Here is a 261,195-nt window from a genome sequence, read left to right on the forward strand (position 1 = left end):
ACCCCTTTTCTTTATAGTTTTAACGCGAATGATTCCACTTGTTGCAACGCAGGAGGCAGATCTGTTCCTCAGTCTCGTCACGTCGCGCTCTCGACTTCTCCTTCATTAACACAGTCGTTAATGGAGCACCTCGGATCCAATGAGTTATCATACACAAACGAGCTCCAGTCGTGTTTCTGACGATCTGTTCTCAGTGTCACTTTGATTCGATTTGAAGCGCACAAGTAAAAAAGAAAGAAAAAAAAAAAGGCATTTCGAAATATGATAATTAAAATGTGGGTGATTTACTGTAGCATGTGTTGGCAACAGATGCTCTGCAGGAGGACAGAAAACCAAGCATATTGTCGTACTTTTAGTATCACGACAATAAAACAGTTGCGTGGCAGAGAAGATGCTGCAAGAATCAGAGAAATATTACATGTTTAAAGAATATTTCAGTCTTTCCATACACATCACAGTGCATTGATCTGTTTAAATATGTTTACATGATGTCACAGGAGTCACAGATACAGTACAAATCCCTCTGCAGGTGTTTGTGCAGGGCTTTCCAGCTCGTGGTCTCTGACATATTTATGAGTCGTCTGACATTTATTTTTCCTTCTCGTCATGAGCCCCTTTAATCTACACGCCGTACGTACAGCATGCTCGTATTTACATTCACACCCACTGTGTGCTATACCAAAGCAAATAAAAAGGGGAAGAGGAAGGCGGCAGCTCTCGGATCCAGATCGTTCTGACGGTGCGCGGTGCAACGGCAGAGTTTGGGCAGGGGAAAAAAGTGAAGATATTTTCGTGGGGGCGCAAAACATTTTTAGTTTCCTTCTCCTGAACTCATTTGACGACTGGCTGTGAAGTGGGACGAGAGACACAGTAGGGGGTGTGTCAGCAGCTATCTTTGATGTTAAGGCTTTGCACTTGTGGTGAGGACAAGCCAATCCCTTTTGTGGATTTCTGAGCTTTTTGTGGATTTTCTTTTTATTTATTTATTTATTTTTTAGTTGGATTGGAAAAACTGCTAATTTAGAACTTAATTTGTTGTTTTTCTTGGTGGAATTAATAAGGTGCTGATGTTTATCACTCCACTAATCAGTCCTCAGGACATGGCTGCCACGCGAGCGTCTGCCAGCGTCTATCTTGACACACGAGGAGACGAATGAGAAGTTTGATGCAAACTATAGATGTTAAGGAGCAGCTGCTAATTACCTCCCCAACAGTAGCCAAACAGCATCTATGATTCACTGCCAGTTTCTGTTTGGCTCGTAGCTTATTACCACTGAACCAACTCCAACACTTCTTCTTGGATTAGAACAACTTCCCTAACGAAACACATTATATCCTCCCCAGCTAATTTAACATTGTCTGCCCCACAGCGTGGTGCTGTTCTGCTCATGGCGATTCCTTTTTATGGACGTGGGCTTTCTCCATGGGAGAAACTTTTATTTGGCAGGGCAAAACTTCGGAGAGGAGTTATATTTGTACAAAACAGGAAAATCACAGGGGATGGAGTGCTTGAACAGGTACTGATTTAAGAAAAAAGGTGTGATCATACTGAATGAAATCACTCTGACGCTCTTATTTCTCTTCTCTTGAACTTTCACTCAACAACAGCAAACGCCTTCTTTATGAAAACACATTTTCTTCAGAGAGTTTTCGGTTGATTTGATATCGAACCCCCATTTTTAACTAATTTATTGAGATCTCTCAGTAACAGATTTGATTTTGAACACCAAATCTGTAATGTACAAAATGTGGACACGCTTTGCTTGGGAGATCTCTGGACCCATCGGCCATCGTTGAATGTTGATAGGCTCTGAGGGCGACAGCCAATGTTTCTGGGTTTTCTGGTGCAGCCAGTGGCTACCATCAGGATAACGGATAAGTCTCCATCAGACGATAACCGATGGGTTCGGAGATGTCATTTCAGCCAGTACGTTCCGCCCTCTTGTTCTCTCCACATGGACTGTTTACCTGCATGCAACCAGAGCCTGCTCAAACATGTTACCAAAATCTTGTCTCTTGCCTACAAATTCATATTTAGATATCTGTGTATAGAGATTATTGCTTTTGCTTTTTGTACATTTACTCATTTGCTGTACTTATTTATGAATGATGTATGACTCTGATGTACTTCTACTTTACTTATGTGCTATGCTGCGACGCTAACCCCAGCTAGTGATGAAACCTTCATCTAAAAACACAAGGAGGAGCTAACCAGCTAACGGCAGCTACAGTTAGCGGTTGCTCTGGTGATATGCTCCCTCCTATTTGTTTTGAATTGTCCATTTATTACACATTGCATGTTTAAGCACATTTTACTGATAATACTTACATGTTTTACTGCAGTAAGCTTTTGAATACAGGCTCTTAAATTGAATATGTGTTGTAATACGACTGTCACTTAGCAAAGCATCTGAATACACCCTCCACCAATGACGACAGTAACGCTGTAATGGTTATGCTGTTTCTATGGTCTGGGTGCACAATCGCTGTTGCTGATTGCGCTGCTGATCACCGACTAACTCATCTAAACCAGATATCAATGGCGGTCCAGCAGGCGGTGTGTCCACTCAGTTGTATAAAGGAGCGTCGATGTCTGAGTGAAGGACAGAGCTGTGAAATGACACCCATCCTGAGTAAATGCCACTGTCGGCCAACATAAAACCGTTGGTGCACATTACTACGTGCCGATAACATCGTAACGAGGTGTCTCCAGCTGCTTTTAATGCGAATGTGAGCAGCTGGTGACTTATTACTTCTCTGTGAACTGTTTTTGAGGCCACCTCTATCGGGGCAGTGCCTGTGGATATGAAATTATCAAAAATCCAGACAGTTACAGTTAATATGCACCGATAGACTCGTATTGTCTCGGCCTTTAACGTAGACCCCCATCAGGAAAAAATGCAATATTCACAATATGAAGCATGAATATTGTAGAAAGTAATGACTTTAAGGACTCTGTGCTGTTCTCTGTCTCCGTGCCGCCTCTCAACAGTCATGAATTTCGATTTCATTATCGTATTGCAATGACGCTCATCTCTACTTATCCGCCACACTGACGGAAAATTACTACTCTCGATTCCCAGAATTTAAGAGCTGCATTCATCTACATGAAGGATTTCCATGAAAGTTCTCCTCCATGCCGTCAAAATTTGGTTATTGGTCTGACAAACTTATAAATCGTTATCTCGGAAGAGAGTTAAATAAAATCATCAGTGTTAGATGTGTAAAAAGCTGATTGGACATGTTATAAAAAGATTTAATTGGAGTAAGACTCCACAATCAGCGGGTGGTGAACCGCTGTCTTGCGCAGCATGTGGTTTTTTTCACCTAAAGTACTTAGTTCAGTATATCATCCAATTAGAAGTAACTTGATGATAAAGAGCTCACATTACAAAAAAGAGCGTAATGACTTCACAATGATTTAACTGCACACAGAGTTAAAGGAACACCTCGACCTTTTCAGGACATATGCTTTGTTCCTCGAGCGTTAGATATGAAGACTCTCACATTCGTCTGATGACTTTGAAGCCAGTCAGCAGGTGATTAGCTTAGCTTAGCTTAGCATAAAGACTGGAAATAGGCAGAACCGGCAAGCAATAAACACACTTTATGTACAGATTCAGGAAGTAAGATTTAACTTGTTGATTAGTGAGCTTTGGAGGTGATGGGAGGCCATTTTCTTTTACCATAAGGGAGATTCCTCTCGCTGCCTCTTTGTTTCTGTCTGTAGCTTCACATTTACACATGAGAGTGCTATCAGTCTTTTTATTTGATTCAGCGGGTGCAAATAATTCAATCTGTGGTTTGGTCATTTTTTAAGAGGGACCCTAATACAACTCAATACTAACCTTAACCCTAAAGCAAATACTATAACTCCCCTAAAATATCTTTTTACAGAGTTGGTTTGGTGTCGGGGGCTGTACGCTCTGCTGGACAGATGCTACTGAATGATCACGTAGGGATATTATAGGAATATAATAGAAATATTCTAGGCAGCAGTGTGTCTTTAATGGCCGTCTTATTCTTGCTCAACTTTCCCTGTGGCGCTGTTCTTTAAAAGCCACAACACAGAATTGAATATGGATCCAAGACCAAACTAGAGTCCAAACAAACTTGCACAAACCTCAATCAGTAAAAGGATCATTGAGTTGAGAAGATGAATATTTTCATTTGAACAACCCCTCTGCTACAGGGGGACGGCAGGTCAACAAGGGGGATGACATCCGTCCCAAAATGTCTTCACTATTCCTACTAACAAATCCATCACTCAGTTACGGTGGCCCACTTCCAAATGAAAGGCTCAATCGTTTATAAAGATTGCACTGAACGATGATGCTAAATTCAGTTTTTGAAACAAAAAATCACAAAAGGAAAGACTGTTTTCCAACGATTGAGTACTTCTTTTATTGTGTTCGTTGTCCGGGAATTCCTTGAACCAACCATCTACAAATCTGAGATTTTTACCAGCGGTGAGTAGCTGCTCCATGTTCATTGTGTATCGCACTGTTATACAAGAGTGTCCATTAAAAAAAGCGATATTTTAGTATGTAAAATGACCCTTTCAAGTATACTTTATTGTGTAATAGTTTCTATGTGAAGGCTTTACATACTCAAACTCAAAACATGGTTACAATGACTCCCAATGTAGATGTAGATGTGAAACCATTCGACTAATCCTGATCCCTGATCAGTTATTCAGCATTCCTAAAAAAACAGAAAAACGAGTCAAATGTAATTTTGGTCCTGGCAATACAATATGTGCAATACAAAGATAATAATTAGCATTTACATTTTTGGTCATCAGAAGCAGACAGTGTGATCAACCGTGAACCCAAGACGAGGCACGTTTGAACATTTGACGGTGATGCGGGGAGAAAGGAAAAATTGAGAAACCACAAAAACAGAGAGGTAGGCGCGGTGAGAATCCCGAACACAGGTTGTGTGCTGTTGAAGCCTGACCTGAACCCCACCGAGGCCAAGGGGACTAATTGTTAATTAAGCCAGGCTGATGAAAAAGAGCTCAAGTGTAAATGAATGTGTCAGTCTGGAGGAGCACTCAGACACACCTTTTACCCCCACAAAGGAAAATCAGCATTATTTTAAACTTGACGGTGCACTCCAGCGGTTCAGAGCGGCTGGTTATTATTCATGGTGAAATTAAAGTTCTGATATTGTTGGTAAAAATGAGAGAGGGAGACAAAAAATGAAGGGGGAAAAAAAAACAAGAAGAAGGCGAAGGAAGATTAGGTATAAATCATGGGAGACGGTGGATAAGCTGGTGGAAATGTGTGAGTCACTGTATTGAGGTGGTAAAATAAATTGTACCTTGGGGCAAAAGGTGGAAACAGGGAAGAATATGAAAGGATATCATTGACTCTTTCCGAAGCTGAATAAAAAATGAACACAGCCCGTTTATTAACAAAATCCTCCAAGACTTTTCTGATGTTCAGCTGTCTAATCAACGACATAATCGCTGTCATCTTCTAGCCTTTTCCCGCTCCTGTGGCCTGGGGGCAGGACTGAGGCAGATTTAAAGCAATGTCCCTGAGACTGTCTCTCTCCTCCCGGATCTCCTGTAAGTCCTGCTCAATCAGGGACATCCGGCTCTGTTGTTCCTGCGCAGCCGAATGCAGCTTCTGGATCTTTAAGCCCAGCGTCGGGCTCTCGACGCTCCCGCGAAGCATGCTCAGGCGGCGCGCTGTCTCGTTCAAGATCCGGTCAAATCTCTCCAGCGGCACGTTCCCATCTGGTCCGGACAGATGGAGAGAGAGGAAACAGAAGACTGAGGCATCACAAGTTTTTGTTTTGTGGATCATTACCAGGGTACCCCCCTGGGCTCTCACAGTTAGGTTTAAGACTTTTAAAAAACACCACTTGAAATGACATTTAATGCCAACTTCATGACCACACTGGTAAAACTAAGGATGTAATGGAACATCCGCGTGGAGCCGTATGTTGTAAAACTGCTCGTTATATATTGGGAAGGCAAGAGGAAATGAAGATTAAAGTGAGCAGGGAACTAAACAGAAGCTTAGTAATTGTTGTAAAGCTCAGATGCGTGCACCGTATAAAACTGAACCACACTTCCTGACCTCATACTCTCTACTAAAACAGGACCCTGTGTCCTCTGCTACGCTGGTGAAACTGGTTGCTTGGGTTGATTGCCGATTAGATACTCTTTATACGGGAGTCCAATTAAGTCCTATCGCTCCAAACTTTTGAAAGATTTCCGTAATAAATAGCATTAGCCCTCAAATAGACTCAACCCACTCGTATTTTGGATTCTGCCGCCACCTACGGTTTTAAAACAACATTCGCAGATTCTAAGGCGACCAGCTAACGCTAGCTTGTAGGTACCAAGGTGCCATTTATTTAGTTTTCTCTCCCGATAGCTGACTGATTTGGAGAAACATCGCCCTGCAGACCCACGATTTTAGACGCAAGCATGTACAATGTCAGGGGCGGGAAGTAACGAGTAACAAGTAATGCACATGGGTAAAAAGGTAGTTTTTTTAAAGGAACAACTGTTTTTCATGTTCCTGCCTTAAAACCGTACGTCCACTCTTTACCCAGGTATAATTTCGAGCGAGTACTCTACTTTTCACCACATCTGCCATTTATACCTATGATACAACCAGTGTCCCTTGAATAAATGATGCTACTACTGTTTTAGGTTACACAGCCCCAGCAGACCTGAAATGTTGAAATTGATATCATCCTATGTGAATAACTCCTTTTATTTGTTTGTAATGTCTGTTTACTGCAGAACGCTACCGGTGCTCAGGTCTCCTGCATACTCTCTGACCAGAGTAGGATACCTCTACTGCAAAATGTCAAGTTTTCAGCTGCCTGGAGGAAAAGAGAAGCACCACCTGTCTGTTGACCCAGATGCACTGACGATGGGGGCAAAACCCAGAACAAACGACGGCTTCCAGCCACAATCTCTGTCCACATCTGGCCACGCTAACAGTGAAAGAAAACAACTCTGAACTCTGCTTTTATAAACTTCTCTTCTGACCTCTACAAGCACACAGGAACAAGAAGGTCAAAATGTAGTTGGCTTGCTAATTTTTGCATGTATGTAAGTTCTTCATGTTTTCATGTTAATCTTGTGGTCTGGTGGGCTTTTAAATTGGTGCACTTAAGCGAGCAGTTAATCGAACATAAACGGCAACATTTCTTTAATAACCGCAATTAATTCAAAATGAAACATTATCAAAATGGAAAGTGTGAGTTCTTTATTAACCAGGTACTAACCAGTTTAGTTTCACTTAAGTCATTTTTTTAAGGGAGTGATTGTACTTTTACTACCACTGCACGACATACAGTAGAGTCTGATGTTAACGGTATTCAAGATTTTGCGTGTACCCTGATTACATGGTTCATCAATGGAAGTCCTACATCAGTGATTCAGAAGGTGGATCAGCCTCCATGATAACCTAATTACATTCATTTGGTCATTATCCTCTCGAGCGTGTTAACGCGTCGACCACAAGTGCCAGGATCCCTGCCTTTCTGGTTAATTCTACATTACAAAAGGAATTGGGTTTGAATTAATAGGGTCAGAAATGATTTCAACAATGGGATTTACCCACGAAGTAAACACGATTTGGGCCCAATGAACAGCAGTTATTCTTCCTTTACCATGGGGATAAAAATCTGGGAAATATTTCCATGTTTAATGAGGCATTAAAAGGCACCGAGCTCTTTAGCGATCTGACATTTAAGGTGTAATGAAGATTTATGAGCTTTATAGACATGGAAGACTAAAAAGTAGCTGCGGCGAAAATCATCTATACGAGAATGACTTACCAATCTTGCTGATTAGGTCGGTGAGTGTATCAGAATAGGCCTTTAAACGGAGCTTGGCGGCCTCCATGTCTTCCTTTACTCTGGTCAGGGACACTACAGGCTGCAGATAAAGAGACATCCTCTTGAAACAGTCTTTAAAAGCTGCACACAGGAAGTACAGATCAATATGCATAGATTCTGCTGTTCAAATGTGTATATATCCGTGTCGGGGTACCTCTGAGGTGATCTGGGAGTTTGCTCTGTCAGTCAGCATCTCCTGCTCAGTCAGCTGATGTAAAGCAGAGTCTACGTGGGAGCTGAGGTGAGCAGATGCAGTCCTGGTATGCTTGGCCTGGGTCAGAATGGCTTTGGATTCCTGCAAATGAAGAAAGACGGAAAAAATAGCTAGTCGAACGCAAAGTACTGCCGACGTTGGCGGGAATGCCATCATCATAGTGGGTACCGACTGCACACATACCTTTGCCACAGCGTGTGCTGTTCGCTCCGCCTCCTTCGTAGTGTTACTGGAGAGGCTGGAGTTTTCCAGAGCTGGCTTTAGCGTCTTCTCAATCTGCGAGACCCTTTTCCTGACATCAGCCAGAACTTTTTCCTCCAGCGGTCTCTCCTTCTTCATCGCAGCCTGCGTCTGGGTCTGCCGACGAGGCCACTCCCTCACCATGTCTGAGTGGATGATTGCGAAGGAGAAAAGTATGATGATTAAACTTAGTTAGCTAATCTGCTTCATCGGGACTGTGTTGGTGTGGTTTGAACAGATTTACAGCGGCCAAACGACCAACTGTTGTCAAGTACTCTTTTTCAACTGAGAAGTGAGCGGAAAGATGTCAGATAAAAAGACTTATGTAGAAATCTCTCATGCGCAATAACCGAAACTGTTCTGACTTTGGAAGACAATCTTTGTATTTGTCAGGAAACAGGTTTGCAGGTTGTTTAAGATTTAAGGTTGTATTGAATAAAATAAGTTCCTCTGCGCCGCTTTTTCAATCAAAGTCCGAGGAGACGAAATGACTCAAGACTCGGCCAAGATTTCATTCATAAAGTCGACGCTGGAAAAAAATCTCAAAAATTTTCGCACTTCATTGCATGTTTCACGGAAAAAGCTGCTGCTGCTGCATTCGATGCATGTCAAGTAGGTCAAAACATTACAATGGCGATGACACATTTATTATAGTAATATCGAGTCTGTAGCTCTTGTGTTTGTTTTGGTGTCAGTACTTGACATTTCAATTTGAGTGGAATAATTCAGCTGGAAGTTCAATAAAAAACATTATGCAAGACAGACAGTGGGAGAGAGTGAAAAAGAAGAAAAAAGAAGTCATATCGAGAAAAAGACACTCACTGTCTAGTTCCCTGTGCAGGGCGATGGCGTCCGATTCCACCTCTTTCCCCGTCACCACGGACGACAAAGCCACGACCTTTGCCTCCTGAGCACGAGCTTGCAGCTTGAGAAAGAGACAAGTGGGGTGAGACGTGACCTCAGTGGAGCCGAGTGTATTCAAAACCTTGAAGCGATGTTGTATCAAATGCTTTAATGTAGTCTAAACTGGTGGGACAGCGTAGGGGCAATTAAAAGATTTCACAGCCATGCCCGGGGCTCTGTAATGCTACGCTACAGCTAAATGCTAATGTCAGAATGCTAATGTGCGCACAATGTTACTGATGCTGTGCTGATGTTTAGCAGGTATGATGTCTACAATGTTCACCATGTTAGGTCTATGTGTGAATGCTAGCATTTGATAATTAGCAGTTAACACAAAGTACAGAGAAGGCTGATGGGAATGCCATTACAAAAAGATTGAAAATTGGGGATTATGACATTTTTTTCAATTCTTCCAAGGGATCATAATCATCTGGAGGCCAACCAAATATCATCCATCCATCAGTTGTTAAGATAAGTCATTCAAAACCGCAAATAAACCTTGTGGTGGCGCAAGAGAAGAGGCCAGGATTCATCCACTGGGGCTCTTGAATGACTGTAACGAGCAACCTGCAGACTGCTAGCATGGCTAATGTAACTCTTGATGTTAAGTGAGGCATTAGTTGCCAACAACATGGTATGTTTGATTAGGTTTAGGCACCAAAACTACTTGGTCAGGTTCAGGAAAAGATCATGGCTAAATCCCTGCAGAAGAAAACTTAACGTTTACATATCTTCATATTGTTAGCGGCCAGGTTAGGGTTAGGAGAATGCTGACTGAAATAGTCGGCCAATGGCAGGATTTATACTGGGTCTACATACGGTGAGTAGGACTATTTGCGTACCAGTCAGGCAGAGTTGACGTAGTTGGGGCCACAACCAAAGAAAAATCCAATAAGCGTGCAAAATATCGTGCCATAAAGCCATGTGCTGCAGTAAATGTAGTCACCTCGCTGATGACATCCACCACCTCCAGTTTCTTATTGGCAGTCTGTTTTCGGAGCTCCGTCTCCTCTCCCATCTTCATGATGAGTTCGTCGTTGGTCTGAATTTGCCGGTCCAGCTCCTCTGTCTGCTTTAGCAGGCCCTCGCCCCACTAAACAGGAAGCAGAAATACACAAACGCAACGCTTTCATTTAAACAATCCCCTTTTGCAAGAGACTCTGCCTTCATGTAGCCATTTACAGAGGGCACACAAGCCTATTTGTGTCATTTTATGGTGTTTTGTCTGCTCAGAGATGCTGCAGTGGTTAATCACCCTCCCCTGGAACAACATGTACCCCCATGAGTAGCAAATCCTGCCAGGATCTTCTCTCCTGTGCCTAATCAGTGTCCCCCTCTCCCTGCCAAATGTGAAATTAAGAAAAAAAAATGAAGTGGAGTTAACTGCCCACTCTTCAAAAAAATGAAAGATACTGATACCTCTATATGAGCCTAGTTAAATGAGCCGTAATGGCTTCTTATACGTGCAGCTATCAAACGAGCTCTGACGGGGCTAAATGATTTTATAATGTTACATAATAACACTTCACATTCCCCCGCAGGTGATGTCCAGACTGACCTCTGTTGTGTGGTTGATTGGATGTGTTTGGTTGAGCTGTGTTTGGTCGGGCTCTGGCGATGGGCTGGCATCTGTCAGAGCCAGCTGATGTAAGGATGATGTGATGTTACCCAGGGCAAGCTTTAAACCAGCAGCTTCCTCCTCCAGGGCCAGCTGCTGGGCAGCGGTATCGTTCACCTGCGCTGTCAGGTTTTCTTTCTGCTGCTGCATGTGTGTGATTCTGAGGTAAAAGTAGAGGAAAGGTAGTGACATATAACATACTGTGATAACACCTTTTGAATTTTTCTACCAATATCAGGATTTATCTTGTTGGTTTGACTAATTAGTGTCAAGATAATGAAAAGAGACACTAAGCTTCAGATTCATTAGAGCCTCACATGCAATTCACACCGTTTAGCACATTTAATTTCATATCCGAGATTATGTAAGGGGAGATATATAACAGATAGCACCATGACACTTCTGATTACTGACATTAAGACAGGTTTTAATTATCTGCTGTAAATGTAAGTAATCAGCAGAATTATATTTTTAGTCGGTCTCCTTTCGTCCCCTTCTTGACAACATGATGTCTCAAGAACGCCTTGAGGGAATATTCTCAGTTTGGTTCAAGCGTCCAACGTGATTTGAGGATGTCCTGATTGGATTTTGGTGGTCAAAAGGTCAAAGGTTAAGGTCATTGTGATCTCATGGCACCACATTCTGGTTAGTGCTGTTGCCTCACAGCAAGAAGCTCCCGGGTTTGAGTCCCTGCTGGGGCCGGGGCCTTTCTTCTGCATGTTCTCCCTGTGCTTCCATGGGTTGTCTCCGCGTTATCTTCCTCCCACAGTCCAAAGACATGCAAGTGAGATTAACTCTTAATTGCCCAAGTGAATGTGAGAGTGTCTGGTTCTTTGTCACTATATGTCAGCCCTGTCGCTCTGGTACTGGCTCCACCCTCCCACGACCCTGGGAGAGGATAAGTGGTTATGAATAATGTATAAATGATAATGTGTAAATAAATGAAGAATTCATACGCTAATTACTAACGCTAATTATGGGATACAATGATGAAGTTATGACATTTTATGTTCAAAAGGTCAGAGGTTAAACGCACTGTGACATCATAATATTCTGCAAAAAATGGCACTGGCCATTATTCAGCTCTGGAACAGCAACTTGACAGATGCGTGGAGGCGATTCGGTAATTATAGTTTTGTATCAGACGTATGCAAGTGAGGCAGTCTTATTAAATATGCACGAACTTGCGTAAATGTGTAAAACATAAATCTGAACATCTAAATATGTATTAAGGGGTTTTTCTTAAACACTAGTCTGAAAGTAAACAGAAGAAAAAATAACCCAAAATCTCAAAAATGATTGGTGCATGAAAAAATAGTGTTTTCAGTCGTGGTGTTTTTTCCCCCTTAAGAAATGATCATAGTGTGCCTTACTGAAATCAATATAAAGCTGTGAACAAGACACTGCAGCTTGTTATGAGAGAGTAAAGAGGAGTAAAGAGAGGGAGGCGACGCTGTGCAAAGAAAGCATGATGAATTCTGGAGAGGTGATAGACAGCGTGGTGGATGTTAAAGTGCCACTTTTATCACCTCCACAGCTGTAATGATACCCAATCTGTTTTGCCTCGACAGAGCAGAAACACCCAAATCACAGTGTGTCTGTGTGTGTGTGTGATCACAGTGTTCTCGCTAAAAATACGTTCTTTTAACAGGAATTAATCTCACATGTTTGGGGAGAACACTTGTATGCCTGAGGTTGTTGTTAGCGCCTTTTCAAAAACAACCTGTATGGTAAAAGGCAATTAAACGGGTTAAAGTTTAAAATAGACAGTTCTACAGAGAGACGGTTGATTCTTGAGTCTCGTTGCCAGGTTTGGGTTGGCCACAGGACGCTGGCCAGGGCAAAGCTTCAGAGGTATTAGTGGGATATTGTACTTGAAGTATCAGAAGTAAAAGTACTCGTTCAGCAGAAAAATGAGCCCATACACACACGTATTATTATTTTATAGATTGTTCAGAATGATGCATCAGTAGTTTTTTATTTTTGTAGATGTGAATATGGAGCGAGTTCTTCTTCATGCAGTCAGGTACTTTGGGGTCCCAAACTAAATTTGGAGGGGAAGCGAGATGATTGATGGAGCGGGGAAGGAGAAAATAAACTGTTTCTGCTACACAAGTAAAAAATAAAATCTTCAGGCTTTACTCAAATCTTTGATGTTTTGCTTGTATTTTGGCATCAAACAGATACCTATCGGGAAATTTAGAGGGAAAATCTCTCATGGTGTCCACGGGGATGTTGTTTGACGCATTGAACGCTTGACCAAAACAGGCAACACCCTCTGACAACCACGCAAAAACTTACCAGCTGCACCTAATCGGACAAACTCCCCCCTGAGCTGTCAAATCAGACCAACATGGCGGCTCATTTAGAAACTTTCTCTAATATTACAAAAATACTTACGATAGTAGACATTTTGGGGAACAAATTAGCCATGCAGTTGCTGAATCTGTCTTAGGGTTAGCCCCATTTCTCGAAACGCTACACTACAAGAATGCATTGCATGGCAGCTTATATAAACAATGAATGGGAAGCGTAGAAATGACGGATCCTTCCAGCGAATGAAAAAGAGGCAAAAAATGTTTTTTTTTGACTTTCAGGACAGTCAACACAGAACAAATACAAGGAACCATCCAAGGAAAACACAGCTGTGGTCAAGAAATGTAAAACCACCTCCCCAGTGGTTAAAAATGTAAACCAGCACAAACGAGACAATCACCAGCATGCAGCATTATGTTCTGAACGCATACTGAAACAAACGTGATTTGAAATGTGGGATAAGTCAAGATTTTGCTCATCATTTACAAAAAAAGGTGATTTCTTTGCTGTCTCGACAGATGGAGAACCCTTGTTTCAGGGTGACAGTGACAGAAGAGAATCAAGATAAGCTAAATCAAACATCTTAGTCTAAACGAGGAGGCATTGTATCGATAACTCAACTCTTGTCTTAACACAGGCCCGTCGTTAGTGACAACACCTTCGCCATCTTTTCTGATTGGATCGCTGTCCTGCCAAGAAAATGCATCTGATCTGCTTAAGTTGCCAACACATTCGGAGATATGTGTGGCAAATGCAATTTTTACGCAGCCCATCTGTGGCTGAACTGCCCAATTCACACTCTAAAGTGACACACACACACACACACACACACACACACACACACACACACACACACACACACACAGAGTCGTATAGCAGTGCTCCAAAGATTAACAAAACTCTCCTGAACCGAGCTGACTACTGTTAGACGGGGGTAATCAATTTTGAGTTGCTCGCTTCTTGCTCTCATCATGGCCACCGGAGGGCTTTTTGCATCATTCTGTCTAGCATTCAGGATAATCCTCAGAGCAATCACACGCTAGGAGATGCAGCGAGCGTGCTGCAAATCCAAGAAAGCAATAGGCTTACAGTGGAGAGAAGCTGTCCCCCTGTGGCTAAATGTCTTACTCCTAAACTCCAATGTGCTTTAAAGGGCCTCTGTGAAGAAGACGACCTCGAGCTGTAATACAGGGATAGGTGCCCTTTGATGGAAATATACTGCGGAAGTGCAATAATCCTGGGAGTAATGCAGCTTGTTGGGATTTTGCAATACAAGATGCTTTATGTTAACGGGAGACATTTTTTTTCCGGCTTGTGCTCGTCTGCACGGGTGTGTGTGTGTGTGTGTGTGTGTGTTTGGATTCGGTGTTGTGCTCACCGCTCTGTTAGGTTCCTGATGTACTCCTCTGTGGAGTTGTCCTGCAGCAGATCCATCAGGAATCCGAAGGTCTGCTTTGAGGCTGTTACCGCCCTGCTGGCTACGGCCTCAATGTGGTCTGCCGTTTCTCTGTGACTACGAGGGAGGAAAAAAAAAGGGGAAGACAAAGTGAAAAGGAGAGAGTGAGTTACATAGAATAACAGACCATTACAACCGCCTGAGGAGAGACGAAATGGATTTCAGCATCGACGGCTTCCCCTCACTGGCTCCGCAGTCAAGATTTCTCTAACTACCACATAATAGTGGTGCATAGATGGAGCAGCCAGGGGCATCGATTCACAGAGGCCTAACAACTATGTAAGTGACAAGCTGAGGGAAGGAAGCAAGGGGAGATGTTGCATGGATTGAAACAGCGGTCGTTAATTATAATTGGCCAGATAAAAAAGTCCATAGACCTGACTTACCTTTTCATTAGGACCTGCGAGTCGTTGACCATATTGTTCCATTTGTTCGGTCCTGACAACACCTCAAAAGGAATGATCTATGAAGGAGGCAGAGAGACAGAAAGCAGGTCTGGGAAATTAAAAAAGTATAGGGTGAGCCTCGAAGAGACTTCGAACTGTGTTGACATGCTTAATTAAATCATGTGAACTAAAGTCTTTGTCTAAAAAAGTCTCACTACGGCTGGAAGGAGAGTTTTTTCTTTCTTTTTTTTACACCCAGCTCTGTTTGCTCGGATCTGTGTGAAAGATGTTATAACTTCTGTAATAGTTCTTGGTGAAATGGGAGTTAACACCCTACTGACTTTGTATGACTCCTGTGAATAATTCCCGGTGAGAAACATGGTGTCATCATCCAGAGACTATTTTTAACACAGGAGTTCAGGTGACAGGTAGAGATCATTATCACATGGAGCCACCATTTCTAGCCCCTGCTGAGTAGCCTTCCAATAATTTTAGCACTTTTCATACAACATATGGATCCTACAGTGCTTTACATCAACATACAAAATCAGTAAAAAGTTATAATGAAAACAAGAAGAAGAACGAAGAAGAAGTACACACACTAGAGGTAAAACAATAGACATTTAGAGGCATATAAGGTCAAAAACAGCATATAGGATACCAGAGTGAAACATGCACATCGGGTCATTGGTGCTAAAAATGGATTTGTGTTTTCTAGAGATTTTGGGATTTCCCAGTGTGAGTTTCAGTGTGATCCAAACATTTCCAATAACTCAAAGAGTGTTGCAGTTCCCAAAAGTCAAAATGACTTGAATCAAAGATCGATGGAATCAGAAATATGCTAAATATTTATCTTAGAAATTATTCTGCTGCAATCTTTATCATTTAGCCTTGCAACATTTCCACTTTGCACAAGGGAGGTGTAAACCTGCATTAACCTGGTGGTCTAGCAGCAATCTATAACAGCACCATAAATGATTTTCATTAAAGAAAGTTGATACTCATATATATACATATACTCACATACCAAACAACCCCCTTTAATTGAATCAACTAATAACTAATATGAAATAAAATATATTTAAATCTGCTGGATTCAGATTTTTATTTAGATCCACATCAAATTATAGATGTGATCGATATCATCCACCTGAATACGCCTGATTTATTTCATCAAGATTCATGAGTTATTCCCTGAGAAATTAACAGAAATATCAAAAACATCCTGGCTGCAATGTTAAAGCGGTCATATTATGCTAATTTTCAGGTTCATTGCTGCAGCATCCCTCTTCACACTGTGTCTTGAACGCTCCGTTTTCGCTACGGAGTGAGACATCTCGCCTCTGTTCAATCTTTGGTGAGAGTTGCACATGCGCATTACTCAACAGGCAGGATGTAGCCAATCAGAGGCTGGGTAGGGCGGGTCATGCAGAGCAAGGTAGTGTGATCTAAAATAACGTCGCTACAGCAGTAGCAACTGAATGTCTGCTTACTGACTGGAGCGTATATATTTTATAGTAGTTATATATATATATATATATATATATTTTTTTTTATCGGCTGTTACATAGTGACGCACATAAGTTACTGAAGTAAAGGCTCGACTCCAAACCAGATGTTTCAGGCAGTGCAGGAGCAGTGTTGTCTGTGGGAGACAGTAACTCCCTTTGACGTGGACTTGGGGCTTTTTCACTTTGCAGAAGTTTTACATGCACAAAAGTGCTTCATAACACAATAAAGGAAAAAGGCAAAAACCCAAAAAAAGCACAATATGACCTCTTTAAAAAAAGCGCAGATCTGCACCAACAGTTAATGAGGTCTATTCTGGGCCGAGACCCATCCTCAATCTGAGTTTAGTGGAAATCCATTCTGTCCTTTTTGTGTAATCCTGCTGACAAACCAACCAACACGGGAGAAAACACAACCTCCTCGGCAGAGTTAATGACACTAATTAATTTAATCCGACTAATCGCTTCATATAAATATGTTGGAGAACTTCTGCAATTCAAGTGGTAAAGTTCAAGTTCTGAAATAGTTTATTAAAGTGCGTACATATTCTATAAATGTGACTTTGACGGCTGACAGAAGTAGCCTTACAGGAGGTAGCAGTCTGTATCGGCCAGCTGCTGTTTCTGATTGAATTGAATGAATAAAAAAACATTTCAAAACCTCCCTGCTTCTGATTTTCTCTCAAATGGTGGAGCACAATTTCGAGTGATGAGCGAGGTGTGCTGTTGCGCTGATTGGGGACATCATAAATGTCTAGTTGACCAATCAGATTGCTTGGACGTAACTACTTATTGTATAAGTCCTTGTATGCGTTCGTGTGATTATCCAATAAAGCTAATTCAAATAGAACAGGAAGACGCTACAAATTGTAAAACGTGGATCCTTCACACACATGTTCAACCTGGCAGCACAGAAGATCTACGGTATACGATAACCACAGTTTCAAGGTGATTACCGTTAAATAATGTCCAGAAAAGTGGTTTTTGCAGAACATTATCAAGTCACAGTGAAAGTTGACCTTTGACCCTCTGGATATCACTTCATCATTTCATCCTATCAGACATTTGTGTGGATTTTTTGTCATAATCAGTCTATTACTTTCTGTATAATGGACAAAAAAATGTGCTCTGTGAGTTCAAAGTGACCTTGAAAACATAAGAATCTGTGTGCAGGTCCTGGTCCTGCCTCAGAATGGTGTTTCGGGGGGGGGGGGGGGGGGGATTGCTTTAATTTAGCAAATAATGAAACTCCTCTAATGAACCTCTTCACTTAAGTACATGTATTATAAAAACATTCAAAGTGGCAGCATATGGAAAAACCTCCCTCAAAATGAATCCCCTGAAGTTTCATCCTGATAAATGTAATGCGTATACAGTCAAATGCAGAACCGTTTCCCCGAGTGACATTTAATTTGAGGAAATGCAAATAAAAATGAGAAAACGGAATCAACAATTGACACTTTTGCTTTTTTTTTTCTCAACTTCATTTTGGGAGGCTGCTCTGCTTATTAATATGAAATTAAATTGCCGCTGCTTCAGGCTCACCCAAGTGATAAGGCTCTGCGGAGGTACAGTCTGTGTGTGTTCGGCGCTCGCACAGACACACAATCAGAAATAGAGAGCTATATATTGGCAAAACTACCTCTCTCATCTCCCCGCACCTAAATAACACGGCAGCAGTATCCATAATAGATTCCTGCGAGCGCGCTGGAGAGACAGTGAAAAGCCTCGCGGTGGGTGAAGAACAAGTTGTTAATTTTAGCGTCCATCAAACAGTCTTTGGATTTTCCTTAGGAGGCATGAATTTGCCACTCAGGGGGGAAGGAGGATGGTGGAGGTGTGTGGGGCTGGTGAGAAATATTGTTTTTGCTTTGGGGGATCTTTGTGGATCTATACAGAGGGAGCTCCACCAACTGCAGCATCCCAGAGCGAGGACATGAAATCAATTGCTTTCCATACATTATCAGCATGCTTCTGGACTGCTCTCCAGAGCATTTTGATGCACTGAAACACCTGTAATATATGTGAAATCTTCATATTATTGAAGACATAGTATGTAGATATGTGTCATTCGCCCTACCATGGTGTCCAGGTCCAGCGTCGCCTGCTTCAGCTGCTCCTGAGACGCCCTCATCGCGACAATCGTCTCTGCAAACGCTTGACACACACCCCTGCTCCCTTCATCCTTCCTGCTCTCCTTCCTCTCTTCCTCTGTCATGCTGATGCTGCAGTTCAAAGCAGATGTAATGCCATGCAGCTGGGCTGAGAGTCTGCCTGCAGAAGCTTCCAGCAAGGAAAATTGTTTTATGAAGGCCTCCCGTGCTTCTGGAAGAACAAAGAGCACAAAAGCAAATAAAAACCACAGTAAATCCTTCGCGGATTATTTCACTATGAATATTATTTCTTCCAAGACTCGGTGTCAGGAATGCTGTGTATATTCTCACACGTTACTCTCATTTACTGTGTGAATTCAGACTTAAATCCTTCCTGTCTATCTGTGTTTAGTCAGAAAAACAGGATCCATACATAACTCCGTCCAGATGTTGACACTTTTGCCACAGTTTCACTATGTTTACTCTGATGTTTCTAGTCAGTCGGCATGGCTGAGCCAGCTCAACGCAATTAGTAGAAACACGTCTGGATGTTTGTGACTTCATTTTTGTGACACTGCGCTCGCCTCTTTGTCTTTGTGCCTCATAAAACGAGAGATAACAAGTGTATTGTGCGCCCCAGTGTGCGCTGTTTTTGCCACAGTGAGTCTGTCGCTCCCATATACTTGTTAAATTATTATGGGGCTACCCAATGTCATAAAGTACATGGCTGAAAACTACATGTGTGTGTTTGTGTGTGTATAAGTATGTGTGTGTTGGTGGGGGGGGGTTGTTAGACAACTGTTATCGTGATTGCAACTATAATCATAATAAACCAGGGATTAGAGATGCACCGCCTGTCATATAAATAGGGATTAAGTTGGTCACACGGCGCCTTGTTCTATATTGTTATGATTTGTCTCCATTTGGCCTCTGCAGCTGAGCCTGTAAGCCCTCCTCCCCCCAAAGATAATGAGGATATATCAGCATTGTGTTAAAGTAATTGGGAGAGGTTTGTATTGTTGCCCGCTTCCTGATTTAATCGCTTTGTTGTGCCGTATCTGCGGCAGCGTCACACCGAAGAGACGCCGACAGAGCAGCAGCCCATTTGCAAGAAACGCCGGGGGCGGTTACATGTCAAATTTCTAAACCATGCCTGCTGGTCTTGTATGTATTGATATGGCATGTTATCGTCTCACTGCCAAAATGTGACACAATAGCTACAATGGCGTACAAGCGGGCGTCACGTTTCACAAAGCAGAAGGCTGCCAAGTGTCTCTTGCACGACCACGAAGGAAACATTAAAAAGACTGACAGGCCAAGTGGAATTATCTCGGCTCCTGGCTGCTGTTACCTTGGAAGGCCAGAAAATCCTCCAGAGCATTGGGTAGAGTATCCTCCCTCTGGTGCTCATGCTCATAAAGCCTGGCCATGTGATACTTCAGCAGGTGGTGCTGCTTCCCAAATCTACCTCGGCAATCAAAGTGAGCCAAGAGCTTCTCCAAATCCTGCAGGCGAGTCCTCAGCTTTTCTGCCTGTAATAGCACCGAGATTTATCACTGACGGCGTCAATGAGAATACAGATTTTAGCGAGAGCGAAACAGAGAAAAGAAAACCACCGGGGTTGCAACAACAAATAGAACAGCAAAATATCTATCCACCCAGATCTGTATTTATTTATTCAGACACAGGGATTGAGATAGGACTCTGATTCTTGGTGCACCATAACATCAAAAATGTAGTATTTCAACAAAAGCAATGAATAAATGAATATCAACAACAGGATAAGGATAAAATACGGTTTTCATATCTGCATCCACTCACACTATTCTCTGCATAGCATGTGGCCAAAGAAAGCATTTCTGGCGATAACTAGATTACACTTCTCAGAAAATGGAAGTCGGAGTCTAAGAGTGGAGCGAAGGTGTTGTGATTGGCACCAATTTCTTGACCCTGGAGGGTAAATGTTCAGGTTTATAAAAAGGCTGTGTAATCTCACTGCGATCATACCTTTTCTTTTTCCACATCAGGGAGCATGTACCACAGGTTGCACATGTGTTTGTCAGGCATGTTGTAGTGACTGGTTGTATAGCACCTGAGGCGTTAATGAGCCCACTTCCTTGGTCTAGTCATTTAAAAACACCACGTATAACATATTCTTTATCTATAAAACCTGTGCCCCTCTGCAGGATTTCATTCTCGCCTTTAAACAAGTACCGCATATCTTTCTCATTATTTTATCCCATTCTTTACTTCGCTGTTTCCCAGTTTCCTTCTAATATCTTTCTTGATCATGGATCACACACCTCCGTCTTCTTCAGCTGCCCTCTCCTTGTACTTGTTAGTCTTTTTCCTTCCTCTGTGCAAGCCGGAGGAAAATGTGAGCAGAAAGACGGAGAGTGGGAGAGGCAGAAAAGGGAGAGCTGGGGGAGACTGAGGATAGTGAGAGTAATTGCAGGTGTTCAGAGCAGACAAGGCTCGGGATGTTCACTGAATTGCTAACACCATGGAAATCACAGCATGCATTCACACCGGTACAAGCCGGTCCAGAGAGAACACAGAGCTACTTTAGCCGGAACAAGACTATGTGCAGAGAAAAGACTGAACATGTCGGAGGTATTGGATTGGCCTCAGAAAAGCCAGATCCAGGGGATGCAGCACCTTAGCATGCAGACGTGGGTTGCAACAAATCTGAAGGGACAGAAAGAAGCAGCACAGGAGATCATTAGGGCAAATGTCTCTTTCTGTTTCACTGCACATCTACTGTTTACTTGCAATCTGCAAATACAAAGGAGCCATATGGCTGTCATGAGGGTCTACAAAGGCGAGATGTGCCGGGGAGGCAACTGTGCTATTTCGAGAACAAATTGCACCTCGGAATAGCAAAAGCCAAGGCACGATCGATGTACAAAGAATTTATATGAATATGTGAAGAAAACACACAGTAACACATAGTAAAAGATTCAAAGCAGCTGCCTGTAGTCCTTTTAGTGAGACGCCGACACATAACTCAAATGTAGTATTTTTGTAAAATGCTGCATTTTTCTCCTGTTATATCTCAGAGGCAACTGTGCATTTATATTTAAGCCAAAGTTTATTGTGTCTTTGTATACCAATATATAAAATATATATAAAAATCACTTTAAAGAAAAAATATCCATATCCATAACTTTCACCATTTAATATTATCTTATAGGCTAATGTTTAGCCATAAAATATACTATAGGCTTAAAATACGATGCATTCCTTTTTCTTAACACTCGTTAGCTAGTTATGACACAGTTATCTAGCATCTTAAAGTGGCTATATCATCTCTTTTTTTGACTAACAATGGATCCTGTGTGTACTTGTATGTGAAAGGGGTCCCTTGTTCACTCATAGCACAATTTTTATGTGCACATCAGGTTGTTTAAACACCTCGTTGTAAGCCCACAGATAGACAAAGTCAGCGACTAGCTAGCAAACATTAGCATTTAGCAGCTGAAGAGCCAGATATTTTCCTTGGGGCTAACAGTGGTGGCAGTTAGATTCTATTAAAAGAAGAGAAATGAAAGTCCTGAGGTCAGTGTTAAGCTAGCAGTGGCTGAATGTCTTCTTTTTAAAACATGGTGGACTATCTGGACTGTCTCTGTCTGTCTGTCAGTAGCTGCTGGATGGTGGGCAGATGGCCGCCCACCACTGAGTCTGGTTCTGCTCCGAGGTTTCTGTTAAAAGGCAGTTTTTTCTCGCCACTGTCGATAAGGGTCTCCGTAAATAAATTAATCAAGGAGTCTGGTCTGGACCTGCTCAATTTGGAAAGTGTCATGTGATGACTTTTGTTGTGAACTGACGCTATACAAATAGAGATGAACTGATTGATTGATTGGATCCGAGTGGCCGCTGTCTTGGTCAGCTAGGTACAACAACACTTCACATGCACGACTGCAGTAAAACCAGCAATATGTTAAGCTTAGAATACAATTATTTGTTATTTAATTGTAATTGTTATTGAAACTTGTATGCCAATAAAGCTTAAACTGAACTTAACAAATTGCCAGTTTTACTCCAGTTGTTTGTTTGGTTTGTCCATGTGGTCCTGCCATACATAGCCGTCCATGGTGGACGCGCTAGCTGGTGCATACTAGGTTTATTGGCTTTACTCTTGAGCCGTGGGGTTTACTACTTGTTCTACACGTTAGATACATAAGATGTGATGTATGGGTGTGGAGACTTTAAAGTTACAGGCAATAGTTTGCCAGAGCAACTGAAATGGTGATATTTCAGTGTTGTGTTCACAGCTTGTTTCTATGTGTTGCCTGTACCCGAAAAAAAATCAGTAATTGCAGGTTTGAAGGCTGTATGTGTAGAATTTTAAAAGTCCATCCACAAGACACACACAGACAGTCGCAAACAACCATAAAACTCACCTGCTTCTTAACAAGGCCATAGCAAACCGGGCATTCCTCACACTGGTGCGTTGCTCTGTTGTGGAAATAGTTCAACTCACATTTGTCACACTTATAACCCACAAAGCCCTGGCGACAGTGGCAGGTCCCGTTACCGTGACACTGCATGGAGATGGAGCCCATTGGGTCACAGTTACAGGCTGGAAGAGGACACAGGACAGAGAGGGATGAGAGGGGCCGTAAGAAGACGGGGGAGCAACAGAGGTAAACACTCAAGAGTTAGAAATGCCTTCACGTGTGATCTGTGTTAGATGTATGAGAGGATTAGAGGATAGAGCACTTGCGATGCCTGAAGTAAAGTCCTGTACCTCTGCAACCTCGTGACGAGAATCCAAAGAAGCCCACACGGCAAGAATCGCACAGTCTCCCCTCCACTCCTGCACGACACACACACTGCCCTGTGATTGGATGACACGCGATGGATGACGAGCCAATTGGATTACACTTGCACCTGAGGAAGGAAGGCAGGGGAAAAAAATCCCAGTAATAGATTCAGTTTGTAAGCTCAGTTATTAAATCTATTCAACAAATCCACCCAGGCGATCTTTAATACCTCTCACATCCTACACCTGGTTGGAGGTTGAAGAAGCCGACTTCACAGAAACTGCAGTCCCGTCCCGTCACGTGACCGAGGCACTGACAGCTTCCTGTCTGAGGGTGGCATTTGTTAACGTGCCCGGAGGTCCCGGCAGGATTGCAGCTGCAGGCTGGAGGAAACAAATAAAAACAACTTCATTATTTAAGCAATCATATTGCATCGTTGAAATCATGGCAATGCATCATGTTAGCGTGGAGGGGAGGGGGGGACTTTTGATTGATTTGATGCCAGAGTGCTTGAGGGAAAAACAGAAAGAAATGACCGACAGCACCAGGGAGACTCGTGGATCTATTTCTGACGTTGTTCTGTACAGAAGTTCGACCCGCGGCTTAAAGAGAGTGAAGACATCACAGCTGTAACTCTCTCAAACCAAAGACTCTTTTTAGTTCTCCTTCTTTAGAGGGGGGGATCTTTCTGACTCACAGCCATTTGTTCGCCCCATTTTCAGCTTTCACCTTTCACGACTCAAGAGTGCTTCACTTGTCTAAAAAGGAGCTCCTGAGCTGATTAAACAAGCCCATTTGAATGCACTATTTTCTGCGATACTTTAAAAGCAGAACCCAAGGCCATGGAGTCCTTTGTTCTGAATGTCGTTCAGGCTATTACTTGACTCTATCCTGTGGAAAAACCAGCAATCTGAAGGCTAACAGTGGTATTGAAGGAATGTCAAGCATCTCTCGAGTGAGGATTTTTTAAAAATCTCCTCCAAAAAGGCTTAAAATATAAAAATACTCTTGCTTTGAGTTATAGTTTGTGTCTGAGATGGTTTTTCCACAAAAGTACAGTCACCATTTTTAAAATTCTGAAAACTATTGTTCCTTCTCCCTCATTATAAAATCTTGATCTATGAATCTGCTAGACTTCACTGAAAAGTCCAAATTCAGTGGCCAGTCTTTGTCCAAACAGAATTTTGATAAAGTCGGCAAAAGAAATTGCAAATGGATGCTTGTTTCTCTCCACAACTGTCATGTGGTTTCCTTTGAGGAGTTGGTTCATTGAAACAAACAGTGCTCCAGTCGGAGAACCATTATACCACTGCAGAAAAGAGGGCGCAATAAGATGATGATGATGATGATCAAGCTTTTCTAAGGCGATACTTTAAAATGCAGGTCGACTGTGAAAGCAACTTATAAGGACCCACGTATTTAAACTTTTGCCGTCCGACGGCGACCTCTAGTGGCCATAGTAATTATTATGGCTGCAAAGGAGGAAGTCAGGGGTATAGTAGTATGAAGAGCAAAAATGTCTGCTTAGGGAGCAGGGCAGGGTGGACTTTCATCCGGGAGACTGCTGTTATCATTTTTAACTTACTAACGCAGTGAATTTACGTAGCGTACCAGACAAACTTAAGTTTATAGCTAACGTTGCTACGTTTTTGTAACTGAATTTACAAAGGTGCCGTAGCTATTTCAACCCAGAACACAATGTTTTCATAAACTTAACCGAGTAGTTTTCTTGCCGTTTTGGAAACAGTGATATGTGTCATTTTGTGAGTCACTGGCGATCAACCAACTCAGTTTGTTCAGGTTGTATGAGGATGTGTTGCAAAATGTGCATATGTATATGTTTACCATGGAAACACGGCTAATGTAAACAACAGTAAACAAGTGATTAGCTCAGATGGGACTTGAGCACAGAGAAACTTTCCTCCTTGGAGCAGATGAATGTGAGAACAGTCCTCTTGTGTCAAACTCTGCACAGTGAGGATCAAACATCCAGGTGAAGTAACAGAAAGCAAAACAGTGGGGTTTGTATGAGGTGCTCATCCGTAGTTAGTTTACTACGTACGCTAGATGGCGGCCAGCACACCCTTAGTGTTGAGAAGCAGACAGCACAGTCACATGCTGTGGACAGGGGCAGCAGCAAATCCTATTTGAGCCACCTTAAAAATCAATATTAGTTTAAGTGTATGCTGCATTTATAATATTTTCACGCTTTACCTCGCTATTAGACAGTCCTTCTCCAACAGGGAGCTGTTTTATTGCTCTCTTCAGACTCTCTCTGACAGAAACAGTCATTTTAATCTGCAGAACACGGGAGTAGCTCATCCACCACCGCCTCGAGTCGAGTTTGTGTTCATGTTTGTTTGTGTTGTTGTGAGCGTTGGTGAATACTTGGAAACTGGATGTATGGATAAATACCTCATACAACCCCACTAACCCCCCCTAACCTTGTCATACATAAATACATTTCTCTTTCTCTAAATTATAAACATAATGACTCAGTTAACCCCTCCTCCATCCCAGTCCCTCATCACTAACTCACCCCTGCACTTCTGGACCGCTGTCTGGTTCAGGGCGTCGCCGTAGAAACCCCTCCGGCAGCGTTGGCACTGGTCGCCCTCTGTGTGTCCCAGGCATTTCAGACACCGCCCGGTGATGTGGTCACATATTCCCACGGCGTTCAAGTCCACGTTGCCGTTGCAGTCGCATCTCACACACGGCCGAGCTGCCCCGGATTGTCCCAGGGGATCGCCATAGTAACCGTCTTCACACATCTGACAGCGCATCCCTACGCAAGGGTGAAAGGTGAAATGAGCGGGCGGGGAATTAGATGGATGACTGAGCGGGAAGACTGTCGGAAGGTCGTCCTCGTGTCCCCTCAGAGTCTGTTGTAATTGAATTAGAAACTCTGATGTGTCTGAATCACAGGTGGCATTGTAGGATGACAAATCCTCAGCCTTTTCAGCATCAATCTGTCTTGTGGAAGTGTTGCATCATGTTATCCTTCACATGTGGTGCCATTAAAAAAAAGGATACTGCATCGCTGGTGGTCATCTCACCTGTCCGTCCTGCAGGGCAGTTGGTACAGACCACCTGTCCTGTCTCTGCAATTTGAGCACAGCTGGTACGGTCTGGGCAAGGGCAAGGCTGACAATCACCGGGAGTGCCAATCAGAGCGTTGCCATAGTAACCATCCAGGCAATGCTCACAGGTCATCCCCGTGGTGAAGTCTGAGCACTCACACACACCTGAAACAGAAAGACAGAGAGAGAGAGAAGAGTGTAACAATTACCCGCCCCTGCTTCACAGACCAACACCTGCTTGTATTTGACATTGTTTTTTTTTTTCACGCTTCGGTTTTGACACACATGGACCACAGAAGGCGGCATTTCCCCCCGTCGCCAGCAGAGCGCGCTGTGTCTCTGACCATAACTGCAGCCACTTCACACTAACCTCCACTCCACAGCCCAATCCAGTAGAAAAAAAAAAAAAAAAAAAAGAGAAAACATTCCCCACAGCCCACCGTGGAGAGCAGAAGACAACTAAATTCACCCCGAGTATAATTGCTTTGGGAAATATAAGAGCCAAATGCAGTCCGAAAGACCTTCAAGAAGTAAAGCAATTCCCTCCACCAAGTGGGAGAGATTACCAATTCTATGACGTCCTAAAAACAAACTGTTGTTTCGAAAAAAAGCCTCAGAAAAACAACAACTCACAGCCGCACGCCTCTTTAAATGCCTCGTTCACCTGAACATGTGTTACGTGAACATACACTAAATCTCTGAAGAGTTCTCAGATAGATTTTCAGTCCTCATTATGCCACATTTCAGATACAGTGAGCTGCATGCAGCTGTGATAGATAGTACAACGTGCTAATCAGAGAAAAAATATCCACACCAGTGAAGAAGATGACACAGTTTAGAGTAAAAGCAGCAGCAGCAGCAGCAGCAGCAGTGAGGCTCGCTGCAGCTCAGTGACCTGCAGTGGCTCCAACGTCACACACTGAGATGACAGGACGCACACACACCCTCAGAGCCTCTGCACTTGCTGAATTTGTGCAACGGCAACTTCTGAAACGAAACAGCAAAAATTTGACATAACACAATGTGGCATTCTAATTTAATAACTGACTGACCAAAGCTTGCAAAGTAATAAGTGTTAACATCCTCTGAAAAAAAAAACCCCCACAAAGTGAAAAAAGCAACTGCTGAGATGCTTACAAAGTTAAATGTATCGTAAGATCATAATGTGCAGGCGTTAATTAAATTTTAATCATCGCTCGTGCATTTCAAACTGTAGCACAATAATAGCTGCCTTGTGCAACTGCAGAGGAAGACACTTAGCATTCCTGCTGCACAGCGTGAAGTCGGGCTCTTAGTATTCGCTGAGCGTCTGGATATCAGAGGAGTCACAACAATTATGGATCCTTTCTTTAAAAAAAGTTGACTCCAGCTAAAAAAAAAATAAAAGGCTCGATAACAATAATTGCGCTGATTTTCTGGAGAACACCAATAAGATCGCGATGCATAGCAAATAATCCACGGGCATGTGATTTTTACAGAGTCCTCATTAAAATTTCCCAGCGCTCCCTCATAGCCTACGGTGTGATTCGCTGAGGAGCTCTCCTGTGCACTTTTTAAAATCAGCTCACACCAGTGAATATCGGAGTAAAGAAATTCTTGCCTCTAGTTACGAGGGTCACTGCAACCAATGTCCCCCGCCACTAAATAAAGCCCTGTTAACTTCAGCCCCTGTAAGTCAAGTGTGTGAGATAACGGCTGCGGAGCTAAATTGATCTCATAGCCATTAGGGGGAACGGTTATCCCGTTGCCTGATGAAGTGTGGACTTCTGGGTAAAAATCATTAGTTCTTTGGCGAGGTGAGGTGAATAATACATGACTTCCGAGCGCGTAATGCCAGTCATTTAGAAAGAGTATTTAGTAATAATGATTGTCCCAAGCATAAAGAAGTGAATCCTTCTTGAATTTCACAAGGCATTACAATGACACTGATGGCGTGCAGTGTCAATCCCCAATGAGCCGTGGTGAATTTAATGGCAGCAGAAATGTGCTGACTTTACTGAGTGTGAAGATGACTGAGCGTGATATGAGGCCGCAGAGCCACCGAGGGCCTCCTCGACACTATTATCATTCCATCGGCTCCTCGGAAAAGCTAACGCCATGCATCACAAACCGCGGCCGACTGACTGGCAGGGCCCCGCTCGTCACGTGACGCCCCCCTCGACGTCACGCTAATTGTCATTAGCTCCCAACATCCCGGCAGAACAATTTTTTTTATCAATGAATCAATGACCGGTCATTCAGCTGTAATGAATTGGGATTTCTGTGAAACTCCCTCGTGGAGCTGCTCACTTTGAATCCTTTCACAAATCCACACAATCCCGCCATTCTGCTCTCGCCCTCTTGTACTCCCTCCCCTTTCAGCCGTGGAGCACTGCTCTTTAGCGCTCACGCTCCCCCGCCTGAACTCTGCTCGTCTGCTCTGTGATGGCAAAGTAATATTTTTGTACGGGAAACAAGCAGCGTGGAGGTTTTTCTTTTTTGAAGAGGTGCCCTCCATCACATCCACATCATCCTCTCCAAAGAGCTCCTTTCTACCTGCGCCTCACCGCTCCACTCTGCTCCTACTCTCCACAGAAATACACACACATCCCGGACTAATGCACTTCATTAAGGAAGCCACTCGTGGAGGACAGGAATTCATTGGAATACATCGCTGTGTGATAGCTGCACGGACGAATGAAAAGACCGGTGGCTGCGTTTTCTTTCGCTCATTGTGTTTGTGCTTTATTCAGTGTTCCTCTCAAACAAAGTGCGATGAGTAGCTCCTCCAGAGATAGCGTGGTTATCGTTTGTTTGCAGTAGCTCGTAATAGCTTTAACAGCAGATGGAGGCAGGAAAGTATGAGGGATGGATCCGAGAAGAAATGGATTTAAAATGAGTATGTTTTTGTTTAGCAGAAGATCAGAGTGCGCCTCTCTTCTGTTATTACATTCTTGCCCTCGAAATCTGATTTATTTACTGACCAAATTGGGTTTCCAAAGATCAATGCATGTCATTCCAGCACCATCTTGGGAGGTCTGTCTGATGAGGAGGGGCAACATGTGGGGTCCTCTGAGCCCAGAATTACAAGTAAAACAAGTCACGTGAGTTCAAAGCAACATGTGGCAGCGTGAATACTGTGACTGTTTAGACTACTTCTAAGCTCCTACAGCGACAAATACCGTCCAAGTAAAAGATCCGCGACAAAATAATTCTCACTAAGTTCCTTTTTATTCTACTTCTTTTCTGCGCAACACGGATGTGATGTCAAATACACAAGCTTTTCAAGACCTCCGCATTTTCCAGGAGTCTTGTCTACATCAGCCCAAGGGAACTTTAAAGAGCTTCAGGCCAAGGAAATCTATTTACTAATGCATGTGAACACCCCGTTTTAATGAAGGAGAGACGGAAACAAAACAGAAAGTGAGACGCACAGAGAGAAAATTTTGTCTGCAGCTTCTGAGGCCTTGAGGGTAGAAGTTGGGGTAAATCTGCTGCAGGACTGTTTGATGGTGATGCTGCTCTCTAATTTAACACAGATATGCTGCCAGCGCCCGCCGCTGCAGATGTGGCTCGTCAGCGGGGTCTGAACGAGGAGTGGACCGCTGCAGAGGAGAGAGGGGAGGATGTTTAGGGAGAAGGAGGAGGGACTGTATATTCTGTCAACCCCCATACATAATGTGCACAATACGGATGACTGGGGAAATATGTTTTGTCACACTGTGACTGTGGAAAATAAATGCATCAATTCTTGTTTTGTGTACAGAGGCTGTCAGCCAAATTGCTGTGGCCAAGGCCCTAGGGTAGAAGGGATGGGAACTCCGACGGCAGTGGTTGTAACTCATGTTGTCGGTCACCTACAGTAGTTGTTGCGGAGGAGCAGGACGAGCGATTTGCAGTGTATTTCACTCTGATCAAAAAATGTCAAACCACTCGTGAAACTGATGCGATAAGCCTCTAAATAATTGTTTGGGTATCTTGTTCAGTTGATTTAACAGCAGGAGCGAGACCTTCTCTTGGACCTAAACAAGCACTTGTGTCCCATTACGTCAAACTGTGTGTGTTATCTGTTTGTTAACTGTTGTATGTTTGTTTTGACCTCTTTCCTGTTTAAATAAAGGTTGAATAAACAAACAAACAAATATTTCATTAGGTTGTTTATCTTTAAATTCTTTTTAGCCATGCTAGCAGATGGCCGGCCTGCGTCAGTCCACCATTTTTGGTCCTGGAAAAAGTATTTCAAGATCTATTAGTTGGACTGCACGAGTTTTTCTTACAGACATTCATGGTCCCCAGATGGTGCATCTTTATGATGTTGCTGATCCTGTGAAAGTGGGTGGATTACCATGAAATTTGGTACAGACACTCACGGTACCAACACATTGTATTCTACCAAATTTGATCGTGCCCTGACTTTTCTAGCCCAGTCGCCAGGATAAAATGTTGGCAATCACATTTGTGCGTGTCATACCTATGTACCCTGCTGACATTTCTACCTAACGCGTCATATCATGTTCACACTACATGTTTATGACCTGACTGTCATATCAGGAAGTAGAGGGGATGATGGTGAAGTTACAGGCGTTTCAACATTTTTAATGTAATGATACTTTTAAGCAGACCTCGGGACAGTTTCCAGCCATGTTTGGGGTGAAAAAAACTGGGTAGTTTTGACAGGAATTCTGGATCTCTGCCCGTATTGATGGAATTAAAAACTAAACCCTAAAGAAACAGGAAGTTTCAACATATCTGTGGTTTGCAGAAGCATACTCTGCAAACATTTATCCTGGCGAATGTGTTCATAAAACGCCATCATCTGATCATGGCTGATGACAAAATACCAGTCAGACTCAGATGTGCAGATGTTAGCATGCAAGATGAACATGGTAAACATTACTGTGTCTCTTAAGTGTCTCTTGCATATCCCTCAACTTGAAGGAAATGCAAAACTGAACTACCAAGTGTCCATTTGATTGTATCATATTTCTCTATTTCCTTCAAATTACATTTTAAATAAGCAGCCAGGACAGGCTGGGAGATTTCTATGCTTTGGTAGCTTTCTCTGTAAAATCCGGTGTGTAGTTCGGCGTCCCAGAGGTTTTCCTTTCATATCTGCTGTTTTTCAGGCAGAGGAAACTTCCTCATTTTCATTTGATGATGCATCAGGTTGGTGGTGACTAAGTTTCCCCCCCCTGTCAAAACTAATTTAATCTCGGGGAAAAAAGGTTGAAACCTTTTCAAACCAGCGGTCTCTGACAGTGTGACTGGAAACCGAGGCGGGCAGACAGAGTGTGCACATTGTTTATCTTCCTGTTTATTTTCGTGTAAAATAAACGCGCTGCTTGTGAGGAGATAAGTGAAGCGTGCTGAATGGGATCAGCGGGAGAAATTACATGGTAAGATTCATTCTAACTGACTACAACTGTCTTCTTTTTGCTCGTTCTCGGTTCCTTTCCCCCCTCACTGTCGCTCCTCATATTCCATCACGCTGATACAGGCCAGGCATCTCAGGGCTTAGCCGGCAACAAATACAGCCCACCAGAGAGATTAGGGGGCTGCATAAGCCAGTACTAGAGCCAGCTTCGCTCTCTATCAGTTTGTCTGCCTCAACTTTCTCCCATAGATTTTTCTAACTAATGACCTTAGAGAGCTGAAGATGGCATTTAAGCAGGCATTTGGGGAAACGCACGCCCCGGCTTCCTCCGTCTCATTCTTAAGCAGCCCTTTGTTGGTAAACACTGACTCACAGCGTCCTCCATTTTAGCCTAGCATTCTAATGAGGACTGCGACGAGCAGCATGTTTGGTAATTTCTTCATCCGTGCTCCTAATTGATGCAATGAGACAGGTACTCTGGGTTTATGGCCTTTATTAGGCCGACTTCAATGTATTTTGCTGGAGGAGCCCCTGGTGGTCCCCGTTCCCCTTCACAGACCAAGACAGCAAAAAAAAAAAAAAAGAAAAAGGGCCGCCTCCACCAGAACTGCAGTGGGCGCGACATTTAGCTATGCAAAACCACTGTGCATTATTCAAAAATTTGGCCCCGCACAAATGTCAAAGTGAGAAACAAGCATATGCTGTTATGAAACAGAAGAAAAGAACAGAAAGAGCGTATTCATTCTGGGGTTTGTAGAGCAGATGCACGTGCTGCGTCCAGGTATTTGTGGTCAGCAGAATGCAGCTTGCTATTGGCCACAAGATAATTGCTAGATGTGGTTTAACTGGAAGTTCAAGGTATTTTCATTGCCCCTCACAGGAAAGTGTTTTTGTACGATGCTGGGAGGTTGAGCTGGCGATTCATTCAGCATCCGAGTCAAAGTACAACCAAACAGCCGAAGCAATTTTTGCAACGGAGCAATTTACAGACGACAATTTAGAGCGTGAATGGCAGCAGTGGTGCAGGAAACCTGGTATCTCTTGGTCCTTTTAACAGACATCTTAAACATTATCTTTAACATCACCTAGTCTTTGCATTGGGCAAATGATCCATAGCACACAGTGAAAAAAAAGGTACTTTGGACTCTGATTTGCAGCTAAATTTACTATTTTTTTCTCAAATTATGTTTATAATTCGGCTGTTTACATTCACACAAAGTAAAAAGATAATTTCTCATGAAGACTACACGCCAAACTTAATTTCTTTCATTTGGGAAAAAAGCTAATATTTACTCTTACATTTAAGTATAGTTTTTACTTTAGAATTAAACCAATGCTTAGATTTTAAAGTAATAATAATATAATAACATTTGTAACATTTTACCAGAAACAAAAGCTACATTTGCTTTAAAAAGATAAAACTGAAAAAACATTTTTTTACAGTCAATACATGTACAGACACCGATCACTTGGATCCACATCGATTCACGCCTTCAGATCTTTAATGCTTTGGTGCGCGTCACATGAGAGGAATCGACAAAATGTTTTCATGCAGGTGATGAATTGGAAATGATTGGGACTAACCGTTAATGGGCTATTAACCTAATCAATATGTGATTTCTCATTAATAATGTCTCATTGACATGGATACGAGGGAAAGTCCAGCGTATGACCCATCCAACCACCCCACCACCACACAACTTGGACATTTCTCATTCTTTAAACTACTAGATTTACGGAAATGTCTCTACTTTTCCAGGTATTTTATCATAAACTGGACACAATTTACATTTTGATGTGATGATGTGCACTTGATAAACAGTAAATGATCCCCAAAGTTGTTTCAACTAAGCCTGCAAATGTCTGCACAAAATTTCATAACCAATCCATCCAGTGGTTGTTGGGATATTTCAGTGGTTGGCAGACCGATGTACAGATTGACATTGCATCCCCCTAAAGCCGCACCGCAAGCTAGCATGGCTAAAAATGAACTGTCAAAATCAGAACACTAGAGGCTGAGCTATCCTGACTGGATCATACATTTACTGTAATGCAACAAGACCCTCCCTGCCTGGTAAATACTTTTCACACCTCAGGAACACAGACTTCCTGTAAAAAAAAATGTGTAGTCTCTCTTTTTGCTTGAGTCAGTGTCTCACTGAGGACAGAGCTGCGTCTGGATACACAGAAGGAATCGGCTCAGTCCCATTTCCAAATTTTACTCCCTCTCGCCATTTTTTGAGTGGCCTCTTGCCCCTCAGAACGTAGTTACAAGGAGTTAAGGTTGAAATCTCACTCCACTAAATGGGACAACCCTTCAAGACCCCCAAACACATCAGTAGACGTCGATGACGTTAACGTAAATAGATGCGATCGGACATTTTGAATGTGCCGTCTTCAGCTGTGGTGAAAAAGCAAGGACGCTAATGGATGCTCACAACTTCACGTTATCAATCAAGTCATCAATCACAACAGAAAGCTAGCAGTGCTTTATAGGCTAATCAGAACAACCAGTATTCCTACCTCGCCAGTCTGGACTGACATCACTGCGGGAGTGCACAGTCGACATTGTGACGCTGTCATGCACAAATCAGCAACAACAATGGGTAGAACTAGCTAGCTGGTTGGTACCGAGACATGTTTTATGCTTGTTATAAACAAAAGGACCATCATGCATTGAAGACATAGTTTATGTAACAGTCTCTGGATTCCTCTGATGATTATAGATGACCTCTAACAGAGAAAGGAGCTGCTAAATAGAGAAGTTCCTCGTATTCACTTTAACGTGAAGCCGCAAAATGCAGCGGTAGGGCCAAGAGGAATGGGCAAGTGGTATATTGGAATCGGGTTATTGCACAACAGTTGACTTTGCCCTCTAATTGCCCCATCAGTCATTTTTTGTTCAGACACATACTTACATGACATTGTCCTCTGAAGATGTAAGTACAAGTGTGGTTCAGTGTTGAGGACTAACTCCAGTCTATTAGGGAGCAGAGAGCTCTAATACAGCACCCTAATGCTCAATTCCCAGCAGAGACTACAGTGTCAAGAGCATCATGTGTTTCATTTGTTTGGCTGATTAATGAGCACTCCCCTGCAGTGTGGGCTGCTGAGAAAATGGAGTGTCTTCGCTTTTATTTATACGTAACAATCCTCTCTCTCCTTCCTTCAACACTCTCCCTCAAAGCGTATGAATTATGGCCTCTGCCAGATTTGGAACGAAAGCATGTCCGGTCCAACGCTGAAATAAAAATGTACAGTCCAAAACTGTGAAAACACATGCGTCACACACAGCTTTCTTTTTTTTTTTTTTTGTATCTGAAGGACATATGTTTGACTTCATCAGCCCTGCGGCACCGGAGCTCGGCAGAAAATTGCAGTTTGCTCGTCCCACCACAAATATTATCATTTCCAATCTGTTGTGTTGCGCTAGAGCAAATAGAACCGACACAACTTAGAGAGTGTTAATAAATCATGATTATGATGCACCATTGGCTGCAGCTTCCCTCGGCAGCCACAGAATAAACTCAAGCCCAGTTCTGTCTGTGGGCACACCCTGCATGATGATAGAAGTCGTTAGGTAATTATACAGCAATTAAGATTCTGATAGGAGAAACAGCAGGTTGGTCCGCCCTCGTGGTGACAAATGATGAACAGGGTGTCTCTAATCGACTTACTTTGATAGTTCCCCTTGACCTGAACTTATAGATTTATGGAGAGCTTCTGCTGTTTGTTTGCTTCCTTCCTTCTTTTTTATTAAAGACAAGCCAGCAGGCCTTCAGAAGATGACATGCCACCATCCATTTGAAAGAGAAAGGCTAATTTTAACGAGCCGCCTTTTCCTGACAGGCAGCTGCTATTCAACCCGAGAGTTTCATGCCAGAGGACAAAACACGGGGGAATTTTGATCCATGACTCAGAGGACACATCTTGTTCCATATTTAACACTCATTCATCACTTGCATGGCACTTGTGCCATGTAAATATTTAAAAACACAATGAGAAGCATGTGTGTGTGTGTGTGTATTTCTATATATATATACACATATATATATATATATTAGGGCTGTCAAAGTTAACGCGATAATAGCGCGTTGACGCAAATTCCTCTCAACGGCGTTAATTTTTTTGATGCGCGATTAACGCATGTTATGACCCTCGGCCTGCTCGGTAGTTTGTGAAATCAGACGGCGATGCAGCAGTTACGTTGTGGATGGCAAGTGAAAACGAACCTCCTTGAGCAGAAATGGATAAAGAAAAGGGTCTTTTGAGTTCAGTTCAAGTTCAGCTTCACAGCCGTGCCAGATGGTTCTCTCGCCAAGAACAAAGTTATTTGCATTTACCGTCGATGTGAACTGAGTTACCACCGGAGTACGTTGAGTCTCCCCGTCCACGGCTCGTTCATCATCCCTCACCAGAGATCCTGAGATGTAAGACATTTGATTGACTTATATGCATGCCCTAGAGCCTGCAACAGCCAATGAGTGATTTAAAGTGTTTTGCTCTTTAATTACACTCTTTTCGCTCGTAAGCACAGCTCGTCTGGCGTAAGCCAAGTCTCCGGATGATGGAGACAGTCTGGAGAACAAGTCGTAGTAATCATGAAAATGAAGGGAGTGGGTGATTGCAGTTATGACCATGTAAGGCCCTTGCATTCTTTCTCATGGCCTGCAGGAGTCAACTCCACAGGTTTCAAAAAGAAGTCTGACTGTGTGTAAGCTTATGAGAAAATACTTGAATTATTACCTCAGTAAGCATTTCCCCAATGAGTTTATGGTCTCAATCACTAGTTTAAAGTCTCCCTCAATACAGAATGATGCTAATTTTTGTAAATCATGGTCCAACTTTGTGTAAAATAGACAATAAAGCTGGGTATGCTTTCGGTCATGGCTACCTTGTGAGTGACAATTTGCTACATCATTGTGTCCTTGGGTTCTCAGTCAGATCCAGTGAGAATATCCTCCCAACCCTCTTGTCCAAATATGGTGACTTCTGGCTCCAAAAACCAAAGATGGCAAGTCGCCAAGTTGGTTTACACATAAGTTAGACAGGTTCATTTATAAATAATCAAGAACACGAGCACGTCTGCGCTCGGATCGCCCCGAAAACTCTCTCCTTTCGTCTGACACTTTCAATCCTCTCCAAGAACAGGAAAAACAAAACTGACTTCTTCAGTTTTTCTTTCACACCTGCTCGCTCATTTCATGGTTGGCCCCGAATCCTGTTCTACATAGCAGCACTTACAAATTACACGTGGCATGAAAGAACCAGAATTTTGGATCCTTAAACAAATGAAATTAAAAAGACAGGACGGCACACGGGGAGTGGGAACTTGAGACGAGTCTGCACAGAAGGGAGTCGAGGACTCTAAAAACAAAGTCAAGGTGACTTGGGAGAGCAGGTGCAATCCTAGCTGAGAGGATGAAGGAGGCAGAAGACAGCAAGAGGCTGAACAGGGAGTCTGGGGAACAAGGAGAGGCAGAGAGAACAAGTGTGAGTGTGTCGGTGTGTGTGTGTGTGTGTGTGTGTGTGAAAGAGAGAGAGACATCCAGATTGAGAAGAGGCATAAGAGACACAGAAAATCTGCAAGCAAATTAGACATCATTAGCCAAGAGGCGGTTAACAAGTCTAATTAGGGGGGAGGCAGGCAGGCAGTGATACCAGACTTGCTTCCGGACCTCAGACGCACTCACACACAGTCATATAAACACACACACACACGCGCGCACAGTCGCAAACATAACACACACTCACAGCCAAAAGCTTCAGGCATCTCCTAACTAGGTCAGATCTGTGATACTTTAAGGCTGAGGGTAGGAGGGAGGGATAGAGAGGAAGAAAGAGATTGAAGAAAGATAAAAGATGGAGGGTGGGACCTTGGATGGGAGAGTTGTCTGCTCTTGGTGAGATGGAGAGACATGTTTAAAAGCTGCGAGAGCGAGATAGTGTGGAGAAGACTTCAGGAGAGAACGACAGATAGTGCGCGTAGCACTCACTCACAGAAACACAAACACACATATAAATAACTGCAAAGCGGTTTTGACTTGTTTACACGACCAGCAGCTGCTGTTTTACTTCTGTCATTTACAGGACGTTGCGTTCAGGATGCAGAATCTAAAAGAATACCGCAGCTGCTGTTATTATCTCCCACAAAAATGACACACTCCTGGTTTTAGCCGGTATTATACAGATTAGTTGTGTGAAATGAGGATATTGCTGTATTAGCACAGCCATCCAGTTCTCAGCTTGAGTGATAGCTTGCCAATGCTCCTCAGGGATGACTGAGTTACATTCCCTTGAAGCGATGATGACTGAATGTCAGTTCTGGAAAGACACAGAAAAATGGTTCAGCGGGAACAGCCTGCGTCTCTTTCTGTTCCCTGTGCGCTCTCAGACGCACACATCTGATGATCCTTTATCTCACTGAACGCTGGCTGAGCGCTTCACAGGGAACGGCTTCATCGCCTAACCAGCAACTTGGATCCGTTAAATATTCCATAATAATACGACAACATACTACGTGTTTAACATTTGGGGAAGCGCTTGTTGCTACAGCCAAGGCTAATAGTGGTGAGCGCTGACCATACTCCGTCTTTCAAGTGCAACCGCGACTCCAGAATAGTTTGGACGCTGTGTAAAACATAAACAAAACAGGATGTGATCATTTGTGGGTCATATCTGAAACGTACTCCATTGAAAAGTATAAACGCAATATTTGTTTGTGCTTTATCTCATCATCTGTGTCGATGATTGTAAATATACGCTGTAAAGATGCTCCTCTCATAAAACTGGTGCGCAAATATTTTTGAAATCAGTGCAGCATGAGCAGAGAAACAGGTAGAAAGTCTGTGGCGACAGTTGATGCAGATATCCTGACTTTTACTTCCAAGACATGCTGGATCCTACACTTCCCATAAGACAACTTAACTTCCATTATGCCACATTTACATCATGTGGGATGGATGGTAGAGATTGGAGGGATTTCACTGTCATGTGAGTTATAAAATGTTATAAAAATGTGTGCTTTGACAGTGTGATGGCCGTCCCTGACTGATGAATGATCGTGCCTGAAACCACGTAAGTATAAATTGAGATTTCCGACGCTTACCGTCATCAGATGGTGTCCTTGCTAACAGCTGTAGAGTTGATGCTGAGAGTTAATAAAATGCATGCCGTGGACACCACTATTTTTCTTCCAAAGTTTTAATGTTTCAGAGCGACTGTATAGCCTGGTGGCAAAATTTTAAAAGTCCAGAATTTGAACAGGATAATAAAGCACACACTGTGTACTCTATGGTAAATAGGGAGCCATCTCGGACACAGTCCACAGTTTCAAACTTAACTTTCTGTTGAGTCATTTATAGTCACAGGCTGCAGCAACTTTCCCCAGTGTAACGATATATATGTTTTCTTAAACTTGACAGAGTTCCCCCAAAGCCAAAGAAGACATCGTGCAGCTACTTTCACAGGCTGCGGAGCAACTCCCTGTGACTAATAAATTGACATTGGCAAGGAAAACTGGTGGAGTTCTTCTTTAAATATAAAATGTTCTGCACTTGATTTATGATTTTACTCTTACTCAGGCTTTTTTAAGACTTTCTCTACATGTGCAGGAGTCACTGAAACATAAACACGAGTGACACCAAAGCCATCATGCCCTTCTGATATTATTTTTCATCATTTGAATTCAGCGCACACGCCGAATGTACTGTAAATGTTTCGCTTATTACCCGTCTCTGGGTGGCAGGATCCATGTTGGTGGCAGTTGCACGGCACACATGCCGAGAGAGGTCCTCTGCCGGGGTCTTCCCGGGTGAACCCTGGGGCGCAGCGCTCACAAAACTGGCCGGCAAAACCCGGGGGACAGGAACAAGTTTCCACCCACGGGGCGGGAGGGCTGGATGGACCGGAGGGGATGAGAGCTGAGGTCAGGATCACCCGGGTGAGCTGCGACGTGTCTGCAGAGGAGGACAGAGGGGAAGAGTGCTTTTTCATAAAACTGATGCTGACAGAGATCAGTAGTAAACTGGTAATTGTTGCCTCAGAAGCCTGTTGAAGTGTTCGGGGGCACCTGCTCTTCGTTGGACTCAGCAGTGTGTGTCTGTGTGTGTGTGAGTGTGTGAGTGTGTGTGGGTTTCTGTATCTCGTTAAGCAGTAGGTTATTAGCATTTGTTGCCGCGCTGTCCCTCCCTCCCTGTCTCATTACAGGTTCTGGCCTGTGTTTACAGTTTATAGTCTCGCACGCACACACACACACGCGCACACAATAACAGATTCATCCACCCACACGCCCGTAAATGCCACAGTTAATGCTCGCTGGCACACGCACGTGCGCACGCCTGCGCCCACACACGTACGCTCGTCACCCGGGGAATCTTTGATATAGCAAATGAATAAATCACTGCAGCAGAGCAAGACGAGAAGAAAAGGAGACAGGAGACTCAGTGGAGGTATGTCAGACGTGCAGTTCCTGTGGGGTTTCCAGATCCCTCTCTCCTCTCATGAATAGTGATGGGGGCAGGCCATCCTGAACCGAATCCCTTTCACCCTGTGCTCTCCTAACCACAGCCGCGGATACATAGATAGAATATGCTGTGCACATATGACTATGTAGCTTTTGTCAGATGAGAAATAAACCAAGTGTGAATGAGCGGCGGCGTAATGAGGGAAATCTGAGTGGAAGAAACAGTGAGGGGGTTAGAGAGTGGAAGAACCAGAGGAGATGATGGACCTTGACTTCTAACAAGTCATGATCCAAACGTTCCTTCGGCGGTGATGAAACCCAGTTCATTTGCACCTCTGAGGGATAATCAGTAGGCACGGCTGTCCTCTTCCCTCTTCCATGCCTCGCCTTAGCCTCTACCCTTTTGCTCTCCTCTACCTCCTGAATTCTATTAGCTCATTCAATGGAGGGAAATGTGCAATTAAAAGCGGTTTCAGACACTGTAGCCCATATTTCAGTTAATTAAAAACATTTCATTTTAAGTCACGCTGCGAAAGTTCTCTCCATCAATCCCTTCTCCAAGAAACCTTGTCAGACCGGCGGAGACTTTAATTCCCTTCGCTCACTGCAGCCCCGCAGACAATGACAATTTAGGTCTCCTTAGGTACCTATACATTAAGCCATTAAGCCATTGAGTCCTCATAAACTCCAATATGCCTATCCTCTCTGTTCCTCAACTCAATTTTTGCGGCGGAGAAAATGAAAGGCCCCTTTTACCGCGACTGCTGTCAGAGCCCGCCTTTATAGTCCAAAGACAATACTGTCATTAAAATAATACACTTCTGTCATAAGAGACTGTCTCTGGTGTGCAGAGAGGAATTTAAAGAGTCGAGGAGAATGTGAGAGGCAGAGAGGAGAAAGATGAGAGGACGGCGTTATAGGATTGTGAAATTAAAGTTTGCCGTGCAGCCTGCAGCGATAAGGCGCTCCGAAAGCTGTTTGAGAATGATTTTGAGACCGAACACAAATCATTAACAGAGTCTCTCCCCTGCGATGAACAATGGATGCAGTGTAAACTGTGTGCCCGACTTTTGTTTGCATGTTCACGTGGGCGGGCGGCCACAGGAAGGAATATGCATGACCGCGCCTCTGCTTCTGTGTGCGCACAGTCCGGACCGTTTTTTGCGTGCCAAGTGCACGCGGGACTAACACAACAGAGCGTGTCACAACGCCCGCGCCCAGCAACTAATTAAAATGGTGTAAGTATGTGTGAGAGAGCCGCCGATTTCGGCCAGCTGTTCTGTCTTCTTGGCGCTCTAATCCGCCGTAATGCCTCTCAGATCCTTCCTGCACTTTACAACGCAGACTATCAGATAGAAAGAGTGGAAGGACACGATGAAAATAAGAGGAAGGTTTTCAAGAACTAGTTCCTAACATCTGGGAATAAATGTCCCGTTTTTTTGGGGGGTTGTTTTTTTGCTGAGCCAGATTTGGAGCAGCTGAACTATTCCCTGAATACAAACACTGACATTGTTTTAGCAACTGTCTTTGTGCAACTTTAATAATTCGTGCGATGAAAATGTATTTTTTATTAATAGACGTGAAGGTTTATGAAACTTTCTGTGGCACTTGAATTCTGCTGGTGTTATTTTTATACGTGGCCGTGTACTCAGGCATAAATAACACCTACAGCTCTAATAGTATACACAGTGATGGAATGTAACTAAGTATATTTACTCAAGTACTTTGAGGTGCTAGTATATTACTTGAGTATTTCCATCTTCTGCTACGTTATACTTCCACTCCCCTACATTTTGGAGGCAAATATTGTACTTTTACTCCACTACATTTGATTGCCGATTACTTTAGTTACTAGCTACTTTACAGATTACCTGCTGCATCTGTCAATTAACAGACTGACAGTAAATACAACTTCTTGTTACATTCCCTTGTACAATGCTTCATTACACAGATCTTTAGTAAAAATACTCCATTACAGGTGAAAAGTCCTGCATTTAAAACCTTACTTAACTAAAAGTATTTTTCAGCAAGATGTAATTAATGTATCATAAGTAAAAATACTTATTACGCACAGAAGCCCCATTCAGAGGGTAACACATATTTTACACTTCTAACCAGTGATGGAATGTAACTAAGTAAATGTACTCAAGTACTGTACAAATACCTAAAAATTGTACTTTACTTGAGTATTTCCATTTTCTGCTACTTTAAACTTAACACTCCACTACATTTTGGAGGCAAATACTGTCCTTTTACTCCACTACATTTATTTGATAACTTTAGTTACTAGTTACTTTGCTGATTACATGCTGCATCAGAGCCAAAGTAGAGAATCTTTATATTAATTTATAACCACAGTGTACAGTATATACACACATATAAATACATGTGTAATTTACTTTTACTTGTACTATAGATACTTCAGTACATTTGATATCAGATACTTGTAAGATTTTTACTCAAATACTATTCATATTGGTGACTATCACATAATATTTTCACACAATATCTGTACTTTTACTCAACTATAACGCCGCTGAGGTATGTCACAAGCACAGTGATAAAAGTCAGTAATAATGCGTTGAGTGTGTTAACAAACTGTCATTGTAGTGCAGCACATACAGGACACAGTAGTCAAGTAAAAAAGACAAACACCCTTAAAATAACAAGCGAAACAGAGCCTGAACTCTCCGTGTCACCTGCATTAATGGCAATCTTTACACACACAAACACACACTTACAGTTGTGTCCTCCAGCGTTGCTGATTCTGAGAGCTGTCAGGTTGTAAAGGAGATTTTGGAAATCAAAGGCAGACAGCGCAGGTTTGAATCTCATCTCACTTTCATGGAGCCTGTGAAACGAGAAGACAGAAAACACATCATTTACAGTGTGTTTGTGCCGCGCTGAACAACTAAACCGTCACATTTTACAGGAACAAAAAAACCTAAGTGAAGTTAATGTGTGTACGTGGCTGATTTATGAATAACTGGAGTGTCTTGTTTTTTTTTTATAGCTATTTAATTACCTTCCTACAACTGAGCAGATAATAAATGCCATGTCACAGCTTGACTTTTTATGGCAGACTATCTATTGAACTACCTGCACACACACAAAGTGCGAAGAAAAATGTAAATGTGCTGACTTCAACACCTATTCAGGGTCTTGATCATTGAGCTTTGCCATCTGCTGAAGGATGTTCTGCAAAGCCATGCTGCACAGCTGACATCTGCCTGTTTTATCCCAGCTATCGTGCACTCTCTCCATCTTGATGAGAGGTGCTGTGTCAGCTCCACACAGGGCTACGTTGGGTTAAATCATCTTCTCCCAGGATCCTGTGTAGGTCCCAAAGCTGAGGAGCAGCAGCATAAAGGAATGCGCACTGTGAATCTTCATAAACAGGATTACAGGTAAAACTTTCTAATCTATGGTGCCTAACAGTTAGGTTTCTCGTGCTCTTAAAGGGCCTTTTAGTCTGTGGTTACAAATGTTAATAAGATGTTAAGTAGATGGATTTTGGTCCAGATGCTCCACAGCTGTGTTCTAGAGGGTTAGGGTAAAAAGCCCCATTGGGATTTTCGCAACAAATTCAAGGGCTAGCTAAAAAAAAAAAAGCACTTGTCTCCTGCTAGAGGAGGAAAAAGGATAGAGACCAGTAAAGAGGCGCAATGCCACAGATTCTTTGGCAATCCATGAGTTATTCTTATCAATGGCTTACAACCCAGCTATAAGGCCTCAGTATATTACTTTTAAGCCACGGACGTAGTGTTGTAGTGCTCAAGGTCTCGGTCTCGTCTCAGAATCGACCGCACTTTCACTCGGCCTCGTTTCAGTATCGGACAGAAAGGACTCTGAAACTTATATCAAGACCACAGCTGCAGGGATATCACTGTATTGTTTGAAACACACTGTACTTAATGAAGTACATGAAGTTTGGTACGGTCATTCATGTTCCCACAGGGTGAACTGTAACAACTCTGGTGAATTAACTTTTCATCCGGTGCCATCATTTGGTCAAAAATCACCAGTCAACACAGCCTATGTTCAGACGTCTGCACTTGTATTTACATGTGATCACATCAGATTTTTGTTTCCAGACATCATCAACCTATTTGCCCGACATAGGAGACAGTCACTACGTACACTGATGATGCAGATATACCAAATGTAAGAATGCAAAATGGAGCTACATCATCTCGCTCTCCAAACAAACATGCAGTCAAGTCGGGGGTGATTGCCCACAGACTGTCATTTTCTGTGTTGTCTCAGCTGCTGCTCACTGATGCACTTCCCCGAGTCTGGATTTGACGTTTGACATTTTGACAAGTGACACAAAAGACACTTTGAAATCCATTATGAGCGGCCAGAACGTCCACAGATGCATCCGTAGAAATCTGATTTGAATCGCATTTCAAACCATCACTAAATTTGGTTTGGATCTGATTTGCAAAATCTTATTTTAGTGCTTTTTTTTGTGTTTTTTGTTTTTTTTGCTGTCTAGACTTCCTAAAGTCAATACAGTCTAGATCCAGCCATAGAGACAAAGTGCAATTAAGTCCTGCACACCCTGGAGGGGGGAACAAAAATCCATCACTCTTCTCTGACTTTGTCTGAAGGTGCCTCCTTGTCACTTCTGTCTGCTAGCAAACAGCTGACTACCAACAGGTTAAAGAACCCAGAATTAAGTTTTTATGAGCTGCTGAACTGAAAAATTGAGCCTCTGGGATGACAAATGTGATTTAAGGCAACAGGCATTAACAGGAAGAATGGGAAAACTGTAGGATCCTGACGCTCCACGTGCTAATGTTGTGGGCGTCGAGCATTTTTATTCGTCATAATCTGTAGTCAAATGATAATGTGATGAAACTGGTTTGTTGTGGAGTATTTACTAGGTTATCGGTGAGTTTACTAGCTTGCTTGTAACCTCATGAAAACTCTATGTGGTCTAACTACAGCGGCATTTGTTTCTCTCTGTGTTTTAGCGATTGCTGGAGCTCATTATTTCAAAGTTGGCTGCAAGGGACGTATTATGTATCTGTTCAAATACCTATACTGTTATGCACCTTTTGTTTATCTGTAACATCCTGTCGTCCCTGTGCAATTTCTGGAGGTAGATAATGTGAAGTTGGCTGTGAGGGACTGAATCTGTTCTCAGAATAAACGGCTGTTGGTGCCCGATTCATCACACAGCACGACGGAGAGAAAGAGAGAGAGAGAGAGAGTACACCACTGCGACAATGCATTTTGTACATTTGTTTACAGGCAGTTTAAGCCCTCGGTTGCATTTTGTGGCGCCAATCGTTTTCCTCTCTGCTTCTCAGAGTAAGACGCGGTGCACTCTCTTTAACCCTCCTCTAATACGACGTCAGAAAGGTGCCGGGGGGAGGGGGTTTCCCGATCTATTTGACCGTCCAACAAGCATTTCTGATGGTATGAGTAAACTGGCCTCACAGACTTTTACCCTTGTTTAAATATTAATAAAGGGATGTGTGACAACTTATAAGCCACACTTAAAAAGGGCACCTTATTTGAAATTGGTGCCCCAATTATAATACATGAACCTTGTAATTACAGGCAAGAACCATAAAAGTGCAAAATAAATTCAGACTGTTGACCACATCAGCCTTTTCATTTGTGAGTGTTCGATGGCCTCTATTTTATTAGGTCGGCTGATCTCTGAGCCCGACACTAAATTACTTTCAAAATGCTTTATTTTGCGCATGGCCTCTGTCATGTGTGCTATGTGTGTGTGTGTGTGTGTGTGTGTGTACATTGCCACACAGACCCTCCACTGATGCGGCGGGTCCTCGTTCTCTGGTCTGACATGTAGGCGCAGTAATAAAGAGAGGCAATTACAAACTGGGCCTCAAAGCCATGGTAATGGAGCTGGTCAGACAGCGATAAGCAGAGTGTGCATGAAAGTGAACAAACTCCCAGTCAGGCTCTCCCTATAGAGCATCGGTGTCCCTTTTAATCAGCACCAAGCAGAGCGCGGCGAGCCACGCTGTAATTAAGCCCTGCTCCGCTGAGGATGAGAGGAGATCATCAGGAGAGAAAAGCCCAAAAGAATACCGGACACACACATACACAAATAAAACACACACACTGGCGTACCCTTGGAGACAGAGCGGAGATAGAGATACAAGGTGAGCGAGACATAAACGGTGCGTGAGTGACGGAGGAAGAGAAAGAACGATGAGGTACTGGGAGGATAAGCAAGCATGAAAGTAAGACAAATGAGTTACACAAATTATACGCGTATGGGGCACGTTATTAGCATATCTAAATAGCATATTCTAATTGATCCCGTCCGCCTTGAAAAATTACATTTTAATTATTTAAACCTTGTATTAATATAAAATAAAAATATGGACACCCGCTGTTTAAGTGAAGCTTGCCCATGAACCAACTAGCTCTGAGCTAACAAGCTTGGTTGTTACCCCTTCCTTTCTACATGTCCTTACACTGATCCAAGCAATGTGACATATCACTCTGAAGGGCAGAGCAGACTTCCACATTTTTTATTTTTCCCATTCCAAAAAAAGTTGGTTATTTGCTGATCATTTCTGAAATATACTCAATTGAAAATAGAGGAAAATATATATGTATTTATTGTTTTGCCACATCAACTTCATTGATTTGTTTGGGTATGAAAGGATTGTTCTCAATGTGATCATTCCCTGAGAAATGTCTTCTCAGGGAATAGGGTTTCTTTCTATACCTATCTCGCAATGTTAAAGAAGGTTAGAGAAAGTTCCCGGATCCGCCCTTTTACCTGGATCAGCACCAAAAGTTAATGGAGTATATTCTGGGCCAAGACCCATCCTCCAGCCAAGTTTTGTTGAAAGCTGTTAAATAGTTGTTTTAAATCCTGCTGACAAACCAACCGACCAACCAACCAACCAACCAACAGACTAACCAGCCAACCAGCCAACCGACTGACCGACTGACCGACCGACCAACCAACAAACAGACCAATCAACAAACCGACCAACAACCCAACAAACCAACCAACAGACATGGGTGAAAACACAACCTGCTTGTTCATGATAAGAAAGTGAATTTTCTACGGCAACCTAAAATATCCATATATAAAAATCTATACATCTGTAATGTAATTATTGTTATTAAATATTTGTTTGTTTTGAAACAGTCCTGGTCCTGAAAAAGGTGAATCCAAGCAGCACAAGAACAGAGTTCCTGGCCTGGCTTAATAAATCAAAAATAATTCATAGGCTTACCCGGGCATGTAGTAATCCCATGTTTCTTCCTGCCTTGCTCAGTCACCTATAGCAAAAAGTTTTTTTTTGCCCTTTTTTCATTTTTGGCAGCACATTCTGCTCTGTGTTCGATATATTCAGCTGACCCTGATCTATGATCAAAGTCAGTGAATTTTCAAAACATGACAGAAATGAGCTCAGTGCCAGATGGACCGCATGCCCGCGCTACTACTAGCACTCTGCTGACTGCTGCAAATTGGCTCGTACCTTTTAAGGGATTCATATGAGCAATTTCCTGAAACACTTTTGGCAGTTAAAAGAGCGAACAGCTGATCAGCAGTGACTAGCTGGATGTTCAACGTTTATCAGTCGATTGTAAAAAAAGAAGCTGAGTGTCTGAGGGGTTCCTCATGGCATACATTTTATGCTTGCATGCTGCAGATGCACACATACAGCTACAAGCAAGGCAATAAAACCTCCCCGCCTACTGGTTTCATGGGAACAGAATGTGAATAGAGGGAACATCAGAGAGAAGAGTGGATGCTACCTTATATAAGCCATTCACCTCCTCCTTTCATAAATCCCCTCCGCTCGCATTCCCAGCGCATCCATATGTTTCTCCTTCATCTGATTTTGAAATGATCTTTGCACCAGGTGGGTGCACACAGCCACTTAACAGGTTAACATATTTACCTGCAGTGAATGCTGATGCTGTCAGTCGAGACGGATGTGTTTGTGTGTGTGCGTGTGCGTGTTTCCTTCTCATGTTTATTTATGCTTTCGCGTGCCTTTAGCAAAACACGTAAATGCGTATGTTCCCATTTACATTATTTCATGCATATGTTACATGGGATTGTTGCAAATCGCACTGCCAGATGGCCGTATGGATTCATGTGTTTGTGTGAAAGCTCGCAGTTGCACTAATTCTTCACATGTTTGCATGTGCGAGTACGAGTGTGTGGTAGTACGAGGCGGTAAGAGACAGAGGGAGCATGAGGGAATGATATAGAGTACGTAGTGGAGTGCATCTGTGCATGTACCTGAGAAGTGTAATGAGATCTGTGGAGAACTTCTCCGGAGAGGGAGACTTAATGACAATCTCTGTCCCCCAAGCTCCAGTGCATTTCGGAAAAAGGGAACCACAGAGCTTCTTTAGCCGGAGCTCTCGGTGCTACGGGGGAAACTCATTACCAGTGCGCAGACACCAGAGAGGAGCATGGGAGTGGTGGAGGGGACAGAAAGAGGCAAGCTGTGTCCCAGTACAGGCACTGGATCCTCTGATGGAGCAAGATTCTGTACCTCTGCCACATAATAAGCTTACTCAGGAAGCAAACTAACGGTGCATCCAAGACCTTCTCATCAGCTCGGAAAGTCAAATATTTACAAGTTAAATCCAGCTACAGCTGCCCAGCACAGAGCAGCCGACAGGCAAAGTTAGCAGAGAGGCGATATTTCCCCGAGGAGCTCGAGCAGGCCTGCAAGTAATAATTGTTTTCATTATCGATTGATTGATTGTTAGCCTATAAATGTAAAGAAATTGCGAAAAAATGCTCATTACAATTTAGCAGAATCCAAAGTGACGTCTTTATTCGCTTGTTTTGTCCAACTAACAGTCCAAAACCCAAAGACTCTTCATCTTCTCTCAAGAATCCTTAAATTTTAGAGGCAGGAACCAGAATTTCTTGAAATTTTTTTGCTTGAAATAATTAGCAAAATACTTGGCAATAATTTTATTTTGATCCACTAATTGATTTAAAGAGTAATCATTGCGGCGCAACAGAGGAGACCAACAACAAAACCAAGATAAGTGTGTAATTGGCAAATGTTTGCGGACTCATTCACCAAATCAACTCAAACGTCAATTACAACAAGTTAGAGGAATTTTCTGGTATCCCTACCAACTTTATCCAATCAGGACAAAGAACTCCTTAAAGAGGCGGTCCTGTCCGCTCAGCGAACATGCAGAGAGCAGGATCGATGGCTGAAAACAGGAAAAAAACTACAAATTGCAGTGACATTGCTCCTGATGACAGCTTATACTACACAACAGGCTGAGGAAAGAAAAACACTTGAAAGTGGAAAAAGAGAAAGCTGCCTTCAAAAGAAAGAAAAAGAAATGAGTGGTGTGGTGACGCAGAGAGGAGGGAGGGGATTGCAAAACAGACAGGAAGTTAGCTAAAACTACATCAACACTTACAGGAGCTTTACTCTGCAAGATTTCGGTGTGTATTTGATTTATTGTCATTTTATTTTCACACCATTTATAGCATATACTCTTAAAATACAGTTTTCGACTTCGCTACTCTAACTGCTTTTCTCTGCATTTCTTCCTATAAGTTGCCCCGTGCATGTAACATTAATGAGAATTCATCCCATAGTCTTGACCAAACATTTGTACAGAGCAGACCAACACTGCAATCCCCAGAGCCATGCTGCTAAATAAACATGCAGTAAATACAATATAGACGGTTTACATGAAGCAAAATTAAGTACACATCTCTAATACAGCAGAGAAAGGTTTATTCTGTCGTACTAGCCTCCCTTCGCTAGCAACACATTCGGCCTGTCTCTCCCATCACCTGATGCTCCATCTGAAGTGGGCACTTCTTCTTTCACCCACTTCACTGAAACCAATTTCAACAAGACTGAACTGTCCTTTGTCAAACTCTGTTTTCCACCACTGCGAACAACAGAACGAGTGTATTGACTCCTTGCCAAACTGCCAACAATTGCAGTGTGATTCGAGGCAACCAACTGCGGCGTGAGCCCATCATTGCAACCGCATCTCGCTCCTGCAGCTTTAAACTTTACAACATCCATCAAGTCAGACCTCTCCTCACTGAGGGTTCTGGCCAGCACTTCGCTCATGCTTTAATCATCTCCCACCTGAACTAGTGCAACTCCCCTCCAAGCAAAGCACAACTTACTCCGCATGCTGTAACCTACTGTACCTTTTCTTCAGCTTCTACAAAATTTAACATATCGCTGCTTTTTTTTTTTCTCAATTCCTTTCAGCAGCAGCTAACAGTCAGCTGCCCATTGTTATCTAGACTGTAGGAGTGTGATCCCAAAAGTATGTGGAAGGCTCTACAGGACTGTTTTGAGCTAATGGACTGGAACATACCCCGTGGAGCACACATGGAGGACAATGCTCGGCTCCCTGGCTGTGCAACATGTCAATTTCCATGCGGACCCTTCAATTCCATTAAACAGTTTGCCATTTCCTGTGGTTCAGCTGAAACAAACCCTGGAAAACAAAGAAATTAAATCCCTTCTTAGGGAGGAAGAGGCCGTCCAGGGCTGGCTACGGGGAGGAAGTTAAGTTGGTCCACGGGTGCTGAGGAGGAGAATTAAAGATAGAAAAACAGAACTGAAGACAAATTGCAACAAAACAGTGTGAAGGAGGTGCTGAGTGGGATGAGAGGGATTACTGGCTAGAAAGACGTCAGGGGGGGAAGAGAACGAAAATAGAGAGAATGACTTAAGCCTGTGTTTTTAACAGGTTCAATGTGGAGAGCTGCACCCACTCCCGCAGGTCGACGGACCTGATGAGATCTCGCAACAACAATGTGACTGATTACACCGCCCGCTTCCCAACAGGCCGTCACACCAGGGTTCGCCACTTCAGCCTCAGTCCTCCTCCTCCAGTCACTGACCACTTTACCGTGAAGGGCAGGAAGGAAAAAAAAAAGGCCTGCAGGAGCAAATTGTGGCAAGGAGAACCGGGCGGAAGTCTAACATGAGATGAAAGAGACCGGTAGAGGATTTCCAGCAGCCCTACAAATAGTTGAGGGGCAATATCGCCAACAAATTGGACTGGAACTGAGAACACAGAGGATCATAAGAAACGAAAGGAGGATGTTCTAGCACAGTCTGCCTTTTTGGTATGCCGGTGAGGCAGGCATTGTGAATCATCTTCCAGGAAAAAGGCAGATTTAAGTCCGACTTTAAACAGCCCTCACATGCACATATGTATTCCCGAAAGAGCTTCTGGTTGCTGTAATTGTTCCTCCTGTCTCAAGTGGTTGTGAAGAGATTGCGTCACCCAATTAAAGTGACGGGCAACAGTTCCCTTCACTGTTACTCCTCAAAAAGAGAAGAGAACATTGTGTGGGGAAGCAACAAAGAAGGAGTTTCGCACTGCACAGACTGTAACCTTGGACGATGTGAAGTGTCATAATAGCTTTGGTTTTTTAACTCTGCAATAAAAATTCGCCTGTGCCTCCACTGGTATTTTTTTGCTTATTGTGATGTCATATCTCGGAGTATCTTTAAATGCTTCATATCCCTACAATCTGTACAGGATAGGCTACATGGTTATGTAAGTCAATAAATCACAAGTCATATCATAGTTAATAAAATTACTGAAATTGTGTCATAAATCTAATCTTTTCTCATCAAATTTGACTAAATGAAAACAATTCTGAATGTAGAGACATGAACAAAATATTTCCTCAGGCTGCTTTTGATTTGTTTTAGTTTTTAAGCTCATTTTTATTAACAGAGTGCAAAGATGTTTCAATAATCGCCTCCCTTGGTGTCCCCATGCTTAAAAAACTACAGCAAGTGTCCTCTCGGATGCCCGTATGGTAGATAAAACAAGATAAAGTGTCCTCGAGCGTGCCCTTCTAGTGTCGTGACTTCCTGTGCATTGGTGCCTCGCAGCATACATTTAGTGCCCTTTTTGTTTCCCGCCCCTGCCCCTCAGACATCCTGAGTCCGCCACTGGTAAAGACAGAATGCAGGCTTGTGTCAGAGTCAGTGCTGTAGTCTCACTTTTCCAAACAGAGATGCTAATAAACTGCCTAAAGCACAACACAACAACAACAAATTACTGGAACTTAATACAATCACAGAGGAAGCAACGACGGCAGACTGCCGGCCTCAGGTAATGTAAACACCATCAGCTCTGTGACAGAAACTGTGTCGCAGCTTGATTTTGATTGCAGCAATCTTTATCACAATACCCAACTGGTGATTGCTGCAGCATTCAAAGAGGTGCCATCGCCCTCGGATTATAATAAAAGCTACACCTGAATGCGAGATTGAAATAATATTTATATTTGTCTGGCCTCATCAGGTACCCCATGCAGCCACCGCTCACATCAGCGCACATCTAGACCCAAACACATAAACAGCTCAAGTATGGCAAAGGCCTCGTTCTGACCCGGTATAGACATGAGTCCTGAGTGATCCGATCACAAGTGCACAGCTGAAAACACTTAAGGAACAGCACAACATTTCATCAACTGTAAAGGTGTCACAGTTTATAAATACAGTGAACAGAAACCAATAAAAGCGACTTCTTTGTCGCCAATCGAGACAATTCCCCAGACTCCCTAAAACAGTTGTTCAATTTTGTGATTGATTGAGTCAGGAGAAACTTTATGAACTTTGTGAAATGCTGTCGACAACAAAATCTCAACCACCTGGGCCTTATTGTTGATTCAGCAAATGTCATACATCAGGACATACATCGTATAAGAGACAGTGTGTCCGTTTGTGATGTTCATTTAGAGCAGGTAAGTGAGATCCTATCACAACGTTATATTTAATTGTTTAACATATATATTTTCAGTTATATGGGCTAGTTATACATTGTCATATATGGTGAAAAAAACACTCATATGGAATTGCTTTATGTTCATCTGTTCACTTTTGTGTACACATGCAACTGGAGGCGTATGAATGTGAGCTGAATAGAGAACTAATGTGCTTTTACATGCAGGCGTGGGCGGCCACAATATGCATTATACCTGGTTTAAGTGAAACTACTCAGACATTTTAAAACTGCAGCTGTTAACAGCAAAGTGCTGCGGTGGGTCAGAGATGTTTTAACTCCGAGAAAATATTTAATTCAAACTTAACTTTGCCATTAAAATAGAAAAAAATCACCAAGGCATGTGGGCTGCAGCTCTCCATGCCATACACATGTGTGTATGTTTCTGAACAGCGTGAAGAGCACACACACACACACACACACACACGCACACGCACACACACACCAAATCCCATTAGGATCCATCCTGCTAACGAGAACAGAGCTGTGACTTCATGCTTTTCTGTACATGTACAAATTAAAACCTCCAAGGTTGGATTTTTCAAGTGTAATTTTATTTTATTATGAACTGCGATACTTTAGTTTCATTCATAATTTCTTTAATAATTAAAATATTTTTGGCCATGTGTACTATGCTTAATTGTTTTTTATACCCCCATATGTACTGTATATGTTAATCTACATAAAAAAAGTGTAATAAGACAGCTTATCAGCTTCCTGTCTACTGACAAGTCACCATGGTTGCAGGCTTCAATATCTAATCATGAGCTAAAAAAAATCACACCTCACATGCTCCTTGAGTGCTCCAGTTTTCTTCATCAGGATCAATAATGTTTCATTTCATCCGCTGCTTGTACCAAATTTTAAGCCCTAGTGTTCGCACATCGGGCTGCAAAGGTACCACAGGTGCCCTTTACTGTACCTCCAGGCGATGGACTCACTCTACCCTCCACCTCCTGACCTGCATGCTGTCGCTGTATTCCACTTAGCTCTCTTTTCTCTCTGCGACCTGGTCATCCTTCCATCCAGACCCACCTCCTCTGCCTCCCGGATTGGAGTGACCTCCCCGCCACGGCCAAAACATCAGACTCCTACATGCTGCATCTGTTAAAGAAGTACCTCATGTGTCCCTCTTTCCACTCGTTGTATTATAAAAGCTTTCCTATGTTTGCAGTCTGAGGAGATCCTTCAACAGGATTACCTTACATCTTATATTTACCTGTTTTCAGCCATGCTACTGCCCTGGCTCTAATGATGGTGGTGTCAGTCGGCCAAGGCTGAAATAATTCAACAACTATCAGATGGATTGGAATAACATTTGATTCAGACATTCATGGTCCCCTATGTTTGATAGTGGAAGTAAGAGCACTTCCACACAGACGATACTAAGAAAACTCAAGGGATAAGGACTAAAGAGCCGTGTAGCCTTAAGAAAACTACTTATCAGTGCAATGCAAAAAGGTCATGTGGTCTGATGAGTCCAGATTTACCCTGTTCCAGAGTGACGGGCGCATCAGGGTAACAAGAGAGGCGGATGAAGTGATGCAGCCTTCATGCCTAATGCCTACCGTAAAAGCCTGTGGGGGCAGTGTTATGATCTGGGGTTGCTTCAGTTGGTCAGGTCGAGGTTCAGCAACGTTATGTGCCCAAAACACGAGGTCAGCTGATTTCATCCAGGACCAGGTTTTTTCCGTTAATGGATTTTTTCTTCCCTGATGGCAAGGGGCATATTCCAAGATGAATTGTGAGAGAGTGGTTCAGGGAGCACGAGACATCTTTTTCACACACAGATTGGCCTCCACAGAGTCCAGACCTTAACCCCAGTGAGAATCTTTGGAGAGGACTTTACCCAGCAGCCCACTCTTTCATCGTCAATACAAGATCCTGGCGCAAAAATGTATGCAGCTCTGGACGGAAATAAAAGTTGTGACACTGCGTACACGCTTCTCAAAACAATGCCACGGAGAATGCGTGCTGTAATCAAAGCTAAAGTCGGTCCAACAAAATATTAATGTGTGACTTTTTAATTTTTTTTTGCTGATTATCCTAGACAATGGTGTTGTAGTGTAGCGTACAATATTCGTATTACTGTAATCGTTTACAGTCCAAACATATGTACAAATTGTATGCTGATGCAAATGTAATTATAATTAAAGCTGCAAGCAGCGATGAACGGGCCCTCGCCCCCCCACGTACGTCGGGCCGTGGCGCCGTCGGAGGGCAGACGCAGAGGGCAAGTTTGTCCACTATGTGGCCCTAGAGCTCACCCATCAATTATATGTCATGTTGTAATGTATGATTTGGAGAAAACAGCCTGTGAATGTCATGTAAATTGGATGATGTTTGTCGTCACAGCACATAGCTGAGTGAAAGATAGCGCCTCAGTAAGCTTCTGTCAGAAATGCATGTATGTGTTATGTGTGAGAGAAAGTGTGTCTGTGTGTGTCTTTTGGTTTCACTTCTGTTTTGTTGTGCTTGCTTTTAATGTGTGAAGCTCTTTGTGCTACATTGTATTTGTATTAAATGTGCGATATAAATGACGTCTGATTGATTGATATCAGGCTGACCCACAACACAACGTTGCCACCTAGTGGACAGTTTGTGTCCAACACACATCACACATGGACATGGCTCTTACAGTGGCCAAGCATTGAAAGTTCAGACTGTCATGCCCACCAGGAATAACGTAGGCGAAAGCTTTTTACAACTTTTCATCATCAAGGTATGAGGATGAGTCTTAGTGACGGTGAAGTCTGTGGCGTTAAATCTGTAGGGCAAGTTAATTAAAGTACGAGCCATGGAAATGGTTGGAAATGGCGGCAACATCTCAACTTTGAACCAAAATGGCAAACTTCCCGTTGGACTGAGGTTGTGGGTCCAAGAGGCTTTTTTGTGCGTTTGGTCACGATACTTATGCGTGCTGAAATTCGTTAGTGTATGTGCATGTAGGAGGCGGGGCTTCAAGTTTGACAAAATGGCCGCTGTGAACCAAAGTGGCCGACTTCCTGTTGGACTGAGGGTTTCGGTGCCGAGGGGTATTTTTGTACGTCTGCTCACGATACATATGTATATCGGAGGCAAAAGCTTTTGACAAGGTGTCATCATCAAGGTCTGAAGATGATATTTAGTGAGTGTGAAGTCTGTGGCGTTAAATCTGTAGGACTAGTGAAATAAAGTACGAGGCGTAGAAATGAAAAAAAATTAATGGGAAAAGCCATAAGGGGGCCCTTGAAGCTATTGAGCTAACATGCTAATATTTACATACAAAAATTAATAAAAAATGATAAAAATTAATAAAAAATATTTAGAGATGTAAAACGTAAAAACAAGAGGCGTATCTCATGCAGCCAGTGTAGTTACATGATCCCACACTGATTTTGAGTCGGTTGGTCACATGACCTGGAAGCTATTGAGCTAACATGCTAATATTTACACATAATAATTCATTAAAAATAATAAAAATTACTAAAAAATATGAAAAGATGTAAAATGTTAAAACAAGAGAATAAAAAGAATTCCGCCTACAGATACAGTAGGTCCTCGCACGAGATTCGTGCTCGGGCCCTAATTATAAACTTACATGACAAACATCCGGTTTAACTGCATTTCTGTGTCTGGTTTGTCCAAATGGTGTTGCCGTACCTAGCTGTCAAAGCCGGCAGGTAGATGTGCTGGCACCTTTACAGCTCAGGTTGGGGAGTGACAACCACCGCTGTGCCCCGTGTCCACTGTCGACTCAGTCTTGTTATAATGTGTTGTCCTCATTCACCTCTATTCCCTTGATCAATGAATTTGTCAGTTAAGTGTAACGTGTAAGTGTAACTCTGACTGTTATTCCCCCTTGGTATCATGTTTTTTTTCACTTTTGGCGACTCTCGTGTCATTCCACTGCTGCTCACATTTCAAGTCACTCGAGGTGAGACCATCTGTTAAATGTATAAAATGTAAAAATGGAAATGTGGCGCCGTCGCTGCTCTGTACCTGCCAGATCTACATGACAGCCAGTGCACGGGGGAGCTGGCTCATCACCACATTCATATCCCCAAAAACCTCTGCTGGGACCATGACAGCACAGTCAATGTGGGTGAGCTGTAATCAGTACATGGGTGTCCTGGATAGTCTGTACTCTGCGGACGCTACATATATTGTAACAAGGAACGAGTCAGGCAAGAGGGAGATCCTGCAGATGCAGAGAAAAACAAACATCCCGACATCCATTCCTTATGCACACACCGAGGCGAACGCTTTGGTATTTTCCAGAGAGACTCGAGTTCAACAGGAATAATAAAAAAAAAACATGCACACAGACTCACAAACTGACAGCACTGTGCCTGCATCTCGTACCTGACAACGAAGGAGCGCCGCGGTGTGAAGCCGGGGTCATGGTCAAGCACTAGTTGGGGTGAAAGGTCAGCAGACAGGGCGATCCCGGAGCCTTCGAGGAGCAGGGTGACGTGGTCGGGGAGCAGCTCGGCGGTCTCCGATGTGAAGGTGATGGAGAGGAGCTGGCCATAGCTGCGGGCTTGGTGACCCAGGAATTTCTCTGTTGGGGAGTGGGTGGGTTGGATGATAGAGAAGGTGAGTGGAGTCAGCGTTATTACTGAGGTGTCAACCAATGCTGTAAACACAGAGATGGAGTTGTGTGCGTAGTGGTGGAAGCTGAATTAGTATTTTACTTTTTTTCTTAGCAAAGCATTCAGAAAATATCCGGCCTGTTTTCTTTCCTCAAGGCCGGATGGGTACATGCTTTTTTGAGCTCACATGGAGCACTCCGGGAGTTTATGTGTAATTACCCACCCTCTCATCTCTGGCTCATTACAGCACATTAACAGGACTTCAAAGATCTTAGCCACCACTAGACACCCCGCCCATTCCGCTACCAACCCTCCAAACACACTCAAGATGTACTTTTTGTAAAAATAGGCAAAGATTTTCCCTCAATCAATATGGAAATAAGCACAGCGTTGTTGTGCTCTAAACATGAGAAAATCATAACAATTTTCAGGAAAAAACAAACAAAAAAACAACAACCATGTTGCCATTCTCCACCAGCTCCGGGTGAGCGAGTGGGCAGAACTGACAGGTTGCACGCTTGGTTGCCACCTTGTTTTTGAGCGTAATCGTGTGTGAAGTACATCCTGAGCTCTTCTGGGGGTTGGGAGGGCTAAGGACTTGAGTGGGTGATTTTGCTTGCGAGGGGCCTCTGGCATCATTCGGAGCAATTTCGACTCGTCTGATCGTCTAATATCTGCCCGACCAACAGCCCCCTTTCATCATCTCTGCCGGGCCCCTCTGTACATCTCCGGCCCACTCTCACCGTGACATCCTTGACAAGATTAATCATTGTTTTTTTTGTTTTTTTAATCTAACCAGTAACACTTTTGTAAGGGTCCACTGTTTGAATAGAAGTGACTGGCTGCTGTTGGTGATGTATTACTCAGTGATGTGTTAAATTAATTACTTAAAGTTATTGCTTTTTTAAAAAGTTTAAAAGCAATGTAATTATTATTTCAATTAAGTATAAACTTTCATCATTTCAAGTATGTCATGGTTCAATTCATAATGCTTTTTGCTCTCACCAATCACTTAATTTGGTTTATTATAAATAACATTATTTTTTTATTAGTATTCTCGCTGGATCTCCCCAGCAACTATTCCAGCCGGAGTGGCATTAGCTATTTGTTTAGCTCTAATGTAAGAGAGTTTAATTTAAATTGTTGTTTTGATGTGTTCAAGTGACGCATTACTGTGTCTCTGTTCTTTCTAATAAGCTGCAAGCGCTCACGAATAAGAAAGCAGCCTCAAAATAGTCGAGGTGCTGCACCATTTTGTCAGCTCTTTAAATCAAACAACACATCCGGCTTCAATCATACCTGTTAGCTTTTAAACAATTCAATCCACACGAGCGAGTGTGAGGATACATCAATAAATGAAGCACGACACATGGTGTTATTTCTAACAGCAGAGGTATTTGTAGGAAATGAAAAAGGCCATGATAAAAGGGGAAAAGCTTCAATTACACGACTAATCAATAGCACTTTCTGTTCTCCGTCCGATACGGCATCGCTCAAGTCAATGTGGCTTCAGAATCAATAGAAATAGATGATTACAGCCAATCAGGAGCGAGGGAAGCAGCTTAACAACCACCAATCATCACCAGCGAGGACAAAACACTTTCTCATGTGGAATGAGCTGCCACACATCTCAATGTAGTTTCAGAGTCAATACATATTGATGACCAGGAATATAAAAAAACAAAAAAAAAACAGCCAGGACTGGAAAGAAAAAAGGCAAAGATTGAATCCATCACCAATTAGTGAGGAATGTCTTCAATGGTTTAATATCTTAACCGTTGGAAAAACAACCGATATGGGTGAAAGGTCTAAATGAAAATAACCGATCAATACTAACTCTGAGTTTGACAGGCCGACACTCACACCAGAGCAAATTCAGACCCAAACACATAAACAACTCAATCTGAGCATAGACTTAAATGATTTCTGTTATATATTTTTTAAAGTCTCTCCCCCTTTTTTCCTCAAACCTTAATTCAATATAAGTATAAATGAGTATCTCCATTTATCATTTTATTATGCATATGTAAATATTTCTGCATAATATTCAAGAAAAATGATGATAAGCATTACCTGCACTGGCTGGTGTAGTTTTAGAAAGAAGGAAGCTGCAGCTAGGTAGCTAGCTAAAACGGATGGCGCTCATTATGTTAAAGAAATACGGTGAGGACGTTGTTAAATCTTATGTGAGGAAAATAGGGGTTTGATGAATGGTTTCAATGTTCAGCAAGTTAAAATGTAGGGCTGAAAAGTGAAGCGAGCAAATAAAAGACAAATCGATAAATAGAAGCGTAAAATAATTATTTCATATGAGCCTGAGGCGAATAGACAAAACTGGATGTAAAGGAAAGATATACAGCTTTATATTCCTAACTAGCTGAACAGCTTATCAAAATATATTCAGTTATACTTACATAGTTATATATTGTCGGAGAAATCTAATTTCCTTACGACTGCAGACTGTGTTAGCTGTAATAAAACTTGATCTCTCCAGTCAGTCACTCAGACACAACCATACTCAAACTGCACTCATGAGAATAGCATCCGGCAGCAGATGCTCATTGTTGCATTAAGTTTAAAAATGAGATCAGTCTCAGCAGAGCCACAATTTTTTTTGGGGGGGGAGCTGAGAAGAGGCAATTACCTATATTTGGGGAGTGACGCACTGTAATAATGAGTAATGCCAGAAACTCTCGTTCACAGAAAATAAAAGTCAACAGATATTACTTTTGAAATGATTAATAAGAAATACATACTGCGCATTCCTTGCATAACGGTGGGTAATGAGCCCAGTAATAATACTGTGTGACCGAGCTAATATTCTTCCCCTAAAGTGCTCCCTTATGGTCGTGAGTGGTTATGTTTCAGCTGTTGCTCGCTGGCTATTATTCTGCCCGTGTCTGATTTGCGTCAGTGTGGTTCCTCTGTGTGTGAGGATAGAGGTACCAAAAGCGTAATTACTCACAACCCTAATAGACCATCCAGGACTGGCCCCACTGGCGAGCCTCTCTCCAAAGTAATGAATCATTATGAAAAAAACAATGAAAGGATTATTCATGTGTAAGTGTGATCTGCTGTCTGTGCATTGCCGCGGATTTATATTCATTATTCTATTTCACATGACAAATTGGAGAGAATTAAAAAGTTAAGCAATCTTCTGAATACCACGGCGTGCCGGCTGCACACGCGTCTCACAACACTGAGACTCACATTTTCTATATAACGTTAAGTGCGGTACTTAAACCACTTAGACGATAAACTGATTAATCACTCAATTTTAATATCATCAACTTATACATTAATGGTGCAATATGTCAAACTTTTTACTTTAAAACATTATAAAAATTATAAAAAAGTTAGTCTTGTCTCTGCTGCACGAAACATGGACCTCTTTGACCACATGTCATCTACCGAAGTTAGCATGCTAACCGGCTCGCCCCGATGGTCCGAGGCTCCTGTGCGGGGGGAATTAACACCAACGCTCCCTCATTGGTCCGAGCTCACAGTGCAGGTGTACTCGAGTCAGCTGATAGGACCACTTGCTACATGGCTAACTGAGCTAACTAGCAAAATGACAGCTGCAGTCAGCAAGAGTTAGCGATTATATCGTTGATATGCCGCTAACTGTCATGAGACATTTTGAGAAAAACACTTTCTTTTGCTTTTTGTTGAGAGTTTAATCAGAAGACTGATACCACTATATACATATCATAAATATAAAGAGCCAGGATAGTTCTTTTAAACTTTGGAGAGGCGAGCTGTTTTCCATAATTCGGGTCTTAATGCTAAGCTAAGCTAACTATCTCTGGACTATATTTTAATATTTAGCATCCAAACTCATTCTCAAGTATATCTATAAGCAAAGGTATTAACTATATACCACTGTGAAGATTTTGTTTTTTGCACTGAACATCTTTGACTTTTCGACTGTTGATCAGACAGAACAAGCTACATTAAAGGTGCACTATGTAAGAATTGGCTACTCGAAAACAAATAGGGGACGGCATACATTTGTTTTTTACATACTGCACCTTCAAGATGACAACTTGTGCTCTGGGAACTGACACACCTTCTAAGAGAACAGATCAATTGCTAATATAAATAATCAATATACTTAATACGCATGTATTTCAGTCCACAACTTGAAAAAATTGAATGGAAAAGCGTCAACTTGTGCCGCTCATTTTGTTTCTATGACTCTGTCAGAATGATCTGAGGTCCACTCGCTGCGCCGCCATTGATGCTGTGCCAGAAACGCATAAAGCCGCCATCACACCAAGTGATAGATGCCCGAATAACTTTTGGGGAACGGCAGAGGAGCTGAAAATCAATCAGGGAGGTTTAGACTTTGCTCCAACTAAATTAAATCAACTCAATTTCAATTTAATCACAGCTGCCTTGTACAAACACTGATCCCATCGAGGCTCCAACATCGACCACCATGCAGCAGACAGTCTGAGGGGCAAAGGCCCGATGGACAAACTTTAAACTTTTAAACAGGCGCAACACTGTCAGGACACCGAGTCTAACACTAAACTGGCACTGCCTGCAGGCACAATGTACGTGCCCTGAAACAGAATTACATGCAAGGAAAGCTTCATAGTCGAGGGGACTCTTGAAGCAATATAAAGCACATACATATGCAGACTGGCGCACACTGAATACGCCTATTCAGCCGATTATGTCGGATATAAAACTGATATAATAGAAATATAAATGCACTATTTTAAGACACAAACCTATCTGGTGTTCTTCAGGGGAGTAACGGGGGACAAAGTCAAGTGTTGAGCGGAGATCAAATCAGATGACTGGTCTCATCTCTGAGGGCTCTTGTCCAACCCACACACAAGTTGTCTAAGAGCCGAGGTACAAATGTCAATGAAGGAGTCATGCTGTTCTTTTTTTAAGCGAGTGTTTCGAAAATAGTTCTACACTTAAAAGAAAAGTAAGGACTTTGCTGGTATGGATGTTTTTTCTATATGTGAGAATACCAATGAGTGTCACAGAGGGGTTATGAGTCAAGACTTAACAACTTTGTAAAGTCACCGTGACGTCAACAGAAGTAGGAGTCTGTTATCGACGTTACAAAGTCATTTAAACGCTCGTATAAGACAGGCCAGCGTAGTTTATTGAGACTTCAGCGTCTGCCCCATTGTGGCAACGCCGGGGTCTGAAATGAATGACAATGCTGTGACAAAGTGCTATTGTCGCTCTGAACAGCCTTAAGGCCACAGCATGCTTCAAACAAAGCGCCTGTCAGTCGTGTCACAGCGTCTGAAAATCCCCTCATCCGACACCTGTCCGACGTAGGAATTGGCGAGACTTTGTCTCTGACACAGACAATCTAGCAGTCGCATCCGAGCACTGATTCGTCGGGTGTGTGGAGGTGAGACGCAAGGCAGGGTGTGAATTTCTCTCTGAAGCTCTCTTTATTTATTCTCCACACAACTGCAGTGCCTCTGTCACCTTTTGTGTGTGCAACCAAGTGCAACAGCCTGAATGGGAATGAAGACACTGACCAAAGATTCAGTGTGTCAAGACGACAGAACACGCAAAAGACATACCTCCCGGCTGCCTCCCGAGAGCTCTATTAAGGCCTTTGAGTGTGGCCGTTTGGAAAGGGTATCAACACTTTCACCTTTAGACATAATCAGACAAAATGTCGTACGACTGAGTTTGTCTCGAGCATACTAAACTCTTTACTCTCCCACTCGAGCCTCGACTCAAGCGCTCCTTCACCTTTTAAGTTAGTTGACTTTCCCTCTGCTTGTCTTTCTCTGTGCTCTTTATCCACTTATTCTTTCTAGCTCTCCACTCAGCTCTCTCATTTCCCTCCGCTACATCTCCTTTCTCTTTTGCTTATGTTTCCGCATGACAAGGCCGGCAGACTGGATTACGTGCAGACCTATGGTGCAGGTAGCACTCAGTTTGCGTGAGGCTCTTACCGACAATTGCGGCCTGAATCGGAGTGACAGGTAGCCCGGAGCTGCTCTCATGGATCTTTGCTCCTCTTACTCTCTTTGCCACTCTTCAACTGAACGCAAGAGCAACCATATGCTGCTCTCTTTCCTCCTTCTGCAGGGTTATTTCATTTAAATTCTGTCTCTTTTCCTTCAGTCTCCCTGTTGCTTCTGGCTTAGCGAGGTTGGCCTGCGCTGCAGATATGAAAAGGATCAACATTGCAAGCTTCTCAACAGATGGCTGTAAGGACTTATGCTAGATGATGTCCCCTTCAGCACGAAAGCTGGCTCAGCCAAGAGAGCCACAGTTACTGTCCAGCAGATTCAAGTGGTGACCACAGTTGTTGGAGGCAGGTCAAAGCAACTGTTTGGGGAGGTACTTCATGTTTGTCTATGATAGTTTCTGGCAGCTGCGCTCAAGTGTTCAGTCTGTTGAGTCACCACAGGGACTTGAACTCCGCCTGTGTCAACCGTCAAGCAGATGTCCAGGATCAGGAGGCGGACAAGTGGCAGTGCACATGCTTCAGAGGAAGACCGCACACCCAAGTGCACTCACACAAAACAGATTCACACGTACATACATTTATTATGTCTCGAGCAGGCGCACACACTGGTAGTGAAAAAGAAATAGGAGGAGAGGACGAATCAAAATGTTTCCAAGGAGCAATTCTGATTCGTGATTGGATCGTCTGATGGTCATTTGACAATCAAGGTAAAATGGTGAACGGGGTGAAAGAGTGAGGCGCCATGTTGGCCTGATTGTCAGGGGGAATTCAGGAAACTCGAGTGAAATTCTTGATTTATTGTTTCTTTCCCTGTAGCATTGGCTGCTATTTCTGTAGCTGGCTGAGCTACGCAGATCCCAAACACTCCTCTCTCTCTCTCTCTCTCTCTCTCTCTCTCTACTAATTCAATAGAAAAAGCCAATGATTGAATCCTGTCCCTCGTGTGACAGCCGAAGCCCAAGACAAACTACGGTGACAAACAGATTCATTGGAATCACAGAAAAAAATGCATTTCGTATGATGTTCGATGTGGAGTTGCCACTCAGAATTATCCCTCACTCTGCCGGAGAACACAGTGGAGGGATTTCAGCACAAACACAAATTAAAGGCGGAAAAAAGGAGGCGAGACGGCGGCGAGAGAGAGAGAGAGCGAATTCCAGCGCTGCCTCCAAAGCCGCTGCCACTCCGCTCTAATCTTTAAAGTAACTGTACACATGCACCACTACCAAAAAGAAAAAAAGGGGCGAGAGAAAATGAGATCATTAATAGGGATGGCAAGGAAATAGATTTGTGCATTTATTATGTGGAGAAACAACATAAACAAGCACTGTGCGAAGTAGATAAGCAGGCTGCCACAAAGCTGCTCTCGGCCAGTTGGGCCACTAATCTGTGTGTTGTGGCCTACAGAGACGTTACTATAGACCGTGTGAAGAAGAAAGCAACTTTTAAAAACACTATTAACTATGTGCATTTATAATTACACACACATATATATGGAAAAGCATGCAAGCATTCATTATGGACTTATGCACATGTCACGTGTAAGTACGCACACATGCACAGCCGTGACTTATCAACGCATTCGTAATGACATTCTGGAAATCATGCCTGACCACCAGGCTTTGTCACATCCCGCTGTAAGCGTTTCATCTTTCTAAAAAAAGATGCCCCCGAATGGAGTCGTTCTCTGTGATTGCGCGTATTGGGCATAAAACCTCCAGGATGCGGAGTTAATGGGATTGCTCCTGTTTTGCTTCTGGCTGCGGACTGCCGTGGTGGCTGGAGGGGCTGCGAGTTGATGGCTGGAACCGACTTAGTGGAGACAAGAAGAAACCAAGCCAATTTTTACTTTGTTGCTTCTCCAGCATGGCCAAGACATCCAATTCCATCAGGCCCTTGCTGCTGGGGCGGCTGATAGAAATGGGCCCTAAGTCCTGTAGCCGGGCCAGCTTAGTCCCTTATCTTCTAATGGCTGTGATAGCGGATTGGGGGAAATGGTGTCAGAATAACTGCTGTGTGACCCGCTGCCAAAGACCCTGATTAATCTCACTAAGGAACAACAGGAACAAGCTATGGCTATTATAGATGATCTACTATCATTTACATATTTACTATAATAGCAACAACTGGAGGATTTATTATCTCGTAACATAAGAGTCAACAAAAGGGATCGTAACCCGCCCATTTAAACCCAAGCTGAGGTAACAATCTGTCCTCACGGCTGAGCTCAAATCTCTATTATTTTGTTTTTCTGACTCACCGGGGGCTTTGTAGAAGCCGATGTCTTCCTCAGTAAGAGGCAGCAGGTAGACTTCACCTTCCTTCCACAGCAGGGGGTACTCCTGCCCTCCGGAGAACTCTCCCGACCAGCCATCCTGATCTGAGGGGGAAAAAGACGACAAAACATGAATCACAGCTGCTCTCCTCTGCATCGCATACTGACAGTGTTCAGATTGTTTTTCTGTTGGTTTCATTGTATTTATTTAATGTATGACCAGCATAGAAAAACAATAACTGCGTACAGTGACCTTGAGAACCTCAGCACTCTGCAGCTAAAGAAAACACATGCAAATGCAGATGCTGCAAATACAAGAAATACAACCGTATGGAGAAAACACAGTAGTTACAGAAAAACTAAGTTTGTGACCAAGTTACAAATTTCTTCTTATGCTTGTGGCTTTACATGAAAACAGGGTGGTTTTTCCTGTCCACTGACTTCTTACGATATATCATTATATTAATGAGATATAGTCTTTGACAATACTATTTGTGTCAGGTGAGGGTTTGCATGCTTGTGTGAGGTAAATCAGAATGAATATTTCTCTTGGTTGTCATCTATTTTGAAGCATTGACACACAGCTGGACAGACGTATGTAATGGACAAAGTCTCTCTCTGTCTATGCATAAATCATAATAATAATAACAAATATGTAAATATATATATTCATTTGAATGGCCATTGTTAATGCCTTTATAAACTCTCCCCAACACAAACTTAATTGTCTCAATCGGCAATGGACTTCATCACTTTATAGTCATGCTACAGTTTGCTGGGCTGTGCTGCAAAACTTTGAACCTCCACATTTTGATGTATATATAAAATTGCTTGTGACATCTTAAAAGGCGCTCTGGCACACAATAGAATATACCGAGATAGGAATTATGATCCATATCCCCCAGCCCTACTGTGATTAAATATACTTGCTGTACAGGAGGTGTATAAAAAAGTAATGTTGTGCGTATTATTTGCAATAATATCTGAATCATGCAATCAGAATGTTACAACCGAACACAAATCATTTTCCAGCATCAGAGTCAGGAAGTCAACTTCAGTTCAGTCCTGTTTTAGTTGTGTTGTCTTGAGTCTGAAGCTTTTGTTATGCTGCATATTTGCTGTGTGTAGTAGTAGTAGTAGTATGAAGCCTTTTGTGGAGCCAGAGGATAAATTTGCTTGAGTTGCATTGTGGGTAATGTAGGCACCAGGTTTTGAAAAGCAGTCCACTGGTCTAACGCTGCCCCTATAACCCTGTTGGACTCATTATGGACAGTATGAAAACAAGGAGTCATAAACCTTTTTTGTTCCACGCATTCTTCTTTCTTTTTTAAAACACGCTGCCTTCATTACCCACAATGCAACCTAGCCACTAGGTGACATCACTGGAGGCAGTTTATCACCTATAAATAAAAGCACAATAAACTATTGTAGAGAGGGGAAAATGAAGAGGTTGCAAAAACAAATAGAACAAAGTAAACATCGTTGGTCTTGTTAATTTTAGCAGTGTAATTACAATCCCCACAGGCTGTTGAGCCTCAGACAATACCTTCCAGGAAGTCAGAGGTGATGTTGAAAGCAGCGTAGTGATTGGACGAGGAGCAGGCCAACGAGTGGCCGAAGCAGAAGCACGGCTGGCAGCCTGCGGGGCTCCCTCGTTGTAGGTTGAAAAAGCCTGGCTTGCATCTGCAGGTACACACACACAAACACACACCCTCATCTATAAAAAAGTTATTAACATGCAAATGCTGCACACAAGCCTCATTGCAGCTATTTACTACAACCTTGCCGTAGTGTTGTTCTCACTAATCTCTTTAAGCTGTTCTCGGGGTGGCAGCGTTAAGGAATAAGGGACCGAACGTGGCTCCTCGGCTCAGCTGCAAGGACCCCGAGTGCTGACCTACAGACACCAGCTGGCATAAGGGTGGGACAGGAACACTGCGAAAAATCAGCCACTACACTGGTCACATTACACAGGAGAGGGCCCTGCTCAACCAGCCGTGAAATCAGGAAAAAAAAAGAAAAACCGTCAACAAACTGGGAGCGCAGCATTATTCAATAGTTTGAGACCCGGGGCTGTGTGTATTGCTGATGTCACAGTGAGTTTATCAGAGTGATCCTGTGTCCTCGAGGAGCAGGATGGAAACAGACAGCGAGAGGCAGACTGGGTTATTGACATGTTGGTACAGGCATGTTCACCGTCCGTGACGTCCAAGTGACGGGATAGCCCCAGAACAGAAAGCAGTTTTCTGGATGAAAATATTCTTCAGGCTTTTCTTTTTAAGTCTTCTGCTGCACCTGTAGGATGTGCACACCCGCCTGCTGGGTATAACTATTTCACATTACCGTTAAATCTAGGAGGTGATCGTCCTGAAAATGCAGACTTTAAAGATCAGACGTGATGAGAGAAGTATTCTATACATAAGCTGATAAAACCGTTAAGTAATTGCTTCAGTTGTTCTGGTTCTGGTTGCCTTGGCAACATAAGGGAAGTACGCAACAACCTTACAACGCACCTGCCACAGCTGTGTCCCTCGACGTTTGTCTTACAGAGACAACGTCCGTCCAGAGGAGAGCAGTGGTCGACACTCCCGCTGGGGTCACACGCGCACGGCCTGCAGACGACAAGTGACCGGTGTGAAGATGAAAGGTTTAACTCCACTGTGTGTGCGTGCACGTGTGCCGTATGTGGGAGAAAAAACATGTTATTGAGCAAGAATTTTTTAAACAAAAGGACAAAATAATGTGATTCTCTACACGTTGCCCTCTTCCAGATCACAGATGGTCGGCTACACACCGGCAGCCCAGGACACAGCGGGGCGTCTTGCTCAAGGACACATCAACAACATGGATACTTGTCTTGAGGGCTCGAACCTGAATCTCCCTAATGACCAGTCGACCCTGCCAGTTTATTTAAGTCATCGCCACGTTCATTTAAAACTGAAATTTAAAGTCAGCGTAAACAACCTTGATGAAAGCGAGCGTACGGGGTCAGCCGCGGTGACATGGACGGTGTCAGAATGTGTTTGATCACCTTCATTGATTGATTACTTTTGTTTGAAACCGTAACGCGGGATCTGTTTTTTAACGAGGCGCTATTACAAATAATTCAATTATCACAAGGCAGGCCGTCTCTGCTTGTTTCTGCTCCAGTGGTCTGCGTAATTCACACCTCCACTCAACAAGCCTGATTTTGCAGCATGAATGACAGATACCAGTGTGTGTGTTTGTGTGTACAATGTCTGTGTGTGTGTGTGTGTATGCATATATGTTGGAATGTGTGCATGCATGTTCTGTATGTTTGTATTGATAGAGTTTTGCCCGTGAGAATAACTCTTAGTAAACAAAAGATTGTGATATTCAATGAAGGACATGAGTTTCCAGGGTAACAAATGAGATCTCAGTCAGTAATCCTTTTCAATAAAGCTTCCTTTATCTTGAGCCTCACTTTAAACCTGCTTTAAATGATGTTTTTGGCCATTTGTGAGAGGCTGTAAATGCAGCATTGATATGTTATTACCCCCCGAAGGTCCAATGGCAGAAATAGAATATAAAAATGTATTTAGAAAAATGTATAATTATGTTTTCATTAGCGTATAATCACCTGAAAATCGTGTTTTCATTACCCTAGAAGGAGCCTACAGAGAGAGTGGGTCCGACATGTTGCACCGCCATGTTTCTACAGTAGCCCAGAAGGGACAAACCCTGACACTGGCTCTAGAGAGGGCCTTTTGCATCTTTGGTGGCCACTGGGAGGGTGGGATGAGAGGTGGTCAGTTTACTGCAACCTGCCACCACACCACTAGATGCCACTAAATCCTACACGCTCGACCTTTGATGCACTATTTCCTATAGACACAGAGTAAGGAGTAACATTAGCATGCATTTGGAGATGTGGCTAATGAAAGTCCAATATTTACTCCCAATTTAACAGAGGAAGCTGCTGAGAAATATACCTGCCTCTTTATCTTCGAGGATAAGTTGACTCAAAAATGAAAATTCAGTCATTATCTACTCGCACTGAGGAAAAGTCGGGTGAAGTTTCGAAGTCCACAAAACATTTCCGAAGCCTCACAGCAGAACAGTGTTGCAGCATCCTCTTAACCGACTGAAGTAGCTGGGTAGCCACATAAAATAACTCCATACAGCTTATTGAGCGTAACCCAAATCTCCAGAAGCCCTGAGATCCCAGATTGATTTGAGAAAGAAATTATTTACAACCTCGATGCACGGTCGAGCTTGTGCCGAGCTTCAGACGGGATCTGCACTAACTCTTTTAGCTTAGCAACCACAGTGAAGATTTGGGCTTTAAAAAGGATGTAAATAACATCTTTTCAAATAAATTCTGGGATCTTGGGTCTTGGATTAGGAGCTTTATGGCCCCATTTTGTTTATCTTTATTTTTTATTTTTTAGTCCCCATCCAAATGTTTTGTGGACTTCACCTGACTTCCTATCCGCTTGGGAATCGAAGGTGTAGATAATGACTGAATTCTCTTTTTTGGGTGGACTTATCCTTTAAGCTAATATCTTCTTATGCTGCTATTGGTTCAGCTATGTTTACCAGCTAACCTTGCCTGCCTGCTGTTTGGTGCCTTTTTGCTGAAAACAGATGCATGCTGCGGCTGGATTTGTCACTACGAGCTGCCCTTGTCACATTGCAAATAGTCATTTGATTCACTGTTAAGACAAAAATACTGATTCTAGCAGTTTTAGTCACAAGAATATATGTTACATTTCTTTGTTAAAAGCTAAAAACTGGACGTCCATGGTTGTGTTAACAGTGAGTCCATGTCTGTTGTCACAGTGTCCACAGTTAAGTGGTAGAAATAATTCTAACACCAAACAGTCATTGATATGCTATTCAGCACCATCACAACTTAGCATTCCCTTGGCATGTAGAGGAGGTCAGGGGGAGCTAGACTTCTTATGAATATAAATACTGCAACATACTTCTCACACTGAACGCACGCACACACTCACACATATGCATTTACATGCCGGCTCGAATGCGCCGCATACTTAGTAAGAGAGAGCTCTGGGGTCAGAGAAAGTTGGACCGGGCTTTTCATCATCAAAATGTATGCAGCAGGTCAGTGCATCTTCAGGCTGCAACAAAGGGCACAGTGTGCAAAGCCTCAGAGGTGAAACCGGCTCATATCTAAGGAATGAAAGCAACTCCGGCTATCTTGAAATAAATTATAACCCTCTGAGCTCATTCTTGTAGCATACTGAAATGATCAAAAACAGAGCGACGTCGAAAAATATTTCAATAGATGTGTTAAGTTTTTGTTCTTCGTGAGGGGCTCCACCTCAAATAATAGACAACAATTGCACTCAGCCAATCAATGTGACAACTCTGAGAGCTTTTTCCAATCAGGGATCAGCAAAAATACACCAAACAATAACTCTAAATACAATGGAGGCATTTATTCACCACTTAACTACTACTGCTAAATAAATCAATATCGTAAATGAAGAAAAATAGAGTGAAATAACATTCTGGTAAATAGTTTGTGACAATAAAAAAATGGATTCAGGATATTTAAGCCGATGAAAGCAGATTACAAATGGGATAATATTTACAAAAAGTACGCTGACCTTCCCTAACTAGACACGAAGCATTATTCATCCGACTGTCTTTGGAGGACAGCAGAGAAGTTTCTCCTTCGGGTCGGCTGCAGCAAAAGCTTACAGTGAAGTTTCTGAAGGCAGTGAAGGCTGGATCCTGTCACCATGGTAACAGATGGAGGAGACCGCATGTTCCCTGGCTCGGTTCTGAGGGATCTTCAAACAGCAGGTCTTTTACTCTTGGTCTGGACGGCTGGCTGACTGACCAACCAACCAAGACGCCGACCATGTGCAGCAGGAGGGAGCTCATAGCGACGATTTCGCTAAAACCTGTGATTTCCTCACTCTCCATTTTCACATCCACCAGACATGCAACATTAGCATTCATGCTGGGTTAATGTTAAGAGGCTGTCTCGATGGATGTCCAATGTTCACTTTATAATTTCCCCCTTTTTTCTCTACTCTTGAGGAAAATAGCTAGTTCTTTAGCAGCTAAGTGTTCAAGTATGTTCAAAATTGCGGGCTGTAAAGAACAAAAATCACGGCAACGTTGGGTAATAATTCTCTTTATTCAACACAAAAACCAAACCCCTCTCACAGCTTACATAGCCATTCAACCACTGCTGATGTAAGAATATAAACAGCAGCTTTTTACTGTGTAGTTACACAATATAAGATATGGTTATAATGAAAATGTCCCTCTCATTACCAACCCTTTAACTGTCATCAACATGCGGACAGAGCGCTACGGGAATGAATCCTAAAACCCAGAAATAAGTTAGCACTTCTGCACTTCCAGTTCCCTCATCTTGAGGGCAAAGTATTTTTTTGAATGGGTTTTTGATTAAATGCCTGAAAAAGGTCTGTGGTCGACACAAACGCTCACTGCTCACTAGTCTGTTTCTATAGGCCGATTTTAGTTACAAGCCTGATCAAAGTAAAGTGTGTATGTAGCCGGGAGCTCAGTGGTAGTGAAGTTGATGTCATGCGACCGTGATGTAAATCATGTAAAGACTAATATTAGCTTTGTACTTCTGGCAATTCCTAAATCATGTACCGTCAGTGGTCAAGATGATTCTGCTTCACAAAGCGTGCAAGTATCATAAAGGTGTGTTTGCCACAGACCTTATATTCAGCAATAATCCAAAATCCAATCGAAAAATCTCATCGGTTTTTGTCGGGGGAAACAGGGCGATGATCACTTCTGGGTCGACCTACAAAAATGCTTCATCCCTGCAGCACTCTAACCCCCTAAATATTAGACATATACCGTATACTTGCAGCATTTGAAAACACATAGTAAACTATCCAAGGCTTAAATGCAGATTATAAACCATAATGATCAATCAGATTGTGATAAACATCAACACCTCCCGACTGTCTCGTCTAATAACACAGAAAACGGACTATAATTTTAGCGCGGCGATAATAATACTGATGAAACAGTTCAGCAGATGTTTGTGTAAAGAGCAAAAGAGGCAGCAGACGGCGACCACACAGGAATTTCAGAGGTGAAATGACCCTAAAACACCCTGCTCTGGGTTCGACTGAAATATTTGTTACAGCGCTCTGGGTTGCCTTGCGTCTTGCAACGGTTGTTAGCGGTTTGATACTGTATTTGGCACAATGTGGCGCCGGCTGATAAGAAGGTCACTAATTCACAGCGGTGTCACATGGAGAAATGAGAATCGTCTTGTTTACGGCGGCTTTGTAGTTTGATAAATTCAGGCTTGGGGAATGTTAGATGGTAAACCTGCAAAACAGGGAAGATTTATTAAGTCTGTGTCTGTGTTAACCCCTCTTCGTCATATATTTTTTAAAATGTCTTTGGTTAATATTTGCTTTTGTTTTCGTGAGTCTTGTGCCTCAAAATGTCTCCGTGTCGATGACTGTGTGCGCTGCTCACCTGCAGCCGCCGGGGCCCAGCGAGTGATATCCAGGCAGACACGTGTCACACTTCGGGCCTGTCACGCCGACTCGACACGCACACCTTCCCTCTACATCACACTGCAGACTCAGTGAACCTGTGTCAGACAGACGGGGGAAGGAAGAAAAAAAAAGGAGAAGGGAATGTAAAGGGTACGCAGATAGAGCGAGGACAAAAGGGAAACAGTCGGAGAAAAAAGACTTCAGAATCCAAAAAGGTTACTGCTAAAATACACTTAAACGGTCAGTACAGCGTTAATGATGTTTCATAATGGCGACCCGTTATTGAATTCCTGTTCAGAAACCCCAGAGATGAGCTTGAAGAGCAGGATGTAACCTCGCAACCGCACTGTATCTGACATACTGTAGCTTTAGTTAATGGAGAAAAAAGACCAGCTGTGGACATGAAAGGAAGAGTAAGCCTGATGGAGCCTGCTATAACCTTTTATCAATATAATGGACTCCGACATCTCTGTGCAATCACCTCGCACTATTCAGGACACATAGAGGGGAAGATTTCTGACGTATTTGTTCAATTCTTTCTCTGGGTTCTGGACGACGGTGCAATTAGGGGCCCCAAACATTTAAACGTCCCTCGGCCGAAAATGAGACCGTGTTGAATGAAGACACGAGGCGTACCAGTTGATAACGAGTCAACTGGTCATTGATTTTCTGTAATGGTCACGGGACGCTGAGCTGAAGACGAATCTGATGAGATCTGCGAGACATGAGACGAACAAGATTGTGTAAATTATGAATCAGAGGAAGATTCCACTCTCGGGCGAGGTTTGGCACTTGAATAGTGTGAAAGACTAAATATTAATGCGGCGCTATTAATGATTTAAAAACATTTGGCCATAAAATTTGCAACAATTAATCCTGCGAGTCCTTTTTTTGCCGAGTTAAATCTCGCTTATGGTGCGTTATTGCGCCAATGCAGAAATCCAATTTAACCATAATTACATTTTCTCGCGGCGGGGGGAAAAAACAAAAGTAGTGAGTAATGATATTGGCACGGATTATAATTAGGGTTTTTTTTTTTTTAAGTTATTATCAAAACAATTAAGGGTTTTTGCATCGGCGGCTCACCATTAATATTGCAGTTGCAGGGCAGGCAGGGCTCCTCTGCAGATCTCCTGTAGTGGTTCTCTCTGCAGCGCTCACAGTGGGGCCCGTCAGTGTTGTCTCTGCAGCTCACACAGCGCCCCCCACTGCCGGTGCTCCGGTACTGCTCGGTGTCGAACACGCAGTCGTCTGACCTCCCACTGCAGTTGCACTCTGAGGGAAGGAGAGCGAGGAGGAGGAGGAGAAAGGGCAAAAAGGTCAAATGAGGGGAGAACGAGGAAACGGCAGCCGCGAGGAAAAAAAAAGAAGAAAAGACGAGGCAACAAGGTAAAAAAGAGAGGAGACAGAAATAGACCCCGGAAAGACACAGAGGGGGGATATATGTGTGAGAGATTATGTGTTCTGGGATTGGATCATAATTTAGAGGCTCGTTGCTAATCTCATTTCACAGAGGCCTAATGAGGAGCCAATCGGCTGTCAGGGGGCACTTAGATAACAGTAATTCATGTTTATACAAGAGCAAATTACTCAACTGATAACACACCATCACAGCTCTCATACCCCTCGCATCAAATCCCTCCTTAGTTTACCAGTTACCCTGAGGGGGGATTTAGGTGAAATTGCCCATTTTATTATGAATCAAGCTCTCCGTTGTGCTGGCAATAACCATATGATTATTACTTCCTGTTAATAAGTAGTCTCAACGGTGTTCACGATATTTAAAAGATAAAAAAAAAAAAAAAAAAAAAGGATCACCAGTTGCTTCAGAGCCTCACACGAAAGAAACTGGGAAGAGATTTAATAAAGATTTCTGCGTTTCATTTGGCTCCGTTACCTTGATGAAGTTATTATGAGTGAGTGTAGTCGACATCCTTTATAATAAGACTCCTGTCACAAACATTTTCATTTTGACTGAACACCTAAACACACGTTTCCCATCCTGTCACCTCAAAAGTCGATACGGTGAACACGTTAGCATCCATGTGGTGTTGCTGCCCACCAGAACTGCTGCATAACGCCCCTTTAATATTGAAATATGACCGTCATCCGACCTGGAATTACATTTCTGATGGATTCAATGAAAAGACACTGTGGGAACCGGCAGCCTTTCAGCACTATTAGCTATGGCTTTCTGAACACAACGCACATCTTTTGACAAATACTGAGTCCCTTGTTATCACATCTGACTGCAATCCCTCTGCTCGTGGGGGCAACCCAATCTGACACCGGCTGACACTCCACATGGAAAGTCGCCGCGGCACGACTCAGTTCTGATTGGCACTGGTGGGCAAATACGTCCAGCCGTCTCCGCTTGTCAGCTCCCATCCACTCTATCTTTATCGTGCCGGCTAGCGGTGCTGCCACTGCTGGTCAGGGCTGGGAGATAGCCAGGTGGCAGCGCTGTCAACAACAGCCCGAGCCTCTGTTGTGTTTCTCTTGAGTGGTTCAACTTCATACTGACTCTGACAAAACCTTTTGTATAAGCACATTATTGTATTTTCCAACATGTCTAATCTGTTATGCCTTTATTTTGAAGAATTATTATTATTATTGTTGTACAAAGTTTGCAGTTATCATGTCTGTAGATGAGTTTGTCCAGGGCAAACTGAACTGGCTTCACATCCCTCTCAGCAAGTGTTGTAATTACTTGCTGCTCCAGTTTCCATACCTGTTTCTATCAAGCTTTTGTTTATTACTGTTTTATTATTTGCATATTCAGGTTGATTATCTGCTGTGAAAAATAGATAATTATTCCGGATCGTTCCTACTGTGTTTACATGTTTGTTTTTTTTAAATAATGTACATTTATGGCCTTTGATGATGCTCGTCAGCCGCCTGTCTTCAGTGAAAAGCCATCAAACCACCAAACAAGTAACGGAGTGAGGAGTGAAGACTGAGTGTAGCAGAACAGTTTAAAGGTGGTGTATGTGGGACGCGGATTGCTACGAGCAGCGCACATATAGAGCAAATCACTTCAAGCTGTTTTCCGACTGGTTTAACACAAGGACCTCTGCACAACCTTCCACAGTTTGACCGTCTTGACCGCTATGTTGGCCACCGGCTGCCCACAGCCACCTTTTTTCACATGCCTCCTTCAATCCTGTCCGAAGGACCACGCAGCCTTGTGCATCGCAGCCACTGTGGAGGCTCCATGCAAGTAAAGGATGCAGACACGATATAGTGCACAAAGGACTCTTTCTTGTGCCTGATGGAGCCACTTCCTCCAACACTGATGCCTTACACAAAGAAATACTATACAGTATAACACTGCGGGGTATTTTTTTGGTCGGAGCCCTAAAGCCTTGTCGGCCATAACTTTCTGTTTGTCTCAATCATATAGACACAGAAACATGTTTTTTGTAGCTGCATTATATGCTGAAGAAGAGAAATAGAAATGTGACTACAGCACATAGCTTTAGGCAACGTCTGGTGTTGTTTAGGAGTGATTTGTATGGGAGTGCAGTTCTGGTTGTTGTGTTAACAGCCCCGTCTCCGGGGAATTATTTTCATAATTTGCAACAACAAATTCGTTAGGAGGGAAATGAAATGTAATGCCACCTGAGTCATGTTTTCTTTTTTTTCTTTTCTTTCAAATTGAGTTAACAAGGAAATACTGTATACCTCCCAAGTTGCACGATGTGGTTGCAGAGCACATCAGCAAAATGTTCACTGACAGCGTATTTCACTTGTTTGGCAGTTCTCGCAGCAGAGTATCTGCATGATGAAGAGGTTTTTAACACTCTGTTTAGGGACTCAAAGCTCTTGGTTGAGGTCGGGGAATGATTTTTAGTTTTTGTTAAATATAGAGAAACTCACTGAAGTGACTTTTGAAGCGCATCAAAGTCCTACATCCGGTCTGCCCTCCATCCAGCCCCAGCTGCTCTTTATGAGCTGCATGTGGTACGAAAAGGTGGCACTAACTCCACCTGAAATATCGTTGCCGAAGGGACATAACGCAGGTAGTTATTACTGTATATTTCCTTCATTACGTATTTGACATTAGTTCTGTGATGACGCTACCACTCTGGAAGGGAATTTATTGTATTGTGCCGTTCGTGTGGGAGTCAGGAAAACCAAAAAGCCAAGAAACCCATCCTGATCTATCTTAATCACTCTTCTACCCAGATTTTGTACTTTATCTGAACTGGATATCTCCACTATAGCAAAGTTTCTATCTCTGCGTGCGAAAAAAGAGATGGCCCAGTGCCTCCAGGGGCTAAAAGCCAAGCCACTAACCTCTTCTGAGAGGCCGGTCCTGCAACACTTCAGGCTCCTGTAAAAAAAGGCCTTCCAAGGACACCTTCATTTGCATATCATGCCCATATAGGCGTGGACGTTGCTCTAATATTGCTCCTTGGGGGCTTTGTCTCATTGAGATTAGCCCGGACACATTATGACAACCACGCTCTTCTAACAGCACACAGCCGCCTCCCAGCTCAGAGTGAACTCTCACTGCAGTTGGTGGTGTGGTCATCCTTTTATAATCCAAACGGTGGTGGTTAACTCTAGTTAGAATATGTCACGTATCCAACTAATTGACTGAATCATGTAAACACGACTAATCAGATATTATCATGACATGATTATTCCCAGTTTTTGGATTATTGTGGTCATGTGAACGTGCTCAGTGTGAGAGTTATAAGACGTTTGAGCAAATATGCTGCAGTAATAAGATACTGCGATGCAAATACTTCCTGAACAAACCCATCAAATGACATAACATCAGACATTAACAGAACATAAAATGCTAAATCAGTTAGACGGTGAAATAATGAAAAAATATGGGAGCCCAGCTTTTTGTGAAAATATACTGAGATGGCAAAAAGCCTGGAATTATGGATCTTTAGTGGTCGATGGAAACAGTTGAACAATGAGAAAACAAATATAAGTGATAAACAACACATTAACTTTTCATGATGGCATTATGAGAGTTAGTGCATTGTGAAGGAGCTGTCTTTCAGCAGCCAGACGTAGTTTAGGGAGGCTAAATGAGGTTCCCCTTCTCACCTCACCTGCATCGGAGGTGATGCAATTCACAATCTTATTGCCTTCTGCCCTTTATATGAATAATTTCTCAGTAGTGTTGCAGAATGCATTGCAGAGAGAGAGACAACAATCCCTGCAGGCACAGTAATTTCTCATTTTTACATCTAATTTGCTGGACGAATGAGATGTCGGACGAGCGAGAGTGGAGCACCAGCAGTGATAAGAAAACCGGTCCGTGAGGGATCATGCTGCATACATATCTGTACGACCTTTAGTGTACTCGCTGCAGACAAATCAGACCTCTACCTAAGCAACAGCCTACACTCCGCCCTGATACCTTTGTGCTTAGGTTACGATGAGAGTATTTGATAAGAGGTGTTACAAAAAAGCAGCATTGTTTGTTGAGCATCGACATTGTTCACCACAGCAGAGGAGCGCTGCAGTCTCTTGAGACTGTAAAATCCTGTTGCTTCCTCCCCTCCAGTCATGTCAAGCAGTGTAATGAGAGGGTATGCAGTGACACATATAAGTTGGGACATGCAATTTAATGTATGTTTTAATCTTTATTTTCTTTAAGCTTTAGTTGCAAGTGTGTTTTTTGTAATGTTTTTACATTAGCTTTAGTGTGGCTGAGTATATTTATTATTGGAAGTTTATGACATATTTGGAAAAATGCTAATTTGCTTTCTTTGCTGGAAAAGATTGATGTCATTCCCATGTCAATGCTAAATATGGAGCTAGAACCAGGGGACAGTTAGCTTAGCTTAGCATTAAGACCGGACACAGGGGGAAAAAGCTAGTCTAGTTGTGCCCATGAACTTACTCCACACAGGATAACCACCCATAAAACTACCACTTGTTTCTGAATATGTTAGCTAGCTTTAGAGGTGCTAGTAGATGTAGCCTATTGTATCCACCTTATTCCTAGCTATTATGTAACCTTGCTCAAGTTACTGCCGCAACTTCCGTGTTATGTCCTGTTAACCGGAGCTAGCATTATCCATGTCAACAGGATGCTAATCCTCCTTTTAAAGCATTTGGTACAGTGTATTATTCATTGATTAAGATCTAGGTTAATCACTTTATTAAATGATTGCTATCAATGCTATTATTATAGCTCAGCCCACTTAGCTAACGCTTTTAAAGCCTTGAAAGTGCTGCCACGCTAGTTCTGATGTGCCCTGTAATTTTTAACATAAGTGCATAAGTAACATAATCATAAGTGTTGGGAATAGTCTGACATTTTAGGAAATACTGTTAATCACTTTCTTGCTGAAAGCTACTGTAGATGAAAAGATCATCTAGCATCATTCTCATGTGTGTACGCTAAATATGAAGCTAAAGCCAGGGGATGGTTAGCTTTAAAACCAGCCCTGCTGCATCTGGGGGGCATAACCACCCATTAAACTACAGCTTGTTTGTTGTATTTCAATTTGTGTAAATATGAAAACGAGAAATACGCATAATAATGTGCAAATTAGCTAGCTTAAGCTGCTAGTTGGTGAAGCCTACTATATTGTCTCATGTTTGGACGGAGACAGGCTGGCTGTTTCAACTTGTTCAAGCTAAGCTAACAAACGTAACAGCTAAGAACTTTTGAGCGACATTGCGCTTTCATTTAAAGTTACTTTTAAAGTGGGTATTCATGGTGTAAAATGGATATTAGAATATACTTTTCTATGCTTTTGTCCACTTTCTCAAGCACAACTCCCTGCAGTTACAGCTATATAGGGACTCCAAGTAACAATTTGTCAGCTAGTCTATCAGAAAAATATATCAAATGTTCACACAAATGATATAATAGTGCAGCTGTGGCACAGGGCGTACAGTGGGTTGTCCATTAATCACAGGATGGTGGTACCCAGTGAATAGGGGGAATGAGAGGCACATTTTCAAAGAGCTTTAAGAGGTATGATTTCAGTCCATTTAGCAGTAACATGAATTATTCTAATCTTTCTCTATAGTTAAAGCTCTTATACCCAGTTGTGCGCTTCAAGTCCTGTATTCTTGTGGCCTACAGGAGGTTGAGTTCACATTACACTTGATGTTGTGTGGACTACCATGTGACACTTGAAGTGATAAGGACTCAGGGATGTTGACAGGTCCTATTTAAAGATTTTTTTAGACTTATATCACACTGCTTAAGACGCATTCTGAGGTGGAAGCGCATTGTTGCATCAGACGATCAGTAAAGTGCATATTGTGTATATGGAGAGGAATAAAGGGGAAGTCAAACGATATCAAATCGTTCAGAAATTACACAGACGGTTTGAAAATAAAAATCAGTTTACGCTACTTTGCGTGATGTTGACAACCGCTGTCAATATAATTCCCGACTATTTTTGCATTAGAATAGACGGGTTTTTCTGAGTGGCGTCATTGTGAGAGTGCAGGCGAAGGGTAGAAAACAGACGGAGCTGACAGAGCGATCAACGTGAGGAGTTGTTTTTGTGCCTTAAACTGAACCAAAAGTTACAGGAGGAGAATGTTTAATATCACAAGAACCTGTGGAGCTAAGTGCTCGTAACACCGTTTTGGAAATGCAAACATACAAAATCACCTCTAAAATGAACTTTCTCCGAAAAAATGCCCACGTATATATTATAATGACGTTGTGGAAGTTAGGTTTCTGCCTGTTGCTTGACTGTTTGTGAATAGGAGAACCATCTTTTACTACTAATTGGAGTAAAAAAAATAATAAAAAAAAGGATTTTAGGCTTAAATCATCTTCTGGATCCTTCATATTTCACAGTAGGAGTACTGCCGGAGGGGTGAGACGATAAGTGTCTGATATATCTACATTATTATGAAATGCTCTATTGATATTCAAAAATAAAATTGATCACAGTCGCCCAGTTACAACCACAGCCTTCAATCACTGGCAAAGAAAAGGATTTAAAGAGTCTATGACTGGAACAGCCTCCGGCTAAACCGATGACAACATCAAACAAACAGCGGAAATGATGAAGACCCGCAGCAACCTGTTCGGGCTATAAATGATTTCAGTCTCGGAGGGGGGGACAATCTTGATGAGAATGACATTGTATTCCACCCTCGACACACACACACAGAGACGGACACACACACGAACAACAATGTCTTTGCACAAACCTTTACAAATTTCTCCACACCGAACAGAAAGCAAAACAAAAGACAAAAAAAAAAATCAGAAGTCCAATATCAAGTTCTGATAAGCAACCTGGACTGATAGCAAAACGACAAATGAAATCACAGAACGACGACACACTCATCAAAACCCCCCTAAAGCTTCCATTTACCACCTGCTGCTGCTGTTCACACAATAACGATAGCTGCGACAATCACACATGATTGTCGCTAAAGTCCTTTTCAGTCTTTTTCTCCATGAAAGAAATCTAGAAATTGGAAGCGGTCCGCCTAATAAACATCTTAAATTACAATTGCAATTGACAGTTTGTTTTTTAGTGGCTGGGATATGTACTATTAAAATAGGCGAGAGAGACTTTTTTTATGCGGAAGACAGAAACATTTCCTGTTTTTGTGCGTCTGAGAATCGATAACAAAGTCCCTCACGCTGGAGAATATATTATAGAAGAGATGTTGCACTGTCAGATGGCATTTAAATGAATATGGAAGCACGCTGTATCTTTAAAGCAGGTCCGTATTGTGTCAGTCTGTGTGGGAGGACGACACAGATTTGCCTAATTGATCACGGCATTAAACCAACACACTCCATTAAGGGTCACCGCTGGAGTTACTTGAAACATGTTTGAATTAATGTGCTTGTTCTCGACTGTTTTAAGTCACTCTGTGTTGATGTTGACTGTCATTCACCTAACACTGTCTTTTTTCCTGGCATTCATAACCGTCGAGAAACGCAACGATTGATTCATATCATTTGCATACATGTAAAAATATCCTACTGCACGCTGCGGCGAAGGAGATAAACACATTTCATAAACTGTGTACTGTAATAGGATTTTTCCAGGATGTCTGTGTGTGATAGGAAGGCTGCGAGTTAATTATTTGAAATGGAGAGATAACAACAAAATCTGAGGAGTAAGTTTCAAATCCCTGCAGTTAGATTTCCGGCGTGCAGTTCCAGGAGAGCGTGATAAAGAGGATTTATAGTTGAAGAGGTAAAGAGGCAAATGAAAATAAGTAGTTTATTAAGTGGATGTCATTTTGCAAAGTTCATGTTTTATCTTAATTATTGTCTTATTCTCGGGGTTTCATGGTTTTCTAAGCCTCAAAAGGTCACGAGTGTGTTGTAGTTTATCCCCCGCTGCTAAAGGATTATTTGCGAACACATCGCCTGAAAGAGTCACTTGACATTTTTGCTGAATTTGTCGGAAATTGTCGGTTTCTATCAGCGCTGATAGCAGTCACGTGTTTCGACTCGCCGCCACCTTTCACGACGTCTTTCTGCGCCGCAATAATTGGAGTCGATGTTGTGACGTGTTGGTGAATTATGTTCTGCCTCTTATTTGCATGAGTGCTCCATATACATAACTTTATCTCTGTCAGCTCCCATTGTTGGTTGTTGTCAACTGTCGCGGCTCTGTTGTGCTTGAGGTTTTGAAGAATTGCTTTCATAAATGTTACATAACATCCTTTAATGCATTAATTATAGCTCTAATTATGCATGGTTGTGATGACAGACAGTTTTGAAGCTGATATTCTTATATGGAGATGTTTTATAATACGTGTTTGTCTGTTACCATTCGGTCAGTGACAACAAATGACCAAACATTACAGGAGATTTTTTTCCTTTCCTTCAGTGTGTCGTTGAAGATCTTGAAAGTCCGCACCGACAGAAGCTCCTCTCTCCCACAGAAAACACAGCTCCTGAAACGCCTCGTCAGTAGTCTCGCCTTTAATTCTGTGACTTTTTGCGACATCACACTACCACCACGTCCTACATTTGCAAAATGTAATGCCTAGTGGGTGATTTGGCATGTAAGAATTGATGTAGCACAGCTGCTCGGTTGCTGTTAGTGGTGCTGGGTCAGGCGTGTGTGAGCTGACCAATCAGAGGGAACTGGGTATTCAGGAGGAGGAGGGGTCCTTAAAGAGACAGGAGCTAAAACAGAGGGTGAATACAGTGCTGCAGCACCGGACAGTAAGAGAAAACAATGACAAGAGGAAACTGATGTGTTTTTGAGCATTAACACATGTAAACCTCTTCTAGTAGTGACTTAAAATTAAATTATGAACCCGAAAATGAGCATGACATGCCTCCTTTAAGTCTATTCCATATATAGCAAGAACAGCAGCCATCAGCCAGGGGAAAGCATCACTGAAAATGTTTACTATCAAGTCTTATGAAGCATTTCTATGAATCCCTTTTCAGAAATGCATCCTCTGTCTGAATAAACAGCCTCGTCACTTTTGTGTGAGGGTCACAACACATCACTTTCAACACGACATAATTCTGAATCGATTTCTGTCAGATTAGCGTAAAGGCTGCAGCAAGCATCCAAAGAGAGATTACACTTCAAACATTATCTCACAGGCACAAAATAATTTGAACCAGGAAACATTGTGAAATAGTCAATTCTAAGTTGAGGAAGTGATGGATCCTCTCTGATCAGATAGTCGAGTGTCAGAAGAGTAAATACTGAGGGTGCGCTGATTTATCAGCCTAACATCGGTATCAGCCGATATGCACGTGGTTGACTGACGTCGGCTTATCGGCAAATAAATAAAGGTGGCATTCACCAGTGTCAGTGGCCATTGTTAATGTGCTGCAAGAGGGCATGAACAGAACATGACAAGTTTGTGGAGAATCTGGAGGAAAACGGACCAGAAAGGTGAGTAGGGAGTCATCACAGCAACCTGATGGTTTCTTTTATATTCTTGCTTTTACATTTACATTTTATGACATTTATTTATGTTACACAAAGAGTTTTTGTTGGAGTACAATGGAAAAAGCTCTCCTCTGTGAGTTGTACAGCAGGATAAAGCAGCTTTTGAAGGAGTTATTTTCAAAAAAGAGAGTTTTTCATGGGGAGGAAGGTCATAGTAAAGGTTGTTTTATGAATTTGTGTGATTGAATTTGTGCTCATTGGAAGATAAGTGTAATGAAGGGCTGAATTGATTTCAGTTCTGTTGTTCTTTTATAAAGAGGATTTCTTTGTTTCCTTGACAAAAAAGGGAGAATAAATTACACAAAAACAAAACTTTAAAATGTTGTTATCTGTTATCGGTTACAAATTGTTATTTTAAACATCACTTGGTGCATCACTTATGAATACGGGTTAATAAAATCTCAGTCTCTCTATATATAATGTGCGGATAAGTAAATGAGTATTGACCAAAATCAGTTGCAGCAAGGTGCAATACCTGCATGAACAGTGGGGGCAGTGTAGGGCCAGCATGGCGATGTGACGGGGTCAGGGGTCAGGGACAAGATAAGGAGTGTCATCTAATGGTATCTTCCAGTAACATGCATAGTTTTACAGGCAAGTATGTGAGCAATTAATAAGGTGAGGCAAGGCACCCAAAAGCTGCTCCTGAAGACGAAGAAGAAGACACTGAGACTGACTGCTGACAATACGCTGGGTTTAAAAGCGACGCAGGAGCTCGAGAGCCTGCCCGCTTCGAGAGCAAGTGGTGGATCAGAACTGGGACGGCGTGTCGGCGTCGTATTAGATGGCATCAAAAAGAAGCCAAAAAAGTCTAACAGCATATCCCTGCTGTTCCTAAGCAGCCTGCAGATGTGAAAGCAGACAGGGCCAAAGACATTACTTAAGCAATTGGCATTTACATCGCATTTGTTTTTTTTTGATCAGCCCTGCATTAAAGTGTGACCTATGACAGAGTGTATGTTCACTGTTTACCGCTTAATGCACTACAGGTTTCACCAACACTCTCAGGTGGAACAAACGCAACTTACACCACTGTCTGATGAAAATAAATGAAAAGAAACGCAGCATTTGGCATTTAGGATTCATTTGTTGCCGTTTTATTTCCTATTGTTCCAAAATGGAAACGCACGGTGACTCCGAAACCAAGATACGACCGAACTGTGACTTCCCCGTAGCGTCACACTTGTGCACTTTAGAGATTTGTTTTCAACACTTCACGTCTGCTAACTGCAAGTCTTTTCTCACACTACATATTCATTACACAGGTACTAATTCACACCTTTTGATCTGGTGGAGAATAGAGCGGGAAATGTGTTGCAAGCAGATCTACTTTTCTTATTAACGGTAAGAAAGTAATAATGATAAAGTTTATCATATTGAAGATATAAATATTGCACATTATTTTCTACAACTGAAAAATCTCTAACAAGTCCTCCAAATCAAAAGATAAAAAGTATCACTTGTTAAAGCCCTCAGTGAACACTTTGTTCAGGTACAAAAACGACTTGAATAGACTGTCTATCAATCCATCATACCGAAACAAAAAAGTTGCAGAGAGCGGTAGAGCCACAGCTCTGAAGGAGAGAGCTGGGTCACATCTGATTCTGAGCCATTTACAAATGGTAGAAGAGTGCAGAGATGACTGTTTTTGGATTAAGAAGTGGATTTATCTTCACTCCCCTTTATCAACTGGACTGCAGCAGCGATCCGTAGAGGCGACCGCCATTGGTGTTCATGAAATGTACTAACACGAATGAGAGAACCGGAGTCTCTGGTGAATCCTGAACTCACAGGTGACGAAATGAAATGCACCGTTAGATATTTTAATGCCACATTCTTACATAGTACGTCTTTTAGGAATAGTCACTTTGTCGTCTTGTATTCAAAAATAATCATGAGGTTAAGGTTATAGAAGGATTGTGGTCACTCCAAGGTAGAATCAATGTAATTTTTCCAATTTTTGTCTTAACATCACCTGACTGATAATTACTAGAGAGTTTTGTCACTTGAACATTACCCGATGTTGTTTTGGAGGTTCTTGCTGAAACAACCAATGCTGTAATTGTTCTTGGGAGGACAGTCTTGGATATTTCTGCGGTGAACGCAGGTATATAAAGATGAAGAAGTGACAGAAAAGGTCGATATTTTGCAAGGATAAAAGTAGAAAGATAAGCAGACAGCATGAAAACTGTTTTCAAAGCTCCTGACTTCAGTCATGTTTTATGGCTTTTCAAAGATTTTTCCAGGTCAAACCAAACGTGGATAAGCAAATACATCAACAATTAAAAACAGCATGCATATCAAATGAATACAAGTTCAGCAAATTCACATATGCTCTAAGAATAACGCCATATGTGACTTTTGCTTTTGCTGTTTCTCTCAGTTCCTGCAAAGCCAGAGATCATGTTCCCTGTTTCGATTAGACCCAAAAAGGCACCTCATCCCTTCCCCTTATGCCAGAGTAGTCTTAAATTACATGCAGCCAACTCACACAGCAAATGGTGCTGCTGCTGCTCTCCCGACGTGACATCAGGTACAACTACCGGTCTCAGCGCTCTCAAGCCCACAAATGTTTCACACCTCAGACCCCTGACAGCTCAAACCTGTATTTGTTAGGATGAAGACGTCTCTCCCGTAACTAGAGGGGCGGGACCATCTTGACATTGTTTCACCTCTTGGTAGTAACAAACATGGACAAAATAACAGCATGTGTACGCTGTATGCAATTATGGTACAATAACAGAACAGCAAATTAGCATTCAGTGAAAGTGCCTTCGCCCCTAACTGAGAAGCTGTTGTTGCAACTTGAAAATCACAAGGTAGCCACTCGCTAAAGCGTCACCTATTTTACTCTAAATAGGATCATTTACAGAGTAAACATGCTGTTTATAAGATGACCTGAAACTCACGATTCAGACCAGAAAGGCATTAGGAAACTGTTTACTGAGAAATAGAGTCAATTTCTCATAAGCTTACACGCAATCTGACTTCTTTTTGAAACCAGTCTAATGCTGGGCATCAGAAATTATGTTGATTTAAAGGACTTTAGCTTTGTCTTCACTCTTTAGACCTGGAGGCTCCATCCATAGTTACTGCAGGGAGGTGAAGTTTTCACTCGTGTCTGTTGGTTTTTTGTTGGTTGATTAATCTGTTGGTTAATTTGTTGCTGGTACTGTATATATGAGTGCAATTTCATGCAGATCTAAATACAAATCTGTTGGAGGAGGAGGTATGTGCTCTACTGAGTGCCATTTTAGTTCATACTGTCAATGGTTGTGACCGATGCCTCTCTAATCTTTGGATGGGACGCCTTTTCTAACACAGTGCGGTGTGTAATAGTGTAATAAAACATTGATTATGAACTTATTTTTGTCTGGAAAATATGAAGTACTTGATTTCCACTCCAAGTTCTACACATTTATTGATTACAGGATTTCATCAAATTTATATTTCACCACTCTGTACTGTTTATTTAGTGTTCTTCATTTCCTGAGTGCAAATATGCTGATTATAATCACCATCTTCATTTTTTCAAAATGTTATTCCCAAACACAGAAGAGAATAACGCAGCGGCCTGACACTGAGATATTTAAGGTTGGTGGGGCAAACTGAGGCAAAATGAGTTTTGTGCCAGATAGAGACTTGCAATTACACTGAGCATTCATTATTATCCTTCCACATTCTGCGACTCTTTTATATGGCGTGTGTTTATTTATTAATATACCACATTGATTAAGTTGGGCGCAGTACTCTATTTAAGACGCCATCTGCTTGGAACCAAGAGTAAGAGTAATTAAAACAAGCTTGCTGCTTAATAGAATTCAGCGAAAAACAAATACAATTTGTGAGCCACTCTCCTTTATGGTTTTTATCCCTCAGCCAATTACAATCCATCCTCAGCAGCGTTGCAGTGAAAGTGCACGGTGTGATGAGCCAAACCTGATAACACTCGCGCTAAATCACACATTCAGAAGCTCTGAAGGGCAGATGCCTGCAAACATATGTGCATACCAATGCCGTGTGTGCAGTCGGCACATACAGAACAAAACAGAAGCTGATTTAAATACACACACATCCTCCCAGGGGCCGGTACTTACACACTTTACAATGCCGACGTTTATGAATGAGTACTTGCTGTAATGCAGCCACAAAATTAATTTCCTTACTGTTTGTTCTTGCCTGAAATGTGATAAAAGCGATGTGGTGGAAGACAAATAGACAAATGCGATTATGAAGCCGAGTTCAACATAGTAAAATACCATTCATTTTACAGCATAATAACACCCAGTGAACTTGATTTCCATACCGAGAGTCTGACTGTTCTCTTTTCTTAGTATCTGCTCGCTCACGCAGGAAGTAGAAATCAAAATTTCCTAGATCTATTGGAGATTGATGGGAGGCGGTACACTGATGGCCTTTATGGGACCTTTCGCAGCCTCGGCTTGTCACTTGAATTCAACACCGCCTGGTGAATTTTTTGCAGCAGGCTGGGTTTGTGACAGCCGACCAGAAGGAGGCTACTCACTTAAACACTCGTTGGCGGAGTCCCCGGTGGCCCTGGCCCAGGGTCTATCCTGGTAAAAGGGGCGACATGTCTGGCAGTCATCCCCCGCTGTATGATGCTGGCAGGCGCAGACCAGCCTCCCGTGTTCCCCCTCAAAGCACTCGGTGGCGTGACCGTTACACTTACATCTGAGGGGAAAGACAGACAGCTGGTTATGTAAAGGATACAACCTTTTTCCAAAACACACACACACACACACACACACAGACAGACACACACACAGTGAATGGAGTAGAAGGCAGAGGAGAGGGGAAAGTGAGAAGGTGTTTCCACCGTACGGAGTTGTCACTTCCTATTATCATCCATCCAGCATAGCATGGCCTGAGATGAGGTGTGTCTTTCATTCCCCTTCAGCAACTGTGCACTCAGTCTTAAACACTGCAACAAGCATGTAACTCTAAGAACACTAGTTTGTGTATTTGTCTATCAGCTCTTATTAACTGTGTATCTTTTTGCCTGCACACCATCTTTAAATGAATGTAACGTATAACTTTTAAAAAGCAGATAACACACGATTTATTAAGTCAATTTTCACAACAAGATAGTGAATATCTGCTAATTTCCTCCCTCCCCGCTTTTGGAAAACATATAATTTCCTCTGGAGCACAGTGGCAGCTACGCCTTGCTGTGTGTGATATTTCCTGGCAGCGTCGTCGGGTTTTGTCGAGTGGCTGTGATAGGGGACAGGGACATGTCGCTGAGTGGCAGGCTCTGTCAAATTTAGCCAGCTGTCCCGCATCCAGACGTGTGCTTGCCTGAGGCTCAGACCCAGTTATTTCCGTTGTCGCTGAGACAACAAAACCCTGGTAACTCCAAAGTGCTTTCCGATCCAAATATCACATCTCTCTGCTGGAGTAGACCGGAGCTGCGCGGTGATAATTCTTATGAGGGAGTTCACAGGAACTGTACAAGCAGCATATGTGCAGTTCAAAAAGTGATGTGCAGTATGTTGAGTCCTCGTGTTATACCAGAGGGGAAAGAACAGCGTTTTTCATATATGTGAATGCCTGCAGGGATAGTCTGTATAAATCTTGTCTTTTACAGCATCTGTGAGCAGGAGGCGAGGTGCAGCACTGCGGTGTAAACCCATGTGTGCAGAATGCACTGGGACAAGGCTTACATGTTGTCATGTGTGTCTCCCCCCCAAGTGTTGTGGCATTGGCGTGTAATTTGTCATGCGGCCGCAGTGATCCTAAGCGTTTATGACAGGTGTCAGATCAAGTTTACAGGCTTTATGAAGGCTTCATCTCAACTACTTAATCGTCCGCTTCTATCTGCGGCGCCATGGTGAAGCCCGGTCCTTGGCGCCGTGTCCTCTCTCATTACTTTGAGTAATAAACCAAAAGAAGTGGAAGGGGGATGGAGGATTATCTTGATTTACTCTCACCTGATGGCAACTTGACAGACAGCAAGGCTTTTTTTTTTTTTCTTTACCCGGGACAGTCTGATTGATCGTCTCACTTTGCACACATACTGTACACCTGTTACAGACAGCACATCTGTCTCCTTACGTCAGTTTGGCACATTAATGGCTCCGTGATCAAGTTAGCAATAAGACATTATATGCAATGTTTGATTAGACTTTCAAAATAAAGCTTGCTGATAAACAGTTAGAATATTATGACATATTATGACTTTGGCCTGTTGTTAACATTGTAAAATGGTTGTGATTTGGTTATTTTTAGGCACAAAAAGTACTTGGTGAGGTTTAGGAAACGATCGTACTTTGAGTTGGTTCAGTCTCGTAACCTACGTAATGTAAATCATGTAAGTACTGTTATGTACATAGACGTATTAATATTACATAACCAAAAAAGACCCACTCTTGATTGTTGGGATGTGAACCCCTGTCTTTGGAGGGAACGGCCAGGGTATGACCCGTCCATCCACCCTCCTACTTGGATATTTCTTGCTCTTTACTGCACTAGAGCGGTGCTTCAAGAATTGAAACTACATTATCAAACACAGAAGTGTAGGGTCACTGACCAGGCTGCCATATTTCACGCATTAGGACTGGCTGGTTATTATATGAGACATTTACATATTCAATTAGATTTTGAAGAAAAGGTTACATATCTGCACATTGTTCATATTGAATGTACCTGAAAAAACATTGTGCTACTGATTAAACACTGAAAAAGTCAAGGCTTGCTTGAAGCACCAGATGGGGCATGCTGAATTTTTCAACATTTAACCCAAACCACAATCATCGCCCCACCTTACACACACCATTATGTGAGATATAGCACTTGAAACCCTGGCTCACTCAAAATCTGTGCTTTTCATGCCCAACCGGCATCCCCTACCTTCTCACACAGCGTCTGTGTTTCCTCCTGAATATATTAGCCAATTAGTATTATATAAATGCATTAGGAGACAGGCCTTGCGTTGCATTGTGTTTGAGATAGCTGGAGGCTCTATTATTTAGCCCTGACACAGAGAAACAGGGCGGCACGAAGCTTGTGAGTTTTCATTGGGTCTCACAGAACAAAGCTCAAGGTTATGGACTAAAGTGACTAATTTTTGAACATTTCAGAAATAATTTTGGCTCCCCAGGGACATGAGCTGGTAGAAAGCAGGTGGTTTCAGGTGACTCTTACCTGCCACCCACAGAGAAATCAGAGATGGCGTAGAAGTACGAGCGCAACACTTTGGCATCCTTGAAGAACTCGTCTCCGAAGGTGTTAAGTCTGTCCAAAGAGATGAGCAGGTCAGTGGCTGTCACCCATTCCTGGAAAAGATAAAAAGGTAGGGGAAGAAGAAACAACCAACATGGTGAGAGAGATGTTGTAACACTGTCTGAGGTCAACCTCTACAAAAAAAGTAGAATGAAAGAGAACCAGAGGGGTCTGACGTGTTGGCTGCTGCGCCTCCTGGAGGCAGGAGGAAGCAGACAGGAAGGAGGGAGGACAGAAATACAAACTGGAATTTACTTAAGAGAGACAAGAGGAGAGATGATATGTAAGACAGCAAAAGACAGAGCTAAGAAAAATAAGTTGGATTGGAGAGTTTGGGGGATCAAGGAGACAGGGGTGATGGTGTAACGGCAGGGGAGACGGCAGATGTAATGGGGAGATAATGAGCATGGTGTAGGAAATTGAGTTAATGTCAGAAAGAGGGCTGAAGAAAGAAGGGGATTAGTGGAGACAAAGGCAGAAATATGAAAAAAAAATAAAAACATAAGAAAAGAGACATCACTGCAGCGCTACTTCAGTATAACGGATGGGACGTGACACAGCTCCTCGTCCCTGATATGATTTAAGCGCCTCTGTTGAAGCCCACTGCAAAGGTAAAGACAGGATGAAGCAAGAGCGCGAGAAGAAAGTGAAGAGGGATAACACAAACAGAGGAAAAAGCAAAGGGGAAGTGCAATAGTCGGGTGGAAGATAAAAGCGAGGCCAGGTAAAGGCAGAACTAAATGACATGAGGAATCTCTTACTCGTGAGCAGAACCAACTTTAAAACAAATAGCTGGAGAGAAACTCTCAGTGCGTTTCTTGACTGGGGCTCTGTGGCTGTCTTGAAAAAGCCTGTAATGCTGTACGTTTTTGAAGCCTCTCCCCAGAGGTGTCTTTGAAGTGTGGCAACGGGAGCGAAAGGAGATTGGGACGGATGGGCCTCAGACTGAAAACACGTGTGATGAGTTCATCCATTCATGTTTTTCCTCAAGTGTTACAGCCCGTCTTTGTAGTGGTTGAAGCCCGTCAAATAGAACTGGACTGGGATGAACTGGGTTCAGCCTATTTAGCCTCTTCATGTTTTGCCTTTCATGTTGTCATTGTTTAAAGCATAACAGATATACCATACCATGTTTTTGCCAAGCTCCTGGTGTAGCTCTAAATTTTGTAAATGCTCCCCAGAGGAGTATCGCTGACTTACGCACCAGCAGCACCGGCATATTGACATCTTTGGCTTTGAGTGAAATATTGACAACTATTCGATGGCTTTACAGATAATTTGGTACAGATATGGAGCTCATCGGATGTATTCTGATTATTTTGGTGATCCCCAGATTGTCCTCTAAAGCCAGTGTGCACGGTGGCTGTTACATCTCACTTTCACATTAAACTGCTGAGTTGTCGCGCTAGCATTGGTGACAGAACGCAACTCCCATGCAACCAGTAGCTTCCTACAAGTTGCCTACAACAGCCCGGTTGCCGAGAGAAAATGCTGACAGTGTCAGAATGTCTCTGCAAACCACAGCCAAGCCGGTGACTGCAATTTGAGACTGAGTTTCAACATTTGTAAGTGTGAAACGGCTGGATATTTTTGAAGGAGATCTCGGGATAATTTCCAGCTGTTTTAAGCCAAAACATGAACATTTTCTGAACCCTAACCAAGTGATTTTTGTGCCTAAACCTTACTAGATCATAAACACAGTGTTGTCACAAGATAAAATAAAATAAAAATGTATGCAAAACATGCTAAACTGAGATGATGATCCTGGCGAACATGCAGTGTGTCTGTGTAACATCAACATACTGCAATTGTGAGATTGTAGCATTTTAGCCGAAAGCACAGCTGTGCTCCGGTGCAGACTCACTGCATGGCTGTTGACTCCTGTTATGTTATGATTAATTCCAAACAGTTATTAGCTTCATGTCACTATACAGTGGGCGTAAGCTTGCAGAGATGTATACAATGCATACAGACAACACATCATAACGAACAATAGTCTCGTTTATGTGTTTGTTAAAGATTGCAGCTGTGCAGACATGCAGTTAAACGCAGAGAATAGGACAGTGAGCAATAAAGAAACATGGCTGACAAGAAAAGACAAGCATAGATTTGGTTTTGCTGCCTGACATCTTATATTGGAGCAAGACAGAACACACAACACAGAATATTTTCAAAATAAGGAATGAATTTCATGCAACACTTGAAGCATTTAAAGTTGACTTTCATACTGTGGAGAGAGTAAGAGAAACCAGTTGACTCTGGAAGTTATAAATTCAGTTATAAACATTTAAGGTTACAAAGATTTCTAATTAACAGACTGAAAAAATGGTGGATAGTCATGTAAGTGAAAATACCTCATCCAAATCTGTATAGTATGAGCACAGACCGAATGTAATAACATTTTCATTCTTTAGCTTCGCGATAGTTACCATTTAAAACAGCACTGCTCTCTGTTCAGCAAGTGAAGAAAGTGGCTTAATTGGTTAGCAGCATGAAATGACACTACTGAGCCCTCTGAGGCTCTCTTCACAGGTACCTAACGTGATCTCTCTCAGCTTAAAATAGCCTGAGCAGCACTGCAGTGAAAGTCTCCAACTAAGTTCCAATCTTTATCTTCTCAGGGGCTTTTCTTCAGTCAGTCAGCGCAGCCACCATCCCCCGGTTTCAAAGGAGAGGGTCTTGGGATTTCAGACCACCTGCGTGGTCGGTGCCTGCAGTTGCAAGAGACATACTTCTGGGGCATCGAGAGGTCGTAACCCCCTTAGTGGAACATCTGGTGTGAATCTGCCACACATGTGTTCCCGATTGGTTCAACCCCTCGCATGGATGGTGTCGGCGTGACGACAGGGACCTCACCGCCACTCGTGGGTCTTGCTTCGTCAGTAAATTCTAATAAGAAGGCTGTCCCGAGTGAGGTTTAGTGTCTCGCTGTGCAATCAGCGGCACAGTGTGTAAAAAATCCCTTAATTAACAGGTCTTTTTAACGAGAAAGGAAATTTTTTACATTTTAATTAGGTCAGCTGGTGGCTCCCAGTTGTAACTCATCCCTCCTTTATTGTTCCTACCTGAAATATTGTATCTGTATTTTCCTTTCTCTCCTTGCTCCTACCCTATCTCTGCACTCCCCTGCTAGCTGGAGTGCTCTTTCAGGGTTAGCAGACTGTCCTGTGCCTTAGCAGCCTATCGAGGAGCTGCTATAGAGCTGCTATTCTGTCGTAAGTACAGTGTTGCAGAATTGAGTGCAGTTGGCCGGCGCGCTATTGTTCCGGGCCCTCGCTTATTGACTTTGCCCCTACTTGACATGGCTCGACTGGCTAATGGACTTTGGACAACAGTGAACGGCCTGAATGCACTGCAGTTACCAGGGGGGGAAAAAACAGACCAACAGAATTCTTTAATTTGTTTTTTCACACCACCTGGACATGTGATTATTTTCAGTTTGAGATGGGGGATATGAGCTGCAAGGTAACGTAATATGGTGAAATGAGGGGCAGTGAGGTTGAGAAACCGGAGAGGAAATATATTGTGATTTAACCTCACAATAGGAACAAGAGGTCAGAACAACAGGATACAACTCCAGACTGCAACTGCAACTAAAATGTGTACTCAGGAGCGCCTGTGCAGCTTGCAAATATGCCCACGTTTTAAAAGCATCACCTTCGCATGTCATGTGAAACACCAGAGACCCGACGTGCCCCTTTATTACCAAAGGATTTATCAGTCAGCATGGAAAACATAGGAATGTATTGTGTTGTGTGACGTGGTGCTCCTAAAATATTTGGTCGGGAGCACCAGTGCTACTCGTGGGAAAAGTTCATCTGCAGGAGACAGAAAATGACTCATGCTTACAAATTGTCTTTCTGTCCGTTCTCTGTTTGATTGCTCAGCTTTTCTACCTTCTCACTCATGCTGTACCTGTCTTTTCTCGGGTTTTCTCCTGAAACACACTAAAAATGATCATAATGTCTTCTGACGTCGCTTTAATAATTTAGAGACTGAGGTCAGTCTTGACATTTTGGAAAAAAAGTGTAAGTCGCGGTAATAAAGACCATCCTCTTTCCAGAATGGACACTTGAACAAAAACAAGAGATTAGGGTTGTTAGGACTGCTGGGAAGATAGTAGGCCAACAATGAAAGTCCTCAGATGACCTTTACAGCAATGACAACACACATCCCCTCCACCCTGAGCTGCTCCCCTCATGCCGCTACAGAACACCTCACAAGGGTTCCTCTATCCTGAATGCAATTGTTGCTGGCAGCTGACTACAGTAAGCTTAAATATGAGAGTGTAGGTGTGCACCGCAGGTACGAATGATGAACGATGAGATCTTTGTTCTGTTTTTATCTCGCAGACATGTTTGTGTTTACATTTCGCTCGGTCAGACCAAAGACAATTATCCTGCCTCGGCTGAATAATGAACTTTTTCTCTGTTCTATTCGAATGATAATTCGTGTCCCGGTGCACAATAAGTGAGGTGTTCAACCAGGGAAGGATTTACATAAATGGAAGCAGGTTGCAGTGTGACAGAAGCAGCGCTGTGGAAAGCTAAAGGGGCGCCATGACGACAAACAATTCCTGCTAAAAAATTTGTGCACCTGAAAGATGAATGCTCCAAAGATGAATTCACAATTCATCCTGAGGGGAACATAAAAGTCTGTAAAAATTTTGTGCTGCAACTATTTTGTAGTCGTGGAGTTATTTATATTTCATGGCAATCCGTCCAAAAGTTGTCGAGATAGACGAGTGCTTTGCTGCATTCTGACAACTACGAGAAAAAAAGGGAGTACATCACACGAACACGCCGAGAATATTGTGTCAATATTTTTCATGGGTTCATGTTTAATTAAATAAATCAATACGTCACAAGCGCAACGGTGCATGAGGTAGATTCAGTCAGCTCCTGGCATGAAACTCTGCGGTTCCAGTGAGGAATCTGTGAATCTCATCTTTAATGTGATAAAATCCCCCGAAAAAACAACGGGCGGAAGATAACAGACACGTCCTGGCCTTCTGATAAATTATTAAATAAATGATTTGCACAAACTGATGATCATTAATGTTAAAATGCACAAGATGTACGTCGTCCGCTAATGAGGGAGCCGCTTTGAACGCTGCTGCTGCTGCTCGGCTACTGTGTCCGACATCCCGCTCTCAACGCTTTAACACAAACATAGATGATAAAAATGTTTTAAACGCATTGTTAGCACTTCAAAAAATTCTCACCCACCACAGCAAAGCAAATTCCCCCTCCTGCATTCATCACAGAGTACAAGACCATTATCATATGGACGAGTTATTAGATATGCTCGGCGGAACAGTGCTAATTGTGTCAGGAAAAGCAGACATAGTTCCAAATATCACTTACTGCACTGAAAGGAAGCAGTTTCTTAGGGTTAATTAGTAGTCAGCCCATTACTTATTATTTGTGCAAACCACAGCAAAAGCTTAATTAACTTTGATTCTCGCTCCCATGGAATTTGGGCTCACAATGCTACAATGATGCTGACTTAAGGATAAGCTGGAGTGGCAATGAGCCAGCCCTTCGCTTAAGACAATAACGCTCTAATGATCAAACGAGCAGGTGCGCGCGCACGTAGACATCAGGCCGCGCACAACAACTTTTTATTGACGCCATCAAACGCAGTTTTGGAGGACATCTCCGCTCGGGGGGGGCGGGCTCGTAACCTTCACCCTCACCTCGAAGCCTCGTGTCTCTCTTGTGTCTTCTCCCCCGTCTGTCTCTGTCTCTTTTTTTCCTCTCCATGTCCGTCCCCCGCTCCCCTCTTTTCTGTTTCAGTATGTTTCCTTGAACTCTGTAGCCCTCTGCCTGCAGGCAGTGACGGGAAAGAGAGCAGTGTCCCTCATTCCAAAGTTAATAACTTTTTAATTTAATTGCTTAAGTTCACTGTGCCCTCAATATGTATTTTTCCCCTTTTACTCATTGTCATTCAATGCTGGAGCTCCAATTTGCCACACAGCTTTTCTAGAGAGGGAGAGAGAGAGAGAGGGAGAGAGAGAGGATGGACTGGTGGCAGGGGAGACAGACAAACCGTTTTATTGGATGACTGAACAAATTAAATTTGAATTCATGCAGCAGCTTTCATCTTTCGCGTGATTATTGAAAAAAAGAGAGCTTTACAAACTTGACAACAGAGCCCCCGTTTGAAGTAAGCCATTACTTTGGAGAAAACATCTAAGTGGCGTGTTACAAGGTGAGAGTTGTTTATTCCAAATAAAAATCATTTGGCAAGAAAACACAACGCATGAGATCGCTGGCAGAACACAAACACTACATTTATGCAGATGTCATATACATGACAGAAACACCTGCGCGTCTAAGTGTCGACAGTTGTTTTTTTTTATTTTTGCAGCGTAATTTTGCTTTGACCTCTCAATATGACAAGAAGATATATTTTAAAAGCAGCAGATGAAGCGTGTGAAGTGTCTATATTGAAAAGTGCGCAGCTCCTCAGACTGAGGCACAAGCGGCGAATCTGCAAAGGGATTAAAATGCTAATAAAACAGGCAGGATGCAATTCCTGTTTTAAGCCTCATGAAATATGCATGGCTCTGTATGAGACATATGCAGAGAGAATGGCACGCCGACATGCCACAGAGAGGAGCAGGGATCATTTTACGCTCGGTTGAGCGAGTGTGATTTTAACCCCTGACACAAATGGCCGACTGTTGCCTCCCTGCACGGAAAAGCCAATTGATAAATGTGATATATGATTAAAAGCACCTCGGGAGACCTGACCACACTGTTATCTGCCGCTAAAGATTTCATTTATTGTGCGTGCGACCACACAAAAAGACTTATTCGTGAGTATTCATGAATGCTGATGTTGAATTTAAAACCCTTATAAACTGTGACTGGTGAAAGTGTTTTTCGGTTGTTTGGCATAAAAACACATTGTCAGTCAGACGGACAAAATGTTTTACGCTATGGCCTCATTTGTACCCCCGGGGATTTGATTTTACTGCATTAGCTGGATCACTGCTCATGTCTATAGAAATGCAATATTACTACAAACAACGGGGGGAAGAAACTGGACAGTTAAGCGCTCGGGGCATTAACTCTGATAATATCAACTTTATGAAAAACACATTCTGCCCAAGCGTCGGCCGACTCCACAAAGCCAGACACTGAGGCTCGTTCTGAGAGGCTAATCGCTTCTTCCAAATGTAGCATTTTCCCATGAAGACATGAAATATGCTGATATTATTCAGGTTTCAGGAGCAATTCTGTGGACGCTTAACATTCAGAATATGTTTCCCGACTTTTTACAGTCGGCTTTGTGAGTCACCAGACTGTTGAACATTATGAAAGACTTGGATGTCAACAGGTTTTTGAAGAAGTGCGACTGTCACAATGCCGACCGTTTTTCAAGATAGTTGTTTGATGAATGAAAGACGGATGCTGTGTTTGCTAATCAGCATACTGAGCAGTAAGTCTGCAAATAAAGGAATATTAGACATGTCAATAGCTTAGTAGGAATGTTGGCATGGGGGCAAAAATATTTATGCATGTGGAAGTTTTTCCTCCACACATTCGGAGGAATTAAAGAGTTCAATCCAAGACACCTCACTGCAGGTCATTCCTGGCTGTTCTCCTGCTCTTTACTTCAATACGACATAAGTAAAAGGTCAACGGATGACAGCGAAAACTGTGAGGTCATCACATGTGACTCACTGAAGTCCTGTTACTGTGCCGCTCAGCTCACGGTCCCCTATTTGTTTCACCCACATCTCATATTAGCCATCGAAAACCCCTCCAAGTCAGCCGCCACCACCTGTATTTGGCCATATAATCATATTCACACAAGGTTTGACTTAATGAAGAGGCATCTCACGATGAAGGGGCTTCCTCAGGGAGTCCGACTGCTGCCAATGATCTATTTAGCAAGACTGGCAGACTCATAGATGGCAGCAGATGTGCACTTGATATGTGTATATTATTTACTAAAAACCAGTTGAGACTCCGACTTGATTAAAGTATCATGATATGTTTTCCTGGAGTCTAAGACTGAGAGTAATATTAACCAGTACTGCTTCTCTTTTGTTTGGCAGATATTTGATCGTAAACCGACACTGGACAAATCTGAATTTTGACCTGATGCCATCAATTTTGTGCCAATCAATTTGGAAGATATTGAAAAGCAATCGCCACAATAAATGTTGGCAATGTATGTTTCTGCAAACAGCAGGTATGTTGCAACTTTGTATTTCTTGAGGTTATTTTTTTATTTCAGTTTTACCTCATTACAACAGTGTGCTTATGCTGACGTTAGCTATCGATATGAAAACACATAATACCTGTTTTGTTGACAACTGGAAATTGTTCCAAGGTCTCCTTAAAACTATCCAGCTGTTCAAGGATTCTGCTCTGATCCGGAGCTGTTAACCGACAGGATTAATAGATTAATTTAAAACTCTTTAAAAGTGGATTTATCTTCGCTCCTGTTTATCAACCTGACTGCAGCAGCAATCGGCGGGGTGACCTCCACTGTCGGATGTTTATTCACTGTAATGCTGACTGCTGACTGGAGCTGGAGGAAGAAAGTACTTTACTTCGAGAACACAACGTTACAAAGAAGTGATGGGAAAAAAGAGTTGACCTGAAGTGAAACACACAGACACACACACACACACACCCTTTATATGTGCCATTGCTCGCTAACGTTAGCTACGGTGGACAGCCAGGTAATCTGTCCTGACACTGCATGAGCAACGTGAACAAACTAAATGATCTCGCGGTCGAACTTGCTTCACTGATGGTGAAAACACCATTAAACAGCCACCATCGCTGATGGAAATCCATCTGACGTGACTCAGGCACAAATGTTCTCAGGCGAGGTAATAATTTAAAGTTTTATAAGTGTTGAATTTAGTCTCGTTCGCTGACTTGCGCTGGGCAACCAAATGAAACAGACAGTTACCTTGACTTAACCTGCGGAGACGTTGTTGGAAACATTTGGGATAATATAAGTACACAAATCAACAAAACATATAACACAGGTCGAGTCGTCTTCAGAGATTTTAGTCCATAGTTCCCACATAGAATATCTTCAACTGGCATCATCTTATTCTGGCAAAAGTGAAACCTGCCAGTGTCTTTGACAGGAAAAGTCGTGAAATAGCAAACGTCAGCAAATCGCTGGTATACTGACAGCGTAGTGGAGACAATTAAAATAACTGTACTGACAGTCGAGTTTAAATCTGTGCATCACATCGCTCCCCGTACCTGACAGAACTGCCCCGGGTGTCACAGCAAAGGCCTCCGGTGAGGCCGGACCCGCACCTGCCGAAAAGTCCCTGCAGCCAGAAAACGCTGCATCACGGATCAGCCTGCGGTATTTTAGTGACACTATCTGTAATCGGCTGGACGGGTCTGCGAGTGATCAAACGAGCCTACAGGCTTTTGACAGTAGCAGACTTGATCAAGAGACTGCACCAACTGTTTGATATAATTTGAATTGCTTTATTGATTGTTTCCGATCTATGTACCCAGGACTGCCGGGAAAGCAGTGATAGGATTATCCAGGTGAAAGAAAGGATCCGCTATTTACACAGAAGAAGAGAAGCTTTGCAGTTGTATTTATTGTCTAAAACAAGCAGCTATTATATTCTCGCATGTACCTCCCTCCCTGTTGCCTTCTCCACCCTCCTTTTTTTTAATCCTTCATCTTATAGTCAACATAAAGTGCTGCTGTGGGATTTATATTGTTGAGAGCTCCCCTCAACCCTGCCCCTTGTATTGAATATTATTTTGTTCTCATCTTTCTAGTATTTGGATCTCAAGCGGGAACCAGTGTGTCACCAATAAAAGAAAAGAAAAAATGCCCCACCATCTCTTTTGTTTTCCCCGATGGTTCACAGCATGAAGAAGAAGACTCCTTTCAGCAGCTTTGTTTTTGCATCAAAGAGGATGGCTGATGTGTTTTTGTCTGTGCACACTCCACCCATCTGTCCCATCACCCTTAAAATGGAGGGGGAATGGGAGATTTAATGAAAGAAATGGTGCAATTGATCCGCCTTTTATTCTAATGGGACACAGATCACAGTCAATTACGGGCCTTCTCATCTTGTTGTTTAAGGGGGAAGGCAGAGAGGGAGAGGTGGAGTGAAGGAGAGAGGCTGTTTGGCAGGTCTGCTGAGAGATTTGCCACCCAATCTATGTATTCTTGGCTTATATTGATCCCACCACCGGCTTTATAATCAGTGGGTCGATGTCAGCCAAAGCATACTGAAATACAGCCAGCAAAACAATTAGTAGTCAGGTTTTAATGTAACTAAGGCTTCTATACTGATCAACCACCCGCGCTTATGTCGTTCTTTACATCGACTCGCTGTGAAAATAACAACATCTAATGGTTCAGTAGGTTAATGAGCAGGTACAGTATTTCCTGCTGTTATGAAGGTAAAAGGGAAAAAAAGTGCCAAATTATAGACTGATGAGGAAAGAATGAAACATGTGGCTTGTGTATTTTTGTACTCTGATTAGAAGTGATGAGAAATCAGAGGCTGAAGTTGCAGAGATGAAAGCAGCTCATTTATCTGTAGAGAACACGTGTAATTATTGTGTTTAATCGAGTCGACGCTTTAAAATGATGAAATTGTTTTTGAGTAAAATGTGTTGTTGCATGACGAAGCTAAGTTTCCATAGCAGAGGCTGTTGCCAAGTTGCCCTCCAGGGATGTCGCTCAGTGGCTACGTTGCATCTTGGGTAATGTAGGCGGCAGGTTTTTGAAACAGGCGAAGAAGACGTGGAATGAAAAAGGTGATATCTCTGCTTCTGCTGCATCATTTTGATTGATTATCCAAGTGGGCTAACTGTCTAAACCTGATGCCTACATTACCCACAATGCACCTTGTGCAAGCCACTCATTATAGACGGTTTAAAAACAACTGATCGAAACCGATACAGCAGAACCAGAGATATCGCCTTTGTTGCCTACATTTCCCACAATGCAACTTCGTCACTGAGTTACATCACTGGGGGCAATTAATCAGATTACACATAGTTTTCTCTGGAGCTATAAAAGGCTTTTTTTCATTTCAGTAGTTCTCCCCAAGATCTATAAACACAGTCTAATTGGTAAAGTTACCCTTTAAATCTGAAGCAGTAGACTCATCAAGGAGACCAAGACTTCTTTAAATACACGCAGTTCATCATGTACCTTTAATATAATTTCCCTGATGTCTCTCTTCATAAGTATTTAATGTGCAACAGCAGTTTTTGCGTCTGAAAATATGAAATCTGAAAGAGTTTTGATAGTGATCCTAATTACTTTGTACACTGAAGATAAATAATTCAATACTGTATGGTGGTAGGTTATGTAATCACATTTTATATTTTTACCTCGGGAAATATTTGCTGATGAAATGATGTAATGTTGTTTTTACATGATGTTTAACGCAAAAATAAGTCTTTCCGAGCACAACGAGCTATAGAAGGGAATGAAATTAGCTCCTGACTGACATGTGCCTGCAAACCTAGCTATTTTTTTTACAGGACTGAACACTGTTGAGCTTTTCCCACACACTGACTAATGCATTAATTGATTGATTTTTCCATCCAGCTGGTCACAGTGGTCCCACATACACAGAACAGCAGGCTGAGGAACCGACACCGAAATCAAAAGTGCCTGTTGCTATTCCCCATCCAGTGTGGAAAGCTGTGATGCTGCTGACCTGGACAAGGAGAGACAGGGACAAGCTGGAGCTGTGGACGGACACATCTGGGAATCAAACTCTCCCAGACAAACAAACTAAAGACTTTTTTTGGAGGAGTCCTTTGAAGTGTAAAAAAACAGAGCCGGTTCAATAGACTGAGTCATAAGGGTGTTTGTTTATTGGAACAGCGTCGCCCCTCTGCCCAGACAAGAAGAGACAGTGCGGTTCAATAAGGGATGTGTCTTAGGACGCACTGAAAACTTTAATCTGGAGTCAATAAAGTCTGTCAAAAGTTCAACAAGATGAAAAAGAAATATAGAAATCGGACCCAGTTTATACTTGGTTTTAAAATGTGTTACTGATCCGAAGATATGTTAACAGCCAAGACACACTGCTGTCCAGACTTGTGTCCATAATGTATGTTCAAGGCGTCCAGCTGACCACTTGTGTTCAGAGCCAAGTGGTCTGAATGATCAGTTTACAATGTACAATGTGTCCTGGGTCGTCCACTTGGAATCCAATAATCATTATAAAACCAAGTGCAAACCGTTTTTGTGCGGTCAGGCTTGGTTACTATTCTCTAGGACTGGGCGATCTGAGCCGTACTCGAGTGTGCACCAAATATCCTGACAATGTCTAAAATGTTGAGACATTTATGATATATAGTCAAGAATCATGAATGTCTGCCTGAAACAATTATAAACCCATCATGACGTCACCTACTGGTTTTGCAGAGAACTGTTTTGAAGCCTCGGCATTATGGCGGCGGCCTTTTTGGTTATTTGAACCAGAAGCGATCATATTTGGACGAGAGAGCGGAGGTGGAAACGATACTGATTGGACCTGACATGCCGTGGTAGCGATTTGTGAATCACAAGGTAGCCAGGCCCTGAAGTATACCCTGCTTTAACCTATATTTTACATTAAACGGGACCATAATTCATAAAATGAACGTCATGCTGTTTGAAGAAGACTTGAAGCTAGTGATTGAGATCGTAAACCTATAAGGTTAGGTACTTATATAGATCATTAATAGCATATTCAAATAACAAAGGGCATTTGTTTTGTTGTTGCATCACTTGGTGATACACCCAGGCTATGATAAGACCTTACACAACACGGTAAAAAACAAAGGGGCGATTTGGAAATTGTACAATTCACCGCTCAAGATGCCTACAACCAAAAATGTCCTCCTCTCACACCTTCCTTTATACAGAATTGGATGAATTCAATGTGTTGTGGACACACTCGAATTACATGCCACCTCCACCGAATTATGTGACAGCAGCACAAATTGAACACTTTGCCTGTGGAAAGGTGGGAAACCAAACAAACAGCTGAGCGTGAGCAAGAGAAACAACTTCCGTTAAAGTCGGGGGTTAATGAGCGACACGGGTTAGGTCCAGGCAAGATCTCTGCGTATATATTCAGCCAAAAAGTGAGCTAAAAGTATACATTTTCTTTTCTTCTTCTTCTTGTGACTGAACTCTGGTCATTAGAGATGAGCGCATGTGTCCGACATCGTGACCACAATGCCCTTTTCTTCCCATCACTATATGCTTGACTCTCAGACTACCTGTTCCTACACATGCCTCCTTCGTATAATTCTTAGTCCCCTTAATTCCTTAATCCCATATAATCCTTTCATGGTGAGAAGAGGCATTTCTCGCTCTTTTTCACACACAGAGCCTGCATTTCCAGCTAAAAAAACATAATGCTCACTTTACTAAAATTTCAGGACACTGGGTTCAATCCTGTACGTCCTACAAACCTAGACTCCAGCTTGCTGTTGTCCCAGACTGCCTGAGTCCAGAATTATATAACAGATGGATAGAGAGGCCGAAATAGCGCGGTGGTAGAAAGCTGGTGTGAAGGGATTAATCAGAAAGGGACAGTTAAATCATTTTTGCACTAGAAAACCAGGCTGCAGCTACCTTTTCTTGTAAGCACTTTAAAACTCATAGAAATCGTCAAATAATGCCGAAGCACCACATCCCGGTGCTTGTGGAAACTTCCGGAGAGGTATTTTTCGGCTGTTGGTTAAGTGGCTATTGCTAAGCCTCTCAAATATGTTTTTTTATCATTCACTCTTCTTTCTTTGTCGTCCTGGCAAACATATAGAAGTTCTGGACTTTCAGTTTGAGAGCCAAATCCTGCGTGCACATTCCTCTTTCCTCACTGACTGACGGCAGCCTGCCGCTCAATGTGCCCGACCCATCGCAACACTAAAGCTAATCCAATAGAAATGAAATGCATATTTCTATTTTCTCTTGTTGTAGATGCAATGGGCCCCTCGCATAGCAGAGTTGAGGAGAGAACGCCTTTATCCGACTACTGCTTGAGAGCTGATGCAGCTTCACCACTGCTGTCTGTCCTGCATCTCTCCCCCAGTTCAAAATGGGATCACTCTGGAGGATGGCAAGCCTCTTTCTACTCTGTAGGAGGTTGCAGAGATGTCACGCATCCAGAGTGCTGTGGTTGATGAAAGGGCTGGTTTTATGAGGAGACAGCATCCGGCAGAGAAAGCATGTGTGTGTGTGTAAGGGTGTGAATGTGTGTGTGTGTGCGTGTGTGTGTGTGTGTGGCATGGGGGGGTTTAGGTATGTGTGCAGGCACAGATACCATATGTAGCCTTAAGGGTTCCTCAGCTGCGTCACACTGTTTTGCTTTTTAAATCATCTTAGGGGAGTTGAGGAGTGCCAATTAACCCGTTCATGCTTTTATAATGAAATCACATAGTAATATGTTTTTTTCAATGGTTGTTTTCACTCTGAAATAAGTGAAAAATCACGGCAATAACTAAAACGGAGTGACGTAAATGTACACTGCAGTGGACAACGTGCCTCAGCGGTATAAAAAGTGATGAAGGAGTAACTAAAATCCTTTTTTTTCTTAGAAAACCAGACAGCTAAAGAGTTTTTTTTAAACTAAAACAAGAGTACTTAATACCAGATTTTAATAATACTTTTTTTGTACACCTTTTTCCTGTGATTGAAAAGACATATTTTCCACTCCAGTGGTCCTTAAGCACCAAAGTGTTCAGATTTGCAAAAAAGGCAAAGGAACCAAATGCAAACGCAGAGGCGGGCAGGAAGACGTAACAAAAAAGTGAGCTTTAATGAACTAAAGCTGTATTCATGATAACAAAGGCGGGCAACAAAAGGGGCTGGGGAGTGGGAACAAAAAGCAAGAACAAAACTAAACAGAGTACAAACCAGGATGACACGAGGCGTGCAGGGCAAAACACAGGGAAAGCACAAGGAGAACACAGGACCACAACAGACAAACTGACAAAGCACACAGGCTTAAAAACACAAGAGCTACTGAACAAATGAAACAGAGGCGTACGCAGAAAAAAGACAAAGACAGGAAGTGTAAAGTCACAACAAGATACATGAGGATGAGGATATATTCTGCCTACTGGGCCTGTATGTAGATACAATCTGAAGACTATTTAGTGTTGCTGTTTAATAGCCTAACACTATGGAGGTTTTAGTCAGAAAATCTTGTCCTGCTATTTTGTATTTATGATGTCCTCGTGGTGTATAAGTTAGAGTGTGCACTATGTCGCTCAACGCTGACACCCAGGGGTTGAATCCAAACTGTGGCCCTTCGCTGCACAGCATCCCTCCTCTCTCTCATCCCATTTCCTGTCACTCTTCAAGTTGTACTATCAAATAAGGCTAAAAACCAGATGGCTTCCAAAAATCTGTCCACCGGACGCCATGCACGAAAAGGGTTAAACATCAGTTACAAACTACTAGAAGCAGCTTTTGTCATGCCACAATTCTATTTTAAATCTAACCTCTGCATCCAGACGTTTTTATTTACAATTTTATTTAAGGGCATGAATAATAAAAAAAAATTCAAATACACCAGCGTTGGTGGACAAAAAGCAATTTCTCAGAGTCAGGCTCTCGCTTGCTTCAGCAGTTTTTCATTGAACGTCGCATTCAGAGATTTGAAACACAACATATTTCACAGTTGAGTCTGAAAACATCAAGAGAGAAATATTGGGATTGGGTTGCGCTATAGCTAAATCATCTTTAAATTGATTTATAACAGTTATACACTGCAAATATAGGCTGAGCAACGCACATTCTCTGGATATTCCCTCATTGTTTCTTTATTGCATTTCGGAAGATGGCTTCTTTTTCTTGAGAGCCGGTTATGGTTCTTCAGGGTTACGCTGCATATCCCCCCACATAAAGACAGCCTTGCTCTTCTTATTTAATGATGTGGAGGAGGACAGCTTCCTTTTACAGAGGTGGTAGTCTTGCATTGCCAGATCCTATTTCTGCAGCTTTTTCACCTCACATTTTAGGAGAAAGGTCATGCGGAAGAAGAAGAAGAACACATTGTCATAATCATTGTCTTTATGTTTTTGCTCATGGCAGGAAGGGGGGGATGAGTGTGGACCAATCATCATAGTCCCTGGAGATTATTGTTGAAGATTCATGTTCACTACATGGCAGGAACTTTAGCTGTTACTGTTGCTGCAGAGAGGGGAGTTAAAAAAAAAAAAAAAAAAAGCGTGAGACAACGGGAAGAAGCAAAATTCAGAGTGAAAACACTCCAGGCCTACAGTCAGGTTATGGAGGTTGTGAAAATTATCACATTGCTCCTGCTTGGGACATTTAAATCACTGCTGTTGCCTCTGCTTTTTAGTGATGGCAACATGGAAACACTCCAATTCATCGAATAAGCAGGCGGTAATTGGATGATGAAACCCTCTCTGCTGGAAATCACTGTTAGATTCTATAAACATAATGAAGAAATGTTTTGAACTAACGCATGGAAACGGTTCTGCAGGTTGTATAACTTTTTTGTGGTCGTAAAACGGTTATGTTTAAGCACTCAAGTGTTTGAGGTTAGGGAAAGATCACGGTCTCGTTTAATAATTAAAAAACTCCACAGTACAAAACAGGAGTGCTTTATGGCTCTCAGTATTAAACCGGAAACATGATCTCTCTCCACTTTTCTGCCTTTGTTGCCTGAATCCAATCACACGCTGGATGCAAACCGCAGTCTCTGGTGTCCTTCACTCAGTACGTCCGCCATCCATCCTAACTACAGTATATCCATACACAACTTTTAAACATAATGTCCAGGAGATGTGTTCGGATGATGATGCCTTTAGGTGCATTCAGACAGAAGATTAAAATTTTGTGTGTAGGGTTACTGTCCATGTATTTGTGTTTAGCTTCCTCGCCCTCTGGTTGATCTCAGACCTCATCAGAAGCACCGGTTCTTTCTGTCTTCGTGAACCCTCGAGTCTCGTCTCCGACCGCTCATTCAGCTAAAGCATATCAGAGCTTTTCAATTTGAGCTGGCCCGGGTGAACTCTCCGTTGACTCCATGCAATTGAGTCATCTCTAAAAATCGATTCACGTTCTACCCGAACAGGCAATTATTTTACCGTCTCAGAATAAATGCATAAATAAATGAATAAATAATCTGCTGGCGAGTGACGTATGCTTCCATTATCACTTCTGTCTGGACTTTTACATAGCGATTGACTTTTTCTTGCCACACCAACACGTTTCATCTGCTTAGAAATGGAGCAACCCAATCGCCAGACTAAATGTTTGCAATGTACGTGTCTGCAAACCACAGATATATTGACACTTTACCTTTCTTTATGATGCAGTTTGTGCTTTTTTAAGGCACAAGTTTCAATTTTATGTCATGTCTACACTGTGCTTATGCTCTGGTTAGGATTAGGCACAAAAAACACTTGGTTAGGATTAGGAGAAGATCGTGTTTCCGTTTAAAATACCTGCTTCGGTCAAAGTTGTCCTTAATAATAATCTTGTGGTGTCACAACCTACAAATGTTGACTTCCCCTCCACTTCCTGATATGAAAGCCAGGTCAAAAACATGTAATGGCAACGTGATATGGCACATATTGGTAAAAATGTCAATATGGTATATGTGACACATACAAATGTGAACATATCAGCGGTTTGCAGAAACCCTAACTGCCATAAATTGTATTCTGGTGACACATCCTCCCTCAGAAGACGCTCTAATTAGCCATCATACTTAATTTGTTGTGACAAGGTTATTTTTTACTGTATTCTTTGGTCCTTGACAGGTGACAGTACGTAATGCTGAGATCTGGAAGTACTGCTGCATATAATTTCCTCTAATGACAGATACAGTCACTGATCTACACACACAACGGCTCAGATCCACAGCGATAACTAACAAGAAGTCGGAAGAAGTTTTTACACTAATGTGGTGACGCAGAGCGAATGCATTGGCAGATGCAGTATGCAGGATACTCACAGCCCCATCAAAGAAAAAAGGGAGCGGCTGCATTAAGTGCCTTATTTACTCATTTTTAGCCACGCTTTACTGTGCCCACCCCTGCCAGGCTCCCTCTCAAGGGGCTGCCATTAATTCAGCACAGCCTCCTCACAGCTTCATCAATGTTAATCAGAGCTAAACATAACGTTAGATTCCCTTCAGCATGCTTTGAAAAAAAAGGCTCGGAGGCATGCTGCATATGTGCACAGCTATGGTTTGCTTGTTTGTTTGCGTAAAAGTGTTGATTGAAAAGCGTTTGATGGTGCAGTCGATGCTCGAGGCGCTAACATGCTATCTGTGTGATGAGAGCAGCCTTTGGGTTTTAGAGGGTTTTGGGTTTTTTTTTTCTTTTCTTTTAAAAGAAAGTTGGTTGCATTGTCAAACTCAGACACGTTCCTTTTCAGGATGGTCAGCGATACCCGGATCCAACATCAAATATTCAGGAGGAAAACAGGTTGTGTGAATTGTGCAAATTAGGAGAAGTTGAGAACAGCCCAGTTGCCAGGATGTTATGTGAGCAGTTAACATTTCCACGACCACAGTAATATCCAAGGTTGGCATATGTACCAAACGTGGCCTATCACGTTCGTATTATGTGCTTATTAGCCACGTGTCACATCACCTGGAGATATTTCCAGGTGTTTTAGTGGCAAAAAGAGGAAACCAAAACCAGCTATTTGTCACAGGAAGTGGAGCTATCTATCTGTGAGTGTGGCGACCAAAAAACAACATTGTGCCAAAAGAGAGGAATAGAAAATTCAACCTAAACAAATGGAAAGTTGCAACATAAAGAAATGTGGTTTTGCAGAAATTGCACTTGACTAGCGTTTAGTCTGCCGATTGGGATGTCGGGAATAAATCCTGCTGTTTTGTCTTCGTTTTGATGAGTTCTGAATATATATTCGAAATGAAACGTCTCCTCAAAATCAAGAAGTGTTTTGGTACACTGACAGACACATAATGACATTTTTTATTAAGTTTTGATGCTTGTAAATTGGCTGCTTTTGTTTTGCTTTTGCTCGGAAAAATGACAAAATGGTTTATTATTTTGTTGCTACTCTGGATTCTGCTCTCTGTCTGTAAATAATTGTGTCTTCTAAGCCTGTTTGTACTGGGTTTAAATGACACAATAATACAAATATAAGTATAAAATGAATACATGAAAAAGAAGCAAACAAGAGGCATTAAACAGAAATAAACAGTTAAATGATTTCCAGTTGAACCAAAATAAAACATTTGTCTGAGTTTTGCATTAATTCATGTCATGAAAAGTTGTTTTTCCCTTTGCAACAGTCAAATCTGTACAATCGGTGTTATTAGATGTTTGTGACAGCTTTCCAGGCAGATGTGACTTATCTGCAAAACACTTTGAGTGACGGATGAAAAAGTGGAGCCGTGTAAACCAAAATATGTGAACAGAAAGGGAACGTGGCAGTAAAACTCAAACATAACACGCAACAAAATATGAACTCACCTGCAGCACCAAGCTTTGGTCGAAGTTGTAAGCGCTGGGCCGTCCCTCCAGGGTGGAGAAAGCAACGTTCCCTCCAGTGAGCGGCGAGATGTCGCTGAACTCGTCCGTGCACAGAGCCGTCCTCTCGTCGTCTCCTGGGCGAATGTAAGCCTTAGCGTCCTTGCCATAGGTCTTCGCACAAGAGGCGCTGTAGTACTGGTAAGGCAACCAGGGCCCGTCCCGTTCTGTGCGCTTGTAGATGGCGAAGCTCTCCGGCCGACTGGTGTAGAATTTCAATCGTATATAGGTTATCTCGAAAGCCTTCCCTGTGGAGAACGGATATGATTAGCTTTGAATGGAATCACTGAAAGAATTACTGTTAGGACGAGATCCATTGTAGTCCACAGTTAGATCAGGGCTGCTTATGTAAGAGACAAATATGGGGGGTGATAGTTTAGGGCCCAGGAGCGAAGAAGAAAAAAAAAGGACATAATTGCATTATAGAAAGAAGGAAAACAATGGGGGATAGACTTAATTTCCCCTACGCGGGGTAAATGAATGTCAGTCCTGCAGGAGTAGAAGAATACCCAGGATTATTCTCTCATTATCCAGATCATAATGGGCCCCAGAAGTGAAACATAGGTCAAAGGGAAAGAGACAGCCTTATATTAACTGTGGGACAGAGTGGGCCAATGAGTGCAAAAACATAGAGAGGGGAAAAAAGCCTGTATTGTCAAATCGGTGGTTAAAATGCCTGCACAGTCACCAGAAGACAGGTTCAAATGTGTTTGTGTCATGCATACTTACAGGCATTTCTTCAATAATTTTAATTTCACGTTGACATAGCATGTTTATGACCTGACTTTCAACCTATGTAAGTGTGAATAAGCGATAAAAACATGATAAATTGCCCTCTATCTCTTCTGAATGTGTCTGTCTGGGTGCTGGTGCCCACCACATACAGTATACTGGTACAATAAAAACTACAATACTGGTGCCAGCATTGTTTTTTTTCATGCCCCTCAAACATCCTGACTACGCCACTGCTTGGGACAATTTCCAGCTGTGTTTGTAGCGACAAATAAAATGATCGTTTTGACAAGCAGTCGTCTTCTGCTGTGTTTGCGGCAACCAGAAGAAATAATGTAAGCCGCAGCAGGATGTTTTCCTAACCTTGACCTCGTGTTTTTTTCCCCCTAAACCTTAACCAGACCATAAGCACAGCTTAGCCACAACATCAAATTGAAAACGGTACCTAAAGAAAGTCAAAGTCGGGTGGAGAATACAGTCTGACGCAACATTTGATGTGCGACAGGAAAGCAGCAGATCAAATCAATAGAAAAGTGATTGGTCGAACATGCAAAACGCTAATGAGTGTCATGGGGGCGGGGGCGAGCGTGGCGTAGAATTAAACCTATTGACTGAATTATATATCTGAGGTGAAGTTTTAGCGGCGCATTGGCCATTTGGGGGCACGGAGAGAAAAAAGAGAGGGAAAGAGAAGACGTGTCGGAGGTTTGTATAAATTCCCCCTAAAGCAGTGATTCAACTTCAATCTGCGAAAAAAGGGAAAACGGGTTTTCAGAGGACAATCTCTGCGTCTGGAAAGATCCGAAGCAAACGAGGAGATACACCCAGATTTCCATTTGAGTTGGCGTTGGGGGATTTAGCAGCTTCGACTAGGTTGCGCAGTAATTGGTGTTGCATTGTGACTGGAGAAATGTCTGAAAAGTAATTTTTGAAGGTGCATAATAAGCGGAGGGATGAGTCTCCCAGGTACATGTTTAATTAAAAGAGAGGGAAAAAAAGTTAGGAGAGAATGCATTTTGGAATATTTTTTTTGCATATTGCATTAATGCAAGCCTTTTTTCCTCACGATGCTTCCCAGAGTGCAAACACTGGAGCGGGGAAGTCGTTCATTTGCAGCACGGTTGTTGTTTTTTTGTGAGAAAGTGGACATCTTCTCGCCCGATCGCTAAACAAACACAAAAATCTCCTTGTGATCGAGCGGTGTCGTCTCCTCCCATTGTTTACTCAGTGTGGACACTTCAAACAATAATCTTGGAGGCCATATCGGGGACACTCGCGGAGTTATACTTCCTGCATATGAATAAACATTAAGATTCTGCCAAATGTTGTGCAGCTTTACAGGGGATTAACTGGGCAGACACAAGCTGAAGTCATATTGAGAACCGGAGTGAGAGGTAACATGGAGAAAGTCTCTTAACAGGCTTCTTCATTGCACTCATGGGGATTTTTTTCTACATCATTAGATACTAAGTCTCAGCCGCTCGGCGCGTTCGTAGAGGGATGCCATCCACGGCTACAGCCATAATGGCATCTGTTGCTTTTTCCCTGCCAAGTCAGAACTCGGCATCGCTGTCTCTTGTCTCTGCAGCATTCTCTAATGGTATCTTTCCTGTAGGAGAACTAAGATCATTTAGCTTTCATTTACTCCCTGCGTGAGGTGAGCTCAGCCCCGCGGGGACTGAGGCAAAAACATAAAAGAGGCAGAACATGAAACATTTGTTGGATGTCCCCCGTGATGAAATGCAGACTAATTGCAAAGGATATTTGTATGTTTTTTTTTTTATGCATGATGCTTAATGATTCGTGATTCATCCTCTTTCAGGAGTGCACTGTATATTCATCAGAGTTTATATGGGAACAACAGACGGGGTTTTGTTAAGCTTTTAAGCCAGCACAGTAGCATACAACAAAAAAATATCTATGGAGAATAACCACCTTACGATAGATTTCACACTTTGTTTTCGCAGTTTGGACAGCTCAGTCTGAAGCAGAAGTCTCTCTTTGTTCGCCGAGCGACACGTCTTTTAGCACTGAAAATTAATATGAGTTTGGAAAACCCAGTAAAAAAACAGCCTGTTGTGACTTTTACAGGGCTGGTCCAGAGTCGTGTGGCATCGCAAATGAAACCGCAGCTGCTCACGTCGCGCACAGACAGGCTAATAAAACGACTATTTGGACAACTTTAAGGGTAAAAGGCTGGGAGCTAGCAGAAGAGCAGCAGTCTGACCTGCTCTGAGTCACTCGTGTCAACCTAACACAGCTGCTCTGAGAGACGCTGAGACTAAACTCACCACAAGTGCTGCAGTCAGACTCAGTATTTACAATCTATTCACTCCAAGCTGAGATTTTTGGTGATCAGCAAACACATGGATGAGTGGGTTTATCCTCTAATCGTGCTGCGTCGCAAAGTTTAAGAATGGAAGGGAACAGAAGAGCGGGATCTCGTGTGCATGCCAATAATCTGGCTGTGAGAGTGTCATGCCAACTGTGGCAGACTTTTGTAATTGTTTTACATCTGAGACAGGATGTTGCTCTACTCTGACGGCGCTCAATGAGAACCAGCTGCGGACATCAATGTGTGCCGTTCGAATCTACGTGTGTGTGTTTCTCAAGACTTTGTGGGAAAAATCTGACCCCAATTCCTCACCAGCAAACCGGCCTGCATTCTCCTTTTTTTCTTCCTCCCTTCCTCATTATGTTTTGTTTACTCCCCTCGAAGCAGCCCGGCTCTCTCCACCACCCCCATCTCTTTCTACTCTTCCGCAGACCCACTCTGACCTGGCTGCAGTATGCGTCCCTACATCCTACCGCTGTGTTTATCATCCCTGCATTTGCCTGAATTCCCCTCAGAGGGAGCTCGCTTTGTTTGGAGAGGCAAAAGAAAACAGTAATGTCGAGGACACCCCCCACCGGCGGCCCAGATGGATCACAGCGCTTTCACATGGAACAAAGGGATGCCACACATACAAAATTTAGGGATGTTCAGTTGCATAAAATTCTGCTATAAAAACATAATTCCCAGTCTTTCAAGAATGTTAGACTAATCCAAAGCATCAAGTGAAGAGAAAACACATGTTTGGGAGATGTGCAGAAGGGGGCAAAGGTCAATTCAGTCTGAGGCAGACAGACTTGTGGGTGTTGGGATCGTCTGAAGAATAACAAACCCTCCAGACAACACAGGACATACCTCTGCAGCAGCAGCAGCAGCAGCAGCAGCAGAAGCGGCATTGGCACCTTTCCCGAGGAAAAGAAATAGCCTGAGATTATAAACAACAAAGCCTCAAAACACAGCCAGACATCTGCTCGCTATCGGAAATCGATATTCTCCATTTGACGGAGGCACTTCTCGCTCGCAGAGCACGTGATACAACGGTTCCTGTACGGTCAAAGCTCTGACATTTCCAACTTCTGTCATCATTTTGTCCCTTGTCTCTTGTTTCTTTGAAGACGGGGAGGCGCCCACTCTCCACCTACGGAGGTGGAGGCAGAAAAATGTGACCTGTCAAGAAAATTTCTAGTTTCAAACAGGAGCTGTCTTCCTCTGATTGATTGCTGGAAGTCCAAACACACACACGCATATACAAAGAGGATGAAGTTAAAGGTGATTCTTTTGAGGTTTCTTCCCTTTTTTTCACCCCGGTTAAAAGGCTTTTCCTTATCTGAACTGAGGGTCTAAGGGCAGAGGGGGGTCGGTGCAGAGTGCAGAGCCACCCTGAGGCAAAATGTGATTTGTGACTCTGGGCTGTAAAAGTAAAACTGACTGCAATTATAAACCTTTGCAATCACCTAATAAATGTTTATAAAGCATTTCATTCAACTAAAGTTAACTTCACTATAAATTTACCATATATCAATGATGATTTATATATATATTACATTTTTTAAACATTTACCATACACCTAGGTTAGCCTAAATGTAGCCTACAGTTAATAGATCGGGTTGCTTGGAAAAAGAAATATAGTTAAGTTATCATCATTCCCTAATAATGTTATGATACTGTGTTGAATCTGAGCAGGTGACAGCCATGAAATACTACTAGGCCCCATTTAGAAATAGCCAGTCCTTTTGGCTTATGGTCATGTAGAGGCATCTGTATTGAATTGAGACTCATAACCAGTGTTTACATTGTCTGACCCCCGCCCCCCCCCCCGTATGCCTCTTAAATGGCAGCTGGTAAACATGATGTAGCATTTAGCATTTAGCAGCTAAAGGGCCAGGTATTTCCCCTCAGGAATTGGTGGAAGCCAAAAATAGAGCTAAAAGGAGAGTCAGACCTAAATTTTTACACTTGCCAGGTAGCCAGGGAGACAACTCCAAGTGACTGATGGAAGAGTTTGCTAACAAGCTCACCATATCAACAGAAAAGTTTAGTTTTCTTAGTAGTCATGGCTGGAAAGGCAACATTTTTTTTATCTACCCACCCATTCTCAGCCACTTATCCTGCACAGAGAGTGAAAGGGTGGAGTCTACCCCTGCACAGATTAGCTGAAAACAGGGCACAACATGAACAGATCACCGTTCTACCTCAGAGTAACAGATTTTTTCCCCATTTCTAATTTTCCCCCCAGTACATGAACACACCGGGTCAACAGTTTATTATCAGTGAACATTTTTTTACCACACATTTTCATGCTCACTGTGTTGGATTCCCTGCACGACTTAGCAAGTGTAAACTCGCTGGAAGTTGAATTCACTTCTTTGATACCGAGTAGAAGTTTCTCAATAGTTTGGTACATTGCGTTCTTTTGAATACAGTCAGAGTTTATTCTAGTTTTCAAGGAGTAGCTTGACATTTTTGGAAATACCCTTCCTTTGCAAGAAGACTGATAACAATCACACCAGTCTGTCTGGTAAAAAGTGACTTCCTGAAACCTCGACTGCTTAACTGACGGCTGCACAACGGCAGCAAGAAGCAACGTATCAAACAATCAAGATATAACACGTTAGTTAGTGAGCTTTTACAGGCCATCCTTTAACCTGTTGTTTTCACCTTGTTTCCAGTCTTTCCGCTCAGCTAAGCTAGCCGTCTCCCGGCTCCAGCTTCATATTCGACGGACAGATATGAGAGTGGTATCGCTCTTCTCAGAAAGCCTATAAGCGCAATTCCCCAAAATGTCAAACTATTCTTTCGAAATTAAACGGAAGAGTAATCGTTTGGCTGTGTAAGTCGATTTGTTTTGAGTTTTCTGGCTTGTTAGCAACCTGCCCGTGGCACAATACAGGGAAGTCACTGGTGACTTCTCTCGATTCTCTAATATATTCAGTTTTTGGAGGAATAGGCTGTTTGTCATGTGCAGAGCCAGAGGAGAGTAAAAAACCAAAGAGAGGACTGATTAAACATTACAGGAAGTGCTTTTTCCAACCTCTGTGATTAAGCTCAATTTATTAAAGGTGCTCTCTCCAAAAATATATTAATTTTGAGTAGAATGTATTTGGTTTTAATTTAGTTCAATAATAAAGGGTGGCCTAGAGCCATATTCGTCAAGTTCCCAAATTGTGTACATGCTGATACCCTCTGTTACACACACACAGACACGCACACAGCCTAGCAAAATAAATGGAAGTGGGAAAGGTAATTTCATAGAAAGATTTGTATTAGTGCTTTGTAACATTAATCGCCACAGTTTAATTCAGTTAAAGTGACAAATGTGCTCCGTTAGTTATTTCAGCAGTTTTTCCGCAGCATGGTAATGGGATAATGATGCTAATGGCTCAAGCTGCGCCCATAAAATTTGGTGAAATGAGGAATGTCTTCAAATGCAAATATGTACACAGTGTACAAAAAAAGTGAGTCGAACGCATTTTCTCCAAAGGAAGAGAACGCGTGAAGGAGGTAATCCTCCAAACTTGTATTAGAAACACTGGAGTAAAGCGGCGTGGTGGAAGTGGTGGATGGTTGCACATTTTGCTTTGAACCAGGTTCTCCTCCGAGCCCGGCACAAATCAAGTGAAGTTTAATTATTCAGGTTTATGGCTGCTACATTTCACTCTGTCTGAACCTTATTCTACCTGATTTTACTTGCTCTACCCAGCCCAGATCTATCCTCATCCTAACCACCAGACAGTTGACCCAGATATTGTACTTGCACATAAGTAATGGGCTAAAGCTGAACAAAAGAAAAGTGTCCACATTGAACTACTGTCAGAGAAGTAAAAAAAAATCATTTGCACTACCATTAAACTGTCCTTTAAGAGTTTGGCTCATTTCACCTCATGCCATAAGATATTGCAGTTATGAATCCTCTTCTTTTACCCAATCCATTGCGCTCTCCTTCTCACATAATTGCTTCGTTATTCTAAATCTTAGTTTTACTCAACGATGCATTTGTGCTTTCTATTGCATCATACGATGTCTCAATTAAAGAAGACCTTGAGCTTTTCGGTTTTTTCTTCTTCTTTCCCTTCATGTTTTATGGAGGTATTTACAGGTTCTAGTGCATGTAAAAGGTCTTGAATGTCTAGAAGGTAAAAGTCCACACCAACAGAGAGCTCCTCTCTCCCACAGAAAACACTGCTCCTGAAACGCCTCGTCAGTAGTCCCGTCTTTACGTCTGTGACTTTGTGATATCACACGAATGTATGCATAGTGGATGCATAGTTTTGCACGTAAGAATTAATTAAGCACAACTGCTCTGGTGTTGTTGTCGGCAGTTCTGGCTCAGGCGTGTGTGAGCTGACCAATCAGAGGAAAGTGAGTATTCGGAGGCCCTTAAAGAGACAGGAGCTAAATCAGAGCGTTAAAGCATGTACACCTTTTCTAGTAGTAACCCAAAAATAAAATTATGAACCGGGAAGTGTGCATAATATGTTTACTTTAAAGCAGTGCAGATGGAGAAGGTGAACAAGAAGTCTTTCTCAACTGCTCGTCTAAACTGATCCGTTTAGACGCTGAGCTGTGACGTTTTTGATGATTTTAAAATTTGACAATAACTTTCATAACCTGAGGTGTTTGACCACATTTCAAAACTTCCAAAAGCTAAATTTAGCTTCAGATGCATTTCTGAGGGGGATCCAAAAGTTTTGTGAAAAAAGTTTCATGTAGGGAAAATTAGCATAATATCAAGTGACAGTAGACCTGCTGACAGAGTCCCTGGCTATGCAAATAAGACTCTGGCTGGGGGGTTAATGGAAGTTACTTGATGTAAGTGTATCTTTTGAATTCCTGATGCAGTTTATGTTAATGCTTGGGCTAACTTTCCTCCTTTGCTCCTCCTGTATTAAAAATATTGAACATTAAATAACTTTTTTACCTTAAAATAACCGCTTCAACATCATGTTGACGGTACAGGGTGTTGTGAGAGGGTGAATGGTGTCTCCGTCTCATCCACTCCGCCCCCCCATCACTTGTTTCTGCACTATAACTTCAGTGAGAGGGCAGGATCACAGCGTTGCATACATGTTTACTCCACGTTTTCAAGACATAATGTTGTTTTGATGAAATGAGTTAACATTAAACTCTAAATTGAGCCTGTAACAGAAGATTAACTTTGAATTTCTAATGTGAAATGTTGACAGAGTGACATAAAAGGGTTGATTTGTGGGGGCATCATCTGGCCCAAATCATACCGGAGACATGTTTCTATGAAGGCTGTGTGTTGTGGTTGTGTCCTAGTAGAGTCCTCACCCAAATTACACCGCAAAATAAGCCTCATCAACTTGAGTTACGACTGTACTGTGCAAACCAGACTCAGGCGGGTTCATCACCAATGCTCCATGGCTTCATGTGGGCTGAACGAGAGTAACCGTGGGCCAGCGCTTGGCCATAACTCAGTTGTTGTCCAGGCATATCAGATGCAACTGTGTGTGTGTGTGTGTGTTTGCTTCTCTTCCATTTTAATCCAACCAAATTCTCAGACAAGCCCTTGTGGCTAAGCGTTCACAAACTCTCCAAGTCTAAGCCATGTCTAAGCCAAATTGTTTTTTATTAAGACAGCCAGAGCTGCGACTGAATAACACAACTCGTGTTTGTTAAGCACAGCTGTTTTGTATCAGAGATTGTGCCAATCAATTAACTGCCAGAAAGTGAACAAAGTAAAGTTGCACAGAGAAGGAAAGCGAAGAAATCTGTTAACTCTTACACGCAACTGGTGTGAAGGGAAACTTTGTGAAACTCTGTGAAATCCCATCAGAAGCCTCTTAATACATTAACGCTCTAACCGATATCCATATTCTACTCAGGGATACAGTGAATGCAGCTCATATGAAAAGCTTTCAAGCACTTTAAAATAAAAAAACGGGAAATTATATGCAGCATCATAGGAACAGAAACCATAACTGAGTCCCCAGCATATACATACTTGACCCAGATCCCTCCTCCCTCCTCCCCTACAAGTCGAGGAAAGTCAAACTAAAGAAATCTGGGGGTCAGACTGAACTGTGGACGTGCTGCTGTGCTCTTACCCAGGTGGAGGGTGAGGTTGACAGAATTGGGGTGCTGGATGCCAAAATACATGGACTGGCTCTGCCACCATGTGTTCTCCTCACTCCTGTGGAAGTCTGTCAGGAGGCTGGCGTTGTGGCTCAGTCCTGGGTCTGATGCGTCACAGTGGTGGCACGAGCGCGTGGAGCCCGTCTGCATGCAGTAGTCCTCAGGTGGGGAGCCGCACACGTTTGATGCCACCACTGTGCGATTGAAGGCGAGGTTCTCGAATTTGGGCATGCAGCGGCTTGGGGCGCCCTCCTCCTCATCATAGCAGGAGTCCATTGCGGCCCAGACGAGGAGGTGGCAGTGCAGATGAAGAGAGAGCAGGAGGGCCAAAGCAAAGGATGTATCCATGTCTACAGGCAGTTACAATCTCATTTACACCTCCACATTCATGTACTCTGGTGTGAAGGCGCAAAAAAAACGCATTAAGACCCTGACTTGAGAGAAGTAATCCAAGAACAAAAAAAGGAAGTCCAGTCTGAGAGCTTAGTTTGACTCTCTCTGTTAAGTCTCCAACATATGTTCCCCCTCTGTGGAGTGAAGTGGAATGAAGTTTGTGCAGGAACTCCTCTCATCAGGGGCAGCATGAGGCAGGCAGAGGAGGGACTCGGGTGGGGGCTGGAGGGTAGAAGAAGTCCATGAAAACTTCCTCCACCTGCTGGTCAACCCATGAACCGCAACACCTTTAGCTTCAAATGTAAAAAAAAAATAAAAAGATTCTCATTTGACAGGAAAAACACATTCTATTACATCTTTAAATAATGCAGCACCGAGGTTGTTACACCTCTGGGCTTTGAGATAGAGAGTACGCTAGCACCTGCATTCACCACTTACAGGAACCCACAATATCATCGATACGGTGATAAATGTACTTGGCAGTTGGCCCCAGAGCAGGACGTTCTGGTAAACGCTGACTCCAGTGATTCACAGTAGAAGACTAGACGTGCTAAAACTGTCGGGAATATTTCAGCAGGCACGGGTCATCTCCATAAAGGGATGACGCTCAGGGGAGCTCTGTGACCTAAAGGGACAATTTATTTATAAAAATAGTGTGTGCAAGACTCCAGCTGGCTTTTTTCAGCAAGATTCGCTCAAGGCCCAGATATCATGAGAAGTGAGAAGTGGAGTGCATATCACTGTAATTCACTCGAACTGCTCGGGGTCCTTCAGTATGGAACCCATCCATCAGTGTTTGATCAGACTTAACCATCAAATAAAAGGTGAGGAAACTGTGACAAGTAACTGTGAGTCACTGCAGCCACCAAATTAGCAACCTTTTTGTTAAAAACTATATTAGATTTTAACTAATTATCAAGCGAGATTTACTGAAAGTGTATTTAGGTTCTATGACAAGAAAACTTTGTCATCGTTGCTCTTAAAAATGACTTTGAAATTATTAATAACAGTTGCATATTTGTTTTCTGTCGGTCACATACCTCCGCCAAGGCCCAACAGTCCCCTTTAAGTCAATCATTCATGCTTAATGCAATATCAAATTAAATATATTTAAACTTTTATTTCGATCTGCATCAAATTGTACTTTTCAACAAGATCCATGCGATTGAATGAAAATGTTAAAGAAAATGAAGAATCCTGAATCCATCCTTTATCCAGATCCAAACCAAAAGTTAATGGGGTCTATTCTTCGCCAAGACCCAACCTCCATCCAAGTTTTGAGGAAATCTGTTCAGTAGTTTTTGTGTAATCCTGCTGACAAACCGACCAACCAACAAACCCTGAACCAAACAGAAGGACATGGGAGAAAACATGACCTCCTTGGCGGAGGTAAGACAATACTAAAATCTTTATATATACATAAAAAGTGTATCCCCTCCTTAACTTTCTTGTTTTCTTGTGAGGTTCGATACTCTATTGAGAACATTCACTTCTCTATAACACATTTCACGTAGGAGGGCATGCTAGCATGTTCAATATTCCAGTGCCAACAGAGGAAAGAACAGTCAAATCTGAACATTGAGAGCTGAACCTCAGTCTGAACTGCACTGCATGTCTTTTGTGCCAGCTGCTTCTCTCTTGGGCACCAGTGCAAGCCATCATAATTGAGCAGCTTTGGTGGGAAAGGCATTGCAGACCATGGCCACGACATGGCACATCTCTTCATGGATAATTGGGTCCTGGTCTGTGTTACCGACAGTTTTTAAATCAGGTGGTATTCGTCTAATTTTGTCCAATCCAATTTTGTTTTTTTAAACAGTCAGCGTTGTGCAGAGGCCTAAAAAAGGTGGCTTCCCGAGTGTTCTGGCTCTATTTGGGCAGGGTGGTGGTTGCGGTCTGCACTGTTGCGCCACAGGAAGAAAAGTCCTGAGTTTGAATCCCGTTCTGTGCATGTTTGCAAGGCACTGGCTAAGAACAGGAGTTGGTCTCTGAGTGCTGCACAGTGGCTGCCCACTTCTCCTCATAAATGCTGAGAATTTCAAATGAATCTCCCTGCGTGCATCAATAAAGGATTGATTAAGTCTGTAGTGTCGACTACAGTGTCACAGTGAAATGGCAAATCCAACAAGTGGCTGTGGAGGGCCACAACAACGACGTGTTATGCTTTCCACTCTCCTCCTCGCTCTGTGAATGATTTAACTGTCGCTGTATTCCATGAGAAATTTGGCACAATCATCCAGAAAACCGATGAACATTCAAAGTGACAGTGCAAATCAGCACTCGTACGATTTAAATGATGATAGAATCAATGTCGACATGGGAAGTCTTTGAAGTGGAGCAGACGGAGCGAAAGAAAAGGAAGAACAACAAAAGAAAGTAAGAAGAAGACAAACAGCACGAAACACAGAGAGACAGGTAGTGTGGACGGACGCATTTAGAAGCTGTACATTTATGATCCCGGGGGGATTTACGGCAAAGTCTTTCCCATATCTCCCTGTGATTGCCTTGATTTATTAGGGCTCTATCAGTACTCAGGCAGGGACATTGTAAAAGGCACCGCATCAATTTGCAGTGAAATCCTCTGCTGGCTTTGGAGGAGAGCAGGTCTGCCTTCAAATCTGTTTGGCTGGATGTGGATCAGCTATTATGATGAAGACTCAGACGTCTGTGCATACATTTTTTTATTTGTGAAGCAGATTCATTATTAAAACCACCTGTACGTGCAGAATGTGGGAACACAACTGTTGCGCAAGACAACAATATGTTTCAATAGAGATCTGTGGGCACTGAGCGAGGAAGGGAGATATGGGGGAAAAGGAATTATTCAGAAGAAACCAGAAGTTTTTCCTTGAGGGCAACGACTGTAGATGAGTTTGCCTGTCCAGGTCTATTAAATCATCATGGCACTGCAAATTCATCTGCAGAGACTAATAATTTTGACTTTACCTGTGACACAACCAGCAAGATGGGGAGCCAAAGTATTGCAAAAAAGAAAATATATAAAAAATTCAGTCAGCAAGAGTCATTTCCTTGACTTCAAAACTTCGGCCAGTATTTGAGTCAGCTGAATGAGCTCAGCGTGGGGCCCCGCTGAAACGAGGGGCAAAGTCTTCCAAAGCACCCTGAGGGTATACTATTGCCTCGGACCCCCCGGTGTTTCTGTAGCGATTCAGACAAGTCAACCACATGCTTTGCCGTAACGCAGGAAAAAGAAGATAGACCGCACAGTCAGTGCATAAGACTCAGCCTGTCAAAAGTCACTGCTGACTTGGAACAAAGTAGTTCACTTTGGAAATCACATGTCAATCACAAGCTGCAGAACATACATGCACGAGCCCACATCTCACTTGCATGTCTCCGTTGTTTCTCCGAGGAGTTCACGGTTTTGCTTGAGAAAAACACCCCCTTTTGTCACTTCCTTTTCTTTAGTGCCGAAAAAATAGACATCACAATGTCAAGACGTAGACTGATGGAGATAAAAACCACAAACGAACAGCGCTCAGTGAAAACAAGTGCACACAGAGGTTAAGTGTTTGGAGATCACCTTGTTGAATTGTCCTGAGGCCGCTGTCATGGTTTGTTTTTTAGTTTTGGTCATTTCCTGTTTTATTTTGTAGATTATATCCTTCTTCCCGCTTTTGTTTCTTTCCCGCCTTTTTTGTGTATGTCTGTGTTTTATTTGTTCATTAGCGCTACTGTGTTTAAGTCTTTTTTCCTTCTCTTTGTCAGTCCGTCTGTTCCTGGTTTCATTGTGTCTGCTCCCCGAGCTTCATCCTGGTTTGTACTTCATTTAGTTTTGTATTGCGCTTTAGTTTTTGGGATTTTCCCCAGCCTTTTTCTTTTTTCATTCTTTGTCAGTTTAATTGCTTGGCCTTCGGTTGCCTGCCTTTGATTTTTTTCGGACTTCAGCTTACATCATTAAAACTCACCTTTTGTTTTTCATCCATCCGGCTGTCTTGCGTTTGAGTTTCTTATTTTTGATAACCACAACAGTCGTGAGAGTGTTGGTCTTGAGAATTTTTTGGTAAATAATTCCATGCGGTCGGTGAACAAAAACCTCAAGGCAGATTTTCCCAGTTCAGACACAATGAATAGTTTAAAAGCCAGTAAATTGGTGAAAAGGAGGTAAGATCGAGCTAAAACCAAAGTTTTTGGAAAAATAAAAATTGATCTTGAGGTCAAAACACACATAGCAGACTGCTGACTCACTGTTTAGACTGCTGACTCAAGGTAGTCAGAAGCGACAGTGTATGACATTGCATGCATAACTTTATTATTTGATAAGTGTGGAAGATTAAATTGAGACAGGAGCTAAAACAGAGCGTTTCAGATGGAAGGGCAGTACAGCATTTTCATTTTCTGAGCATTGAAGCATGTACAACTGTTATAATAGTAACCCAAAATAAAATATGAACCTGAAAATGAGCAGAATTTGTCTCCTTTAAGTCGGCTGCTTGTTTCGTTTGTGTGAAATTTTACGTTGTTTGTTTTAGCTGTTTGCTCCTTTATGTGAACATTTTTGTGCTGCTGTCCTGCAGCCAGGACTCTTTTGTGAAAGAGATTTTGAATCGCAATGGAAATACTTCTGCCAAAGTAAAGGTTTAATAAAAAATTATGGAAACAATATGCGTTGCAGCCGTCTGGATGGTTTGGGAAATGAAAGTAATGCCTCCTTTTGAATCCCTGCCTAAGCCGGTGATAAGTCGGCCCTACCCTTTTTGCATCTGAAAGTGAAAATGGACAGAATATTAATTTTGAATATGGTTTATTTTTAAACATGATTTTTCTGTCTGTTTAAACCTACCACAGACATCTCTTTCCCCTGTGTTCTCTGCTTTAACCCCTTTACATTTTACCAGTGCACCTTTCTTTCCTTTGGCACTCATGTTTTCCCCCCCAGCACCATGTGATACCTCAGACTCCCCTCTGCCCTCCCACATGTTCTCCTCCTTTTCCCTCAGCTTCACACCTCTCATTCTCATCTCACCCTCTCTCGACGCCACAGATCCCTTAGCCTCCACCTGCCACCTACCCCTTTCATGCTGCAGAGTTGTGCAGCTGGCTGTCACCGTGTGAAGCTTGTTGCACCGACACTAGCAGGTATGGCCTCCTTTTTATGATGACACAATGTCGTAGCGATGAGTTACGCTCTCAAACAGTGATTTGGTGTCACAGCTGTCAGTGCTTCACTTAGCAATGCAGGAGGCGGCTGCCACATCCCCGCAGGGAACGCGTTATCTGACAAACTAATGAGCGCTGCACAACCGCCGCGTCGTCGCAAAAAAAAAAAACAACCCTGCCATCACACACCTTTATGAAAGTCCTGACAAAACTGTGATACATTCATCTATAGCAACTCTGTTTATATTGTGTGACGTTTTGGTCACAACATTGTTACACACAAAGCTAAAATGTTCACATGATCAAGGCAAGTAAAGATGTGACTGTGTATTTCTGATCAGCTAAATATTATGAATGAAACCGGGAACGTAGTAATTAAAGGATATTTCCGGACCTCTTTGATTTGTGTCCACTATAATTGACTGTAATTAAGTCATCAGTGTACTTGTCAAGAGGAGAACCATTCAAGTTATGCCTTCTTTGGCACAAATGAACTCTCCTCACTTCAGCACTTGAAAAGCATCTGATATCCGTATTGGCCTCAAAGAAGGCTAATGAGGTGCATTATGGGACTTTTAGGACCCAGGATTTTTTGAAGCTAGACAGATGCTTGAAGGCAGGATATCCTGGCCTCTGCTGCACAATTTTGATCATGTTTAAATATGTGAGTCGGCCAACTTTATCAAAGTGCAACATTAAAGCACTGCAGCATAAGATGTTGTTATATACAGTACATTGCAGGTATGAGACAGGCCTACTGGCAAGATGGGTCCCACAGCTTTGTTTGTGGTTCCTCCTCCCCGGTCATTCAGTAATCACAAAAAATAGATCTTTCATAAACATGCTAAAAGTGTGTCAACTACAACACATCCTCATATCGAAACGGCTGAATAGGTTGATTGCGAGCGTCTCCCAGAAACAACATGACCGTTGCAGCTTAGCGTCAACCGGCGAACCAGACTTTCATCGTACTCTTGCTTTTTGTTTAGGTTTAGTCACTAAAACTAGTCGGTTAGGTTTAGGAAAGTATCATGGTTTGGGTTAAAATATCAACGTTATATCCGTGAATTCAGTTACGTTATGTTCGTGACCGTACTTCAATGTGTTAGTAAGTTAAAAACACTTGACTTGTGGTTTCACACTGGACAAGAACCTCCTGAATGAAGGTCCTGCGCTTGTTTAACCTAATTGTCTGTCACCAACCTCCTCCCTATACTGATGCTTTGCTAAATTACTTGCTCCTCACTTCGTTCTTTGCAGCTGTAATAATTACTACAGCCGCTGGAGGTTGCCTCCTCACGAGATATGTAAATATAGGTGCCAATACTCTGCATTCACAGTCATTTTTCTGGTAGACGGGAACTATCTGTAGTACGTAAACTGCCACATTCTAGTACTTAAGTCCTATAATCACTTTAAAATATCCATGCAGTGTAACTATCTACTCTTCATATTTCATTTTGATATTTTTTCTCACATTATCAGTATTGTGTTACACGTGTCTGCCAGTCACAGGTGATGCTAAAGCAGCTGAACAGCAGAGTACACCCACATCAGGATCACCACACCCATCCCTGCTGTTACTGGCCTTCATGATTAGTTTACCGCAGAGATCCCAGACCCCATGCGTGGTGATAATCCTCACAGTAATCCTCCAAATGGCAACAACATCATCATCACTTAAGTACCGAGGAGAACACACACCACGGGTCCGAAATTATCAATAAACAAGAATTTACTGGAAAGAAAAACACAATCTGTCAACATTTGGCTTCAGTGTGGATAAAGTCAGCAGAACAGTTTGCACAGCGGAGCCAACTCTCCCTTAAAAATATAATAAAACATGTAAGGATATCTGATTCAATGTCTGTCCACCAAAACAACAAAACTAAGGTCAGGGGGCTCTGGACTGGAGGATTACTACAATGCCACCAGAACAGAGAGGTACAGGAAAACAGCAGATGCATGTGGAAAAAGGAGAGAGAAAGAAAGTAAGGTGTAATGTCATGGGCTCCTTAATGGGGCCTCTAGGTGAATATGGGCCCATAAAACTCACTATTGGACCATAGGAAACATGATAATGAACGATTATCCGTCGCCACAAGAAGGAATATCGTGCACCATCAGGCCTGTCATTTCACAGATGGATATCCCAGGATATGACCGAGCATGGTGTAATAATAATAATAATAATGACCTCGTGTATAAAACATGCAAATTGAAAATGACCAGTCATCTGTGACTTCAGGTCTAGACCCTCTTCAAGTTCAGCTTGCCAGACGGCGCATTGCATGATTAGCAGAGAAGTGAAGCCTATGAAAAATAACACCTAAAACCACCTACAGAAGAACCGATAACCTAACGACCAAAGCTAATGAAAGAATGAATGGACGTTAATTATGAGAATTATGTTGTTTTGTCATAAAACAAAATAATGGGTGTCTGTTAATAACAAGAGTACAGGCAATCAAAAAATGTTGGCAGTCGAGGCACACTGACAATCATCTGCTATATTCACTGTCAGCCAAATAATAAAAAAAAAAGAAAAATCTAGCTCATTTAGATTTAATTTCATACATTCAATTCGTACGTTAAAAATGATTTTGGACGTGGGTGTTCCAGTGAGCGAAACACAGGAATGCTTTCAAGCTGTCACAATGAGAGGTCCACGCTGTGCTGCTTCTGATATGATGTGAATGTGAAAGACCAGATGCGAGCCAAGTAAACAAGTGTGGGCAATGCTAAAAATGGAGGATTATAACTGAGACTTGATCACAGTTCAAGCGCTGCTATTTAGCTGTGCCTTGCATTGTGTGTTTTCAAGTGTTGAAATGACATGTTTGATTTGCTTTTTTGGATTTGACAGGTGGGTGATGGCCGTGATCCTCCTGGCGTGTGGAGGAGCGGCACTTGGGATCAGCTCGCCGCGTAGTGGTACTCCACTCAAAGCTCTGTGGTGATTTAAGTAACACAATTTTTTTTTTTTTTGCTCAACCGTTGTTAAACACACCAGACAAAGACACAGTGTCGAGCTCAAGTTGGATCCAAGTGCACACTCATGAGGCAGAGGCAGAGGAGTAAAAGCAATCCTACTCAGTCAATCAAAACTGGGAGTCCGTAATTTACAGGCAGGCAGGATGAGTCACAGGCACATGCAGGTACAACAGGAGCAAAGACATGTAGAGCAACGACGCTATATAGACGATCCTGCAAAATAGTGAAGGCTACCTGGGGAGTGAAAATATAGACATATTCTCCTCCAACAAACAACCAAGGATGAGCAAGCAGGCCGAGAGTAGAAAACTCACTGCCACAATATCATGATATCTTTACATAAAGTATATTCATTTTAAACTCGCTCACACAGGCACAAGAAAAATACTGTTCAGAGGTAAATGTCTGCATAAAAGCTTTTTACCACACAGCATTGATAGAGAGTTGTCATGGCTCGCTAATACAACACATGGTATTCCATTAGGAACGGACAGCCAGGCCGAATCACCGTCACTGTCGCGCTAATGCTAAAGTAAGATCCCGGTAGACAACTGCAGTTGATTTGCATCACAGAGATACGTTTCCGTTGGGTTTTTTAGCTGCAACTGTAACGTTTAAAGACACGTAAACAGTGGCCCGACCCATTTAGTGTTTCTGCTGTGCTTATTTTATGTATCATGCACTTTGCTAGCGTCGTTCATAAACCAAATCCAACCATGGCGCGTCGGGCTAGCTTAACAGCTAGTTTTGGGTAAACTCTAGCTGCCATTTTCTCAAGTCTGTGGCTCAACAGGTAAATGATGTCCAGCCTAACCTCGGTGAAAGTGTTGTTATTAAGGCGATATGAACATGCGTTTTGGACACTTTGAAATAACATAGGCTAGTGAGCTACATGATGCAGGCATTTTCTACGTAAAAGTTTTCTACCTGTAAACATTGTGATTGGTTCTAGTAGCAGTAATGATGCTAACACAGACTACATAATGATCTACAGTAGTGAGAAATGAAATGAGAGGCCCAAACCATCAACACAGAAGCCGCAATCACAAGTGATGTTAGCATAAATAACATTAGATAATTCCTCCAGTTTGCCTGCTGCAAGTAGAGAACACAGAAGTGTCTCATTCTCTGTATTATTAACATCAGCACGTTTGAAAATCCCACCGTAAACCAGGCACTTAACATGCCAGATATGTTACATTAATGCAAAGCCTCATATTACATGAGCAATAGTAATACGGCAATAACCACTGACTTTTGTAACGGCGTGAGCTGATTTACCTTAAAGCGTGTTTCCATCTGTTTCAGTGCAAAACCATCCACCACCTTCATAAAAATGCAACGATAAGACTGGATTGCTGGTTGCATTCTGAAAAACAAAAACAAGAACAAAAACGTGAGGTTAATCGAATAATCAAAAATTTCCACACATCTTTTGCAAGTGATGCAGTTTTTGGCAAAAAAGCAACTTTGACGGTGACCTCCTCATAAACTGTAAGTCATTCTGGTTTGCTTTTCATCCCTCGTATTCACACATGAAGATGTAGCTCGGAAACCTGTGTGTGCCGGGGATACTAAACGACCTGGTAAATCCCAGCGACAGCCTGTTTTAACAATTTGGAGGTGGCTTGTTTGCAGTTGTGCCATCAGTGTAATGGATGCTGACATCCTGTCTATGTTAGCTTAACACAGGGGCTGAAGGTGTGGTGAGATGGCAAGCCTCTATCAGAAGACACCCCTGGTTACTCCAATGTTATTGTATTTACATGTTATCTATTCTTAGTAGCTGGCGTGCTAATGTTAGCGACATTGGAGGGCATGCTGGGTGTGTGTTTGTATGGAGGTACCTCAAAGGCAGCTTTGACCGAGATGTGCTGAGTAATGAGTGCTGTAACTACGTTCTTCAGCTGCATTTTTCAAGTAACTCGCCTGACATTTTCTAATGAGGAGCAGGTGCGTAGGCTGGTGGCTGGTCAGGTGACAGGCAAGGCTGGGAAACACACTGAGGAAAACAGGTGGGCAGGCAGGGTCTGAACTGACAGCAGAGATTTTTAATGCATGACAGCGAGGTAGAGCCGGAGATGTTTAGAAACCATGACACGCAGGTTAAAATCGCCAGAATGGATTTTATTTTTTGGTGTTTTTCTGTCTTTTTTTTTGTGTATAATGAGAAAATCTTACAAAAAAAAGGAAATAAGCAAAATTATGTTTCAGTTTCAGTCCACTCATCGTACTTTGTGTGTCTGTAAACTTGTCCTTCCTGACTCAAACAGCGCTTGTCAACCGCTGAATGTATTTAATGAGCTGTTTAAAGCTTAAACCTCTGACTGTAAACCGTCCATTAGTGGAGCCGTGCACAGAATGCTAAGCTTCCTCATTGGATGCAACGCTTATTGGGTATTTAACTTCTAAACTAAAGTTTTGAATTTCTTACTTTGTCATTGACGAACAGGAATATGTTGTGAGCGTCGTCTGTAGAGGACTTTTTATCTCTTAACTCTCTACTGCCCCAATGTCTCTTTAGTCGGCGGTGATTTGTCAGCTTCCAAGGCTGACGCTAAATGAATTTGCCATTTCGAGCACTGGGGAAGCTGAACAGAATAAACAGATCGAAACGCTCTCCGAAACTGTTTCAAAGTTTCATGAGACCTGCAAACACGGCTATATGACACTTTAGCACTGTGGTGCCATCGAGCGGAGAAATCCTTCCTGTGATTTATGGGGCGCGGGGCTGGACAGCGGGCCTTTAACAAACCAGGGATTGTAGATATTTATTGTGTCTGAGTTGTTGTTAAGCTGTTGTCACGGGCCCAGAATTTGCAGCCTCGTCCCTCCAGCACCCTTCAGAGATTCCTTCTGTTATTGTAATATCACAAACATGTTTTTTCCTCTTAATGGACAGCAGGGATGGCCATATTTTTCTTATCTCTCTGTCCACCCACCTTCTTGAAACCAACAGCTTTTTTATTCTTAACATCCCCGGGTTTGGTAATTAGTTGACTGGTGATTAAAAAAGGGCTTTAGAGAGAAAGGAGAGATCCAGCAATTACCCAGCATATTAATCCCCTTCAATGGCTTCATTAGAATGCTCCACGCACGCTGGTTTCAAGTTTTACATTTAAATTTGACTCTGAGATTTTTACACTGCAATTTGCACTTTTAATTTGTGCCTCCAATAATTGGACGTAGCTGCTTTGTGCTTCAGTTGGCTTGTAAGTGGAAACAATGTTCTGCCCGCCAGAACGTGTGACTGGCCCCCACAGGTTAGGAAAAGAAGGAAGGAGACAAACAACTTTAAAGTGGCATCCCAAAGCTCATTTTCAATATCTCACCTCCCCTCGCTCACTACTGTACTACTTTACAAGACGTAGCCCGTGGAGGGGATGAAGGCGAGGAGGAGAGGATAAGGTGAGGGGTAAAGTTTATTTGCTGTTCCACCATTTAAAGATCCCCTCTGGACTTTTTTTTACAATGAATACAAATACCTTGCTTGCAAAAACTAATTACATTAACGAAAAAGTGGTTTTCCCTGTTAAAAAAACAACAGTGTTCATTCAAATTTTAACTTTAGCTGGAAGTTTCAAGCTCAACCATCTGCGCAGCACCGATCACGCTTGTAGCATCGTCAGGATACCAGGAGTTGTAGCTTTGGTTCAATACCAAGTGAAACATTGATATTCGATATGATGTTTGATATCACTGGGGAGTTAATGACACAACAATAAGGTCAAGGCTTGTGTACTCATCTAAGTTAATTTACTTGAGTCTTTTCCTCCCAACAGACGCTCTGCTGTCTGAGAGACCTCAGGCCCGATAGCTCTGAGGGGGATTAGCTTAACTTTGAGGATTACAAATGGCTGTTGGGCCAACAGCAGGACAACACATTTATCAGCATCAGTGTGCAGGGCCATCTTGTTTTTATACTTCAGTGATAGTGAAATGAAAGCCATCACCAGCCTTGTTAGCACCTTTCGTTAGCATTGGTCTCCAGCATCGCTTGCCTATGGGAAATGCTTGTATCCTCTGCCTTTCATTGTTCATTTTCATCAAGCTTTTCCAAACAACACTTCCTTTGTCAACCAAAACCAGTTACGGAAGCTGGTCATCTTTAATGTGCTACACCAACATAACAAAATGGAGCGAGACGTGGAAGCTACCAAGCTAGCTAAGGCCAACGAGCTTCGCCCCGAACTGCCAGAACGACTTACTGTACTTTAGCTGTAAGATAGTGAGGAGCCGCGGGCACTGAGGGTGTTAAGTTTAATGTTAGCTCCTGACCACAGTCAGCACTCACCAGACTCTGGTTCCTTCTGTTATCCTCCTGTGTCTTCCACTTTCTAATCTCAACAGTTTAAAACACAAACTCTGTGTGCTCCTCAGCTCCGGGTGTTTATTCCTCTGGTATCTCTGGGCTCTGCCCACGGCTTTCTCCTCCAGAGCCCGCCAGCCCCAGCAGCTGTCTGCCAGCTATAAAAACTTCAGTCCCTTCGCTTCAGTCTGTAAGTACAATTAACCAAACAGCAAGCCATATTATTTGACCGATAATTGCATTTAAAGTTATCCAAATTCAATTCAATACCACAAACGCAGCCAAGAAGTCAAGGTGAGTGACTCAACTTTAAGCCATAATATCATTCAACCAAGTGAGTTTTATAAAAACTCAACCCCTGTACAGTTGTCCCCCTTGTAAATTTTTAAACGAGGCTGTAAACATGTTTATTTCTGCTGTAAAGTTACCTGGGGTCTTGTGCTTTGGGAGCCAGCCTCACGCAATAATAAGTACTGAAATCATTTAAAATATTCAGAATGTATACAGTGTTGAATGTAACTCGGCTTTAAGGTGAGCACAGAAACACTGCCTGTCTTTCGGAAGATGAACTTGAAAGCTGCTTTCTCGTGTCAAACCCTGCTCACATCACTCTGAACGCGAAAGGTCAAACATCCAATTGCCTGTTAGCTGTTGATGAAGAACATCCAAAGACCACAATATGCACCAATTAAACTTTAGCACTGTGCGGTATATAAGGCACAAAAAGCCGGCCTCCTATACGAACAACAGTCAAGGTGAAAGCGAATGTTTTTACCTCCAATAAAACTGTCTTTGAATCAGTACATCAGCACTCACCACGGCCATCACCCATGTTTTAAAAGGTAAGGACATTATTTATCTTTCAAACGCCTCTCTGACAAGGATACACACGATACGTAGATGCACTATATTGTATAAATATTCTGTATCATGTCACACCCAGATCTCTAACACAGTGACAGTGTGTGATTACAACGTCGCACTCCTCCTTCTTCCACATTCACCTCATACTGTAGATTACACCTCGAGATGTGAAACAAGGTTGGTTACACTAATGACTACAACCCACACATCATCACCCCATCTCTCTAACGTGTCCAAAGTCAAATGATTCCAGTATACCTAATTAAGGTAACGCTTCGTACTTTAGCTCTTCCTGCCCTGAGCGCTTCGTCCGTCAAATCGGGCTCCACGATTGAGATAACAAGCAAGTTGGCGGCGCTTATATCGATCTGTGACGCATGGAGGAACAGAGGAGGGAATGGTGGCGTCTTCTCACACTGTTGTGAAAGGCGACATGTACTCGGAAATCCCAAGGAGACGGAGCAGAAACTGATTATCAACCAGTCCAGCGCTCATAACTAATGGTGGGTCGTCTATTGTGACGGATGAATATGATTCATCCGTGCTTAAAAGCTACACCTGGGGCTCTTTTGAGATGTTCTATAGATCATGTGTTTTTTCAACAGATCTTACCTCTCTCTGTTCTCCTTTTATCCCTGCGTCGTCTTTCATGTGATAATTTACATTATTTGAGGTTTTTGTTTGTGCTCCTATCTACCCGCATGCATTATTTACACGTACACAGGCTCGTACACACACGCATGCGGGGAGACCAGGTCATTAATTTAATGGCTGTTCCACCTGAGATGGATGGAAAAGGGGAACGCGTTCGCTTATGTTCAATCTTTGCAAATTTGACCTCAGTCGTACGTGACTGCAGCGCGCCCACACACGCAGTTAATCCACACACAACATTGCACACTCCTTACATCCATTCGTTGCCCTTTTCCCCTTCCCTCTCTCGCTGCGTGCACGTACAGTACGCCCATACACACATAAGGTGCGCGCACGCCAGGCAGCAACCTTAAGGCTAACAGTGTCTGCTTAATGGAGTTAGTGATATATCCATTGGGTGCTCTGCTCATTTAAAAGCCAGTGGAGGGAGGAGAGGAAGCAAGCCAGGAGGAGGTGGGGATGGTGGAAGGCTAGAGGCTACAGAGAAAAATGTAACACAAGGGGACGGGACATATGGATGGAGAAGAAGAGGCGGTGGTGGCGGTGGGGGGGGAGTGTGAACAATAGGTGCAAACGACAACATTAATCCAACATCAGGGCTATCACAGAAGGAGGCGAGTGTGTATGTGTAAACAAGGCCGCGAATAATGTGCCCTGAATAATGTGAAGATCTCACCGGGGCCTCTCCTGGCCAATGTTATTCTACGCGCCTCAGAAGGTTTTATGACGACACAAGCCAGAGATGAGAAGACACAGAAAGCGAGAGGGTAAAATCATTTTGCCCGGTGCTGGCCTTATCCAAACGGCCAACCATCCTGTAAGCGAAGACCCGCCTGAGCGCTGAGCCTTAACAGTATGGAGGATTAGAGCTTAAAGCATAAATTAAAGTACTGAGATGACTGAAATGTCCCATTTACATCTGAGCGCTGCAACTTAATGATCGTTTCAAAGTAAGAAGTGAGGGATTATCGCCGGGAAGCATTAGTCTTAATGTCCAGGCTGTTGTTATTCCTTTTCATGTGTTGATACGCATCCTCTGATTCCTATAGGCCGAGTTTTTAATGACATTAGCGGTAGCCATTTGTCAGCTAATGGTTTTCCTTATTGACCTCTCCGAGGCTTATCTCAGTGTGGTGGCTGTGATCACTCCCGAGGCTAAGAGCTGTGGTGTCCACCCGCTAATTTCCCCTCTTTTCCTCAAATAACTTGTCCTATTTTTATCGCTCCTTCCTCCTGAAATTTGGTTCTGCATGGCTGACCTGACAGCGTCTGGTCTGCACACATCTTCCAATCTCTTTTTCTTTTCCTCCCAGCTTAACGAGAGAGGATGTGTCTCTGTGTGTGTGTGTCTGTGTGTGCTTATGTATGCAGTGAGTCTGCGTATGCGCGTGTTGTGCTACAAATACAGTGTATCTTGGAAGTGCCTTGGGTTTGATAGATAGCTCCTCGGTGATAATGCATGCAGATGTTTGTGCACGGCGGTGTAATCACAACGCACACGTCCTCTCTCTCATTTTGAAGTCGGACTAATGTGTGTGTTTATTGGATTGTGCAGATGCATACTTAATTGTGTGTTTGTGATAAATAAGTCACTTTGCATTTAATTGAAATTAAGCTACATTAATTTCTCTGCCGCACAGCTCTAACATTAACTTGGATACATTTCCACCCTTCTACATGTACATAGACAGAAATCACGGGGAGGACAGGGGGGTCCGGATAAACAGAGATTTGTCCCCTTCAGTAATCTATATGACTGAAAATATGTGATTGTAATAATATGCATTGAAAACATTAATATCAATTTAAGATGCAAAACAATGTGTTTAAGTTTTTCAAGATCGGTTTTCTCCATAAGCCTCAAAGTGTCTCCACACACAGTAGCGTCCATTTGGATTTTGTGTGTTTCACAACCACAATATTTGTATTTCTTTTAACATGCTTGTACGACCCTGAAGTTATTTATCTTTCAGTTTAACAGTACGCCTTGCAATCAGTGTTAAGTATAAGTATTAGTAATGCCAATTGCACAGTATAGAAAAATACACAACAACAGTGAAAATTGAGTTTTTCTGAGCGTTGCTTGCTACGTGTTCACTTTGACCCTGGGAATCTTTGGCAGAAACGTTAAATCACTTCTTTCAGTTATTTTGTTTCCACTTTTGTGTGTCACCTCTTCCGTAAACTGCACATGACTTTACTCTGTACTCTGTGAAAGTAAATGTCACCACTAAGGGACACCAGGGGGTTTGTATATGACTTTTTTTTAAAAAGGTACACAGGGTTGGAGTTACGTTGGAGCCGGTGGGAGCAGTAAATCAGCGGGGTCACTATGCATTACCAACAACCAGCATTTTAATCACAAACAATGATTTTTTACATTAAAGATGTAAATAGGTTAAAAGAAACATGTTTTCCAGAGGAACAACGCACCACATTCTCTCGTGAATGACAGAGATAGTGGGGGTGTGCGCTGTCATACCTTTTCATATTTAAATTCAGTTATTGTTGTTATGACCTACTTGATGCAATTGTTCAAGAAGCGAACCGCTGTGGGTGTGTGAGAGTCAAGGACTTTCAACACGTAATGAAGTGAAGTCACTAGAAACGTCAATATCCCAGACTCTCTTCACAAAACGTGTGATTTTAAGACTTAAAATAATAAGTCAACACAGTTTTGTGGAAAATGGCTCCGGCAAATTCAAAGTTATTGGTGCCTTCTTGTAAATTCAGCAGTGAGTACAACACATCAAGATGTTTCTTTCCCTGTAAAAAGCTTCAGAGTGTTGTAGCATCGCTGTAAACGCCTGTCTGCTTCCGTGTCTACAACAAACCTTACCTCCCAGCAGCTGTTTGAACACACTGGTTCAGCTGATATCACTATTTACACCGAATATATTAAAGAATATAACACATTGATGGTAAACATGCCAAATTTTTAAGTAAGTAAGTAATATAGGCTACCTCTTTCCACCCCAGACTTCCTCAAAAAAACTTTATTTTAAAAGTTATTTTAGAGAGCTCAGATTAAATCTCGAAAGCACATAATAACTTAAAAAATGACTTTGTACAAGTGTAACTGCCCAAGATATTGGCACTCTCACAGAAACCTGGTTCAGTGTTCCTAATTATGCTTATACCTTGTTGGTATGTGACAGGAAAGGTAAAGCAGTCTGTGTATTGATTTATGTAAAGAGCTGCTTTATTGCACGTCGTCTTAACGCTTCTTCAGTGCCTAATGAACGTGACTATATGCTCTCTAAGCATACGCTGCAGGGACTGCTCACGTCACCGCTGTTGCTATTAACCCCTTCCAAAGCTCAGCTATTGATGATTCTCTGGAGGAGATTAGGACTTTCTGGTAAAACGTATGCATCGCCGAGCTGCTTATCACTGGGGTGACCTTCACGTAATTGGTTCCCCATCATCTCAGACGTGGCTTAAAGAGGTCAGTTTTGATCTTAATAAATCTATGTTAGCGGAAATGTATAAAATAACTAGGCCAAATATGACACATGTTTCTTAATCCAAAAAGAACAGATGTTGTTATGATCTATATAACATTAATCTCACCGCTGCAGTTTGTGTAAGAAATGCAAAAGAATAAAAAGAAAAGCCAGTCAATACCAGTGCAAATTGAAATTAAAATTATGTTTAAATGAGTGAATTTTTCTCATGAAATTGATTACAAATATTCTCGTAGGTTCAAATCAGGATACGTGCACGGGGTGACATTTGTACCTTCACCTCATTAGCCACCTTTCACATCAAGACGTGGAGGGGATGGTGGCGGTGTACAAGCCAACAAGGCTGCCAAACGCTCGACCACAGTTTGAGTCACACCACTGGATATTTTTAAGGATACCTGGGGACATTTACACCTGTTTTTGTGGTGATCAAAACCGGCTATTTTTTCATGGGAAGTTGTATCATCTCCATTGTGGTCATGGCGACCAAAGCAGGGTATTTTAAGCCAAACCATGATTTTTTCCCTTATTCCAACTAAGGTTTTTGTGGGTAAACCTATCGAGAGCATAAGCAGAGTTGTGACGAGAGAGAAATAGAAGATTCAACAGAAACATAAAGAAACGTCCAGTTTGAACTTATCTGTGGTTTTGCAGAAATGCACTTTTGGGTTGAAAACGTTGATAAAGTCTGTCTAGGTCAACCTAACAACTGCTCATAAAGCCGAATTGAGTCACTGTAGCTGCTCAAACTGCACTTTGAGGGCGTGAATATTGTCTTTTCAGATCAATTTTGGGATCTCAGGGCTTCCAGAGACTTTTTTTTTTATGTTTTAAAACGAGCCCCCATCTTCTTCAGTTGTTCGGGAGAAAGCTGCAGCGCTGTTTTGCTGTGAAGCTCCAGAAATGTTTTGTCGACCAAGAAACTTCAGCCCACTTTCCATCTGCATGAGGGCGAGCAGATCATGTGTGGATTTTCATTGCTGGGTGAAGTTGTCCTTTAAGCTAGTATAAAAAATGAAAACAATACTTAAGATTTTTGCTTTAGGATCATTCACTCCATACGCTGACATTTCACGGCCCAACTCAGAGGAGATCTTTTTTAAAAAACCTGTATGTCAGCATGCGTCGACTCATGTGGTCTGTGGGTGTTGTGGGTGATTTGAGCCGGTGCAAACTTCGGATGAGTGTGTTGTGTAAAAGCGCACTTGTGATGATCTAAGCACTTCTGTAGTTTGAATCATTAGGGATGCTGCAGTGTACCATAGGAAAAAGTCATCCTGAGCGGAGGACAGTACATGCCTCAGCATATATCAGCGTGCACCCTCATACTTGGCCCAGTAATTCATTATTATTCCACCCCTCTGTACTCCCTATTCCTTCACTTCATCAATCTTTTTCTAACTAATCAGGCTGTATACCCTCACCTTTTCTGTCATTCAGGGCATAACCTTTATGTAAATTGTGTTTTTTTGTGTGTGTGTACAGAATTATACCCATCCAAAGATTGCATACTAAGAAGTCTCACCCTGGTTAACCTGTGCCTGTTGTTTCTGCAGTGAAACTATGGGTGATTGAATGGTTTTTTTCGAGTTTTTTATGCCTGAGAGATCAAAAAACAAACAATTCATTTGTATTATGACAGGAAATGAAAGGGCGCTGAGATGGAGAGCGGTCCTCGCGGGGGGCGCACTGAGGACGCCTCCTGCTATTGCGCCATATTTATGAATGGCGGGCCCGTCTTCTCGTCCTCCTATTTCACTCAGCTCACGTGTGAGACGATTCTGCACTCTTCAGCAACAATGTCATCACCCGCTTGCCACCACGGCCGCCGCTGCTGTTACAAGAGATGGACATAACCTTCACTGTGATGTCTGGACAGTCGTTCCTCTCTTGTCCTCGTGTTAACTTAAGTCAATTTCTTTATGCATCACAACATTTGGCTCAATGGACTTTGAAGCTCACAGCGTTAGTCCTGCGAACCCTCTGATAAAATCCCTTTAAAAGGGAAGCCTCAGGAAAAATAACTGAGTAGTGTATTGTAAAAGTTAATATTGTCAAAAATTCTGACTTGCATTTGCTCCTTTTCTATGCAGTCAGTGAATTGCTTGTTTTGGCATTGAAGTGTCTGCTGAGACAGCCCTTGCCTTTAGGCCCTAGACTTAAATTATCTCAGCTTCACAAGGTGTAATAGGTAGCCCTCAATGCCAAGTACAATGGTAAGAAATCGCTGTTTTACAAATTGAGGTTCTGTACTGAGACACCGTTTCATTTCAAGGGTGAGGGTCGAAGCGAGAGCTTTGAATTGGGAAGCCCCTAAACATCCATTTAACATCTAGACAATATCTGTTACTTACTGTACACTTTGTTTAATTAATTTGGCCTTCTGCTGCGGTTGCTAATTAATTTAAGAGTGCGAGTCCGGACAGGTGTCTCATTAAGCAGCCAAATTTTTAAAAAAAAATGCTTAACAAAACATCATTATCTGTAATATGTGCAGAAACCTTTGACGAAGTGACATATACGGCACATACTGTACTGAATATGGAGTTTTTCGCTGCATATTCTCGTGGAAAGTCACACTAACTACTGCTCACTCTCGCTATGATGAGTCAGCTGTTCAGCTAGGTACATCACTCTCAGGAGGAGGCAGAGGAACAATAGCCCTTGAAGCAAGTTGAATAAGAGTAAAGCAGCTTGAAACAGCACGGTCGATTGAATGGCCGCAGCTAACTGGATGAGAAATTGACACTTATCTAATATTGATGTCATACTTGACGTCAAATGTGAGGACAGAATAAGATCTCTTCTTCATCCTGCCTACCTGAGCCTGACCTATTTTCATTGTACATAAAAATATCCAGCAAAGTGAGAAGCTGGGCATCAGAATTGTTTTGTTTTGTTGACAGGAATAACACGTTAACATTGTCATATATCTGCTTGTTCTTCATTTCACCTGGTTTATTAAAAAGATTGTGGGGAAGGGAGGTTATTCACTGGATACATGATAATTTGCATCTTCCAGTTCTGCATTAGTATGAAGAATCATTAGTGTGGAGGCCTGCTGAGTCTGAACACAGAGGTCATCTGTGAAAGCCTTCCACAGTTTTTGTTTTCCCTCGCTGCAGTTTGGCAGGCGCCACGGATGGCTTAGCTCGAGACGGACATCTCAAGTAGGCAGCACAATAGATAATTGACATTTCTCTCCTTCACCCAGTCATCGGCGATGAACTCTTCCTACACTCGATTGGACAAACGCATCGCTCACTGGGCTGGCGCTGCCCTTTGGCTGAATCCAAATGTCCGGGCTTCGCCGCTCTCGCAGACTTTGCGGACCGCGTTACCGGGAAAAGACTGCGATTGCTGCGGGCAAGTCCAAACCCACAATTAATCCAGTCTACAAGGGGCATCAAGTGGATTTTCCTGCCAGAGAGTCTGCTTTGGGGTGCAGGCTGTACCAAACTTCACAGATTTAATTTCCCATGATTCATTGCAGTAGGAATGTGACTTTGTAGAGGACTTGGAAAACAAATACTTTGGGGGGGTCTATTGGCAGAAATGGAATATAATATCCGTATGGAGAGCTTACATTCATGTATATGTCAACTGAAACTAAGAATAGAAGTGCTTTCTTTTAGTTCAGAATGATTCTTTTGTATTTTAGAGAAAATCAATACCACTCTTTTAAATTTAATGGTAAATACAAAGTCAGACCCAGCGGAGCATGAAAACAGGAAACGGGGCACAGATAGCCCGGTTCTGTCCAAAGTCGGTGGTATTATTTAGGGATGCACAATCGGATTTTCTTCAGCCAATACCAATAACGGATAATTACCTGCTTCTCGTGGCTGATACTGATGAGATAACCGAGGATTTCACATTTTTTTACATTTAAAAAAGAAGTTCAAAAACCTGCAGGCTGAGATGTTGTGAGCCACGATGGATGATTTCATATTTCCTTCCTCTAATAAGATTTGTTGTGTTATAACTCATAGACTTTTTCTCTCTGAACCTTTGCAAATAAAATATTGCTGATCCCACATTGCTTTGTATGGGATGTTTTACTGTTGTACCGTTAACATTTATATTCATGGTACGGCACACTGAATCTCGTTGTACATGTACAGTGACAATAAAAGTATTGTCATTTTTAAAAGTTGCATACTACCACCTACTGTGTATGCTGTGCTTTGTATTATCATCAATATTTATGGGCTATAATTTCACCAATAATGACAAAACATGGGCCCAGCGTACATCCTGGGTGTCCTAATACAAAGCTCTGGATGTGCAGTATGTATGCTACAAATAAATCTCTCTCTCCAGGTAGTGATTTCATGTAACGTGTGGAAAAAAAAGCGAATCATACTTCCTAAAATGTCAAACTATTCCATTAAAGTTAACTGATAGTTTCAGCTGTGATAAATTTGTCTTCCATCCCGTAATTTTAATTCATGTTCTAAAGGCCAGGCTCTTTAAAAAGCTTTAAATTAGCCTCAACATGGGAAACGTGTGCCGTTTTCCCGCCACGTGTTCTGCATCCCCAATCGCAGCCAAGGTATTCTGTATTTTAAATGCGAATGGTGCCGACTCCTCCACATTATGTGCAATTTGAATTCAGGCCACAAGGACGTTCACATTCAGGCAGAAACAGCACTGTATATTAATTGCGTATCAGGGCTTTAAAACGCAGTTCATTATTACTGTATTCAATAGTTCAACTGCTGTAAAGTTCAAGTGAGGCAATTAGCTGCCATGTGTTCCTGAATGATGTATTGCTAGATAAAGATAATATATTCATTCCCTCACGGTCTTTTTTTTCCTTCCTCATCTTCGGCGAGTATGAGTGGGTAAAGGAGTGGAAGGACAGCACACTCACCCAGGATTAAAGACGCGCCGCGTGTCCTCACTGATAATGCTCCCTTTCACACACTGAGGCTTTTATAGCATATTTCCACTCGTGCTCTGCTATACCTCTAATGATTCCCATCCTATCACCTCTCTCTGTCTCTCACCGCCAAGGCCTTACTGTCTCACTTCAACGGTCTCCGCAGATCTTTCAGTACACAATACTCCTGTCATCCTTAATGTTTCCTCTCCTCCCTTTTTTTGTTATTTCCTTCCTTTCTTACTTCCCTCTTCAATCCTCTCCTCTCATCTCCCACTGTAGCCCCCCCACTGCTCCTCTGCTCTCAGGTTGTCAGATAAAGGTGAAGATCTTCTTTAGACTGCTTGGCTCTGCTTTTCTCCTTCTTGAGGTTATTTTCAGTTTTTTTTTTTTTTTTCTTCCAGCGCCCGTCTCCAAACTATAGAATTTTCTTTCTGAGCTCTGGTGGTGGCATTTCTGATTGGGCTGGAGTGAGGGGGGAGATCTTTGCAGTGTGTGACCTTTGTGGATTTCTAAAGCTCATTATTCCTCATTGGGCTCAGCTGTGGCACTGTGGGGGGTGGCACAAGTCTGGTGACAGCTGCTGCTGGGCCGGTGCAGATCCTGGGGAATCTTTTTCCCTTTCTTGTGTTTTTTTTTCTCCCATTCATGCATGCTCTCATTCCCCTCAGCTTCTTCTTCTGACCTTTTACACTTATTTCACTAACTTTCTCTGTATTTCCGTCCCGCTAAACCCCTTCTACGTCTTTGGTCCGTTCCGTCTTGCCGGTAAGCTTAGCTAACTGGAACTGGCTTTGACAGAAATACCATAATCATTCATGCTGCTTCACACTTTCACATTAGCTATGCCTTAGAATAGCATGTTTTGAAGCCATCCATCCATCCAAAAGATGCACACACTTATCGTTGAGGGTTGCGGGGGGAGTGGAGCCAATCCCAGCACCCCATTTGGCAAGGAGGCGGGGATACATCCGGGACGGATCACCAGTCAATCAAAGGGCTGACTCATAGTGACAGACAACCGTTTATTCTCACATTTAAAATATAAACTTTAATCTAAAATTGGCTACATATCTTTTGACTATTCCAGCTTACATCCCGTAGGCAAAAAAACACTTTTCCTGTGTCTCGTTTGGTGAAATTCAACTGAAAAACTGAACTTACGCCTCGTTTAAAAAAACAGCACATTCAGTTTTTTGCCTACGTGCATGACAACTTATTGTCACATAACAAACTGCTTACTTTTCTGAGCTCCACACCGTGATCTGCCTGTTGTTAAACACCCTCCAGTCTCTAACAAAGCTGAATCATCCACATGCTACGATAAAAAGGACACGAACAAGCTGCCTCTGTGTCATTTATATTCAATAAACACAAGCAACTTCAACCAACTCATAGTTTACATGCCCAGGTGTGGGTTTGTTTGCATAAATTACTCATCAAACTGAGTAGACAGCAATGATACATGTCTTGGTCAGATACAGGGATTCAGGTATTCAACAGAGGAGGTAGGGGGGAAATAATGAAAAAATCAACTTTTTCTTACAAATGGCACCTTTAAACATTATTTTAACACAATTAGCCAAACAACACATTGATATAATAAAGGGGCACTGTGTAGTTTTGGAAGACATCCAAACTCAGATTTTTAATATTTACAATATTAATGAGGTAATAATGCAAGCTCAGAATTATTTTTTTTCTATAACTGAAGCTGTGCAAGCTAGAAAGGTGGCAGGGTCCGCCAAATATAAACAAAGTCAAACACGAATGAAATTGAGTTGTCCCCTTAAGGTCAGTTTGTTTATTCAGCCTTGAAAATAAAGAGAGTTTGTCTGTCCGTCAGTGAAGATCTTTCTTTGGTCTTCACCAAAACTACGTAACGCACCTTTAAGATTTGAAATGATTTCAGCCATCTAAACAAGTCTCGCACTGTGATGATAAAAACTTCATTACCCACAATGCTTTTTAGGGGAATAGGCAGACCACCGGTGATTATGCAGCATTTTTTTTCCTAGTGTATTCAGCAAATGTGGGCTGTGTGTAACTTCTTTGTTGTGCTGGAAGCCAGTTGTTAGTTCATGTTCAAGTGGACTCTCTGTCAGTGGAGCGGAGAGCGGCACCGAGACAAGGTCACATCCTTCCAACAGAGTCCTTCACGAAGAAATCCACAGACCAGCAGCAGCAAACGACTCAAACAAATCCTCCACAGGCTTGTTAAGGCAACTGAGAGAGACGGGTCACATGTCACGTTACAATCCACTCACATATGGCCAATAAAAAGTGATTAATAAATGTAAATTGCTACAAAATGTCAAATAGAGCCCCTTTAAATGTCGGTTGCTGTCACAAATTGTTATATTTAATCTAAAATAATCAAACAGATTAATTAGATACACGTACTAGTTTGTTGACATCAGTGATGTGTTATGCAAAATTGAAATGAAATCAAATTGATGGAGCTCATTATGCAATTAATTAAGTAGATCAAAAGCGTTCAAAGCATTCATTTTACCTACTTCTGTAGCGTGATGTGTTTGAAGCAGCCTTGCTTAGCCCCCAGTTTAGCTGGCGGCTATTTTATTCAAGACAATTTGGCTTCACCCACATCCGTGGCAGCAGACCAGTTTAATGTGGCCACATTATCAGAGGCACACGATGTATATCTTAAAGATCAAAGTCATTTTCTGTGATTTTCCAAGAGAGCGTTGGCCCACTCACACTCCTGGTTAAATGACGGTTGCTGGCCTCATTACTGATACCGACTGCCTGGGTTTGGCTGTCTCACATTTTGGACATTAATGAGCAGAAAACGATCAGTGGGATGACGTCCTTTGATGTGGGAGCATGTGTTCTCTGTGGCAATGACGCACCGAGTTGTTCGTCTAGGTGCTATTCACTGAAGTTATCACATAAATTCCTAATTTAATTTGAATACATTCAATGTACAGTGTATCTTCCTTAGAAGTCCTCGCCAAGAATGATTTACTGAGTGAATAAGAGCAACATGCCACTTTTTCTTCTGATCGGTAAACATCATCTATATATTCTGTACTCTAGAAGGTCGTAAGGAAGTAGAGCAGTGCTGAATCATACTTTCAATGTCAGTAATCAGTGATCAAGTGGCTAGTAAACCGAAGGTCAAGAGAGCGGCTGTGGTGGAACACGCATGAATAAATAAAACATGTTGCATTCAGAGAGAAAGTGTGGCCACATTGGACAGGCACTGCCAATTAAATTTTCATGTAGTTTGTTCAGATACCTCTTGGATCCTTATACCAGATGGTTGAGGCTTTAATAAAGAAGCTGTTTCTAGTGGAATCAATAACAGCCTCTCCGCACAACACAGCGTCAGCACCTGGGGAAGGAGTCCCGCTGCAGTAGCAGCAGCTCGCCTCTCTCCTCGTCATGCCCGGCAGATCCTGACATGTAAGTACAGCAGCTATAATTGCAAGTCATTGAGATTCATTAGCCAGTTTCCTTCCCCAGCAGCACAAAATCCATACAGAAGTGCCCTTTTGTGGGTTGCGCCTCTCAGCCCCTCGGACGACTTTGATGGATGAATATGTTTGGATAGAGTGCACACATGAAATGTTTCCCGCTGTCATGTTGCATGAAATGCACGGCCAATTGACACTTTCTTGAACGGGATATTGTCGGTGTCGATTGTGACGAGAGCGCCTGAATGATCGGTCAGACACAAGTGGGACATTGTGGTAAATGCAACACAATTAACAGGGAGATACCATTAAGTTAAATGGGCGATCACCTGCCAGCTAATTTGTTTACAACGAGGCTGCATGCTCCAAACTACTTGCCATTTATTGCCTCAGAAAACCCATGCTAACCATTGCATTATTTATCGCACGTTAGCGCAATTTTGAGGTCTAATAGATCTAATTCCTTGACTTGACATAAACAGCTTACAGCAGCTGACTTGCCGCCATCCGCTTTCTTTATCCAACGTGTCATGAATATAAGACAAATTACTCTGTCCATCGGCTCCTGGCAATTCCAATTTGTCTCTCAAATTTGACCTTTAGGGACTGACTGTCCACACTTTAATTTGCAAGCAGTCAAGCTGAATCGCGTGTCGCGGCATCATCTGCATTTGTTGCTGTGGTAACCACGGAGGCACGTGGACGTATGGTGTGTCCGCCACATAATAAAAAAAAATAAAAAAAACAAGCTGCAGGATAGAAGAAGATTGGAGAGTGACGTGCAATGGGACATATCTCCAGAGACAGAGGAGACGCAGCCATGTTTTATGCTTCTGTCACAGCTTACTGCCCTCTGGATGGGACAGCAGTGTCTGAGTTTTCAGGTTAAGACACTTTCTGTCCAGATTTAATAATATCACTCCGATTCCAGTCTAGAAAAGCCACAAATCACATCTGTGTTTGCAAATCAGAACATGGACTAAGAACATGAACCATCAAACATGGACTGAAATGGATTTTAAAGGTGCAGTATGTAAGAACTGCATATCACCAGCGTAACTGCTAACTGCTAACTGCTAACTGCTGCTAACTGTAGCCGTCCTGTAGCTAGTTTGTAGCAAGCAGTTTGAACGGGGAGCTCGGGGGCCAGGGGATCCTTAGTGTTCACACCACTAGCACTGGAGCTTTGGACTGGGATGGGCTGCGGCTAGCAGGTTAGCATGAAGGGGCACTCAAGGAGGGGCAGTATTGGCTATCTCAACAACTAGCAGCTGGATCCAACCCAAGTGTCCTGACACCTTAACAAACATATCCAGTTTTGTTGCCGCCAATACTGTTGGAGAAAAATACCTGTTTTTTGGCTGAAGTGGTCTTGAACAGAGGCGGATGGATCGCCATGAATTTTGGTTAAGGTATTCATGGTGATCAGAGGATGAATCCCAATAATTTTGGTGATCTCTTGACTCTTCATCTAGGGCTGCCATTGAGTCAAATTTTCAATTTGTCCAATCCTTTGTTTCGGTTTATGACTAAATAACTGCAAAGCTTATTACATCCCCAGACAAAGACAGTGGATGTGTTTTGCCAACTGAGTGCATTCACGCTCCGAGCAAGGCCTCTGGCTGAAACATGTCAGCAATGATATCTTAATTAAATGTGACATTGTAAAGGCAGTGATTGCTTTGATTTTACCACATCGGACATTCCCACCAGCCACAGCTGTACCCTCTGTTTAGTGATCATTAGTAAATGTTAGCATGTTCAGTATACTGTAAACAGGGTAAACATTACCTGCCGAACATCAGCTTGTTATCACTGTGAGCATGCCGGCGTTAGTACCACCTCAAAGAAGCGAGGACAAGAGTACAGCCTCACAGAGCTGCTCGACGGGCTGTGGGCTCCTAGTTTTGTTATACTTTGTTATTCTTTGCAGGATTCCTTTTGCTTCAGTAATTCAGGGCAAATGCAACAAAATATCCCATAAAGTATTCTGCATGTAGGCTGAGGCACAGAGAGGTTATGCAAAGAGGCTGCATCAGAATAAAACCGGCCCAATTGCCAGAGTCAAATTTTGGCAATGTACCTTTTATGAAACCACGGACGTGTTGAACCTCACAGTTATTTAGGTAACATTTTCTGGTCTATGTTGTGACAATGCTGTGCTCTAGTTAGGTTGGGCACAAAAAAACACTTTCAGAATTAGGACAGGAACATGGTTTAACTTATATAATGTGTATTTATCGCCACAAACACGCTGGATTGTCCCAAGATCCCCTCAGAAATATCCAGTGGTATCATGTGTCACTGTTAAGGTTCATCCTCATGTGTCATGTTGTGTTACTTCCTGTCTTCCTGTTTACAAATGTTGAAACGCAGTCTTGAACTGCGGTCACTGGCTTACCAGCCTTGCCTGCAACTCCACTACCATCCCGTCCTCCTGACAATATGTCAGGTCAGGTCAAAATGTTAATATGGTACGTAGGTAATATGGTAAAGTATCAGTGGTTTGTGGAAATGTTAACCGCCATCATTTTGTCCTGGCAGCGGGACTGAAACAAACAAACTGTCTCGCTGTCATATTCGCTCAGGGCTTATTTTGGCGAGAGTGGAAAGAACATGGACACATCTTACATAAGAGCATTAGAGCAGACAGCGGCGATACCTGGTCTTTAGGCTACTTATATTTACTTTTGGCAGACAGGTGTCTCCGTGTACTCTGGACTGGTGGTATGCACAGACAGATGACGCCAGGGAAATAAAGAGCGGCGGGACTGGGAGATTTAGAAGGGAAAACGGCACAGGCCAGGGAAAGTAAACAAGGACTCGCAGGGAGATGAAGAGATAAAGAAGGAGTGAGGTCGGCAACGAGAGAAGTGAATGTAAATACAATGAAGAAAGTCAGAGCTTGGATTTATGCACACGTGTCTGTAGTTCTTTATTGTACATGCAACACAACACCCCTGAACATTTCTCTAATGGACAAGTCATTTTGAGATGCAGTATCACAAACAGGAATTATATGCTGCTACCTCTGATTAGCTTTCGGGTCCATTCAAGAGGCTGTTTAGGCTGTGCTCTCTGTGCCATACTCCTGTATGTGTCTAACTCTGATAAATTGCGCTGTTTGGGCCTTTCTCTGCACACCAGATCATATTTCATGCCACACTGCCCAGGAGGGAGAGAGGGAGGGCTGGAAGGTAAAGAGGAGGTCTAAGAGGAATATGAGAAGGAGAAGAAAGGGGAGGACTGAGGTTCACACATGTGATGTTGATCAGTGGCGTCTCTGAAGCAGCAGGCACTTTGCCTTAGGGGTCATTGGTTTGCCTGACATCCATCCTATTCCAGGAAATCAGACCTATTGCTGTGTGCATCCCTCATGCACATGTGAAAAAAACTCATTGTAGATGTTCTGAAGAATAAATATGATTTCTAAACAGCATGAATGCCTCTGTTGTTTCATATTTATAGGTAATGATGGCCTTGCCAAAATGTAAGCTTAATGAATATCCCTGAGTGGGTGAGTATTAGATGTGAACAGACGTTGGCTGTGGCTTTCGGTGCCTTTTCATTTGCATGATGGTTTCATTTGGTGTGGGATGGTAGAGACACGTCTGCCATCAAAGGCTATTTATGATCGCCAGTAAAAACCATCTAATTTATGTTCCTCTGATTCGAGACACCAATTTTATTTTCATCAGCAAACAAAATGAGCTGGTCGCCTGGTGGAAACCAACGGCAAACAAAATGAGCTGGTCGCCTGGTGGAAACCAACGTCATCCGCACGCCGAATGTGATGATGACAAAAATCTAAAAAAGGGCAAAAGTGACACCTTGAAAGCCCCAAGCAAAATCACGCTGGTTTGAAGATGGCATGTCAGCGGATGTTACTTAAAAGGTTGAACTTAAACCACTTAAACCAAAAAAATCCCCCAAAACTGGCAACCTTATCTACTTTATGAGAAGGGGAGAGGTAAAACTGATCAACTTTTACTATACATATATACATACACACAGTTGTAAAATACTGGACCTTAAAAAAATAGAAATTTAACAAATCCAGGGTGGCAGCAGAGCACGGTGTTAGAACAAAATTATAATGGCCAACCTATAATTTGCTCCCAACACGTCAAAATCTAGCAGCCTGGTCTTCAGCTCTATCTCTTCTAATTTTGATGCTGAAGGCACCCCTTTAGAGCCACTTTTGGAAGTGCTCCTCTAGTGCGGTAGAATAAAGGGCGACAAAAGTCTGATCAGTGGGTCATCGGGGTGGTTGGATGGGTCATTCACTGGACTGTATTTAAGTTATGTCACATAAGTAAGTTAACAAATGACACAAGTTATGCTATGTGAGAGAGTTATGTCTCTTATGTTATGCAAGCTAGTCATTTAACTCAAAGTGTGGTATTTTCCTAAACCTAACCAAGTAGTCTTTACAACCAAACTGCTGTATTTGAAGAGGAGGGAGTGAGAACAAGTCACAAAATCCAATTGACGATGGTCTCTGCCGCAATTTCCCCTGATGTGTTTGACTATGGTCAAGCGTGCACCCAGTTAAAGTCCACGCCGAACCGGGAGGAAAGTTTGAGTTCAGGCTCGGTTACAGAAAGTCTATTGAGTTCAGTTCAGTGATTGCATCAGTGTTTTAGTGCCCTCCGCTGTCACTGCAGAAGAAAAAGATCTGTCATCTGCTTCTTGCGGTGTTGACATGAAAAGTGACCGTACAGTCTGTGTCGTTCTGAATATTAAATGTTTTTGTGATTGAGTTGTTTTTTAAAGTAAAATGCTATTCAACAGGATGTGTCTCATTATCATTAAAAAATTAAAATTGAGTCTTAAAACCCTGTCTGTCAAAATGACGGACAAGCAGAAAGACTAATGCAACCTTGAGAAAAAGATAAGTAGAAAAGTGACTTTGTAACAATCCTTTTCAAAGGCCGTTCTTTTCTCTACTGTTTGAAATGCCTGTTTTGATGCAAGGTACACAAGTATTTTCTGTCACTTGTATCTGTCAGTCTACTCTCTCACGCATAACCGAAAGCATGCTGAGCAGTCACTTAGGCAAAAATGGCTGCCTATAACACACAGAGGGGGGCCAAGGATGGCTGCAGGCTCAACAATTTCACTCTTGTGTCTTTTGAATGCCTGAATATAAAAAAAAGATATAATTGACTCTAGTGGCAGCAAATAAAGAGAACATTCATTTATATCTCCAGCCCGTAATGCTAGATAAAAGCAGAATTTGACAGAGCATTTGTCGAAGATAGCTGGATGAGAGCAGAATGAGAAGCAGTTGAGAGAGAGAGGAGGAAAATAAGTATGTTATTCTGATAGTTGAGGGAGGAACTAAGAGATAGGGCGAGTTTGAGGGAGGGCACAAAGAGATAGAAGGAAAGGGTGTGTGGGGGGGAGGACTAGTGGGAGAGAAGAAAATGTCCTGTGTCGATAAGCGGGGAGCCAATCTCAGCCAACATATGGAGCCGCGTTGAGAAGGAGCTCCTTCAGCACAGGCCTTATCTGCAGAACGACTCCTCTTCAGCCTGATTGAATGACTAATCTCCTGGTCTGACAGCATAACAAGGCTGAAAGTACACAAAGACACAGAGCCTGAGGAGATGGAAGGAGCTGGCCAGCCCGGGAACACTGCAGGGCATTTAGCCTCAGGATACAGGCAGGAAGACATAGAAGTAGAGTGAAGGAATAAAATGATTGACAATACAGGGAGCAAACAGCAGAATGCTGTGAATTACTATGCCAAACAAATGACATCTAAGCAAAATATGTTAAAAAAAAAACGACGATGTGATATACATAAGCAAAGGAGCAGAACAATGCTACATGGCTTCAGACAATTGTTGTGCAGAACCCTCTTCCTGTTAGAGGATGGATAAGTGTGTGAACATGAATATTGAGTCATTTGTCACGCGAATTTCCCCAAGGAGAATCACCTGCGGCATGCCTGAACTCTCCCTTACCCACCGCTGCCCGCCACTGATTTTCTCATTTAGACCTCCACAAGTAATTAGAGTTCATTATGAGCATTCCTGATGCAATTACTTAGCTAATGGAATCTAATTAAAAACCTGCAGTCAACTGCCCCCATTGTTGTTGCTTCCTACAATGGCGTTCATACCTGTTATTATCAATGCCTTTAAGTCATCGGTGGATAAACAAAACAGGAGACTGATAACAGCGGGATGCAATATGATTTTCCCTCGTGCTTTAATTTGTTTGAGTTTTGGAATCACGATGGAAATTAGAGCATATGCTGACAGCTACTTAAACTACAGTAAACAATAACTATGGAGGACTGTTGGGACTCCCTGATGGCAAATTTGACAAACTCCAATAAACATGTCAAAGTTATTTCTCAGTGCCATTCATCAAAAACAAATCACTTCCACTAACCTAAATCTTAGAGGAGGGATATTTAAAGGGCAACTCCAGCAATTTGGTATCATACTTCTAGGAGATTGTGAGGGACAGTATAAAAAGTAGGATCGACACGAAAGCAGCAGAGGCACGATACCCTGTCCTTGTATGGTTCAAGCTGACAAAAAACAAATCCTACATTTCCCATAATGCAACTCCAACGATGTCTTTCATTAGTCGGTCCCAAGTCTGACTCACTGGATGTAGACTGCTGGTAAACCTGCCAATAGGTGGCTATTTCATAATCCCTCTCTCTATAGACGCCCAAGCTAGCAACCTACACACTAAAATGGCAAGTTACCCTATTACTAACTTGGTCACTAACGGTATGAACCTAAACAAGCGAGCAGTTGTTACCTTTTCTCTAAGGGATTCATACATTTTAATGCCAGGGCTCGCCTCCCCAGTTGCTGCATCCCAGGCCTTTCACTGCTTTAGTGATTGTGATTGGTTTAAAGGAATATAAACAAGCCAGATTGCTTTTCTCCCTATGGCAGGATACCAAATAACCCCATCGCAGAATAACCCCTCCAGACCTGAGCCAATGCCTTGGTCAAGGTCACTGACTGAAGAGTCAACCTAATGTACATGTTCTGATGGTGGGGGTAACCGCAAGCACGGGGAGAACATGCAGTCTCAGCACAGAAAGGCCCTGTCCCAGCAAGTTTTGAACCCAGGACCTTCTTCCTGCGAGGCAACAATGCTAAGCACTGCACCACCATCTTACATCACTCTGCTCTTATAGTGCGAATACGCTGGTCAATGATGTTGTGTGTATCTTTCAAACAGAAGAGGCCATTAAAAAATGTTGCTAAAGCCTAATTGGTACACCTAGATCACCAATCTCCATTTATTTTAGGCAATTTAGAGCCACATTTTTATGTGACTAAGAATTCTGATGAACAAAGTGTATGATATATATGTCAATGTGAATCTCAAAGGAATGTTTCTCGCTGTTACCCTTATGTGTCGTCACTAATATACACTATAACTGCACCAATTCTTTCTGCCATTGTCTCAAAAACACGGTCTAGATATGGCTGTGGGATCCTGTGTGCTCTCTCTTTCCTTTCTCTGTTTCTCTTGATCATGATTTGCATTGCATTTCTCAGGCTGACACAAGAGTATGATTTAAAGATGTACTTTCAACTGAAAGTAAAAACATGTAGGTCAGACAGGGTGGCTAGAACAACTTAATATGAGTGGTACACAGACTGGTACAAGAACGCGATAAGGGACTTTATTACTTTCTGAAAACATTGCCAGTAGCATACTGAGACAGCTGAATAAGAAATAAACTCTTTAAACAACCAAATTCAAGTACAAAAACAAGATGAGTGACATATGGTGCAAAAGGACTGTGAGTGTGGACTTACATCATGTTGCTCCCAGATCCAGATGCATAAGAGCAATGTTTCATCTGAGGCTTAAGCAATTCCCTGTTGAGAGATAAGGAGCCATGTGGTGACGCATGTTTATAACCTTTGATTTGAGCATATTCACATTCAGGAGCATTGCTACAAAGTCAGCCATGCAAGACACATTGACTCTCTGTGCAGACCATTCTGCTCTTTGATATGACCAGACATGAATCATAAAAGGACTATTGATTTCTGGAAACGAGAAAAATTAAAAAAGATCATAAAGATGAGGCTTAAATGTGCCATTCATCAAAAGATGAATGACGCAAGCGTCTTTTAGTCATTTTCTTTTTCTATTGTATTAAATGCCTCCCACAGAGATGCCTGATGAATCTACTTATTGACTTATTATGCTCCCATGTAATACAACTGACCAAAAAATAATTTACATAACCATCGTCTTTTTTTTTTTTCTTTTTTTTTTAGATTAGTTAACAATGTGTTAAATCAAGTTTTGGTTTGCTCTGTATGACCTTTAGTTTCTCTGTTTTACTGAACGAGACAAAAATTCCCAATGAAAATTGACGCATAGTTCATCAAAATAAATGATTGCACTTAAAAAGGCATTTATGTAGGATTCAATTTCCTAATTTTTATCTGAAAAGAAAATAATCGTATTCAGGCCTCATTTCTACATTGAATGACAAAATGATTTCTACATTGTTGTAAAAACACACAGGTTGATGGCTTGAAATTATCTGTAACCCTCACTGAATGCGTCGTTATGTATAAGTACTGAAACTTTGTTGTCAGTATCAGTTAGTGGAAATTTTAACATCCATTTGTAGGATAACACAGACATCTGTCATTTGAAACATGTACGTATAAAGTAGTGTCATCTGCATAAGAGTAGATGCTACAGATTGAGAATGATGTACCCAAGTACTGTTTTTTACTGAAAACAGATCCCTTGGGCAAACCACAAAAAATCAAAAGTCCTTGTTGTAAATTTAAGCTTATAACTGTTAATGAAATAGTCTCAAATAAATACAGAGGCCTCTCTTCAACTTAGCAAGTGAATAAAGAATACTGGCTATTTCTATTGACTTATTTTCATTGCCTGTGATCAAGTCTGGTTCACCATAAAATCAGACGAAGCAAATTATAGCAGGCAGACAAGAGGAGCTTATGTTTACATTTTTCCAGGCAAATGGTAACAGAGTAGTAGGTTAGCCAGCTAAAAGGAAGCAGAATGTTTTTATCTTCAAAGAAAAATCTTTGATATTTTATCATGTGACAGTGGCCTCTGTGGTAGGGTCTAGAAAGAGAAAGTGGAAATAATTAACCAAGGAAAAATAAAGCTAAAAGGGATAGTGATAGAGCACGGACAAATAATATGTCAAATGATAATAACTTTAGCTTTCTCGGAAGAAAAAAAATACTATTGTCAAGTAAAGTTCAGTGTATGAACGGCACTAAAACAACATTTTCGTTGTTTCACCGCCATATTAATTTTTTTTATGTAACCGCAAATAGATACATTACCTCATCATCATGCATCCTGCAAATAGCTGTTTTTAAAAAAGAAAAACATATACAAAATATATTGCATTATTATTTCTCTAGCTTCCAAAATGAATGCACTGACTAGCCAGATCAAAATCTTTAGGACACGAGGAGTTGGAAATACTAGTACTTTCATCCACAGGGGAAAGTTCCCCATGGCTGCTTCCATGTGAAGAAAAGTCACCTAAAGGATATCCAGGATGTAGAGCTTAATCATATCTAAGACAATACCCGAGAGTTCCTGCCACTTTAACATTCTCCTGGAGGACAGTGTGGTCTTACGTATGTGTCAGAGTAGCATTAGGATTTAGTTAATCCCACAAAGAGACATCTTGCATCACAATCAGGGCTTTCTAAGTGATATGTTTGAAAACGAGGCTAGATTATGAAAAATGCTGTTTAAGAAAGAAGACAGTTGGTGGGAAACCAGCTTTCCAAGGCTCTTGCTGAAGAATAAAAGATTGGATTGTGAAATTATTTAGACGAAAGGAATCAAGAATTCTTTAACAAAGGTCTGAGTCTGAAATTTAAACAGTGAAATACTAGTAAGCAAGTGGATAATGATAATTAGTAATTCTACAGTGGTGGTGAAGTTGTGGGCACAGTGCACACTTTTGCACCTAATTTGAACTCTGCTTTCAACCTCATGTTATTCATCTTGTGTGTGCATAATGCGGTGAAGACATGATAGTCTTCAGTAGTTCTTGTGAGTTCAGAGTTATCGCAGGACAGATTATGTTCGTACCAAGATATGTGGATTGCTGTCATTATATGAAAGAATACAGAAATATGCATGTCTGACACAATGACTTTTTCTATCTTTTGAACAACTTGGGCCCTGTATGCAGCTTTGTTCTCTTCTATTTTTGTTGTAGCAAAGAGATGTTATCGCTAATTTTTTTCTAGGAGCTGTTGATTTGGTGTCCTTGATTGAGATTAGCCTTTCTGATTTCAACAAAGTACACAGCTTTTTAGGTGAGGTCCAACTGACTGAATTATTTTTGCTCCTATTGTCATTTTTGTTACATATAACAAAGTGTGCGGAATGAGAAAAATAATTAACTTAGGTGGATGAATGCAAAGGGTGAATTAGTCAGCTTTTGAGCAAAATTACTCATATCTGACTGCTTATTCGTAACTTAAGTCCTCTCAAAACATGTTCACAAGTCGCAGCTGAGTATTAGTGCACTCTAAAGGTTAGCCTGCAGCTAGAGATTACACGCCCACTAAACGAACTGACTCACTCCCTCACTGAGTCAACAGCCCATCATCCACAAGTTGAAAGGAATAGCATGGCTGCTTTGCTTCTCACCCAGCCTCTGCCATGGAGTCATGAACTTGTTTGTAACAGTGAATCCTGACACTCAGTTCCCCATGGAAACTACCTAATTGCTAATCGGGGTTTCAATCATTTCACTCATATTTTTACGTATGATCAGATTTTCCATGCTATGTGCTTTTCCCTTAACCCTAACCACTGGCTATCTTGAGGTATGCTGTGCATATTACTCTTTTTCAACATTGTAGAGTGAAAATAAACTTTGTTCTAAGCTTACACAAACATTGTTAATTAGTTAAATCCAAATCCAAATAAACTGAATGAATTCTAATCAACAATAATCTAGTTCTATCATTTTCTTTTACCAGGCACTGTTATTAAAAACGTTAGACTGCCCTCTGAGGGAAGTGAGTGTGCCTTGTTTCAGCAAATACCCAGAAATGAAATATATATATTTGTTCAAATGACAAAGCCTTCAAATGGCCTGAGGAAGTATGACTGTTGTCCATTGGGAGCAAAGGAGGAAGTCGAGTAATGCAATCTGCTGAAGGAGGTGGTCAGGGTGGAGGATGGGTCAACAAAATGTCAGACTTTATCATCAGAGATGTCTGTTCATGTCTTGTTTCCGACAGTCAGTGTCACCCTAATGCTAACCCCTAACCTTAGGTGTCAACCCTTGTCAACCCTTCCTGACCTTAAACCACAACCCTGATCCTTGTTTTTAACCCTAGCCCTTGGTCTCATCCCTTCCTAGACCTTACCCCTGAACCCTAGGCCTCTGACCTTTGTTGTAAACGATGACCCCTAACACCTAAACCCTGGATATAAAGCCTTACCCCTGGTGCCGACCCTTCCTGGACCCTAACCCTAACCGTAGCCTTAAGCCAGCCTCATGAAAAATGTCCCCCTTTCACTAAAATATTCACCAAAAATACAAATTCCACCCGAATCCAATGGGGACTGCTGTGTCTCGTTCAGCCAGTAGGACCACGTCTGAGAGAAATTTTGAGTCAATCGGTCCAAAGACCTGGAAGCTATTGAAAAAATGGGCCGAGGTTTGCATGAAAAATGGTCCCCTTTCACTAAAATATTCACCAAAAATACAAATTCCACCCGAATCCAATGGGGACTGCTGTGTCTCGTTCACCCAGTATAGGACCACGTTCGGGAGAAATTTCGAGTCAATCGGTCCAAAGACCTGGAAGCTATTGAAAAAATGGGCCGAGGTTTGCATGAAAAATGGCCCCCTTTCACTAAAATATTCACCAAAAATACAAATTCCACCCGAATCCAATGGGGACTGCTGTGTCTCGTTCACCCAGTATAGGACCACGTTCGGGAGAAATTTCGAGTCAATCGGTCCAAAGACCTGGAAGCTATTGAAAAAATGGGCCGAGGTTTGCATGAAAAATGGCCCCCTTTCACTAAAATATTCACCAAAAATACAAATTCCACCCGAATCCAATGGGGACTGCTGTGTCTCGTTCAGCCAGTATAGGACCACGTCTGAGAGAAATTTTGAGTCAATCGGTCCAAAGACCTGGAAGCTATTGAAAAAATGGGCCGAGGTTTTTATAAAAAATGTCCCCCTTTCACAAAAATATTCACCAAAAATACAAATTCCACCCGAATCCAATGGGGACTGCTGTGTCTCGTTCAGCCAGTAAAGGACCACGTCTGAGAGACATTTTGAGTCAATCGGTCCAAAGACCTGGAAGCTATTGAAAAAATGGGCCGAGGTTTTCATAAAAAATGGCCCCCTTTCTCTACAAATTCCACCCGAAACCAATGGGGACTGCTGTGTCTCGTTCAGCCAGTATAGGACCACGTCTGAGAGAAATTTTGAGTCAATCGGTCCAAAGACCTGGAAGCTATTGAAAAAATGGGCCGAGGTTTTCATGAAAAATGGCCCCCTTTCGCTAAAATATTCACCAAAAATACAAATTCCACCCGAATCCAATGGGGACTGCTGTGTCTCGTTCAGCCAGTATAGGACCACGTCTGAGAGAAATTTTGAGTCAATCGGTCCAAAGACCTGGAAGCTATTGAAAAAATGGGCCGAGGTTTGCATGAAAAATGGCCCCCTTTCACTAAAATATTCACCAAAAATACAAATTCCAGCCGAAACCAATGGGGACTGCTGTGTCTCGTTCAGCCAGTATAGGACCACGTCTGAGAGAAATTTTGAGTCAATTGGTCCAAAGACCTGGAAGCTATTGAAAAAATGGGCCGAGGTTTTCATAAAAAATGTCCCCCTTTCACTAAAATATTCACCAAAAACACAAATTCCACCCGAATCCAATGGGGACTGCTGTGTCTCGTTCAGCCAGTATAGGACCACGTCTGAGAGAAATTTTGAGTCAATCGGTCCAAAGACCTGGAAGCTATTGAAAAAATGGGCCGAGGTTCGCATGAAAAATGGTCCCCTTTCACTAAAATATTCACCAAAAATACAAATTCCACCCGAATCCAATGGGGACTGCTGTGTCTCGTTCACCCAGTATAGGACCACGTTCGGGAGAAATTTCGAGTCAATCGGTCCAAAGACCTGGAAGCTATTGAAAAAATGGGCCGAGGTTTGCATGAAAAATGGCCCCCTTTCTCTACAAATTCCACCCGAAACCAATGGGGACTGCTGTGTCTCGTTCAGCCAGTATAGGACCACGTCTGAGAGAAATTTTGAGTCAATCGGTCCAAAGACCTGGAAGCTATTGGAAAAATGGGCCGAGGTTTGCATGAAAAATGGCCCCCTTTCACTAAAATATTCACCAAAAATACAAATTCCACCCGAATCCAATGGGGACTGCTGTGTCTCGTTCAGCCAGTATAGGACCACGTCTGAGAGAAATTTTGAGTCAATCGGTGCAAAGACCTGGAAGCTGTCAATCAAAATGTCCCCCTTTCCCTAAAATATTCACCAAAAATACAAATTCCACCCGAATCCAATGGGGACTGCTGTGTCTCGTTCAGCCAGTATAGGACCACGTCTGAGAGAAATTTTGAGTCAATCGGTCCAAAGACCTGGAAGCTATTGAAAAAATGGGCCGACGTTTTCATGAAAAATGGCCCCCTTTCGCTAAAATATTCACCAAAAATACAAATTCCACCCGAATCCAATGGGGACTGCTGTGTCTCGTTCAGCGAGTATAGGACCACGTCTGAGAGAAATTTTGAGTCAATTGGTCCAAAGACCTGGAAGCTATTGAAAAAATGGGCCGACGTTTTCATGAAAAATGGCCCCCTTTCACTAAAATATTCACCAAAAATACAAATTCCACCCGAATCCAATGGGGACTGCTGTGTCTCGTTCAGCCAGTATAGGACCACGTCTGAGAGAAATTTTGAGTCAATCGGTCCAAAGACCTGGAAGCTTTTGAAAAAATGGGCCGAGGTGTGCATGAAAAATGGTCCCCTTTCACTAAAATATTCACCAAAAATACAAATTCCACCCGAAACCAATGGGGACTGCTGTGTCTCGTTCAGCCAGTATAGGACCACGTCTGAGAGAAATTTTGAGTCAATCGGTTCAAAGACCTGGAAGCTATTGAAAAAATGGGCCGAGGTTTTCATGAAAAATGGCCCCCTTTCGCTAAAATATTCACCAAAAATACAAATTCCACCCGAATCCAATGGGGACTGCTGTGTCTCGTTCAGCCAGTATAGGACCACGTCTGAGAGAAATTTTGAGTCAATCGGTCCAAAGACCTGGAAGCTATGGAAAAAATCGGCCGAGGTTTGCATGAAAAATGGCCCCCTTTCACTAAAATATTCACCAAAAATACAAATTCCACCCGAATCCAATGGGGACTGCTGTGTCTCGTTCAGCCAGTATAGGACCACGTCTGAGAGCAATTTTGAGTCAATCGGTGCAAAGACCTGGAAGCTGTCAATCAAAATGTCCCCCTTTCCCTAAAATATTCACCAAAAATACAAATTCCACCCGAATCCAATGGGGACTGCTGTGTCTCGTTCAGCCAGTATAGGACCACGTCTGAGAGAAATTTTGAGTCAATCGGTCCAAAGACCTGGAAGCTATTGAAAAAATGGGCCGACGTTTTCATGAAAAATGGCCCCCTTTCGCTAAAATATTCACCAAAAATACAAATTCCACCCGAATCCAATGGGGACTGCTGTGTCTCGTTCAGCCAGTATAGGACCACGTCTGAGAGAAATTTTGAGTCAATCGGTCCAAAGACCTGGAAGCTATTGAAAAAATCGGCCGAGGTTTTCATGAAAAATGGCCCCCTTTCGCTAAAATATTCACCAAAAATACAAATTCCACCCGAATCCAATGGGGACTGCTGTGTCTTGTTCAGCGAGTATAGGACCACGTCTGAGAGAAATTTTGAGTCAATTGGTCCAAAGACCTGGAAGCTATTGAAAAAATGGGCCGACGTTTTCATGAAAAATGGCCCCCTTTCACTAAAATATTCACCAAAAATACAAATTCCACCGGAATCCAATGGGGACTGCTGTGTCTCGTTCAGCCAGTATAGGACCACGTCTGAGAGAAATTTTGAGTCAATTGGTCCAAAGACCTGGAAGCTATTGAAAAAATGGGCCGACGTTTTCATGAAAAATGGCCCCCTTTCACTAAAATATTCACCAAAAATACAAATTCCACCGGAATCCAATGGGGACTGCTGTGTCTCGTTCAGCCAGTATAGGACCACGTCTGAGAGAAATTTTTAGTCAATCGGTCCAAAGACCTGGAAGCTATTGAAAAAATTGGGCCGACGTTTTCATGAAAAATAGCCCCCTTTCACTAAAATATTCACCAAAAATACAAATTCCACCGGAATCCAATGGGGACTGCTGTGTCTCGTTCAGCCAGTATAGGACCACGTCTGAGAGAAATTTTGAGTCAATCGGTCAAAAGACCTGGAAGCTATTGAAAAAATGGGCCGAGGTTTTCATGAAAAATGGCCCCCTTTCACTAAAATATTCACCAAAAATACAAATTCCACCCGAATCCAATGGGGACTGCTGTGTCTCGTTCAGCCAGTAATATTTTCACTAAAATATTCACCAAAAATACAAATTCCACCTGAATCCAATGGGGACTGCTGTGTGTTGTTCAGCCAGTATAGGACCACGTCTGAGAGAAAATTTGAGTCAATCAGTCCAAAGACCTGGAAGCTATTGAAAAAATCGGGCGAGGTTTTCATAAAAAATAGCCCCCTTTCACTAAAATATTCACCAAAAATACAAATTCCACCCGAATCCAATGGGGACTGCTGTGTCTCGTTCAGCTAGTATAGGACCACGTCTGAGAGAAATTTTGAGTCAATCGGTCCAAAGACCTGGAAGCTTTTGAAAAAATGGGCCGAGGTTTGCATGAAAAATGGCCCCCTTTCACTAAAATATTCACCAAAAATACAAATTCCACCGGAATCCAATGGGGACTGCTGTGTCTCGTTCAGCCAGTATCGGACCACGTCTGAGAGAAATTTTTAGTCAATCGGTCCAAAGACCTGGAAGCTATTGAAAAAATTGGGCCGACGTTTTCATGAAAAATAGCCCCCTTTCACTAAAATATTCACCAAAAATACAAATTCCACCGGAATCCAATGGGGACTGCTGTGTCTCGTTCAGCCAGTAATATTTTCACTAAAATATTCACCAAAAATACAAATTCCACCCGAATCCAATGGGGACTGCTGTGTCTCGTTCAGCCAGTATAGGACCACGTCTGAGAGAAATTTTGAGTCAATCGGTCCAAAGACCTGGAAGCTATTGAAAAAATGGGCCGAGGTTTGCATGAAAAATGGCTCCCTTTCACTAAAATATTCACCAAAAATACAAATTCCACCCGAATCCAATGGGGACTGCTGTGTCTCGTTCAGCCAGTATAGGACCACGTCTGAGAGAAATTTTGAGTCAATCGGTAGAAAGACCTTGAAGCTATTGAAAAAATGGGCCGAGGTTTGCATGAAAAATGGCTCCCTTTCACTAAAATATTCACCAAAAATACAAATTCCACCCGAATCCAATGGGGACTGCTGTGTCTCGTTCAGCCAGTATAGGACCACGTCTGAGAGAAATTTTGAGTCAATCGGTCCAAAGACCTGGAAGCTATTGAAAAAATGGGCCAAGGTTTTCAGAAAAAATGGCTCCCTTTCACTAAAATATTCACCAAAAATACAAATTCCACCCGAATCCAATGGGGACTGCTGTGTCTCGTTCAGCCAGTATAGGACCACGTCTGAGAGAAATTTTGAGTCAATCGGTCCAAAGACCTGGAAGCTATTGAAAAAATGGGCCGAGGTTTGCATGAAAAATGGCCCCCTTTCACTAAAATATTCACCAAAAATACAAATTCCACCCGAATCCAATGGGGACTGCTGTGTCTCGTTCAGCCAGTATAGGACCACGTCTGAGAGAAATTTTGAGTCAATCGGTCCAAAGACCTGGAAGCTATTGAAAAAATGGGCCGAGGTTTGCATGAAAAATGGCCCCCTTTCGCTAAAATATTCACCAAAAATACAAATTCCACCCGAATCCAATGGGGACTGCTGTGTCTCGTTCAGCCAGTATAGGACCACGTCTGAGAGAAATTTTGAGTCAATCGGTCCAAAGACCTGGAAGCTATTGAAAAAATGGGCCGAGGTTTGCATGAAAAATGGCCCCCTTTCACTAAAATATTCACCAAAAATACAAATTCCACCCGAATCCAATGGGGACTGCTGTGTCTCGTTCAGCCAGTATAGGACCACGTCTGAGAGCAATTTTGAGTCAATCGGTGCAAAGACCTGGAAGCTGTCAATCAAAATGTCCCCCTTTCCCTAAAATATTCACCAAAAATACAAATTCCACCCGAATCCAATGGGGACTGCTGTGTCTCGTTCAGCCAGTATAGGACCACGTCTGAGAGAAATTTTGAGTCAATCGGTCCAAAGACCTGGAAGCTATTGAAAAAATGGGCCGACGTTTTCATGAAAAATGGCCCCCTTTCGCTAAAATATTCACCAAAAATACAAATTCCACCCGAATCCAATGGGGACTGCTGTGTCTCGTTCAGCCAGTATAGGACCACGTCTGAGAGAAATTTTTGTGTAAATCGGTCCAAAGACCTGGAAGCTATTGAAAAAATCGGCCGAGGTTTTCATGAAAAATGGCCCCCTTTCGCTAAAATATTCACCAAAAATACAAATTCCACCCGAATCCAATGGGGACTGCTGTGTCTTGTTCAGCGAGTATAGGACCACGTCTGAGAGAAATTTTGAGTCAATTGGTCCAAAGACCTGGAAGCTATTGAAAAAATGGGCCGACGTTTTCATGAAAAATGGCCCCCTTTCACTAAAATATTCACCAAAAATACAAATTCCACCCGAATCCAATGGGGACTGCTGTGTCTCGTTCAGCCAGTATAGGACCACGTCTGAGAGAAATTTTGAGTCAATCGGTCCAAAGACCTGGAAGCTTTTGAAAAAATGGGCCGAGGTTTGCATGAAAAATGGTCCCCTTTCACTAAAATATTCACCAAAAATACAAATTCCACCCGAAACCAATGGGGACTGCTGTGTCTCGTTCAGCCAGTATAGGACCACGTCTGAGAGAAATTTTGAGTCAATCGGTTCAAAGACCTGGAAGCTATTGAAAAAATGGGCCGAGGTTTTCATGAAAAATGGCCCCCTTTCGCTAAAATATTCACCAAAAATACAAATTCCACCCGAATCCAATGGGGACTGCTGTGTCTCGTTCAGCCAGTATAGGACCACGTCTGAGAGAAATTTTGAGTCAATCGGTCCAAAGACCTGGAAGCTATGGAAAAAATCGGCCGAGGTTTGCATGAAAAATGGCCCCCTTTCACTAAAATATTCACCAAAAATACAAATTCCACCCGAATCCAATGGGGACTGCTGTGTCTCGTTCAGCCAGTATAGGACCACGTCTGAGAGCAATTTTGAGTCAATCGGTGCAAAGACCTGGAAGCTGTCAATCAAAATGTCCCCCTTTCCCTAAAATATTCACCAAAAATACAAATTCCACCCGAATCCAATGGGGACTGCTGTGTCTCGTTCAGCCAGTATAGGACCACGTCTGAGAGAAATTTTGAGTCAATTGGTCCAAAGACCTGGAAGCTATTGAAAAAATGGGCCGACGTTTTCATGAAAAATGGCCCCCTTTCACTAAAATATTCACCAAAAATACAAATTCCACCTGAATCCAATGGGGACTGCTGTGTGTTGTTCAGCCAGTATAGGACCACGTCTGAGAGAAAATTTGAGTCAATCAGTCCAAAGACCTGGAAGCTATTGAAAAAATCGGGCGAGGTTTTCATAAAAAATAGCCCCCTTTCACTAAAATATTCACCAAAAATACAAATTCCACCCGAATCCAATGGGGACTGCTGTGTCTCGTTCAGCTAGTATAGGACCACGTCTGAGAGAAATTTTGAGTCAATCGGTCCAAAGACCTGGAAGCTTTTGAAAAAATGGGCCGAGGTTTGCATGAAAAATGGTCCCCTTTCACTAAAATATTCACCAAAAATACAAATTCCACCCGAAACCAATGGGGACTGCTGTGTCTCGTTCAGCGAGTATAGGACCACGTCTGAGAGAAATTTTGAGTCAATTGGTCCAAAGACCTGGAAGCTATTGAAAAAATGGGCCGACGTTTTCATGAAAAATGGCCCCCTTTCACTAAAATATTCACCAAAAATACAAATTCCACCGGAATCCAATGGGGACTGCTGTGTCTCGTTCAGCCAGTATCGGACCACGTCTGAGAGAAATTTTTAGTCAATCGGTCCAAAGACCTGGAAGCTATTGAAAAAATTGGGCCGACGTTTTCATGAAAAATAGCCCCCTTTCACTAAAATATTCACCAAAAATACAAATTCCACCGGAATCCAATGGGGACTGCTGTGTCTCGTTCAGCCAGTATAGGACCACGTCTGAGAGAAATTTTGAGTCAATCGGTCAAAAGACCTGGAAGTTATTGAAAAAATGGGCAGAGGTTTTCATGAAAAATGGCCCCCTTTCACTAAAATATTCACCAAAAATACAAATTCCACCCGAATCCAATGGGGACTGCTGTGTCTCGTTCAGCCAGTAATATTTTCACTAAAATATTCACCAAAAATACAAATTCCACCTGAATCCAATGGGGACTGCTGTGTGTTGTTCAGCCAGTATAGGACCACGTCTGAGAGAAATTTTGAGTCAATCGGTCCAAAGACCTGGAAGCTTTTGAAAAAATGGGCCGAGGTTTGCATGAAAAATGGTCCCCTTTCACTAAAATATTCACCAAAAATACAAATTCCACCCGAAACCAATGGGGACTGCTGTGTCTCGTTCAGCGAGTATAGGACCACGTCTGAGAGAAATTTTGAGTCAATTGGTCCAAAGACCTGGAAGCTATTGAAAAAATGGGCCGACGTTTTCATGAAAAATGGCCCCCTTTCACTAAAATATTCACCAAAAATACAAATTCCACCGGAATCCAATGGGGACTGCTGTGTCTCGTTCAGCCAGTATCGGACCACGTCTGAGAGAAATTTTTAGTCAATCGGTCCAAAGACCTGGAAGCTATTGAAAAAATTGGGCCGACGTTTTCATGAAAAATAGCCCCCTTTCACTAAAATATTCACCAAAAATACAAATTCCACCGGAATCCAATGGGGACTGCTGTGTCTCGTTCAGCCAGTATAGGACCACGTCTGAGAGAAATTTTGAGTCAATCGGTCAAAAGACCTGGAAGTTATTGAAAAAATGGGCAGAGGTTTTCATGAAAAATGGCCCCCTTTCACTAAAATATTCACCAAAAATACAAATTCCACCCGAATCCAATGGGGACTGCTGTGTCTCGTTCAGCCAGTAATATTTTCACTAAAATATTCACCAAAAATACAAATTCCACCTGAATCCAATGGGGACTGCTGTGTGTTGTTCAGCCAGTATAGGACCACGTCTGAGAGAAAATTTGAGTCAATCAGTCCAAAGACCTGGAAGCTATTGAAAAAATCGGGCGAGGTTTTCATAAAAAATAGCCCCCTTTCACTAAAATATTCACCAAAAATACAAATTCCACCCGAATCCAATGGGGACTGCTGTGTCTCGTTCAGCTAGTATAGGACCACGTCTGAGAGAAATTTTGAGTCAATCGGTCTAAAGACCTGGAAGCTATTGAAAAAATTGGGCGAGGTTTTCATAAAAAATAGCCCCCTTTCACTAAAATATTCACCAAAATACAAATTCCACCGGAATCAAATGGGGACTGCTGTGTCTCGTTCAGCCAGTATAGGACCACGTTTGGTAGAAATTTTGAGTCAATCGGTCCAAAGACCTGGAAGCTATGGAAAAAATGGGCCGAGGTTTTCATGAAAAATGGCCCCCTTTCACTAAAATATTCACCAAAAATACAATTCCACCCGAATCCAATGGGGACTGCTGTGTGTCGTTCAGGCAGTATAGGACCACGTCTGGGAGAAATTTTGAGTCAATCGGTCCAAAGACCTGGAAGCTATTGAAAAAATGGGCCGAGGTTTTCATAAAAAATGGCCCCTTTTACTACAAATTCCACCCGAAACCAATGGAGACTGCTGTGTCTCGTTCAGCCAGTATAGGACCACGTCTGAGAGAAATTTTGAGTCAATCGGTCCAAAGACCTGGAAGCTATTGAAAAAATGGGCCGAGGTTTGCATGAAAAATGGTCCCCTTGCACTAAAATATTCACCAAAAATACAAATTCCACCCGAATCAAATGGGGACTGCTGTGTCTCGTTCAGCCAGTATAGGACCACGTCTGAGAGAAATTTTGAGTCAATCGGTGTAAAGACCTGGAAGCTGTCAATCAAAATGTCCCCCTTTCCCTAAAATATTCACCAAAAATACAAATTCCACCCGAATCCAATGGGGACTGCTGTGTCTCGTTCAGCCAGTATAGGACCACGTTTGGTAGAAATTTTGAGTCAATCGGTCCAAAGACCTGGAAGCTATTGAAAAAATGGGCCGAGGTTTGCATGAAAAATGGTCCCCTTTCACTAAAATATTCACCAAAAATACAAATTCCACCGGAATACAATGGGGACTGCTGTGTCTCGTTCAGCCAGTATAGGACCACGTCTGAGAGAAATTTTGAGTCAATCGGTCCAAAGACCTGGAAGCTATTGAAAAAATGGGCCGAGGTTTGCATGAAAAATGGTCCCCTTTCACTAAAATATTCACCAAAAATACAAATTCCACCCGAAACCAATGGGGACTGCTGTGTCTCGTTCAGCCAGTATAGGACCACGTCTGAGAGAAATTTTGAGTCAATCGGTCCAAAGACCTGGAAGCTATTGAAAAAATCGGCCGAGGTTTGCATGAAAAATGGCCCCCTTTCACTAAAATATTCACCAAAAATACAAATTCCACCCGAATCCAATGGGGACTGCTGTGTCTCTTTCAGCCAGTATAGGACCACGTCTGAGAGCAATTTTGAGTCAATCGGTGCAAAGACCTGGAAGCTGTCAATCAAAATGTCCCCCTTTCCCTAAAATATTCACCAAAAATACAAATTCCACCCGAATCCAATGGGGACTGCTGTGTCTCGTTCAGCCAGTATAGGACCACGTCTGAGAGAAATTTTGAGTCAATCGGTCCAAAGACCTGGAAGCTATTGAAAAAATCGGCCGAGGTTTTCATGAAAAATGGCCCCCTTTCGCTAAAATATTCACCAAAAATACAAATTCCACCCGAATCCAATGGGGACTGCTGTGTCTTGTTCAGCGAGTATAGGACCACGTCTGAGAGAAATTTTGAGTCAATTGGTCCAAAGACCTGGAAGCTATTGAAAAAATGGGCCGACGTTTTCATGAAAAATGGCCCCCTTTCACTAAAATATTCACCAAAAATACAAATTCCACCGGAATCCAATGGGGACTGCTGTGTCTCGTTCAGCCAGTATAGGACCACGTCTGAGAGAAATTTTGAGTCAATCGGTCAAAAGACCTGGAAGCTATTGAAAAAATGGGCCGAGGTTTTCATGAAAAATGGCCCCCTTTCACTAAAATATTCACCAAAAATACAAATTCCACCCGAATCCAATGGGGACTGCTGTGTCTCGTTCAGCCAGTATAGGACCACGTCTGAGAGAAATTTTTAGTCAATCGGTCCAAAGACCTGGAAGCTATTGAAAAAATGGGCCGACGTTTTCATGAAAAATGGCCCCCTTTAGCTAAAATATTCACCAAAAATACAAATTCCACCCGAATCCAATGGGGACTGCTGTGTCTCTTTCAGCCAGTATAGGACCACGTCTGAGAGCAATTTTGAGTCAATCGGTGCAAAGACCTGGAAGCTGTCAATCAAAATGTCCCCCTTTCCCTAAAATATTCACCAAAAATACAAATTCCACCCGAATCCAATGGGGACTGCTGTGTCTCGTTCAGCCAGTATAGGACCACGTCTGAGAGAAATTTTGAGTCAATCGGTCCAAAGACCTGGAAGCTATTGAAAAAATCGGCCGAGGTTTTCATGAAAAATGGCCCCCTTTCGCTAAAATATTCACCAAAAATAAAAAATTCCACCCGAATCCAATGGGGACTGCTGTGTCTTGTTCAGCGAGTATAGGACCACGTCTGAGAGAAATTTTGAGTCAATTGGTCCAAAGACCTGGAAGCTATTGAAAAAATGGGCCGACGTTTTCATGAAAAATGGCCCCCTTTCACTAAAATATTCACCAAAAATACAAATTCCACCGGAATCCAATGGGGACGGCTGTGTCTCGTTCAGCCAGTATAGGACCACGTCTGAGAGAAATTTTGAGTCAATCGGTCAAAAGACCTGGAAGCTATTGAAAAAATGGGCCGAGGTTTTCATGAAAAATGGCCCCCTTTCACTAAAATATTCACCAAAAATACAAATTCCACCCGAATCCAATGGGGACTGCTGTGTCTCGTTCAGCCAGTAATATTTTCACTAAAATATTCACCAAAAATACAAATTCCACCTGAATCCAATGGGGACTGCTGTGAGTTGTTCAGCCAGTATAGGACCACGTCTGAGAGAAAATTTGAGTCAATCAGTCCAAAGACCTGGAAGCTATTGAAAAAATCGGGCGAGGTTTTCATAAAAAATAGCCCCCTTTCACTAAAATATTCACCAAAAATACAAATTCCACCCGAATCCAATGGGGACTGCTGTGTCTCGTTCAGCTAGTATAGGACCACGTCTGAGAGAAATTTTGAGTCAATCGGTCCAAAGACCTGGAAGCTTTTGAAAAAATGGGCCGAGGTTTGCATGAAAAATGGTCCCCTTTCACTAAAATATTCACCAAAAATACAAATTCCACCCGAAACCAATGGGGACTGCTGTGTCTCGTTCAGCCAGTAATATTTTCACTAAAATATTCACCAAAAATACAAATTCCACCTGAATCCAATGGGGACTGCTGTGTGTTGTTCAGCCAGTATAGGACCACGTCTGAGAGAAAATTTGAGTCAATCAGTCCAAAGACCTGGAAGCTATTGAAAAAATCGGGCGAGGTTTTCATAAAAAATAGCCCCCTTTCACTAAAATATTCACCAAAAATACAAATTCCACCCGAATCCAATGGGGACTGCTGTGTCTCGTTCAGCCAGTATAGGACCACGTCTGAGAGAAATTTTGAGTCAATCGGTCCAAAGACCTGGAAGCTATTGAAAAAATCGGGCGAGGTTTTCATAAAATTTGGTCCCCTTTCACTAAAATATTCACCAAAAATACAAATTCCACCCGAATCCAATGGGGACTGCTGTGTCTCGTTCAGCCAGTATAGGACCACGTTTGGTAGAAATTTCAAGTCAATCGGTCCAAAGACCTGGAAGCTATTGAAAAAATGGGCAGAGGTTTTTTTCTTTCACTAAAATATTCACCAAAAATACAAATTCCACCCGAATCCAATGGGGACTGCTGTGTCTCGTTCAGCCAGTATAGGACCACGTCTGAGAGAAATTTTGAGTCAATCGGTCCAAAGACCTGGAAGCTATTGAAAAAATCGGCCGAGGTTTGCATGAAAAATGGCCCCCTTTCACTAAAATATTCACCAAAAATACAAATTCCACCCGAATCCAATGGGGACTGCTGTGTCTCGTTCAGCCAGTATAGGACCACGTCTGAGAGAAATTTTGAGTCAATCGGTCCAAACACCTGGAAGCTATTGAAAAGATGGGCCGAGGTTTGCATGAAAAATGGTCCCCTTTCACTAAAATATTCACCAAAAATACAAATTCCACCCAAATCCAATGGGGACTGCTGTGTCTCGTTCAGCCAGTATAGGACCACGTCTGAGAGAAATTTTGAGTCAATCGGTCCAAAGACCTGGAAGCTATTGAAAAAATCGGCCGAGGTTTGCATGAAAAATGTCCCCCTTTCACTAAAATATTCACCAAAAATACAAATTCCACCCGAATCCAATGGGGACTGCTGTGTCTCGTTCAGCCAGTATAGGACCATGTTCGGGAGAAATTTCGGGTCAATCGGTCCAAAGACCTGGAAGCTATTGAAAAAATGGGCAGAGGTTTGCATAAAAAATGTCCCCCTTTCACTAAAATATTCACCAAAAATACAAATTCCACCCGAATCCAATGGGGACTGCTGTGTCTCGTTCAGCCAGTATAGGACCACGTCTGAGAGCAATTTTGAGTCAATCGGTCCAAAGACCTGGAAGCTGTCAATCAAAATGTCCCCCTTTCCCTAAAATATTCACCAAAAATACAAATTCCACCCGAATCCAATGGGGACTGCTGTGTCTCGTTCAGCCAGTATAGGACCACGTCTGAGAGAAATTTTGAGTCAATCGGTCCAAAGACCTGGAAGCTATTGAAAAAATGGGCAGAGGTTTTTTTCTTTCACTAAAATATTCACCAAAAATACAAATTCCACCCGAATCCAATGGGGACTGCTGTGTCTCGTTCAGCCAGTATAGGACCACGTCTGAGAGAAATTTTGAGTCAATCGGTCCAAACACCTGGAAGCTATTGAAAAAATGGGCCGAGGTTTGCATGAAAAATGGTCCCCTTTCACTAAAATATTCACCAAAAATACAAATTCCACCCGAATCCAATGGGGACTGCTGTGTCTCGTTCAGCCAGTATAGGACCACGTCTGAGAGAAATTTTGAGTCAATCGGTCCAAAGACCTGGAAGCTATTGAAAAAATCGGCCGAGGTTTGCATGAAAAATGTCCCCCTTTCACTAAAATATTCACCAAAAATACAAATTCCACCCGAATCCAATGGGGACTGCTGTGTCTCGTTCAGCCAGTATAGGACCATGTTCGGGAGAAATTTCGGGTCAATCGGTCCAAAGACCTGGAAGCTATTGAAAAAATGGGCAGAGGTTTGCATAAAAAATGTCCCCCTTTCACTAAAATATTCACCAAAAATACAAATTCCACCCGAATCCAATGGGGACTGCTGTGTCTCGTTCAGCCAGTATAGGACCACGTCTGAGAGAAATTTTGAGTCAATCGGTCCAAAGACCTGGAAGCTATTGAAAAAATGGGCCGAGGTTTGCATGAAAAATGGTCCCCTTTCACTAAAATATTCACCAAAAATACAAATTCCACCCGAATCAAATGGGGACTGCTGTGTCTCGTTCAGGCAGTATAGGACCACGTTTGGTAGAAATTTCGAGTCAATCGGTCCAAAGACCTGGAAGCTATTGAAAAGATGGGCCGAGGTTTGCATGAAAAATGGTCCCCTTTCACTAAAATATTCACCAAAAATACAAATTCCACCCGAATCCAATGGGGACTGCTGTGTCTCGTTCAGCCAGTATAGGACCACGGTTGTGAGAAATTTCAAGTCAATCGGTCCAAAGACCTGGAAGCTATTGAAAAAATCGGCCGAGGTTTGCATGAAAAATGGCCCCCTTTCGCTAAAATATTCACCAAAAATACAAATTCCACCCGAATCCAATGGGGACTGCTGTGTCTCGTTCAGCTAGTATAGGACCACGTCTGAGAGAAATTTTGAGTCAATCGGTCCAAAGACCTGGAAGCTATTGAAAAAATCGGGCGAGGTTTTCATAAAATTTGGTCCCCTTTCACTAAAATATTCACCAAAAATACAAATTCCACCCGAATCCAATGGGGACTGCTGTGTCTCGTTCAGCCAGTATAGGACCACGTTTGGTAGAAATTTCAAGTCAATCGGTCCAAAGACCTGGAAGCTATTGAAAAAATGGGCAGAGGTTTTTTTCTTTCACTAAAATATTCACCAAAAATAGAAATTCCACCCGAATCCAATGGGGACTGCTGTGTCTCGTTCAGCCAGTATAGGACCACGTCTGAGAGAAATTTTGAGTCAATCGGTCCAAAGACCTGGAAGCTATTGAAAAAATCGGCCGAGGTTTGCATGAAAAATGGTCCCCTTTCACTAAAATATTCACCAAAAATACAAATTCCACCCGAATCCAATGGGGACTGCTGTGTCTCGTTCAGCCAGTATAGGACCACGTCTGAGAGAAATTTTGAGTCAATCGGTCCAAACACCTGGAAGCTATTGAAAAGATGGGCCGAGGTTTGCATGAAAAATGGTCCCCTTTCACTAAAATATTCACCAAAAATACAAATTCCACCCGAATCCAATGGGGACTGCTGTGTCTCGTTCAGCCAGTATAGGACCACGTCTGAGAGAAATTTTGAGTCAATCGGTCCAAAGACCTGGAAGCTATTGAAAAAATGGGCCGAGGTTTGCATGAAAAATGGTCCCCTTTCACTAAAATATTCACCAAAAATACAAATTCCACCCGAATCCAATGGGGACTGCTGTGTCTCGTTCAGCCAGTATAGGACCACGTCTGAGAGAAATTTCGAGTCAATCGGTCCAAAGACCTGGAAGCTATTGAAAAAATCGGCCGAGGTTTGCATGAAAAATGTCCCCCTTTCACTAAAATATTCACCAAAAATACAAATTCCACCCGAATCCAATGGGGACTGCTGTGTCTCGTTCAGCCAGTATAGGACCATGTTCGGGAGAAATTTCGGGTCAATCGGTCCAAAGACCTGGAAGCTATTGAAAAAATGGGCAGAGGTTTGCATAAAAAATGTCCCCCTTTCACTAAAATATTCACCAAAAATACAAATTCCACCCGAATCCAATGGGGACTGCTGTGTCTCGTTCAGCCAGTATAGGACCACGTCTGAGAGAAATTTTGAGTCAATCGGTCCAAAGACCTGGAAGCTATTGAAAAAATGGGCCGAGGTTTGCATGAAAAATGGTCCCCTTTCACTAAAATATTCACCAAAAATACAAATTCCACCCGAATCAAATGGGGACTGCTGTGTCTCATTCAGGCAGTATAGGACCACGTTTGGTAGAAATTTCGAGTCAATCGGTCCAAAGACCTGGAAGCTATTGAAAAGATGGGCCGAGGTTTGCATGAAAAATGGTCCCCTTTCACTAAAATATTCACCAAAAATACAAATTCCACCCGAATCCAATGGGGACTGCTGTGTCTCGTTCAGCCAGTATAGGACCACGGTTGTGAGAAATTTCAAGTCAATCGGTCCAAAGACCTGGAAGCTATTGAAAAAATGGGCCGAGGTTTGCATGAAAAATGTCCCCCTTTCACTAAAATATTCACCAAAAATACAAATTCCACCCGAATCCAATGGGGACTGCTGTGTCTTGTTCAGCCAGTATACGACCACGTTTGGGAGAAATTTTGAGTCAATCGGTCCAAAGACCTGGAAGCTATTGAAAAAATCGGCCGAGGTTTGCATGAAAAATGGCCCCCTTTCGCTAAAATATTCACCAAAAATACAAATTCCACCCGAATCCAATGGGGACTGCTGTGTCTTGTTCAGCGAGTATAGGACCACGTCTGAGAGAAATTTTGAGTCAATCGGTCCAAAGACCTGGAAGCTATTGAAAAAATTGGGCCGACGTTTTCATGAAAAATAGCCCCCTTTCACTAAAATATTCACCAAAAATACAAATTCCACCGGAATCCAATGGGGACTGCTGTGTCTCGTTCAGCCAGTATAGGACCACGTCTGAGAGAAATTTTGAGTCAATCGGTCCAAAGACCTGGAAGCTATTGAAAAAATGGGCCGAGGTTTTCATGAAAAATGGCCCCCTTTCACTAAAATATTCACCAAAAATACAAATTCCACCCGAATCCAATGCGGACTGCTGTGTGTTGTTCAGCCAGTATAGGACCACGTCTGAGAGAAAATTTGAGTCAATCAGTCCAAAGACCTGGAAGCTATTGAAAAAATCGGGCGAGGTTTTCATAAAAAATAGCCCCCTTTCACTAAAATATTCACCAAAAATACAAATTCCACCCGAATCCAATGGGGACTGCTGTGTCTCGTTCAGCTAGTATAGGACCACGTCTGAGAGAAATTTTGAGTCAATCGGTCCAAAGACCTGGAAGCTATTGAAAAAATCGGGCGAGGTTTTCATAAAATTTGGTCCCCTTTCACTAAAATATTCACCAAAAATACAAATTCCACCCGAATCCAATGGGGACTGCTGTGTCTCGTTCAGCCAGTATAGGACCACGTTTGGTAGAAATTTCAAGTCAATCGGTCCAAAGACCTGGAAGCTATTGAAAAAATGGGCAGAGGTTTTTTTCTTTCACTAAAATATTCACCAAAAATAGAAATTCCACCCGAATCCAATGGGGACTGCTGTGTCTCGTTCAGCCAGTATAGGACCACGTCTGAGAGAAATTTTGAGTCAATCGGTCCAAAGACCTGGAAGCTATTGAAAAAATCGGCCGAGGTTTGCATGAAAAATGGTCCCCTTTCACTAAAATATTCACCAAAAATACAAATTCCACCCGAATCCAATGGGGACTGCTGTGTCTCGTTCAGCCAGTATAGGACCACGTCTGAGAGAAATTTTGAGTCAATCGGTCCAAACACCTGGAAGCTATTGAAAAGATGGGCCGAGGTTTGCATGAAAAATGGTCCCCTTTCACTAAAATATTCACCAAAAATACAAATTCCACCCGAATCCAATGGGGACTGCTGTGTCTCGTTCAGCCAGTATAGGACCACGTCTGAGAGAAATTTTGAGTCAATCGGTCCAAAGACCTGGAAGCTATTGAAAAAATGGGCCGAGGTTTGCATGAAAAATGGTCCCCTTTCACTAAAATATTCACCAAAAATACAAATTCCACCCGAATCCAATGGGGACTGCTGTGTCTCGTTCAGCCAGTATAGGACCACGTCTGAGAGAAATTTCGAGTCAATCGGTCCAAAGACCTGGAAGCTATTGAAAAAATCGGCCGAGGTTTGCATGAAAAATGTCCCCCTTTCACTAAAATATTCACCAAAAATACAAATTCCACCCGAATCAAATGGGGACTGCTGTGTCTCGTTCAGGCAGTATAGGACCACGTTTGGTAGAAATTTCGAGTCAATCGGTCCAAAGACCTGGAAGCTATTGAAAAGATGGGCCGAGGTTTGCATGAAAAATGGTCCCCTTTCACTAAAATATTCACCAAAAATACAAATTCCACCCGAATCCAATGGGGACTGCTGTGTCTCGTTCAGCCAGTATAGGACCACGGTTGTGAGAAATTTCAAGTCAATCGGTCCAAAGACCTGGAAGCTATTGAAAAAATGGGCCGAGGTTTGCATGAAAAATGTCCCCCTTTCACTAAAATATTCACCAAAAATACAAATTCCACCCGAATCCAATGGGGACTGCTGTGTCTTGTTCAGCGAGTATAGGACCACGTCTGAGAGAAATTTTGAGTCAATTGGTCCAAAGACCTGGAAGCTATTGAAAAAATGGGCCGACGTTTTCATGAAAAATGGCCCCCTTTCACTAAAATATTCACCAAAAATACAAATTCCACCGGAATCCAATGGGGACTGCTGTGTCTCGTTCAGCCAGTATAGGACCACGTCTGAGAGAAATTTTTAGTCAATCGGTCCAAAGACCTGGAAGCTATTGAAAAAATTGGGCCGACGTTTTCATGAAAAATAGCCCCCTTTCACTAAAATATTCACCAAAAATACAAATTCCACCGGAATCCAATGGGGACTGCTGTGTCTCGTTCAGCCAGTATAGGACCACGTCTGAGAGAAATTTTGAGTCAATCGGTCCAAAGACCTGGAAGCTATTGAAAAAATGGGCCGAGGTTTTCATGAAAAATGGCCCCCTTTCACTAAAATATTCACCAAAAATACAAATTCCACCCGAATCCAATGCGGACTGCTGTGTGTTGTTCAGCCAGTATAGGACCACGTCTGAGAGAAAATTTGAGTCAATCAGTCCAAAGACCTGGAAGCTATTGAAAAAATCGGGCGAGGTTTTCATAAAAAATAGCCCCCTTTCACTAAAATATTCACCAAAAATACAAATTCCACCCGAATCCAATGGGGACTGCTGTGTCTCGTTCAGCTAGTATAGGACCACGTCTGAGAGAAATTTTGAGTCAATCGGTCCAAAGACCTGGAAGCTATTGAAAAAATCGGGCGAGGTTTTCATAAAATTAGGTCCCCTTTCACTAAAATATTCACCAAAAATACAAATTCCACCCGAATCCAATGGGGACTGCTGTGTCTCGTTCAGCCAGTATAGGACCACGTTTGGTAGAAATTTCAAGTCAATCGGTCCAAAGACCTGGAAGCTATTGAAAAAATGGGCAGAGGTTTTTTTCTTTCACTAAAATATTCACCAAAAATAGAAATTCCACCCGAATCCAATGGGGACTGCTGTGTCTCGTTCAGCCAGTATAGGACCACGTCTGAGAGAAATTTTGAGTCAATCGGTCCAAAGACCTGGAAGCTATTGAAAAAATCGGCCGAGGTTTGCATGAAAAATGGTCCCCTTTCACTAAAATATTCACCAAAAATACAAATTCCACCCGAATCCAATGGGGACTGCTGTGTCTCGTTCAGCCAGTATAGGACCACGTCTGAGAGAAATTTTGAGTCAATCGGTCCAAACACCTGGAAGCTATTGAAAAGATGGGCCGAGGTTTGCATGAAAAATGGTCCCCTTTCACTAAAATATTCACCAAAAATACAAATTCCACCCGAATCCAATGGGGACTGCTGTGTCTCGTTCAGCCAGTATAGGACCACGTCTGAGAGAAATTTTGAGTCAATCGGTCCAAAGACCTGGAAGCTATTGAAAAAATGGGCCGAGGTTTGCATGAAAAATGGTCCCCTTTCACTAAAATATTCACCAAAAATACAAATTCCACCCGAATCCAATGGGGACTGCTGTGTCTCGTTCAGCCAGTATAGGACCACGTCTGAGAGAAATTTCGAGTCAATCGGTCCAAAGACCTGGAAGCTATTGAAAAAATCGGCCGAGGTTTGCATGAAAAATTTCCCCCTTTCACTAAAATATTCACCAAAAATACAAATTCCACCCGAATCCAATGGGGACTGCTGTGTCTCGTTCAGCCAGTATAGGACCATGTTCGGGAGAAATTTCGGGTCAATCGGTCCAAAGACCTGGAAGCTATTGAAAAAATGGGCAGAGGTTTGCATAAAAAATGTCCCCCTTTCACTAAAATATTCACCAAAAATACAAATTCCACCCGAATCCAATGGGGACTGCTGTGTCTCGTTCAGCCAGTATAGGACCACGTCTGAGAGAAATTTTGAGTCAATCGGTCCAAAGACCTGGAAGCTATTGAAAAAATGGGCCGAGGTTTGCATGAAAAATGGTCCCCTTTCACTAAAATATTCACCAAAAATACAAATTCCACCCGAATCAAATGGGGACTGCTGTGTCTCGTTCAGGCAGTATAGGACCACGTTTGGTAGAAATTTCGAGTCAATCGGTCCAAAGACCTGGAAGCTATTGAAAAGATGGGCCGAGGTTTGCATGAAAAATGGTCCCCTTTCACTAAAATATTCACCAAAAATACAAATTCCACCCGAATCCAATGGGGACTGCTGTGTCTCGTTCAGCCAGTATAGGACCACGGTTGTGAGAAATTTCAAGTCAATCGGTCCAAAGACCTGGAAGCTATTGAAAAAATGGGCCGAGGTTTGCATGAAAAATGTCCCCCTTTCACTAAAATATTCACCAAAAATACAAATTCCACCCGAATCCAATGGGGACTGCTGTGTCTTGTTCAGCCAGTATACGACCACGTTTGGGAGAAATTTTGAGTCAATCGGTCCAAAGACCTGGAAGCTATTGAAAAAATGGGCCGAGGTTTGCATGAAAAATGGCCCCCTTTCACTAAAATATTCACCAAAAATACAAATTCCACCCGAATCAAATGGGGACTGCCGTGTCTCGTTCAGCCAGTATAGGACCACGTCTGAGAGAAATTTTGAGTCAATCGGTCCAAAGACCTGGAAGCTATTGAAAAAATGGGCCGAGGTTTTCATAAAAAATGTCCTCCTTTCACTAAAATATTCACCAAAAATACAAATTCCACCCGAATCCAATGGGGACTGCTGTGTCTCGTTCAGCCAGTAAAGGACCACGTCTGAGAGAAATTTTGAGTCAATCGGTCCAAAGACCTGGAAGCTATTGAAAAAATGGGCCGAGGTTTTCAGAAAAAATGTCCCCCCTTCACTAAAATATTCACCAAAAATACAAATTCCACCCGAATCCAATGGGGACTGCTGTGTCTCGTTCAGCCAGTATAGGACCACATTCGGGAGAAATTTTGAGTCAATCGGTCCAAAGACCTGGAAGCTATTGAAAAAATCAGCCGAGGTTTTCATGAAAAATGGCCCACATACATTTCACTTAAACATGATACTAACATCATCACTGACTCCCAATGGCCACTTCTAATGGACATAGTTGCTGCAATGCAAAACAAAACAAAGCAAAGATCATGAAAATCACCTATGATCTAGACAGTCATACTGAACACAACATACACACATGAGGCCCGTACTACAAATCGGGTTTTGTGGTTATCAAGGTATCTTCAAGGTTAACACTGGGTTATCTGTTCCAGAGCAGGTTATGTTGGAAATAACGGATCAACATGTGTGAAAGCACAACTTTGTAACCCATCAATTATCTGGAAAAGATCCTGTGGAGCTTAAGATCATCACAGGTGTACACCTGTGTAGGTGGGCCCCCTCCTCTCTTCTTCATTTCATTTTTTCCCTTGTGGCTGCAGGAAATGTCAAAGCAATTTCATCAGAATTTCATTGTTCTTTTTACACTGATATCATCCTACAACAGAGACTGATTGAAGCACTGAAACCTTGTTATATAGTATTAAAGTACGGTTTTAAATTTTGTTTTTATAATTATTTTTTTAGTTGCTCTCAAACTCAGGGGTAGCAGCTGAAAGAATAAGGCTAAAATAAAGCAGTGTGCAGTATGGAATAAACAAGTTACTATCGTCTGATCTACTTTTACCCTAATGATGGGGCAGTGATATTATATGCCTATTAATTCAGACATTCACATACATATAACAATTTGTTGTCAACTGTCTTTACTATCTTTGGCACTGGTGTATGCATTTACCCTCTTCTACTGTTTGTGTAATTGCTTGCTCTTCTTTAATACCATATTCCACTCTGTCGCCAGTAGACCTATCCATGTTAGTGATTGGTTATATGCTGCAAACTTTTATGTGAATGTGCTCATGGCTACATGAGGAAAACCCGGACAGACTTATCAAGTTGCATACCAGCTCCATGCGACTGCTTAACATGATTGCGATTGTCAGGAGTGAAGAAGCCAGATAATGCAAAAATACCCTGGGTAAGTCGAACTTGTTTTGTGGTACAGGCCTGTGGTGTTAAGTTTAGCAAAAGCTGAGGACCCAAATGCAGACACAAAGCAGGCGGGTTGACAAACAAAAGGCTTGGTAAAATAGAATAAAGCCGACATCCAAGGAACCAAAAAAATGAGAAACTGGAGAAATTACACAGAACAGACAAGTGAGGGGACAAACAAGGACTAAATGTACAAGGACTAATTAACTAATGAAATACAGGTGACCAGGAAAAAGACAAAGACAGGAAGTTTACAACAAAACACAAAACATCAGGATAAAACCTACAAATAAAACTTTTATCTCCATTTAAACAGGAAATCGAATTCACAAGTTCGTTAACCTTTGTGTCCATGCTAACAATAGAAACCACTCAAGGGATTGTTTCCATTTCTTGCATGCTACTTGTATTCAGTCCAAATTTTCTGCATTAAAACATGGTTCTGAAAACAGTCAAACCCAGGAGACTTAATGCCTCTCTCCGTGGTGCTGAGACTACTCCGGCTTATCAAGGCTTTACTTTTTGACATTAACTCCATCTTTGTCAGAAAACACAGTCTTGCAACTACATGCCCAAATGATTAATAAAACCTGTGTGGCTCACTGAGGACTGCTGTACAATTACTGTTGGCATTACTGTTGCACCACTTCTTTTTCATGTGAAAGGGATCAAAGGAGTCCTCAAACCAACTCGTTTTTTGAAGTCCTACAACTCAGCTGCACCTCACTGAAACTTTTAATTAATTTAGAATTTCACTACTTCATATTCTACACGAGGTAACATGATGATATTTGTTATTTTGGATGACATTCTTGGTATTGATTAGGGGTGTAAATCGCAAGTTTCATCACAATACGATATTATATTGATTGGACAACGGTACGTTATTTGCAAATATCACAAAGTCTGCCATGACACGATTTCAATTTGATTCAATACAGGGGCCTGCGATCGATACAAGACGATATCATATGCCCATTTAACACAATACACAGCGGCAATATGAATCGATGTAGTCACTTTTCATCGATGCTTTTGAATCGTTGATCATTAAATTGATATATCGATTCCGGATTGATGCATCGTTACACCCCTAGAATGGATATTCCACAAAAGCAATATGTCTTGATGCATAGGCTGGGTCATTAATGTAGCTCGGGAGTTTAAGCAGTACTTACTTCTGCAGACTCAGTATTTCTCAGTGTGGATAAATATATGAGAAAAGAAGAAACTGTTCTTTTTTTTTTTTTTTACCCCGCATAACTCAGCCGCTCCATTTCCAAGGCAGTTTTAACTCTCTTCTCTCGGGCTGAATTAAAAATGTACCTGATATGTGTTTAATGCAAATATCAAACACACACTTAAAATTCTCTCTGCAGTTTTATCCTTTGAATATTTTTTCAGTATTTGGTGTGTTGGAGGATTTTATATTACTCTCCACAAGTGAGTCTATTCCTCACGTCTCTTTCTGCTACTGTAGCATTCCAGCGTGGCTTCCTTCTTGGTGGAAACACTGCCCTACAATCATTTGTGTCAAGCGATTTAACAGGAAAAACCGTATTTTAAGCACATTTTCCATATTGTACATTCCCGTTAACAGGGGGGAGGACCTGCTGTGTGATGAATACACTGTCAGTGGAGATGGAGATAAGGGGTGCACTTGATAATGAGGCATTGCTGTAGACAGCTACAGGCATGGTAAGCTTTAAAACTGAGTGAGAGGAGAGGAGGGTAGAGCAGTATAAAATAGAACATGACAAGACTGTTGGATCTCCACTTATTCTCTCCAGCTGAGCTGTAGTTTGATCGCAGCACTGGGACTAATTTCTTGGCAGTTTCCAGGCAGTCTGCCTTTGTAGGCGGGCAAAGGTTTAGATGGAATAACTTGAACATATTTCCCAGCAGTCCCCGGGCTTGAGAATTGGGACAGTGAGGATTGCTAATTGAGTCAATTATAAGGTTATGTGTGAAGGACAGCTGAATGCTCATGTTTTACATGAAACTCCGCAACACATCAGAAGGGACTGTCTTATCTACTGTATGCGTGCATGTCAGTTCAAACACTGTCTGGCTGCCGAATTCTTAAATAGCCAGTTCCTCCGGTTAACCTGGGAGTTAACCGCACGCTTGTAACTCTCATCATCACGCCGAGCTGCTTGGTGCAGTCTGGTGTCACTGCTCCCACAGCCTCGCCAGCAATAGCAGAAAATATTGGGTTTTATGATGATTTCTGAGGGCTACCAGCCTCTCGCTGAGGTTTGGTATTAGATCTGTTTTCCTTCAGCCCACAGGGAACCCTAAGACACTCACTAATGGATTCTAATGAGCTTAATTTGCTCCAGGATGAGTGATAAGGCGGTGAGAGCACCGAGGCATGTCTTAAGCCTCTATTTTACGAATATCACATACTGGGAAAGTAAAGAGAGAGTGCAGGACTCTGTGCTGATGCTTGATGCTGAATCACACTCAAGGTTAATGGATGGTGTTTCCTAGATGCCAGTCGTCTAATGTGAGGATGAGAACCATATTATCATCACTAACCATGCCGCTGTTGTGTATATATGTATAGAAATAACGGTATATATTGTTGTTAGGGATGCAAAATATATATCAAGACACAACAAAATCTGATGAGACCTTTAGTATATTCAATCCTCCATCTTTGCTTAGTGCATCTGAGCCTTTCGTACCCTCAGGTGTGCATATACTACAGTTCAGGAACATCTTTTTATAAAAACAAAAGCGGGAAATTACCAGTTATCCTAGATATCTCCTATGTGTGCAGCACAGGAAGGAACAACTGTTATTTCTTGGTGCAGCCCTGTGTTGTACAAGGACAAATAAATGACCCTGAACATTAAAGAAGGGGGTGCAGTTTTCAGTGTTAACTTTGTTCAACAAAACAATGAAAAATGTTTGATTTTCCACGACTAAGACCAGACGAAGACGAGCTAAAAATAGATTAGAATGAAATGTTTGTTTTGTTTTTGTCAACAAGACAAGACGGGGACTAAAATGTTAGTGGTGGACTGTGGGACATTGAAAAATTAAGTCATTTTTTTCACACGATTGTGCGTCTAGTCTGTCTATCAAAATATAATCAAAACATCCTGCCGGTGATGGACGTATTCAGATTTTCCAAGAGTCCCAGGTGATGCCGTCCCAAACTAACAGCGATGTTAGTGACAACAACATGATGGTTATTGGTTGGCAAATGCTTTCAGTCTTAAGATCCTTGTGTCATTTTGTGTAAGTGTAATAAGTGCTGAGAGATAATCATTAGGTGCTGATAGTCAGGTACTGATTATAGGTCACAGGAATATATAATCTTACAGAATTGCTAACTACATAATACATTTTTGTTTTCCATGGAAACATGCAGCATCGGCATTATCACTGGATAAAGGTTGGACGATAGGCCTTGTGGATCCTTTGGCCATCAGGACATCTGGTTGGTTTCACTATTCATGTTATTGTTCCTTTTTTACTCTTTTGATTTTTTCAAGCTTCCTATAGTTATTGCAATAATGTCGTTTATTGTGAACTCTATTGGACGTGATAATTGTTCACTTAAAATCTGAATTATTGTGACAGCCGTACACTGGAGAGGGCAAATATAATATGATTGTATTACGGAAACAAATGTAATTGCAAAGAAACATGTTGGAGTTATAAGGGAAATTTAAACCATTTGAGAAAAAGGTAAACATAAATTTGTGTGCAAGATGTGTGTGTATGTGTGTGTGTAGCCAGATGGGTTTCACCTGGCACTTTGTGAGCTTTTATCATCTGGATGTAATGGGCCCCTGCTAAGCATGAGCTGTTATCTCTGTGGGTTCACCGAGTGTAATCCCTTTTTCAATATTCTGTTTGGGTTTTGGAGCATGATTAGATGTGGCAAACGTGTGAAGCTGTGAACGCTGGAAACAGAGAGGGAACAGAGCCATGACGTGTGGCAAGTTTGTCTTTATAATCGCCGAATGGATATGGAGGGGGGAACCACAATTTGAGTTTGCCACCTGTAGCTTGCGAGGAACCTGTGGATTAGACCTCGGCATCACCCTTTAACCCGTCTCCCCCACCTTGTCGAGAATGTAATTATTTTCCTCTTATCCTGCATATTACATGCGGAGGCACACCTACACTCGTCAGATGCTTCGGCAGTGTCAGGCTTTCAAGTGGGCAAACACAATGTGCTTTTTCTGATCTAATTAATGCACCAATTAAGAAAAAGGAAAACTGGCTTCCCAAGGGCAACTTTACCCAGGCTCTGCTAATTAAATCTTGGAAACATGAGTGATATGCTTCCTGATCAGATGTGACAGCTTGTTCCTTGATGCAGACGGCTACAATAGGTAGAGGCCACACACACTCACATTCACACACACACGCAGTCGGACACAAACACATGCACGAGCAGGTAGAGCAGTGGGGAACACTTCCGGCCTGGTTAAATCTCTGTTAAGATCCAGAATGTGATTGTGACGTGCTTGAAAAGAAAAATATGGAAATATTTATGCATCATTCATAAAAATGAAACAATCCAGTATATTTTTTGCACAGGTCAGCACCTATATGCAAATAATAAACATATTTATGTACATTTTCTTTTTGCCCTCAGACCTCACTGTGGAGAGATTTCACAGTGTTTACTTTCAATATTAAAAAGTGCTGGGACAGCCACATAAGCTGGGACATATGGATATTTTGGAAAGAGTTTTTCAAATGTGCTTTTGCAAAGCTTTGTCACAAATAAAACAATGCCAACACTTTTTTATGAGAGAACACATGTTGACAATTGCTTATTCACATGTCTATACATAGAATATGTAAAGAACTTATTAATGCATTATTTTGTATCACTACATTTGTCATTATAGGGCATTACCTAACAGTTGCTGCTAAATATCCCAATTACTGCTTATTACTAGGAGGTTGCTACATATTACAGTCTTAATAGACATTCCTCAGTATGTTGAGTTCTTGCTCATAACTCTTTTATTAGTAATTTGACATTTATTGATCCATATTGGTGAATTAGTTTATAGCTTCATAATTACTCACAATGTGCCGATACGCTATTAATGCAGTACGCATGCTTATTAGCAAATAGTTACGGGTTAATAAGCGTTCCCTTATGGAAAATGGGGGAAAAAAAACAGCTCTTCAACATGCTATGGTGGCCCCAAAGTGCAAATCACAACAAGCTAATAGAAAAACACAACTGCTGATCCGAAAACATGACAGCAAATAGGAAAACACAACTACTTGGAAAGTAAGTCAACATGAGAAAAAACCACAACAAATCTGAAACCACCATGGCAAATAGGAAAACACAATACCTCACAAAACACAATGAAAAGGGAAAACGCAAGAGCAAATAACAAAACACAAAAATAAGAAAATAAAAAAAACACAACGGTAATTGGTAATCAAATTAATGTAATAGAAAACACAACAACAATGGCAAAACAGAAACCACTACCACAAAACTCAAACTCATACGTTAATGTAATTGTGGTTTCTGTTTTGTGGTTGTGAATTCTTTCCTTAATTTAATTTCCAATTCGTTGTCGTTGTTGTTTTCCTATTAGCCATTGTGCTTCATGATTTGTTGTCGTGTCCTGTGAGTTACCTCACCCTTGTCCTCCTTTTACAGCGGAAGACTTAGAGACTGATATCTCAGAACTTGAGCATGAAAAACAAACTGGGAGTACCAGGAGTGAGTGGAAAAAACGTTTATTGTAATTTAGGTGAAGTCACCCAATCTTTGTCACGGCTCGGGATTACATTCCAGAAACAATCTTTTTTTTTATGAATGCAATTTATATGACGAACATTACTCATACCGCCATCTGTTACTGTATGTTTAACCTTTCTCTCGCATTTTTGAATGCTAAGTCGGCTGCATCAGCATCTGCTAATGTTTGCATCCACTTTACACCCTGAGAAGTAATTGATAAAGTCTTTTCATTCCTGCATACAGTAACTTCTAATTAAATGCCACAGCTATAACCAAAAGGGCAATTAATGAATTATCAGTGCTGGAGTGCGGCGACAAAAGAGCAGCTATTACAATGCATAGACAATCTAATTAAAATTCTGTACTTCCATCATTGTACATTAGCATTTCAAAGGGACCTTGTTACATAAATTTTCCCAGCTTATGTTGTCTTGTGACGGACTGAAATGCGACCTGTGTTGGACACGCCTGGTCATGCCTGTCTAATTTCTGTACTCCTTCACTCACACACAGCCTATCAGCATATTCAATGTTGGAAAAAGAAAAAAGAAAAAAAGAAAAGAAAAGAAACTGCCAGGAACTGTGTACAACGGATCTGCATTTTTCTCTTGGTTATAAATGAACCCAGCATATTTGAGCAATTTGCTGCTGCTTAAATCTGTTGATTTAATACCATTTAGATGAATTCTGTGTTCATTATTTTTTCATTGTGATGCAGAATTTTTTTGACCAAAAATGAATCTAACTTCAAACACAGTGAAGTGGGGATTATTTCAGAGGTGATGAATATCACCTATATCATCTGAGATTAATTTGCACACTTGAAAACTTCAAGCTGGCTATTAGGATTAATTGCTTATTGATAGGTTTTGTCCTTCCTCTCTCTTTTTTTCCCGCTCTCCCCTGTCTGTCTCTGTTGCAAGCTTCTACCTTTTTTCATTATTATTCTTTGATGGCACGCTGTGGTTCTCAGGAAATTACCAAGTCAATTTAGAACCACTCAATAAAAACCTGATGTACTTTAAAATGTAGCTATAGACCGACGTGGAGAGACGAATCAACACTTAACGGCTTTGTCCTTGCCCCTTACCCTCTGATCCATCTTCACCCTGTACGCCAAACCAAGCCCGAGGCCAACAGGTTGTGTTTGTGCTCCAGCCTTGAGCTGCTAATCCCAGGAGAACCACATGATAACAAGGTCGATTAACCTTGACCAATGATCTTTATATAGTGATGAATTTGAACCTTTGCTTTGAAGTAATAGCCGGTTTCCTTTCACAACGGCTTCCTCCTTTGAGCTCTTTATGGAAAAGGGTCAAACTGAAGCACCAGGGGACAGTACTGTATGTTTCATTATGTTAAAAAAAGATATACACGCTTAAGCTCTGCAGCTGAAGTGTGCAATTTACTGACCAACAGGCTGACCTGACAGATAACTTTCTACAAAAATAACCCAGTAGATACAACGTCAGTGAGGTGAAGTTGACTTAACAATGAGTCATTTGACCTTGGTTACATCTCTGTTGCTACGTATTCATATTTCTGTTGTGTCGTTGTGCCTGGCAACTGCCTTTTTCCTTTTTAACAAGAACAGTTTTCTGTTGGCAGACATTGTGCTGGACTCTTAACCTATTTTCCCAGATTGTTCCCCTCTGTACCAAAATTGAGTTTCTGCTTCATGCTTTTCCTCCCAACAAGATCTAGCAAAAAGATGCTCTTTAAAAGATATAATATGTGAGAATTCATCTGTTTAAATGTGGGGAAACGGCTGAACTTTTGTTATATATTTTGTTGAGTTGTACATTTATGTCATCTCAAATGTTTCCAACAATCATCAACCCTGAGAATCGTGACTGTGGTTGTTTATTCCTCCAGAGGGTCTGGCTCTACACCCTCCAGAGCTAACTGGCCCCTCGGCAGGCTATGCCCTCCCTACACAGCAGTCACAAGTGTCTATTGTTTTGTTTTGCTAGCGAGCCCCCTAGTGGTAGAAATTATATGTTGTGCAATGAAAGGCACACTTGGCTTCACAAAAGCATACTTGGCTTCAGATGGACTTTGTGAGCTCATTGTCCCTTTAGCCACCAAGCTAACGACTGACCAGTGCTATGATCCCTGGTCGCCAGCTACCGTAGTTCACCATGTCAATGAACTTCTAGCACTGCCTATTTCACAAAGATGGTTACTGTTATGGTGCCACTTTTTGGTGTGATTGGGCCTTAAACCTGCTGTCATTTTTGGCGTCCTTCCTGTCCGTTTTGCAGTTCATAATCCCCTCCCTCCTCTCGGCGTCACCACTTGTACATGGGCAGAGATACCAGAAAATGTCTTCTTAGGCATGGGTTACTGACCAAACACTCTAAAAACAGTGTTTACTGTTGGAGTACAGAGCTATTTAACACTTATTTTAATAAGACTACATCACTGACAGCAGCTCTAACTCTGGACTGTAAGGAGCTGCTCATACAGACACTACCTAGCATCTGCAGTTAAAAGCTGTATTTGTGCATCACTTCTGATGTCCTGCTTAATCACAGTCCTATTTCAAACAACTGAGACGGGGTATGAGCAACAAATAGGCCGGCAGATAAAGTGGCATAAGCAAAAATACAATTACACAGCCTCTTATTATGTGATAAGGAGCAGCTCAGGAAGCAGGCAGCAGGTCAGGCCTGATGAGAGGATCTGCAGAGCAGGAAGCACAATGACAGTGCCTGGAAGCTGGTTGAGAAAAACAACAAAGATACTGAATGCAAATGCTTTCTCTCTGTACTCGTGGATTAAGCCTTTGGAATTCAGTTATACCGAGTATGACACGTCCGACGTGCAGCGGTGAAGGAAGTGCTCAGATCTTTTACTTAAAGCAACATTATGTCACTTTTTTACCTTAAAATAACAGCTGCAAAATCATGTTGATAGTACAGTGTCTTGTAATAGGGTGAGTGGTGTCTCTGTCTCAGCCACTCTGCCCCTGTATCACTTGTATCTGCACTATGTAACTTCAGTAAGAGAGTAGGATCACTGTGTTACATACATGTTTACTTCAAGATACAAGTTTAACACATACCATTGTCATGACGTGATGAGTTTTTTTGTAGTAAGCGTGTATTTAAAACAGTGGTGTTGCACTCAGCAACTAAGTAGTTCAGGGCTTAAACCTTATACCAAAAGTAGTGATACCACGGTGTAGAAATATTCTGAAATATGCATTCAAAACCTTTCTTAAGTTAGGTATTAGCATCAAAATATATGTACAAAAAGTAGAAATTTCAGAGTAAGATATAAAATACTTGTTTATGTTACAATTTGTACGAGGTTGTAAATTGGAAGGGACACCAAGACAGGCAGAAGGGTTAAAGGAATTTATTTGAATCGCTCTAGAAGTAGGCAGAGGACGGTAGCTCAGGCTCGGGCTCAGGCAGGTTGGTGTTGGCCAAAGCTTCGGTGAAGGCTCCGGTGAGCGAGACACGGAGGGTCCACAGTGGAGTGAAGGCTGGAGGCTGGGTGGCAAAGGAGCTGCTGGAACACGGAGGAAGCAAACTCACTGGAGAAGTCGAGGAGAAACAAAGTTAGTCGAGTTGGCTTGCACAGAGACACGAGAGCAGAAGGTCACCGAAAGTTGCACTAGCAGAGTAACCACATACCACATCGACGAGTCGAAAACAATCTGGCAGCGAGTGGAGAGAAGACCAGAGTATTTGAGCTGTCGCTGATGATTAGACGCGCTGCAGGTGTGTGAGAGGCAGGAGCTCCAGCCGTCAGGAGAGCCCCGCCCGGCCTCTGCACCTCCGAGAGCACAAAAGTAAAAACAAAAGCATGAAGCAGATAAAGAAATGCCACACAAACAGTCCAAATCATGACATTATAATCACTGATGCATCAGAGCTAGTAAAGGTGGAGCACATCTTTTGCTACATGCTGTACTGCACTCAGATAAGTGTAGTGGAGTAAGACGTGCAGCATTTCCTTCTGAAATGTAGAGGAATAGAAGTATAAGGTAATATGAAATGGAAATCCTCAAGTAAAGTGCAAGTACCTCATGTTGTACCTTAAAGGCAATTGAGCTCCTTTCTTTAACTGCCAAAGTGATTGCGTCACACCTGCAAGGACACCCGAGCTTTGAGGTCATTAAGCACACTGTGAGATTTGGTATAATCAATGCCATCACCTTCTCCTCTGTGATTCAGGTATTTTTTCCTCAACCATATATATTGAATTTATGCAAGCCATACAGTAGAAGGGTCTGCCGCTTTAGATCCTGGCCACAATTGTCTTATTTATGTGATAGTATAATGTTTGATGTGCACAGTAAAATCACCCATTAATTTAAATAGCCCAACAATTGACAATGCTGTTAATCCTATACTGACGGTAAACTGTCAGCCAAGGAGCCTTAAACGGAAAGAAAGGTTTGCCTGCGTGTCCCTGCAGATAAAGGAAAATACTTCCACATGCAATATGAAACGTAACTTTATATGCACACAGCAAATCAATATTTAGTGTGGCATATTTAAGCCCTGAATTATTTTTCTGTTGCTGCTGTTGTTTCTCTGAGCAGTGTGTCGTTCAAATGCCTGAAACATGCTGCCGAGTCTTTACGTCTGCAGGTGGAGGGAAGTCTGGATATTAGTATTCAGTCAGTGAATGTGTAGACAGGTACAGACAGAGGCAGAGGGCACAAATGTCCCCATACCAGGTGTAGAATTTTCTCTTTTTTTGTCTGCTTTCTGTACCTTCCTGTCTTTTCTTTTTGTTTTTGTCAACTCGTCTCGAGGTGCTCAAAGCGCCTCTCAAAAAAAAAAAAAAAAAAAAAAAAAGGCGAGGCTGCTGGCCATGAAAGAGCGAGTCGGAACTTTTGAAAATAAATTTAAATAGGTGCCCTCCACTGCTAAAATGCATTTGCTCTGATCTGCCTCTTTCCTCACTGTTCCGCTCTCTGCAGTCTATCATTTACTCTGCACCGCCGCTAACCTCGCTGGTGTCGCCTTGTGTGTTCTCATTACCACACACTGCATACACAATCACGAGCTGGGACACTTCTGGCATATGTACACGCGATGTGGAGCCCGAGGTCAGAGACGACTCCTCTGAGATGCTGCACAGCAAACACTCACTCCCACACCAGAGACAAGTGGAGTGTGTCAGGACTAAGATTCCCCTGCCTGCAACATTGTTTTTCCTATAGGATGATAGCAGAAGAGCAGAACTTATTTTGTTTCCAGTGTGTGCCCCTTATGGCCGGTTGCGGTCCCATCAGTCACGCTCAAATGGCTCCAGCTACCTTTGGCAGGCTCGCCACGTGTGTGACTTTGAAAGCAGGCTGAGCCTGCAGAGAAGCTGAACCAATAAAGTGTCTATAATTCTGAAATGTGGCTTCTAGGAGTTTGTTCTTCAAGCACTTGAGGACAAAATAAGGCCAGCTGGGTCTAGTATAACTATGAATGGTTTCTCCTATCATCTTTGGAAAAAGATATTTCTGTTTACAACCCTGGTGACTTGGGAAGCAAATAACTGAGACTCCAGTGCCTGCAGTAACTTAGCCTTGATTTCAATGACATAAAATTCAGTAAATTCCAGATTTGGCTTTGATGGCAGTTCAGCAGCTAATGCAGCAAAGTACCGACCCGACATAAAAAGGTCATGTAAAGGCAAAGAGGAGCAAAGCTTGTGTCACCTCGTTAGGGTTGTTTTCCACTTTGTTGTTGTGGTAGGATTAATCCAGCACATAACATGGATGTTGATATATTCATTTCTCAACCCTGTCTCCCAGAAAATGTATTATTGTTTTCATAATTACATTGTGGTGACAAATGTAAGCACTTCCTGGATTATGTTCACAGACATTTTTTCTTTGAGTGAACGTTCCCTGCTGGAGCCACAGAGAGGTCGTCGGGTTGGGTAGGGGGCACACAGAGTGCAGGAGTGTGACATCAGAATCCAGGGTTTGCAGCCGTTTTCCTGTCTGTGGTTACAGGCTGCAGCAACATGGGGGAGGTTAGGGAACGATTGTGATTACAGTATCTTTCCGTAACCTTCACCAATTGCTGCTAGTGCCTGAACATAAGCATAAAAAAGTTGAATACTTCTGGAGTCACTACGAGGGGATAGTTCATTGCAAGTAAGCAAAGGAAATTCTATGGCCACGTGATTTTGATGAGCCCCCTTTCCTCCCTCAGCACTCCTCAACTCCTGCGGTGATAATTCGCAGATACTGCAGGGAGGAGGAATATTAAAAGCCACTTCTTTGACCACCACTCAAGACAAGTGTGTCACACCTTCAAGCGTGTAGTCCTGTTGTAATGGAGATGCAAACCGCCGCCAATCTGGGCTGACGTACGAGTCGAAAACATAAGCCCAGCCAGCACATACATATAGAAAAGCCACGTACTGTAAAAAAAAGTAAAACATCATTAAAAAAAACTAATATTCCTGCAGCAGGGTGCCTAAAACAAATAAAAAATTCAATAGAATTACGTGTTTTCAGTGAGCTTTACTGTGAATTTTACTGATTTGTTCAGCATCTACTTTCTTGGGGACTTGCCAGGTACACTAATTAATATTTCCTCGCAAAAAAGTAGGAAACATATTTCCTATTGTACATTATTTGTATATAAAATGTAATACACATGTTATTTCTAGGAGACAGGGCTGGATTTGTCTTTGCTAAGTTATACACTCATCTGCAAAATGTTATAATAATATTACATTTTTTAAATAATCCATTTTAATACAAGTGGTGACAGAGTATAAACCTGTAAGACCTGGCAGCTAAATGAGTAACACTGAAGATAGAAATGTGGAATATTGTTTATTTCTTGCAAATAGTAGAGAACGATATCAAAAATAATACAAACAACACTCTTACATGAATTCAGATGAATTGTCGAGTGTATTTCATTCCTCAGTAAAATCTCTGTTAGAGAACAGCTGCATGCGGGGAAGAGTGAAAGCGGTGACCCTGGGCTTTGTCTGAACCCACGCATCATGGATTTTTAAAATAATAATGTGTCACTGTATCAACTGTTGGTGACTGTACTGACTCTCAATGGCCCAAACGCGTCCTCTTATTTCCCTCGCGGCAATTTGTCCTTGTCAGATATGCCTTTGAGTTCTTGGCTACGCAGAGTAGATTGATAGTCGTTCAAGTACCTTTAATGTAATTATTCATGTTGTGAGAAATACCTGATTATTCATACATTTTCCGTAAATTCGACATTAATATGGTTCTTTTAATGCAAGATTGAAGGGTGCTCTGGATTAGTGCTGCATTCAAAAGCCCATATAGAGGTGACACTATTATTCACCTCTTATTGAAAAAAACAAAACATATTGTCATGAAAAGCTGCTGTCTGAAGCAAGTAAAAGATGTTACATTTTAAAAGACCTCATAAAATAAATGACTCACATTGTTAGAGGCTTTTTATGTCTCCTGTTTAAGAGCATGTAGCAAACTGCAAAGCAAAATCAATATGAGATGACAATGACATATGTCATATTGTATGTGAACGGTGTTTCAGCTGCGTGCGATAGTGTAATTTGAACCGAGTGTCTGTCGGATGTTGTGTTGTATTTGTGTTTGGCCTTGCAGTCAATGTAAAGGACTGCAGGATCACGAGCTTTACAAGCAATGATTCAGTGTGCCTAGCCATGAGCAGGCATGAGTTATAAGGGAATTACTGATGGATATTGGCAATGGTAAATACTGTAAACACTTTCTGTTTCTATTTCTGCAAACCAAGGATACGTTGAAACTTTACTTTTCTTGTTGTAACTTCTTGAGGTTCAGTTTTCGTCTCTTGTCTATGATCTAGTTTTAGGCACGGAAACCACTTGATGACGGTTAGGAAAAGATCATCTTAAGGCTTAAAATACTAGTTTCGGTTGCCACAAATACAGCTGGACATGTCTCATGGTCTCCTTAAAAATATCCAGTGGTTTAACCCCTACAAATGTTGAAACGCAGTCTCGAACTGTGGTCACCGGCTTGGCAGCCTTCTCACCAGTAACTCCAGACCATCCGGTCCAACTCTCGATGTGAAAGTCAGGTCGTAAACATGTTAAACATGATACGACACATTTTGTAGGAATGTCAATATGCTTCCTAGCCTTCTACATGTACGAATGTGAATGGATCAGTGGTTTGCGGAAGCGACTGGGCTGTAATACACCAGCTCAATGTTGTGGTCAGTACTGAATGAAAATTGGAAATTTACCTCCCCTGGAGGAAACTGAATGGGCAGGACATTTTGATTGTGTGTCCTTATTTTTAGTTTGTGACACACACAGTTGACTGTTTGCTGAGAGCTGGACCAAAGTACCTCATTAATGCTACAAGATAGAGTAAAAAAGAAACTACACACATGCTTAAAGAAAAAGGTGATTATAACGAGCATATTTTAGTATAATAACATTTAATACCTGTTGTGTCAGATTTCCTCTGTATGTATTGTCTCTGTCTTCCAGTTAAAGGGTTATTACAGTAAGAATATATATAAATAAACACTAACTGCACCAAGTATGTTGGAAAGCACCACATCATTTTGCACCTGATTCATTCCAGACGTATCATAACCACATGTACTGACACTGAATGGGCCAACAAGCAACAATAGGGGTTAACACGGTACTTTCTGTTGGATACAAGCAGTGCTTTTCACCGAAGCAGAGGGCTTGTTCTTCCATTGTCCGGTTTTATGCCACTGTAAAACCAGAGCACACACACTGGGCAGGTATAAAAGAAGAGAGACACGAGGGGTGAGATAAGGCAACAGCAGCATGCGCTGAAGCATGAGAGGCCTTTGTTAATCTTTATTTCTTGTTTCAACCAGCTACTGACCAAGAATTAAACAAACACTGAGTAAAAATCAAAGTGGGACCCCTCTGGGTACTTGAGGCTGTTCCAGGGGTTCCTTCGCAAAAGCGGAGTAATTTAATTTCAATGTAATTTCATTCATAACTAACACTATTACAGAATTTCGGTGATGCATTTCATTCATTTTTTTGTAATAAAACATCTCAAAGCAAAATGCTTATCAGGTTTAATTTGCGTCAGTTTAGAGGTCCTTGACGCTGAACAGTTGGAGAACCACCGCTCTAGGTATTCCCACCCCAAAAATGACTCATTAGTAATATTCCTCACTGTGTGTGGAAATGAAAGTGAGAATTTGTGATCCTCACATTTAACCGGAGTCATAGTCCCTTTTTTAGGTTTGTATCGATGGCACACTGTTTTTAACAGTGACAAAAAATCCCTCAACAACAAGATATACAGTGTCATGAGGTCATTTACTCCTGATCGTAAACATAGTGCAACGTTGTAGGATGTGGGTGAGGAGTACCCCGACGATTTCCACCGCAGTCGACTGCAAAGGGCACCGATGGGAGCCTGAAACAGCACATCTAATGATGAGACTGTAAGGAAACGGATGAAGAGAGATGGGAAGAAAACAATATTTTTCCTAAGGATAGCTGTGGTGGATGGTTAGTAACAGAGGCTGACAGTGTCCTCATATGGGATGCTAATATATTCTGGGTGAAAGTGTGCTGCTCTCCTCATTAGTAGCCTCCTAGTTTGACAGAGGTGTTGGGGTGGCTGCCATTCACCCTGGATAATTATCCAAAGTGTGCTCTGAGGAAACCCATTTTTCTCTCAAACCAAACTCCCTGAGAAAATAATATTAAGACAACAGTGCAGCATTTTCTGTGGGTTATTTGTTCGACTAATGGCCTCTTTCTACAGCTTAAGGAGTCGTGCGTGTATCCTGATGCATCTTCACAAATCTCTGCAGCGCTGTACTCAGGAACAGCGCTGCTTTGAGCCAGTTGTCATCCTCATGGTGGCACTAGAGGAGCAATATACCAATACCAATACAATTTATACAATATACCAATTTACACATATCAATAAGCATGTATATGCAGGTTTTTTAAACACTGGAAAACCTATTTAAATAGGCGATCAACTCCTGTCACATTGCCAGTGGATGTGCTTGCCTTTCTGGTGTGACATGTTTGACATCACAAATGCACCAGAAAACAGGAAACGCAGCAAGGAGACCAACGACAACATGATGGTGGTAACTTTTATATCGTTTACATCAGTCTCTCTTTTAAACTCTCATAAGTAATTTAACATACGTGTATGGCGTTGCTTACATTTCCTAAGCAACCTAACTTACTTACATTGTGTACGATACGTGACTGAACATAGTCATTTGAACCCAAAGTATGATCTTTTCCTAAACCTAACCAGGTAGTTTTTAATGTGACTCAAACAGGTGTGTTTAAAAATGGCGTCTCTGTATGTCTGGTAAGTCTGAAGAAGAGCAGTTGCTTTAAAAAAAAAAAAAGAAGAGCTGAAACTCAAAACAGCAATCTTGGAGTCGCTCTTTCAACTTCCTTTTGAAACACAAAGCAAACCCAAAAAAAAATGTAAGGTAAAAGGTGAGTCATGAGTTACTTTCACAGGTTTTTTTTTTGCGTGCTGTGTGTCGAGGCTGCATAAACTTCAGCCTGTCAGGACCTTGAGAGCAAATATTTCACAACAGAAGGATATCAGTGGCTACTCACTCCCCAAGACACCGACTTCTCACACCACATTTATGTTCCCCCCGCTATGACTCAAATTGTGAGGCTGTGGTCCATCAAAAGTGTGTTAGGCACCTATTTCCAGGCTAAATTATGTTGACAGTCACTCGCTCAGCCTCCTTTCCCCTTCACAACATATAAAGTTCTCTGTTTTGTAGTGACGGAGCAGTGCCTTACAAAAAATGGGAATGGAAAAAATTCAAGGAAATGCTATTCGGAACAGGAGTCCTTAAAGAGTTAAAGCCTGATTGGCATTGTTACGCCTTTGCCTTAATCATTTCAGCAGGATAAGTCAAACATGACACGAGTTTCCACCCCATGAGAAAATAAATAAATTAATAACAATAAAGGGCTTTACATAAGAAGATCACGAGTGGCTCCGGCAATGACAAAAAATAGAAAATTGTATTTATGTAGGCACAAATAAAAGCCAAATATCTGATACAGTATGTGCAGACTTCAGCTATGTTTTTCACCCCATAAAATATGAATGTTTTCTGATATTAGTTTCTGTTCCTGTATTTTTTTCTGGTGTTCCAGTTCTTCCCATTGGGACCGGTAAAGAAACTGGCCACTGTGCAGTGAAATCAAACATAGTATGTGTAGTAGTATATGTATAAGAGATAGACGTTAAGCTAAATGCTGCATATTGAAGCATTAACCTCCTCCCCCTCTGTCACTGTGGCCACAATGGTAATTGCAAGATAATGGCACACTGAATTTGCCCCATTATGTTGAGTCAGTTGCATTAAAGACATGCACATGCAGAAAAAGAGCAATAAGGTCAGCAAACAAACGTATTATTGTCAGATAACAGGCCTCTATCTTTACTATGCTAATACTGATTCTACCACACTCAATTAGCTCACGTTTTGGCCTCCTCACAGGTTCTTTTCAATTCATCCATCCCAGTTAATAATGACCTGGTGCGCATGCAGATTTCCCGAAACCCCAATTAAATTTCAAGATATATTTAAGAAAAGAATAAAGCCTATAGACTGGAGACAAATAATGATAGCAGAACCTTTCAAACGAGCCATGAAACATTGGACAATTTGGTAATGGACCCAGCGAATCTCAGCCAAGAAACCAAACCAAAACAGACAATCTGAGAGGGAGTTAAGTTCCAGGAACAGAACATTTTAGTTGTGAGTCAGCTCGAACAAAATCAGGATCTGTGGAAGGAAATTGGTATCGAGAGAAGAACAAAACTTCATTTTGGAGGCCAGCAGTGCTAGACTCCTACTTGGAGTATGTGCTGCCATATGTTCAGGCATTTTGTCTGCTAAGGCGCACTGAAATTGGTTTTGTCTGTGAGAGAGAGAGAAAAAAAATATGGATTGAAGTATTTTTGCCATGAAAATAAAGTTAGATGGTCTCAAATTAATTTTATTCACTCACTCATTTTATGGGCCCCTTTTGTTACTGTCCATAACATTAACACGTATTACTGGCTTAAGCTCCTTTACTGAATGTGCATTGGAGGAACGGTTTGCTCTCCATTGTGCTGAAACACTTCTTAATGGTGCTTTTTATGTCTTTAATTGTATGAGTTGCAGCGTGTTTTTAGACGGGGATAGTTGTTCGTGCACAAAATACATTTTAATGATGTCCTGTTGATCAGAGCAAAAATAATTAAAACATAGAGCTTCAGTAAAATATCTTTGTGGGGACATTTGATTTCCATTTGAGTGCATCACAGCTCATTATCAACCACTAACCGGTGTGTGCTTTTCTGCAGAGACAAGTATAAATAACCCTAAACACATGCCATGAGAAAAAAACAAAAACGAGATGACTGTTTCATCACATTCTTCATTGCAGCTAGGAGGGGGCCAAGAGGGATATAAAGACAGAGAGGTGCAGATACACAGCTGGTGACAGGCTGCTCAGACGAATGAAACTTGTGAGTGCAGTCGAGGGGAAAAAGAGCCAGGAGGTAAACCAATTGTGTGACACTACAGGCAGTTCAGGTATGGAGAGTGCACTTGATGAGGTGTGATGACTCTTAATTCAAATCTCATCAGGCAGTTGGACGGACAAACCGTCTTCACTCACTAATTGACTTCCACTTGCTCTGTCACCTTTTTTCCAGGTCCATTCAAGATTGGAGCAGAATGCTGTGACAGCTTGGAAGAAAGAAAAAATCCCCACTAAGCCACCGAAGGTGTAATCTGTCAGTGTTTCATTGAAACATTTTAAAAACAAGCAGCACATTCGCTCAGGGGGAGCGGGTACAAATTAAGGGATAAAAACAGCCTAGTCGCGAGGATGAAATGTTAGCAGTTAACATTCCTGTAAACTCAGTAGGCTACACAAAGGTTACGTATTAGCATTCGTGCAAAACGTGCCATATCATGTTCACATGACATGTTTACTTTATGTCTGACTTTCACATCACTGGTCGATTTACAGGCAGTGAGGCAGCCAACTGCAGTTTGAGTCTGCGTTTAGGCATCTGTAAGCATGACACCACTGGAGATTTTTAAGGATACCTGGAGACATCTCCAGCCGTGTTTGTGGAGACCGATACCAGATATTTTTCACGGGAAGTCGGGCCATCTCCAGCTTTGTTTGTGGCAACAAAACTGGGTGTTTTTTTAAGTAGACATCGGGACATTCACAGTCATGTTTCTGGCAATCAAAACAGGGTATTTTACACAGGAAGTCAGGGCATTTCCAGCCGTTTTTGTGGGGATCAAACGAGGCATTACAAGCCAAACATATGGCTTGAACCTATCTGTGGTTTTGCAAGGATGTACTTAGTATTAACATGTATTCTGGCAGTTGGGTTGCTATGCGTCACAGGCTACGTACCATTATGACATTTCTTCTAAACATGATATATCATGTTCACATAATATGTTTATGACCTATTGCAACAGGAGGCGGAGGAGATGGTGCTGGAGTTACAGGAGAAAAGGCTGCCAGACCAGTGACTGCAGTTTCAATATTTGTTATTGCTACAGCGCTGGATGTTTTTAAGAATAGCTTGGGCGATCTCCAGCTGTGTTTGTAGCAACAGAAGGGACATTTCCAGCTGTATTTATGGTGATAGAGGTGATACAGATATTTTAAGCCAAAACATGATTTTTTCCTGACTCTGACCAATTGTTTTTTGTGCCTAAACCTAACCAGAGTATAAGTACAATACTGTTGAGACATTAAATTTAAAAGAACACAAAGAACACAAAGAAATGTCCATGGTAAGCAGAAAACATACATCGCCAACATTTATTCTGGTGGTTGGGCTGGATAAAAAAAGGCACTTATGCACGATGGAAATCCAGATTGCAGCTGACACTAAAACAGATGTGTATATCACAGGTAACGTCACCTGAGCAAAAAAAAAACAAAAAAACGTGGAAGTTTAATCAAGCTAGAGCAGTGTGCTGGTGCAGAACATCACACCTCTGTCTTTTCCCCAGCCGAGCAGAGAGAGGGAAATGAAATCAGCAGGCTAGGATGTGGGCTGTCTGTAATCAGGTTTCACCGCCCTTCCCTATCGACTGCTGGGTCAAGATCATATAAGCATGCTGCTATGTCTGCCCACCATCCTGCCTGCCTGCCTCTCTCTTGCTTGCCCTCTTTCTCAATTTCAGGTTCTGTGTTTCCCTCTCTGCTGTGCTGTGCTGCTCTGCTTGTTTGCCTTGAATGTACCAGTCAGTGAATATAATTCAGTTTTGGCATCAATCAGAGGGTGAATGGGATCCAATTAGATTTATTTGGGCTCACATGTGATTATTAGCGATGAGAGAATAAAGCACCACATTGCTTTTGATTTTTGCATTGTGTTATGAACACTGGACTGTGTTTTTTTTCCCATTAAATATTGAATGGTGTGAGTTGTTTTGATTAAACCTTGGATATAGCAAAATTTTAATAAGAGGATCAGACATCCTGACAGAGATTCCTTGTACTTTTATACTGTATATGGAAAACCACAAAATAATAATTTCCATCGAAAGAGGCACCTACCAACGACATAACGAGCATGTGTGATAATATACCTATTGTGGTACTGTGTGTTTGCAGGGAGGGATTTTATAGAGCACAGGAGATGACATGGAGCCAGCACGTAATGAGCCTTGATGAAACTTAATAGCAGTATTGTGAGATGGGGAGCGCTCCATTTCACTGTGATGGAAGAGCCTGTCTCTTAAAGATCCATTTGTGTCGTACCAAGGTCAGCATTTTGTCTTTAATGAGAGTAATCTCATGGAGGTGCAGTAAATACTGGAGCTGTCACCCATACTTGAATATACATGTATAATGTAACATTAATAAAAGATATGGATGGACACAGACAAATGGCAGCACACATCTACAGAGAAACATGACATTTTGATCCATTATCACTCCCAGCACGTCAAACACAGCAGCCTGGTCAATGGCCCAATGCTTCTGAGTTTGACGCTATAGTAACCCCTCTAGCACCACTTTCTGAAGCACCCCTCTTGTGCGGTAGTATAAAGAGAGAGTAAAGTCTGAGTTGGGTGGTGGTTGGCTTTGTCACTTACAGGCCAATGTCCCAGAAACATGGGATTGCGTCCTGAGTGTGTCTGAAGGTACTGTATGTGTCAAAAGGGGCCACAGTCAACGCTTACCGGCTACACCCAATTGGACGAACGCCACTTTTGCCTTGCTCCGGGAAATCAAATCAGACCAACATGGCAACTCACTTGTAAACTTTCTCTTACATCACAAAAATAGCCGAGTGAAATGAGGTTGCATGTTTGTCTTTGTCTTTGTGAAATGTTTGCCAGAAAGCTTTATTTTGAAAGTCTAACTATGATAGCTCACTTGACTGCGGAGCCATGCATATGCAAAACTAACCCTAACCCTCTGCTCTGTGTTTATGCACTAAAATAAAATAAAAAACACAGACGAAAAAGTTTCAGGCTACTGACCGAGCTGCCATATTTGATGAGTTGGAAGTTTGTTAACTCACTATTTGGAAGTTTGAACCAGGTTTTGAAAAGTAACAAAAGGAGGAAAGTTTTAAATTAATATTGCAATAACAGTTTTAAACTCTAAAGCAGTTTAAAAAACTACTTTTAGCGTTAAACACTTGAACATTAAACGGTGATGCTGCGTGGAGATTCAATGGTGTCACAACCAGTCATGTTTATAGCAGCTGCCATTTGTTCAGTAAAACCTCACACATTGCAGTCGTGTGAAGGTGGGAGTAGCGTGACATTGTGTTGCCACTGTGCGCACAGCTGGGCATTGAAAGCATTTATAGGCTACAGTTAATTAGTTATCATGCACATACATGTACCGGCTCCACATGGACTTACAAGACACATTACTGAAATGTCATTACTGCATATCTGTCATACAGTTTAACCTCACAACAGGATGCTGCTGTGAGTGTTGTAGGATTATAAATAGACAGCATAAACTGTCACACACAAATGTACTTGAATTACTTTCAATACTGTTGTCATGACAGTAAAAAAAAAATTACGTTGTGCAAATCAAAATGTAATTCAAACACTGAGACATCTGGCACGAGCCTATATAACATAAGGCATTATATTATAAGTAGTAATGAAAATATGCGATTTCTTTAAGATGTCACGAAGACGACTTTATTAACTAAACACTGCAGTGAACGGTTTCACAGAAGAGGAAACGCTTCTGGAAGAGTGGAGGTATGAATTCTGGGTAAAATACAAAGAGCCTATGATTCACTGTGAATCAAGGGTGAGTTCAACGTGATATAATGAGGTTGGAGAGGAGAATCATGTATCTGACCCTATTTAAAACTCTCTGGCTGGGAGGACTGCATCGGTATACTGGTGAACAACTCGTTCCACCTCATGTCAACCGCCATGCTCGCGGCACGGTGAGGCTGTACTTTGGGACAGCGTCGACTTTGTGTCATTCCCAAAGTTACTCACACCGACATCAGCATGCTTACAATGATAATGGTTACATAATATTCCTCATCTCATTTTAGCACGTCATCTGCTAGCATTTGCAATTTAGCAGGAAACACAAAGTGCGGCTAAAGCTAATTAAAATGTCAATAGTTTGGAAATAAATGAAAGTATCCTGATTCATTCTGTGGGCACCATGGATATCTGTCTGAAACCTAATGACAGCCAATCCATTCAATACTAATACTAGTTCATTAAAGTAAAAAAATGTCCCTCTGTTATGATTGGACTTCGTGGTGGCCTGTTTGTGGTCTGTGTTTTGTGCTTTTTGTTTCAGAGGTGCTTGGTGAGGCTGGGCGTGGCTTTGCTGCTGGTCGGCGCTGTGCCGGGCCACACACCTGCAGCGCATTGAGTGTAATCAGCACCTGCTGTTATATCCAGACCTTTCCTCTGCACGGTGCCAGATTATTGTCACCAGCTCCAGTGGTTCTAGATCGCGCCCTGTATCTCTAGAGTTAATGTATTTAGTGAGCTTTCTTTCGTTTACTCGCCACCGTTTTAATCCTGCCTTCCTCCTCTTCAAGTGTGACATCCCTGTGGACCAGCTCCTCTACCACCCGCCACCCAGCCTCCCGGACCTCTGCCACCCCTCACAACCCTGATCGCCTGAGCCTGCCTCCTGCTTAACCGTGAGTCTGGACCTGCATCACTCTGGGAGCCACCAGCCTGTGCTCGAGCTCACCATCTCTTCCTACCAGCAAAACCATCTTGTGATCTATACATTCACCTTTCAAAGTCACTACCGATTTTGGCGTCAACTTTTGGGTCCACCTGTTCTATACTGCAACCGTTACACCCTCTGTTTGATGCAGAGCATTTTTGAGAATGATATAAGTTAATTTTAAAACATAATACTTTAAAATACTAAACTTTGTCTTTGTGTTTTTTCTTGTAGCCTGCTACGTAGCCATGTTCATGTTTGTCACGCGGACATAAATCATCCATGATTAATTACCATGAGGAAGAGAAGTCCACAGAAGGAGATAAATATTTCAAGCAGCCCCGTTGAAACTTAACTTGACAACAGTGAGAAGATATGACTCAACTTCAGTTATAGTGGTGGTACATGAACTGACTTCTGATGGTTAACAGAACAGAGCAAAAATACACCACATATGTCATGCTATACATAGCACACAGAGACCTTTTGTTAAAGGCGCGTGTGAGATTATTAGATCAAAACCAGCCATCGCTGATTGACAAGGTAATGATTTTCTGGGTGCACGGTGTAAAAGGTGTGAGGAAAACTGCACTAGGGGAAAATGCAGTGGACCACCAACGTCGGCAGGATTTGATCTCTGCAAAATCTCTTGGCACTCAATCCAATAGTCGTTGAGATATTTTAGTCTGGAACAAATATGGTGGACTAACAGACCAGCCAACCGACAGGCACTGCTATCTCTCCAGCCACACTGCTAGAGTGGATAAAAATCCAAACTGTACCTTCAAAGGCAGAGTCAGAAGTCTTCATACAAAAAAACACGACGGGTTGTTTGTCAGTGCCTACCAAATGAACCTAGATGGACATTTGTTAGAAGCTGCTGCTCCGATGCTACGGGGGTAGTGAAATTTACATACCTAAAACTGCTCGGTCATTGGTAAGAAAAGACTGTTGTTCTGAAAAAATCACTGTTATGGTTAAACAAAACCATTGGCAGAAGAAGCAGGGTTTGGTGGAGACCCAGCCACCACTGGGACGTCCAAATTTGCTGCCTTCTAAGAAATTCACATCACGCCAGTACCCTGTTTGGCACTGAGCATTTAAAAGAAAAGACCAATGTTGTTTTTTCTGGAGGGAAGTCAAAATTTAAATGGAGCCTTTTTGGTTGTTCTCGTATTTCTCACAGTATCCCACCATTCACAGACAGCCAAAGTTAAACCACTGGGTCGTCGACATAAACAGCATACATCACCAACATCAACACCACAAATATTTAAGTCATTTAACCCAGTGAAAACCTCCAGCCTCCTCTTGTATTAGCATGTCGGACTCCTTAAATATTGGTTTAGATGTTCACTCATTTCATATCTCGCATCATATACCGAGATCACTTTGAATGAAAAAAAAAACCCACTTTGAACTTTACTCAGTTCATTTGTTTGTTTGTGTTTATGCACACCACGGCTACGTTTTTTTGGTTTCCCCAGCTGACAGGTTTTGCAAATTAGTACCCAAACGGTTAATATCCTGATGAACGTGTTGTGACTGAACCAGTGACCCAGCTTTAGTGAATAAACAGAACAGTCTCTGGGGCTCTGTTTATATCACCGTCTTCCAAACAAAGAATAATCAGCTTTGGCAAACAAGGCCTCAATTTCTGGAATAAACTCTAATGATTCCTCACCTCTGAAAATCATTACCTTGTCAATCAGCGATAGCTCGTTGAATCCGCTTGTTTTCATCCAATAATCTCACAAGAGCCTATAACAAAAGGTCTCTGTGTGTTATGTATACAATGATATGTGTGGTGTCCTTTTTGCTCTATTCTGCTCACCATCAGAAGTCAGCTATAGCTGCACTTCATAAGCTTCAACCATGTTTCCTTTAGGGGAGCAAATAAGAGGCGAGTCCCTGAAACATTACTGTATAGAAAGAGATTTTTGAACCAGCAGGCTAAAGCAGTGGTGTCAAGGTTATTCTGTACCCTGAGGCTTTTTCCCACAAAATAATTCTGCAAGGTACCCACTAAAATCTTAATCCCACTACAAAGAGCGTCTGATAACATATTGTGGAGAAAAAACCCTGTTTATGTGCAGCCCAGTTATCCTTGAAAATACATCAGACGCTTACAGTATCCAGCCTCAGTAGTATGAGCTGCTGCAGCACGGCACAAACCACCCATTAAACTCAAATGATCTACCGTGTAGTATGTGTGCATATGGGAATTGCATCATAAACTTATGAGTCAGGCTGTGTGTCTTTTTTATATCAATTGTTCCATATACGAAACATGGTATCAAGGTTCAACCCACTGAGCAAAAACATACCCACACATTGATGATGTTGAAAAAAGGTCCAGTGGTGAAAGTCTTTGTGACGTCTTTTCAACGTTCACTAGTGATGTCCAAGTGACATCCCTGCTGGGTCCAAAATTAGAGTTTCATCATTTCAACTTCCTTTTGCGGCTCAAAATTAGTTAGTTAGTAAAATGTGTTTTTATGACGGCCAAATTTTACTTCATGCAGCAGAACCTAAATAAAATTAAGTACCATGTTCGGTCATCCAACCTTGATATATTAGCCTACCTGACGAAGGCTGGATGATCAAAACAGTTTCTCATAAAGCTGATGAAAGCACATGCCTCATGCAGCCGACTGAGGTTGAGGCTCAGGGTCACATCCACTTTGCAGCCAATAAAACTTAAATTTTGAACCACAAGGAGTTTTTCAGACGTCTGTAACTGAAGTTGAAAAGGTGAAACTGTAATGTTGAAGATGTCACTTGGACAACACTAGTGAACGTTGAAAAGATGTTTAAAGGGTTGCACCAAAACTTTCATTCTTTTTCAAGTCTTTTCAACGTCGTCTAAGATGTCATTGACATTTTTACTCAGTAGGAAGGTTCTTTATTTGTCACGAACACAGAGCAAAGCTAATCTCTAATCTAACAAACACTCAGAGATGAGCTTAGAGATAGTAAAATTTAAAGTAAAAATAGTAATAAGACATACAGATGAAAATGAGATCAAAGATTAAGCTAAACTATTATACATACATGTATACACATTATACTTTGCACACATATATAGAAAAGGTTTTGTTTATCAGAAGGTAGGTCAGTGAATTTCAGTAATTTTAGTTGTGTTAAGTGTTGAGATTTGAAGCTAGTAAGATCAGCATAGAATGTCAGCATGGCTGCAAAACCACTTTAAAAGAGGCAGCGCTCACTCCTCCCAGACTGCCTACCTGTCACCTGAAGCGCCATCAAACCCGCTGTGACAAACTGACATGAGAGGCATCTGGAAGCTGTCTCCTAGCCAGACAGCCATGTCATCTTATCCTGCTCTGGCATGGCATTCAGGAAACCGGGGGATTAAGCCCCGCGTTAACTTCACAAGCAAGAGAGCGTTCCAAACACTACTTTGCATGATGAGACAATCTGGTGACAACTCGTGTTTGTTTATGTGGTATGCGGTGCATGCAGCACCAGCGATGTTGTTGGATCAAAAACATTACAAGTGTAATGACTCCTGCGCATGAACCACCACGCAACCAATGAGCCTTATCTCCAAGATTATAACAGCCTCAAGGATAAATGACAACAACGTCATTACAAGTTCATACAATTATTCCTTATTGATCGTTGAAGGAGCCAAATAACGATTTACACTGAACATAACTAAGCTTAATATGGCGTAATCAATCATGTAGTCTGATTGCTTCCTATCTTTTCTCTCTCTTTTTTTTTGTAAAGGTTTGTGATCAGGTAAATGCAGACACACAACATTGTGAAAATGGAATTGCCTCACTGCTTGCCGGCCTTTGATATCTCTGCCTCTCTACGAACCCCGAAAAGCTGTCTGTAGCTTGAACATTTCCACACACCTCAGCACAGTACCATGACATTACTCTACTGCAGTTCTCTCCTCGGCGTCAAACCTCAGCTGAACTTTTTCCATTCAGTGAAATCTCTCACCGTCTCCCTCTTCTCTCTTCATATTTTGCTCCATTTACACCACCAAATCACCCCAATGAATCCCAACCAGTGTGTTTTTCAGGATACTCATTAAACCATGCTATAATTAGCACTGCCCATTTTCTTTTCACTCTGCCCTGCTTCTAACCTGTCTTCAGTTTGAAAAAATAATATATCCCTGGGACTGTGCTCTCTTGGGTTCTCTCTTGCTTGAAGACTGCTTGTATTCTCGGTGACAACTCTGCTGTGACTCACACCCAGACATCCAAGAGGGTTTAATCCTACGCAACCAAATTTTAGGCATGGCCTGTATTGCAGGACATCCCCCAAGGGATCAAGGACACCCTCTGGCACTTAGTCCAACTTCATGTCATCTCTCATCTGCACTTTCCCTCCTCTTAAGCCTCTCAAAATTCATTGAACTTAAACAAATTATCCAAAGTCCTCTCACACTTCCTCCACCGGTTGCCTCGGGCTGGTTATATCAAATTTAAAAACCTGGCGTTTGCATGCAGCGGCCCGATAGCCTTTGGCCTGTGCTTTGCTATCACAAGACAGTTACAGATCTCAGCTCCGTGCAATCTGACAACACCTCCTCCTCTGAGTGAAGCTCCACCCGGTCGAAAAACAGCCATGTGATTCCTTTACAGCGGAAACACCTCCCACTTAGAGTTTAATTTAAAGTATAAATATAAAATTTGGCTCTCGGTATGGTGATGCCAGTGAGTCGGTTGGTCCACACTAAGTTAAGGCCGTCACCATGTTGGTTTTTTGGAGGCAGAGGTGACCATATTTGGACGTGAAGCTGAAGATATCCTGATTGGATCTGACTGAGCTGTGGTAGCGATCACAAGGTGGCGGTGCCCTAAAGCACACCCTGCTTTATCTTTTCTATCTGCTTTAGCTCAAAGCTGCTAGCATGGCTGTAGACTCTTACTAAAAATATTATACTGCCTACTGTACATGCCTTATCATTTATGTAACTCTTTTCCAGTTCATTACGGCGCATTCCTCTCTATTAGCTGTTCGCTAACGTTGCATTAGGCTCTTGAAGCTCTCTCATGCCAGCAAGATGTAGCAGTTAGGAGTGAGGTACTTCACCTGAAGATCCCGAGTGTTTGTTTCTGAGAGTGCAGGATGCATCGTGTAAAGATGTGATGTTTGCTGTTGGTTGTTGGGGTGACACACAGCCTTGTGGAGTACATGCTCTGCCTGAGATGACATATCAAGCGAGGCACAGTCCCATGTGCTCACAATGTGTTTGAGGCAGAAGAGCGATTTCTTTTTTAGAAAGGCTTGTGACAGCGACATGGAATTGGATTATTTATACGTTGAAAAAACAAACAGTGGTAAATTTGCAAGCGTTTCTCCAGTTTGACACTGTTTTTTTTACATTTTATAAAGATCTATAAACCAGATTGGACAGTTTCCTCTATCTTACATTGTGTGATTGATTTGTCATCATTGGCTCACTTGAAATAAAATGAATTTTGAGTTTGAGTCATTTTAAAATCTCCTTAACCAGAGATGCAGGTCTCTGATCTCTTGATAAACAGGCGATATGGAACTTTAAAAAAAAAATAAAAACATGTCTCAGTGGAAAACTAATAAACTGTCTCAGCAGGATTCAAGCTTCACATTTTTCATGTGTTAATCATTTGCCAAAAAAAAAAAAAAAGCTGTTAATGGTGCTGAATAAGAGCCTCCCTGGGCTTTGACGAACAAGAGAGCTGCTGTTTTTATTACATGAGTTTAAAACATCTCCAGGGTTATGATTACAAAAAACCATTCAAAGCAACAAAAGATCGCTATGAAACAGAAAGATAATTTGACTGAGAATCTTAACAATTATAAACACATTTATCTCCGAGCCTGCTGATCAAGTAAATTAAAATCACAATTAGGCACAGACATAAGCACAGATAATTGCTCATTAGAGTTCTAAGCTCCCTCTGATGGACATGTCTGCCTTAAGTTAATAACTTTTTTGAGTAAAAAAAAAAACCTTATTTAGTAATCTGTCAAATTCAGTTGTACAAGATGTTCTTTCGTCAGACTTTGATGGATTTGATCTTCAACAAACTGCAGCCGTGCCGTTACAATACACGTTTCAATTCTCATCACAAAAAGCGATCTCTTGCTAGGCTACATACAGAGTTGATGAAAGGACATAATTCAATGCTGTTGCTTTGATTCCTGATTAAATGATCCAATGGTGCTTCTCTATCGCAATCTCAACAGTTAGCTTGTGCATTAGATCCAGTAAGTGAGGAGCAACTGGACCCAGGCCGCCATTCACAAATCCTCAGTGGGAGGAAGCCGGCTATGTGCGCTGAATAAAAAAATTATGAAAAGAGACATTTGAAAAGATACACAGTAAGGGGGTTCGATCTTTCCAAAACTTCACACATTTAGATACCAAAAAAAATTCAAAAAACATCTTAAAACTACAAACTAAGAGCTTAATAATTTATACATTTGCAAAAACACATCAGAAAAGTGCCAAATTAAATGAACACACTGAGCTTGAGGGTTTAGTAATAACACAGAAAACAGCATTTTGACCAAATATTCTATCGTCCACCTCCTCAAATGCACTAACGGGGAAATCGTCATGGGTGAAATCCCAGTGGCTGCAGGCGGAGACTGAACGAACACCAGAAGCAGACGTCAGCTCTGAGCACAAAACCAAAACTGGTCAGAGCTTCGACTGTGAAGCTGGTGAAGTCATTGACCCGAGGCGGTGGACACTGGAAGGAGGATCATAGGCTTTTTTACATGCAACACCAGAGACCTTCTTTGAACAGAGACAAGGTTTATGATCTGCCACCCCGGACTGAAAATCCATACTCATAGGTCACGTCAACAACAAGCGAACCATCTCCATGACAAATGAACAAACTCCACTCGCTGATGAAGGCCAGGTGAGACTCTAGACACTAAGATAGTTTACATTGTCAGAAAAAGCAGGTGCTGTACGTTGACACAAAGAATTTGCAAGAATCAATCAAGTACATCAACCTCATCAAATAGTAAAAAGATAAATGATGAACTGCTTTTAGAAGTGCTGCTAGAGACGGAGGGGTGAGACGCAGAGTAGGAAGCTCGAGTAATTCATTGGCACGATCCTTTTCTTTGTTAGAATGGACGGATCCAACAGCTTTAACAGGACTCCTGCTGATCACCACGAAGCTCTGGTAGCTCTGAGCAACTGAGATTCTTCCTCCTGACAGAGTGGTCTTTTATTTTTCAGCATTATTTCCACACAGACGCACGATTGAGTGTTGATGCAATTTATTATTCTTCACAGCATACAATCAACGCAGGAAGAGTGGTGGTGGTGGTATAAATTGCTGAGGGCAGCCTCGCTAGCAGCTTTCCTTTAACCTCGTGAATGTATCTGCAATTTGTTTAACATTTACTTTTGTCCTTCTAATGCGTTTCCTCTCAGCTCCGCGGTCTCTGTTTCACCTGGGCTGAACTTTTTTCTCCACAGTGCTCAGCTGCAGCGACACTCACTGACTGAGCGTGTGATGACATCACACCAACAGGTTAAACACAGGTGGAGGTGCACTTCTTAGTGAATGTATTCATTTTAATGCATTGATTTCATTTTGAAATTGAACACCGGCCTGACTCTCCGAGCCAATCAGCCGGCCAGGTCACTTGGAAATCTCCCAGTGCTCCAGATGGCCGGTCCGAGCCGGCATGTGCCACACTGAGTTTCTGTTGGATTTTTTTATGTTCTTCCAATTAACAAAAACGTGGCCACATGCCTCAAAAGATTTGCTTGGTTTGAGGAAGGACACCTGTGTTTCACAGAAACAAGAAAACCAATTGAACGTTGTAGTCTTATAAGATGTATGGACCACAAACATGGAAGGTACTGAATGCAGACCATTGACTGTATAAAATACGGATGGAGCTTTCTGGTCTGAAGTGAAGCTGATGCAGAAATGAACCTGCAGTCTTTCTAACAGCCAGCCAGGGGGGGCGACTCCACCGGTTTCAAAAAGAAATCTGCTTGTATGTAAGCTTATGAGAAAATGACCCAAATTCTCACTTGATTTATCTCCTCAGTCTTGAAACTTGGAAATCGCTACCACAGCTTGTCCTCAGGTTCCAAGTCAGATCCAATCCGATGACTTCTGGCTCTGAGGTACCAAAAACGGCGACGGCAATAGATGGCAGACATCTTGACTTCACATTAATGATGGCTGCATTCCAATTAGGTGAGCTAGTTCCAGGGATCTGGTGCTGTGCATGCACACTCACGGCCATGACTTACTGGGACACTTGATACGAAGCCACTGCTAACGTTACTGGTCACACCTGTGCTCCTCCTGCTCTGACAAGATGGATGAAAAGATCTTCATCGGGGTTAAGAGTTGACGTTGTGTTTTTATTTGAGTGCTCTGAACTTCCGTCTGCCTGAGGAAAGTCTCAGACCTTGTATGTAACACATTAAAGTGTGTGGGAGCTGGTCTTTGCATTTGTGTTTTTTCTTTTGACACAATTTTGCAGTCCCTTTAGAGTTTTTCACCTCACCTGCATATGTTTGGTGTTTTCCTATTCTCTGTGTTGCATCAGTCATACGCCCATGAAAAAATAAATAATTTGGGACATTGGGACGGCTGGGTTTTTCCTCTCTCTCCTCTGCCCTTCATTCCGATGACTGAGGGCCGTGTTTGTGGTTTTTGCAACCCACCGGATTTTATTTTGTAGTTCATTTTCACTACACCCTTTATCCGAGCTCTCATCCACTCATCTTTCAAACCTGCTTTAAAGTCTTTTTTGTTGTTTTTCCAAAAGCCTGTGCAAACAGTGGGGCTGGAATAATTCATATGGCAACAGGGATGCATTTGGGTGTAACACCGCAGGCTGTTCACCATCCACCATCCTACCTTTGTGTTCCAAAGAGTTTCCCGAGCATGCAGCTGGAGAGCGAGATACCCTGCCAGCTCATTGCCTCATTCTCCTGGCCTTTTCTTGTGCTTTCTCTCTCTCTCTTTGTATGTAGAGCACCAGTTCTTTTCTCAAATCACAATTGTCGCAACTGTTTTTCTTTGCTTTTCCCCAATTTCTAAATGACGCCGTCATGCTTCTGTGTACAGGCACAGGCTCTCTTTCTTCGCACTCAAAAATTGCTCTTAATCATTCGTTGCGAAAGGGATAACCTGGAGGTGGTGGATTTTCCGGCATCCTGAAACAAATCAGCTCTTATCTATCAATTTACAAAAAATAATCTTTGGTCTAATTGTGCCTCGCTATAAGGGGATGACGGTGTGTGTTCATGCTTTATTTGGCTCAGCACTCTCCCATTGTAGCCAATCCAATCATCTGCGAGCGATACATCAAAAGAGCCAATATGAATAGAGGTCCTTTGTTATTGAGTCATAAATTAAATACACATTTCCTCAGCTCTAAACGGGACCTTGTCTGTGATGCATCATGAATGTGACAAAACCAGTAAATCAATTTGCGGCATTCTCTCACAAACGGTGATGGAGGGAGCTCATTTATTTGTATGAACACTTGGCTACTATTGCAACACTGAGTTAGATACAGGAGGAGAGGGATTACCATCCGAGAGTTATTGTTTAGACTATCGGTTCTAAAAATAGATTTATTTAAATGTGGTTTTCCGGCTGATCCTGATGTCTTGGGCCAAGATGAAGTCTCTAAATAGGCTTATATCTAATTAGTGAGCAGCAGTAAAAAAGCAAAAAAAAATGTTGCAGACAGAGACGATTGTTTTGGGGGTCAAATAAGGGTTTAATATTGCACGGAATAACACAATAATCCATATTGTATTTGCACTGTTTCTGTGTCCCTGAGCAGATATGAACATCATGATGTTGTGCAGGTTGCTGGAGGCACATCACAACATCACGGCACAGCTGCCATCAACTCCTTCTTCTTGCACCATCGTGTGAGATTTCCATGTCGATACGGGCATTCCATTTAATAAAGACCTCTCCTCGCCTCACATGGGTGACACATCTTCTCCGTGAAAGGTCACGAGGGGATGCGATGATGTAAAGGAGTCCGCTGACAGTGTCACACATGCTTGAAGAGCTGTGATGAGGCTCCTCCTACGCAGGGTCACATTCTCCTGCAAGGATTCATGTCTTGTTTAGACAGCTTGTTATCAAGTTTCTGCACATGTTGTAGGAATGACGCGCTGGAGCCATATTGCTTTTGTTTCTGATTACTATCAGGGGTCTAAGTTGAACTGGAAGCCTAATGTTTCTACTTGAATCTAAAAGTAAACCATAGGGTGCATCACGCCAGGAAGCAGCACAGCAAGATTAATTTGTGCATCCTTGCGAGCTAGCGCTTGGGGACGTAAGGTTGGGTTCCATCAACCCGTTTTTATGTGCATTTGTACTCCATACCAAGACGTGTGGACAACAGTAAATACAATCTGAATCTATCCTATGTTTACTTGTGCTTATGTTTGTATATTATAGGACTTTTGTATTGGCTTGTAATACATTTTGAGGAGAGATTCCTGTTGTAAGCCCATAATGAGTTTTCTGACTCTCACCTGCAGAATCTGCTTCTGTTTTGGTTGCTGTCTATCTGTTGCTTTGTTTAACTGTGCAAATAAACAAATGAAATGAATCTGAAAATTAAAAAAAATAAATTGAAATATCGCAAAAAAAGTGCCTTACAGGTCGATATGTTCACACTGTATATTCTGTACTGTTAACTCCATTTTCATATGTAAAAAGTTTCTTTTGAATAGAGTTACATAAATCTAAATGGTGCAACGCAGCTGCTAAGATAAGATATCTTCCTCCATTTTGGATGCTACGGCACTTCGGTCAAATGTTAACACTTTCAAGACAGCTTGTGATTGGTCAACGGGCACATTCACATCAAACAACACGCTTCCTGTGGATATACACACGGCATATTTGTCTGAAATAAACTGATTCCTCTGCAAAATACCACTATTGTAAATATTGGTGTGACCGGACCTAAAAACTATCACAGTTCTGTTGTGTAAAGTGTAAAAACAGTAATCAACCAAGGACCTACAGCATGAAGTCTGTTTTATTGGGTGAGTTTCCTTTTATTCAAAGCAGCGTCGCTGTTTGCCAGACGTTATTTACTCTCCAACTAGGTCAGAAATGTTTGAATCCTACACACAAGGGGACAGACAGGCAGGCAGACAGACAGGTGTATAAAGTTCAACCTTCCACATCAATCGCCTGATCAGGTTCGGATAGAAACATGGACAGAGTCAAGATGCCGGCCAATAAAAATGGAAGTACAGTGAAGGAATAAAGTTTTTAGTGGAAACCGAGACGATATTGAAATAGATGCAGGTCTGATGTTGTTGCTGTGTCTGCTGGAAGGAAGGGATTAAGGATGAATGTGTAATTGATCTAAACATGTTTGCATCTGATAAATTGTTTGTCTAATTAGACTAAGAACAACTTGTTTCTGCACAATAATCATTAAAAGCAGCAGTTTTAATTTGTGATTCTCAAAAAGAAAGTCCAGGCAACGGTTTGTAATCAGAGACAGCTCTGATTCAGCACAGTCAGAAACTTCACAGCCCGCAAAGAAAAACATCTGGTCACACCATCAAGCCAAGTCTTTCATTTAGGTGTATGATTGAGGATAAGAAAGTGATTTTAGTTTGTAAGAAGTGGGTGTCAGTCATGATTCATGCTCCAGCCCAGTGGCTCTCAACCTTTTTCCGTCATGCCAACACAACAGCATCAGCAAACTCTTAGTTGTTTCATTAATTAATCAGCTTCATTCATCATTTTTCCCACTGGTCATCCAAGTCCTCTCTGCAGTGTCCCACCCTGGAGGTCCTGCCCGCCTCCCCAGTTGGGTTGAACTGCTCCAGCTCCTCCCTGTGCCAGGTTTTTTTTTTTATGGAAGAGGCTGAGTAACGCTTGTCTGCTCCACAGCAAGGGATTGGCAGTTGGCTGCCCCTCTCTCCCTCTGTTGCCCTGGCAATGCTGCACTGTTATTGATAAAGTTGATAAAGAAATGCTTGGGCATGCACCTGACAGATTAGACCTGAAATCCCCTAGGTGGGGGAACAGCAGCAGCCAGACAGCATACACTAAGTCCCCTGACAATCAGCGGCTCACAGAAGAGTTTGGCTCAAGTGCAGGGAGTGGGAAGAATGTAATTTTCTGTAGATTTGTTTTCTTTGGTCCGTCTTGTTTACAATGCTGCCTTCAGATAAGTGTTTATGGCAGATTCAGTGGCTGCGAGTGGAAAAATGAGAGCTTTGTTAGCTGAGACAGCATTGATTGGATATAAACAAGTACTGGCTGCCGTTTGAGAAACAGACTTAAGTTGCCATCAGTCCAAAGACTAAGCAGACCTGAGTCTGAACAAAGTGAAGTTCCTGTCACGTCCCCCACCTGTCTGCCACGAGGACTCGGAGTAAACAGTGCGAAGCCAGGTGATTATTCTTGTAACTACACCCACGTGGTGGATTTGTCAGAGCTTTTCTTTAAGCTTCACATTTGGTGGAATCATCTGGCGGCAGCAACTCATGAGCGTTTGGTGCACAATAAAAAATAGTTGGAGAAAAACGCTGTGAATTGCAGATCAGCATATTTCAGCCATCATTAATCCACTAAATAAAGTAAAACAAGTATTATACACAACAGATGGTGTACAGTTCAAACCAAATAATAATAATAATAATAATAATAATAATAATAATAATAATAATAATACATTACAGCCATAGAGAAGTCCAGGCATGAAGTGCAGCAGCACTCAGAACTTGGAGTGTAAAATCTATTTAACTTCAGAAACTTAAACCTCCACACATCCTTGAGCTATAATAAATCCATTTCACCTTCTGGTGAGAATCCAATTAATGTCCACCAGTCTATAAATTAGATAGGTATTTCACCTGTCAGTCAAGCTGTCACTTTGATGACATGGTTAGTAATAGTGGGACTCAGGCATAAATATTAACATTCTTAAATGGCTGGAAAATTTGGAGAAATTCTCGGCGAGTACCTCCAAAGTAAAAACGAGAATATTTTTCTAATGGATCAAGATGAGAGGTGGTGAGAGGTGACCTTGTATTTTTTCCTCTGCTGTGCCTCCTAACTTTAATGAAGTATTATGGTGTGGATCACAGGGAGGTTGACAGAGCAAATGTGTTCTCCACAGGGATTTAAAGGATGTATCAATGCAGACTCACACATGGCATGTTTACAACTCTTTACGCGATCCTTTACTTGAGATACACAATATCCAGAGCAGTTACCGAAGAATAAGCAAGACAAAACGGTATTTTGAGCAGTTACCAGCTGGGTAGGATTGGTGATGGCCCAATGGGAGCAGCAGTGACTATTTATCACTTTGATCATGAAGATGGCACTACTCTATAGGCTATACAGGCCACAATGTAGTAATTGAGTCTTTATTATTTTTAGAGGATTTTTAGATCATAAATAAAACGGACAAAGGGGCAAGACTGAGAGAATAAGGCAAGTGGCTGAGACAGAGACACCGTTCACCCTGTTACAAGACACTTACCATCAACATGATTTTGAAGCTGTTATTTTAAGGTTAAACATACAAACAGGTTACATAATGTTGCGGTAGCAAGTAGCTGCGGTGCCGTAAGCTAACTGAACTGCGACCGTTTCCCAGTGTTAATACTGTAACAGTCCAAAAGTCATAACATGTCATAACGTGTGAAATAATAATAGGTCATTAAAAGCCATTTACTCCTCGGTAACTTATTCTTATATTTTCTGTAGTCCTTTCCAGCTTCTCATTACCAGCTGACTTTTTCCTTTCATTTTCCTTGTTGTGAACACCACAGGAGGTGAATTACAGAAAAAAACAGTGCAGCCCAATCCATCATTCTTAGCTAAATGTATCAAGACTGCAAAGGGATTTGTTCTGATCCGATCTCCTGCAGGTTAGCAACATGGCTACAAAGAAAATATAATCCACTCGTGTTTACAAGCTGTTGACTTATAACAGTGAAATCCTCGACATACCAAATCCAAAAAAACTGCAACGGCATCAGATTACATGTTGAAATCTGGTGCAAGATGTATAATGCTTGATTCTTGATAGTCCTGAGGGCTGCGGGGCACCGAGCCAGGTGAAGGCCGGGCATTTATGGCAAAGCGATGAGGTGGCAGGTGTTGTGTGGTTTGGCAGGAGGTGCCCAGGCTGTCCGCCTGTGGGTGCTGATTGACAGATGGGTAAAATAGTGAACGCTGTCGGGAGAATCCCCACCGTGTGATGGATGGAGGTGTGACCAAGTGGCACCGGAGCACATTTGGACGCAGGGCATTAATCTAGTTTGACAGAGGAGGCGCAGACGCTGATTCTGCCAGCTAATGTTGCTCTCGGACCAGTTTTAATCTTGTACAGGTTCCTCTCATACGTCTAGGCTTATCAGTTTAATCTGATAACAACTTTTCTCTGCGGCATTGCAAACTGTGTCCTTACAGCTATATTACACATGGACGTTTATGTCTATACTGAGCTAATACCGACTAAGGGTGAGAGTTCATCTTATTAACATGAGATCTTTGTAAACTTCAGAACTCTTGTTTCAGTCATGTGGAGCAAAACTAAGCTGTGACTAGAAAAACGCCTCTGGCAACATTACTTTTCACATCGCTGTCATTCATCAAGGTTCTTGCTCCATCCACCCATCCAGTTGTCCATCCATCAGCAGAGACATCCAAACAGACAGCTGTTTTCTGATTGCATGGATGCTTTCAGGCTATTTCTTAAAGCGACATGATGCAACTATGTTGCTTTAGAATAACAGCTTCACAATCACTTTTATAGCACAGTGACTTATAACAGGGTGAATGGTGTCTCTGTCTCAGCCAACTGTAACTTCAGTGAGTTGGTAGGATCTTTGTGCAGAACGCTTTACGGCAGTTCATTGCTAACAGCGTCAACTATCACCAATTTTGGTGACCCTGGATCATATTTTAAGGAGAAGTGTCCTCCAGCTGCTCTGCCTCAACTCACTGTGATTTTTACAGAGTTTCCTGAAAGCACCTGTAACTGCTGCATACTGAAAATACAAGTTTGCTCTGCTAGCTAACTGCTCGGAGCATTTCTGTCGCTATCAGATCAGCTGTGCACATCACCAGAGTTACCACTAACTACTGCCAACTGTAGCTGCCGTTAGCTTATTAGCTCAGTTTGCCGTGCAGGTAGCGATCCTTACTGGGAGCTCTGAGCACCAGGAAAGTGTCTGTACTTACACTGCTAGCATGGGAGCTTTGAGCCTGGATGGACCGCGGCTAGCTGGTTAGCATGCTAAGCATTGCAACACAATACATAGATGTTATGTCGGCAAACGTATATTCCTCCACACTCTGATGATGATCTTAGTGAAGTCTTGAATGTTTTCAACCAAAGTTCTTGCATATGGCACCTATAAGTATATAAATATAGAGACATAACGTTAATATTGAAATCACCTGCTGCCTTAAATCAGATAGTATAAGCATGAAGTACTGTATATTTCTAAATTGGTTAAATCTGTTAATTACCTTAATTCGGTTGAATTCCTTCTTGTGTCTCAGTTTCTATCTCAGCACATCTTATCTCATGGATATAAACAATTATTTCTGTCAGACAGAATGAGACGTGCGCACACTGCATGTGGGTAGACACGCATAGACACGCTAGGTAACAACAGAAATGTCACTATAATTGGCATGGCTGCTCTATTGTGGTTACTTCTATTAGACAAGCTGACACTGCTGAAACAGTCACAGTGCCACTTTACTGATTAGCTAATTATGATAATTAGCTGATTCATAGTCACAGGTTGCATGTTCACGTTTACAAATCTGTGAGTGTCATTTCTCTGTGTAATGTTCAGTGTTTGAATGACACTTTTCCACTGTCTTGGGCAAATATGTAAGTATTTGTATCACTCGAGAACCCACAGGTCATCCATTTTTATAATAGTATTTTATTTCTATCACAGGTGTGTCTGTGATTCGAAATTGTCCATCCATGTGATAGATTTGACAAAAGCCCCTCATCGTAACAAATCCCCCAAAAAAGTGCTCTTTTCTGATCCTGTCAGCGCAGACAGAAGGTCTCCCAGCGAGAAGAGCTTCCAACAGTTCACCTGTCTCCTGTGTGGGATGGATGCGCCTTGATCAGTAAGCTCAGCAGATGGGGATTCCCCAGGTGCATTTGAAAGGATATGGAGCAGATGAGTCAGTTCTATTAATTTACATTTAATTCATGATGGGATTTAATCATGTGAAAAAGCAGATTTCATCACATCGCCTCAGTGCGGTTATATTTGCACATGCTAGCCAACGCTCCTTGAGACTGAGTGGATATCAGTTGCCAGGAGCCTTACAGAATCTGTGTTGTGATAAGAGGCCGGTTCGACACAGCAGCTGATGGATAATATGTAAATTACTGTTCTAGCGAGGAAGACAATTTTCATGAGTAATTCTGTTGTCTGTCAGACAAAGTGCCGGATGTCCCAAAACTTTCTCCGGCTAAATGAAAACAAAGCAGAAATAATTATTTTTTGTTCCTTTCTGAAAAACAAAAATCATCGTTGCTCCCTGTCTATAAATGTCAAACCAGCCGCAACAAACCTCGGTGTAATATTTGACAGTGACCTTTCATTTGAGAAACAAGTTTCAAAGGTAGTTCAATCATGTTTGTATCGACTGAGGAGCATCACAAAAATCTGGTCCTTCCTCTCTCGGCCTGACCTCGAGAAAGTCATTCAAACCTTTATATCATCTTGGCTAGATTATTGTTACCATATTCAAGGCTTTCAAGGCAAAAAACAGCTGCTCAGCTAGAATATACTGCTGAATGATCGTGCACTCCTCAACCCCTCCCACCCTCACCACAGGCATCTGAAGCAACCAGCAGGAATCGGTAGTGCAGCGATGAGGACATGATCGCTGCTCGACGTGTTTGATCAGGACGGGGATTGATCCCGGGTCGAAGCAGTGGCGGGTGAGTGTTTGTCTCCATCTCACCATGGTGCACTTTTTTACCTGATATCATACATTTAAAAGTTAAATCGTAGGCTTGAAGTACAGCCAAACCCTCAAAACATCATATGCAGTTATTCAAAATATTTACTCTCCCAATGCTCAGAAGAGACATTATTTCCCATTATTTAGCATGAGTGATATCAATAATATCCTGCTGTTAGAAATGAAAAAGAGGCGCAGCAGAAAAATGGAACAAATTGCTCTTAATCCACTCATGCACTCCTTTCATTTCTAAATCAATGAGTCAAACACAACACACTCATGCTTTTCCTTATGTAACCTATTACTACCGAATGCAGCCTTGTTTTTTTTACTGCCGAGAATCTAATTAGAAATGCAGTTAGGCCCAGTTAATGTCAAATAAAAACACCGAGCCCCAGTGACTGCTCAACTTGGCCGTTATCCATCTTAAACATTACACACTGTACATTACATTCTACATTACCTCATGGATTTTTCACAATCACAAATACTATATTGAATTTGTTTAATAACTGGCATGCATCATCAGCTGAAATGAGCGGTTCATTCTGTCATTTAGCGCTCTTGACTATAATTTGATTTGACGCTGCGTTTTTAATGGGAGGTTCCCATATTTGCTCCGGATCCCCCTCAAGATCAATATTTGCTGGATTAGTGCTTCTCAGCTCTGCTCTCCTTCCAGTTCTTCAACATATGCAGTAAGTACATCGCAGTCATGCATTTTTTATGCTTAAATATTAGCATCAATCAGAGCCTATTTACTTTGAAAACATTCATGCACAGCAGATCGGCTCAGTTTTCATTGTTTATCTTTCGATATCTTTCTTCCGTTTGTGAGTAACCGAGCTGGCTCGCACTCAACTGAAACTCTGAATGTTGTTGCACTGAATTAAAGATATGTATGTCATCACAACAACAGGAACATCACTTGTAAAGTTTGTGTTACTTCCTCTGTAACAGCGTGAGCCTGTCAAAGGTGCCTTACTCACTTCACTCCAGACCGCATGTTCTGACACAGCGGTGGGAATCGTGTCACGTTTGCTTTGCTTTATTAAGTGAAGAGCGGGAAAAGTCTGGTTACATGTCCCTCACTGTGTCCACTCGAAGCCTCCCACCATCTTACCGTGTTGGTATGTTTGATCCCAGCAGGACTTTGGTGTCATGCAGTAGTGAACTTTACTCTTACACAGGTTAAAGCTTGATTCCATGGTGTCTTATGACATTGGACCGTGAGCCATCTGTGTCCTAAGCAGTCGGTGTCAGCGGTGTGGGCAGAAGCAATCAGCCGTGCTCGTACTACTGAGCAGTATTAAAAAAGCTTTGTCATTTATTCTGGAGTCTGCTGCGTGAAGGGTGTGAACGCTGACAATGGTGCATCCACTATCAAAACTGATGATCCCATTGTCTGTATAAGTCTCGCTGATTTTTGATTGATTCCTGCTCATTTCCCTTTATTCAGTCCGAACCACTGCTCTCGTTAGTATTCCCCTCCGCATCCCCCTTTAACGCCCTTCTGTGCGGGCACACATGCAAGCGTCTCAGCAGCCAAAAGAGAGAAATTCACATCCTATCATTTGGTGAAGGTGACCTCTGTGTATGTGTGTGTGTGCGTGTGTGTGCATCAAGGTTGCAACATGTATCCGTGGACAAAAAGCCAATCACATATAAACATATGTAGTTCACATGTGAAAATGTAAGCACATTTCAGGTGGTTTCATGTGCGATGCTCTGTTTCCACATGTGGAGCTTCATATCAGGCTGATCTCACTCCCGACACATCCAATCCAGTAGCCTGGTCAGTAGCCCGATGCTTCTAAGTTTTTCTTCTTCAGTTCTTGAATCAGCGCTCTACTGCAGTAGTATATATAGTGAGAAGGTCTGACACGAGGGGTGGGTCATCATAGGACTTTCCCTCTGGAGTTCGGGGTGTGTGCAGCGAGTGATTTGTTTTTAAGTTATGTTACGTACATAAATGACAGAAGTGACGTCTCTTACGTAAGTTACATTAGTTATTTTAACCCAGCATGATCTTTTTCATACCCTAACCAAGTTTTTTAACAATACTTGACAACTTTCCAGAAGAAGTTTTCATTCCCGTCTCGTCAAATACGGCAGCTTGGTCAGTGGCCTTTAGCTTCAAACTATGAGACTCTACATACCCCTCTTGCATCAGTTTTGCAAGTGATGGCTCCACCATCAAGTTAGCAATAATACATATGCAACATCCAATAAGACTTTCAAAGTAAAGCTTGCTGTTACACATAATATGATATTGGGACTCTTGTAATGTTGTAAAATGGTTGCAGTTTGGTTAGGTTTAGGTGCAGAAAATACTATTATAATACTTATAATACTACTAGGTTTAGGAAAAGATCATACTTTGGGTTGCCTAAATTACGTACGTGCGTCATTTGAGTAATTTTGTCTATTACACAGTAATTTTAACTTGCTTACATAATCTAATATAAAAACAAATCAATTTTGACTCTCACTGAATGCAAACAGCAGTCCCCCCCGGAAAAATCTGGTGTGCGACCCTTCTGAACACCCTGCCCAATGCAGACCTTTCTCTTTCTTTAACTACCGCACCAGAGGGGCGCTTCAAGAAGCGACGCTCGAGGCGTAACTACAGCATCAGACCCAGAAGCGTGTGGCCACTGACCAGGCTGCTGTATCAAACACGCTCTGAGCGAGAACCAGATGGAAAGCATGTAATCCACCTGTGGAAAATATACATTTCACACATGGACATTTTTATTCATATGTAAAAACCCAATCACTTGTGAAAATGTGTAGTTCACATCCGACACCACTTTTCTATCTTCCAAGCTTCAGCTCACGTGCGGAAAATAGCGACTCGCATTTAAAAAAAGGCAACTTTGACCTTTCTGGTATCAACTTGTCAGATACATCCACTGACAGCCAAGAAACAACGCATGACACACACACACATACATACATATATGACTATATCCAGCTGCAATGTCTCCTTTGTCCTTTTGTCTTCTATTTTGCATCACCGACCTGATCAGATGGTGTAAGATTATATCCAAGTTTCCACAAAAAAAACACCTGATGAAGGCACAAAAGATTCTGTCAAGAAAAGAAAATCCACAAAGCCTGCGCCAAGCTTTTGAAATATAAATAGAAGATATATCCTCACTGCTGCAATGACACAGGACGGGCCAGATGAGGAGCTAACTGCATTTAAGCGAAAAACAACCCGAGTGAGTGAAGGTGTCCTTTGTAGCTATATCAGATTGCCCGCGCACAAAAACCGCACACTGTCGCTGAAGATCTAATTCTACCTGCTGCCAGAGCCATTATTCAGGGAAGGTTTTGCAATGAGGCTGCAAGGAAAGTTGATATACTGCTATTCTCTCACAAAACAGTAGCCAGGGACATAAATGAGATGGCCCTGGACGTTTCATTTCAACTTTTGGAAGAGGTGAGAGCCAGCTGATATTTAATATTGTTTCTGAATGAAAACACAGATGTAACCAATGCTGCACAGCTGCTTGTTTATATTCTGAGCCGCGACGAGGAGCATTTTGTGGAAATGACAATGTTTTGGTCGGCGGCCCATTTTGGGAGACTGTGCAAGCTCTCACACATACACACACCACTTTTTCAATCCAAATATATTTTTAGATGCTTTATTAAACATATTTCCTGCTCAGGTTTGGATGGAACTGAGGTAGCAGAAGTGCTTTCCTGACGATAAATAAATAGCTTCCACATTTCCTCTCTGACAACAGGTGTAATGATTGCCATCTATCCCCCCAAATTACTCTCAAAGATGTGTGAAATTAACCAAGAACACATTGCTCATTGCTTCATCTCTCCGTCTCTCTCTGCATTCGCGGTGTTTGTGGTAATTTCCTGCGATGACTTTCAGTGCGTGATCCGATGGCTGTTTGGATTAGTTGTGCTATCTGTGATTCTGGTTGTTTTGTCCCCTCATCATCATCTGTTTCCTCGAACAGATCAGAGCAGATTGGAGCCGGCCTTAATCTGGAGAGATCCACATTGCTAAGGCAAGCTGCTGGCTGACCAAGAGGTTGGCATTGCCGCCGCCTTGTAATGACCACAACATCTGGTATGGCATGGACACGCATCGTAGTTATTTGAAGACGCTGCTTTGCTGGATCGTTCCACTTTCTGTGTTTGCCATCTCATTGTAATGAGGATTACTCCGCATGGCGAACTTTAGCAACACCGGGTTGACTGTGTGAGTGTGCGCCACTGCATTGTAAAAATTGTAGAATAAATCACGAGTCAAACTTTTACATCACTCGGTGCACGCACCATCCTACAGATCCTCCCCTCTCCTCCTCTTCCTCCCCTCTCCTTCAGTACAGATCCTCTCTTGGAGTGTGCCGCAGCAGATGCTCACAGGCCTAAAAAATCTGGATGGATTACAGCTTCTAACAGATGCTGCCACTGTTTCCACCGGCCATGGTGGCTACCCCAAATCAAGCAGAACGCGGATATGCATGTGTGCACGCACTGTGCGGCACGTGCGCGACGAAGGAGCGAGATTCAAGACTGCGGCAGTTTATTGAGGATCTATTAACACAGCCAACGTGAGATGTATAGTTTTACAGAAATCATTTGTACTACACGGACTCCTGTGGTATCTTTCAAGAGATAAAGTTCAGAAGCAGCCTATCGTGTGGTCATTAGAATTCATACAAAACCAAACAGCTTTTTGAAGAAATATTCCCTTCTGCGCTTTTCTTAGTGCAGCTTAATGCCTCCCGCAGAGTTAGCTGCTGGATGTGGTGAAAATGCATTTACAAGAACTCTGTTCTGATCTTAATACTTTCATCCAGGGCCTCCTTCACCCCGGCTCCCTGACAACCCGGTCCGACCAAACAGTTTGTGAGAGTCCTCTGCACCTCTCTGCCCTTTTCCACCTTCTCACTTCTCTTCCTTTGTCTTTTTCTCTGAGAAAAGAAGAATGTTGACTGGTTGAATTGTGTGTCAGACCGGCTGGAGTTTCCAATAACCTCCTTGTTAGGCTTTTTCTTCATGATACTAAAGGAGGGCGCAGACTTTACGAAATGGCGATTTTGGGCAACACTCACACACTAATCAGAGACGCAGAGTAGCTCATCCATATTCATACCTAATTTAGATTTGAGGATGTAGAAAATGGATAAGCAAATTGAAAAGACATCGCACTAAAAACTTCTTATTGTGCAATGTTTACCTCCTCTCTGCCACTCAGACTCACTAAAATGGCAGTTAATAGTTTTTGTCCTCTCTAAAGGTTATGCACAAATCTGGCTGAGACCGAGTTATTAAATCTAAGAAATACAAAATAATATGAAGAAAGTATGATGAGAGCCAGCATCGCTTACCTCGGCATGCTGGGAATATAAATTATCCTTCACCCCTAAAAAAACGATTGCTTGGAAATATATCGTCTATAGTCTGAAAGGGTTATATGCGATGTTTGCGACATATTGTGTTCAATCTGATGTATGTAACCGTAAAACTTATTCCAGCATACAAAATAATGAAACAAGGAAATGAGAGATAACCTTTTACCATACACGTATTCTCCCGCTCTCACTAACAAATAACCCCGGCCACACGGATGTATACATCATGCGCCTCTGCCTAAAAAATGTTTGTTTCAGTCTGATTCATCTACAATAAAATATTGTTTGTTGGGGAAAGTAATTTGCAACAGATGGCTGGATGTAATTTTAGACTGCAGCAATGAGAGTGGCAAAATACAATTCAAGAAACAAGGGAAGCAAATATTGCTTGATGCTGTGATACATATGCTGGGAGGGGAACATTTTAAAGTGCTCCAGTGTGGTTTTTTTTCAGGCATATGGTGAAATGAACACTGCGAGTATGTGCTTTGAACACGAAATTGGATGATATACGGCTCTCCATGGCAACAAACTGTGAATACGACTTTAATAATAGCAGAAAGTGGTCTGACAAGTATAAAGTGTAAAAAGTAAAGGTCTGTGGTCAGATATGCATTTTGTAAGTTAATTGTGGTTCTGAATAGTGACAGAAGCTTTTACCAAAAAGATTTAGTTGACCCAAAATGTAGCAGTTAGCAAGTACCTCAGGTGGCTGTGGAAACAAAGTGGCCCTATTAGCTGACTGGAGTCTGCCCGCATGGCAGCCGTGGATGACGGCGGGGGGAGACGCTGCTGTCAACTCAGCTCAACCGACCTCAGACGGCTCCCCAGCAAAAACAGCTAGACACCACAAGGGTATGAGACTGACAGATGCCAGTTTGGAGACGGGAGATACAGTAACGGGGCGATTTACAGCGACTCTGTCTGGGACAATGACTCCAGGGATGAGAGGACACGGCAGGCGGGGGACAGGAGAGGTTTGAAGTGGAGTGAGAGACTCAGCAGAGGGCAAAAAATAGGGCGTAGAGCCAAAATGATTTTATAACCTACTGTGAATTAAGGATTTATTTATTACGACCAAACCGGAGGTGATTGTGCAAAGAGCAAAACAAAACATTTTTACTGAGATTAATTTGTTTGTTTTATGAACCATTAACAAGACAATTAAGCAGCTTAGTTCAGTAAAATAAAGTATTTTTCTTTTCTGTTATGTAAGGAATATACGTGTTCATAAAACCCCTCTCTTCAGCAACCATATGAACTTTTTTATGGTAAAGCTACAGCTTCAAAATCATGTTTCTGCAGAATGTAAGGGTAGGATCCCATTGCTGGGATTTGTATTGATATACACTGTGTGCACACAACATATATATGAACACAAATTGCCAATTTCTACATGATGCTGCTTTATTAGCCTAAGTCGCAAACTTGTGCCTTTATTTCGACACAGTATTTCATACACCGATGGCGGTGGTTGCCGTGCAAGGTCCCGACCAGCACATCGGGAGTTTTTGAGGTTCAGTATCTTGCCGAAGGACACTTCGACATGCAGACCTGGGGAATCAAACCAGCGACCTTCCGATGACAAGACGCTGGCTCTACCCCCTGAGCCACAGCCGTCCCTCAGCTGAAACCACAGGGTCTACCGGACCACTGCCTCTTGCAGAACAGAGTGGTATGAAAGGAAGGGTGGGGGCTAGCATGCTAAGTCAGAAGACATCTCTTCAGGACAGTACAAGGACGTAAAGTCAACAGATTGCTCCTTTTTGCCAAATTTTGATAAAAATGAGAGAATCTAGTCTCTTTATGTCTGATCTGCAATTTTGGATGAATAATCATTTCACAGACTTTTTGAGGAGTTCAGAGGCTCACAGAAACACCTGTAGGTTATGCCGTAGAATATATGTCAAGAGCAATTAGCGAAGAGAAAAGGACTTCCAAAATGTAGCGCACGGACGTTCCCCTTTGATTCTTTGCTGCAGGATATGCAGGACATAAAATCGAACAGTGAATTAAATCTGCTCTTGCTCCGTGTTAACAAGAGATCATCACCTTTTTAATCCCAGATGGATCGGAGCAAAAGTCAATTAGATTTTTAACATAGTTGTATTTGCTTTCCATAGTAATACAAATAGAGTGTATATATATATATATTTAGATTTTCTGTGGTCACATATTTTGAGATACAGTATTGGAAAACTAGCTACAGATAGCTACAGGCTCTCCACTGCCATGAACAATTCAAGAACTGTGGGCTGAAGCTGCATTTTGTCTATTCCACTGTAGGTGCAGCATGTAGCTAAAGTGCCTCAGGGTTCATATGATGAACTGTCATATTCTTGCTTGCCAGCACATTTCATATATATTGTAGAGTGTGCTACACATATTGTAATAAATTCTAGACAGCTCTTGTATTTCTTTTCAGCCAATCTTACACATTATGTTTTATTCTTTACGGACTATACTGGCTAAAACACGTGCCCGGCTCATCTCATGATTCTCTGATGAAATGAAATATTCAGTGCAGGTATCTGTTATTTTCTTCATGTAGGGACCCGCACTGCATGAAAAACCGGCAAAGCAGTTGCCTGCCCGCTCGCCCATGTATGTTTAGGATCTTTCAAAGTTGGATGAGACGCGGCAGATGTTCTGGGTGAGGGGAAATCAAAGATATGGCTGAATATAGAGGAGAGAGGAAAACAAGGGGAAAGAGACTGTGTGGCTCTCAGCAGAGACCACTAACACCTGTTAAGTTTATATGAACAGCTGTCCCAATGGCAACCTCGGGGATCGCGGAAGCCCACGGGCATTCGGGACCGAGTGCAGTTCCGTTGTAAACATCTATAATATATGCGCTGAAGGTGTGTCTCAAAAAAAAAAACACAATACAGACTGTTGGAATGAATGTGAGGTTTTTTTCCAGATCATTATTTGGGCCTTCACGATTGATTACAATCACAGTGCGGCTGCCGTGAAGCTGGTTATCTGAAATACTGATTGAGTTAAAGTTCTTTTATCACAGTTTGCAGTTTTATGCCCACTCTCTCTGAAGTATGAGTCATTGAACACTGACAGTTATGAGGAGCGACAATTAAAACTTAATGCCGTTGCTAATTCACTCACAGAATTGTTTCCTTTCAAATATTTTTTCTAATCATTAGCTCTAAGTCGTTCTACGCCGTGAACCCACAGCGCTGCGCTTTCTCAGTAGTGACTTTACACTGGGTTTTCTAACTCAGACCTGTGGCTTCGCAGGTTAATTGGATCTGTGATGTTTTAACCCTGTAACCCCCTGAAAACCGAGACGCAACGCCCACCGCCTGCTTACCACATCAAGAGGTCTCTCACCCCTAATACCGTGTGGACCAATGTAATTAATCTGCTTGTAAATAATCAGCCGCCTCTGTGATCCCTTCACATGTTTAATTCTAACCTCTGAGAAATAGAGTTAATGTTGGCAAAGCGCCTCCTGGTCACATACAGTACTTGCACAGCTCAATCAAATGCAGCCAGTGGTTTAAGTGAGAATCTCTGGCTGCTGTGTCGTGTTTTCATGTCGATGGCTATTGGCTTTGGAGACAGCCCCTCCCCCCCGAATACTACGTCTCCCTCTGAGTCACCATCTGTGACTCACCAATTACAAATGGCTCCACAATCCTTATCTATCATATCCATTCATGGTTAAAAAGCCCTCAAGTGTTTTCTGTTGTGTCTCTTTCTTCTCCTTCCAAGATGGACTTTGTTCTCTCTCCATTCTTTCGCTTCGTCCCCTTCGGGTTATCTCGCTATTCCTTTTTTTTTGTTTTGCAATTCGTTTCTCAGAGTTAGTTGTGGAGTTCATGTGAACGTCTGTACAAATATGTAGATTTAAATGCAAAACAGGGGCTGGAAAAGTAATGACTAGAATTACCAGCTCGCGGTTGTACGCCTCCATGCACCAGTCGTGTTGCTTTTTCCTGAGCTGTTATCATTATCGAAGACTGGGCAGAACATTTTTGCAGAATATTGTGATGTCACAGCGCATTTAACCTTTTGACCTTTTGGATATCCAGTGTCATAACTTCATAATTTTAACCTATTAGACATTTGTGTAAAATTCTATTATAATTATCATTAATTCTTCAGTTACGGTCAAGAATGTGTTGAGTGACCTCTGACCTTTGGCCACCGACATCGAAAAATATCATCCAAATGAACATAAGTACCAAATTTGAGGAAATTCCTCAATGCTCTCTTGAGATTCACCAGGATGGGATGCCATGAGGTCACAGTGGTCTTGACCTCTGACCTTTGGACACCAAACTCCAAGTCCAAGTGGACATTTGTACCAAATTTGAATGAATTCCCTCACAGCGTTCTTGAGATATCGTATTCATAAGAATGGGGCGCATAGATGGACCTACGAAAGGGAAACCCAAAAACATAATGACTCTGGCCACAGCTATCAAAAAAAAATTGCAATATGGTCAAGTTCAATATCCAGGAATTGCAATTTTTTTTTTATCAAGGTAAAATGTGTCACCGTTATCAATGAAGCATTGTGGTGCTACAAAGGTGTCCTTGCCTTCTAGTCATGTTCTCCAGTCCTAAGGGAACATGGCATGTTTGGTACAGACCCCAGCAAAAAAATCACATCATCATTATTTTATTGAGTGAAATGAAATGATAAACTACCATTTCCATTAAAACTCTGACTCATACCAAAATCGTATCAAAATAATCGCAATATGATCTGTTCTGCACGTCTTTCAGCCCTTAATCTACAACCCCGTGTTCTTTGTATTCCAAGTGCACACACGTTTGTATCACAACATGTGGATTTCAGACAAATAGGAAGAGTAAGTCGGCTACAATGCCTGCTCTTCATTCCCCTGTGGAGGTTCAATCAGGTGTGACTCATGGTGAATAAAGGCTTGGAGGACAAAATGGAATTTGCAGTGAGCCGTCATGCTGACAAGCTTGTCATCTTCTTCTCCTATAATTGTCTTTCCATGTCTCAGCAGGTCAGCGGAGTAACAACTGAAATATGTAGCGTTGCATTCATGTCTCCCTGTCATGTCCAAGGAGGTATTTTAAGAAAGGTGAGGGGAGAGATTTTGACCATTTCTTTAGCTCCTCTTCATCCTACGCAGAGGTAGAGTGAATGAAGCACCATCCTCGAAAAGCATATTTATTCAGATTTCCGACACATTACGGAGTCATTGTTATTCACACAAGAGTCTGGTCAGCAACTGGATCACTGCTAAATGGGGTGCCACATTTTACTCCAATTAAAATTCATCCCTACTAGGTTGTTTTATCCCTAAATCTGCATTAACATTTTTTTTGGGCCACTTAGAGGCCGCAGGAATAAGCTACAAAAACACAACACTGACATTTTACCACCCTATAAAGATGATTTTGTACTTTTTACTTAATAGCTTTCATGTTGTGTTTGCAACACTGATGAGAGCAGCGAGAGCGAGCTGAAAAAACACTGCGTAGTGCTGAGATTGATTGTGAAGTCGAGCGATAGTTGTATGTGGGTTTGTCACCATGAGCGACCCTTTTGCCCTGCCCCAACACATCAAATATGGCAGCCTGGTCAAAGGGGCCAAACTTCAAACTATGACGTTGCAGGTATGGCTCCAGAGGCCCCCCCTGAAGCTTAATATTAGAAAGAGCGAGAAATGTCAACATTGGGGGGTTGATGGTGTGGTCAGGTGGATCAAACACAGAACCTCCACCCAGGAGACCCAAGTTTGAGTCTCATGTACGTTTCGTAACTGAACTTGCACACTAATAACCCAAACCACGATCTTTTCCTAAACCTAACCAAGTAGATTTGGTGCCTAAATGTAACTAAGCTGCTGTGCCGTACTGTACCATCATACTAGAGAGCAGCTTCTTTCCTCAGGGTGTGAGACCACTCAATTCATCGCCAACGCCCCTCGGCATAAAAAAAAATAGCTTCAATTTTATAACTTATCTGATCTAGATCAGTCAAAATCTGACCCGGTGACCTGGGCATTAAGAAAAGCTAACAGTCAGTCTTCTCGCTGATGGTTTGCTTACGTACGTTATATGGAGGCATGAGTATTTAAGATCTGAGGCTGTTACACAACCAGTTAAAGGTTTCTTGTGGTAAGTTTAACCACAATTTATAGTTGGAGTCTGTAGCAGACTACAGAAACACAAGATATTATTATGCAATAAAAGAAAAGTTTGAACGATGTTCTGTATGTTTTTGAAGCTTTAAAGAGAGCTGGTGTTCTCAGGACTACAGATTATACATTATAGAGATGTATTATACATACAAACATACATTATACATGGTGATAAGATTATATGTTTGAGTTAAATGTGCTATTCCGCTGGATTGGTTCGATCTTTCACGGTAGTGAAATAAGTGAAACACTGCTGCTGATTCGATTGTAATACGCTGCTACAGGGCAGCGAGGTGAAGCCAGAGCCAGCTCAGATGATCATGATCATATATCAATACGAATACAAACCCCCCACATGATTCATCATGCAGTGAGAGTCTGATTTCTCTGGCGAAAGGAGTAAAAGTGAAGAGTTTGTAATGTAGAAACAGTTTGTATGAGATGAAGATGATTTATGCACTAATTAAAAAGAAAATGCTGTGCTGAGGAGTTTTGTCGAGGAAACGGAGAGGTCGTCTCATTCGGAGTATAGCATACGTTGAAGTGATTGAGAGGACTTTTCTTTGCTGCAGTCCAGGGAGGATTCGCCAGCATGATTGGCAGCTGTCGATATAGCTGAGGTGGAGATCATAGAGAAGGGTGGTAGATGTAATTTTATGGTTTAAGCATTGAAATGTACCAATATGGACAGGAATAAACATCTAGTTATCCCTTTTCTAAACTCACTCAGCCTGTTCAGGGTCATTGGATAGAAAAGAAGATTCATTTCTGGAGGTACACGGCTTCCTCGGTTTGAAAAGACTGGTTCGATAGGCTTGCAGTTCTGAAACCTTGTGTAAAATCTTTTTGTAAAGTCTTTTTGTGTCGCCAGTGCTACAATACTTCAACAGTGTAGTAACTCAGTGAACAAACTGATCACTAGAAAAAATATTTACTATATAATACTTTTCTTAAAGCCAAAGGACATGCTCAAACTTTACATCTCTTTATGTTGCAACTTATTCAGGATCAATTTTTCATTTTATCTTGGGACAATGAAGGGCTTATGGTCTGGTTAGGTCAAGGCACAAAAAACATAGGGTTAGGTAAAGATCATGTTTTGGCTTCAAATACCTGGTAATGTTGCCACAGACATGGCTGTAAATGTGGCAGTGTCTTGGCAAAAATACCCCAGTTTTATCACCACAAATGCGTTTGGAAATGCCTCAAATGTCCCGTAAAAAATATCTTGCTTTTGTCGCCCCAAGCACGGCCGGAAACTTCCCAACATCTCCTGATTTTGACACAGACGTTGCTGAAAATGTCCTAATGTCTCATCAAAAATGTGCTGGTTTTGTCGCGATGAACATGGCTGGAAAACATGGCTGGAAAACATGGCTGAAAATGTCCCGATGTCTCGTCAACGATATCCATCTTTTGTCCCCACAAACATGGCTGGAAACTTCCTGACGTCCCGATGAAAACACCCGATTTTGTCGCCAGAAACGTGGCTTGAAATTGTCCAAATTGTGGTGGTGGTGAAACGTTGAAACACAGTCTCGAACAGCGGTCACTGGCTTATCAGCCTTCTCACCTAACTCCGATGCCGACACAATCCCCTCCACCTCCCGACATGAAAGTCAGCTCATACGATATACATCTAATATGAAATGTGTTATATATGGTGCATATGTCACGTATGAATGTGAACATTATCAGGGGTTTATTCTTCTGACAGGGCTACAGTGAAAGAAATAAGACTCCTTTAGATTTGATACTTGTTACTCAATGACAAAAGGAACCATAGTACTCATTCTACTCTGCCTTCCAACAACTCTCAAAGTCAAACATAACTACAGTGCTGTGCGGTGTTCAACTCAAATCCTTTCATTATTTCTAACATTTAAGCCTAAAAGCTCTTGTAACTCCAACATATAACACTTGATTACAAGAAAAACCTCTCCCACTCATCAATTTGTTCTGCAGGGTTGATGTTGACGGCGTCCAGTCTTTCATAACCGCCGGTAAAGACGTTCTTAGACCCCTGAAAGGTGAGGTTTGGCAGGAGTGATTTAATTTGAAAAGGTCAATAACTGATTACGCCAAGCACTTCCCCCACTTTCTGACCAGCGGGTGGCCGTAACCTCCCTCTCTCTTCCTCTCACCTTTTACTTTCTTCCTTTCTTCTCTGCTCTCTGAGATATTTCCCCTCTCACACTCTGCCAGGCTGCGGCTCGCTCAGATGTTACCCCCCATGCACTCTGCTATAGAGCTGTATCCATATGACGGCTTGTGATCTTATGATGAAATGAATCCTAAATGTCTCCACTCTGCGGATGCCTGGGATGATTCTCTCTTTCAGCATCTCTCTCTTGAGTAAGGGATTCCTCTGTCGTTTGTGGAGATGATGATAATAGCCTGCAGCTGTGCATCATCAGAGTGTAATCATTACCTCTGAAAATCCACAACAGATGCCCTACCTGACAAGTCTTGACAAGGCTTTTCTAATTTCAGCGACATATTGTCACTGTCAGCGGTGCTTTACAGGCCAGAGAATGCGGCATTGTGCGAGGACATTATTTTTTTTCCTCTCCATTGTGTTTCACGAACAAAGGTGAAATGAAACTCGGCAATAAATAAAAATGATTCTAAACGGAAAAAGAATCCAGAAGGAAGAAGTCGCAGTCGCTTACTCAGTTTTGAAAAAAATCAATGAATGACACATGAAAATGTAATTAGCTTACTAATTACGCTACAGCTAAAGTAATTAGCCTGTAACACATCATAGTATGTTTGTCACGCAGCTCAGCTTCATCAAAAGTGCCTTCCAACAACTCCTCCACCCAACCAACCACACGTACACGCCGCATCGTAAGTATTCACACCGGCAGTGGCATGAATTTGCGAAAGTTGAGTCCAATATGGGAATTTGTGGCACAGGTATATGATTGCATTAAAGTGTTACTTACCGCAGACCAAGCAGGACAGAGGCTGGCAGAAAAATGTCGCCAGCTTGCAGAAACTAAAAGGGTCCCAGGGGTCTCTGGGTTTGCAGTACTGCAGTATTAACCGACTCGCTGACAGGAAGACAGAGGTCAGATACACTGGGTTCATCTCAGCAGCCTGTCCCAGAACTCCAGCGTCTGGTTGCTCTGTTAAGATGTTTTCATACATTACATTCAAAACGCTAAAGTTACAAACTAACTAACCGATCCAGACCAGCAACTCCCACATTCTGCAAGGTAAAATGACTTTAAAAAGCTTAATGCGACAGCTTGATTCGAGATTTTGTGGTGGAAAACAGTGTCTGAGTTCAAGTTGGTTGTTGGAGTCCATTTCCTTTTCTGGTTACCAGACATAAGGGAGCTACCGGCCGCTGTTGCCATAGCAGTTTACCTGACTAGTAGATTGGAAATTGGAGAGATAAGTATAAGAATAGCTCTCCCAACTTAGAAATGTTTATTGAACTTGCCTTGGCTACAAAGGAAAGAGTTGTTCGTAATCATCAAATTACCATATTGTTATTACTTTCCTTCTCACTAAAGCATATTAGTTTTAGTATAACATTATAATATACACTAAAACAATAAAAAAAACCTGTGAAAGAGAGTTGCCTCACAATTGGAGCAGGTCCCTCAGTGCTGCCCGCTGCTCCCTAACCATTAGGAGGGGTCAACTGCAGAGGACAAATGTCACCATGGGGGACAGAAAAATAGAAATTAAACTTGACCCCAGTCATTAAATTAAAGATAGATTATCATTAACATTTAGGGTAAAAATAAACTGAAAACAGTCCAACAGCCAAAAACCAAATGTTAAGGACACTAAAAAAAGTACAAAGCAAAATGATGAGGCTCTTTAATATGATACAAACACAATGTGTTGACAGTTCTGGTATTTTGTCCTTCAAAGTATGTAAGCATATCAAATACATACAATTATTAATACACTTATAGGCTAATATGTATGTTTTTGGAATTGGGATACCAACCAAACACTTTTCACTTTAATGGTATATTGGAGCATTACCCAACTGCTGCAGTGGAGCGTGTCTACTCAAATCAGTCACCATAAAGTAGCCAAGCCAGCATCAAATGATATACACTTTCAGATATATCGACATACTACTCCATCCACCGAACACACACACACACTTTTTGCGCTGCATACACAGTTATGTCCAACGAGCAGGATCAGAGGAGGTCAAGCCAAGGTTATAAACATTTGTCTTACCTATTGATCAAAGCGTGTCACCGGGAAATGAGAGGTCAGAAGGTGGCAAAGTAAATCAAAGGCAAATACTAACGGTGACCAAATGTGGGGAACGCGTCCCTCCGTCCCCCTCCCGCAAAAGTGCTTCTGAGAGCAGTTAGCCAGTGTAAATTACGCTTAAAAATTGTGAAGTGACATGAGCTCTGAGACCAATTAGGGTTCAAGGCCGCAGGGCATCACTGAATATACCATTGCTGCAGCTCTCAAGAGCATGTTTCAGGTCAGAGAAAAACAACATACAAAACAGGCCCATTCACATGACTGCACACACAAAAAAGAAATATTTTATAATCCCACCTTAGATGCATTATGCATGTTTTGTAATGAGGTTTGGTGATGCAGAGGTAGCCTGTTTTTCACATATATGTGACCATTACTTCTTTTCTGCTGAGGTTCATGCATTATTTTGAGAAACCATATTATTAATTCAGACACAGCAATGCTTCACAGCTTGTGATATTGATCATGGGATACGAGGTCCACTTGCTTGTTCAAGCACGTTACTGCGCAGTGAACGCTTAACATCAGAGGGGACTTCAGCAGATTTCTCCATCTGAGGTGCAGGATCACATTACATAATGTCGCAGCAGTGAACAGAGAGGCGATGACAAGTGCATGACATGTACCTTGTACCTTCTCAATGACGCTGTATTGATAACCAGCTTCCTCAACCTTTTTTTAATGATGCGCTTAGAAAAAAATACCCATGTTACCTATTTGGTTCAATTAATAGATATAATAATAGTCAATATATTAATTATTAAATATCTCAGTAAAGAAAAAGATGAGCAGTACAAACAGGCATTGCACATGTTGCCAAAGCCCGATAAATCCCATTCCTTTGTGCGATATGAATCTATTGTTGCTCAAAAACACATTAAAAACTGTTACAGTGGGGCTGGGCACTAGTTTATTCTGAATGAATCCCACACACGTCATCCTCCTCGCCATAAATACTCACTGACACAACAAGTTTGTATTCATCCACAGCTGAAAAAAGTATCCAAGAAATGCACATATTCATTCCTGTGTGAGTAGCTTTTTTCTGCCTAGCTGAGCTATTTAGGAAAATGACTGAGCCATTATAAAAAGAAATGAAAGAGCATATTTGTGACCTGTTTTTGAAAGATTGTACACAAGGCAGGCAAACAGGCTGGACACACAGGATGCCTGAGCAGCACGTGTAACATCTCGCTTTCCTCCTTCCGGCGTCCATGTTGGCAGGTTGGAGCGGCCACACTTGCTGCACGAGCCGTGCTTCTCACGTGCGTGTCTATTTTTAGCGCGAGATGTGTACCATATCGACATCACACCAGCGTTTCACTACAGTTTTAATGTCTGCATCTGTTGAATACGTCACAGACATGAAGAGAATACACACAACAGGTGAAGGGCAGTTTTTCTCCTGTGCACTCTCCTCTTCTTTGTCTCCCTCCCGCTTTCTCTCTCTTTCAATGGGGGTAAAGGAAAATCACGCTATCTATTTATTGATAATTGTCAAAGGCAAACTCCATGTACATGTAAACAGACCACGCAGGCAGGAGCAGCACTGCAGCGGTAACACTGCCTATGTAAACACACACACATGCGAGTGTGCCAGCCTGTAAGGAAGTCAGGTATTGAGAGGCAGACACACACACTGATGCTTTTAGTCTCTTCGTGGGTTTTTATTGACAATAAGAGAAATGTAGAATAGCACTTGTCCTTGACCACTTTTTCCACAGAGAGTTGAGTGGATTTACCTGAAGAAGTAATCCAATTTTATTTTTTGAAAAGATGTTTTCTTGGAGGCATACGGTGCAGGTATGTGTGCACGTGTCTGAGGCTTCAACACAACAGCATTTTACAGCTTGGTCAACAGAATAAAATGTTGGCATTGTGCGTTTGTACATTTCCTACATATCAACATCGCTGACATATTTCAGATCACATGTTAATGAGTGGGTTTCTCATCTGGAGGCGGAGGGCGTTGCAGTGGCAGACCACTGTACGAAACCAACCTTAAAACTGCATATTTTCAATGACACATTGTGACTTTTTCCATCCGTGTTGGGGCAACAAACCCAGCTATTTCAAGCCAAAAGATCTTTCCATAAGTCTAACCAAGTGGTTTTTGTGCCTAAACCTCACCAGCCCTGAACCGCAGCGTTGCGGTACAATGCCAACATCTATTCTGGCGACTGAATTGAGATTTTCATTCCCAGATTTCTTACCAACTGGCAATGCCTTCCTCCCTCTTTAATTCCTCACACTGACAATATAAGGGAGGGATTCATGAATGAGATGTGAGGATTGTGTGTTTCTCAGTGGGTAGACACAGCTAACCATCATTACTGAATGGTAACTTATAGTTAATTAGACTTAAGGTAATTTACTGTTAACAAACAACTCAATGCTTTACAAAACATGTATTAAGCAATTGTACATTGTAAAGTTGCAACTGATGTTTACAATACTTTGAAAATGGTTTAAAACACTCAGTACGTTTCCATGCACACTCAAATCGAGCTACGGTCAGAGCTGGATTAGGCCATTTAACTGGACTACTGCCATTGTCCCAGAATAAGCAGCGGGATCAATTTATTCACCGAAGTATCGAACGATATGCACCGTTTCAGCTAGTTGCTACGTCACATACCAAACAAGTTACGAAGTGGCAAAAAAAAAGTCCTCTCTCAACTGATATTGATAAGTAATAAAAGGTAAAATTGTGCATGATATCTGAAATATTGCATCGATATAGTTGAATTAATACTGTCAATGACATTGAACCGATAAAAAATGATATTGCACATGATATTGATATTCATGTATTCAGTGTCCGATGTTTGATAACCTATAAATGTAACTTTTTTAAAATGATGGTTATTATGAAGTGTGAAATGGACCAATGGCAGATTTCACCCCACACGTTGATATATATTAAACTCTATGTGTGTGTGAACGTCGGTCCGACCGCTTTCACATCTTCCAAAAGTGTTTGAAATGCTTGAATAGCTCTGATTTATTATCGCAGGCTTTGTCGAGGTAGGCATGTTGTTTCATTAAAATTCATGCACATAAAAATTGCCCTTGACTTTCACTGGCTCCATTTTATTCTTTTACAGTCCCATCAGATCAGCTGCAGCATCCAATTACTAAACAGATCCCAGCCCATCACGAGCCAGCCGATACCTTTTTAAATGATAAATGAAGCTCGTGGGGTACGGTGTTATGCTATACTGGCTGCAGATACCGATTTAACTACACAGATCACTCACGGTAAAGAACTTCTAGCAACAGTAAACCTCCGTACAAGAATCCCGTAATTCTCCGATGCATCAGAGGGGTGTGATGTTTGAAGCGTGCAGACTCAAACTGACAAAGACAGACGAAGATCGTATAAATCATTCACAATAAGACGTTTAGAAACTCGCCACGTCAGAGCTGAACAAACTGAGAGGGGATTATCGTCACAGGCCGCGAGAGAGTGTCGGACAGGTGGCTTAGACGGGTCACCATCCGTAATTGTCTCAAGGACCACTGTGATCCATTGAGTCCCACTGTGTTAATAACTTTGACCTTTTTCTTAGGTGAGACCAATTCTTCTCAAGTGAAATAATCCCCATCCACATAGGATGAGGTTTAGCTGCTACCCGGGATCATGGATTCATCAGCAACAAGTAGGTCCAATGGGGAAACGCCGAACCGAGCTGAACTCGATCAACAATAGTTTTAATTACATCGTATAAATTCCATCATCATTATCATTATTATATCCTAGATATGTTTATTTTCTCTCAAATGGAACCCTATTATGTGCATAATCAAGATGACTTTATTCTAATCAAAGAAAACATTGTTTTATTGTGATCAAGTGCAGAGGGAATCAAGGTCATTTTGCTGTGCAGAGCCCAGACAGCTGGTTGACAAGAACTTCTTTTCATCGCAGGGAAAAAACAGTGAAGTTGGGTTTCTCAGTGTACTGTAACCATTGTGTCCCGTGGCTTTTACTTGTGTAATGCTGCTTTCAAGTGGGAAAAAGTTTAATGACATACGATCAATGATCAACCAATCTGAAATATCTCATTCAATGTGTGAGATCGTGAGATGAGACGTTTTAAAAACGGATGGCGGGAGAAATGTTCTGCCCTTCAACGCCAAAAGAGCAGTAACCACAATTTTGGGTCAAAACTGAGTTATGACTGAAATTGAACTTTTGAATGTCTGTTTTATCGTGCGATAAAAAATGTCTGTGTTCGGTCTCGTTCTACCTGAGAGGAAAAGTGATATAAAAATGGCAGTAACTGTAAAATCCAACCAGAAAGTGAAAGTGTAGTTACTGCATTAAGACGAGGGACTAGATATTATCATATGAGAGCACATTATTCTAAAAATAAGCATTTTAAATGTATCAAGCCATCTCAATAGGTTAGCCCTCACAAAATATTACTTGAGGAAGCTTGAATTACTCAGCTTTGCAAACAAGAACTCAATTTAGATAAAAGGAATAAAAGAAGAATACTGTGGTTACTGCACTTTGCCGTTTAGCTACATATCTTTTTCTGCATTTTTCTGCATTTTTAGGCTCACAGGTAAAATAATTGATGTGTATTGGCTGGAGAGTCAAAAAACTTTGAATTTTTTCTTGCATTCTGCATCCAAAACCTTTTTATTCCAGACTTGTATATACTTTTCTGCAATCTGGAGAGTACTTTAAATGGTTTAAGTCGAGAGTTTTGTTTCTCCCGAATAAAAATGATTTCCACAGATTCAAAGAAATTTAAAATCTCTGACTTTATTGGCTTGTTTCTGGATCAGAATTCCCGCATCCGGAAACAAAAGACTACTTTTCTATAAGACGACAACAAAGAAAAGCTTCAGAATGGATATATTAAAAGAAAACAAACAGAGGTGGGATACAAAAACATCTGAGGAATCATTTTATCAAAAGATTTTCTTTCCTCTCTGAAGCCACAGCTGTGAAAGCCGTCACGACATTTCTCCAGCCTGAGTTGCAAAACAGCAGCGAGCACTCTGCGATGCCGCCGGAATAAAAAAACATTTCTGCAAAAGCCGAATCACTTCGCTGAGATGAATTAAGCATGGGACCAAATTGGAGATAGTAGACATTAAAAAGTGTTTTTCAAAGCGGGAGTGTTTCCAATTCAGTTGTGGTGTGCACATCTGGCATCAGAAGAGCAAATTAAGCTGACGTACTGTGAGAATTTCAGCAGCAAAAGTCCACTTTGCATCACTGCGACTACAAGACTGAGCACAGAAATTCTTATTTAGAAAAAGAAAAAACAATGTCTGTAGATACAAGAGTGGATTATTATGATTCAATGTGGGACAGCAGCTTAACAAGGTATTGATTTGAAGGATAGGTTTAACAAAAATATGATGCATTTTAAGATCAATAAAAACATCTAAAACCAGTTGTATACACGGAGAGTGAGCTCGTGTTTGCCAGGAGGCTTGAATAAGAAACTCTTAACAGCTGTACAAGCTGTGTAGTGAGACTGTGTTTGGCGTCTCTTGCAGTGGAACCAAACTGTTAAATTATATGCTTAGCATGTCTCCAAAACACTCCACTCCAACTGTTTTAGTTTCTGCGAATCGTTATTATGTGTCTGTCTTTGTCTTTTTTTTTTTTTCAGTCTTGAATATAAAGTGTCTGGCTGGTAACATTAAGCAGAAGAATATGAAAGGTTGTTTCTACCATCATTTTTTCATTTTTTTTTACTTTAAGTCCCAATAAAAGAAGAACTTTTTTTTATCTCAAGTGGCTGGTCTATAAATGTGCTTCAATACTGAATCATAATGTTTCACGGTCCAACAATAGTCTGCGTTCGGGCGATACATCTTCACACTGAGTGAAGCTTTATTAACCAGTATTTCTCATCAGCCCTTTCTTTTCATGAGGGCTGTGTTGTTAAAGATGAATCCCAGCATTAGCTATTTGTCAGAATTCATGAATATTTACTCTATTTGGCATCAAATCAAATAATAGATTTTTTTTTCCTCCACTACACTCTAGACTGTGTAATTACTGCAGCTTAAGAATGTGCATTAGCGTATCATTAATATGTCATGACATCAGACAACACAGTCTGGTGTTTTCTTTCATCCTGCTATCAAGCGAGAGGCCGAATCCTTTTTACCTCGCATCCTATTTATCATCATAAAGCATGTGGTGACTCAACATACAGTGTTCCTGTGTGCTAGTGCTGCACGGTCCAGCTGGTCCCCATTTGTTCATTATATACATTCAACTAGGTATCCTCATTAATGTGTGTACGTGTGTGTGTGTTTATTCCAAACTCTCTGTTCACTCTCAGACAGTAGTTCTTTGCAAATGTGATTAGATGTGCGCAGAACTCATCAATCTATGAAGATAAGACAGCTGCCCTGGAGCAGTGGATTACAGCCAAATGAGTCAGTCTGTGGTGGAAAAACAGCACCAAGTAACTCTACCCACTACCCAACTACCACTTTGTTCAGGGCTCCGCCGCCAGCCGAGAGAATGAGTCATCTGGTATCGATGCTCGTGTACCCCCAGCTGAAGCTTTGTGGACAGTCGCTGGACAGAGATCCTCACATGAATCAGCCACAGTGTGAGCAGCTATATTTGAAGCACCTTCGCTTTCATCTGTATTTGTCCTGTCTGTAAGCCGGGGCCCGGTGCCCCCGAGGAGTTATGTCCATGTTGGTCCATTTTACACGTCATGATTTTTACGCGCAATGCCAACGCTTTGTGCCAATGCAACAGGGAGTGCGCGGGTCGAGGTTCAGCTTGTCTGACTTTCATACAGGACGCCGGGCCAAGAGCTTTTCCAGACCTTATGTTGCATTCACAGGGAATGAGGCAGACGGTAGATGGCAAATTAGATATAATATAAGTGGGCGAGAGCAGGTTGGTAAAATTAAGGGAGGCCAGCAGAGAATCAAGGAAAAGTAAAGTAAACAGCATTCCTGTACAAAATTAAAATATTTAAACATTTTTGCCATCCACCAGGACATTTACAACAGGATGTTACGTATCTCCCTCACACAAGGAGACAACGTGTGATCTTAACAACGAGAAGCTAATTATTTAGTTGTCTTCAGCTCTTCTTAACAATCCATGTTGGAAATCAATGTTAAATTCCCTCCAAAACAAAAATTTCCTGCAACATGCGATTAATTTTAAGTTTGCATTAGAATATTGAGAACGATCCCTTTTATAGCTACATACATGCTGGGATAATTTCATGTTGTCCGTCTGCCAGAATGCATCTGAATGCAGCATTAATCATGTGTTTTGGTCCCGTTCCCTCAGCTACGGTATATCCTGATTTCAAAGGCAGTCTGTTTTTGATTGTGTTTGGTCCCCATGTTGTTTGTTCATGAGCACGCGGGCGATGTGATGCACATTCCTGCCAACAGTTTCACACTTTTCAGCTGATCTACAGGTGGCGTGAAGATGCCAAGAAACACAGCAATCTGACAGCAAAGGCAATGAAGAAGAAGACTGCCAGCAAGTAAAAGGGAAGTAAAAAAAAAAAAAAAGTATTTCACGCTGAATGCAATCTCAGAACCCACTGGCTATTGTCTGACGCTGACCATATTTTCAAACCCTTATAGTAAGTGTACCGCATGTTCATGTACATGCACATGCACCATGGGTGTCCTCAACAGGATCGAGGTCAGATATTTTAATACCAAGTACATCTTTCAACACCATGAAGGCAGCATTTTCACTGCAAGGAGAGAGACTCATCGAGCTCTTTAGCAAAGAGCCATTTTCTTTTAGCCTGACCGCTAACAGTTAACCTGCCAGGCTCTGTCAGAAAGAGCTGCAAACGTCACAGCCTATGACACTAGCCTACGACTCATCCTCCTGCAACAGCCCTGACAGCGGCACACAGATTGATACACATGCACTCAAATCAATGTTAAATTACTTAATTGGGGTAGATTATAATGATAAGTGGTACAGAACATGATAAACATGTGTAAGAGCTGAAAACAAGTGTAGTATTACAATTATTATTAGTGAATGTCGAATGTCAGACATTTTAGTGTTTTACAGATATTTGTCAGGACACCCAGCTTGCGGATACCCGGGCGTGGACCTCCAGTTTCATGCTCCGGTCATCACTTACACTTGGATTAGCAACTTGAGATGCAAGCATCAAGCTGGAGCTGAAAGTTTCTGAATCATCGTCAGACGATAGCTAATGGGGTCCAAGATTGGATTTCAGCCGATGCATTGTGCCTCTTTTGCGTTCCACACGGACTGTTGACCCGCATGCAGCCAAAGCCTGCTTAAACGTGTTTGGTCAATACCACTCAGACTACAGACGGACTACAAATGGAAGCGAGAAAGCTCTCATGCAGAAATCTGTTTAAAGACATTACGCTGAATACAAAACATGAACCTTGTTTGTTAACAAAAAAGCCATAGGTCCCCACCACTTCTCCAAATCACCAACTTTGTCCACCTTATAAAAGCATAAATAGAAAAATTAGCTTGTACCAAGAAATGTTAGCTAACAACTGAAATTATATTTAATTTTTCCAGCTGTAGTCATCCACTCGGACCTCATGCGGCCAACTCTTTATATTGCCTGAAAAGGCAAGACCATTTTCCATCGGAGCCATTATGCCGATGATGTCATTCCCTGGGCAAGATGAGTGTAACATATAATCTTCATCACGAATACAATGCCTGACTTGACCAGGACTACGTGTCGGCTTCCTAGAAGCACAGTGGGCTACTGAGCAGCTCCACTTCTCTGCTGAAATAGGGCAGCAAATAACCCCGTCTTTAGTTTAAATTCAGCACCATGTCTGGGGAAGAAAATAGAGCACAGGCGTGGAACCCAAGGGGTCTACAGAGTGTGGATTGATTGCTTTTAACATACCTCATCTCGCTTTACCCTCTCCGCAATGTTAGGGAAAGTCAAGGGCTTTCCACATGTTCAGGAGATGGTCTATAGGCTGTACAGCTGGAATTTACAGAGAGGATTTTGTTCTAGGTGTTTTACGCTTCGTCCGGATGGATTGAAGCTGTCATTAAAACAGCTCCTTTTTGAAGCAGACTACTCGGTGTCTCACTGAGAGTATATTAATTTAACATAATAGAGATGGATATCGTTTCCCTGCGTTTTTAATTTAATAACCTGTTATCTAATATGTATGAAAATCTGTGAAATAAAACTTTTTTCCACTAAATATATCACTGCTATTATGTTATTTATTTTCAGACTTGACAAAATTGGCATTCTGAGTGCAACACCACTGTTTTAAATACACATCTCAGGTCTGTAACAATGTGTCAGATGTAATGTAGGTACTAACAACTAACAACGTTGTGTCTTGAAAACAAGAGACAGGGCGGTGGAGTGGCACCATTCACCCCACTTTAAGACACTGCACCATCAAAATAATTTTGCAGCAGTTATCTTACAGGTGCTTTTTGTAAGAAACGTTGAATTTTGAGTCTCATTCCCAACTCATTATAAACTGATGCTTTTGGATTTTAGGACGGCTGCCATCCCAAAACATCAGTTTTTGATGAGTTGGGACTCAAAAATCAACTTTTTCTGACTTTAAACCTTTAAAGTAAAAAGAGTTACATAATGATACTTTAATATCGGGATTTCTCTGCTTCCACTGGAGTGATTTTGTCTTTTCTAGGTCCCTAAACATTATAGTAATGCGACACTAAATCACTGCAGTATGTCACGATGACGCAGAGAAGGTTTTATTCAGGATACCAGCAAAACACAAGGAACAGGCAAACACAACAGAACATCAGGAAGAGGAAAACACAACAGATGACTCGAACTGAAGACTGGACTCAAATACAAACTAAACTAACGAGGGGATGAGGTGCAGGTGGAGAGAGGTGGAGACACACAGGTGAGGGAAATGATTGGGAAAACATTAGATGCAGAAACAGAGACACTGAAAAAACCTAAAAAACACATGGAGCACACTGAAACTGAAACGACAGGACCATGACAGAGCATCCCTTTAAGTACAGTTAAGTTTAGTGGCATGCACTTTTACTTTCTTGAGTGTTCCCATTTTATGCAGCTTGTACTCCATATTACACTTTTGTCACAGAAATTGTGCTTTTCACTCATAAAGCTGTAGTTACTTTACGGATCAGTATTTAAAAAATCAGCCTGTAAATACGAAGCACTGTTATAGATTAAACTCACATGGCCAGTTTGGAAACAAGTTGGAAAATACCTCCACCTCTGGCTGCAACATTAAAATGATGCTAACATGTCGATGCCTTAGTAAAGATAATCTCATATTCTAACACTGTTGTGGTTTAATGTCATAAATAATATTTACTTTTTCTACTTAAATATGATTCAGAGGAACTTGGACTATACTTGAGTATTTCCATTGTTATGCTAATGTTGTACTTTCAACTCCACAGCATTTATCTAACAAGCAAAAGTTACTTACTAAAACCTGAGGGGTCACGAAAAGAAAACTCATTTCAGACTGTAATTAATACCTTAAATTTCACCGACAGCGCCCAAGGAGCACCTGCAAATCAGTTTGGTTTTGTGTTTTTTTAAAAACCGTGTTTAATTGTTAATAATTCCATTTCAGATAATTGTTTCTGAAATAGAAACTCATTTATATTCTTTTTAGAGAAGATGATTTAAATCATAAGCTGGCTGATTTGTTTCACTTGCTTTAATAAAAGTTTTACTGAAATCTAAACAGAATTTCATTTATAAAATTGGAGGTTTTGCAGATTGTTCTTGTCCAATGCAACTGTAAAATGCTACTTCAATATGAGATATAGAAAACTAAAGGATCTATTATGCATTACTTTAAAACCTAAACTTTAACTGCATTTTTACAGATATTTTTGCACTTTTACCCGAGTAATATTTTGATTGCAGAACATTAACTTGTAATGGAGTCTCTTGCATTGCTTTATTGCTACTTCAACTTAAGTAAATGTTTCTAAATGCTCCTTCCACCACAGATAATGAGCATGCTTTTAGTACCTTTACGCTAATAATGATTATACTTAAGGGAAATGTTCATCAGCTCTGAGGTGGGGAACCCAAACGGCAGAGACAAAAAAGAGAGACGGGGAAGAGAGAAGGCAGCGAGCCAGTGACATCATTATTACCTGCACTGACAGGTGTCATTACATTCCCTCATAGTCCTTCCCCACTGGGTCATGGGCTATGGTTCAATCCCATTGCATCAGCTGTATATCTCCCCTTGTTCATCGTCTCCGTCCGCATCCTCATCCATCCATCCCGATTACACCTCTAATGGTTCCTCTTCACAGCAGCCACCAACTGTAATGGAATTATGCTTGAATGAACAGCAGTGTCTCTCCACTCCTCCCTTTTTTCTCTCCTTCTGTCTTTTTTTTTTCTCTCTCTCTCTTAACACACACACTCACGCACACACACACACACACACACACACTCTCACTTCTTCCAATTTTCATTTACTGAAAGCTGTTTGCACATTAAATACTCCAATGCATTCAGCACCATTGGGACACAGAAGAAGAACGAACAAAAAGAAAAAAAACGAAAGCATTACTGTCAAATTTCCAGTTTCAGAATATTTATTTGAAATGCCTCAGTCAGAGGAAGGAGGAGAACAAACACTGCAGAGGCCCCCACGCATACATGCAGCGCGAGGAACGCTCCATTCAACAGGGAAGATGGTTCATCCTCTTTGCCCTCCATTTCCAGCAAGAAAATGCTTTTATAATCGCTCACAGTTAGCATTATTCTTCGATTTCATCCGCCACCCCCCCCCAACCCCTGTGCGTCTGTCTCTCCAAGTCTGTGTTGTGACACTGTAGTGTAGCCTCTCGCTCTCCTCGGGGGAAAATCATCCTTCCATCGTCCAACCCCAGCAGCGTTATCAGTGACAGGGGAGAGATGAATAAGGGATCAAAAGAACCTTTTCTTTCCCTTTTTTTTCGTACACTGTCAGGTTATATTTACTCTGGGTCCCCGTGGCTCGGCACAGTGCCGCACACACACCACCGATTGCACAGGACAGGGTTTTTCATTTCAGGGATCTGGGGTGCTGCACTCGTGTCATTATTGAAACCTTTCTAACAATAATACTTTCAGGAAGAGTCTGTAGTCTAAGCTGTTGCTTGTACAATAACTTGATTATATTAAGGGTTTTGAGTTGAGCCTTAGTTATCAGGCTTTCATTAAAGTTTACAGCCCATCTTCAAGAGAAAAACGACTATATAGGTCGCCTGTGCGATGGGCTCAGTATGACCTATATACTGAAAAAACATTTAAGTATTAAAATGTAGATTTTCTATTTAATTTTTTCATTATAAAGTGTCACATTTAACAGTTATCTGTCATGTAGAGGAAATAATGAATAAAATAAGAATTCAACAGGAATAAATTGAATAACTGAGTCAACTTAGATTAAATTAATGCAGAGCTACACATAAACTTCAACATAAACATAATGTGTAGTTTAAGTTGTTCATATTAAAGTATTACATATGATTGTAAAGCATTTCAAGTTGGTGATTCTGTCTAATGTAATAAATCAGCGATTCCTAAACTTCCCAAACAAGAAGGACGCGGCCCATTTTGAAATTGGAAAAATGTTCTGGTGCCCACTCAAACTTTTAATCACAACTCTGATCCTGTGATCGATGTAATATAAAATACGTGCCAGAATATGTGCTAGAATATAATATTACATGTAATTAAAGTGCTCAAGGTCACGGATTTAGGTATTTTTTAAAGTGTATTTACATTCATTGTCAGGTGACGTTAAGTTATGTAACATATGTAATGTAACCTTTACCTTACTTACCCTAAGTAATGACCTTATTCTTAACCTAACCATGCAGTTTTGGTGCCTAACAGCAGCATTTTCACAACGTGATAAAAGCTGTGGTACAACGCCTGTCGCCGGCGCTCTCTAATGGTCGTATGTGTCGCTGTGGGAGTCACTGGCAATTAAACTATTCTGTCGTTTAGCTATGAGGACATGTTGTCTGTTTCACAGCGAGTCTTTCCTCGCTGTGCCCCACAGAGTATTTTTTTTTTTACAGCACACTAAGGCCAAATTGTGTTAACATGAAATGATATAATTGACAGAAAAGTATCACTAAGCTACTGTTACCTCATGTGAGACCAATTATCATCTTGAACCACAAATGGACAGCTTGTTCGGCAGTGCGATTCATCCACGGATTCTCTGCTGGTTCAAACAAACCCTGCTGTAAAAAAAAAAAAAAAAAAATAGATAAAAAAATCCCCAAATCCCACAAATCATTTAAAAGGGAACAATAGCGAACAGCAGCAGGGAAGCCAATGTAATGACCCGTGTCTCATTCTTTTAACGGATAAACACATGCCTCTTTTCATCCTTTTGTTAACTCCATACCTTCACTGCAGCGTCACCGCATGTCTCAGCACTGCACATCTGATGAACCCCCCTGCCATTAAAATAGGATCAAGGTTAATAACTAATCCTTGATGAAACAGGCAATTTAGTTTTTACAAAACTGACGCAGGCCAAGATTCCCAGTGTGTTTGAGTGTTTACCCAGCCCCCATTACAATGTACTAAAACCTTGGCTCTGGTGTTGAGGACTGGCAATAACCCACCACTTAATGAGTAAGGCCTACTGCTGCTCCTGCCAGGCGATAATCTTCTCTTGGCATAACCAAATCAAGCACAGAAATGTTCTTATCAGGAAGGAACAGCAGACACTCCCTCCCAAACACTCAACGGACCCCCCGACTTAATTGATTTTCACCATCCCAAGGCTGCTCATTCCGTGCGTCAGACTATTTTATTTACTGGACTGTTTGTCTGGGTGCTAGATTGTTTTCTGCTTGTTTTTCTTGCACGTTTGATTTGATGATGTGATTCAGGCCTTGATGGTTCGCTGTGCAAAAATAGTCTAGACGTGGGTGTATTTTTTTTCTTTGTTATATTCACTTACGTTTCAAACATGTCCATTAACTTTTCCTCAAACGTGTTTTAGTGCAATTAAATTGGTGGGTAGATTGCTTACAAAGTAACCGTCCCACATTAAACTGCAGCAGCATGAATTCCTAATTAAATCTTCGTTTAGGTAGGCGTTCTTTGTTTTGTCCCTGAAGAAGGATTCCCACATTCTTCACTGTACGATCCAATTTGGAATAATGTAAGTGGACTTTCAATAAATTACCTTTTTTTTTTTTTTTTGCATACTTTTATGAGGCTACTTAATAATTCAATTGGGACACTGCAATACATCAGACATTTCCAATCACTGAGACGTGTTTACAGGCTATATGGACTAATTTGTTTTAATGTATTCAAAGAAAAAAAGCTAAAATAACAGTCTGTGAGCTCTTCCACAAGATCGACCATATGCTTTGACCTTGCCTTTTACAGTTAGTGTGTTTTGACTTTAAACTATTTTGACAAGCGTTTAATTGAGACGCAACAGCCTCTCTGATTGGACATCATTAGATCTAGCAAAACAAAGCTCATCAGATTTGTTCCCCCCCACATCCTTTTCTTGTTTTTATCTATATAATTGCCAATTCCATTTTTTTGCTCTTTCCTGGAGCGAGCATTAATCTCATTATGTTTCGCCATCTCTTTCATAAAATATTGCATGTTTTCAGTTGGAGGACTCAGCTAGGTAATAGGTCTATCCTTTTAAAATAATGAAAATGATATCTGGTCGTGAAATAGGTCCCTAATTGTGTACTGACAGAATCACTTTGACTCATCAGCACTCATGCTCCTGCTGTACTCGTGAAAAAACCTCTCAATTGAGTGACAGGGGATGGACTACTGCTGCAAGTCGGAATTAATACAAATTAGTTTGGAATAATGAGGCAGCTCTGCCGCCAACTGGAATTAGGTAGAAGCATGCTTATACACCGATGGAAGAACTAATCCTCTGCATTGATAATGATAATAAATCACAGGGGACATTCATAGCAATCAAATAAACTATTACTGAGAGATAAAGTTGTGATGTCTGTAATGTAATGTTTGATATTTTGGTAATCCTGTTACAAATTATTATTATCATTCACATCTTGCATTGTTTTGTTCATCTTTCTCATGAATTTTGATGTAGAGGAAGATTATTTTGACAAAAAGGCAAGCCAGGTGCAGTAATACCTTTCCCAACACATTCTTTCTCCCAACTCATGAAATACAGCAGCTTGATCAGTGGCCTTAAGCTTCAAGCTATGATGCTTTACCTACCGCTCTAGCATCAGCTTTGCATTTGTAATTTATAATATGAATAATAAATAAAGCTTGCTGACAAAAAAGTTCACAAATTATGAAATATTATGACTTTTAGACTGTTATTAACACCGTCAAATGGCACCAAATCTACTTGGTAATGTTTAGGCACCAAATTAACTTGGTTAGGTTTAAGCGCCACATCTACTTGGTTAGGTTTAGGCACCAAAACATCTTGGTTAGGTTTAGGAAAAGATAATACTATAGGTTCAAATATCTACGCTCTGTATGTGACATAATTAACATCAAATAACATGAGGTAAGTATGTCATAATGTAAGTAAATAGTGAGGTTTTTACATACATACCATAACTACTAACTGCTACAATAACAAACCAATCTTGATCACACAGGGGAAACAATCCCTGGTCTTCAGAGGGAAAGTCCTGTGTATGACCCATCCAGCCACCCCTGACAAAGACTTTTCTTGCTCTTTATACAACTGCGAGGGGCCAGAGGTAGCCAGAGGGGTAACTACAGCATCAAACATTTAAGTATAGGGCCACTGACCAGGCTGCTAAATTTGACGTGTTGGGAGTGAGAGCAGGCTGTATCGTGTGACCTATGAAGAAAAAGTTCTCATCCAAAGCTGATGCCTAAAATGGCCAATGACCATCGGTTTTGTGCTTTTCCACAGTTTTCTCTCCATTTGTAATTGCCAGTTCCCCTGTACTGTGATGCTTGACATTGCTAACCACCCCACTTTTGGCCTGGGGACTGTCACTTCCTCAATGTAGAAGGCAAAGCAGCAGCCAGAGGCAATTGAGGTTTTTAGCGTTACAGGATTTCTGTATTCCCCCCAGTATCCTAAACGTTGAAAACCCCTTACTACTAAGTGGTACTGTTAGACATGAAACCATGTCTTGTAAAAAAAAGTTTTTCACCCAGAAAACTTACACAAGATAAATTAGTCTTGTTTTATGTCTAAAACTGTTATACATTGAAATGCAATTACTTTCATTGTATAGCTAATTAACGTTCAAATGACATATTAATTGGCTTTGGGGCTTCACAACAGTAAAAACGCAGTTTGATTTCTCATTTGGTCTCATTGTTGGTTCCCTGAAACCTGATATCTCATTTGGTGGACTGCAGCCTGCTGGTAGAAACTGCCAAGTTATTTTTTGTATCGTTATGGAGATAATTAGTGTGTAGTCTCTGTTTTGGTAGGGTTCCACTGTCTGGTCACTCGAGTACTGTATATCCTCAATAGATATTTTTCTCTTCGAGTGAACAAAACCAGTGCTGAAATGACTGAACAGTTTCAAAATGTTTAGATGTCTTCAGTCACCCATTTGGTTGATTTCAGGTGAGTGTAGAAATTGGATAATTGCAGTTTCATTATTCCACAGTCAGAGTCTTCAGCTACTTGGCTGCCCATGAAGACTTGTTTCCTGGAGGTTGTTTTTTTTTTATGTTCTTTAATTTCACTTCACCACTTGTCAGATTGACAGTACATTATAGAGACTTGGCTGTGCAACAGCCTTGTCAGCAGTAGCCCATCGGCCCCTGCACTCATTTACCTGTCTCTCCCACTGTGGAAGGAAGTGTACACAAAGTGAGAGAACAGCAGGATATAGTTTGGCATTCTGTTTACCTCAAGTTAATTTGCAGACACGGTGATTAAAGTTTTCTGTCTATCCCTGATTATCCATATGTAATCTCAAGGCAACAGGCAGCTGTTTTTTCAGTGAACCCATTTTATGCTTTATGGTCAAAGTCCTGTCAGACAACTCACATTTGAAGTGTTTATTATAGCAGCAAAACATGGTTAGAGTTTGGCATCTAGGCTCTGACCTCATCACTCCCAGCTGATATGTTTACATAGATTTTGGGGAGTGATGAGCGAGGCGCTTTGAACCTCCCAGTCACAGCCTGCAGGTGGATGCTGGGACGGTGGCGGTGCTGAAAGAACATGCAGCAGTACTGATGGCTTTGACAGGCAGAGGGATAGTTGGGACATTTTTGTCGACCGTCAGATTGGGAGGGTGTTTTTGCTAGATTATTGTGGAGAGTGGGGTATTTTGCATGTGTATAGCAGTGCAGCTCGGGTTGCCTGCCTGAACTGGCTCACAGGCACCGTTCCATTTAATGGCTAGCTTGTGAAGTAGTAGTGCTGTGTTTAGCAGCTAAAGAGCCAGATATTTCTCTCAGGAGCTGGTGGTGACCAAAACAGAGCTAAAAGTTTAAATTACTGGTGCCAAATTGAACAAAATGCCAATTCTACATAATGTTGCTTTAATAAGAAACATACAGTATATCCCTAGATCAATTCAGAATATGACTGACAATGACTCCAAACTAAATATTGTTTGCAGCAGTACAGAACAATCTGATCACTCCCCTTCAGTTCATGACAATTTAAAAAGTACAAGTGGTAATATTAATAACTTACTGCTATCCCACATATATCAGACATCTTCCCAGCTAGCAATGTAGCCTTTGGTGCACGGAAGGAGAGGGCTGACTGATCAAGCAAAAGCAATCGCTATGGATATAGTGGTTTTCTGAGTACAGCTGTCATCCGATCTTCTTCGGCTTATGTCTGCGACTGGCGAGATCCCATTTTGTTTTCATTAAGTCTCATGAGAAGGCAAAAAAAAAAAAAAATCACATCATTTGCACTGTCAGAAAGTACAATATAGATGATACTAGACAGCGTGTGCTCATTCTGTCCCTCTGAGAAAGTATTTAACAAGGGGACAGAGCTGTTTGTAACTTTACCTGTGATAAAATGAGCGCTGCAAATGACAGTTTATGAGAGGCCCCCATCTGCTCTTGATACTTGAAGTGCATCTTTTATCTTCCCTGAGCATCCTAATCACCTCTATATTTAGAATGGACTTTTTTCTTCTTCTTCTTCTCCATGTTCTCCTTTTTTTTTACCATCTTCCCTTTTCTTGGTGTCATCTGTTGACATGTTTTCACTCATTTGGAAGAAACATTAAAGCATTTGGGTAAAATGCTACAATATCTTTACTGTAAGTGAATTTACCGAAAGCACATCCATATTACATTCATCTTATTTCAGTCCCGTCAACAGCTGTTTCTCTGCGGTTGAGGGCTATTCACTTATCTTTTCATCTGCGCTGATGGACCACTCTTGTTATGAAGACACATTATAGAATGTGCAACTTATTGAGGAAGCTCTGAATAAACACATCTTGCTTCATGGAAATGTTGACTCACTTTCCTCCTGAAGCTTATTGCTATTATTCAGTTTTCATTACAGCAGACTTAACCCCATAGGTTGGGTAATAATGCCTGACTACCGAACAGATCCTGGATTCTGCAGCTGGGGAACTGTGTGCCTGAACAGCTGTTAAGTAGCTCTGCAGCCCCACAGGGAACAGTCCTGTCTCCTTTCATGTTCGAACTGTACACTGTAGACTTCAAATACAACCAGGAGTCATCATGTCTTCTGCAGAGTGCCTCAGATGACTCTGCAGTACAGCGTCAAAGCTAGGCAGGACTCTGAGTACAGCCTAGGAACCTGGTGGGCAGCTGACGTGGTGAGAGCCATGTACAAATCATTGTGGGAAAAAAGACAAAGCAGATAATGGACCCTGATCTCCTGTTTGTTTTTAAGGTCTCATCAGAAGGATGCGCAGTGAAATCTGCTGCTGTGGGTAGGCGAGTAGTGACACGGTGGACTGGTGGGTCTGTTGCACGGTTTGGTGTGATACTGGGTTGAATACAAGCATTAGTCAGTCCAGCATGGTGCCATTGTCTTTTCAGGACAAAACAACATTTCAATCAGAGTTCTACTGAAGAGGGAAAACAATCTCTTAAAGCTAGCAAGGTTTGCCAACTGCTTGCTAATGAGCAGTTAACTGTAAACATGTGGCTTTTTTTGCTAATGGGACAATAACGCCAGTCTCGTGACTGAGTGAAAACTATGTCCCTATTGTGGAGCAGTTGACTTTCTGACAGAGGAGGTTAAATGATAAAGGATGATGCAATTCAACCAATACCGTGGTGGTAAGCTACAATAGCCTCTCCTTTTTGGACTCTCTGGCTCTCCCTTAAGGCAGCGCTTCAAGATGGTTTGATATTGGCCCTGCAAACCTCTTATTACTGCAATTCCATTTCCAAATCCAATTTATTTTACCACAAACTTTCATCACTTTAAATGCTGGTTTGACCAGCCTTTAGCAAAGAGGAAGCAGTGGCCACGATGTCAATTTGCTAACCTGATTTTACATTAATGACATGTGCTTACACGTCAAAACATGAAGATCCGCAGAGGATTTCAATTTAAAACAGGGTTCACTAAATGAACGTCATTACTTCCGAACTACATAAACTAATATAAAGCGAGGCGTGTTTCTTTTTATGTTGCACAAAGAAATGTGTTTATTGGTTTAGTCAGTGCAACAAGAATCCTCAATTGCAGGATATCACAGGGGCATGACATTGCATTAACCCAAAGTAAAGCGTTAATTGGAAGACTGCCAAGAGCTGGCACAGAGCCAGTGATGAATCCCAGTATCTTCACTGTGGTTTTGCATGTTATTCCTGTTTATAGGAGCAGCAGCAACCGAACAGCCTTAATTTTAAATGTTGATGTTTTTCATTGCTTTTTTTGTACAAATGTGCATTTAAACACCGTCTTAATGTTTACATAAATCAGTTATATAGAACATCATAATTGCCCAAAGTCCCAATACCTTGAGATATTTTGAGAAAGAGGGAATGGTCTAAAGATTGGTCTAATCAAGTCATTCTGTTGAGTTGAATATGTTTCACGAGTTCATTCAGTTTAAGAGTGGGGTTCACTTTTGTTATTTGAGTTTTTGCTGTATCGCATTGTAACATTTCATGTTTGTATGCATCCTTTCTTTCTTGAATAGCGGTTGTTGACTACCTTGAATGTTTACTGTCTAACTGTTGTTTGCTGTGCTACCATTTCCTCAAGTATCTCCGCGGAAGTCTTTTCCACTCCAACAGAAAGCTCTACTTGGCACATTTAACTATCTTCGTATATGCTTTGTCTATGTTGTTTTCATGAGGTGGATGGAGGCCCATGCATGAAAGGTCATGTTTTGTTCAATAAACAGAGCTATATTTTTTATGTACTTCCTCCATAAAGAAAGTACTGCGCTGAATTTTTCTTCATGTTCCTTTCCTAACTAAGTGGTTTCCCAAAACCCGAATGCCCTAACAACACTTCAGTTGCCATCTGCAGATATTTATAGAGATAAATTGAAAGTGAACATTTTGCGGATATGTTTGGTACGAGAATATTCTTGATTGCATCTTGGCACCATTGTGTACTACCCAAACATAAGGTATCGAGCTGGTGCAAATTAGTCGCTCCAGATCTGTAAAGTGGTTACTGACTGAGTGGTCGCGGGATTTAACTTCCAGTCTGTTTATCAAAGTATCAATTATTCAAACTATTTATCTATTTGTTGGCTTTGTTGTTAGATGGAGATTCAAGACAGAGGGCCAAATATACCTGGGGCGGCTAATGGTTTTTGGAGAGCAGATCCTGTCACCTTTGGCCTGCTCCCAAGCTCAGTAATTTACTGTATTTGTTTCAGTGATTGATTTTTCTTCACTTCCTTTTCTAGACACAAAGATGAAAGAGTTGGAGTCTCTTTCATCCATGGCCACTCAACCTACACATCCCTCTTCTTTCAAGCTACCTTTTCACCTTCCTCCTCTCAGCCAGGAATGGATTCAGTGGGTTAACGTGACGTCCTGGCCTATCTGCCATCAACTCCAATGGCAGCAATGTTTCAAGCAGCACGACTGTGATATTATGATTATTATATATCATTTTCATTCTTCGTGGTTCCGTCTCTTTGGTTACACCTGAAAGTGCACGGGCCGAATTTCATCTCCCGTCTTTGGTATTTTCACACACATTACCGCACAGCATCACAGGAGAGACTCTCTTTCTCTCACACACTCTCCGACTGATCCTTTTCCAGAGCTCAGGGGGTCACACAGTGCAGTCATGTAACATTTCAAGAAAATGATGACAAATTTTCAAACACAGATTGCATGTTGTAGTCGCCAATTATGTACACATTGCTTTCTCCTCCGTGATTTGCAGGCTGATTATGGGGGAGGGGGGTGGGATTGGCTTTCCCTCGTAGAAAAAAATCTATACGGTCCACAGGTACAAAGAATGTGTAGTCATTGACCGCTGCTGGTGTTGTACACTAATGGTAAAGATCACTGAAGTGTTGTTGGGTTGCCTGACAACAAGGAATGCATTGTATATCTTAAAGATTTGTGTCACAAGCCAAAACACACACAACAGACAAAAAGATAAGACTCACATTGCATACTAATGTAATGGGTTTGAACTGAAAAGATGCAAGTTACTGAAAGAAACTGCAGTGTTAGATGACCTTTGCAAGGTCAGGTGATATGCGCCAAATTTGAGGTGAAACATTCACTTCAAAATAAAAGCATGAAACTATATACAGTTGCACAGTTTGGAGCCTTGAACAAAATGGAGCCGTCGTGAAAAAGCCTCATGGCCGACATGTCAAACATTTTACTTTCCACCATAACTGAATTATGTATTTTGCACCAGATCTCCTGAACCAACCATCATAAACAGAAAAGATGATGTCTACCCCTAATGTTTGTAACGATGGTCAAAAATTACAATGATACCATATACAACATGATAAACTGCTCAAGCGAACAGTTAATTGTGAATTCAAAGACATTATGAGAAGGAACTCACAGTATTGCTACCAAGAGGTTCTTTTGAGATGGTTTAATTTCTGAAAATGTTGAGGGTTAGGGTTAGCTGGACTATTTTAGACAACTTATCTTTAATAAACAACATCAATAATAAGCCTTAGCAAAAGTTGTGACTATACCAGAGAAGAATGAGACTTGTTTTCAAAGCTTTCCATATTAATAAATTCTGACAGCACAATGAGGGGGAAAAGCGGAACACATGGTTTGGAACCGAAGACTGATTTAATGGAAATTAAATAAATGACATTCAGGGTTGAGCTCCACTACAGGTATACAGTGGGAATGTCCCAGTAGGGGGTAAAGAGTCTTAATGCAATTATAAGACATTCCAAGAACAAGTATTTTTGGATTACCCCCCCTGCCTACTTAATTCCCAATCCCCCAAAGAGGTACAGATTGAGGCACTGTGGGAGTTCAGCCCTACATGTAATACAATAATAAAGACCTTACGTTCCTTGAGACGGCAATAGGATCACATACTCGCTTGGTACTGGTAGGTAAGCTTGTTTGATGCCAGGCAGTGCAATAAATTGAAAAGGAGGAGAGATTGACGAAGCAAAAGGAAATACATAAAAACGGAGGTGAGTTTTGATTACAGAGTAAGATGAGGTTGTATGTGAACAGTCCACAGAGGGCTTGCTTCCTCCTGCTTGCACGTTTTAATAAGCCTCTTATCCTTTACTTGCACTTATTTTATGATGTTCTTCGTTCCCCTGCTGCTCTTGTAGCTCCAGAAGAAAGGGTTCATTGGTGGGTGGAGCAGTATATGCTTGCAGAGGTGCCCGGGAGCATTGCCCAAGGGAGGCCTGCGGATAATTACAAACCATTCAGCAAATACAAGTCGGCGGCTCACATAGACACCCTGATGGTGAGCCAATAGGCAAATGGAGCTCCAGAGAGACAAAGACGTCAAAACTTGGCGTACGTGAGTCAGACAACAGCAGCTACCGGATTGGAAACACGGATCGAAGTTGCAAAGGAAACAAAGGAACACCTGAGTCACTGAAGAAAATTTAAACTGAGGGGATGACGGCAGCAGAGCCCAGAATCTATTCCCTCCCATACATACTATAAACTATCACTGATAAAGAGCACAATCATACCTAGTAGCTTGGAGACAGTAATGAAGACAGAAGAAGGCATGCTCATAGTCATTACAATCACTTATGTAATCCCATCCTCCAGATTTAAGTCTAATTCCCCCTGTTAGTAAATGTCACCTCTATCTGCCACCAGACTCTGAGCACTCTCTGGACCCTCGGTTCTCCAGAGCGTGTGTTTGCAAGTGTGCCTATGTGTGCACTGTTTGATGAAATAGCTTTGCCCCACAGGGTTTATATTATTGTAAGTGAAAAAAGGGAGAGGGCAGAGCGAAGAGCTGTGCAAAGAATCCGATGTATCAGTAACCTCAATCATGTCCCACACCTATGGCTAACCTCGGGCTAAGTTAGGGAATTAACAGAGCAGCCAGGGAGAGATGCAACACTGCCTTTGACTTTGCACTTCAGAGGTGCGAGCGCTTTACCCCTCCTCTGGAGATTCTTGAGAAAGACCATCATTATACATTAATAACACCAGAGACTTCTCCCTCAGTCTGCACTGCCTCTGTTTGTGTCCCCTATTGATTTTCCACTGAATTCTTTGATGAGAGTATTGGGACTGACACTTTGATTACGTTTACTGTTATTCGGTGTGTGTTTGGGTGTGTAGATGTACCTTTTGTGCATGTGCGCCAATGTACAGTGAATTTGCTCGTGCAGTGTATGTGCATATACAACAATCAATGACCTGTCTATTAAGGTGAACTATGTCCCCCTTGTGCTGCCAAAACAAGTCTAACCCGTCAAGGCGCGGTAAGACACAAGACCTCTGAAGGTGTCCTGTGTCTGACACCAAAACGATAGCAGCAGATCCTTCCTGGACTCCATGGATCGGACTTGTTGCTCGAGCACGTCCTTCAGGTGCTCAATTGGATTGAGATCTGTGAAAAGTGAAGGCCAAGCCAGTACCTTGAACTCTTTGTCAGGTTTTACAAACCATTCCTGAGCATTTTTTTGCAGTGTGACAGGGTTCATTATCCAGCTGAAATAGACGACTGCCATCAAAGAACGCCAACCGAATTACCAGAGTAAATGTCGGAAATGTACGTTTCTGCAAAACCAGTGGAAACTTATGTTGCAACTTTAAGTTTCTTTGTGTTCAATTTGCAATTTTCATCTCAAAGCTGTGTACTCTGGTCTGGAAAAGATGGTGTTTTGGCTTAAAATACTTGTTTTGCTCATCACAGCATAAAGACTATATTTAATGTTTTACCTCATCAACATTATTGGTTTTAGTAAATATATCCTTCTTCTTTCAAACAAGACTGGGAAAGAGGTGGAATGCTCCCAAAACACCTGAACAGCTGTTTATTTTCTATACTTGTTTGCTAAGCCTCTCTGACAATCCAACTCATTGCCATTCGGTACTGTTGTTCATGTTCCCATTACAATCCTTCCCTCAAACACGTTTTGTTTTTTTCTTCCTTCCTCCTTATTTTCTTCCTTCCTTTTATTCCTTTCTCTTTCATTTTGCAAATTATAGGCTTGGCATTTTGGGAAGGGCAGTTCACCCTGTTGGTTCTTCACAGTTCTGTGCATTTGTCCTGCTGCCACTCCATGCGTGAAAATTCAAACCAACACAGCCAAGGGAGGAAAAAAAAAAAAAAAAAATCTCAGAAAGCAACATTGAACCATGTGCAAAAACACCACACAAAAATACAAAAACAAATGCTCGTTTGGATGTCGGGACACATAAAACAGCAAAGCCAATAAGGGGCTGCATTGTTTGCGCTAATTGTAGAGATAAGCAGCTCATCCTCGGAGACCTCTCCTTTTTCTCTGAATGTCTCTGGCTGATC

At 42.0% G+C, this 261,195-nt stretch overlaps 1 protein-coding gene across 2 annotated transcripts; it reads right to left on the bottom strand.

Annotated features, from left to right (window-relative positions):
- Positions 1-5,391: 5,391 nt before the first annotated feature.
- lamc3 (laminin, gamma 3) lies at positions 5,392-130,189 on the bottom strand. Of its 2 annotated transcripts, XM_084383019.1 has the most exons (30): positions 130,167-130,186; positions 129,967-130,054; positions 120,150-120,863; positions 110,960-111,264; positions 91,419-91,549; positions 88,780-88,946; positions 74,443-74,631; positions 73,334-73,451; positions 68,374-68,472; positions 67,407-67,543; positions 65,846-65,965; positions 57,391-57,589; positions 43,011-43,120; positions 39,536-39,763; positions 26,429-26,617; positions 25,912-26,157; positions 23,602-23,755; positions 23,357-23,499; positions 23,010-23,188; positions 19,958-20,138; positions 18,594-18,838; positions 15,006-15,082; positions 14,542-14,676; positions 10,788-11,007; positions 10,176-10,322; positions 9,149-9,251; positions 8,270-8,472; positions 8,027-8,167; positions 7,813-7,912; positions 5,392-5,746 (listed from the first exon to the last, which is right to left on the bottom strand). In XM_084383019.1, the coding sequence occupies exons 3-30, from the start codon at positions 120,523-120,525 to the stop codon at positions 5,484-5,486; spliced, it is 4,905 nt and encodes a 1,634-aa protein (XP_084239145.1). In that variant the 5' UTR covers positions 120,526-120,863; positions 129,967-130,054; positions 130,167-130,186; the 3' UTR covers positions 5,392-5,483. The 2 variants fall into 2 exon arrangements, with proteins under 2 accessions (XP_084239145.1, XP_084239146.1); XM_084383020.1 differs by lacking the exon at positions 5,392-5,746 and having other exon boundaries at positions 7,868-7,953; positions 130,167-130,189.
- Between the last annotated feature and the right edge of the window lie 131,006 nt (positions 130,190-261,195).

The sequence above is a fragment of the Pagrus pagrus genome (assembly GCF_965226575.1).
Source record: "Pagrus pagrus genome assembly, chromosome: 19".
In the NCBI taxonomy this organism is placed as follows: Eukaryota; Metazoa; Chordata; class Actinopteri; order Spariformes; family Sparidae; genus Pagrus; species Pagrus pagrus.

What these genes read in the sequence shown, in the direction of transcription:
- lamc3 (XM_084383019.1), bottom strand. Translation starts at nt 120,525, where the DNA reads ATGGATACATCCTTTGCTTTGGCCCTCCTGCTCTCTCTTCATCTGCAC. An exon ending in CTCCGCCAACGAGTGTTTAA is followed by an intron (nt 74,632 to 88,779) that starts GTGAGTAGCCTC and finishes TCCTTCCCTCAG; the next exon opens with AGTGCAACTGCAGTGGGAGG. An exon ending in CACCTCTGACTTCCTGGAAG is followed by an intron (nt 65,966 to 67,406) that starts GTATTGTCTGAG and finishes TTTCCCCCTCAG; the next exon opens with ATCAGGATGGCTGGTCGGGA.